Genomic DNA, 288358 nt, shown 5'->3' on the forward strand with positions numbered 1-288358 from the left:
CTCCTGACTCACTGATTTGGACAAAAAATAAGGCTGGAAACTTCACAGTTCGTAGTGCTTATTTTCTTCAAAAGGAGTTGGAGAATGCTTCCTATGGCAACTTGGCATCTTCTTCACATTCAGGTCGTAGGCATTCTTTTTGGAATATCATCCGGTCTTCCTTGATTCCTCCGAAGATCAAATCCTTCATTTGGAGAGCTTGTACTGAGAGTCTTCCTCTTCGTACCAAGCTTTTTGATAAACGTATATCCAGCTCTTACTCCTGTGTGCTTTGCTCAGATGCAGCGGAATCATGTAGTCATATCCTCTGGGAATGTTCCTTTGCTCAAGCCGTTTGGTTTCAAGCTCCTTTTAGGAACTCTTTTCACTTTTCCCTTGCACTCTCTGGAATTTGAAATTTTGTGTGTAGCGCTTTGGATGATATGGAACTGTCGAAACAAATTCATCTTTGAAAACAAAAGTACAAAACTCCCTGTTCAGATGGTTTGTGGTCTCGAGCTTCGGTGTATGTGATGGAGTTAATGGAGGTTAATAAGAATGGATTAACGGTACCGACAGCACCTGACAGGAAAGGTCTCCTCCTCTTTCAGATTCAGTTTTCAAATTAAACCTTTCTCTCTCACAGTCTCGGTCTAAAGCTTCAGTTGGTGTGGGTTTTCTAATTCGTAATTCAGAAAGGGAAGTTTTGGCAGCATCTTGTGAGCGTGTCAGGAAGGAGCTGCACTCACTGTGGACAGCAGCTGCTGTCATGCGTAAGGCCCTTGTGTTTTGTCAAAACACTTGCTTTTCCAAGGTCATTGTTGAGAGTAATTTTGCTGAGCCGGTGGACTTCATTAATTCAGATTGGATCTGCACTCTAGAAGTGGCTTGGATTTTGGAGGATATTAAGCTCATATGTGAACAATTTGTTAGTATATCCTTTGCTTCTGTTCCTTTAAAATATAACCATGCTGCTTTAGCTCTAGCTAGTGCTGCAAAAGAGAACAAGAAGGCTATTATTTGGTTTGAAGAATGTCTCTCCTTTCTCTTTTCCATTGTACAGTGTGATATTAATTGAATATAGCCTACTATCGTTTTGTCTCAAAAAAAAAAAAAAAAGTACCTTTAGTTTTTGGTTTGTTAAATATAGAGAAATTAAATTACTTCATAGTGCTAAAAAAATACTTACACACATGACTCTAATTAATCTTTGAATTGGTATCAGATTAGATGTTATTTGTTGTTTTGGATTAAGAATATTTTTAGTTGATTATAAAATATCAAAGATTATTTCAGTAATTATTTATGACTCTAAATAGTTTCTTCTCTTTTTGAAGCCGGCAACCTTCTGAATGCGTTATAAGGACACATGCAATGTCGAGCCCCAGTTTCCTCATTATTACTTAGTTTTTATTTGGAAATGGTTTCTCAGTCTGTCAATGTGTGCAACTTGAATGAGTCCTTTATTCTTCGTTTTTATTTTAGCACCACTTCACCTCCTGCTAGTGTCCTAAAGATGGTTAGCTATGGTTCCTGGAATTGCATGCCCTTGGAAACTTTTGGATGGTTGGATCAATTGTTTTCCTTTAAAAAATGTATGGCTGAGAGAGATGAATCCTTACTTGATCTCAATGAAAAGATCAAAATCCCCATGCTATTAAATTATTAGGTTGGCCACAGTTTGTCCCTTAGCAATCATTTCTCATTTATAATTTGATATTTACAGTAATATTGGAGAAGAGATTTGAAACCTAGTTCTCCTCGTAAAAGAGAATAGATAATACTAATGAGTTATGACTCTCTTGAGAATTAGCCAACATTTTTAGAATATCTTAATTGTGTTCAATCCACATTGAGCTTCTTCCTCAAATTATCATTCATTGAAGAACTGGGAATCACAACCCCCCCCCCCCCCTCCTACTTAAAATTAAAAAACAACTAAAGTTTTACTAGAAATCATTGAATTACTGAGGTGGCCAATCCTAGAATTGATATTTTACTTTTGAAAGTGTCTAAAGACTTATGGCTATGGGTAATATGCTTAAAAGTAAACTTGTTTTGATGTTTAAGATATTCATAATAAGAATTTTAAATAAATATACATTGAAAAATTATTCTAACATTAGGAAAAACAAAAAACATTGCCTTTTCAGGCATGACAATGAGCACCTTGCCCCCTCAATCAACGGTTTTGGGCTTTTTATATATTTTGGGTTTAGGGTTTAGGGTTTAGGGTTCAAGGGTGATTAGTAAGAAATGACCAATGACATGACCTCTTTTGAATAGGGGTTAGACTTCTCAGGGCATATGTTATCTAGTCTAGGTTAAAATTTTCTAAGTTAGTGCACAAGTTGACCAGATCAAGTATGTCATCCCTAGACAAATTTTGTAATATTATGAAAAAATATGTCTAATGAAAATTCAAGCAGATAACATTTTTTTTTTTTTTTTTTTTTGATAAGAGGCATGAAATATTCATTCAACTTGAAAAGAGTTACAACAGAGAAAGCATACAAACACTGGGAGAAAATCACAAACAATTACACACCACTCTCCTCAATGAACCCGAGAGCCCAGCAATAATTCTGAGTTTGCATATTAACATTTTTGGGTCTCTTTTCTTGGGCTCTAGTGGTGGGCTCATTAAAAGGAGAGATATTACTTGTGGTTTTCGGGCTGGGAAGTCCTTGGGCCAAAGAAGAAAACATTTGAAAGCCCAAAACCGATTTTTGGCCTTAAAGGACCATTGGGAAACACATGAGTGCTCAACAGAGGAGGGTGTTGGGCTCAAGGAGCAAACCACTACCAACATAGTTGAACAGCTGCCTTTCTCCGTACCCAGGCTCACCGGACTAATAGCCACCGAAATCTGAAAACCGGTATCTTCCTCTCTTCTTTCTTCCTCCGACCCGCCTCGACAAGCAGCACAATGTTTCTCAAAAACCCCCTTCCTCCAATCGGACAAATCTTGAGACCCAGACCGAAGAAACCCACCAAAACCCAAAACACCACAAATAAAGCAAAAGGAAGGAAGCCACTCCATTTGAAAACTAGATCTAAAATAAAACTAGAAGATCTTTATTCCTCTATCTACATACCTTAGATCCAAACCCATCTTCCAGGCAGATCTTGGAGTGGACTTGAAAGCTCGCACGCACTCCTCTAGGATGTCCGATCTCATGGCTAAAGTGGAGCTTTCATCATCCTCAAACATGGTGAGATGAAAATGCAGAAGTCCTCCAGTGGTAGCTTGATCCATGTTGCTTAAGGGACCTTGAAGGCTACAGAGACTTAGAAAATACCCGAATAGGGAGAGGGAGAGAGGGCTTGTACTAAGGCAAGAGAAACAAAAACTCCTACTAAGGGAGAGAGAAAAAACTTTCTCTCTCCCTCAGCAGGAGAGAGAAAGTAGATGCCAACACAGCAGATAACATACTAGTCAATACAAAAACAATCTCTTTATTTGAAGTAAAGGTAAACTCTCTACCAATTACCTCTATTAAAGTCCACAAAAAAGGGGAAATTTATTCATTAGATATGACCTTTACATTTTGAGAACTTATTCGGATTATATTATTGTTCAAACTTAGAGAGAACTCTAAGATCAAGATTAGCATGCTCAACGTTTTAGGGATTGTATGTTTGCTTGTATTTTGAATTCATGTTTTCGGTATCATTTTTTTTCAATCATGTTTGTTTTTGCTTTATTTGTTCAGTAATGCTACAGGCACAAACCATTTTCTAATATATTTACAAAATATTGATGTGGCCAACCTCTTATTATTTTTCATCTACACTCATCATTAATATCACTTTTTTATTTACCAATAATCACTCACCACATTAGAAGTTTGTAAAAAAATTTGTAAAATAGTTTGTATCTGTAGCATTATTCTTGTTTGTTTTCCCAAAAAAAAAAAGGAGAGAAAGAAAAAACAAATTAAGGCTGGGATGAAAGCAATGTGACTGAAAAACAATGATACTTAAGAAAATTAGGAATATAAAATAAACAATGACACTTGACTTTTTTTTTTTTTTTTGTTGAGAGAGTGTTTCAACCTATAAAGTCCGCTCTTGATGTTTTCTTTATCATTAGACTAAGACATTAATCAGTTTTTGGTGTAGGCGGAGAATGAACCTTAGATCTCTTATTCAACCATTAGAGATTTTTACCAGTTAAGTTAACCGGAACCCACTAGGACATAAAAAACTTAAGAGTCCACATTTCGGAAGTTGCTTAAATAATAATATGAAAACTTGTAACTTAGCGGGATTGAGATATTTTGGGACATCCAAAACTTAGAGTCTAAAGTTGGGAAGCCAGTTAAATAATAGTATGTGTGTATATATATATATATATAAAGATTATTAAAATTGATAAATATTTTCCTTTGATAATCATATATATATTATATCATATAAATAATACAACATAATAGTTATCTCAACAATTAAGTTAATAGTTGTTTATATTGAAAGGAAAATTGTTGAGAACTTCACTTCGGATTGATACTTGATGATGCTCTCTTAAAGAGAGTATGTTACCGTCTTGAATAAAGATGTTAACTTTTATATTATTGCTTGTTTGGACATTTCTGGTGATAGTTGATTATAGATAAGTCCAAAATATCAAATCTTTTTTGTCAATATTATCCCTTGATTGTTTAAGTTTCATATATAGTACATATTGCTGCCCCCGCGCCCGCCGGGGGGGGGGGGGGGGGTGGGGGGGATTGCTTAATTGATCCTATATCTACAACAAATAGCACCTAATTCTTATATACTTATAGTCGTAATTTAAAGATTGGAGTAATTTTAACACTAGAAAGTTTATTTATTTATTTAATGTTCTCTGCATATATAAGCCCCCTCCCCCGGTTGTTGATGACACACTAAATTGTTTTTACTTTTTAGTATGAAAAATTATTAGGTACTTTTGGAGTACCATAAATGCATACTCCCTTCTCTCACATGAATGGTGGGACCCACCATTCATGTGAGAGAAGGGAGTATGCATTTATGGTACTCCGAGAGTACACAAAATTTCCCTTTTAATACACTTATGGGTCTATTAAAATACTGCTTATTAAAATACTGCTTATTAAAAAAAGAAAAGAAAATATTATGTCCAAACACATATACCAAACCTATTTATAGTTTTTTTAAAGGCAAATTTGGAGTTGTGGATCAGAGGGTGAAAAGGATTTTTCTCATCTAATTTTGGTTTAATGGAAAATTTTGCAAATGGGTTTAAGATCTTTACAAAACTCAATTGCTCATCTGCCTATAGTTCTCAAAACCGAACCGGACCGGAAGGTCGGACTGTGAAAACAGGGAACCGAGATGAAAATCGGTTTTTTAAGCATAAAGAACCGGGCATATGTGGCAATTCCGGGAACCCTAAAACCAGGGTTGGACCACATGAACCGGTGGCAAGAACCGTGCGGTCCAACCCCTTAGCAATTTTTTTTGTTTTGTTTTTCTTTTTTTTTTTTAATAAAAAACAACTTAACACAATTTTATTCTACTTAATTAAATTATCCATCTCTTACAAGGAATAAAAAAATTATAATTAAAATCCTTCAAAGATATTCAACTTTACTTCAAAAATTAATGATAAATTTTAATGTTTTTACGGTTATTATTTTATTTTATTAACGTTCTTATTTAATTATGAAATATATGCTTGAAAATCATTAAATTTCCCTCACATATATAGATATATTAGTTAATTTTGCTAGTTTTATAAATTTAATATCTATATTTAGGCTTTAATTAATTATTACATTAATTATGACGTCATCACGGTTTGACCTCGGTTCGACCTCAAAAACCTTGAACCTTTCCCTTTTACGATTTAATGAACGGTCCGGGTCTGAAAACCTTGCATCTGCCCAGGCGCAAGTTCTGCCTTTACAGTAGAAACAAAAAGTTGGCAACATCAATGTCAAATGCATTTTCAAAGTGTTGCCTTACCTATTCAGCCCATCATAGCTTTACACGAGCTCCAGCTTCACAAGAGTTCCAAAATATTAGTCTAAAAGTCTCACATAAATTTACCGCAGGCATGCATGAATGACACAAAGTTAGGCAAAGTTTATAGAAAAAAGACTAAAGTTAGGCAAAATTACATTATATGCCGACATCATCTCTTTTATTTTCCCTCAATCTCAAATAGTAAGGTTTAAGTCTAATACAAATTTTATTATATTTATATGGACTGTAAATGCATGAGTCAATTTTTAAGCACATAACAAAAATGTAATCAAGAAATTGCGCATTGTCAAGCTCTTCTCAAGAAAAAAAAAAAAAAAAAAAAAAAAAAAAAAAAAAAAAAAAAAAAAAAAAAAAAAAAAAAACTTTGCCTATCTGTAAATAACACTACATGACATATCAATGCATTCCACACAATTTTGCTTTCTCACCCCTCAAGCTTCCTAGTCGAACTGAAAATTAAGAACCGTGGCTATCCAAACACAGGCTAAGATTGCAGTTTTTGATTTCTCCAACTTGGACTTGAAGTCTGGTACAAGCCCTTCATGTTCATCGTTCTCAGCTTGCAAAGATGTTTGCAATGCACTTGAAAAGTATGGTTGTTTTGTGGTGGAACTTGGCAAAAACAATCTTTCAGAGCTTCACAACACAATGTTTACCTCAATAGGAGAGTTGTTTGAGTTCCCCACAGAAACCAAACTGAAAGTCACTTATGACAGGCCTTTCCATGGCTATTCCTCTTTTCCTCCTTTCGAGCGCATGATGATTGATAACGCAACCTCCAAAGATGTAACTCAAAAGTTGACCAATATCTTCTTGCCAAATGGGAATGATAATTACTGGTGATAATCTAATCTTATCTTCTTCATTGATTTTTTTTAATTGTTTTTTTGAAAATATTCTAAGGTTGACAGAATAATGAATAAAACTTAGATACAATTTTTAAATTATGTAACTTTGATTCTTTGATTAGTACTTAAGTTTATACATTTTGTCTTCTCTAATAGCTTATACTTTTTGTTTTCTATGTACTATATATGTTAACACTTTGTTGTGTTTTTCTCTTTATTAGTGAGAGTGCTAATTCCTATGTGAAGCTAACGGCGGAATTAGATAAAATGTTGATGAGAATGGTATTTGAAAACTACTTACTCATAGTTTGGTCCTTCTGAAGTACACTGAACCTGAGAAGACTGGAACCAATCAAGGCATTCCAAGCCACACGGACAAGCGCTTTACTACCATAATTCACCAAAATCGTGTGAAGGGTTCGAAGATAAAAACAAAGGATGGTGAATGAATTGGTTTTGATTACACCCCTTCATCCATTTTTTTCTTGGCATCTGATGCACTCCAGGCAGTGGTGGAGCTAGAAATTTATCTTTGGGGGAGTCATATATAATATTTTTTTTTTTTTGTATGAAATATAAAATAGTAATATACAATACTTCATAACTCAATTTTTTCACATTTATTTATTAAGATAATTGTTAAAATACCTATATGTTCATTTTAAAGATAATGAATATTTAATTATTGTAATTTGTTGATATATATATTTATAGATTGCATTTTATTTAAATGAAAATTATGTTTATTTTTAGACTTTTTTAAATATGTATGTATATTATCAGGTATGGGGTATAAAATGATAAGTTTATTTAAAAATTATCAAATTATTTAAGATATTTTAAGAAAAAAAACATTTTTTTTCAAAAAATTTGGGGGGGCCCAGGCCCCCCTTGGTCATCAAGTGGCTTCGCCACTGACTCCAGGCGAGTAATAACTAATACCATATGTCAAAAGCAGATTAATGGTTATTATTCATACAAAACTTCTTTAGATATTCGTATTCCTAATCTCTTTTTTACTTAAAATTTTGATTATATATATATTAATAGCCAAATTAAGCTTATAAAAAATTCAATTAGATTTTAATTGGATTCTCAATTTCGTACCACGTGTTCCTTTTAATTTTTAATTTTATGTTAAGTGAATAAAAATTGAAGAGTCCAAATCTAATTAAATTCTAAATTAGATTTCAATTGAAGTTCAATTTTTCGCCATATATCCATTTATTTATTTATTTTTAACTTTTGTGATAAGTGAATTATTGGGTGAAAAAATCAAAGAGTCTAAATCCAATTAAATTATAAATTATATATATAATGAAAAATCATTACATATTTTAGAAATGTATGTTTTAAAAAAGTGTAAGCTAATATTATATATAATTTAAATCTCTTCTAAAAAAATGTATAATTATGATTATTTTTAATTGTACCCGTGCATATGCACGGTGTTATACTAGTTACAATAATTGAGAAGATAAATTTGAATTATACTAATGAGCCACAAAATACTTGACCCTCTCTTTGATACTATAATGTGCCGACTGTAGAATATTTCGTGTCTTAGTTAATAGTACTGAGAGTAATATTTAAAATTTGTTATGTTGATTCAAATATGTTAGATTCAATAATGAATATGTCATGATAGAATAAAATAAGTTATTTTTAGATTAAAATGGGTATGATTAGTTTATTGATAAACTATAAAAAGTTGGTAATTATTTTTATCTAATTAGAAATCAATCTTATAAAAATTCATGTGTATGATAAATAAAAATTAGTCATGATTTTCAAAATTGCAAATTGTTTTTGTTTAAGGTAAAATTACAATTTTTAAAATTTTTACAATCAATGTATATACACTGATTGTTAGGGTTGGAAGGATTTGAATACTAAATATCTTCATTGGAAATACCAAAAAAATGTCAATTGAGTTGCAAGGCTTTTGACTAATATTAAAAATTGTTGATTAGTGTTCGTTTAGAAACAACTTATTTAGCTAAAATTGAAAAAATTTGCTGAATATATTGTAAATAAAAGTAAAAGTTAGCTGAATAGTACAGTGAGACTCATGAATAGTACTAAAAAGTGCAATAAAACCCATGAATAGTAGTAAAAATAAGCTGAAGTTGCAAATAAGCTGAAATTTTCAGCTTGTACCAAATGGAGTCTAATCTAGAGTTCTACATTTTCCTTACAGTAAACCTTACTTATTTTTATTCATTCAAATGAAAATAGAAAAGTAATTAATTAGAAGCAAATAGTTCAGTTACTTAATTCGTTACATGCATAAGCACTAAGCAAAAGTTCCTAACATAATACATGTTAGGATGTGAAGAAAGTATGATTCAATTTTGCTATAAAACTATGTGAAATTTGGAAGTAGCTTATTAATTAATTATTTTTGGTTTTAGTGGAGTAATCAATTAGAAGTATTAATTTTCAGAATCCGTAAAATTCTGAAACAAATTCTGTTAATTTATTCTTCTAAAAAAAAAAAGAAGAAGAAGCTTCGGTTAGCTTTTCAATATTCTACTTTTCCAAATATTTAATTTACATTACGCTTTACAAGATCGTATCCAATGAAATTGATTGATGCATGTTTTGCTTGACCAAGGTATGGAGCAATGATAGGATAAAAGTTTGCATCCATCGAGTTATGTTGACTGAAAATTCTGAGACGAGATACTCGCTTGGGTTGGTTTCATACAACAATAAGACGATATGTGTGCCAGGAGAATTTGTTGATGAACAACACCCTTTACAATACTAGCCATTAAATCTTAATGATTATGCCCATGCACACATTGCATCAATTGCTCAATGAAAAGAAGTTCCTATCGCTGCCTATTGTGGTGTTTGAAGTCGAATGTACTCTCAGTCCAAATAAACTAGTCTCTTGCTAGTTTATTTCAAATTTCAATGCAGTGTGTGGTCACTTTATATATAGTGACTTGCTTTCTTCTAGAATAAGGTTACGTCTTTATTTGAAATTTTAAAAGATGGAATAAGTTACTTTCCGTTTAACCATTTTCAGAGTTTTTCCTTCGCCCATATTATGAGAAATTGATGAAAACTATTTTCATTGATTAATTCAGTAACTATACAACTGTATATATACATTCTGACTTAACCGCTACAAGCACGTGTGAACACAACGCAACAAACATAACAAACTCACACACGTGTCTAACTCAAAACTAACTAAACTAACTAACAAAACTACAGGTCGTTTTTGTACACTCATCAAGCAGACCAAGTAAACCACACTGTCGTTTATAAGAATAATTACATCTATTCAATTTCTTCAACTCTGGATTTTTACTTGAATCTTCAATCTGAACTTCACTTGTCTTTGATCTTGAATTTCTTGTCTGAGTTGGTCTAATGCATGAGCTGCTGCACTGGGTAGCATGCTGTGCTGCACTGAGTGTTGCAGCTGAGTTTGCATCACCTGGTGCACTGGCTGCTGCACTGGGTGGCATGTTGTGCTGCACTAGTCTGGCAGCTGAGTCTGCATCACCTGGTGCACTGGCTGCTGCACTGGGTGGCTTGTTGTGCTGCACTAGTGTGGCAGCTGGTGCATCCCTTTGCTTTTCATACTCCCCCTCAAGATGGACTGAGGAAGAATAGATGTTAAGCAGTCCCATCTTGGATGTTAACTCAGAGAATTGTTTATGGTTCAATGCTTTAGTCAATAAATCTGCCAACTGACAGTGTGTTCTGACATGATTCAATTTAATCACCTTAGCTAACACCTTGTCCCTTACAATGTGACAATCAATCTCTATATGCTTGGTCCTTTCATGGAAAACTAGATTGGACCCTATGTGCAAGGCTGATTGGCTGTCACAAAATAACATTGCTTCTCTATCATGCCTAATCTGCAAATCCCTTAGCAAATAAAGTATCCACATAATCTCACAAGTTGCCACAGCCATAGCCCTGTACTCTGCCTTAGCTGAAGATCTTGACACAGTAGCTTGTTTCTTTGATTTCCAAGAAATCAATGAGTCTCCAAGAAATATACAGTAACCTGTAACAGATCTTCTTGTATCTGGACATGATGCCCAATCCGCATCACTAAAACCTTTGACATGGAGTTCTAACTTTGCAAAAATGAAAACTCCTCTCCCTGGTTCATTCTTAAGGTAATGAAGTACCTTAAGTGCAGCTGCATAATGAGACTTCCTAGGCTTTGCCATGAACTAACTGAGCTTGTGAACTGCAAAAGTAATGTCAGGCCTAGTAATAGTTAAGTATAACAGCCTCCCTACCAACCTTCTGTACTGACTAGGATCATGTAACACATCACCTTCATGTTTACTAAGTTTCAAAGTAGGATCCATAGGAACCTTGGCTGGTTTGCACCCTAGTAGACCAACATCTTCCAAAATCTCTAGAGCATATTTCCTTTGACACAAGGAAATGCCCTTGGCTATTCTTGCTACTTCCAAACCAAGAAAATACCTCAAGTCCCCTAAATCCTTCAACTTAAATTTCTGGTCTAACAAAGCTTTAAACTCCTCAACTCCCTTTTGATCATTGCTTGCAATTAGAACATCATCAACATAAACCAACAACACAATAAATGAATCTCCTTGCTGCCTAGTGAACAATGAGTAATCAGCCTTGGATTGAACAAAACCAAGATCAATTAAGGCAGTTGAGAACTTAGAAAACCACATTCTAGATGCTTGTTTGAGACCATATAGTGACTTATTGAGTTTACAAACCAATTGAGGCTGCTCCCCCTTGTTGTGAACAACCTGAGACTGCTCCCCCTTGCTGTGAAAGCCTGGTGGAAGTGACATATAGACTTCCTCATGCAAATCTCCATGGAGAAATGCATTGTTTACATCAAGTTGGCTGAGAAACCAACCTTTCACAACAGCCACAGCAAGCACAGCTTTGACAGACACCATTTTGGCAACTGGGAAAAGGTGTCAATGTAATCCAGCCCCTCCTTTTGGGTGAAACCTTTGGCAACCAACCTGGCTTTATATCTCTCAACTGAACCATCTAATTTGTACTTTACTTTATAAACCCACTTACAACCAATGGGTTTCTTACCAGGTGGCAAGGAAGTGACAGTCCATGTATGATTAGCCTCTAAAGCTGAAATCTCAGCATCCATGGCTGCCTGCCACTTGGGGTTACCAACAACTTGGTGATAAAAGGTGGGTTCAATGATGGAAGAAATGGCACAGCAAAATGATTTGAAAGAAGAAGACAGGTTAGTGTAAGACATATAGGAATGAAGGGGATGGGAAGTACCTGAAACATGATTGGAGGAACTTGGAATGGCTGCTGATTTGACTTGATTACAGTGATAAGCATTAAGGTAAGAGGGTGATTTAGTAGGTCTGGTAGACCTTCTAAGAATAGCAGGTTGAGCAGGTGCATCAGAAACATCAATTGCATCAGGAAACTCATGAACTTCTTCATCAAAATCTTGATGAATTTGAACAATGGTGTCATCAGAAATGGATAAGGAAGGAGAAGGAATGGAGAGAGGAACAACAATAGACTCAGATGAAGGAGTTGAAGGGAAAACGGGTAAAGGAATAAGAGTGGCAGATTGAGAAGAGTCATCTGAAGCAAAAGGAAAGCTTGACTCATGAAACACAACATCTCTAGATAGAAAGGTAGTGTGAGAATCAAGATCAAACAGTTTATAACCTTTGACATTGAAAGGATATCCTAGAAAAACACATTTTCTAGCTCTAGGTGTGAATTTGTGTTTATGAGGAGTGAGATTGGTAGCATAACACAAGCAGCCAAAGATTCTAAGATGTGAATAGGAAGGAGGTTTGTGAAATAAAAGTTCAAATGGGGTTTTATGATTTAGGAAAGGGGATGGAAGTCTATTTATAAGGTAGACAGCAGTGAGAACACAGTCACCCCAAAAAGAGAGAGGAACATTAGATTGAATTTGTAATACCCTAGCAGTAGCAAGGATGTGTTGATGCTTTCTCTCCACAACTGAATTTTGTTGTGGAGTGTAAGCACAACTCAATTGATGAATAATCCCTTTGGAATTGTAAAAGTCATTAAAGCTAAATTCTAAGGCATTATCAGATCTAATGGATTTGATCTTGGTTCCAAATTGAGTGAGGATCATGTTATAGAAAGAGACAATAAGAGGTCTAACATCAGATTTTGCTTTAAGTAAGAAAATCCAAGTTGCTCTAGAAGCATCATCAACAATAGTTAGAAAGTACTTATGACCATTAGAAGTTAAAACAGAAAAGGGACCCCACACATCCATATGAACAAGATCAAAAGGGTAAGTACACTTATTATTATTAAAGGGAAAAGGAATTCTTTTCTGTTTTGCCAAAGGACAAACAGTACATGGCTTATTACAACAATTCTTAAGGAAAGGTAAAGTACTGCTTAAAGAATGAACCTTGACATCAAAAGGGTGCCCAAGTCTTGAATGCCAAAGTGAAAACACATTTGTGGAGAGAGAAGAAGAGCAAACAATAGAGAAAGACTTGAAATTCTGCTTGGAAAGGAAATCAGAAAGGGAACCAATTGCTTGAGAAAGGCTTGAATCTTGTAACAAGTACAAACCATCATGCATTTTGCCCATTCCAATCGTGCTCCAACATGTAAGGTCCTGTAGACCAAACATATAGATTGAGATTTTGTTAAGGCACTGACTGACAGAAGATTAAAAGTAAAAGAGGGTACACAAAGGACATTGTTGAGGGTTATGTGAGAGGAAAGTTGAATGGTACCAATGTGTGTAACAAGGGCTGCTTCCCCATTAGGCAGTTCAACCATAGTATGTGAAATCTCAGTATAAGAAGTCATCAATTGAATGGAACATATTATATGATCACTTGCACCAGTATCAATGACCCATGTATGAAGATCATAAGCTCTTCTCTTCTACTAACAATTTTAGCAGAGAAAACAGAATGCTTAAATTTAATAGCATTACCTGCAACAACATTTGATGGACAAGTCACAGAATTAGCAACATGAAGTTCTTGACCTTTAGGGAATTGTGGAGTAGAGCATGAACCAATTAAGGTCAGAAGTTGCTGGTATTGGTCATGAGTGAAGGCTGGGGCTTGAGATATAGACATGGATGGAACAAAATTAGTGACTCCAGTAGAAGTGTTGCCTTGAAACAGTTCAAGATTAGTTGAAACTTGATGAGCAGTGGCATTTTTATTATTCTTAAACTTGAATCCTGGTGGGAAGCCATGCAACTTATAGCATTTGTCCACAGTATGGCCTAGCTTTCCACAGTGAGTGCACAAAGGCCTTTCTTTGCCTTTGAAGTTAGTTCCTGAGTTCTTGGTTGCTAAGGCAGTGGATTCAACCCTAACAACATTATGCACAGACCTTTGCATCTCTTCTTGGATGAATAGAGAGTGAGCTTTGTTGACAGAAGGCAAAGGATTCATCAACAGCATCTGAGTTCTTACTTGAGAGAAGGCATCGTTCACTCCCATAAGAAATTTCATGGTGGATTCCTTGGTTTGGAGATTCTTCAACCTTTGATTGATTCCACACATGCACTGACCACAAGTACACTGAGGAAATGGACTCAAATTCTGCAATTGATGCCACAAAATCTTGAGCTGAGTGAAGTAATCAGTGAGTGATTGCTCTCCCTGATGAATCTCAGCAATTTGTTTCTGGATATTGAAGATCTTGGTTCCATTTCCTTGACTGAAAGTGTCTCGAAGATCAGTCCAAATCCCCAAAGCAATATCTCTATAGATAATGCTTCCTTGGAGCTTTGGTGACACAAAATTGATGATCCAGGTGCCCACCATATTGTCAGCACGAACCCATGCTTGAGCAGCAATTGGAGAATTCACCAATGGTGAAGAGATGGTTAAAGATCCATCAATAAATCCTAGCTTATTCTTGGCAATCAGAGATTTTCTCACTGATCTTGCCCAAGCAGGATAATTTTCTCCTTCAATTAGTGGTTGAGAAGTGAGAACTGCTCCTGGATTTTCTCCAGGATGCAAGAACAGAGGATCACTAAGATTATATGAATCTTGTGAAGAAGATGAAGCCTCTGTGGTGGAAGCATTTGCTGCTGTTGTTTCTGCCATTGGATTGGAAAAGCTTGAGAAGCTTGTAGAACACAACAATGGTGGATAATAAAAGCTTGAAGAAGATGACAATGGTGAATGAGGAAAACAGAGAGTTGAAAACCTCAAGGAAGATGACAATGGTGAATGAGAAAAACAGAGAGTTCCCAAAACTGATCTGAGAAACCCTAAGAAAATTAGAAATGCTTAAGAAATTGCTCTAATACCATATGAGAAATTGATGAAAACTATTTTCATTGATTAATTCAGTAACTATACAACTGTATATATACATTCTGACTTAACCGCTACAAGCACGTGTGAACACAACGCAACAAACATAACAAACTCACACACGTGTCTAACTCAAAACTAACTAAACTAACTAACAAAACTACAGGTCGTTTTTGTACACTCATCAAGCAGACCAAGTAAACCACACTGTTGTTTATAAGAATAATTACATCTATTCAATTTCTTCAACTCTGGATTTTTACTTGAATCTTCAATCTGAACTTCACTTGTCTTTGATCTTGAATTTCTTGTCTGAGTTAGTCTAATGCATGAGCTGCTGCACTGGGTAGCATGCTGTGCTGCACTGAGTGTTGCAGCTGAGTTTGCATCACCCGGTGCACTGGCTGCTGCACTGGGTGGCTTGTTGTGCTGCACTAGTGTGGCAGCTGGTGCATCCCTTTGCTTTTCATACATATCTAAGGCAAAGCAATGCTATAGCATATGTCTTAGTTAGGAGAGTAAGACTTTCTTTTTCTTTATTAATTAACTTTGGTCCATCCATATGTATGGTTTCACTTTTAAGTGGACTCAATTTGTTGCAAAATTATGCATTTCAAGATGCTCGACAACATAAATTGGATGAAATACACACTTCAAAGTCTGAACACTAATATGACTCATAGCAAGCTTGTGTTTGGATAAAGACATGGTTTATTAAACAAAATCTTAAAGAATATGGAGTTTGCATTCTTCACATTTAAAACTCTCATCAATCACAAACTCCGTTGTTTCAATGAGAAGTACATAGAAAATATAAAACGACGGGAATTGTCAATTTTTTGTTATTTGGATGTAACCAGAACTTGCAAAAATCCTTGTATATATAATGTTGTTGTTAACTAAAAAAATTTAATGGCACAGATTATTGACAATATGACTAGACTTGAATCAAAATAACCCATTAAAAATAAACCACACCCGTAAAATTATTCCAACAACACTATTTTCTAGTAATAGTGTTGGAGTATTTTAATATTATTTAATTAAAATGAATAAATATGATAATATAAATATAATGATATGAGAGTTAATAGGAAAGATAAAGAGTTGAATAATGTGTCCACTTTTAGTGAGAATCTATAAGAAGGAGGACAACGTTAGCAAATTTTTAAAGAAAAGTGGAGAACATTGGCCACTTTTGGAGAGAAGCTATGAGAAAGTGGACAACGATGTTCACCTTTAAGAGAAAAAGTGGACAATGATGTTCACTCTTAACACTGTGTCTGGTTGGGGTGAATTTAGGGGGGATGGAAAACATAGGGAGGAAAATGGGGTGGAAAACAGTGTTTTCCACTATTTGGCAAAAGAAGGAAAATGGGAAGGAAGGAAAACCCAGGAGAAAATTTTCTCTCTCGAGCTCACAAAATTCATCCTCCCAAATTAGGAGGAAAAGGCTGGAGAGAAAGTGCTCTCACAACACTTTTACAAAAATTCTCTCTCCCAACGTCTACAACAACTCAGCGTGACATAATAAGAAGAAGGAAGCAAAAAATAACCACCCAACTACCAAACCCAGCACCACCACCAAACACCGCAACCTAGCACAGAAAATTAACCCAAAATCAACAAAAAATTAACCCAAAATCAACGGAAAAGCAATTAGAAAACCCAACTCAAAATCAAGACAAACCCACTTGAAAACCTAACTCAAAATCAATCAAAACTCACGGGGAAACCCAACCCAAAATCATCACGGACACACCACAAAATCATCAAAATCGTTCTAAATCTAGATCCAAATTCATCAAACCCATATACAAATTCATATAAATAATCAAACCAAAATTGAAAAAAGAAGAAGGAGAAGAAGAAGAAAGAAAGAAGAAGATGCTAAAGAAGAGGAAGAAAAACCCAAACCGGAATTCTACTTTCTCCACCCAAAATCACTGCCCTTAATCAAACCCAACCCAAAATCATCATCTATAATAAAAGCATAAAACTCAAATTGTAAAAGAAGAAGAGGAAAGAAAAAGATTCTCAAAAAAAAAAAAAAAAAAGGAGAAGAAGAGAAGCGGAGCTAGAGATAAGGACTGAAGGAGTGTATTATGACTCAGAAAAAAGGAGGAGGGGTTGGGTGGGGGTAGTTGGGAAATAATAGAAAAAGGGAAGAGAAATATTATTTTAATAAAAAAAAGTGTGTATAATAGATAAATTGATGTGGGTATTTTGTAAAAATGATGGTGTAAAATAAATAAAAAAATTATATATATAATGTGGTAAATTTTATATTATTTAATGAGTACAAATAAATCTATTTCTTACTTATTATTTAACAAGGGTATAATAGTCAATTTATATAAATTATATTTTCCATCATTCCCTTTTTCTCTTCAATCAAACAAAAGAGTTTTCCACTCTCTTATTTTTCCATCCCCCTAACCAAACACACAAGAGAGAAAGCTAAATATTTTCTATCCTTCCACTTTTCTACCCCTCTAACCAAAGTGGACAACGCTATTCACCTTTGAAAGAAAGTGTGGATAACACTGTTCACTCTTGGGAGAAAAGTGGACGACGCTATTCACCATAAGAGAAAATGTGGACAACGATTTTCACCATTAAAAGAAAAATTGGACAACGATGTTCACCTTTAAGAGAAAATGTGGGCAACGATGTTCATCTTTAAGAGAAAAAGCGGACAACGATATTCATATTTAAGAGAAAAAGTGGACATTATTTAGTCACTTTTTATGAAGAATCCAATTTCATAGGGCAGACAAGAGCTAAGCCACTTTTATTGTGAAGCTCAAATGCAAGGGCAGACCAAGCCTGCTAATCTTGGCCACGTTTAGTGCATGCACAATTGCAAAGAGCAGATCAGGTCTACTCATACTTTTAGTGCATACCCAATTGCAAAGGGCAGACCAGGTCTGCTCTGCTTTGCTCCATCTTCTAAAAAAAAAGGTCTGCTCTGCTCATACTTTTAGTGCATACTCAATTGCAAAGGGCAGACCAGGTCTGCTTTGCGCTGCTCTATCTTCTAAAAAAAGGGTTTGATCTGCTCATACTTTTAGTGCGTACCCAATTGCAAAGGGCAGACCAAGTCTGCTCTATCTTCTAAAAAAAAAATGTCCGCTCTGCTCATTTAGTGTGTACCCAATTGCAAAGACCAGGTTTGCTCTGCTCTGCTCTATCTTCTCAAAAAAAAAAAAAAAGTGTCTGATCTGCTTTGCTTAGGTTAATAAAAGTTCATTTTATAGATATCATATGACAAGGCTTTGCATCTTCAAGGGATTTTTTTCCCTCTTGGATCTAAATGCAAAAAATGTATTATTGCATAGTTATATTTCTTTTCCACTTGCTGTAGTTTGGATATATTGCACATTTTTATATGAAATTGTTGTTGCTTTCTAGGCAAAGATTTTTGTATGGCTTTGATTCAAGAAGTGGTACAAATTCAAAATATTGTTATCTTCCTCCAGCAGTTTGCATACAGTTATATTTTTATTTAATTTCATTCATTTTCATATAAATGTATGTTTGAATAAAATAAATATATTTAATTTTTATTTACTAACCTTGTGCATAGTACGAGTTTGCGACTGGTTCTTTAATAATGCCGAACTCCAAAATTATCATTAGAAAAAGCATTAAATAATATTCTTCTAAAAAAAAACATTAAATATGGTTGACTAAAATTCAGAAATCTAGCTGCACATTTATATAAACATTAATTCTTTAACGGACAAATTTAGCTATAAGTTTGGTTGTAGCCTAAGGCTACACCTTCCTTTTAAAAAATTTAGCATTGTTACAAATTTTGGAAATTTAACCGTTGGATTACATGTTTTTTACTCTCTTAACACATATGTCAAATTTTGTGTCAACCGGATGTTATTTACTATATAATCCATAAATTTATTTTTTATGTAGAATTTCATATTACTTAAACTTGCAATTTAAACAATTGATTGATGACATAATTATCGATATTTGATTGTTTGAAAATTTTGTTAGCATGAATCGAATGGTGGATTTGTCAAAATTCAAATTTAATAAAAAAAATATTGAGTGAAATTGTAACCCTAGGCTACAACAAATGTTGTCCTTCATTAAATAATGCCAAACTCCAAAATTATCATCAGAAAAAGCACTAAATAATAATCTTCGGATTTCACTTGAAAAGGGAAAAACTAATGCACATGGCATATTTTACACGTTCTTAATTTTAGTGCATTAGGGCAGTGTATTTGCACACACTAATGTGCAATAACACTGCCTAATAATTTTGTTTGAATAATTTTACGAATGTGGTTGATTTTAACATATTTTTTAATGGGTTATTTTGATTCAAGTCTAGTCAATTAGTTTTATTAAAAAAAAAAAAAAAAAAAAAAGTCTAGTCAATTAGTCAATATTCTGTATCATTACAATTTTTTAATCAGTTGATAACAATATTATATACAAGGACTTTACAAATTTTGGTTACATCCAAATTACCAAAAAAAAAAAAAACTCTGATCATTTTATATTTTCTATTTACATGACAATCAAACAGCAAAATATGCGATTAATGAGAGTTTAAATCATAAGAGCATTCCCATTAAGGATGCTAAAAATGCTAATAGCTAAATTTTACCACCAACACACAAAAATACCTACCACATCGAATTCAGATGTCAAAATTTTTTACACACAGCTACAGTGAGTTGTTATCAATAATAGCTCACTGTAACATAAATGTTAAACTAAATTTTTTTTTTTATTCCCAACGGTCACTTTTTCTTTTTCTTTTTTATTTTTCTCTTCTTTCTTCTCTCTCCTCTCTCACTTTCCTCTTCTCTCTTTCCCGTAACTTTTGTTTCTCTCTCTTTCACAATTTGAGCTCCTCCCCTTCAAGGTTCATCGGTCGAGAACTTCAAAGCCCAAACGCCACTGGACACGAAATCCACTTCGCCTTCGGAGTGTTGCCGCTGATATGGAGGTAGAGCTTGACGGCGGGGTTATTTGATTTTGTGGGTTTGGTTTCATGGGTCTGGGTTCTGTGTTTTGATTTTAGCAGGGTAATTTAATTTTGTGACTTGGTAGGTTCATGGGTCTCTGACCGACGTGGGCAGTAGTGTTAAGGGGAGATCGGCGTGGGTCATCGAGTCAATTGGCATGGGTCTGTGATCAGCATAGTGGTCGTTGGAATTGTGGTGGCTGGTGGCTGGCCACCTCACTTGACTCTGACCAAGCCAATTCACTCGCTGCCTCACTCGCAAGTATGGATTAGGCCATAAGCGATGGCATTGTTGTGCTTTTGCTCTCTCTTGGTGGTTGTTTTTCTTTTTCCTTTTCCGATTGTTGGTGGTGATAAGGTTGTGGGTTTGGGTTTGTGATTTTGGTGGGTTGTTTTTCTTTTTCTTTTTCTTTTTTCGATTATTGGTGGTGATGAGGTTGTGATTTTGGAGGGTTGTTTTTCTTTTTCTTTTTCTGGTTGTCGGTGGTGAATGGTGATGAGCTTGTGGGTGGTGGTGACAGTGATAGTTGTTGTAGCTATGGTGGCGTTGGCAGGTGGTTTGATTTTTCTTTTTGTTTTTGATGGTGGTGGCTAGCAGCAGCTAGCTGTGGGTGTGGGTTTGCAAAGAAAGTGGTGGGTTTTCAAAGAAAGGGAGAGACATAGATAAGAAGAGAGAAAGAAACATACAGAGAATAAAAAAATAAAAAAATTAAATGAAGTGGAAAAAAAATAGAATCTTTGATGTATGATGTATTATAAAGTGAGGTGTTAAAAGCTAAAAAATAGTGTTTTGAGATGGTAAATGCTAAAAATTTTGACTCCCTTGATAGGAATGCTCTAAGAATGTAAACTCTGTCATTTTTAAGTTTTTGAACTTAACAATGTCTTTATCCAAGTACAAGTTGTGAGTCATTGTTGGTGTTCAGGCTTTGGAGTGTAAAATTCTACAACAAATTGAGTCCATATAATGATGTAAAGAGAAAAAACCATGCATGTGGATGGACCAAATTTATTATCTATTAGATATATATATATATATATATATTATTCCAATATAATATGCTAAATCCTATAATTTATAGATTTCTAGTACAAGTAGGAAACTTGGCTTACACAATATATTAGCCAAGCCTAATCCTACTTTTTGTGCAAGCCAAGTCTAATACTTGTACTAAAAGTCTATTAGCCATAGGGTTTAGCCTAATATATATAATATATACCCATGTTGGGCTTATTGTAACACATGATTTGTACTACACCTTTATATAATAAAGATGTAGCCCTTTTAAGGTTTCATATTCACTATTTTTTTGTATTCTCTGTTTTATACTTCTACTTCTTTTTTTCTATTTTTTTGGGTCAAATTTAATTTGACATCTATATTTTATCATTTTTAACGTGGTGTAAGTTAATCTTCAACATTATCCATCCATTGTATCATTATTAGCATCATTTTGAAACCTTTTAAGTATCATCATACAAATTAAAATTTTAAAAAAAAAAAAAAAAAAAAAGACATGAAAAAAAAATGGTTAAAAAATCAATAATGTTATATTAGCCCAATGTAATAGGCCCATGCCTAATCATACACTGTGCTGAAAACAAGTCTCCTACTTGTACTAGAAATCTATTAGTTTAGGGTTTAGTCTATTATATATACCCATGTTATAGTTCATTGTAACACTTGATTTGTATTACACTCTCATATATTAAAGTTGTAACCCTTAATGTGGCGTTTGGTATGGGAGAATCCACATTACTCCTAGCATCTAGATTCCTAGGAATATGATTCCTTGCAATCTAGGTGCCTAGGAATGCAGTTATTCCTATGTTTGGTTTCACTGGAAATCTCTTAATATTCTTAGGAATGTGAGATGATAATGTTTGGTTTATTCCTAGGAATCTTAAATGAATTATTTATTTTTCTCATTCTATCCTTAGATTTGAATGTAAACTACCAAGCCCTTAAAAAAAAAAAATCCTCCTTTAAATAAATAATGAAAAAAAAAATTATTAATAATTTGTTGAGCAACACACATACAATAGTAAAAGTGAATACCTGGCAATAATGGAGGGCCCCCTTCAAACTTTTTTTTTTTTTCCAACACGTGAAACCTAAATAGAACTTTGTTAAAGAATATATCATCAAAGTTGTCTATCCTATTTATGTTATTTTGGCAGGAAAAGATAAAGATAAGGGAAAAGATATTGATGATTTGTTTTATATTTTATCTTAATTGTCTAAATGATAAGGAACAAGGGTTAAAAATGTCAATTTATAAAAAAATACAATTTCCTTTAAGTTTGGGAATCTGGATACCCACATATTTTAAAGGGAATCCACATTCCCACTGAGAGGGGTTTAAGGAGGGAATCTAGATTCCCCTAGCATTTGATTCTCTAGCATAATTTGCAACCAAACACGGGAATCTTTAAACATTACTGGGAATCCTAAAACATTACTCTGTACCAAACGCCACAATAAGGGTTTCCTCCTTAGACATAGGCCGTTAGGCTGAAATATGTAAACTTCATGTTCTTGTGATTTATATTTTATGCTTCTCTCATCCCTATATATTCTAACATATTCAACACGGTTATTGATGAAGCCAAAAATGGACCTCATCAGTATGTTCCCTGTCAATGCCAATGGACGACCTCCGAGACCTGTGGCCAAGACAAGAAAAAGCAAAGGATTATTTAGCTGGCGTAATGCCAGCTGAGAATACTCCGATGCTAAAGTCAGATTATGAGTTCTCAGAATAAACTTCTCACCGTTCTTTCTCTCTCTGGTAATTTTTATTTTTATTTTTATATCTCTTTACCTGAGTTCCCTTTACCATTTTATAGTTTGTTTCGAGCTGGTGTAGTTATGTCTGTTAATACTGCTTCCAGACATTTTTCTCCTGAGAGTAGCGCAGCATTGTTTGACACTGATGATTTCCTTAATGGTGTAACGAATAGCCGTTGGACAATCATTATGCTGGTAATTGTTCCGGTGCAATTATTGGTTCATAGCTGTACTTTGGACATTTATCCGTACTTTAATGAGTGGTGGTCTGCTTCGTCCATGAAGGTGACGCATGTTGACAGAATCTTGTTCCCAGCTCTTGTCACGAACATGGCTAAGGTCGTCTTTCATCTAGACGACCTTTATGTCGATATTCGTCAGTTATATCAATGCTAATATTTAACATGTGATAATTAAATTCACGTAATCATAAAGTTCTTGATTTCAAAAGACATTTATTTATGAGCAATATCCCGTACATAATTTTATTCATACATATATTCTTATTGAAATCCCTTTAAAAGTTCTAATGAAAAATATCAACAGACACTTGTGATAGAAAAATATGAACAGACACTTCTGTGAGCAAGATTAGAATTAAAAAGAAAAGACATGCAAAAAAACTGGTAAGGAAACCAATTATGTCATGATTAAAATTATCAAGTTCTTGATATCGCAAATATTTATTTATGAGTAATATTGAGTACATAAATTTTTATGTTATCATTACTCTTATTGAAATCCCTTTAAAGGAAAATAACCATATGCCAGATTAATATAAATAAAGCCATAAATAGACACTTCTTCTACACGCTTTTGAAATTAGAAGAAACCAAAGTCACCATATAAGTGACCACACACTACATTGAAAAAACAACCGAGAGATGCGTCTTTTTGGACTGAGAGTTTAAACACCACAAAAGACTTCGAGAGAAAGTTCTTTTCCATAAGCGACTAGTCTGTTTTGTTCTTGAGCATAATCACGAAGATTTATTGGCTTGTAGTGTAAGGGATGCTCTTCATCGACTAATTCTTCTGGCACACATATCGTTTTATTGTTGTGCGAAAACAACCCAAGTGAATATCTTGTCTCAAGATTTTCAGCCAACAAAACTCGATGCATGCAAGCTTTTATCCTATCATTGCTCCATACCTTGGTCAAGCAAAACACGCATCCATCAATTCCATTGAATATGATCTTGTAAAGCATGTCATAAAATATTGGTACAATATTGGAAAGCTAAATTAACCGGAGTTGATATAGATTGCAAAAATACTTAAATTGATCACACCATTAAGACAAAACAATAAATTAACAATCTACTTCCAAATTTACGTGGTTTTGTAACAAAGTAGAATGATGGAGTAATTATTTTCTCTAATTTCCAAAAAAGTTCTATGTTCGGAGCTAACGAATCGAGTAGCTGAACATTCACCATGATCTTACTTCTCTATTTTGGTTAAGAGGAGTGAGAAAAAGTAAAGTTTTCCGTGAAGAAAATCTAGACCTTGAAATTTGGGTAGCTTATAATAAGTAATTTGGAAAACTATGATTAATCTTTATTTATTGTCCGCTTATGAATTCACAAGGCTATTTTCCAACAAGATACGATAAATACCAACTTCTGACAATTTATCTAATAAAACTAATCATAATCCTTCATAGTTTAAATTATAGACTTATTTTAATATATCACAAAAAATTCGTAATTAAAAGATCTAACATATTTGAATTTATTTTATTTGTTTATAAATATTATAAATTTTGAACCTATAGCAACCTTGCACTTTATTATCGGTTTAAAATGTCAATTTATTTTTGTTATGGTGAATATTTTATCTCAAGCCCTTATTGGATAATAATGGATTTTAGCAATTAAACTAACTAAAACTAATAATATATTGAATTAAACGTGAAAAACTACAAATATTACTCATCCAATTCAATACTAAATATTCAACACTACTTTCTCCAAAAATATATATATATATATATATTCAACACTACATTCTATACATTATGCTTCCTTATTTTTTTATTGATTTTCCATCAATAGAATTAAATTTTTTTTGTGTGACTCTCTTATTCTTAAATATATATTCGTACATAGGATAGTGAAAAGAAATTAATAAATAAAGAGAGGAATATCTATAGCAATTTTTCAAGAGCAAGCAATTTAAACCATAATTTGCGTATAGTAATTGCCCACCTGGAGTCCATCACCTGCCAAGAATATAAAGGATGAAGGGGAGGGATCAAAATCAATCCATTCATCATCCTTTGTTTTTATCTCCAAACCCTTTACACGATTTTGGTGAAGTATGGTGGTAAAGTGCTTGTCCGTGTGGTTGTCAAGGCCATTTTTGCTCCCAGTTTTCTGAGGTTCATTATATTTTATAATGCCGAAACTGTGAGTAGTTGATTCCATGTGAGAGTCATAGTAATCCCCCACGCCATAATTTTCAAATACCATTTTTGTCACCATTTTATCTAATTCCGCCATCAGCTTCACATATGAATCAGCACTTTCGCTAACCAAGAGAAAACACATCAAAAAGTGTTACTGTTACGTTGTACATAGTTTTAAAAATTTTAAGTAAATAAATAAATAAAAGCAGAAGAAAAAAAAAACATAAGCTATTAGAGAATACAGTGATTTTATTATTTTCTTATAGTTAAAAATAGAATAAGAAGATAAGATTTCGATTAGGTTATCACCGGACATGATGATTCCCATTGGGCCAGAAGATATTGGTAAACTCTTGAGTTACATCTGTGGAGGTTGCATTATCAATCACCAGGCGTTCGTACTTAGGAGAAGAGAAATAGCCATGGAAAGGCCTTTCAGAAGTGAATTTCATTTTGGCTTCTGTGGGGAACTCAAACAACTTTGCAAATGAGCTAGAGATTGCGTTGTGAAGCTCTGAAGGAATTTTATTGCCAATCTCCGCTACAAAACAACCGTATTCTTCAAGTGCACGGCAAACATCTTTGCGAGCTGAGAACCATGTTTTCGTACCAGGTTTCAGGTCCAAGTCGTAGAGATCAACAACTGGAATCTTGGCTTGTGTTTTGGTAGCCATGATTTTGACTTGTGTTTTGAGGGTTGCGAAGGCAAAACTGTGCAATGCATTGGTATGCAATGCTGTGTTATTTATAGATGTCAGTGGTCAAAGATTGAGAATTGGTAAAAATGATCACAGCTGTGATTAACTAATTAACAGAACCGGCGTTGATTAGCATACAAGACCTGGGTAATCTAGTCAACAAATATACACTATTTTCGCATGGATAGGAAAAACTAGTAACCAAACAACATTTTCCATGTCTAATCTTATCACTTATCAAGCACTTCGCTTAACCGCTTGACTCCTCCTGGAACAACGGCGACCTTTCAGCAAAGACTCATACTGCTTGCTTGCGAAAACTCCGTAGTCCTCTGTCACTTCTCGAAACCATATCAAATTAAATAATTTAACGGGTTTTAAACTCTTCCTTTCTTATATAATTAGCCTCTGAGCACGCGCGAGGCTCTTCTATTTTTTGAGTAAAGATTAATTTAGAGCATTTATTATAATTTGAGATTTCTAGGAGTGTGATGAAAAATTATTTCATCACACATAATACTCACCATATTTATTTATGACAGTGATCAAGTTGAATTTAATCCTAAAATGTAATGTTTTAATCCTAAAATTTAGTAATGTAGTACACATCCATAATAAAAAGTTAAAAAAGAAAAAGTACAAAAATTTTGAATTAAACTTTTTTTTTTTTTTAAATCCCACATTCTATCTAGAAAACACTACCCAACCACCATTTTTTTTTTCAAATTCAAAGTTTAAAAATAATACACATTTGTGGATAACTACATGTACTATTTTAATCCTAAAAGTTATCCACTTACTACACATCCATAACAAAAGTAAAAAAGTTTAAATTTCAAATATATTTCTTTTACAGTAAATGATTCAATTTTAGTCCTAAAATGTAGTGTTTTAATCCTAATAGTTAGCCACTTATTGCACATCCATAACAAAATTTAAAAATAGTTTAGATTTCAAAGATATCAACTATCCTTAAAACTGAGAAAAAGTACGTAACATTTTTTATTGAATAGTAAATTAATAATTACTATAAAAAAATGTAAATTGAATTTTACATAGAATTATACAAATGATAAATATAATTTATGTTATAAAAGAAATTTTTTACAACAATTTGTTAGATAACAATCACTTCATGTGAGGTTTAAATTGAAGAGCAAGATTTAGGTACAGTACTTAGATACTGTTCCTTAGGTAACCTCACAGCAAGCCTTCAAAATAGAACCCCAAAAATCCTTCCTTTTTACATCTTCACTAACACAAAACAAAAAATCCCTCCTCTCCTTTACCAACCTGAAAATCCTAGGCACCATACAATTAAACGGATATAGATAAGCACTATGCTTATCTGACCCAATTCCAACACTAACACACTGAAAAGACTTCCTAATGTTAGGGATAATCATAAGTTAACCTCTTATTCAAAAGGGTAACAACTAAAAAGAAAAGATAAAGTGATCCACATCTAATATGAACTTTGTAGGCCATAGAGTTTGTATGGCCGTGAGTAGAAAAAGCAGAATAGCAGCAAGGAGATTTTAAATAAATAAAAATTTAAAAAAAAAATTCCAAATTCACAAAATAATATTATTTTACCATCAAGTAGGCACAACATTCAACATCAAACAACATTGTAAATAAGGCCAATTCATACAATAAGTAGTAACTTACCTTAGTAGCCCTGGTAATTCCCTACTTGATGTATCATTAAGTGTGTTCTGCGTGGCTACATCAAAAAATGCAGTAACAATTAGGACAACTATCAAACAATTTCGAACAATAGAATCATAGTTACACAGCCAACACCTCACCAATGGACATAATGTCTGTAGGGGCCTTTTTTGTGGTTAAAGTGGGGTTGGGCTGCCTCCTGCGGTAATGGGCCCAAATGTTTCTAAGTAAGAGAGTTGGGACCGGTCCAACTGTAACTTAACTTGGGCCGGTTTATGCACAAACTATGCCTCATCTGCCAGGAGTAGGCTTACGGCAAGCAGAACTATTTCAGATGAGTTACGGCAGATAGATATAATAATAATAGCAAAACAGAGTACTCTGACTATTTAAATAAAATGGCCAAGTAATCCCTACTTATAAAACATGATTACAGTCGTGATAATTTCATTTACATAGAAAGTAAAGGAGAAAGAAAATAATATGAACTAATCAAGAATGAGCATAAATCAAGTTTTAAGTTTGGTCCGCCGAAGCAAAACCAAAGAGGGGAGAACGCCTCTTCTCAATGCAAATAATCTCCTAAGAAAAGATCCTGCCGTAGGGATTAATGGTTTTTGAGGGAGTCAGACCTGAATGGTTATTGCCCAAAAGGAATCATTGTTATGTTTTGGAAGAGAGCAGGATTTGAAGGGGGAGAGAGGGAAATCGACCTACTGGTGCATGCCCATTGTGTTATCTCTCTTTTTTCCTCAATTTCCTCTCTTCTTTCCTCTGTTTTCTCTCTTCTTTCCTCTGTTTTCTCTCTTATCTTTTTTCCTTTTCTTTCTCTTGTTTACTTTTACTCTGCTTTTTTTTTAGTCCGTAAATATCCTCTGTTTTTCGATCCTTTTTTCAGGGCACGGTAAGAGTCCTTTTATAGTGCCTGCCGTGGCCAATGTTTTACCACTTTTCCCTTAACCGCCTTTGTCTGGTCTGGGCATACTTGCCAACCACCAAGTCTGTGTGATACTCACCCTTGCCAGACAAAGGCAAGTTTGTTTCATTCGTCAGTCCACCGTAGCACTCTTACCTGCCACGGTATAAATGCTTTCTCTCTCTTTCCCTCAAGGCATGCACCTAACGGTTCGCCCCTCAACCTTACCTCTTTTGGGTGGTCTGTCATCCCAACAGGATGTACCTCCCAAAAGGGCTTAGGTAGGAGCCGCAAAATAGGTCTTTTCCCCTCTCCCCACCACCAAACCATACCCCCTTTACCTCTTACCTCTGGGCCATGACCCCACCACGTCCCATATTGGCTGGGTACAGGTTGGTGGTGTCTGGGCCTTGCGCGTGCTTTCCTTTCAGATATGTCCAAAAATCTGCCTGCTGCTCATGCGTCTGCCGTGATCTGAAGGCTTGTCGTCCGTGTTTTTTGACCTCTTATGTGGGCTTTTCTTTGTTTTCCCGCTTCATTCAAGAGTTGGACTTTGTCTGATGATGGGCCTTACATTTCTTTGGCCCACTTTTGGTTTTCTTTATTTCTTGCAACGTTGTACTGTTATTCCTGCTGTAATAACTTAATCTTGTTGGGCCTCTTTTGGGCTAGTCGTTTATTCCTTCTCTCAGTGGCTTGTCATGGCCACTGTTTTGCTTTTACTTATGGGCTCCTATGTCCCTTTGGGCTTTCCTTTGGGCATCCACGGCCCGTTTACTTTCTTTGGACTTCCTCAGCCCATTTGCTAATTCCATACTCCCATGGGCTTTTTACTAACTTCATTGGGCTTCCCTGACCCAATAACCTTATTCTCATCTTTGGGGTTCATGGGCCTGCCATAAACCCCTTACTTTCTTAGTTTGCATTGTCTTAGGCCTGCGGCAGCCCTTTCTTGCTTTTCTACCTCATACATTCCCCATGAGATGCCATTTCTTTCTTTCCGGGCTTCTTTGAGCCCACTTGCCTCTTCAAGACCCATTTGTTTATTTGTTGGGCCTGTGATCCATTATTCCTGCCGCTTGGGCCTAATGGTTTTTTGCTATCTATTTTGTCAATTCCTTGTTGCCCTTATTATTGGGCTTTCTTTCTGTCTGCCTGGGCTCTCACAAATGGCCTTCAACAATGTGCAAAGGAGATATATGTGTTAATAGGATAAGAGACCCACCACTGTTGAGAAATTTGACAAAATATAACATACTCTCATCACGTTGATCTCTTGTTATGCAAAAATCCCAAAAACAGAAATGCCAATAGACAATGTCTAAAAAATATGTAGAAAAAAATTGGATCAAAACACTCACCATCATTGTAGTGGTCATTAATCTAATGAAGAGGAAATAATAAGGATGGCCAACATGAGAGAGAATGAGGAAATTTTTGTCAAAAGTGAAGATTTTTTTTTTTTAGAAGAAAATTGAAGAATTAGGAGAGTGCACTATTCATTGAGTTTGTGTTTATGTCCGAGAGAGTGGGCTCCTTATTTTTGGGCATTTTTGTTTGTGGGAGTTAAGATAGTAATTCACAGTTATCTTAAATTGAACATGCTGAATAATTAGTAGTTTTCTTTCTGAAAAACTAAAATTTAGGACAATAGTTGGTAGTTTTTTTTTACATATTTATCCTTGCTGGTTTAAAACTTGTAAGGGAATAGGATGAGGGTACTTTGGGCATCCAAAATGAGGAATCTAAACAGGAGAAACCCCTTAAATAAATTAAACATGCTGAATAATTAGTAGTTTTCTTTTTGAAAAACTAAAATTTAGGACAATAGTTGGCAGTTTTTTTTACATATTTATCCTCGCTGGTTTAAAATTTGTAAAGGAATAGGATGAGGGTACTTTGGGCATCCAAAACGAGGAATCCAAATAGGGGAAACTCTTTAAATAATAGTATAAATATAGATATTGTATAAGCAATGTAATCCTAAAAAAAAAAAAAAAAAAGGTTGAACCCAGTGGTAACTAATACCGGTATATCACGTCCCATGAACCCAGTGGAGCACTAATCCACAAGTTGTGTATTATTGCAGTTTTTTTTTTTTTAATTATAAAATGTGAGATTGCAAGATTAATTATTATTATTTTCAGTGGCAGCGCCACGTTATGGTCAGGGTGTTCCTGGGAACACCCTGACTTGAATTTTTTTTTTTTTTATATATAATAATTAAAATTTTTTATTTTTTTACCCTTAAAAAAATATATATAGGAACGCCCTCAACAAAAAAAAAGGAACACCCTCAAAAAAAAAAAAATAAGAACACCCTCAAATTAAAAAAAAAAAAAAAAAAAAAAAAAAAAAAAAAAAGCCCAAAAAAAAGCCTAAAAAAAATTTCAACCAAAATCTGAAAAAAAAAAAAAAAAAAAAAAAAAAAAAAAAAAAAAAAAAAATTGTAATAGAGCAAAACAACGGACGGCAAGCCCAACAGAGCCCAACGGATTACAGAGAAGCAAACCCACGGATTAAAAAAAAAAAAAAAAAAAAAAAAAAACCAAAACCCCAATACAGAGCAAATCACTAAATCAAAAACCTCAAATCAGTTAATCAGTACACCAGAAATCACTAAAGCTAAAGCAAACCTAAAAAACAAAGCAACAAAGCAAGTGAGCAACGCCTCCCCTTAGAAGTTAGATCGGTCCAGTCGCACTGTCGCAGTCCAGACTCCAGCACATCGTCGCCCGACTCGACTCGCCCCTCATCGGAGATCAGTCCAAAGCACATCGTCGCTCATCGAAGATTGCTCGTCGGAGATCGTTCGCACATCGCGTCGCTCATCGCTCGCAGATCGCTCGTCGGAGATCGCTCGCACATCGCGTCGCACATCGCTCGTAGATCGCTCAACGGTCACTGCCTCAGCCTCAGCCTTCACTCTTCTGGCCTACCTGCTCGGCTGCTCCGGTGCTCCCTCAAGGTATTTCTCTCACTTTTTCTCTTTAACTCTCACTCTCTATCTGAAATCTGAAATGAAATGAAGCTCTGTCTTTGTCTCTCTCTCTCTTTATTCTTTAAGAGTGACTTTAAATCTTTATCTGAACTGTGATTGGCTGAAGCTTTTAAGTTTATTAATATTTTGCATATTTTTTGACTTTTTAAATTTGGTTTTATCTTATGAGTCTTATCTGTTGGTTGGTGTGTGTTGGTGTTGGTGAGTTGGTTAGATATTGTCTTTTAGTGTAATGTTATTGTGATTTGTGATTATGAAATTTTCTGATTGACAGTTGGCTCATGATCCTAATAATAAATAATTTAATTAATCAATACATTATTAAAGATAAACAAATTAAATTATGTTAGGCTAAATAATAATTAATAATTAATAAAATAACAATATAACAAATTATAGTTTATAAAAGACAAAAAAATTAATAAAACAACTAAATAATAATAATTAATAATTTTATTAATATTTCAAATGAACTTATAGTTTATTGTACAGCTACCTTTATTCATTTATTTTCTTTTCATTTTTTTTTCCTTTTGAGGTTTTTCGGTGTACAAAATGCAAATTTGTTTTGGTTTTAAGAACATTTTTTTTTTTTAAAGCATAAACTTCATATTGGCCAAATCTTAAATTTCGGTCGGTATTTACCGAAACGTCCCGAAACACTCGAAATAAACTGAAATAGCCCAAAATTTTTTCAAAGTAAAATAGGAATACCTTGGACAAAATTCCTGGAGTCACCACTGATTATTTTGAATAGGTTTAATTATTAAGAAAAAGTGGAAACTTAAACAGCATTTTGTCCACTTTTTTAATTGGATTCTCACTAAAAGTGGCCAAATGTTGACCACTTTTAGTGAGTCTATAAGAAAGTGGACAACATTTGGCCACTTTTGGAGAGAAGCTAGCCATAAGAAAGTGGACAACGTTGTTCACTTATAAGAAAGAAAGTGGACAACGTTGTTCACTTATAAGAAAGAAAGTGGATAACAATGTTCACATTTAAGAGAAAAAATGGACAGTAATATCCACTTTTAAGAGAAACAGTGAGCTTTACTGATGAAGTACGTCTTCTGAACAAAATCATGGGATCTAATCTCAATCCCCTTTCTCATGGTAACACTATTACCATTGAAAGAGCTAATAATCTCCTTTATGCTCTTCTCACAGATGTTCCCATAGATCTTCCCTCCATTTTGTGTCAGTCTCTGTTGGGTGTGTATTACTCTCATGACTATCGTCATAATCTATATCTGCCTTTCTCTATCACTCGTATTCTTATTCATTTAGGCTTCTATCTACCTACACCTTTCATAGAACTCAAGCCTAGGTTTGTTTTTGGTTCTAGTACTCTAAAGAAAATGCAGGCACAATTAACCAAAAATAAGGGTGATAAGAGATAATGAAGTACTTTAGGAGTGGATGATTATGAAGATTCAGATGATGAACCACAACAACATCCAGCAAATGTTCCTCCACCTGCTACTTCTACACCACCAATGCCACGGGGTGCCTCTCTTGAAGCTATCATGGCACAATTGCAATTGCTTAATCAACATGTGAATGTGATCATGGACACACAGTTGGAACATGGACAGGTTATATCCTCAATGGCTGATAATATTGATGATTTGAGGAGGGTAGTGAGACCTTAAACAACGATAAATATGTCAATAGCAACATCAAATGAAATTCTTGCGTCTCCCCAATGAAATAAACATCAACACCATCATTTTCTTCTTCTCAAACCAAACTTTCTCGAACATTAGAAATTGTTTATCAATCTCCATAAACCAAGCAAGAGTCATATACCTCTCTTGTATCAAGCTTCTTTGTCATATACCTCTCTTGTATCAAGCTCTTTGTACTGGTACGAATAAAAATTCTGAAAGATGGAGGCTTTTCAGCTACCGAAGCAGTAAAAAAGTCTCTACTCACCATTCTTTTCTTTGCAACCATAGTAATACAAGAAGATGCTATTTGACCTCTTTTTCTTTGAAGGCTAATCAAGCTAAGTGAAATATTGTGATCATAATGTTCAATTTATTTCTTCTGGACCTTTAGTTTCACTATCCAAATCAATACATTAGTTTCACTAATTGAAATCATGATCTCATTAGCTTCTACACTTGATTCAGAAACCTCTCCAGTTATTGTTTCCTTCTTGTCCAAATCTATTATATTATCCCAATTTGCAATTACTTTCCAATTATTTAAATGGAATATTCCTACCTGCAATGGCTCTGTGTTTACTATTGGCAATCTGGCATGCATGCTTTACACAAGTTCTATAAATATTGATTTTTAAAATAAAAAATCAAAAGACTCAATTTACATATTTAGGGTGCGTTTGATTTGGCTTCAAACCACTTCCGGAAATGCTTTTCCGTAAAAGTGGGTATTTGGTTGTTACTGAAAATGTTTTCAGTGTTGATCGTAAAACAAGAGCAATGGGGCAAAAAATATTTTCTGTCATTATTTTCACTTCAAACCATTTCCGAAGACACGCAAAGAAAGAAAGGACTCACAGACGCACGAACGCGCAAACACAGAGAGAGAGAGAGCTCGAGCACGAGCACACCCACAAAACCCAGATCACGCCTCCCCTCAGCCAAGCTCCAACCAGCCCAGCCAAGCTCCGATCATGCTGGCCCACTGCCCAGATCACGCGCCGGCCAAACACCCAAGACCCACAAACACCGGTCCACCCAGATCTCAACCCACCCCTCCCTCATCACCGATCCACCTCTCCGATCGCCAGCCATGCACTGACGAGCTCCGATCGATCTTGACAACTGACTGCAGGCCGTGCTCCACCAGGCTCTCCAACGCACTGGCCACCACCATCGATCGCCGATCTGGCCGCCACCGACCACCAGCCCACTCCACTCCACCCCTAAACCCACTCGATCTGACTGCCGCCGCCTCCATCCACTCTGATTCTCTCTTTCCCGATCTCTCTTTCCCTCAATCTCTTGCTCTTTCTTCCCCCTCTCATTGAGTTTGTGAATAAATGATGTTTTTGTTTTGATTTTTGTTTCTTTTGTTGTTTATATATTTTGATTCTATGTAATAATATTTGTTTGGATCTTAAGAAAATGTGAGAAACATGATAAAAATGGGTTTTCTAGAGCATTTTCAGCAAAACAACCAAACACTATAAAATATTTTCAAAACATTTTTTGGAATGCAACCAAACACTTGAAAATATTTTCCTTTCCCGAAAATAGCATTTCCATAAAATATTTATTTTCAGAAAAATATTTTACATGAACCAAACACAGCCTTATTTGCATCCACATGATATAGAGTCACAAACTTCATTTATCTATTTATATTTGCATTCTCGCAAATCGTGATATATACTCTTTTTTTTGGATCTGTCTTGATACATACTTAATTGATGGAGTATGGGAAAAAAATGGTAAGTATAAAAAAAATTAATTGTATTCCTCCAATCATTAGCTTCCATTCATTCCTGTCTTTCAACTTTCAAGACGCTATTTGCATTGATTGACATCTATCTATAAATAACAGCATTAATGCATACCAATGCATTACCTAGTTTTGGCTTCGCAGCCCTCAAAACAGAAGACAAAACCATGGCTATCCAAACACAAGCCAAGATGATTCCAGTTCTTGATTTCTCCAACTTGGAGCTGAAGCCCGGAACAAGTTCATGGTTGTCAGCTCGCAAAGATGTTTGCCGTGCACTTGAAGAGTACAGTTGTTTTTTTAGCGGAACTCGGCAATAAAATTCCTTTAGAGCTTCACAACACAATGTTTAGCTCAGTTGGAGAGTTGTTTTAGTTCCCCATAGAAACCAAAAGGAAAGTCACTTCTGAAAGGCCTTTCCATGGGCTACTGCTCCTTTTGAACGCATGTTGATTGATAATGCAATCTCCAAGGAAGAAACTCATAAGTTGACCAATATCTTCTGGCCCAATGGAAATGATCATGTCCGGTGATAATCTAATCTAAATCTTGTCTTCTCTTTTTTTAATTATAGTTCTAAATTGACAAAAAAATAAACCACAGTATTCTCTAATAGCTTATGCTTAATACTTTTTATTTTTAAAAAACTTTGTACAATGTAACAATAACTCTTTTTTGTTGTGTTTTTCTCTTGGTTAACGAGAGAACTAATTCATTCATGAAGCTTTTGGCGGAATTGGATCAAATGGTGACCAATTCTACCACTGTTATATATCTATTAAATAAGTAAGGGTAATTTAAAGCTTATTGTGTTATTTAAAGGACACAAAAGTAATCATTATTTGAATTTATTACAACAATTAAAACAAAAGTAGTAATTTTATTTTCATGGCATGATGGTTTAAAATCAAATCATGCAACAAAAACAAGCAATAATGGGAACAAGAAACAAAACACGAAGACAATAATGAAATTAACAAGTGCAAGTAATGAAACAAGATCAATTTTATTATGTAATGCATGCTTAAAGTTAACCCCCGGGGGGGGGGGGGGGGGTGGTTGATATGTTTTGTTCCAAGCCTTGTTTTTATAGAAAATCATTCATCCCCTTTTTTTCCCCCTCTAAATTAAAAACAATGAGACCCATGCTTTTTAATCCATTTAAGTTGTAACAAATTTTGGGTGTTAGAAGATTAATGCTTTAGCAGCAATTTTTTGGGGGTGGGCTAGAGCTTGTGAGAATTGACGGAGAGTTCACTTCTATTTGAGATTAAATTTTAATTCTTGAAAAAAAAAAAAATGTAATGCGTGGCTAAGTGTGATATGTGGGGGTAACTATAAAATACTCTGATAATAAAATAAATACACAATTCCTTATCTCTCATATTAGTTGGTCTCACTAACATGGTGGGATAAAGAATTCACTTTTGATAATCTGATAGTTACAAATTACAACAATAAGAGGGGGGAGGGTGGAGGAGAGAGGTTTGAACCTTAGATGTCTCAAATATTGGAAATATCATGATGTGTCAATTGGGCTTCAAGACTTTTGACAACAAAACAAAGAATTTCTATTCCGAAAATTGGGGGATAAAATATATTTGTTTTTGATATCAAAATACTTTTATTTATTAGTTATATTTAGAGTACATATTCAGCCAAAAAAAAATTGAAGTACATAACATGTTTATTCATTCCTATATCCTTATTGAAAGCCCATTAAACTTGTGGGAAGCACAATAAAAATAACTTTCTACTTCCTTTTAAAATTTCTTATAAAAACATATCTAAAGATTCTAAACACTTTTGACTTTAGGAAACTAAGACGCTAAAATAAACCCGCAGTGCGCAATAAAAATAGCATTGAGACATGCTTTTCTGGAATGAATGAGTTCAAACACCACAAAAGGCTTTGACTGAAAGTTCTCCGTGACTAGCTTGTGCTTTTTGTACTTTGAAATATTCAAGAATATTTAATGGACGGTATTGTAAAGGGTGATCTTCATCAAAATTCTTCTAGCACACATATTGTCCCATCATTTAATGCAAAAAACCCGAGTGAATATCTCGTCTCATTTTCAGCACTCAACGTAACTCAATGGACACAAGCTTGTATCCTGTCATTGCTCCATACCTTGTTCAAGTGAAACATGCATCGCTCAATTATAATAGAATATATTATAATAACATACTATTTCAAAAGGTACAATCTTGAAATTATTAATTGATAAGTCTAAGTAATAATTTTCACAACTATTGACATAGTTTATTGTGAATTGTAGATAATCAGTTAAAAGTAATGTGGCTTCAATCATATACAAGTAATGTGAACAGTTGTGCATAATATTGTATATGGAATATTACTCATGCTCAATAACCAAAGTTGTTACCAGTTCTGGAAATTAAGACATAAATTGATCATTACACTAAGGAAAAAAAAAACAATTGTTTCATGAAAAATTAGAATCATGATTACTTTTATTTTCCTAACATGTTTTACATTTTATAAGTTTATACTAGCTAGCATACTTTCATAATATTTCCCACTATAATTACCTATATATTTTCTCATATTCTTTAAATATTTTAGGTAGTATAGTATAAGAAAGAGGAATGCTTATAGGAGTTTTCTAATGACAACCATTAATTATAAGTAACACACCTGGAGCAATGGCAGAGTTAGGATTTTAGTTTAGGGGAGGCAAGAATTAAAGTAAATATATTTTTAAATTTTTTTTTTAAAAAATCGATATAAACCATTGTGAGCAACTGTAATTTTCATAAAAAATTTTACTAACAAATAACAACAAAAGCAAGAGATTTATTTAATTAAATCCATAAAGACATTAAAATCAGTTTGTCCAACATTGCTAAAAGTAAATATTGAAGCCTCTTAGTTTCATGTTGTACTTTTATTATCATCTAGACCTCTTTAGAAGTCAAATTTGGCCATGAGGGAAGCTTTTCTTTTTGTGGCCTTACTAATTTATGGTGTATTAAGTATGTTCGATGCAATTGTTTAACTTTTGTAATGCAATGTTTTCTCTATTTGATGCTTTCATTTCCATTTCTTCCTACTTCCTAGTTAGGATAGTTACTTTTTCCTTTGTATTTTTCAACTTTCATAATATAGTGACAGTGTGACACATCAAATGATTCATATTTAATGACTCAAGTCATGTAATCTAATTTTTCATTTTTCCAGCTTTGTTCTTTAATATGGTTGATTGATTAGTGCAACAATTAATATACATCTATATAGACCCGTTAATTATATATCATTCTATTTTTTTCTCACTACAAATGCTTTGTTGTAGAGCCACAAACAATTGAAATTTCTTATATAAAAAAGGAAAAATTGGGATAAACATCCAAAGTGCCATGAATAGTGACATGCTAAATCCTAGGAGAAGATAAATGTTTTTTAAAACAATAGTGATGCTAGTTTTGGTTTAAAAGGGGAATAAAGTGCATTGAATGCCTCTATGCCGTGAAAATTTTCCACTTTTTTTGGTGTCAGAGTTATTTTCTTATTTAAGCAGAAACTACTTTTTTGTTTTTTTTTCTTAGGTCAAAGGGGGCAAAGCATTTAATGATTTCTATATACTAGTACTCATGAACTTTTTGAGGAGTCAGGAGGGGCATTTGCCCCCTCTCAATTACCCCTCTAACTCTGCCCCTACGTTACACAAATCGAAGCATCAGTTTGTAACATATTAACCATTACAAATGAGAATGAATGCAGAGATCCATTGGTCATTAAAGACAAGATGGCTATAAAGCCAAAGAGGAATAGAAACAAAAGGTACACAATTCTAATCCCAAAAATACTCCCAAAGTTGAATTCCATTGTGATATTCCAATTGAATTCCAACTAACTTTATCATATATTGGAGGGTTTTTGGCACACACCATACTAGTGTATCCATATATCTTTGTTTCACATCTTATTGCAGGTTTGTCCGTTGACAATTTCATCCTCATTGTCCATCAGCATAGAAGAGAACTCAACTGATGATTTTTTGCATCATTAGTTTCTCATTGGCAAAAACATGTATTTGGCAAGATTAATAAATAAATTTGTCAACACAAAATAAACAAGTTCAACAATAAATTCGGCCAATTATTAAATTTAATGGCATTAGACAAACATATCTAACATATAAAAATGAAAGTGAAATAGAAAGGGAGATAAAATCATTCTTTATTTTCGAAAACAAACATAAGGCACACATGGTTAACCAGAAGATTCACACCAACAAGCATGATTGGCTGCTGTGATATGTCTACTTTCTACCATTGTTGCCAATCATGCATATTCACATTTACAGCCTTTTTTATTTGATACAAGTAGAATCCATCATATTGCACCGTCCAAATGAAATGGTCCCCACCACAATTCTTTAACCAATGATCGTTAGCAAGATAAACATCAAAACTAGCATTGAAGTTATTGTAACAAAAAGAACAATAAAATTCTTTTGTGCCATATATAGCATTGTGAAAAGAGAATTGCCATTGTTCATTAGGTTGAAGAGTTCTAATGCCCAAATCATCTTATGCTGATTAACAGTGATAGTTTAAAGTTTCGTTGTTGAGGTTGTTGATGATTCGCACATGTTTCTTTTTAAACGAATAAGAACTAATTAGGCCAGAGACTAAGAGAAGGACAAACACAAAACTATAAAATTGAGATATAATCTTTTGTTTCATCTTGCTGGTGCTTAGAAAAGATATTTGATTACACTTGAAATGCATTTTACTTCTACTTTTATAGCCCAAAATTATTGAGTTGTATGTATACAAAACATGTCCAAATTCAATGTGACTACGATGTGTGTTTCAATTTTCATTGGAAAAGGTGCACTAGCCTTGCATAAGGTTTACTAAAAAGTTATTAATACCTAATTAATCTTCATTAATACATGACCTAAAAAGTTATTAATACATAAAAAATCTATCATTAATACATAACCTAAAAAGTTATTAATACATAACTTAATCGTCATTAATACATTACCTAAAAAATTATTAATATATAACAAATTCATCATTAATACACAACTTAGAAAGTTATTAATACATAACTTAATCGTCATTAATACATGACTTAGAAGGTTCTTAATACATAACTTAATCGTCATTAATATATGACCTAAAGAGTTATTAATACATAACGAATGCGCCATTAATACATGACTTAGAAAGTTATTAATACATAACTTAATCGTCATTTATACATGACTTAGAAAGTTATTAATACATAACTTAATCGTCATTAATACATGACCTAAAAAGTTATTAATACTTAAAGAATCCGTCATTAATACATGGCCTAAAAAGTTATTAATACATAATGAATTTGTCATTAATACATAACTAAATCGTCATTAATACATGACCTACAAAGTTATTAATACATAACTTAATCATCATTAATACATGACCTAAAGAGTTTTTAATACATAACGAATTCGTCATTAATGCATGACTTAGAAAGTTATTAATACATAACTTAATCGTCGTCGTTAATACATGAGTTAGAAAGTTATAATTTAATCGTCATTAACACGACCTATAAAGTTATTAATACATAACTTAATCGTAATTAATACATGACCTAGAAAATTATAATTGTGAGCGCAATTGGTCCCTCAAATTTCAAGTGAGCACTATTAGTCCCTTAAGTTTAAAAAATGAGCATTATTGGTCATCTGTTAACTTTGACTAATTTTATTACCCATGTGTCTAACGAAATAATGATGTGTCAACTTTTAAGTGACATGGCATATTTTTTATTATTAAAAAAATTACACATGACCAACTCACAATTTGAGTTGTCAAAAAAAGTTTTAACTTAGACTTATCCCAATCCCCAAATAACCCAAATCCCGTTCACCTATACTTCAATGTTAGCCTCCATTGCAATACCAACAACCAAGCCTCAACTGCTATAGATCTCATTGTGAAATAAAAACCTCACACATTTTTTTTTTCTATTATATACACTTGGTTCAAATCAAATATTAAAATTGGAAAAAAAAATGGTTTCTTTTATATAAATTTGGATCTTTTATGTAGTTAGATATAGGTCTAAACAATGAAGTTGACTCATTCTTTGGTAACAAAGAAACTGAGTAGAATATCAGGGCTTTTTGAAGCCGATCCATTCTTTTGTATAGATCTTTTAAGGGGGAAGAAAACAAAATGGTTTGGACTTTCTATAAAAGTCATGGATTCTGTGTGAAAGATTATTACGAGGCTTTGAGAACAAGGGCTGACAAGCTTTCCTTGGCAAAATATATGGCGAGTTGAGGTCCCATGACGTGTGGCTTTTTTTGGTTGGCCTCATGAATAAATCTTAACGTTGTATAATTTAAGAAGATGAGGTATTATAAATTATAATCCTTAATTAGGGTCATTGTGGCTTTTGTCAAGAGTTGTGGAGTTTGGCAAAAAGATTTGGATTTTGCTATGAGTTTGCGATGGTTATGGCTTGATATTTGGAATTCTGTGGAGGCTTGTATAGAGGTTCTGGCTTAAGGGTTTAGGTTGTTTGGGGATTGGGATAAGTCTAATCTATAAAAAGAGTTTGACGATTTAGATTTTGAGTTTGTGCTTATGTGTAATTTTTTAATAATAAAAAATATCCCCAGTCATTTAAAAATTGACATGTCATTGTTCTGTTAGACACGTAAGAAATAAAACTAACGGAAGTTAATTGAAGGACCAATACAACACATTTTTAAATCTTAAGGGACTAATTGCACTCACTCGAAACTTTATGGACCAATTGTGCTCACATGGTAAACTTCAAAGACCAATAGTGTAGTTTCACCAAAAGTTATTAATACATAACGAATCCGTCATTAACACATGACCTAAAAAGTTACCGTTTGTTTGTTTAGATCCCTTAAAACAAATTGTTTAACCTAATATATTATCCAAGTGATTACTTAGGTTAATTATCTGATCGAGGTTAAACAGAAATAAATCATATCATGCAGTGCAGACAAATAAATAAGACAATAATATGATTACCCAGAAAAACCAATGAAACAGTCCAGTTTCAAGGTAAAAAATGTGAGAATAATTTGACCTAACTATCCTCAAGGTAAAACAAATTGACTATGATAGAATAGAAGTTTACAATAGATTTTTTCCCAAAATCTAAAGCTACCTCTTGTAGAACTTACTCACACGACCACGTACAGCTCTGAATCCACGGACTCTTCTATCTTGAATCTGTAACACAAACACCCACGTTTGTGATTTTGAAATCTCACTCAAAGGTTTCAGATCACCATTAGTAGTTGATCTTGTAGCAACAACTTCTACAACACCGGATCTTGAGTTTCTTTAGAGAATATTGCCAGTAGAAGACTTGAGAAAGCTTTAGGTACAAAAACCCTAGATCTACAATTAGAGGCATAAAAATCACTCTTCTCTCACTTAAAAGCCCCTCTAGAGTTAGCTTATAATGTCCTTTAAATACAGGAAAAAACTGATTGCAATTTGGGTTTCAAACGAACAAGTTATGGGCTTTTTATGTTTGCTGATTTGCGACTTCCGATCGATTGAAAAATTCTCTTGATCAATTGAACTAGTCTAATTTTGACTTTCTAAACCTGTAGCTTGTATGTTCTTTGAATTCTGACTTGCAGCGCTTTGAGCATTGTCTAATATGACTTCATAGACTCTAAGATCTATATCTTGACAAGTTTATATTCATGGTTTGCAAATTGTTCTGAACTTTTAGAACCTAACATTTATTAATGAATAACTTAATCGTCATTAATACATGACCGAAAAAGTTATTAATACATAACTTAATCGTCATTAATACATTACCTAAAAAGTTATTAATACATAATGAATACATCATTAATACATGACTTAGAAAGTTATTAATACATAACTTAATCGTCATTAATACATGACTTAGAAAGTCATTAATACATAACTTAATCGTCATTAATACATTACCTAAAAAGTTATTAATACATAATGAATCCATCATTAATACATGACTTAGAAAGTTATTAATACATAACTTAATCGTCCAAAGTCCCCCAAGGCATCCGTCTCGTCAAGGTCCGCATCCTTGACGATGGAATGAGCCGTCTAGACTGCATGCTACTCATCCTTCACCAGAAGAGGGACTAGCTCATTAATGACGGGGACACAAGGCGTCATCAAACCCTTACCCACACCATGACGGGGAGGGTTAGGATTACTCTGGGATCCTGTCAAGTCTAAAGCGATGGGTTGGCTAAAGATCTTCTTCGCCAAACGTCCCCCGTCAGCTTGATTCTTCCTTTTATGGCTCATCTTAGCAGCAGGGGCAGACAAACTACCAGCCTTTGTTTGAAGGTCTATAGCCTTCTTCACCGCCAAAGCCCTTTTTAGCCCCAACTCCATCTCTGCAAAACTAAAAACAAGAGTAAGATAAAGGACGGGCAAATCAAAATAGAGAAAGTGAAGAATAAAAAAGAGACGGACAAAAATACTTACGTCGGCAAGATTGAGCATCTGACCTTCTCGCTTCAACCATCGGCACTATTCCTCCACAATATGCGTGGAGAGTGTCAAGCATCACTAGCTTCTTTCAACTCCTCTCTATTAAGGGAATCTATAAGATCTGTCCCAAAAAATCCCTCTGCTCCTTGCTGATCACTGTCAGCGCTTGAGCTGACAGACCAAAAACATGAAAGGGTTAGCGACGGAATAACAAGAATATGCAAAAAAGAGAAAGGTAGCATCTAATTTTACGACTATAGACACCGTATTTTGTACCCATTAATAAATTTTGGTCCCCGACCCCAGTGATAAGCTTGATATATGTCAACCAAGGGTAATTAAAGAATTCACAATAGTTTGAAAGTAATCACAACTCAAAAGTGCTCAAATTGCTTTGAAATCAATACTAAAAAGTGACCTTTACTCACTGTTTTAACCATAATTTTTGATTCACAAATGATTTTTTCATTGAAGTTTGTTTTATTGGAAAATAGACATCCTGGGCTTTTGAACACAAATTTTGCCTACTTTGAACTTATATTGAGTGAGTTATGATTGTTTGACGTCAGGTCAACTAGGCAATCCGATTTTCTAGGATTTAAAACTTCATTTTAAAGGCCCAAAACATCATTATTTGATGTAGGCTGGCCCATAGACCATTGAGCACGTCCAGAGGTAATTAAACAGCCCCCAAAACCCTAATTTTTACTTATAAATACTCACCTTATCCCTCCAATCAAAACGCTAGCTAGAGAGAGTGATTTTTTTTCTCCATCTTCTCTAAAACCTTTTTTTCTCTTTTCAAAATCCTAGGGCAGCACCTTAGAACGTTTTTTTATAAAATTAAAACCTTTCTTTAGTTAGTTCTAAGGTGGAAACTATTTTCCAAAATTGATTTCTCAAAAACCTTTTTCAATTAAAGTTTGTTCTTGAGTTGTAATTACCTAAACTATTGTGCATTTTTTATTATTCTTGTCCTATCAATCTAATCTTTGTGTTGTAGGCACTGAGGGGTTGGTTAAACAAACTCTAAACTCATAGTCTAAAGCAAGGTGAGTATTCTTTCAATGAACTCTTTCTTTGTTCAATAAGATTCACATGAGTTTCTTAACATCGTTTTATATTTTTTTTATTTGATTTGTTTGATATTCATGATTATGTTTGATATGTATTAATCTGATTTTAGGTTATTGATAATATGTTCTTGTTCTTATATTGTTATTGCAATCCCTAGGTTAGTTCAACAGGTTTATTGATTTAATGTAGTTTAGTTTAATTGTTTGTTTTGTTTCATGTTTTGTTTTTTATGTTGATGTTTTATGTTTTTGTTTTAGGTTAGTTTACTTTTTTAGGGTTTCTAACACGCTTGTTTGATCTCACATGTTATATGTTTGTTTGATTATATCTCTAAAAATGTAATTTTTTTTTTAATCTATATTAAAGGCTGCGTATGCATACTTGAGTACATGTATGCATATGCACCCTGAATCCAAATTAGGGTAAAATCTTGTTTTTATTATCTTTGATCATTTTCCATATGTTATTTGATTTTGTTTCATTACGTTTTAGGTTAATTATTTAGGTTTAATTGTTTTCCATGTTGTTTGAGTATTTTTTGCCATGTTTAGTTTATTTGATTTTTTTTTTCCTTGTGTGTTTTATTTAATTGTCAACTTGCCATGTTTATTTTATTTTGTTTGTTTGTGTTTGATTTGTTTCCTTTTATATTGTGATATGTTTCTAACATGTTATATGTGTTATTTTCTTAATTGCATGATGTATGTTTAGGATAAGGATTAGGGCTCTCTTAATAAACTCTTTAATTAAATATGACCTAGCAACACATAATAGAGGCTGGCCCACAAGCCAAGGGGTCTTGGGTGCCTAACACCTTCCCAAGCCGTACCCAAACTCCAGACCCATAACTTGGTATGTGGACCCATGTGTGTAAGTGATTGGCTCAAAAAACTCGATATGGTTCCTAGACCTAATCTAGGTGACGACTCCATTAGCCCACAACAACGGACGATTAATTACACTACGGACAACTCACCAGTAGTATCTAAAACTCCCCAAGTATTATCGAACTCAACTACATCCACCCATTCTTCTGGTCTACACACTTAATCTGTCCCCTAAACAAAGAAATATCTACCTTTCCAATCTTGATTGGAATCAGGCACGTCCGTCGCTAGTTTTAACGTCTCCTTTCACGTCACAAAATTGTAAAAACACTTTGAACCTGCTATCTGCTGGGGTTTATAATAGAAAAAGAACTCGTCTAAGGTTAGCTAACGGTGGCCCCCACTCATCTACCCCCATAGCACTTCAGCACCAATAAAGATCCTTTAGGCGTTGGGATAGATCTGCCTGACAAACATGCCTAGGTAGTTCGCGAGCTGACGCTGCAACACAGTAAGAGGCAGTCTCAGCCCCATGACCAAGACAGACTCATAAAAGCCGACGTTCGCCTTCTATCGAGAGTAGCACTTCTCATTTTTACCCGACAACCTTAAAGGTATATGGCTGGGTATTTGGAAATAGTCATGGAGTTTGTTAAACATCTTCATCGACAATTTGGGGAGAAAGTTGTTCACTGACCAGATCTTAGGGAGACTAAAAGGCCTAAAATCGTCACTTGACAATTCAAAGCCCTTTCCGTCTCCTTCCCCATCCTCTTCCTCTCCGTCCTCTTCTTCTCCAAATTCTTCTTCTTCGTCTCCCTCACCTTCGTCCCTCTCCCCCTCTACCTCTTCTCTTTCTAACTCCACCTCTTCATCTCCCTCCACTTTTTCTTCTTAAAGGTGAGCTAACGGTTCCTTCTTCTGAAAGTTTGTCCAATCTCCCACCATAGGGTCATTGCTCGACGGACCGACGTGTTCATCATCTAGAGGAATCAACGGAACATGACCGCTTGTCGCTTTACTACCACCTAACATCCTCTCACCTACAAGTGATGAACAAAATCTAGGCGGTCACTCAAACGTAAGCTAAATACTAGACAGGCGACCAAGGAGGTTCGATTGAAAGAAGAATGAGTATATAAGGACCTTGCAAAGACGATGGTAGAAAATGAGCTCAACAAAGCAGCAAAGCGTAAGGACGAATAGCAGGCGACGGACGGATAGGATTGAAGCTAGAGCTCTGGGTGAATTTCTGAGTAATAAAAAAGTAAACTTCAAAAGGGCATGGGCATATTTATAAAACAAAGGAGCACGAAAAAACGAAGCAACGCAATGCTTCCTATGAACGAATTAGAAGACGCAACATGTCACCCCACAAAATGAAAAGACCTTTTCGCCCTTCATTTATGACATAGATTTTCGGGATGAAGAACATTATGATGAAAGTATTTTATGTACTCCACGACCCTTTAACTACCCCGATGGGTCACGGAGTAAGGGACAGCTAATGAGGGTATTTTCGTCTGGTAGGAATTTTGGTTGTTCACCCGTCCTAAACGACCTTAATGGGCTCAAGACTCCATTTCTCTCCATCCATCTTGGTACTCACAGGAACAGACGATCCTTGTCCTCACCATCCCGACGACAAGCTGCTAAGCCTACTGACCATGAGCCTATCATTATAGAGGCCTCAGATTTGTCATAATATGTTCCATTGGCAGATCTTAGGGTACAGATGAATGGAGATGCCACCCCTAGGAGACTCATTAGGTAGCTCACATTCTATAGACAGATCGTTTCTTGCGTCAGCAATTACACACTAACGGACAGAAGCCAGACCATGCCTACGAGTAGACCTAATGGGCCCCACAATCCTTTACGTAGTCTCCATGCATATATCCTCATATGGAAATATCTTGCGCACCACTCCCAAAAACCCTACTACACGCCCATATCTTCCTTGTATAGAAAAACACCCTCAAATCATGGAACCCTAATTCCAGATCTTTTCTACAAGGAAAGATCCCTACATTCAAGGGATCTTAGTTTGCTATTCAACACTATATAAGCATTAGACCTCCTTTTCTCCCCGGTACGTAGAAAATCCCTAGCTCTCTCACTATAGAGTTCTTGGAGATTTCTCATTCACTAACTTAACCTTCGGAGGGTCTTTGGCCGGCACCCCACTAGTGCTCTCTGTTTGGTTCTTGGTTCTTGTTTTTCAGGTACCCATTGGATCAATCAAGGACATCAGCTCATTGACAATTTTTGTGCATCATCAAACAGTATTGTAAAGGGTGATCTTTATCAACTAATTCTTCTGGCACACATATTGACCCATCATTGAATGCAAACAACTCGAGTGAATATCTAATCTCATTTTCAGTACTCAGTGTAACTCGTTGGATGCAAGCTTGTATCCTGTCATTGCTCCATACCTTGTTCAAGTGAAACATGCATCAATCAATTATAATAGAATATATTATAATAACATACTATTTCGAAAGGTGCAATCTGAAATTATTAATCAATAAGTCTAAGGACACAATATTTTTCACAACTATTGTCATAATATATTATGAATTATAGATAATAAAAGGGGAATTCAATGATGAACCTAGTCAAAAGTAATGTTTGCTTCAATCATATACAAGTAATGTCAACAGTTGTGCATAATATTGTATATGGGACATTACCAAGGCTCAGTAACCAAAGTTGTTACCGGCTCTGGAAATTAAGACTTAAATTGATCACAACACTAAGAGAAAAAAAAACATTTGTTTCATGACAAAATAGAATCATAATTACTTTCACTAGTTTCCTAACATGTTTTACATGTTATAAGCTTATACAAGCTAGAATTCTTTTATAACATTTCCCACTATATTTACCAATATTTTCTCAGATTCTTAAATATTTTTAGGTAGTATAGGTATAAGAAAGAGGAATGTTCATAGGAGTTCTGCAATGACAACCATTAATTATAAGTAACCCACCTGGAGTGCATCAGTTGCTAAGAATATAAAGGTGGAAGGGGAGGGATCAAAACCAATCCATTCATCATTCTTAGTTTTTATCTTAAGGCCCTTTATACGATTTTGATGAAGTATGAAAGTGAAGTGTTTGTCCGTGTGGTTTTTAAGGCCTGTGTTGGTCCCTGTCTTTTGAGGTTCATTATAATTTAGAAATGCGACAGTATGAGTAGTTGATTCCATGTGAGAGTTATGGTATTTCTCTGCACCATAGTTTTCAAATACCAATCTCATCACCATTTTATCTAATTCTTCCATCTGCTTCACATATGAATCTGCAATCTCACTAACCAAGAGACAAATCACAAAAACTAGTGTTACATGATGAAAACCATGAACATGTATTGTTTAAAGGAGAATGCTGAAATTACTATACAAATTTTACTACAAGAAACTTATAAACTGACATGACAATAGATGTGAGATGTCTGTTCAAAATCGTAATAAATATATATTAGAACTACCTTTTTCTGTGATTGGTGACATATATTTGCAAAGCACGCAGTAAAATTTTAGTATCCTTAGCATCACTCTTATTTAAAAAATCAAGTAATGTAAGAAACAACAAATTTCACCATTTTTTCACAACTCTTTAAGGTGACAAATTATAATTAGTATAAAATTATTTTCACATGAGTCCACCATTGGTACCATTTTCATTACCAACATAGTAATTAATTATGAAAAGATCATATAATTTATTGTGTTAATAGACCTTTTTTTAAAAAAATACTAAATATTTTTAACATACACATATGGGGAGAGGGGAGAAGGTTTTAAAGAAATTGACAGTGGTATATATCTAAAAAGACTTAACTCTTGGATACATAGCACAAGTTTTAAACCTCTTTAACTCACACTCATTTTCAAATGTGAGATTAACTCACTATTTTTTCATTTGAGAATACTAAGTATTTTTAACACACACACGGGAAGAGGGGAGAAAATTTTAAAGAAATTGATAGTGATATTATCCAATAGACTTATTGTTTAAAACGGAAAAACCAGTACTTATTCATATCAAAGATAAAGTTTTTATAGACTACTATGTTTTGTCAACGATATAAGAGTATTTCAAGCATTATAAATCATACAAATAGCTAAATGTATGTGTTTCTAATAGAGATGTCCACAGATTTCAAATCCCTCTTCTTCAATCACCAAACGTTCGTGGAGAGCACTAGAGGCATAGCCGTGGAAAGGCTTTTCATAAGTGATTTTCTTTTTGGTTTCTGTGGGAAAATCAAACAACTCACCCACTGCATCAAAGATTTTATTGTAAAGTTGTAAAGAAACTTTATGGCCAAGTTCTACTACAAAACAACCATACTCTTTAAGTGCATGGCAAACTTGTTTGCGCATTGAGAACCATGAACCTGTACCAGGCTTCAAGTCCTCACTAGAAAAATCAAGAACTGGAATCTTGGCCCGTGTTTGGATAGCCATGGTTAATGGTTTCTTTTCCTGTCCACCTAGGAATTAAGTTAATTTGAGCTCGTCTCAAAACAATAAAGGCAAAGCTGTGGAATTGATGCATTGATATGGCAGGTTAATTTATAGATATAAGTCAAAGTAGTGTAGTGTCTAGAAAAGGACAAATAGGGAAGATGTGATATTATATAGAAGTATGATTTTTTGTTTGCATATTGATGTTTTTATATATATAAAATAAATTTTTATTTTTTGATTTTAAGCCAAAAGATAGTCAAGGAATGCATATTATAAATTAACAACAACAGAGTCAAGTTTGTAGGCTATCTTGCTAGTGTTTTGGATAGATTAGGCGGTTGCTTGCCAAGGATTACTGCTTCAGTGCTTTGCTCTCTTGTCTCCAACTTTAAACCTTTTTATTATATTAAAAAAATTTAATGAATGCCTAAGGTCATTAATTTATGAACTTTTTTTTTTTCTTGAGCAACAATTTATGAACTATTTTAAGAAAACTTTTATGAGAAAAGAAAATTTTTTTTTTTTTGATAATTTTTTATATTTCTTATGAAAGTAGTATCAAGACTTTGCAAAAATAGCCAATTAACAAATGTACTAAAGACACCTATCGAAACCAAAAAAGAAATATAAAATGGTAGTATCACCACTCAAATAAAAGATTTGCCATTTAATATATAGGGATAATTACAATAAACCCACCATGGTATGGCCCGTTTTCACTTTGCCTGGTTTAAAACTTTACACTTTGCCCACTTGAGATTAGTTCCGTTAGCCTTCTGTAACCCACCTTTCCGTTTGCTGTTAGAAAAACATATTTTTAGGCAAAAACAAATATAACAAGAATCAAAAAGTGAGGGTTTTAAATTAAGAATTGGGCAACCAAATTTACTGTTTACTGTCATTATGTAACACACCAAGCATACAACATGTTTTGGGACTCCCATCTTTTCTCCGTTTAGATATTTGAATCATGCTTCTTTTCACAAGTTTTTCCAAGTATATTTCCACTGTATCCTCAGGAGTCATCCCAGGGGTTTGCTTCACAAATCCCTCTACAAGCCATAAACACAGCAACCTTCTCACAGGAATATCATAATCTTTTGGGAAAAGCTGTAAATAGAGGAAGCAAGGCCTCAAGTGGAAGGGTAGATCATTGTAACTCAGGGCCAAAACATTTGAGAATTGGACTTGCTTGCTGTCTGGTAAGCGTACCTTTTTTAAGAATAATTCCCAAGTGTCTTCGTCATTTAGCGGGTTGAGCTGATGAGGCTCTCCTCTTGTATTTGCTCTTAAAGCAACGCGATAATTGCTAAGTCAGCATGACTCTGCTACCATTTTTTGTGTCTGGAAAGGCGTCAAGAAGTTTTTTCCATACATCAGGTGTCTGCAAATCGTCCAACACAACCAAGTACCGTTTCTCCTTCAAAATCATATGGATCTTCTGTGTCAATTCCTCTTTCATAGATTTCTTATCAACAATTGAACTTACAATCTGTTCCAATGTGCTCACCAGCACATCTGTAAGGTTCCCAGAGGCAAGAACCCATGCGCAACAATCAAAATGACTTTTAACCTCAGGACTGTTATAAATTGCTTTTGCAAAGGTAGTCTTGCCAGAGCCATGCTTGCCTACAACTGAAATGACTCGAAAATCAAAACGACTTTTAACCTCGTTGTTTTGCTAATTCAATGTTAGCCCTTCATCTTGATGGCTTGACCTTGATCTGTACAAAGTTAATTGCCGAATCCTGAGAGGCTCGCCTTGTGTAAATTTGGTTGCCCAATTTTTAATTTAAAACCTTAGTTTTTTTATTCTTGTTATATTTGTTTTTGCCTAAAAATGTGTCTTTCTAATGGCAAACAGAGAGGTGGGTTACGGAAGACTAACGGAACTAACTTCAGGTAGGCAAAGCGTAAAGTTTTAAACTACGGGTAGGCAAAGAGAAAACAGGTTATATCACAGGTGGGTTTACTGTAATTATCCCATATACATATATATATATATATATATATATATAAAAGGACTAATTAAGTATTAGAACATTGGTGGCCATATCACACCGCCAGTATACTTTAGCTTCCTCTTGAATCTTGATTTTCTAGGATTACAGTTTTGAGTCATTTGTGCAATAATTGTATCATGTGTTACATTGGATGCAACTTTTTGCTGGAAGTTTATTTGTTTATTTATTGACAGTTCATTAAAATATATTTGTAAGTTGTACCTAAATAATAAGGCTTTAAAATGTTATTCTATAAACAAGCTAAAAAAACAAAGAGAAAAATTTTTTTTGGCAAACATATTCCACTTATATAATCTCTTAGAAACCGTATATTCTTTTTTTCCTTTTTTTTTAGGAATACCATATATATTTAGCACTGGTTTTTGGTATATCTGTATGATTTTTTTATTTCATTGTTATTATGATTTTGTGCAGCATGTGGTAAAGTTAATTTCAATCCTTTGATTATTATCTGAAAGGTATTATGTTTTAGAAGAGGACTGTGAGGAATTTTGAAAAAACCAAAAACCTATATAATAAAGTAAGCTTTAATCGCTAAATAGGGGTGGAGACTTCTACATTGTCAAGATTCTCTATTTTACAGTGTTTTTAAGTCCAAATACTTCTCAGATGGTTCTTTCTTGGATGCGCGAAGCCCATCTCATTCTTCTTATGCTTGGAGGAGTATTGCTCAGAGTCGGACTCTCTTGATTCAAGGAAGTCGACGGAGGGTGGGGAATGGAACTAAGATTAATATATGGCAAGATAAGTGACTGCCTATGGCCTTTAATCAGAAAGTCATTTCACCTCGGACTATTCTTCCTGCAGAAGCTAGAATTGCAGATCTTATTGACACGTCTTCCTTTCAGCCGAGATGGAAAGGGACCTTGATTGATTCTGTTTTCTATCCCTTTGAAGTTGACATCATTAAATCTATCCCCTTAACTTTCAGACTGCCTCCTGACTCACTGATTTGGACAAAAAATAAGGCTGGAAACTTCACAGTTCGTAGTGCTTATTTTCTTCAAAAGGAGTTGGAGAATGCTTCCTATGGCAACTTGGCATCTTCTTCACATTCAGGTCGTAGGCATTCTTTTTGGAATATCATCCGGTCTTCCTTGATTCCTCCGAAGATCAAATCCTTCATTTGGAGAGCTTGTACTGACAGTCTTCCTCTTCGTACCAAGCTTTTTGATAAACGTATATCCAGCTCTTACTCCTGTGTGCTTTGCTCAGATGCAGCGGAATCATGTAGTCATATCCTCTGGGAATGTTCCTTTGCTCAAGCCGTTTGGTTTCAAGCTTCTTTTAGGAACTCTTTTCACTTTTCCCTTGCACTCTCTGGAATTTGAAATTTTGTGTGTAGCGCTTTGGATGATATGGAACTGTCGAAACAAATTCAACTTTGAAAACAAAAGTACAAAACTCCCTGTTCAGATGGTTTGTGGTCTCGAGCTTCGGTGTATGTGATGGAGTTAATGGAGGTTAATAAGAATGGATTAACGGTACCGACAGCACCTGACAGGAAATGGCCTCCTCCTCTTTCAGATTCAGTTTTCAAATTAAACCTTACTCTCTCACAGTCTCAGTCTAAAGCTTCAGTTGGTGTGGGTTTTCTAATTCGTAATTCAGAAAGGGAAGTTTTGGCGGCCAAAATGGCCCATTAGCATTAATTTTTGAAATATTTAGCAACAGAGCACTGTTTCGGAAATAACTAGGGAAATACCACTTTTTCTGGTACTCGAGCATGGTGAGCTTGAGTACCATCTTTTCATTGGTCAAACATCTTCTCAAAAAAAAAAAAAACGCCGCTATAGGGCCCGAAAACGTCACTATAGGGCTTAAAAACGCCACTATAGGGCCCCTTGAACCTGTTATGGGGACTTATAAAAAAATTTTGCAGGAAAACGCCGCTATAGGGCCCAAAAATGTCACTATAGGGCTTAAAAACGCCACTATAGGGCCCCTTGAACCTGTTATGGGGACTTTAAAAAAATTTTTGCAGGAAAACGCCGCTATAGGGCCCGAAAACGTCACTATAGGGCCCTTTAACCTGGTATGGGGGCTTAAAAACGCCGCTATAGGGCCCGAAAACGTCACTATAGGGCTTAAAAACGCCACTATAGGGCTCCTTGAATATGGGGCGACAGTAGATTAAAAAAACATGGTACTCGAGCTCACCAAGCTCGAGTACCAGAAAAAGTGGTATTTCCCTAATTATTTTCGAAACAGTGCTCTGTTGCTAAATATTTCAAAAATTAATGCTAATGGGCCATTTTGGCCAAGTTTTGGCAGCATCTTGTGAGCGTGTCAGGAAGGAGCTGCACTCACTGTGGACAGCAGCTGCTGTCATGCGTAAGGCCCTTGTGTTTTGTCAAAACACTTGCTTTTCCAAGGTCATTGTTGAGAGTAATTTTGCTGAGCCGGTGGACTTCATTAATTCAGATAGGATCTGCACTCTAGAAGTGGCTTGGATTTTGGAGGATATTAAGCTCATATGTGAACAATTTGTTAGTATATCCTTTGTTTCTGTTCCTTTAAAATATAACCGTGCTGCTTTAGCTCTAGCTAGTGCTGCAAAAGAGAACGAGAAGACTATTATTTGGTTAGAAGAATGTCTCTCCTTTCTCTTTTTCATTGTACAGCGTGATATTAATTGAATATAGCCTACTATCGTTTTGTCTCAAAAAAAAAAAAAAAAAGAAGTACCTTTAGTTTTTGGTTTGTTAAATATAGAGAAATTAAATTACTTCATAGTGCTAAAAAAATACTTACACACATGACTCTAATTAATCTTTGAATTGGTATCAGATTAGATGTTATTTGTTGTTTTGGATTAAGAATATTTTTAGTTGATTATAAAATATCAAAGATTATTTCAGTAATTATTTATGACTCTAAATAGTTTCTTCTCTTTTTGAAGCCGGCAGCCTTCTGAATGCGTTATAACGACACATGCAATGTCGAGCCCTAGTTTCCTCATTATTACTTAGTTTTTATTTGGAAATGGTTTCTCAGTCTGTCAATGTGTGCAACTTGAATGAGTCCTTTATTCTTCGTTTTTATTTTAGCACCACTTCACCTCCTGCTAGTGTCCTAAAGATGGTTAGCTATGGTTCCTGGAATTGCATGCCCTTGGAAACTTTTGGATGGTTGGATCAATTGTTTTCCTTTAAAAAATGTATGGCTGAGAGAGATGAATCCTTACTTGATCTCAATGAAAAGATCAAAATCCCCATGCTATTAAATTATTAGGTTGGCCACAGTTTTTCCATTAGCAATCATTTCTCATTTATAATTTGATATTTACAGTAATATTGGAGAAGAGATTTGAACCCTAGTTCTCCTCGTAAAAGAGAATAGATAATACTAATGAGTTATGACTCTCTTGAGAATTAGCCAACATTTTTAGAATATCTTAATTGTGTTCAATCCACATTGAGCTTCTTCCACAAATTATCATTCATTGAAGAACTGGGAATCACAACCCCCCCCCCCCCTCCTACTTAAAATTAAAAAACAACTAAAGTTTTACTAGAAATCATTGAATTACTGAGGTGGCCAATCCTAGAATTGATATTTTACTTTTGAAAGTGTCTAAAGACTTATGGCTATGGGTAATATGCTTAAAAGTAAACTTGTTTTGATGTTTAAGATATTCATAATAAGAATTTTAAATAAATATACATTGAAAAATTATTCTAACATTAGGAAAAACAAAAAAACATTGCCTTTTCGGGCATGACAATGAGCACCTTGCCCCCTCAATCAACGGTTTTGGGCTTTTTATATATTTTGGGTTTAGGGTTTAGGGTTTAGGGTTCAAGGGTGATCAGTAAGAAATGACTAATGACATGACCTCTTTTGAATAGGGGTTAGACTTCTCAGGGCATATGTTATCTAGTCTAGGTTAAAATTTTCTAAGTTAGTGCACAAGTTGACCAGATCAAGTAGAGTATGTCATCCCTAGACAAATTTTGTAATATTATGAAAAAATATGTCTAATGAAAATTCAAGCAGATAACATTCTTTTTTTTTTTTTGATAAGAGGCATGAAATATTCATTCAACTTGAAAAGAGTTACAACAGAGAAAGCATACAAACACTGGGAGAAAATCACAAACAATTACACACCACTCTCCTCAATGAACCCGAGAGCCCAGCAATAATTCTGAGTTTGCATATTAACATTTTTGGGTCTCTTTTCTTGGGCTCTAGTGGTGGGCTCATTAAAAGGAGAGATATTACTTGTGGTTTTCGGGCTAGGAAGTCCTTGGGCCAAAGAAGAAAACATTTGAAAGCCCAAAACCGATTTTTGGCCTTAAAGGACCATTGGGAAACACGTGAGTGCTCAACAGAGGAGGGTGTTGGGCTCAAGGAGCAAACCACTACCAGCATAGTTGAACAGTTACCTTTCTTCGTACCCAGGCTCACCAGACTAATAGCCACCGAAATCTGAAAACCAGTATCTTCCTCTCTTCTTTCTTCCTCCGACCCGCCTCGACAAGCAGCACAATGTTTCTCAAAAACCCCCTTCCTCCAATCGGACAAATCTTGAGACCCAGATCAAAGAAACCCACCAAAACCCAAAACACCACAAATAAAGCAAAAGGAAGGAAGCCACTCCATTTGAAGACTAGATCTAAAATAAAACTGGAAGATCTTTATTCCTCTATCTACATACCTTAGATCCAAACCCATCTTCCAGGCAGATCTTGGAGTGGACTTGAAAGCTCGCACGCGCTTCTCTAGGATGTCCGATCTCATGGCTGAAGTGGAGCTTTCATCATCCTCAAACGTGGTGAGATGAAAATGCAGAAGTCCTCCAATGGTAGCTTGATCCATGTTGCTTAAGGGACCTTGAAGGCTACAGAGACTTAGAAAATACCCGAATAGGGAGAGGGAGAGAGGGCTTGTACCAAGGCAAGAGAAACAAAAACTCCTACTGAGGGAGAGAGAAAAAACTTTCTCTCTCCCTCAGTAGGAGAGAGAAAGTAGATGCCAACACAGTAGATAACATATTAGTCAATACAAAAACAATCTCTTTATTTGAAGTAAAGGTAAACTCTCTACCAATTACCTCTATTAAAGTCCACAAAAAAGGGGAAATTTATTCATTAGATATGACCTTTACATTTTGAGAACTTATTCGGATTATATTATTGTTCAAACTTAGAGAGAACTCTAAGATCAAGATTAGCATGTTCAACGTTTTAGGGATTGTATGTTTGCTTGTATTTTGAATTCATGTTTTCGGTATCATTTTTTTTCAATCATGTTTGTCTTTGCTTTATTTGTTCAGTAATGCTACAGGCACAAACCATTTTACAATATATTTACAAAATATTGATGTGGCCAACCTCTTATTATTTTTCATCTACACTCATCATTAATATCACTTTTTTATTTACCAATAATCACTCACCACATTAGAAGTTTGTAAAAAAATTTGTAAAATAGTTTGTATCTGTAGCATTATTCTTGTTTGTTTTCCCAAAAAAAAAAAAAAAAGGAGAGAAAGAAAAAACAAATTAAGGCTGGGATGAAAGCAATGTGACTGAAAAACAATGATACTTAAGAAAATTAGGAATATAAAATAAACAATGACACTTGACTTTTTTTTTTTTTTTGAGAGAGTGTTTCAACCTATAAAGTCCGCTCTTGATGTTTTCTTTATCATTAGACTAAGACATTAATCGGTTTTTGGTGTAGGCGGAGAATGAATCTTAGATCTCTTATTCAACCATTAGAGATTTTTACCAGTTAAGTTAACCAGAACCCACTAGGACATAAAAAACTTAAGAGTCCACATTTCGGAAGTTGCTTAAATAATAATATGATGACTTGTAACTTAGCGGGATTGAGATATTTTGGGACATCCAAAACTTAGAGTCTAAAGTTGGGAAGCCAGTTAAATAATAGTATGTATATATATATATATAAAGATTATTAAAATTGATAAATATTTTCCTTTGATAATCATATATATATTATATCATATAAATAATACAACATAATAGTTATCTCAACAATTAAGTTAATAGTTGTTTATATTGAAAGGAAAATTGTTGAGAACTTCACTTCTGATTGATACTTGATGATGCTCTCTTAAAGAGAGTATGTTACCGTCTTGAATAAAGATGTTAACTTTTATATTATTGCTTGTTTGGACATTTCTGGTGATAGTTGATTATAGATAAGTCCAAAATATCAAATCTTTTTTGTCAATATTATCCTTTGACTGTTTAAGTTTCATATATAGTACATATTGCTGCCCCCGCGCCCGCCGGGGGGGGGGGGATTGCTTAATTGATCCTATATCTACAACAAATAGCACCTAATTCTTATATTCTTATAGTCGTAATTTAAAGATTGGAGTAATTTTAACACTAGAAAGTTATTTATTTATTTCATGTTCTCTGCATATATAAGCCCCCTCCCCCGGTTGTTGATGACACACTAAATTGTTTTTACTTTTTAGTGTGAAAAATTATTAGGTATTTTTGGAGTACCATAAATGTGGAGTCCTCCCTCTCACATGAATGGTGGGACCCACCATTCATGTGAGAGAAGGGAGTATGCATTTATGCTACTCCGGGAGTACACAAAATTTTCCTTTTAATACACTTATGGGTCTATTAAAATACTGCTTATTAAAATAAGAAAAGAAAATATTATGCCCAAACACATATACCAAACCCATTTATAGTTTTTTTAAAGGCAAATTTGGAGTTGTGGATCAGAGGGTGAAAAGGATTTTTCTCATCTAATTTTGGTTTAATGGAAAATTTTGCAAATGGGTTTAAGATCTTTACAAAACTCAATTGCTCATCTGCCTATAGTTCTCAAAACTGAACCGGACCGGGAGGTCGGACCGTGAAAATCAAGAACCGAGATGAAAACCGGTTTTTTAAGCATAAAGAACCGGGCATATGTGGCAATTCCGTGAACCCTAAAACCGGGGTTGGACCGCATGAACCGGTGGCAAGAACCGTGCGGTCCAACCCCTTAGCAATTTTTTTTGTTTTGTTTTTGTTTTTTTTTTAATAAAAAACAACTTAACACAATTTTATTCTACTTAATTAAATTATCCATCTCTTACAAGGAATAAAAAAAATTATAATTAAAATCCTTCAAAGATATTCAACTTTACTTCAAAAATTAATCATAAATTTTAATGTTTTTATGGTTATTATTTTATTTTATTAACGTTCTTATTTAATTATGAAATATATGCTTGAAAATCATTAAATTTCCCTCACATATATAGATATATTAGTTAATTTTGCTAGTTTTATAAATTTAATATCTATATTTAGGCTTTAATTAATTATTAAATTAATTATGACGTCATCACGGTTTGACCTCGGTTCGACCTCAAAAACCTTGAACCTTTCCCTTTTACGGTTCAATGAACGGTCCAGATCTGAAAACCTTGCATCTGCCCAGGCGCAAGTTCTGCCTTTACAATAGAAACAAAAAGTTGGCAACATCAATGTCAAATGCATTGTCAAAGTGTTGCCTTACCTATTCAGCCCATCATAGCTTTACACGAGCTCCAGCTTCACAAGAGTTCCAAAATATTAGTCTAAAAGTCTCACATAAATTTACCGCAGGCATGCATGAATGACACAAAGTTAGGCAAAGTTTATAGAAAAAAGACTAAGTTAGGCAAAATTACATTATATGCCGACATCATCTCTTTTATTTTCCCTCAATCTCAAATAGTAAGGTTTAAGTCTGATGGAACACAAATTCGTCAGTAAGAGTGGGCAGATGGAATCCCCTGTGGAATGTGAAGGTTTGCTCGATGAGGGCCACCGGTGTGGTGCCTGCCACAAAGTCTCCGATGCCAAAGTTAGGATAATAATTAAACACAGTAAAGAAGCATAATGTACTTTCAAAGTATTTTTGCATATATCTCACCTTCTGTTAATTGTATGAAAGCTTTATACCTGAGGCCTTAGGGGCTAGCCGTTGGGGTTGTTAATGCTCTCTGAAGTAACACCCCTGATCCAGTAATGAGACTTTTAAGAGGCTCCCAACGGTCTGCTTGGTCGATTTCGTAACTGCTCAGGTCATTGATTAACTGCATTGAATGACTCCCTGCCTTCGTCAGTGATGATGGCTTTCTTCGTTGTTCCTGATGACTTCGTCATGGATGATTCCTTCGTCATTAATGTTATCTTCATCAGTGGGATGTAGAATCGTCATTCCTGTCAGTTGCCCCCCAGGTTCTGGGGTCATCGGTGACATGTCATGACGATCACAGAAGATGAAAAGTTTTTCTTGTGACTCTTGGGGTTCTGTTCCGCTTTTAATGCTTAGTGGCGGCGCTGCACGCAATCATGGCCACGTGGCGCGTGATGATCTGTGGAATTAATGGTATGACCCTTGGGTTTCTTGCTGGTTTTTCAATCGTTTTTGGCCCAAATTTAAAACTTCTCCTCTTTAATTTTTCTTCTACTTCTCAGAGAGCAAAGACAGACAAATTCTCCAATGATACTCTGAGCATTTTCTTTCTTCTCCAAATTACCTTGCGCTGTGCTTTTGCTGTTCCGCCATTGGAGGTACGTTTCTCTTTCCTTTTTCTTTCTTCTTTTTTCTTTTACTGTAGCATAATTTCTGATTTTCTATTCCCTTTTATTTCTCTTCTGTTGTTGGTCTTTGTTTTTCTTTTGGGGTTTTAGTTTTCTACCGTATTTTTCTGCCCTCCGATTTCTGCATTTTCCATGGTTGATAGCTTGGAGGTTAGGATAGCTTGCCCGTCGATCTCCTTCCTTTTTGCGCGTCTAGGGGGGTCTTTGGGTACTTACCCGTTTTTAGAAAATTTCGTGTACGAGGGCAATAGTCTGAGCGTGGTTTTGGGCGAATTGTTGCCCTTGCTCCATCAATCGCTCAATTGGTTCGAGGGTTTAGGAGGGAGAGGATTAATGTCTGAGGTTAGGTCTCGTGACCTTGAGACTGGGCTATCATCTAGTGGTGACCCGGCTGAAGGAGATACAGCCGTCTCTGGCCCTCAGGAGGTTAGGGCTTTTTATGCCCTCAAGGAGATTTGTGGTCTGGACGCCGAGACCGTAAGTAGATTCAAGGATAGGTTTCAGTTTCCGTCTAGGGTTCGTGTTCGTCTACCTAGGGAAGAAGATAGGGCCTGCCACTTTTTTCTAGGTGAAATATGTTTTTATGAGTCAACCTTCACCTGCGGGCTTAGGTTCCCCGTCCACCCGTTCCTGATGGAACTTTTAGATCATTTTGGTATAGCTCCCGGGCAGCTCATGCCTAACTCGTGGAGGATCGTGATCAACTGTATGCAAATATGGTTGGCCTCCAACGGGGATATGATCAGGATAGGCGAGCTCACTTACTTGTATCGTTTGAAAGAGTCTAAGGAGTGGGGGTATTATGAATTAATCCCTTGGGAGAGAAAGACTAGGATCGTCAAGGGCTTGCCCTCGTCATTCAGGTATTGGAAGTCGCGCTTTTTCTTTGTGTCTAGGGATGACTTCGAAACTCAATCCAGCAGTGATTGGGGTGATATCCCGAGGTTGCTCCGTCGGTGGGGAACCCCGACCTTAGGTGCGTCAGTATTTCTCCTCGTCGTTTTAATTTTGCCACCTTTGAGGCTCTGGTCTTGCTAACTTCTTTGTTTCTTTGTTTGGTATAGTTAAGAGACGACCTGGACTGAAGAGCCGGTATAAGGAACGCATCGAGACTGCGATCGGGTACGCTGAGACGATTGAGAGCTGGGACGAACTGGTTGACCCCCGGTCTCTTGTATTTTACAATCTCGGTCCTGACCCGTCTCCTTTCGTTCTTCGTCAACTTGGCATTGAAGGCAAAAAGAGTAAGTTTTGACTTCTTCAATGCTGATTCTTCTTATGTACACTTAAGCATTCTTGACAGGCATTTTCTTCTTGCAGAGATGACGACAAAATTTAACAAGGACATGTACGCAAAGATGAGATCAAAGAAGGACGAACCACTGTCCAATCTGGGGAAGAAGGCTGTGCGAGTTATCGGGAAGGGTCCTGCTTCCATGCCCTTTAGTATCGTTCCTTCCATAGCTTCTGAAACGACGAGGACTGCCTCCCCGACTGCTTCAATAGAGGAGATTCCTACTCCTGGCTCCAAAAGGCCGCATGTGGCTAGCAAAGGGAAGGAGAAGACTAATACTCGTTCATCCACAATATGGGATGACGAGGCGTTGGCCGTAGAAAGGGCTCACGAAGTCGTTACTCCAGCGGACTTGAAGGCTCTTTCTGACATGTCCTTAAACGAGGTGGCCTCTCGTCATGTTCACAAACTCGTCTAGGTATGGAGTTCTTCCTTCTACATTTCATCATTTTTTTTTTTTTTTTTTTTTTTTTACAGACGACTTCATAATTCCCTCCAGGTGTTGGGAGAGAGCCTCCATATTACCGCTGAATACCTCACTCAAGGGGCCAAGGTGGCGTCGCTGACAACCCGGATGGAGGCCTTGGAGAAAGAGAACTCTAACCTGAGGACGAACCTAATCACCTCCATGGACGAGGCAACGACATTGAAGGAGAAGGTCAAAGTGCTGAAGGACGACCTCAGAGTTGAGCGCGGGTTAACTCACGAGAAGGATGAGCAGCTTCTTGCAGCCAAGGAGAAACTTGTGACCATCGCTGCTCGATCCGTGGAGGCTTTCCAGACCACTGACGAGTACAATACTGTGCTCTTCAGTTGGTATTTCAAAGGTTTTGAGCTTCTCCGGAGGTATATGATCAAGCATCCTTCTGGAGTCAACCTGGAGAGTCTGGATTTGGAAGAGGTTGACAAGGAAATGGCTCTGGATGAGGCGGCTTCATCTTCTGTCCCTGGTGATGATGCGCCTGAGCCTGTTGCTGACGTACCGGCCAGTGAAGACACAGCTGATGCCTGATTTGAATACTTAGAAATTTTCCCTTTTGTTTTATGGTGGGTGCCCGTCTTGTTTTGGGCCTTTTCTTTTTGTAAATCTAATTTCAAAACAGTTAATTTTATTTTGAAAACAATGATAGTGGCCCAGTGGTTATGGGCTTGAATGAAGTGTACTTACTTTTCCTCTAGATGTCTTGGCTGATTTACATCCGTCTATAGTTTTGTGCTTTGTTAATTAGTTGTTGCATCCTGTTTTGATTTGATGTACCGCACTCTCTTCTCCGTCAAATAGACTCCTGCCACTTGCAACTGCCAGGGGGTTCTGCCTGGGTGGCTTGTGTCCGTCTAGGCGGACTCTTGTCACATAGTTTTTTTTTTTTTTTTTTTTTTTTATCTTCAGTAACTTACATCCGTCAAGGTGGAATCTTGTTACTTAATCTTTTAACCATCCTATGATGGTCGTGAGTAACTTACATCCGTCAAGGCGGAATCTTGTTACTTAGTCTTTTAACCATTCTATGATGGTCGTCAGTAACTTACATCCGTCAAGGCGGAATCTTGTTACTTAGTCTTTTAACCATTCTATGATGGTCGTCAGTAACTTACATCCGTCAAGGCGGAATCTTGTACTTAGTGATTTATAGGCTTCATGATTGACCAGTACTGCCTGCGCAAAAACATCAGAGGAATAATATTTTTATTAACTTCAAGAACGAATGCATTCGTTTATTACATTTACTCATGGTATTTCTTTAAATGCTCAATGTTCCAAGGACGAGGGAGCTTTTGTCCGTCCATAGTTTCCAGATGGTAACTTCCTTGTCTAGAGTAGTGAATGACGCGGTAAGGCCCTTCCCACGTAAGACGAGGTCCCCTATGTCTAGTCGCCTGAGTTTAACCCTCTTGTTGTAGTACTCGGCCATCTTTTTTTGATACTTTGTCATTCTACTGGACGCATTGTCTCTTACTTCATCCAAGCAATCCAGGTTGAACCGCAGTTCCTCGTCATTGAGTCCATCTCTGAAAGTTCCTCGTCTGATGCTTGTTACTCCAACTTCTACTGGGATTACTGCCTCTGTGCCATAGGTAAGCCTGAAGGGTGTCTCTCCTATTGGGGTTCTGGCTGTAGTCCTGTATGCCCACAGGACACTAGGTAGTTCTTCTGGCCAGACACCTTTTGCTTCGTCTAGCTTGGTTTTGATTATCTTGAGCAGCGTCCTGTTCGTTACTTCCGTCTGTCCGTTTGCCTGGGGATGTCCCGGGGATGAGAACTGATTCTTGATTCCGAGGTCCGAGCAGAAGTCTCTGAAGCCTTGGCTGTCGAACTGCCTCCCATTATCAGATATGATCGTCAAGGGAATCCCGAACCTGCAGATTATGTTTTTCCACACAAAGCTCCGGATCCGAGCCTCAGTGATGGTTGCTAGGGCCTCTGCTTCAACCCATTTTGTGAAATAGTCAATAGCAACTAGAAGGAATTTTACCTGACCTTTACCTTGGGGCAGAGGACCGACGATATCGATTCCCCATTGTGCGAATGGCCATGGGGAGGCTATGGTCGTCATTTTCTCTGCTGGAAGCCGTTGCACATTCTCGTACCGCTGGCATCTGTCGCACCTTCTGACGATATCAGCAGCATCCCCCTGCATAGTTGGCCAAAAATACCCTGCCCTTATCACCTTGTTGACCAGGGATTTGGAGCCGGCATGGTCGCCACAGATTCTTCCGTGTACTTCTTCCAGGATGTATTTGGCCTCTTCCTCGTCGACACACTTTAGGTAAGGCATAGAGAAGCCTCTCTTGTACAAGACGTCATTCAGGATCGTGAACCTGGCTGCTCTCTTCTTGATCTTTCTGGCTTCGTCAGTATTCTGAGGTAGGTGCCCATCCTGGAGGAAGGATATTATGGGCGTCATCCAGGTGTCTGTGCTCTGGATGGTGAACACCGCAACCTCTTCAATACTCGAGTGTTTCTGGATCTCTATTGCCATGTCTATGCTCGTCCTCCCTTCTTCTGATGACGCTAGTTTTGATACTTCGTCGGCCCCAATATTCTGGCTTCTTGGTATCTGGACGAACTCCACTGTGTCGAACTCCTGAGTTAGTTGCCTTGTCAGTTTAAGGTATTTCTGCATCCTTTCTTCCTTTGCCTCGTACTCTCCACTGATCTGTCCGATTACCAGCTTTGAATCACTCTGGATCAGCAAGTTTTTGGCACCAAGAGCTTTCCCAAGCCTCAAGCCCGTCAATATTCCTTCATACTCGGCTTCGTTATTGGTGGCTGGGAACTTTAGTTGAACCCCATATTTCATCACTTCTCCGTCGGGGGTGATTATGACGACCCCTACTCCCCCCCTCTTTTGGGCTGACGAACCATCTGTCTGTATTGTCCATTTATCAACTTCGTCTGTAATTCCATTTTCGTCTGGAAGAGTGAAGTCAGCGATGAAGTCAGCCAGAGCTTGCGCCTTGATAGCGGTTCTTGGATGGTACTCGATGTCAAATTGGCTGAGTTCGATTGCCCATTGGACCATTCTCTCTGCTGCTTCTGGTTTGTTCATTGACTTCTTAATTGGTTGATCCGTCATCACAAGGATAGGATTTGACTGGAAATATGGCCTGAGCTTGCGCGAGGCTACTATTAGTGCAAACGCAATCTTTTCGATCCTTGGGTACCTGAACTCAGCTCCTTGAAAGGCTTGGCTGACGTAGTACACCGGGAGTTGCTTCTTGCCTTCTTCTCTAATCAAAGCTACGCTTACTGCCGAGGCTGACACCGCCAGGTACAAGTATAGGTTCTCTCCTCCTTTGGACGGGCTCAGGAGAGGTGGATTGCTCAGGTATTGCTTCAGCTCTTGGAATGCTGCTTCGCACTCGTCGGTCCAAGCAAAAGCCTGCTTCAGGGTTTTGAAGAAGGGCAGGCATTTGTCAGTGGCCCTAGAGACGAACCTGTTTAGAGCTGCTATCCTTCCTGTGAGTTTTTGTACATCCTTGACGGTCTTGGGTGAGGCCATGTCAATGATAGCTCGTACTTTCTCTGGATTTGCTTCTATTCCTCTCTGGGACACCATGAATCCCAAGAACTTTCCCGAGGCTACCCCAAAAACACACTTGCTTGGATTCAACTTCATCTGGTGTTTTTTGAGGGTTGCAAAAGTCTCCTCCAAGTCTTCCAAATGCGTGAGCTCTTCCTTGCTCTTGACGAGCATATCGTCCACGTATACCTCCATGTTCCTGCCAATTTGTTGGCTGAACATTTTGTTTACCATTCTCTGGTACGTAGCTCCAGCATTTTTCAACCCAAAAGGCATCACCTTGTAACAGTAGAGTCCTTGGCTTGTGATGAAGGCGGTCTTCTCCTGATCTTCTTCAGCCATCTTTATCTGGTTGTACCCTGAGAAGGCGTCCATGAACGTCAGTAACTTGTGCTCGGCGGTGGAGTCCACGAGCTGGTCTATCCTTGGTAGAGGGAAGCTGTCCTTTGGGCATGCTTTGTTCAGGTCGATGAAGTCTACACACATTCTCCACTGTCCGTTCGCTTTCTTTACCAGGACGACGTTGGCGAGCCATTCTGGATAATATACTTCCCGGATGAATCCAGCCGTCAAGAGTTTGGTTACTTCCTCTGCTACTGCCTGATCTCGTTCTGGAGCGAAGGTTCTTCGTCGTTGCTGAACGGGCTTCCTGCTGGGGTCCACATTCAGCCTATGCTGGATGACTTCTGTAGATATGCCCGGCATGTCCTCGTGACTCCATGCAAAGACATCTAGATTCCCTTTAAGGAACTTTATGAGTCTCGTTCTCATCTCGGGGCTTAGCGTCGTCCCTATCCTGGTCGTCTTGCCCGCATTTCCTTCTACCAATTCCACTGCTTCCAGGGTCTCCATCTTGTCTTCCTCTTTTTCAGCAATCGTCCATGTGTGGTTCTCCTTTCTTGCCAGTACGGCCTGATAGCACTCCCTTGCCAGGACTTGATCACCCTTCACTTCACCCACGCCGTTGTCTGTCGGGAATTTCACCTTCAAACAGTAGGTTGACGTTGCCGCCTTCCACTTGTTGAAGGTGGGCCTCCCAATGATGACATTGTAGGACGAGGGGCAATCTACCACCAGGAAGTCTACTTGTTTGGTCAACTGCAATGGGTAGGTCCCTGCCGTCACCGTTAGAGTCACTATACCCCTGGGGTAGACCCTGTCTCCACTGAAACTGACAAGCGGAGAGTCAAAAGGGCGGAGCCTTTTTGGATCTAATCTCAACTGTTGGAAGGCTGGGAGGTAGATGATATCCGCTGAGCTCCCGTTATCAACAAGGATCCTTCTGGTGTTGAACCCTTCTATATTCAGCACTATGACCAGGGGATCGTTGTGGGGCTGCTTTACTCCCCTGGCGTCTCCTTCACTGAAGGACATGTCTTGGTATGTTCGTCGGTGCTTGGACGGAGGCATGGTGTGGACGCTGTTCACCTGTCTATGGCACGCTTTTTTGAGTGATCTAAATGATCCTCCTGAGAATGGTCCTCCTGTGATCGTGTGTATCTCCCCGATCACCTTGCGTGGAGGCTGGGACGGATGGTCGTCATCTCGAGTGAAGGTTTCATGTTGGGTCCTGTTGTCGTCTCTGAACTTGCTATATTCTCCTTTCTTCACATACTTCTGTAACTTTCCTTTTCGTATTAATTCCTCTATTTGCTCCTTCAGGTCTCTGCAATCTTCTGTGTTGTGGCCATGGTCTCTATGGAATCGGCAATACTTGTTCTTGTCACGTACGTTGGGGGACGAGTGTAATGGCCTGGGCCATTTTAGATAATGCTCGTCCTTGATTTGCGTGAAAATCTTGTCAACAGGCATAACCAAAGGAGTAAATTTTACCGTTCGAGGATTTTTGTCGTCCTTCCTTCTATTCCCTTCATTGTTCCGACGTTCTGGTCTGTCTCTCTTTTGCCCTCTACGGTCGTCTTCCCTTTTGGACTTGTCTCCTGGCCTCTCAGTATCTTTTATAGCAGCTAGAGCATCTTCCGCGTTCATGTACTTTTGTGCCTTCAGGAGCATCTCAGCCATCGTCTTCGGGGGGTTTTTTGCAAGAGAGGCCACGAGGTCTCTGGATCTCAACCCTACTTTGAAGGTCGTCAGCTGCACCTTGTCATCAGCTTCGTCTACTTCCAGAGTTTCCCGGGTGAATCACTTGACATATGACCTCAGAGTCTCCTTCTCTCCCTGTCTTATGGTGAGTAAGTAATCTACTGGCCTCCTTGGGCGTTGTCCCCCTATGAAGTGGCGCAAGAAGGCACTACTCAGTTGATCGAAATTGTCTATGGACGAGTTTGGCAACTTAGTAAACCATTCTCTTGCAGCTCCCTTGAGAGTCGTAGGGAAGGAACGACACAATATCTCGTCAGGTGGTTGCTAAAGACCCAGAGTCGTCTTAAAGGTATTAAGATGATCCTGAGGGTCCTTGAGTCCGTCGAATGGCTCTAATTGAGGCAAGCGGAACTTTGACGGCACGGGGCAGTCAAGTATCGCTGCAGTGAAAGGCGAATCCGTAGCCCTTATCATTTTGTCTACGCTCCGGTCTGTCTTCTCTTTGATAGCGCTCCTTAGTTCGTCCATCTCTTTCCTCATTTCCCAAAGGAGATCTGAGTTTTGTTCGTCCGGAGTAGTTGGTCTCCGGGGGGTTTCCCTCCGTTGACTATCCCCCTCTTCCTCCGGGTTACCCTTGGACCGGTTTTCTTCCTGTTGAGCTTGTTGAACCTGCTGGAGCCGCAGCTTCATTTCCTGGTTCTGTCTGGTGAGTTCCTCAATGGTGGCTGCAAGGGCTTGAACTTGCTGGGCCAAGGTTGCTGAATCTGGGTTGGATTCCATCTGGATATGGAGAATAGATGGAAACTACGTTTTCGAGTATGAATCTGAAAACTCGTTCCCACAAACGGCGCCAAACTGATGGAACACAAATTCGTCAGTAAGAGTGGGCAGATGGAATCCCCTGTGGAATGTGAAGGTTTGCTCGATGAGAGCCATCGGTGTGGTGCCTGCCACAAAGTCTCCGATGCCAAAGTTAGGATAATAATTAAAAACAGTAAAGAAGCAGAATGTACTTTCAAAGTATTTTTGCATATATCTCACCTTCTGTTAATTGTATGAAAGCTTTATACCTGAGGCCTTAGGGGCTAGCCGTTGGGGTTGTTAATGCTCTCTGAAGTAACGCCCCTGATCCAGTAATGAGACTTTTAAGAGGCTCCCAACGGTCTGCTTGGTCGATTTCGTAACTGCTCAGGTCATTGATTGACTGCATTGAATGACTCCCTGCCTTCGTCAGTGATGATGGCTTTCTTCGTTGTTCCTGATGACTTCATCATGGATGATTCCTTCGTCATTAATGTTATCTTCGTCAGTGGGATGTAGAATCGTCATTCCTGTCAAAGTCTAATACAAATTTTATTATATTTATATGGACTGTAAATGCATGAGTCAATTTTTAAGCACATAACAAAAATGTAATCAAGAAATTGCGCATCGTCAAGCTCTTCTCAAGAAAAAAAAAAAAAAAAAACTTTGCCTATCTATAAATAACACTACATGACATATCAATGCATTCCACACAATTTTGCTTTCTCACCCCTCAAGCTTCCTAGTCGAACTGAAAATTAAGAACCGTGGCTATCCAAACACAGGCTAAGATTCCAGTTTTTGATTTCTCCAACTTGGACTTGAAGTCTGGTACAAGCCCTTCATGTTCATCGTTCTCAGCTTGCAAAGATGTTTGCAATGCACTTGAAAAGTATGGTTGTTTTGTGGTGGAACTTGGCAAAAACAATCTTTCAGAGCTTCACAACACAATGTTTACCTCAATAGGAGAGTTGTTTGAGTTCCCAACAGAAACCAAACTGAAAGTCACTTATGACAGGCCTTTCCATGGCTATTCCTCTTTTCCGCCTTTCGAGCGCATGATGATTGATAACGCAACCTCCAAAGATGTAACTCAAAAGTTGACCAATATCTTCTTGCCAAATGGGAATGATAATTACTGGTGATAATCTAATCTTATCTTCTTCATTGATTTTTTTTAATTGTTTTTTTGAAAATATTCTAAGGTTGACAGAATAATGAATAAAACTTAGATACAATTTTTAAATTCTGTAACTTTGATTCTTTGATTAGTACTTAAGTTTATACATTTTGTCTTCTCTAATAGCTTATACTTTTTGTTTTCTATGTACTATATATGTTAACACTTTGTTGTGTTTTTCTCTTTATTAGTGAGAGTGCTAATTCCTATGTGAAGCTAACGGCGGAATTAGATAAAATGTTGACGAGAATGCTATTTGAAAACTATTGTGTGAAGAAGTACTATGACTCTCGCATGGAATCAACTACGTACTCATAGTTTGGTCCTTTTGAAGTACACTGAACCTGAGAAGACTGGAACCAATCAAGGCATTCCAAGCCACGCGGACAAGCACTTTACTACCATAATTCACCAAAATCGTGTGAAGGGTTCGAAGATAAAAACAAAGGATGGTGAATGAATTGGTTTTGATTACACCCCTTCACAGTGGCGGAGCCAGGATTTTGGTTCAGAGGGGGCAAATTGAAAGATAATAGTTAAAGTGAAATTAATCTAAAAAATATTAATAGATAATAATAACAAAATAAATAAACAATTATAAGAAAATAAATATGTTTCATATCATTAAAATAAATAAACAAAAATAACCAATTCATTGTTATTACAAAATTTACAACAAAAAGTTTATAAATTGATGTGATAAAAATGTGATTAGTGTTACTTAAACAATATAATGAATAAATGTTTAGAATTATTTTTTGTGATTGGTGACGTGCCAATTTGTAAGATATAAGCAGTAAAATTTGTAACAATTTTAGCATCACTCAACAATAAAATACTGTGAAAAAAAATATAATGAATAGATGTTTAGAATTATTTTTTTGTGATTGGTGACGTGCCAATTTGTAAGATATATAAATAGTAAAATTTGTAACATCTCTAACATCACTCAACAATAAAATACTGTGAAAAGTACCACACTACAAAAAACTTGAGTTATAACAGTGGTCTTTTTTGTAGCACTTACAAAAAATGCTACTATAACGGGTTTATTGTAGTAGATTTTCAAATGCTACTATAAGTCTCTTTGTAGCAGTGGTTTTCTTGTAACCGCTATAATATACTTTTTTTTTTACAGCGGTTTCCCAACTGCTACAATATTCTTTATTTTTTGTGCTTCTATAGGTGATTCTAAATACAAAACTACAATTTTTTTCTTTTTTGTTTTTTTTTGGCAATGGTTTCCCAACTGCTACAATATACTTTATTTTTTGTGCTTCTATAGGTGTTTTCTAAATACAAAACTACAAAGTTTAGTCATTTTTGTTTTGTTTTGTTTTTTTTTTTTTAATTTTTATACTCCAATGTAGAAAACTAATACCCTAATGAGATCATCATACACCTAAAATACTCAAAATGACATAAATACCCCTAGAATTATAAAATGACCAAAATATCTCTAGAATGTCCATAACTAGAGAACTATTTTTAAAATTTTCAAAATGAACAATATACCCCTAGACCTCCAAATTTACAAAATACATTAGGAATGATTACAATGAACCAAAAAAAAAATCCCTAAAATCACTAAATGATAAAAATACCCCCCAAACCATTGTACTACTGTTATCTACTGGTTTAAATTGTGAAGATGTTTATTCTCAGCAATCTTAGTGTGGTGTCAAACACCTATTGAGAAGACCATAATTTCCTAACTCATTTTAGTGACATGTAATATATATATATGTGTGTGTGTGTGTGTGTGTGTGTGTGTGAGGGGGGGGGGGGGGGGCGGGGAGAACTAACATTTTAGTATTTATTCTATGTGATTAGAAAGATTACTAATAGAATAAATATGTTTATTTTGTTGTATTATTTATTTTAAGCATAATGAAATTTTAATATCATTTTTCTAAGATTTATACTAGAAACAATTGAATTTTTTTATATGTGAGAAAAAATTAGTTTGAAATATGGTATTCTTGCTCAAATTAAGTTGGTTTTGCAACAACTGAAATAATGTCCAACAAAAAGGGAAAAAAAAAATTTAGTTACACACAATCAAGAATGTAAAAAAATAAATAAATAAATGATATTTGCATTTTCTTTAGTAGGCATGAAACATGCTTGTCTATATTAGCTACTATATCATGCAATTTTCAATTTTGAACACACACACACACACACACACACACACATATATAGTGTAATCAAATCACTACAGTATTCTTACTGTCTTTCTATTTTGTATATAAAATAACTAAATATTACAATTTTTTTACTGGAAAAATTATTGAAATATTTTTTTTTATACATCGATTGTTGGGGTGGGGGATTTGAAACTTGGACATCTTTGTTAGAAATGTGGCAACTAGTTAAGTTACAAGATTCTTGGCTAAATTATTAAAATATTGGAAAAAACTAATAATAAGTTTCCCCGCCCATCGTGCAGGAACTCAGCTAGCACTAAAGAAATGAGAAGAGCATAAATTTCAAGCTATTGGACCAGGTATAATGCTATTTATGTACTAGTCTAATAAAAATTTTGAAAATAAAATGGCTCATACACCTTGGCAAAAAGGTTAGTCCTAGTAGCTGAGAAAATACTCCCTCCGTCCCACTTTGTTTGTCCTGTTTGAAAAGTCAAATTTTTTAAGGGAACATCATTTATTGTCTTGTCTACCTTTTAAAATGTATAAGTTTCCAAAACTACCCTTAAATAAATTTATCAAAAAATTAAATTATTAATAAAATAGGGGTATAATAGGAACATTAGTAAATTAATGGCTTTTATTTTTAGAAATAGGACAATATTTTGGGACATCTCAAAATGGAATAGAGGACAAACAAAGTGGGACGGAGGGAGTATTGTTTTAAATCCACAATTTAAAAACTCACACTAACAAAGTAAATATTGCAAGCAATATAATTGTTTCAAATCCAAAATAGTCACTAGACACATTACAATAAAAACAATATAGACGGGTACTCAAGCAATGATAAACTAATTAGGCAAGCTACAATGAAACAATATTCTCCCTTGAAAGCATTAATCACCAAGAATCACTAAAACAATAAAACACGTTCCCTCTTGTGACTAGTAATCTTCTTCAGACTCAGAATCATCCATAAAATTCTCTTCATCAAGTGTAAGGGGTGTATCGACTATAGTTCCATCCACATCATTTCGAGCCCAATTTAGGTCTTCATTCGCATTATTAGGTGGATTTTCAATCACTGTATCATATGGCTCATTATCACAATAAATGTCTACATCATTATCACTCAAATCACCATTACCAACGTCGAACACATCCCTTGGTTTTGTTTTGACAACAACAAACCAATCCTTGTCTCTTTCATCTTCAACATAATATACTTGTGAAGCTTGAGATGCCAAAATAAATGGGTCATCTGTCATTCTCTTCCCAACATGTATTAAATGTGAAAAATTGACAAGGGGGAACCCAAATTCATCTATCTTATATCCCCTACCTGTATCAACGTCAACCCAATCACATTTGAATAATATATATCTCAAATTATCATAATAATTCAATTCAATTATGTCAGACAGAACACCGTAGTAGGTAATGCCTCCATCTGTTGCTACACTGACTCCACTGTTTTGAGTTTTCTTATTTTCCTCATAATCTTTAGTTCGGAATTTAGTGCCGTTGACGACATATCGTTTCATCCGTCTAGCTTCAGTATTGGGTCCTTCAGCAAGCCATCTAACTTTATCAGTAAGTTTCACCTTCTCAGTATTACTCATGGCCACAACCTAAAATTATATATGATATATCAATATGAGCTAAGTAAGCCAAGTATACAGAGTAAGGCTAGACCCAACTATCTTAATATTAGCATACTTTGACTACCTCTGTACTATCTATGACATTAGAAAGAGGAAAAAAATGGATGAAAAAATTACAAACCTTTTGAAAAATTAGTTCCTTCTTGCGATAGAGAAGTGAAAGATAGACAGGGAAGAGAGACAAAAGAGAAGTGAAAGCAACAGAAAAGGTTAATGAGAGCCGAGGCAAAGCAATATTTCGCGCCCGCACCAAAATATATCTATTTTTTTTAGAATACGCGCCAAAATATATCTAAGATTTGGGTATTACGGATAAAAGAGAATTTCAAACCTTCGGTTACACCGTTTTTTTTTTTTTTTTTTTTTTTTTTAAAGATATTAGTTTTTGATAGACTTCTATTTCAAAATGAAGATTGCTAACGATTGAAGAGCAAAATAATCTTCAGGCTATTACGTGGGTCATGCTTTATCTAAGAAATTACATTTTTTTTGGTGAAACAAATAATTTTTATTTTATTTTTTATGGAAATAGATAATTTCTTCTATTTATAATAGATAACATAGATAAGAACAAATAATTTTAGTTCTCAAGACTATAAAATATGGAGTATGAAAAAAAATTGATTATGTTATCAACATACTCAATTTTTTCAGCCTTAAAATTAACTTGTACCATATTTCTGTCATAACTTCAGGAACAATTAGTCCAAAATCCTATAAAAATAAAATAATTTATAATGACCAATATAAAAATCTAATAATATGATAGTTTGTTATTTTGATTAAAATTACTCATTAAAAAAAATAATAACGTAACTATATGGAGGTGGGCAAATTCCATTGTTCAAAATCCGTTGTCCTTATTGTTGAGTTGTTGCCATGGGTTTCGACCATACTAAGGCCAAGTGCAACATGGTGAGATCTAGGCATTTTATTTTTATAATATAACAAATTTAGTTAAGAGACACCTAACTACTAACATCGACATTGGTCTAAAGGCTAGGGCCAAAAAACTTCTAATATAACTAATGAAGTCTTCAAATTATAAACTTGTTCGAGTCGTGGCGAGTACCATGTGGGGGGTTGGGGGATTTTCATGGCATGCATTGTGCCCCACACTTTGACTCTCTTGGGGTTCTAGGGTGAGGTCTGTGGCGCTCCGGTCACAGTAGTTATGGCTCAATCCAACATTTCCTAGCGGAGGGGGGGGAGGGGGGGGGGGGGGGGAAGGGTGCCCCTATTAGGTCACACCCTAGGGGGTAAGTCACATATGATCGCCCCCGCCCCCCTTTTTGATTATCAAAAAAAAAAAAAAAACCAAGACTTTAAGTGCATTATTGAGAAGCAAATGGAATTATTAATGTGGGTGTGGGGGGGGGGGGGGGGGGGAGGAAAAATCAAAGAGGATTGGGCCTAGGTTGAGCCCAAAGGGTCCCAATTATGTATTAAGGAAAGGGAATGGGCTCAAACCAAGCATTTTGGCCCAGAGGTCAAGGGAATTAGCTCAGAGAAGACCTGTCTGAAAACAAATCATCATCTAAAATTCCGATAAGACCAACCTGAGGAAGGTTTGAACCAAAAGCCTATGTCGAGGAAGAAGACAGGCTTAAAAATGTAAACAGGCAAATGAAGGCTATCAGGCTATACCTAGGATACTATCTGGCTGAGGAACAATAATTTCCCCAAGTGAAGGTTGGAGGAAGCTTACTTAGAAAGTAACCATCTCCTTCACATTAAATGCACTGCACCAACTTATCATGCCACATTTATGGTGAAAGCTCGAATTGATGTGAAAACACAAGAGCTGTTTAGACCCCCAAATTACAACTACGGCTCAGTTAATTTTACTCTAACTTAAACTAAGTGCGGAATAGAGTAAATGCGAGCGAACAAACAATAAACTACTCTAAGCCATATTCATCATATATCAATCAGTAAAATGAAAGCTAAAAGAGTAGGGAAGAAGAATGCAAACACAAGATAACACGCCGATGTGTTATCGAAGAGGAAACCGAAGAACTCAACGAAAAACCTCTCCTCCGCCCTCCAAACGGTAAATCGATCCACTAGAGAATGAGTTGGAGTACACGAATAACAAAAAACCTTCTCAGCTTAGTCTACCCCATGTACTTGTGCCCTCCAAGCTCCTGCTACTAACTTACTTAATGAAGCCTTGTCTTCTCTAGCTCTCCGGATCACGCAATTCAACCCGATTGCATCCATTAAACAAATGTCTTCTTCCAATGCTTCCCAGCAACTCCAAAACCTCACTTTACACTCAAAATGGGTGTGTTAAGTGTTTGGGCTATCAACCTCTCAAAGATTTGGATATGGAGAGGTAAGAGTTGAGGAAAACTACAATGGATTGTGTAGAGGATTGTGGGAATGACAATCTTTAATTCTCAAGGGTTATGGCTAGAGTTTTCTCTCTGAAAAAGCACTCCTCTCAATATGTGGGTATAAATAGTGTAGGTAGAGACATGGTGTATCAGATATAACAAAATAGCAAAACAGAATGTTTCGCGGGTATCTCGCGAGAATGCCTTACCAGCAAAATACTCGCGAAAACCAGCTGTCATCATCCTATACTTGAATATTATAAACACTTGAAGATTAAGTCTAGAGATAGATTATTGTGATCACCCTCGAGTATAAGTAGTCTTCCTCAGACAAACCGATGAGATTTTATATAAGATGAGTATTATTCATTTTTCAAATCTCTTAGCCTTTAAGTATTTTTATTCTAAGTTCCTTTACACTATTTCAAAGTTAGCTTTTAAACCCTATCTTTACCCCAAAAAAAAAAAATTGGTTAAGGACCCAACTCGAGAGAGTTTTTTGGTTCTTACTCTGTACAATTAAAATAAATGAAAATGAGAAAAAAAATACATTAATTCTATAATTACTAGGACTATTACTCTCCTAGATTATTAAAAATGGCTCATTTGCATTGACTTTTACATGACTTGTTAATTAAATGAGTTAAACGTGTCGGGTCGGGTTGACCTGTTTAATAAACAGGTTGTGTTCGGGTTGAGGATTCCTGACACATTTATTAAACAAGTCAGGTTCGGGTCAACTCATATAACCTAATACTCATGGCTCGACAAAACACGAACCCGATCCGCAAACACGAATTGTCACATTCTGTACAAATAACCAATCTTGATTAAAAATGTAATGAAATAAAATAATTTTTAAAAATAATTTTATATTATAAAAATATAGAATAATAAAACATATAAAAAAAATTTAAAATTAAAATATTAATCCATATTGGTTATATCAAGAATGGCTAAGTTTCTTTCAACTATAAAACATAATGATTAATGCTAAATATATTATTTATAATAAAAATTTTATATATAAGCTTATGTATTTTATATTTTTTTTTTTTTTTGAGAATGAATTTTATATTTTTATTAATTAGTAGGTGTCATAAACTATTTTAATTTTTCAAATTCTTTAAATTATAGTGGAGTGGGCGGACATTGGTTTGTGCCAATTAAAAAATGGGTTATATACAAAAAAGGTTCCCATAATATTTAAGAATTTTTTTACACAAAGCACGAGTAACAGTAAAGCAAGCCTTTACTTGGTCGTTGAGAGTAAAACAAGGCAGTGCAATAGTGTTGCGCCAGATATTGTTGCATTATTTCGCGGGACAAGATATTGGGTAGCGGGAAAGTTTTATTTTAGAGAAAAAATAGGGGAGCGGGAAAGGTGAATTATTTTCCCAGTTTTTTCTCATCTATTCCGTTTTCCCCATATCCTCTCAGTTCCGTGTTTGTCTCCATCCATGATACCATATCTCAATTTTGAAGTTTATCTCTACTGGCTTGAATTTGGTTTCTCTCACGCAAACAACCAGAAACTGTAAAAAAAAAAACTCTTGTGGAAGGAGTCGCAAACAACCAGAAACTGTAAAAAAAAAAACTCTTGTGGAAGGAGTCGTAACAACAACTCACAGGTGAGTTTTTAACCCCTCTCTTTGTATCCCACTTCATCAATTTTCTTAATCTCCAATATTTTTTTACAATTTTCTCAGAGAATTTGCTATTCCTCCAAATCTAAGAGAGTGGAGACTGAAGGGTGATTGAATGTATGGTTTTTAACCATTAATCCCCAGGTAAACATCAAGATTTTTAAACTATTATGCATTTTTTTATTAAATAAATAAATATATTATATAGCATAAAATAAAATAAAATAATTTTAATTAGTTATTTGATTTATTTATTTATTTATTGATCTATTGAGATTTAGCATTTTTTTAATAAAATGAGTAATGACTGAATTGAGGTTTAGTTTTGACTTTGAATATGTGCATGTGATTCTTAAATTTCATGAATATATACTAATTTAATCAAATATTAGTGAAAATTAATCTTTTTTCAGGATTAATGACATCCCTCAAGATGAGATTGCAAGAGAGATAATCAAGCGTCATAATTTAAAGAGATTGGGTGATCAATGGAGGAATTGGAAGCATGCTTTGAAAGCAAAGCACTTTGATAAGTCAAAAACTGCAACACAAATAGTGGTTGAGGCTCCAAATATAGTAAATCGCCAAGATTATGCTAAGCTTGTTGACTCTTGGTTTAGAGGTAATACAATAAAAATAATGCACATGAGAAGATATGTATTTGTCATCATTTTTCTTTTCCAATAGTCATTTGATATATTCTCTAAGATTTGCCTATACATATATAGTTTTCACTAATGCAAATATATGTTTTATTGTATTCCAGGAAACTAAGACAATACATTGGAATATAAAGGGAGACCAAGTTTCATGCTGGAGTGACTTTTGGCATACTTCAAAGGGAATATTTATAGTCTTAGTTTTTATTGTAGGTTGTCTACAATTATGTACCAAAAAATATTGTTTACACTTTTATTTAGCTATTTGTGATTTCAAACTTCGAATTGTAAAGTTTTATTTCTTCATTTGGATCAATATTATTAACTATTTGCAATTATTTTATTACTTTGATTTTTGGAATTGTGGATTTTAATAACATTCCAAACATGTTATATTACTAATTTTTAGGGAAAAATTTAATTAAAAAATATTTTTGTAATATTCAATAATGTTTATACCTTCGGTAACAGTTTTTATAACTGCTCCTATATGGAACCTATTGTAGCGGTTGTTTTTTGCTGCAATAACTAATTTATAACAAAGTGTACGAATGAGAGAATTAGTGGTTTTATTTTATTTTATAGCAGTGCTCTATAAAACTGTTGTTAAAGAATATCTAGTAGCAATTCACAAAATCGCTATTAAAAATAATTCATGCTAGAAATAAGGGAAGGGTATACAAACATTTTTAATTTTGTTTAGTAGCGGTTTATAGAACTGCTGCTTAAGAATCTATAGCAGCAATTACATAACCGCTAGTATAAATAATTATTTTCAAAAAAAATGGCCCTATGTACTAGCGGTTTTTTTTAATTCTCTAGCAGCAGTTTTATGAATTGCTGCTAAATAATCTATAGGAGCGGTCACATAACCGTTGGTACAAATAATTAATTCTGAAAGGAAGGGCAGTGTGTATTTGCGGTTTTTAATTCTCTAGCAGCAGTTCTATGAACTGCTACTAAAAAATCTATAGCAACAGTTATATAACCGTTGGTATAAATAATTAATTCCAAAAGGTAAAGTTGTGTGTACTAGCAGTTTTTAATTCTCTAACAGTAGTTTATAGAACTGCTACTATAGATGTTTTCTATACCAGCGATTCCTAAAACTGCTGCTATAACCTATAGTGACCTATAGCAACGGGAACTTAACAGCGGTTATTCAAGTTGTAGCAGCGGTTTAGAAAACCGCTGGTATAGACCTATATGACTTTTAGCAACAGTTTTTAATAGTTTTAGTAGTGGTTGCAACCGCTACTAAAAATCAAGTTTTTTGTAGTGCCATTTATAGTGAAAATGGTAAAAATAATAATAGAAAAGAAAAAAGAAAACAGTTGTGAAATAAGTGTCAAACGTGGGGCAAGACAAAAGCTACATACAAGAACAGTGAAATAGGTGAAAAAGTAACATGGTTTGATATTTGAGAAAACTATTTTTTACTTTCTTTTTCCTGTCAGAGTCACTTTCAAGTTTCAACCAAGCGAGAGTCCTTTTTTTGTTTTTCTCTATGCCAATGAGTAACTATTTAAGATTACATGGACAAGAAAATTTTAGGAGGAGTTAGAGGGGGCAGGTGCCCCTCCTCGCCCCCCTCTAGCTCCGCCCCTGCCCCTTCATCCTTTTTTTTCTTGGCATCTGATGCACTCCAGGCAGTGGTGGAGCTAGAAATTTATCTTTGGGGGAGTCATATATAATATTTTTTTTTGGTATGAAATATAAAATAGTAATATACAATACTTCATAACTCAATTTTTTCACATTTATTTATTAAGATAATTGTTAAAATACCTATATGTTCATTTTAAAGATAATGAATATTTAATTATTGTAATTTGTTGATATATATATTTATAGATTGTATTTTACTTAAATAAAAATTATGTTTATTTTTAGACTTTCTTAAATATGTATGTATATTATCAGGTATGGGGTACAAAATGATAAGATTATTTAAAAATTATCAAATTATTTAAGATATTTTAAGAAAAAAACATTTTTTTCAAAAAATTTGGGGGGGCCCAGGCCCCCCTTGGTCATCAAGTGGCTTCGCCACTGACTCCAGGCGAGTAATAACTAATACCATATGTCAAAAGCAGATTAATGGTTATTATTCATACAAAACTTCTTTAGATATTCGTATTCCTAATCTCTTTTTTACTTAAAAATTTGATTATATATATATTAATAGCCAAATTAAGCTTATAAAAAATTCAATTAGATTTTAATTGGATTCTCAATTTCGTACCACGTGTTCCATTTAATTTTTAATTTTATGTTAAGTGAATCAAAATCGAAGAGTCCAAATCTAATTAGATTCTAAATTAGATTTCAATTGAAGTTTAATTTTTCGCCATATATCCATTTATTTATTTATTTTTAACTTTTGTGATAAGTGAATTATTGGGTGAAAAAATCAAAGAGTCTAAATCCAATTAAATTATAAATTATATATATATAATGAAAAATCATTACATATTTTAGAAATGTATGTTTTAAAAAAGTGTAAGCTAATATTATGTATAATTTAAATCTCTTCTAAAAAAATGTATAATTATGATTATTTTTAATTATACCCGTGCATATGCACGGTGTTATACTAGTTACAATAATTGAGAAGATAAATTTGAATTATACTATTGAGCCACAAAATACTTGACCCTCTCTTTGATACTATAATGTGCCAACTGTAGAATATTTCGTGTCTTAGTTAATAGTACTGAGAATAATATTTAAAATTTGTTATGTTGATTCAAATATGTTAGATTCAATAATGAATATGTCATGATAGAATAAAATAAGTTATTTTTAGATTAAAATGGGTATGATTAGTTTATTGATAAACTATAAAAAGTTGGTAATTATTTTTATCTAATTAGAAATCAATCTTATAAAAATTCATGTGTATGATAAATAAAAATTAGTCATGATTTTCAAAATTGCAAATTGTTTTTGTTTAAGGTAAAATTACAATTTTTAAAATTTTTACAATCAATGTATATACACTGATTGTTAGGGTTGGAAGGATTTGAATACTAAATATCTTCATTGGAAATACAAAAAAAAAATGTCAATTGAGTTGCAAGGCTTTTGACTAATATTAAAAATTGTTGATTAGTGTTTGTTTAAAAACAACTTATTTAGCTAAAATTGAAAAATTTTGCTGAATATATTGTAAATAAAAGTAAAAGTTAGCTGAATAGTACAGTGAGACTCATGAATAGTACTAAAAAGTGCAATAAAACCCATGAATAGTAGCAAAAATAAGCTGAAGTTGCAAATAAGCTGAAATTTTCAGCTTGTACCAAATGGAGTCTAATCTAGAGTTCTACATTTTCCTTACAGTAAACCTTACTTATTTTTATTCATTCAAATGAAAATAGAAAAGTAATTAATTAGAAGCAAATAGTTCAGTTACTTAATTCGTTACATGCATAAGCAGTAAGCAAAAGCTCCTAACATAATACATGTTAGGATGTAAAGAAAGTATGATTCAATTTTGCTATAAAACTATGTGAAATTTGGAAGTAGCTTATTAATTAATTATTTTTGGTTTTAGTGGAGTGATCAATTAGAAGTATTTTCAGAATCCGTAAAATTCTGAAACAAATTCTGTTAATTTATTCTTCTAAAAAAAAAAAAAAGAAGAAGCTTCGGTTAGCTTTTCAATATTCTACTTTTCCAAATATTTAATTTACATTACGCTTTACAAGATCGTATCCAATGAAATTGATTGATACATGTTTTGCTTGACCAAGGTATGGAGCAATGATAGGATAAAAGTTTGCATCCATCGAGTTATGTTGACTGAAAATTCTGAGACGAGATACTCGCTTGGGTTGGTTTCATACAACAATAAGACGATATGTGTGCCAGCAGAATTTGTTGATGAACAACACCCTTTACAATACTAGCCATTAAATCTTAATGATTATGCCCATGCACACATTGCATCAATTGCTCAATGAAAAGAAGTTCCTATCGCTGCCTATTGTGGTGTTTGAAGTCGAATGTACTCTCAGTCCAAATAAACTAGTCTCTTGCTAGTTTATTTCAAATTTCAAATTTCAATGCAGTGTGTGGTCACTTTATATATAGTGACTTGCTTTCTTCTAGAATAAGGTTACGTCTTTATTTGAAATTTTAAAAGATGGAATAAGTTACTTTCCGTTTAACTATTTTCAGAGTTTTTCCTTCGCCCATATCTAAGGCAAAGCAATGCTATAGCATATGTCTCAGTTAGGAGAGTAAGACTTTCTTTTTCTTTATTAATTAACTTTGGTCCATCCATATGCATGGTTTCACTTTTAAGTGGACTCAATTTGTTGCAAAATTATACATTTCAAGATGCTCGACAACATAAATTGGATGAAATACACACTTCAAAGTCTGAACACTAATATGACTCATAGCAAGCTTGTGTTTGGATAAAGACATGGTTTATTAAACAAAATCTTAAAGAATATGGAGTTTGCATTCTTCACATTTAAAACTCTCATCAATCACAAACTCCGTTGTTTCAATGAGAAGTACATAGAAAATATAAAACGACGGGAATTGTCAATTTTTTGTTATTTGGATGTAACCAGAACTTGCAAAAATCCTTGTATATATAATGTTGTTGTTAACTAAAAAAATTTAATGGCACAGATTATTGACAATATGACTAGACTTGAATCAAAATAACCCATTAAAAATAAACCACACCCGTAAAAATATTCCAACAACACTATTTTCTAGTAATAGTGTTGGAGTATTTTAATATTATTTAATTAAAATGAATAAATATGATAATATAAATATAATGATATGATAGTTAATAGGAAAGATAAAGAGTTGAATAATGTGTCCACTTTTAGTGAGAATCTATAAGAAGGTGGACAACGTTAGCAAATTTTAAAAGAAAAGTGGAGAACATTAGCCACTTTTGGAGAGAAGCTATGAGAAAGTGGACAACGATGTTCACCTTTAAGAGAAAAAGTGGACAATGATGTTCACTCTTAACACTGTGTTTGGTTGGGGTGAATTTAGGGGGGGGATGGAAAACATAGGGAGGAAAATAGGGTGGAAAACAATGTTTTCCACTGTTTGGCAAAAGAAGGAAAATGGGAAGGAAGGAAAACCCGGGAGAAAATTTTCTCTCTCGAGCTCACAAAATTCATCCTCCCAAATTAGGAGGAAAAGGCTGGAAAGAAAGTGCTCTCACAACACTTTTACAAAAATTCTCTCTCCCAACGTCTACAACAACTCAGCGTGACATAATAAGAAGAAGGAAGCAAAAAATAACCACCCAACTACCAAACCCAGCACCACCACCAAACACCGCAACCTAGCACAGAAAATTAACCCAAAATCAACAGAAAATTAACCCAAAATCAACGGAAAAGCAATTAGAAAACCCAACTCAAAATCAAGACAAACCCACTGGAAAACCTAACTCAAAATCAATCAAAACTCACGGGGAAACCCAACCCAAAATCATCACGGACACACCACAAAATCATCAAAATCGTTCTAAATCTAGATCCAAATTCATCAAACCCATATACAAATTCATATAAATAATCAAACCAAAATTGAAAAAAGAAGAAGGAGAAGAAGAAGAAAGAAAGAAGAAGATGCTAAAGAAGAGGAAGAAAAACCCAAACCGGAATTCTACTTTCTCCACCCAAAATCATTGCCCTTAATCAAACCCAACCCAAAATCATCATCTATAATAAAAGCATAAAACTCAAGTTGTAAAAGAAGAAGAGGAAAGAAAAAGATTCTCAAAAAAAAAAAAAATTAAAAAGGAGAAGAAGAGAAGCGGAGATAGAGATAAGGACTGAAGGAGTGTATTATGACTCAGAAAAAAGGAGGAGGGGTTGGGTGGGGGTAGTTGGGAAATAATAGAAAAAGGGAAGAGAAATATTATTTTAATAAAAAAAGTGTGTATAATAGATAAATTGATGTGGGTGTTTTGTAAAAATGATGGTGTAAAATAGAAAAAAAAAATTTATCTATATAATGTGGTAAATTTTATATTATTTAATGAGTACAAATAAATCTATTTCTTACTTATTATTTAACAATGGTATAATAGTCAATTTATATAAATTATATTTTCCATCATTCCCTTTTTTTCTTCAACCAAACAAAAGAGTTTTCCACTCTCTTACTTTTCCATCTCCCTAACCAAACACACAAGAGGGAAAACTAAATATTTTCTATCCTTCCACTTTTCTATCATTCCACTTTTCCATCATCCTACTTTTCTACCTTTCTAACCAAAGTGGACAACGCTATTCACCTTTGAAAGAAAAAGTGGACAACACTGTTCACTCTTGAGAGAAAAAGTGGACGATGCTATTCACCCTTAAGAGAAAATGTGGACAACGATTTTCACCATTAAAAGAAAAATTGGACAACGATGTTGACCTTTAAGAGAAAATGTGGGCAACGATGTTCATCTTTAAGAGAAAAAGTGGACAACGATATTCATATTTAAGAGAAAAAGTGGACATTATTTAGTCACTTTTTATGAAGAATCCAATTTCATAGGGCAGACAAGAGCTAAGCCACTTTTATTGTGAAGCTCAAATGCAAGGGCAGACCAGGCCTGCTAATCTTGGCCACGTTTAGTGCATGCACAATTGCAAAGGGCAGATTAAAGAGCAGATCAGGTCTACTCATACTTTTAGTGCATACCCAATTGCAAAGGGCAGACCAGGTCTGCTCTGCTTTGCTCCATCTTCTAAAAAAAAGGTCTGCTCTGCTCATACTTTTAGTGCATACTCAATTGCAAAGGGCAGACCAGGTCTGCTTTGCGCTGCTCTATCTTCTAAAAAAAGGGTTTGATCTGCTCATACTTTTAGTTCGTACCCAATTGCAAAGGGCAGACCAGGTCTGCTCTATCTTCTAAAAAAAAAAATGTCCGCTCTGCTCATTTAGTGTGTACCCAATTGCAAAGACCAGGTTTGCTCTGCTCTGCTCTATCTTCTCAAAAAAAAAAAAAAGTGTCTGATCTGCTTTGCTTAGGTTAATAAAAGTTCATTTTATAGATATCATATGCCAAGGCTTTGCATCTTCAAGGGATTTTTTTCCCTGTTGGATCTAAATGCAAAAAATGTATTATTGCATAGTTATATTTCTTTTCCACTTGCTGTAGTTTGCATATATTGCACATTTTTATATGAAATTGTTGTTGCTTTCTAGGCAAAGATTTTTGTATGGCTTTGATTCAAGAAGTGGTACAAATTCAAAATATTGTTATCTTCCTCTAGCAGTTTGCATACAGTTATATTTTTATTTAATTTCATTCATTTTCATATAAATGTATGTCTGAATAAAATAAATATATTTAATTTTTATTTACTAACCTCGTGCATAGTACGAGTTAGGGACTGGTTCTTTAATAATGCCGAACTCCAAAATTATCATTAGAAAAAGCATTAAATAATATTCTTCTAAAAAAAAGCATTAAATATGGTTGACTAAAATTCAGAAATCTAGCTGCACATTTATATAAACATTAATTCTTTAACGGACAAAATTTGGCTATAAGTTTGGTTGTAGCCTAAGGCTACACCTTCCTTTTAAAAAATTTAGCATTGTCACAAATTTTGGAAATTTAACCGTTGGATTACATGTTTTTTACTCTCTTAACATATATATCAAATTTTGTGTCAACCGGATGTTATTTACTATATAATCCATAAATTTATTTTTTATGTAGAATTTCATACTACATAAACTTACAATTTAAACAATTGATTGATGACATAATTATCGATATTTGATTGTTTGAAAATTTTGCCAGCATGAATCGAATGGTGGATTTGTCAAAATTCAAATTTAATAAAAAAAATATTGAGTGAAATTGTAGCCCTAGGCTACAACAAATGTTGTCCTTCATTAAATAATGCCAAACTCCAAAATTATCATCAGAAAAAGCACTAAATAATAATCTTCGGATTTCACTTGAAAAGGGAAAAACTAATGCACATGGCATATTTTACACGTTCTTAATTTTAGTGCATTAGGGCAGTGTATTTGCACACGCTAATGTGCAATAACACTGCCTAATAATTTTGTTTGAATAATTTTACGAATGTGGTTTATTTTAACATATTTTTTAATGGGTTATTTTGATTCAAGTCTAGTCAATTAGTTTTATTAAAAAAAAAAAAAGTCTAGTCAATTAGTCAATATTCTGTATCATTACAATTTTTTAATCAGTTGATAACAATATTATATACAAGGACTTTACAAATTCTGGTTACATCCAAATTACAAAAAAGAAAAAAAGAAAAAAAAACTCCGATCATTTTATATTTTCTATTTACATGACAATCAAACAGCAAAATATGCGATTAATGAGAGTTTAAATCATAAGAGCATTCCCATTAAGGATGCTAAAAATGCTAAAAGCTAAATTTTACCACCAACACACAAAAATACCTACTACATCAAATTCAAATGCCAAAAATTTTTACACACAGCTACAGTGAGCTGTTATCAATAATAGCTCACTGTAACATAAATGTTAAACTAAATTTTTTTTTTTTATTCCCAACGGTCACTTTTTCTTTTTCTTTTTTATTTTTCTCTTCTTTCTTCTCTCTCCTCTCTCACTTTCCTCTTCTCTCTTTCCCGTAACTTTTGTTTCTCTCTCTTTCAGAATTTGAGCTCCTCCCTTTCAAGGTTCATCGGTCGAGAACTTCAAAGCCCAAACGCCACTGGACACGAAATCCACTTCGCCTTCGGAGTGTTGCCGCTGATATGGAGGTAGAGCTTGACGGCGGGGTTATTTGATTTTGTGGGTTTGGTTTCATGGGTCTGGGTAGTGTGGTTTAATTTCATGGGTCTGGGTTCTGTGTTTTGATTTTAGCAGGGTAATTTAATTTTGTGAATTGGTAGGTTCATGGGTCTCTGACCGACATGGGCAGTAGTGTTAAGGGGAGATCGGCGTGGGTCATGGGCTAAGAGTTCGGCGTGGGTCATCGAGTCGATTGGCATGGGTCTTTGATCGGCGTAGTGGTCGTTGGAATTGTGGTGGCTAGTGGCTGGCCACCTCACTTGACTCTGACCAAGCCGATTCACTCGCTGCCTCACTCGCAAGTATGGATTAGGCCATAAGCGATGGCATTGTTGTGCTTTTGCTCTCTCTTGGTGGTTGTTTTTCTTTTTCCTTTTCCGATTGTTGGTGGTGATAAGGTTGTGGGTTTGGGTTTGTGATTTTGGTGGGTTGTTTTTCTTTTTCTTTTTCTTTTTTCGATTATTGATGGTGATGAGGTTGTGATTTTGGAGGGTTGTTTTTCTTTTTCTTTTTCTGGTTGTCGGTGGTGAATGGTGATGAGCTTGTGGGTGGTGGTGACAGTGACAATTGTTGTAGCTATGGTGGTGTTGGCAAGTGGTTTGATTTTTCTTTTTGTTTTTGATGGTGGTGGCTAGCAGCAGCTAGTTGTGGGTGTGGGTTTGCAAAGAAAGTGGTGGGTTTTCAAAGAAAGGGAGAGACACAGATAAGAAGAGAGAAAGAAGAGAATAAAAAAATAAAAAAATTAAATGAAGTGGAAAAAAAAAATAGAATCTTTGATGTATGATGTATTATAAAGTGAGGTGTTAAAAGCTAAAAAATAGTGTTTTGAGATGGTAAATGCTAAAAATTTTGACTCCCTTGATGTGAATGCTCTAAGAATGTAAACTTTGTCATTTTTAAGTTTTTGAACTTAACAATGTCTTTATCCAAGTACAAGTTGTGAGTCATTGTTGGTGTTCAGGCTTTGGAGTCTAAAATTCTACAACAAATTGAGTCCATATAATGATGTAAAGAGAAAAAACCATGCATGTGGATGGACCAAATTTATTATCTATTAGATATATATATATATATATATATATATATTATTCCAATATAATATGCTAAATCCTATAATTTATAGATTTCTAGTACAAGTAGAAGACTTGGCTTACACAATATATTAGCCAAGCCTAATCCTACTTTTTGTGCAAGCCAAGTCTAATACTTGTACTAAAAGTCTATTAGCCATAGGGTTTAGCCTAATATATATAATATATACCCATGTTGGGCTTATTGTAACACATGATTTGTACTACACTTTTATATAATAAAGATGTAGCCCTTTTAAGGTTTCATGTTCACTATTTTTTTGAATTCTCTGTTTTATACTTCTACTTCTTTTTTTCTATTTTTTTGGGTCAAATTTAATTTGACATCTATATTTTATCATTTTTAACGTGGTATAAGTTAATCTTCAACATTATCCATCCATTGTATCATTATTAGCATCATTTTGAAACCTTTTAAGTATCATCATACAAATTTGACGGGAATGACGACTCTACATCCCGCTGACGAAGATAACATTACTGACGGGAGAATCATCCATGACGAAGTGATAAGAAACAACGAAGGAAGTCATCATCACTGACGAGGCAGAGAGTTATTCAATGCGATCAATCAATGATCCGAGCAGTTACCAAATCAACCAAGAAGACCGTTGGAAGGCCTATTAAAAGTCTCATTACTGGCCAGGTGCGTTACAAAAGAAAGCATTAACAGCCTCAACGGCTAGCCCTTATGGGCTCAGGTATAAAACTCTCACACAACCAACAGAAGCAGGGATATGCAAAAATACTCTGAAACTATCTATTATTTCTTTATTGTGTTTAACTATGATCCTAACTTTGGCATCGGAGACTTTGTGGCAGGCGCCACACCGGTGTCCCTCGACGAGCAAACCTTCACATCCCACGAGTGATTCCATCTGCACATTCACTGACGGATTTGTGTTCCATCAGTTTGGCGCCGTCTGTGGGAACGAGTTTTCAGATTTACATTCGAAAACGTAGTTTCCATCAATTCACCATATCCAGATGGAATCCAACCCAGATTCAACGGCCTTGGCCCAGCAAGTTCAAGCCCTGGCAGCCACCATTGAGGAACTCACCAGGCAGAACCAGGAAATGAAGCTGCGGCTCCAGCAAGTTCAACAAAGCTGCGGCTCCAGCAAGTTCAACAAGCTCAACAGGAAGAAAACCGGTCCAAGGGTAACATGGAGGGAGAGGGGGATAGCCAACAGAGGGAAACCCCCCGGAGACCAACTACTCCGGACGAACAGAACTCAGATCTTCTTCGGGAAATGAGGAAAGAGATGGACGAATTAAGGAGCGCTATCAAGGAAAAGACAGACCGGAGTGTAGACAAGATGGTAAGGGCTACAGATTCGCCCTTCACTGTAGCGGTGCTTGATTGCCCTGTGCCGTCAAAGTTTCGCCTGCCTCAATTAGAACCATTCGACGGACTCAAGGACCCTCAGGATCATCTTAATACCTTTAAGACGACTCTGGGCCTTCAACAACCACCTGACGAGATATTATGCCGTTCCTTCCCTACGACTCTCAAAGGAGCGGCAAGAGAGTGGTTTACTAAGTTGCCAAACTCGTCCATAGACAACTTCGATCAGCTAAGTAGTGCTTTCCTGCGTCACTTCATAGGGGGACAACGCCCAAGGAGACCAGTAGATTACTTACTCACCATAAGACAGGGAGAGAAGGAGACTCTGAGGTCATATGTCAAGCGATTCACCCGGGAAACTCTGGAGGTGGACGAAGCTGATGACAAAGTGCAACTGACGACCTTCAAGGCAGGGTTGAAATCCAGAGACCTTGTAGCCTCTCTTGCCAAAAACCCCCCGAAGACAATGGCAGAGATGCTCCTGAAGGCCCAAAAATACATGAACGCGGAAGACGCTCTAGCTGCCATAAAAGATACCGAGAGGCTAGGAGATAAGTCCAAGAGGGAAGACGACCGCAGAGGGCAAAAGAGAGATAGACCAGAACGTCGGAACAGTGACGGGAATAGAAGGAGAGATGAAAAAAATCCTCGTCAGGTAAAATTTACTCCTTTGGTTATGCCTGTTGACAAGATTTTCACGCAGATCAAGGACGAGCATTATCTCAAATGGCCCAGGCCATTACACTCGTCCCCCAACGTACGTGACAAGAACAAGTATTGCCGGTTCCACAGAGACCACGGCCACAACACAGAAGATTGCAGAGACCTGAAGGAACAAATAGAGGAGTTAATACGGAAAGGAAAGTTGCAGAAATATGTAAAGAAAGGAGAATATAGCAAGTTCAGAGACGACAACAGGACCCAAAAGGAATCCTTCAATCGGGATGACGACCATACATCCCAACCTCCACGCAAGGTGATCGGGGAGATAAACACGATCACGGGAGGACCATTCTCAGGAGGGTCATTCAGATCGCTTAGAAAAGCATACTACAGACAGGTAAACAGCGTCCACGCCATTCCTCCGTCCAAGTACCAACGAACATACCAAGATATGTCCTTTAATGAAGGAGACGCCAGGGGAGTGAAACAGCCTCACAACGATCCCCTGGTCATAGTGCTGAATATAGAAGGGTTCAATACCAGAAGGATCCTTGTTGATAACGGAAGCTCAGCGGATATCATCTACCTCCCAGCCTTCCAGCAGTTGAAGTTAGATCCAAAAAGGCTCCGTCCTTTTGACTCTCCGCTGGTCAGTTTCAGTGGAGACAGGGTCTACCCCAGGGGTATAGTGGCTCTGACGGTGACAGCAGGGACCTACCCGTTGCAGCTGACCAAACAAGTAGATTTCCTGGTTGTAGATTGCCCCTCGTCCTACAATGTCATCATTGGGAGGCCTACCCTAAACAAGTGGAAGGCAGCAACGTCCACATACTGTTTGAAGGTGAAATTCCCAACAGACGATGGTGTAGGTGAAGTGAAGGGTGATCAGGTCCTGGCAAGGGAGTGCTACCAGGCCGTACTAGCAAGAAAGGAGAACCACACGTGGACGATAGAAGAAAAAGAGGAAGACGGAGTGGAGACCCTGGAAGCAGTGGAGTTGGTAGAAGGAAATGTGGACAGGACAACCAGGATAGGGACGACGCTAAGCCCTGAGATGAGAACGAGACTCATAAAGTTCCTTAAAGGGAATCTTGATGTCTTTGCATGGAGTCACGAGGACATGCCAGGCATATCTCCAGAGATCATCCAGCATAGACTGAATGTGGACGCCAATAGGAAGCCCGTTCAGTAACGACGAAGAACTTTTGCTCCAGAGCGAGATCAGGCAGTAGCAGAAGAGGTAACCAAACTCGTGACGGCTGGATTCATCCGGGAGGTATACTACCCAGAATGGCTCGCCAACGTCAACCTGGTGAAGAAACCAAATGGAAAGTGGAGAATGTGTGTAGACTTCACTGACTTGAATAAAGCATGCCCAAAGGACAGCTTCCCTCTACCAAGGATAGACCAACTCGTGGACTCTACCGCTGGACACAAGTTGTTGACGTTCATGGACGCCTTCTCAAGGTACAACCAGATAAAGATGGCTGAAGAAGACCAGGAGAAGACCGCCTTCATCACCAGTCAGGGACTCTATTGTTATAAGGTGATGCCTTTTGGGTTGAAAAATGCTGGAGCTACATATCAGAGATTGGTAAACAAAATGTTCAACCAACAAATTGGCAGAAACATGGAGGTATACGTAGACGATATGCTCGTCAAAAGTAAGGAAGAGCTCGCTCATCTGGACGACCTGGAGGAGACTTTTGCAACCCTGAGAAAACACCAGATGAAGTTGAATCCTAGCAAATGTGTTTTTGGGGTAGCCTCGGGAAAATTCCTGAGATTCATGGTGTCCCAGAGAGGAATAGAAGCCAATCCAGAAAAAGTACAAGCTATCATTGACATGGCTCCACCCAAGACCGTCAAGGATGTACAAAAACTTACGGGAAGGATAGCAGCTCTAAACAGGTTCGTCTCTAGGGCCACAGACAAATGCTTGCCCTTTTTCAAAACTCTCAAGCAGGCCTTTGCTTGGACTGACGAGTGCGAAGCAGCGTTCCAAGAGTTGAAGCGATATCTGAGCAGTCCACCTCTCCTGAGCCCGTCCAAAGGAGGGGAGAACCTATATTTGTACCTGGCAGTATCAGCCTCGGCAGTCAGCGCAGCCTTGATTAGAGAAGAAGGCAAGAAGCAACTCCCGGTGTACTACGTCAGCCAGGCCTTTCAAGGAGCTGAGTTCAGGTACCCAAGAATTGAAAAGATTGCGTTCGCGCTTATAGTAGCCTCGCGCAAGCTCAGACCGTATTTCCAGTCAAATCCTATCCTTGTAATGACGGACCAGCCAATCAAGAAATCAATGAACAAACCGGAAGCAGCAGGGAGAATGGTCCAATGGGCAATCGAACTCAGCCAATTTGACATCGAGTACCATCCAAGAGTAGCCATCAAGGCACAAGCTCTGGCTGACTTCATCGCCGAATTCACTCTTCCAGACGAAGAAGGAACTACAGACGAAGTTGATAAATGGACAATACAGACAGATGGTTCGTCGGCCCAAAAGAGGGGGGGAGTAGGGGTCGTCATAACTACCCTCGACGGAGAAGTGATGAAGTATGGAGTTCAATTGGAATTCCCAGCCACCAATAATGAAGCCGAATATGAAGGAATATTGACGGCCTTGAGGCTTGGAAAAGCTCTTGGTGCCAAAAATTTGCTGGTCCAGAGTGATTCAAAGCTGGTGATCGGGCAGATCAGTGGAGAGTACGAGGCAAAGGAGGAAAGGATGCAGAAATACCTTAAACTGACGAGGCAATTAACTCAGGAGTTCGACACAGTGGATTTCGTCCAGATACCAAGAAACCAGAATATTGAAGCTGACGAAGTGTCGAAACTAGCGTCGTCAGAAGCAGGAATGACAAGCACAGACGTGGCAATAGAAATTCAGAAATGCCCAAGTATTGAGGAGGTGGCAGTGCTCACCACCCAGAGCACAAACACCTGGATGACGCCCTTGATATCCTTCCTCCGAGACGGACACTTACCTCAGAATACTGACGAAGCCAGAAAGGTCAGAAAGAGAGCGGCTAGGTTCACGATCCTAAATGACGTCTTGTACAAGAGAGGCTTCTTTATGCCCTACCTGAAGTGCGTCAACGAGGACGAGGCCAAATACATCCTAGAAGAAGTACACGGAGGAGTCTGTGGCGACCATGCCGGCCCCAGATCCCTAGTAAACAAGGTGATAAGAGCGGGGTACTTTTGGCCAACCATGCAGGGGGATGCTGCTAACCTCGTCAGAAGATGCAACAGATGCCAGCGGTACGGGAATGTACAACGGCTTCCAGCAGAGAAGATGACGACCATATCCTCCCCATGGCCATTCGCGCAATAGGGAATCGACATCGTCGGTCCTCTGCCCCAAGGTAAAGGTCAGGTAAAATTCCTTCTAGTTGCTATTGACTATTTCACAAAATGGGTTGAAGCAGAGGCCCTAGCAACCATCACTGAGGCTCGGATTCGGAGCTTCGTGTGGAAAAACATTATCTGCAGGTTCGGGATCCCTTTGACGATCATATTCGATAATGGGAAGCAGTTCGATAGCCAAGGCTTCAGAGAGTTCTGCTCGAACCTCGAGATCAAGAATCAATTCTCATCCCCGGGACACCCCCAGGCAAATGGACAGACGGAAGTAACAAACAGGACGTTGCTCAAGATAATCAAAACCAAGCTGGACGAAGCAAAAGGTGCCTGGCCAGAAGAACTGCCTAATGTCTTGTGGGCATACAGGACTACATCCAGAACCCCGACAGGAGAGACACCCTTCAGGCTTACCTACGGCTCAGAAGCAGTGATCCCAGTAGAAGTTGGAGTAACAAGCATCAGGCGAGGAGCTTTCAGAGAGGGACTCAATGACGAGGGACTGCGGTTCAACCTGGATTGCTTGGATGAAATAAGAGACAATGCGTCCAGTAGAATGACAAAGTATCAAAAGAAAATGGCCGAGTATTACAATAAGAGGGTCAAACTGAGGCGTCTGGCCATAGGGGACCTCGTCCTTCGCAAAGTCACTATAGCTACTAAAGACCAGACTCAAGGGAAGCTGGGCCCTACATGGGAAGGGCCATATCGCGTCGTTCATTACTCTAGGCAAGGGAGTTACCATCTGGAAACTATGGACGGACGAAAACTCCCTCGTCCTTGGAACATTGAGCATTTAAAGAAATACCATGAGTAAATGTAACACACGAATGCACTCGTTATTGAAGTTAATAAAAGTATTATTCATTCAATGTTTTTGCGCAGGCAGTACAGGTCGACCATGAGGCCTATAAATCATTAAGTAACAAGATTCCGCCTTGACGGATGTAAGTTACCGACGACCATAATGCTATGATTAAAAGACTAAGTAACAAGATTCCGCCTTGACGGATGTAAGTTACCGACGACCATAATACTATGGTTAAAAACTAAGTAACAAGATTCCGCCTTGACGGATGTAAGTTACCGACGACCATAATACTATGGTTAAAAACTAAGTAACAAGATTCCGCCTTGACGGATGTAAGTTACCGACGACCATAATACTATGGTTAAAAACTAAGTAACAAGATTCCGCCTTGACGGATGTAAGTTACCGACGACCATAATACTATGGTTAAAAGACTAAGTAACAAGATTCCGCCTTGACGGATGTAAGTTACCGACGACCATAATACTATGGTTAAAAGACTAAGTAATAAGATTCCGCCTTGACAGATGTAAATTACTGACGACCATAATACTATGGTTAAAATACTAAGTAATAAGATTCCGCCTTGACGGATGTAAATTACTGACGACCCTAATAATGAGGTTAAAAGACCAAGGGACAAGAGTCTGCCTGGACGGACGTAAGTCGAATGGCAGAAGTCAGTTCACAGAAGAGCACAGTGCATTAAATCAACAACTAATTAACAAAGCACAAAAAGTACGGACGGATGTAAACCAGCCAGAAGAAAAGTAAGTACACTTCATTCCAGCCCATAAACACTGGGTCGATATCATTGTTTTCAAAATAAAGTAAATTGTTTTGAAATTAGATTTACAAAAAGAAAGGCCCAAAACAAGACGGGCACCCACAATAAAATTTTTCTAAGTATGTAGAGTCAAGCATCAGCTGTGCCTTCACTGGCCGGCACGTCAGCAACAGGTTCAGGAACATCATCACCGGGGGCAGAAGACGAAGCCGCCTCCTCCAGGGCCATTTCCTTGTCCACCTCCTCCAAATCCAGGCTCTCCAGGTTGACTCCGGAAGGATGCTTGATCATGTACCTCCGGAGAAGCTCAAATCCCTTAAAATACCAGCTGAAGAGCACGGTATTGTACTCATCAGTGGTCTGGAAAGCCTCCACGGATCGAGCGGCGATGTTCACTAGTTTCTCCTTGGCTGCCAGAAGTTGCTCGTCCTTCTCCTGAGTCAACCCGCGCTCAACTCTGAGGTCGTCCTCCAGCACCTTGACCTTCTCCTTCAGTGTCGTGGCCTCGTCCATAGAAGTAATCAGGTTCGTCCTCAGGTCAGAGTTCTCCTTCTCCTGAGCCTCCATCCGGGTTGCCAGAGACGCCACCTTGGCCCCTTGAGTGAGGTACTCAGCGGTGATATGGATACTCTCTCCCAACACCTGGAGGAAATTATGAAGTTGTCTATAAAAAATAAAAAAAAAAAAAAAAAAAAAAAAATGAAATGTTGAAGAGGGAAGAACCCACACCTGGACCAGTTTGTGGACGTGACGAGAAGCCACATCGTTTAAGGACAAGTCAGATAGAGCCTTCAAGTCCGCTGAAGTAACGACCTCGTGAGCTCTTTCCACGGCCAATGACTCGTCTTCCCATATGGTGGATGAACGAGTATCAGTCTTCTCCTTTCCTTTGCCAACCACGCGCGGCCTTTTAGAGCCAGGAGTAGGAATCTCTTCTATTGAAACGGTCGGGGAGGCAGTCCTCGTCGTTTCGGAGGCTATGGAAGGAACAATGCTGAGCGGGATGGAGGCAGAACCCTTCCCGGTAACTCGCACGGTCTTCTTCCCCAAATTGGACAGGGGTTCGTCCTTCTTTGACCTCATCTTTGCATACATGTCCTTGTTAAACTTGGTCGTCATCTCTGCAAGAAGAAAAGTGTGTCAAAAAATTGCTTAAGTGTACACAAGGGGAATCAGCATTGACGAAGTTATACATAAGAGGAATCAGCATTGACGAAGTTAAAACTTACTCTTTTTTCCTTCAATGCCAAGCTGACGAAGAACGAAAGGAGATGGGTCAGGACCAAGGTTGTAAAACGCAAGAGATCGAGGGTCAACCAGCTCGTCCCAGCTCTCAATCGTCTCAGCGTACCCGATGGCGGTCTCAATGCATTCCTTATATCGTCTCTTCAGCCCAGGCCGTCTCTTAACTATACCAAACAAAGAAACAAATAAGTCAGCAAGATCAGAACTTGAAAATTGGCAAGATTGAAACAACGGGGAGAAATACTGACGCACCTAAGGTCGGGGTTCCCCACCGACGGAGCAACCTCGGGATATCACCCCAATCACTGCTAGATTGGGTCTCAAAGTCGTCCCCAGACACAAAGAAAAAGCGCGACTTCCAATACCTGAATGACGAAGGCAATCCCTTGACGATCCTAATCTTTCTCTCCCAAGGGACTAATTCGTAATATCCCCACTCTTTAGACTCTTTCAAACGATACAGGTAGGTGAGCTCACCTATCCTGATCATATCCCCATTGGAGGCCAACCATATTTGCATACAGTTAATGACGATCCTCCACGAGTTTGGCATGAGCTGTCCAGGGGCTATACCAAAATGATCTAAAAGTTCCATCAGGAACGGGTGGACGGGGAACCTAAGCCCACAGGTGAAGGCTGACTCATAAAAACATATTTCGCCTGGAAAGAAGTGACAAGCCCTATCTTCTTCCCTGGGACGACGAACACGAACCCTAGACGGAAATTGAAACCTATCCTTAAATCTGTTCACGGTCTCGTCATCTAGACCACAAATCTCCCTAAGGGCATAAAAAGCCCTAACCTCTCGAGAACCAGAGACGGCGGTATCTCCTTCAGCCGGGCCACCACTGGACGATAGCCCAGTCTCGAGGTCACCAGACCTAACCTCAGACATTAATCTTCTCCCTCCTAAACCCTCAAACCAATTTAGCGATTGACGGAGCAACGGCAACAAATCACTCAAAACGACGCTCAGACTATTGCCTTCGTACACAAAATTTTCTAAAAAAGGGTAAGTACCCAAAGACCCCCCTAGACGCGCAAAAAGGAAGGAGATCGACGGGCAAGCTATCCTAACCTCTAAGCTATCAACCATGGAAAATACAGAAATCAAAAGGAAAACAAGGTACGAAACTGAAACCCCAAAAGAAAAACAAAAGCCAACACCAGAATAGAAGCGAAAAGGGAATGGCAAATCAGAAATTATACAGTAAAAGAAGAAAAAGAAGAAAGAAAAAGGAAAGAAGAACATACCTCCAATGGCGGAACGGCAGAAGCAGCGCAAGGCAAATCGGAGAAGAAGGAAGCCACAAAATATTCAGAGTATCACTAAAAAACTGGTTTGCTTTTGCTCTCTGAGAAATAAACGAAAAGTTGAAAAGGAGAAGTTTTAAATGTGGGCCAAAAACGATTGAAAAACCAGCGGGAAACCCAAGGGTCATGCCATTAATTCCACAGACCATCAAGCGCCACGTGGCCATGATTGCGTGTAACGCCGCCACTAAGCATTAAAGGCGGAACAGAACCCCAAGAGTCACAAGAAAAACTTTTCATCTTCTGTGATCGTCATGACGGGTCACCGACGACCCCAGAACCTGGGGGGCAACTGACGGGAATGACGACTCTACATCCCGCTGACGAAGATAACATTACTGACGGGAGAATCATCCATGACGAAGTGATAAGAAACAACGAAGGAAGCCATCATCACTGACGAGGCAGAGAGTTATTCAATGCGATCAATCAATGATCCGAGCAGTTACCAAATCAACCAAGAAGACCGTTGGAAGGCCTATTAAAAGTCTCATTACTGGCCAGGTGCGTTACAAAAGAAAGCATTAACAGCCTCAACGGCTAGCCCTTATGGGCTCAGGTATAAAACTCTCACACAACCAACAGAAGCAGGGATATGCAAAAATACTCTGAAACTATCTATTATTTCTTTATTGTGTTTAACTGTGATCCTAACTTTGGCATCGGAGACTTTGTGGCAGGCGCCACACCGGTGTCCCTCGACGAGCAAACCTTCACATCCCACGAGTGATTCCATCTGCACATTCACTGACGGATTTGTGTTCCATCAAAATTAAAATTAAAAAAAAAAAAAAAAAAGACATGAAAAAAAAATGGTTAAAAAATCAATAATGTTATATTAGCCCAATGTAATAGGCCCAAGCCTAATCATACATTGTGCTGAAAACAAGTCTCCTACTTGTATTAGAAATCTATTAGTTTAGGGTTTAGTCTATTATATATACCCATGTTATAGTTCATTGTAACACTTGATTTGTATTACACTCTCATATATTAAAGTTGTAACCCTTAATGTGGCGTTTGGTACGGGAGAATCCACATTACTTCTGGCATCCAGATTCCTAGGAATATGATTCCTTGCAATCTAGATGCCTAGGAATGTAGTTATTCCTATGTTTGGTTTCACTGGAAATCTCTTAATATTCCTAGGAATGTGAGATGATAATGTTTGGTTTATTCCTAGGAATCTTAAATGAATTATTTATTTTTCTCATTCTATCCTTAGATTTGAATGTAAACTACCAAACCCTTAAAAAAAAAAAAAAAAAAATCCTCCTTTAAATAAATAATGAAAAAAAAATTATTAATAATTTGTTGAGCAACACACATACAATAGTAAAAGTGAATACCTGGCAATAATGGAGGGCCCCCTTCAAACATTTTTTTTTCCAACACGTGAAACCTAAATAGAACTTTGTTAAAGAATATGAGGGCGTTTGGATTTAGATGAATCCTGCGTCCACGTTTCCAGTGTCACGTTTTCTCCTTTTTTTTTTTTTTTTTGGCCCGCATTTGTTGACTTTGGGGGGACAAATTTTACTGTTATGAATAGTAAATATACTATTCGTGCACTGTGTTGACACTGTTCACGCATTAAAAAATATTAAAAATGGGTCCCACGGTACTATTTACACATTTAAAAATTATTTTGCTACAGTATTTTCAGTTTTCAGTTTTCAGTTTCAGCAACAATAAGCTCAATCCAAACGGACCCTATATCATCAAAGTTGTCTATCCTGTTTATGTTATTTTGGCAGGAAAAGATAAAGATAAGGGAAAAGATATTGATGATTTGTTTTATATTTTATCTTAATTGTCTAAATGATAAGGAAAAAGGGTTAAAATTGTCAATTTATAAAAAAATACAATTTCCTTTAAGTTTGGGAATCTGGATACCCACATATTTTAAAGGGAATCCACATTCCTACTGAGAGGGGTTTAAGGAGGGAATCTAGATTCCCCTAGCATTTGATTCTCTAGCATAATTTGCAACCAAACACAGGAATCTTCAAACATTACTAGGAATCCTAAAACATTACTCCGTACCAAACACCACAATAAGGGTTTCCTCCTTAGACATAGGCCGTTAGGCTGAAATATGTAAACTTCATGTTCTTGTGATTTATATTTTATGCTTCTCTCATCCCTATATATTCTAACATATTCAACACGGTTATTGATGAAGCCAAAAATGGACCTTATCAGTATGTTCCCTGTCAATGCCGATGGACGACCTCCGAGACCTGTGGTCAAGACAAGAAAAAGCGAAGGATTATTTAGCTGGCGTAATGCCAGCTGAGAATACTCCGATGCTAAAGTCAGATTATGAGTTCTCAGAATAAACTTCTCACCGTTCTTTCTCTCTCTTTGGTAATTTTTATTTTTATTTTTATATCTCTTTACCTGAGTTCCCTTTACCTTTTTATAGTTTGTTTCAAGCTGGTGTAGTTATGTCTGTTAATACTGCTTCCGGACATTTTTCTCCTGAGAGTAACATAGCATTGATTGACACTGATGATTTCCTTAATGGTGTAACGGATAGCCGTTGGACAATCATTATGCTGGTAATTGTTCCGATGCAATTATTGGTTCATAGCTGTACTGTGGACATTTATCCGTACTTTAATGAGTGGTGGTCTGCTTCGTCCATGAAGGTGACGCATGTTGACAGAATCTTGTTCCCAGCTCTTGTCACGAACATGGCTAAGGTCGTCTTTCATCTAGACGACCTTTATGTCGATATTCATCAGTTATATCAATGCTAATATTTAACATGTGATAATTAAATTCACGTAATCATCAAGTTCTTGATTTCAAAAGACATTTATTTATAAGCAATATCCCGTACATAATTTTATTCATACATATATTCTTATTGAAAGCCCTTTAAAAGTTCTAATGAAAAATATCAACAGACACTTGTGATAGAAAAATATCAACAGACACTTCTGTGAGCAAGATTAGAATTAAAAAGAAAAGACATGCAAAAAAACTGGTAAGGAAACCAATTATGTCATGATTAAAATCATCAAGTTCTTGATATCGCAAATATTTATTTATGAGTAATATTGAGTACATAAATTTTTATGTTATCATTACTCTTATTGAAATCCCTTTAAAGGAAAATAACCATATGCCAAATCATAAATAAAGCCATAAATAGACACTTCTTCTACACGCTTTTGAAATTAGAAGAAACCAAAGTCACCATATAAGTGACCACACACTACATTGAAAAAACAACCGAGAGATGCGTCTTTTTGGACTGAGAGTTTAAACACCACAAAAGACTTCGAGAGAAAGTTCTTTTCCATAAGCGACTAGTCTGTTTTGTTCTTGAGCATAATCACGAAGATTTATTGGCTTGTAGTGTAAGGGATGCTCTTCATCGACTAATTCTTCTGGCACACATATCGTTTTATTGTTGTGCGAAAACAACCCAAGTGAATATCTTGTCTCAAGATTTTCAGCCAACAAAACTCGATGCATGCAAGCTTTTATCCTATCATTGCTCCATACCTTGGTCAAGCAAAACACGCATCCATCAATTCCATTGAATATGATCTTGTAAAGCATATCATAAAATATTGGTACAATATTGGAAAGCTAAATTAACCGGAGTTGATATAGATTGCGAAAATACTTAAATTGATCACACCATTAAGACAAAACAATAAATTAACAATCTACTTCCAAATTTACGTAGTTTTGTAACAAAGTAGAATGATGGAGTAATTATTTTCTCTAATTTCCAAAAAAGTTCTATGTTCGGAGCTAACGAATCGAGTAACTGAACATTCACCTTGATCTTACTTCTCTATTTTGGTTAAGAGGAGTGAGAAAAAGTAAAGTTTTCCGTGAAGAAAATCTAGACCTTGAAATTTGGGTAGCTTATAATAAGTAATTTGGAAAACTATGATTAATCTTTATTTATTGTCCGCTTATGAATTCACAAGGCTATTTTCCAACAAGATACGATAAATACCAACTTCTGACAATTTATCTAATAAAACTATCATAATCCTTCATAGTTTAAATTATAGACTTATTTTAATATATCACAAAAAATTCGTAATTAAAAGATCTAACATATTTGAATTTATTTTATTTGTTTATAAATATTATAAATTTTGAACCTATAGCAACCTTGCACTTTATTATCGGTTTAAAATGTCAATTTATTTTTGTTATAGTGAATATTTTATCTCAAGCCCTTATTGGATAATAATGGATTTTAACAATTAAATTAACTAAAACTAATAATATATTGAATTAAACGTGAAAAACTACAAATATTACTCATCCAATTCAATACTAAATATTCAACACTACTTTCTCAAAAAAAAAAAAAATTCAACACTACATTCTATACATTATGCTTCCTTATTTTTTATTGATTTTCCATCAATAGAATTAAATTTTTTTTGTGTGACTCTCTTATTCTTAAATATTCCTACATAGGATAGTGAAAAGAAATTAATAAATAAAGAGAGGAATATCTATAGCAATTTTGCAAGAGCAAGCAATTTAAACCATAATTTGCGTATAGTAATTGCCCACCTGGAGTCCATCACCTGCCAAGAATATAAAGGATGAAGGGGAGGGATCAAAATCAATCCATTCATCATCCTTTGTTTTTATCTCCAAACCCTTTACACGATTTTGGTGAAGTATGGTGGTAAAGTGCTTGTCCGTGTGGTTGTCAAGGCCATTTTTGCTCCCAGTTTTCTGAGGTTCATTATATTTTATAATGCCGAAACTGTGAGTAGTTGATTCCATGTGAGAGTTATAGTAATCCCCCACGCCATAATTTTCAAATACCATTTTTGTCACCATTTTATCTAATTCCGCCATCAGCTTCACATATGAATCAGCACTTTCGCTAACCAAGAGAAAACACATCAAAAAGTGTTAGTGTTACGTTGTACATAGTTTTAAAAATTTTAAGTAAATAAATAAATAAAAGCAGAAGAAAAAAAAAACATAAGCTATTAGAGAATACAGTGATTTTATTATTTTCTTATAGTTAAAAATAGAATAAGAAGATAAGATTTCGATTAGGTTATCACCGGACATGATGATTCCCATTGGGCCAGAAGATATTGGTAAACTCTTGAGTTACATCTGTGGAGGTTGCATTATCAATCACCAGGCGTTCGTACTTAGGAGAAGAGAAATAGCCATGGAAAGGCCTTTCAGAAGTGAATTTCATTTTGGTTTCTGTGGGGAACTCAAACAACTTTGCAAATGAGCTAGAGATTGCGTTGTGAAGCTCTGAAGGAATTTTATTGCCAATCTCCGCTACAAAACAACCGTATTCTTCAAGTGCACGGCAAACATCTTTGCGAGCTGAGAACCATGTTTTTGTACCAGGTTTCAGGTCCAAGTCGTAGAGATCAACAACTGGAATCTTGGCTTGTGTTTTGGTAGCCATGACTTTGACTTGTGTTTTGAGGGTTGCGAAGGCAAAACTGTGCAATGCATTGGTATGCAATGCTGTGTTATTTATAGATGTCAGTGGTCAAAGATTGAGAATTGGTAAAAATGATCACAGCTGTGATTAACTAATTAACAGAACCGGCGTTGATTAGCATACAAGACCTGGGTAATCTAGTCAACAAATATACACTATTTTCGCATGGATAGGAAAAACTAGTAACCAAACAACATTTTCCATGTCTAATCTTATCACTTATCAAGCACTTCGCTTAACCGCTTGACTCCTCCTGGAACAACGGCGACCATTCAGCGAAGACTCATACTGCTTGCTTGCGAAAACTCCGTAGTCCTCTGTCACTTCTCGAAACCATATCAAATTAAATAATTTAACGGGTTTTAAACTCTTCCTTTCTTATATAATTAGCCTCTGAGCACGCGCGAGGCTCTTCTATTTTTTGAGTAAAGATTAATTTAGAGCATTTATTATAATTTGAGATTTCTAGAAGTGTGATGAAAAATTATTTCATCACACATAATACTCACCATATTTATTTATGACAGTGATCAAGTTGAATTTAATCCTAAAATGTAATGTTTTAATCCTAAAATTTAGTAATGTAGTACACATCCATAATAAAAAGTTAAAAAAGAAAAAGTACAAAAATTTTGAATTAAACTTTTTTTTTTTTAAATCCCACATTCTATCTAGAAAACACTACCCGACCACCAAATTTTTTTTTTTTTCAAATTCAAAGTTTAAAAATAATACACATTTGTGGATAACTACATGTACTGTTTTAATCCTAAAAGTTATCCACTTACTACACATCTATAACAAAAGTTAAAAAAGTTTAAATTTCAAATATATTTCTTTTACAGTAAATGATTCAATTGTAATCCTAAAATGTAGTGTTTTAATCCTAATAGTTAGCCACTTATTGCACATCCATAACAAAATTTAAAAATAGTTTAAATTTCAAAGATATCAACTATCCTTAAAACTGAGAAAAAGTACGTAACATTTTTTATAGAATAGTAAATTAATAATTACTATAAAAAAATGTAAATTGAATTTTACATAGAATTATACAAATGATAAATATAATTTATGTTACAAAAGAAATTTTTTACAACAATTTGTTAGATAACAATCACTTCATGTGAGGTTTAAATTGAAGAGCAAGATTTAGGTACAGTACTTAGATACTGTTCCTTAGGTAACCTCACAGCAAGCCTTCAAAATAGAACCCCAAAAATCCTTCCTTTTTACATCTTCACTAACACAAAACAAAAAATCCCTCCTCTCCTTTACCAACCCGAAAATCCTAGGCACCATACAATTAAACGGATATAGATAAGCACTATGCTTATCTGACCCAATTCCAACACTAACACACTCAAAAGACTTCCTAATGTTAGGGATAATCATAAGTTAACCTCTTATTCAAAAGGGTAACAACTAAAAAGAAAAGATAAAGTGATCCACATCTAATATGAACTTTGCAGGCCATAGAGTTTGTATGGCCGTGAGCAGAAAAAGCAGAATAGCAGCAAGGAGATTTTAAATAAAATAAAATTAAAAAAAATTCCAAATTCACAAAATAATATTATTTTACCATCAAGTAGGCACAACATTCAACATCAAACAACATTGTAAATAAGGCCAATTCATACAATAAGTAGTAACTTACCTTAGTAGCCCTGGTAATTCCCTACTTGATGTATCATTAAGTGTGTTCTGCGTGGCTGCATCAAAAAATGCAGTAACAATTAGGACAACTATCAAACAATTTCGAACAATAGAATCATAGTTACATAGCCAACACCTCACCAATGGACAGAATGTGTGTAGGGGCCTTTTTTATGGTTAAAGTGGGGTTGGGCTTCCTCCTGCGGTAATGGGCCTGAATGTTTCTAAGTAAGAGAGTTGGGACCGGTCCAACTATAACTCAACTTGAGCCGGTTTGTGCACAAACTATGCCTCGTCTGCCAGGAGTAGGCTTACGACAAGCAGAACTATTTCAGATGAGTTACGGCAGGCAGATATAATAATAATAGCAAAACAGAGTACTCTGACTATTTAAATAAAATGGCCAAGTAATCCCTACTTATAAAACATGATTACAGTCGCGATAATTTCATTTATAGAGAAAGTAAAGGAGAAAGAAAATAATATGAACTAATCAAGAATGGGCATAAATCAAGTTTTAAGTTTGGTCCGCCGAAGCAAAACCAAAGAGGGGAGAACGCCTCTTCTCAATGCAAATAATCTCCCAGGAAAAGATCCTGCCGTGGGGATTAATGGTTTTGAGGGAGTCGGACCTGAATGGTTATTGCCCAAAAGGAATCCTGGTTATGTTTTGGAAGAGAGCAGGATTTGAAGGGGGAGAGAGGGAAATCGACCTACTAGTGCATGCCCATTGTGTTATCTCTCTTTTTTCCTCAATTTCCTCTCTTCTTCCTCTGTTTTCTCTCTTATCTTTTTTCCTTTTCTTTCTCTTGTTTACTTTCACTCTGCTTTTTTTTTAGTCCGTAAATATCCTCTGTTTTTCGATCCTTTTTTCAAGGCACGGCAAGGGTCCTTTTATAGTGCCTGCCATGGCCAATATTTTACCACTTTGCCCCTTAACCGCCTTTGTCTGGTCTGGGCATACTTGCCGACCACCAAGTCTGTGTGATACTCACCCTTGCCAGACAAAGGCAAGTTTGTTTCATTCGTCAGTCCACCGTAGCACTCTTACCTGCCACGGTATAAATGCTTTCTCTCTCTTTCCCTCAAGGCATGCACCTAACGGTTCGCCCCTCAACCTTGCCTCTTTTGGGTGGTCTGTCATCCCAACAGGATGTACCTCCCAAAAGGGCTTGGGCAGGAGCCGCAAAATAGGTCTTTTCCTCTCTCCCCACCACCAAACCATACCCCCTTTACCTCTTACCTCTGGCCCATGACCCCACCACGTCCCATATTGGCTGGGTACAGGTTGGTGGTGTCTGGGCCTTGCGCGTGCTTTCCTTTCAGATATGTCCAAAAATCTATCTGCTGCTCATGCGTCTGTCGTGATCTGAAGGCTCGTCGTCCGTGTTTTTTGACCTCTTATGTGGGCTTTTCTTTGTTTTCCCGCTTCATTCAAGAGCTGGACTTTGTCTGATGATGGGCCTTACATTTCTTTGGCCCACTTTTGGTTTTCTTTATTTCTTGCAACGTTGTACTGTTATTCCTGCCGTAATAACTTAATCCGGTTGGGCCTCTTTTGGGCTAGCCGTTTATTCCTTCTCTCAGTGGCTTGTCATGGCCACTGTTTTGCTTTTACTTATGGGCTCCTATGTCCCTTTGGGCTTTCCTTTGGACATCCATGGCCTGTTTACTTTCTTTGGGCTTCTTCGGCCCATTTGCTAATTCCACACTCCCATGGGCTTTTTACTAACTTCATTGGGCTTCCCTGGCCCAATAACCTTATTCTCATCTTTGGGGTTCATGGGCGTGCCATAAACCCCTTACTCTCTTAGTTTGCATTGTCTTGGGCCTGCGGCAGCCCTTTCTCGCTTTTCTACCTCATACATTGCCCATAGGATGCCATTTCTTTCTTTCCAGGCTTCTTTGAGCCCACTTGCCTCTTCAAGACCCATTTGTTTATTTGTTGGGCCTGTGATCCATTATTCCTGCCGCTTGGGCCTAATGGTTTTTTGCTATCTATTTTGTCAATTCCTTGTTGCCCTTATTATTGGGCTTTCTTTCTGTCTGCCTGGGCTCTCACAAATGGCCCTCAACAATGTGCAAAGGAGATATATGTGTTAATAGGATAAGAGACCCACCACTGTTGAGAAATTTGACAAAATATAACATACTCTCATCACGTTGATCTCTTGTTATGCAAAAATCCCAAAAACAGAAATGCCAATAGACAATGTCTAAAAAATATGTAGAAAAAAATTGGATCAAAACACTCACCATCATTGTAGTGGTCATTAATCTAATGAAGAGGAAATAATAAGGACGGCCAACATGAGAGAGAATGAGGAAATTTTTGTCAAAAGTGAAGATTTTTTTTTTTTAGAAGAAAATTGAAGAATTAGGAGAGTGCACTATTCATTGAGTTTGTGTTTATGTCCGAGAGAGTGGGCTCCTTTTTTCTAGGCATTTTTGTTTGTGGGAGTTAAGATAGTAATTCACAGTTATCTTAAATTGAACATGCTGAATAATTAGTAGTTTTCTTTCTGAAAAACTAAAATTTAGGACAATAGTTGGTAGTTTTTTTTACACATTTATCCTTACTAATTTAAAACTTGTAAGGGAATAGGATGAGGGTACTTTGGGCATCCAAAATGAGGAATCTAAACAGGGGAAACCCCTTAAATAAATTAAACATGCTGAATAATTAGTAGTTTTCTTTTCGAAAAACTAAAATTTAGGACAATAGTTGGCAGTTTTTTTTACATATTTATCCTCGCTGGTTTAAAACTTGTAAGGGAATAGGATGCGGGTACTTTGGGCATCCAAAACGAGGAATCCAAACAGAGGAAACTCTTTAAATAATAGTATAGATATAGATATTGTATAAGCAATGTAATCCTAAAAAAAAAAAAAAGGTTGAACCCAGTGGTAACTAATACCGGTATATCACGTCCCATGAACTCAGTGGAGCACTAATCCACAAGTTTTGTGTATTATTGCAGTTTTTTTTTTTTAATTATAAAATGTGAGATTGCAAGATTAATTATTATTATTTTCAGTGGCGGTGGCACGTTATGGTCAGGGTGTTCCCAAGAACACCCTGACTTGAAATTTTTTTTTTATATATAATAATTAAATTTTGTTTATTTGTTTACCCTTAAAAAAAAAAATATATATATATATATATATATATATATATGAACACCCTCAACAAAAAAAAAAGGAACACCCTCAAAAAAAAAAAAAAATTGTAATAGAGCAAAACAACGGACGGCAAGCCCAACATCAAGCCCACGGCAAGCCCAACAGAGCCCAACGGATTACAGAGAAGCAAACCCACGGATTAAAAAAAAAAACCAAAACCCCAATACAGAGCAAATCACTAAATCAAAAACCTCAAATCAGTTAATCAGTACACCAGAAATCACTAAAGCTAAAGCAAACCTAAAAAACAAAGCAACAGAGCAAGTGAGCAACGCCTCCCCTTAGAAGTTAGATCGGTCCAGTCGCACTGTCGCAGTCCAGACTCCAGCACATCGTCGCCCGACTTGACTCGCCCCTCATCGGAGATCAGTCCAAAGCACATCGTCGCTCATCGGAGATCGCTCGTCGGAGATCGTTCACACATCGCATCGCTCATCTCTCGAAGATCGCTCGTCGGAGATCGCTCGCACATCGCGTCGCACATCGCTCGCAGATCGCTCGACGGTCACTGCCTCAGCCTCAGCCTTCACTCTTCTGGCCTACCTGCTCTGCTGCTCCGGTGCTCCCTCAAGGAATTTCTCTCACTTTTTCTCTTTGACTCTCACTCTCTCTCTCTCTCTCTCTCTCTCTCTCTCTCTCTCTGAAATCTGAAATGAAATGAAGCTCTGTCTTTGTCTCTCTCTCTCTTTATTCTTTAAGAGTGACTTTAAATCTTTATCTGAACTGTGAGGAGTAACTCTGAACTGTGATTGGCTGAAGCTTTTAAGTTTATTAATATTTTGCATATTTTTTGACTTTTTAAATTTGGTTTTATCTTATGATTCTTATCCGTTGGTTGGTGTGTGTTGGTGTTGGTGTTTGTGTTGGTGAGTTGGTTAGATATTGTCTTTTAGTGTAATGTTATTGTGATTTGTGATTGTGAAATTTTCTGATTGACAGTTGGCTCATGATCCTAATAATAAATAATTTAATTAATCAATACATTATAAAAGATAAACAAATTAAATTATGTTAGGTTAAATAATAATTAATAAAATAACAATATAACAAATTATAGTTTATAAAAGACAAAAAAATTAATAAAACAACTAAATAACAATAATTAATAATTTTATTAATATTTCAAATGAACTTATAGTTTATTGTACAGCTACCTTTGTTCATTTATTTTCTTTTCATTTTTTTTTCCTTTTGAGGTTTTTCGGTGTACAAAATGCAAATTTGTTTTGGTTTTAAGAACTTTTTTTTTTTTTTAAAGCACAAACTTCATACTGGCCAAATCTTAAATTTCGGTCGGTATTTACCGAAACGTCACGAAACACTCGAAATAGACTGAAATAGCCCAAAATTTTTTCAAAGTAAAATAGGAATACCCTGGACAAAATTCCTGGAGTCGCCACTGATTATTTTGAATAGGTTTAATTATTAAGAAAAAGTGGAAACTTAAACAGCATTTTGTCCACTTTTTTAATTGGATTCTCACTAAAAGTGGCCAAATGTTGACCACTTTTAGTGAGTCTATAAGAAAGTGGACAACATTTGGCCACTTTTGGAGAGAAGCTAGCCATAAGAAAGTGGACAACGTTGTTCACTTATAAGAGAGAAAGTGGATAACGATGTTCACATTTAAGAGAAAAAATGGACAGTAATATCCACTTTTAAGAGAAACAGTGAGCTTTACTGATGAAGTACGTCTTCTGAACAAAATCATGGGATCTAATCTCAATCCCCTTTCTCATGGTAACACTATTACCATTGAAAGAGCTAATAATCTCCTTTATGCTCTTCTCACAGATGTTCCCATAGATCTTCCCTCCATTTTGTGTCAGTCTCTGTTGGGTGTGTATTACTCTCATGACTACCGTCATAATCTATATCTGCCTTTCTCTATCACTCGTATTCTTATTCATTTAGGCTTCTATCTACCTACACCTTTCATAGAACTTAAGCCTAGGTTTGTTTTTGGTTCTAGTACTCTAAAGAAAATGCAGGCACAATTAACCAAAAATAAGGGTGATAAGAGATAACGAAGTACTTTAGGAGTGGATGATTATGAAGATTCAGATGATGAACCACAACAACATCCAGCAAATGTTCCTCCACCTGCTACTTCTACACCACCAATGCCACGGGGTGCCTCTCTTGAAGCTATCATGGCACAATTGCAATTGCTTAATCAACATGTGAATGTGATCGTGGACACACAGTTGGAACATGGACAGGTTATATCCTCAATGGCTGATAATATTGATGATTTGAGGAGGGTAGTGAGACCTTAAACAACGATAAATATGTCAATAGCAACATCAAATGAAATTCATTGCGTCTCCCCAATGAAATAAACATCAACACCATCATTTTCTTCTTCTCAAACCAAACTTTCTCCAACATTAGAAATTGTTTATCAATCTCCATAAACCAAGCAAGAGTCATATACCTCTCTTGTATCAAGCTTCTTTGTACTGGTACGAATAAAAATTCTGAAAGATGGAGGCTTTTCAGCTACCGAAGCAGTAAAAAAGTCTCTACTCACCATTCTTTTCTTTGCAACAATAGTAATACAAGAAGATGCTATTTGACCTCTTTTTCTTTGAAGGCTAATCAAGCTAAGTGAAATATTGTGATCATAATGTTCAATTTATTTCTTCTGGACCTTTAGTTTCACTATCCAAATCAATACATTAGTTTCACTAATTGAAATCATGATCTCATTAGCTTCTACACTTGATTCAGAAACCTCTCCAGTTATTGTTTCCTTCTTGTCCAAATCTATTATATTATCCCAATTTGCAATTACTTTCCAATTATTTAAATGGAATATTCCTACCTGCAATGGCTCTGTGTTTACTATTGGCAATCTGGCATGCATGCTTTACACAAGTTCTATAAATATTGATTTTTAAAATAAAAAATCAAAAGACTCAATTTACATATTTAGGGTGTGTTTGTTTTGGCTTCAAACCACTTCCAGAAATGCTTTTCCGTAAAAGTGGGTATTTGGTTGTTACTGAAAATGTTTTCAGTGTTGATCGTAAAACAAGAGCAATGGGGCGGAAAATATTTTTTGTCGTTATTTTCACTTCAAACCATTTCTGGAGACACGCAAAGAAAGAAAGGACTCACAGGCGCACGGACGCGCAAACACAAAGAGAGAGAGAGAGCTCGAGCACGAGCACACCCACAAAACCCAGATCACGCCTCCCCTCAGCCAAGCTCCAGCCAGTCCAGCCAAGCTCCGATCACGCTGGCCCACTGCCCAGATCACGCGCCGGCCAAACACCCAAGACCCACAAACACCGGTCCACCCAGATCTCAACCCACCCCTCCCTCATCACCGATCCACCTCTCCGATCGCCAGCCATGCATTAACGAGCTCCGATCAATCTTGACAACCGACTGCAAGCCGTGCTCCACCAGGCTCTCCAACGCACTGGCCGCCGCCATCGATCGCCGATCTGGCCGCCACCGACCACCAGCCCACTCCACTCCACCCCTAAACCCACTCGATCTGACCGCCGCCGCCTCCATCCACTCTGATTCTCTCTTTCCCGATCTCTCTTTCCCTCAATCTCTTGCTCTTTCTTCCCCCTCTCACTAAGTTTGTGAATAAATGATGTTTTTGTTTTGATTTTTGTTTCTTGTGTTGTTTATATATTTTGATTCTATGTAATAATATTTGTTTGGATCTTAAGAAAATGTGAGAAACATGATAAAAATGGGTTTTCTAGAGCATTTTCAGCAAAACAACCAAACACTATAAAATATTTTCAAAACATTTTTTGGAATGCAACCAAACACTTGAAAATATTTTCCTTTCCTGAAAATAGCATTTCCAGAAAATATTTATTTTCAGGAAAATATTTTACATGAACCAAACACAGCCTTATTTGCATCCACATGATATAGAGTCACAAACTTCATTTATCTATTTATATTTGCATTCTCGCAAATCGTGATATATACTCTTTTTTTTGGATCTGTCTTGATACATACTTAATTGATGGAGTATGGGAAAAAAATGGTAAGTGTAAAAAAATTAATTGTACTCCTCCAATCATTAGCTTCCATTCATTCCTGTCTTTCAACTTTCAAGACGCTATTTGCATTGATTGACATCTATCTATAAATAACAGCATTAATGCATACCAATGCATTACCTAGTTTTGGCTTCGCAGCCCTCAAAACAGAAGACAAAACCATGGCTATCCAAACACAAGCCAAGATGATTCCAGTTCTTGATTTCTCCAACTTGGAGCTGAAGCCCGGAACAAGTCCATGGTTGTCAGCTCGCAAAGATGTTTGCCGTGCACTTGAAGAGTACAGTTGTTTTTGTAGCGGAACTCGGCAATAAAATTCCTTTAGAGCTTCACAACACAATGTTTAGCTCAGTTAGAGAGTTGTTTGAGTTCCCCATAGAAACCAAAAGGAAAGTCACTTCTGAAAGGCCTTTCCATGGGCTACTGCTCCTTTTGAACGCATGTTGATTGATAATGCAACCTCCAAGGAAGAAACTCATAAGTTGACCAATATCTTCTGGCCCAATGGAAATGATCATGTCCGGTACGTGATAATCTAATCTAAATCTTGTCTTCTCTTTTTTTAATTATAGTTCTAAATTGACAAAAAAATAAACCACAGTATTCTCTAATAGCTTATGCTTATTACTTTTTATTTTTTAAAAACTTTGTACAATGTAACAATAACTCTTTTTTGTTGTGTTTTTCTCTTGGTTAATGAGAGAACTAATTCATTCATGAAGCTTTTGGCGGAATTGGATCAAATGGTGACCAATTCTACCACTGTTATCTATTAAATAAGTAAGGGTAATTTAAAGCTTATTGTGTTACACAAAAGTAATCATTATTTGAATTTATTGCAACAATTAAAACAAAAGTAGTAATTTTATTTTCATGGCATGATGGTTTAAAATTAAATCATGCAACAAAAACAAGCAATAATGGGAACAAGCAACAAAACACGAAGACAATAATGAAATTAACAAGTGCAAGTAATGAAACAAGATCAATTTTATTATGTAATGCATGCTTAAAGTTAACCCCCCGCGGGGGGGCGGGGGGGGGTTTGTTTTATAGAAAATCATTCATCCTCTTTTTTTCCCCTCTAAATTAGAAACAATAAGACCCATGCTTTTTAATCCATTTAAGTTGTAACAAATTTTGGGTGTTAGAAGATTAATGCTTTAGCAGCAATTTTTTGGGGGTGGGCTAGAGCTTGTGAGAATTGACGGAGAGTTCACTTCTATTTGAGATTAAATTTTAATTATTGAAAAAAAAAAAATGTAATGCGTGGCTAAGTGTGATATGTGGGGGTAACTATAAAATATTCTGATAATAAAATAAATACACAATTCCTTATCTCTCATATTAGTTGGTCTCACTAACATGGTGGGATAAAGAATTCACTTTTGATAATCTGATAGTTACAAATTACAACAATAAGAGGGGGGAGGGTGGAGGAGAGAGGTTTGAACCTTAGATGTCTCAAATATTGGAAATATCATGATGTGTCAATTGGGCTACAAGACTTTTGACAACAAGACAAAGAATTTCTATTCCGAAAATTGGGGGATAAAATATATTTGTTTTTGATATCAAAATACTTTTATTTATTAGTTATATTTAGAGTACATATTCAGCCAAAAAAAATTGAAGTACATAACATGTTTATTCATTCCTATATCCTTATTGAAAGCCCATTAAACTTGTGGGAAGCACAATAAAAATAACTTTCTACATCCTTTTAAAATTTCTTATAAAAACATATCTAAACACTTCTGACTTTAGGAAACTAAGACGCTAAAATAAACCCGCAGTGCGCAATAAAAATAGCATTGAGACATGCTTTTCTGGAATGAATGAGTTCAAACACCACAATAGTCTTTGACTAAAAGTTCTCCGTGACTAGCTTGTGCATTTTATACTTTGAAATATTCAAGAATATTTAATGGACGGTATTGTAAAGGGTGATCTTCATCAAAATTCTTCTAGCACACATATTGTCCCATCATTTAATGCAAAAAACCCGAGTGAATATCTCGTCTCATTTTCAGCACTCAACGTAACTCCATGGACACAAAGCTTGTATCCTGTCATTGCTCCATACCTTGTTCAAGTGAAATATGCATCGCTCAATTATAATAGAATATATTATAATAACATACTATTTCAAAAGGTACAATCTTGAAATTATTAATTGATAAGTCTAAGTAATATTTTTCACAACTATTGACATAGTTTATTGTGAATTGTAGATAATCAGTTAAAAGTAATGTGGCTTCAATCATATACAAGTAATGTGAACAGTTGTGCATAATATTGTATATGGAATATTACTCATGCTCAATAACCAAAGTTGTTACCAGTTCTGGAAATTAAGACATAAATTGATCATTACACTAAGGAAAAAAAAAACAATTGTTTCATGAAAAATTAGAATCATGATTACTTTTATTTTCCTAACATGTTTTACATTTTATAAGTTTATACTAGCTAGCATACTTTCATAATATTTCCCACTATAACTACCTATCTATTTTCTCATATTCTTTAAATAATTTAGGTAGTATAGTATAAGAAAGAGGAATGCTTATAGGAGTTTTGTAATGACAACCATTAATTATAAGTAACCCACCTGGAGCAGTGGCAGAGTTAGGATTTTAGTTGAGGGGAGGCAAGAATTAAAGTAAATATATTTTTAAATTTTTTTTTTTTTAAATCGATATAAACCATTGTGAGCAACTGTAATTTTCATAAAAATTTTTACTAACAAATAACAACAAAAGCAAGAGATTTATTTAATTAAATCCATAAAGACATTAAAATCAGTTTGTCCAACATTGCTAAAAGTAAATATTGAAGCCTCTTAGTTTCATGTTGTACTTTTATTATCATCTAGACCTCTTTAGAAGTCAAATTTGGCCATGAGGGAGCTTTTCTTTTTGTGGCCTTACTAATTTATGGTGTATTAAGTATGTTCTATGCAATTGTTTAACTTTTGTAATGCAATGTTTCTCTATTTGATGCTTTCATTTCCATTTCTTCCTACTTCCTAGTTAGGATAGTTACTTTTTCCTTTGTATTTTTCAACTTTCATAATATAGTGACAGTGTGACACATCAAATGATTCATATTTAATGACTCAAGTCATGTAATCTAATTTTTCATTTTTCCAACTTTGTTCTTTAATATGGTTGATTGATTAGTGCAACAATTAATATACATCTATATGGACCCGTTAATTATATATCATTCTATTTTTTTCTCACTACAAATGCTTTGTTGTAGAGCCACAAACAATTGAAATTTCTTAAATAAAAAAGGAAAAATTGGGATAAACATCCAAAGTGCCATGAATAGTGACATGCTAAATCTTAGGAGAAGATAAATGTTTTTTAAAACAATAGTGATGCCAGTTTTGGTTTAAAAGGGGAATAAAGTGCATTGAATGCCTCTATGCCGTGAAAATTTTCCACTTTCTTTGGTGTCAGAGTTATTTTCTTATTTAAGTTGAAACTACTTTTTTGTTTTTTGTTTTTTTTTCTTAGGTCAAAGGGGGCAAAGCATTTAATGATTTCTATATACTAGTACTCATGAACTTTTTGAGGAGTCAGGGGGGGCATTTGCCCCCTCTCAATTACCCCTCTAACTCTGCCCCTACATTACACAAATCGAAGCATCAGTTTGTAACATATTAACCATTACAAATGAGAATGAATGCAGAGATCCATTGGTCATTAAAGACAAGATGGCTATAAAGCCAAAGAGGAACAGAAACAAAAGGTACACAATTCTAATCCCAAAAATACTCCCAAAGTTGAATTCCATTGTGATATTCCAATTGAATTCCAACTAACTTTATCATATATTGGAGGGTTTTTGGCACACACCATACTAGTGTATCCATATATCTTTGTTTCATCCGTTGACAATTTCATCCTCATTGTCCATCAGCATAGAAGAGAACTCAACTGACGATTTTTTGCATCATTAGTTTCTCATTGGCAAAAACATGTATTTGGCAAGATTAATAAATAAATTTGTCAACACAAAATAAACAAGTTCAACAATAAATTTGGCCTATTATTAAATTTAATGGCATTAGACAAACATATCTAACATATAAAAATGAAAGTGAAATAGAAAGGGAGATAAAATCATTCTTTATTTTCGAAAACAAACATAAGGCACACATGGTTAACCAGAAGATTCACACCAACAAGCATGATTGGCTGCTGTGATATGTCTACTTTCTACCATTGTTGCCAATCATGCATCTTCACATTTACAGCCTTTTTTATTTGATACAAGTATAATCCATCATATTGCACCGTCCAAATGCAATGGTCCCCACCACAATTCTTTAACCAATGATCGTTAGCAAGATAAACATCAAAGCTAGCATTGAAGTTATTGTAACAAAAAGAACAATAAAATTCTTTTGTGCCATATATAGCATTGTGAAAAGAGAATTGCCATTGTTCATTAGGTTGAAGAGTTCTAATGCCCAAATCATCTTATGCTGATTAACAGTGATAGTTTAAAGTTTCGTTGTTGAGGTTGTCGATGATTCGTACATGTTTCTTTTTAAACGAATAAGAACTAATTAGGCCAAAGACTAAGAGAAGGACAAACACAAAACTATAAAACTGGGATATTATCTTTTGTTTCATCTTGCTGGTGCTTAGAAAAGATATTTGATTACACTTGAAATGCATTTTACTTCTACTTTTATAGCCCAAAATTATTGAGTTGTATGTATACAAAACATGTCCAAATTCAATGTGACTACGATGTGTGTTTCAATTTTCATTGGAAAAGGTGCACTAGCCTTGCATAAGGTTTACTAAAAAGTTATTAATACCTAATTAATCTTCATTAATACATGACCTAAAAAGTTATTAATACATAAAAAATCTATCATTAATACATAACCTAAAAAGTTATTAATACATAACTTAATCGTCATTAATACATTACCTAAAAAATTATTAATATATAACAAATTCGTCATTAATACACAAATTAGAAAGTTATTAATACATAACTTAATCGTCATTAATACATGACTTAGAAGGTTCTTAATACATAACTCAATCGTCATTAATATATGACCTAAAGAGTTATTAATGCATAACGAATGCGCCATTAATACATGACTTAGAAAGTTATTAATACATAACTTAATCGTCATTCATACATGACTTAGAAAGTTATAAATACACAACTTAATCGTAATTAATACATGACCTAAAAAGTTATTAATACTTAATGAATCCGTCATTAACATTACATGGCCTAAAAAGTTATTAATACATAATGAATTTGTCATTAATACATAACTAAATCGTCATTAAAACATGACCTACAAAGTTATTAATACATAACTTAATCATCATTAATACATGACCTAAAGAGTTTTTAATACATAACGAATTCGTCATTAATGCATGACTTAGAAAGTTATTAATACATAACTTAATCGTCGTCGTTAATACATGAGTTAGAAAGTTATAATTTAATCGTCATTAACACGACCTATAAAGTTATTAATACATAACTTAATCGTAATTAATACATGACCTAGAAAATTATAATTGTGAGCGCAATTGGTCCCTCAAATTTCAAGTGAGCACTATTAGTCCCTTAAGTTTAAAAAATGAGCATTATTGGTCATCTGTTAACTTTGACTAATTTTATTACCCATGTGTCTAACGAAATAATGATGTGTCAACTTTTAAGTGACATGGCATATTTTTTATTATTAAAAAAATTACACATGACCAACTCACAATTTGAGTTGTCAAAAAAAGTTTTAACTTAGACTTATCCCAATCCCCAAATAACCCAAATCCCGTTCACCTATACTTCAATGTTAGCCTCCATTGCAATACCAACAACCAAGCCTCAACTGCTATAGATCTCATTGTGAAATAAAAACCTCACACATTTTTTTTTTCTATTATATACACTTGGTTCAAATCAAATATTAAAATTGGAAAAAAAAATGGTTTCTTTTATATAAATTTGGATCTTTTATATAGTTAGCTATAGGTCTAAACAATGAAGTTGACCCATTCTTTGGTAACAAAGAAACTGAGGAGAATATCAGGGCTTTTTGAAGCCGATCCATTCTTCTGTATAGATCTTTTAAGGGAGAAGAAAAAAAATGGTTTGGACTCTCTATAAAAGTCATGGATTCTGTGTGAAAGATTATTACGAGGCTTTGAGAACAAGGGCTGACAAGCTTTCCTTGGCAAAATATATGGCGAGTTGAGGTCCCATGACGTGTGGCTTTTTTTGGTTGGCCTCATGAATAAATCTTAACGTTGTATAATTTAAGAAGATGAGGTATTATAAATTATAATCCTTAATTAGGGTCATTGTGGCTTTTGTCAACAGTTGTGGAGTTTGGCAAAAAGATTTGGATTTTGCTATGAGTTTGCGATGGTTATGGCTTGATATTTGGAATTCTGTGGAGGCTTGTATAGAGGTTCTGGCTTAAGGGTTTTAGGTTGTTTGGGGATTGGGATAAGTCTAATCTATAAAAAGAGTTTGACAATTTAGATTTTGAGTTTATGCTTATTTGTAATTTTTTAATAATAAAAAATATCCCTAGTCATTTAAAAATTGACATGTCATTGTTCTGTTAGACACGTAAGAAATAAAACTAACGGAAGTTAATTGAAGGACCAATACAACACATTTTTAAATCATAAGGGACTAATTGCACTCACTCGGAACTTTATGGACCAATTGTGCTCACATGGTAAACTTCAAAGACCAATAGTGTAGTTTCACCAAAAGTTATTAATACATAACGAATCCGTCATTAACACATGACCTAAAAAGTTACCGTTTGTTTGTTTAGATCCCTTAAAACAAATTGTTTAACCTAATATATTATCCAAGTGATTACTTAGGTTAATTATCTGATCGAGGTTAAACTGAAATAACTCATATCATGCAGTGCAGACAAATAAATAAGACAATAATATGATTACCCAGAAAAACCAATGAAACAGTCCAGTTTCAAGGTAAAAAACGTGAGAATAATTTGACCTAACTATCCTCAAGGTAAAACAAATTCACTATGATAGAATAGAAGTTTACAATAGATTTTTTCCCAAAATCTAAAGCTACCTCTGGTAGAACTTACTCACACGACCACGTGCAGCTCTGAATCCACGGACTCTTCTATTTTGAATCTGTAACACAAACACCCACGTTTGTGATTTTGAAATCTCATTCAAAGGTTTCAGATCACCATTAGTAGTTGATCTTGTAGCAACAACTTCTACAACACCGAATCTTGAGTTTCTTTAGAGAATATTGCCAGTAGAAGACTTCAGAAAGCATTAGGTACAAAAACCCTTGATCTACAATTAGAGGCATAAAAATCACTCTTCTCTCACTTAAAAGCCCCTCTAGAGTTAGCTTATAATATCCTTTAAATACAGGAAAAAACGGATTGCAATTTGGGTTTCAAACGAACAAGTTATGGTCTTTTTATGTTTGCTGATTTGCGACTTCCGATCGATTGAAAAATTCTCTTGATCAATTGAACTAGTCTAATTTTGACTTTCTAAACCTGTAGCTTGTATGTTCTTTGATTTCTGACTTGCAGTGCTTTGAGCATTGTCTAATATGACTTCATAGACTCTAAGATCTATATCTTGACAAGTTTATATTCATGGTTTGCAAATTGTTCTGAACTTTTAGAACCTAACATTTATTAATGCATAACTTAATCGTCATTAATACATGACCGAAAAAGTTATTAATACATAACTTAATCGTCATTAATACATTACCTAAAAAGTTATTAATACATAATGAATACATTATTAATACATGACTTAGAAAGTTATTAATACATAACTTAATCGTCATTAATACATGACTTAGAAAGTCATTAATACATAACTTAATCATCATTAATACATTACCTAAAAAGTTATTAATACATAATGAATCCATCATTAATACATGACTTAGAAAGTTATTAATACATAACTTAATCGTCCAAAGTCCCCCAAGGCATCCGTCTCGTCAAGGTCCGCATCCTTGACGATGGAATGAGCCGTCTAGACTGCATGCTACTCATCCTTCACCAGAAGAGGGACTTGTGAAGGGACTAGCTCATTAATGACGGGGACACAAGGCATCTGTAAGGTTGAATTTATTCAACCATCTAATTGGCTTTATTCCTGCCAAATTTGCTTGTAATTCAGCATTTAGTAACCCTGTATTTAGGTGGGATTGTTGTAAGGGTAGTGAGTGAGATAGAGTGAAGATTGTTCAAGAGTGTGCAAGAAAACAGAGTGTCGCGGCTGGGACTCGCGGGTGGACTCGCGGCTGCAAGCCGCCAGAAGCTGCACACGTGCCAAGCATGCTGGAAGATGAACAGTCATGCTAGCTGGAGCACTACAGGACAAAACAGGACAACTGACCATACGGTTAACTCGCGACTGGATCTCGCGACTTGGTCAAGCCGCGAGGTCAAGCCACGAGCCACCCCTGTTTTGGAAAAACCTGACGTTTCACATTCCTCTTAACTCCAGTATAAATACCCTTTTAACCCACGATTGAAAGAGAGCTTCCAGAGAGAATTTTGAGAGAGAAACCCTAAAGAAAAACCAGATTGTTTCACCCACAATCTATACCTTAGAGTCTCATCAAATTCCCTCACTCTCTTCCTCTCCATTGTCAAATCCTTGAGAGGCATTATACCAAACCTGGTTCTCACCATTATCATCTCTGTGAGACAGTCGTTTGGAGTTCTGGGAAGCAGTTAGGAAGGAGCCAATCTTCATTGGTTGATGCTACGGTGTAGTAGCGGAATCCGGGAAGCTAGAAAAGAAAAAGGTTCGGCGCAACCTCGTTGGAGCAAGAAGCTTGGAGGGCTTAGGTGCATTGGGTAGATTAGGCTTGGAGGGTCTATTGCTGTCCTTGTATCCCAACTGTATTTTCTAGTGGATTGATTACCGCTTGGAGGGCGGCGGAGAGGTTTTTCGCCGAGGTCTTCGGTTTCCTCTTCGATAACATATCGGGTGTTATCTCTGTGTTTGCATCTTCCTTCCTCTCTATCTCTGCCTTTACATTATCTGCTGTGGTTTATTTTGTTATGGCTTAGATAGTTGTTTAACCAATTTCATATTATAGCATATGTTAAGTTTCCGCACACTTGTTGTTTGACATATTGCTTGTGCTGGTTAAGTTGGTTTTTGGGGGTCTAAACGTTCAAAAGTGTTTTTGTACACGTTTTTGAACTTTCAATTGGTATCAGAGCGGGTACACTGCTGTTTGGTTTCATTACCATTTGTGTGATCCTTGACTCCCTTTTGAGATGGATAGGTCTCAATCCCTTAATGCACCTCCATATTTTGATGGAAGTAATTATGCGTTTTGGAAGGTTCGTATGAGAGCTTTTCTATGCTCTATTGATGAATCCGTGTGGGATGCTATTGAGATTGGTTGGACCAAACCTGAGGCAGCCAAATCCACATGGGATAAGGCAGCACTTGCTGCATCTAATGCTAACAGTAAAGCACTAAATGCTATTTTCTGTGGTGTGTCTCCAGATGAATTTCACAGGATTTCTCACATTACCATTGCCAAAGATGCATGGGAGATTCTGGAAACAACTTATGAAGGCACGAAGAAAGTGAAAGACACCAAGTTACAAATGCTGACCACTCGGTTTGAAGAGCTTAAAATGAGTGAGGATGAGTCTTTTGACTCTTTCTATAGGAAGCTAAATGAGGTGGTTGTCAGTAAGTTTAACTTGGGGGAGAAAATGGAGGACTCAAAGATTGTAAGGAAGATCCTTCGATCATTGCCGGAAAGTTTTCGTGCTAAAGTGACAGCCATTGAAGAGAGCAAGGATCTTGACGACATCAGAGTACAGGAGCTGGTTGGTTCTCTACAGACTTATGAGATGTCACTGCCCAATCAACGGAAGAGTAAATCCCTTGCTCTAAAGACCATTAATGAGAAGGTGGAAGATCAAGGCTCATCGGGAGAAGATGTGGTTGACAAAGATGTAGCCTATCTTGTTAAAAATTTCAGAAAGTTTTTGAAATTCAAAAACAATGGAAAATTTGATGATAAGAGAAAATTCCAAAATTCTGGAAGGGAGAAGAGGGATTTCAAAAAGAAAGATGGAAAAGAATCCCAATCCACACAAGGTGTCACTTGTTTTGAATGTAACGGGCATGGACACTTTAAGAAGGAATGTCCTAATTATTTGAAATCGAAAGGCAAGGTGTATGCCACGACTTTGAGTGACTCAGATTCGTCTGACTCAGAATCTGAAGAGAGCTGTGATGGAGAGGGGAACTATTCAGCTTTCATGACTATTGCTCATGTTGAGTCTTCAGATGAGTTGAATTTGCTTGTACAAGACCTTGGAGAACATAGTGATGATGAATCACTAGGAATTGTTGAAGAATCAGAAGCTGAAGAAGAAGAAAGCACAGCAACTCTTCAAGAAAATTACAACTCACTCTTGGAGAAGTCGGGTGAATACACAAGGGTAGCCAAGGCTGCTGTGAGAAAAATGAAGAAGGCTGAGGAGGACTACAAAAGTCTCCTAATCCGGTATAGGGAGGCCAAATGCGAGATTGAAACACTGAATGGTGAGCTGTCCGAAGCTTACACTAAAGTGAGATTTCTTGAGAATGAGGTTGTGCAAGCAAATGCAAAAATAGAGAGGGTCACCACCAAGAAGCTAGATGATGTTATATCATCTCAAAAGAGCTTTTCAGACAAATCCGGACTGGGATATACCGGGGGAAGTAGTTCATCTGGAAATGTCACTAAAGAAGTGAAGTTTGTAAAGGCCAAAGATCCAGTTGTAGCTGACCCTACTGGTGTGAAGCTCGAGGTGGAGGAGAAGAAGAATGTGGTGGACCAACGGATGCTGAATCATCGTAATCAGTCTGTGGGCAGGTCTGAATCTCGTGCCAAGTCACGTCCACGACCACAAAGAGGTCCTAGAGGAACGTATGTGTGCCATTATTGTGGACTTCAAGGGCACACTCAACCAAATTGCCAAAAGCTGAGAGCAAAGAATAGTGCAACTCCTCAAAGGTCAGGAGGACCCAGAATTAATAGGAGAACTTGGGCAGGTGATCAATCTAGAGAGCAAAATGGAGATCCCGGAATGATGAACGTGATGAAGATGATTGGTGCATTCACCAACTGCTTGGAAAGCTTCTCACGAAGGTTTGAAAGCCCTAACTCCCGTACCCAATCCTTTAAGGAAATCACCCCAAGCGCAAGTGACGTGTGGGTGAAAAGGGGTACTCATGCATAAGCATTACAACATGTCCATGCATTAATACTTCCTATGCTTTGTGACTATGTTTGTTTGATATGCTTGTTGTTTTTGATTTTGGTTGTTTGCTTGTCTTCTTGTGAATATTTCTTAATTTTGTTTTATCAATCTTTTTGTTTCTTGAGTCAAAAATCCAAAAATCACATAAAAAATTTGAAAATCAAAAAGCTTGATTGACTTTGTTGAGTTTTGTCTTAAAACTCGTTTTGCCTTGTACCTTTGTGCTAATGGCTTTGTGCATTTTCGAGCATTGCTTGTATTCATGCACTCATATCACTGTGGGAAAAATCTTGAAATCTATGTGATTGTTGTAAATAGATCTTCAAACTTGTCATGAATGATTAGTGAATGGTTATGTTGATCTTGAGACATGCATAGACTTGTGTCTATATATCTTCCCACTTTTTATTTTTGTTTTGCTAAAAAGAGCTCACCAAATGTAAATCTCCAAATGAAAAGAGATATTGAGCTGCAAAAGCCTGTCGCACATTCTAGTATTTGACTAGGAAAAAGGGTAAGCGACCTTATATTAAAAGTGAAATTTCATTCAAAAAGGCCAAAGGCCTGTTCTTCAAAGAGAAATGTTATATATCCCTCTCACAATGAGAGATGATTGCCTTAAAAAGATCAAATGTTATGATTGATAGTGGAGTCAAATGAAAAGCTCCAAGTTTTGTTATCAAGATGTGTGGGAGGTCATATATTCATATTTCTATAATTGAGATTGGTCACATTATCTAGTGCTAATTGTGTATGCCTTGGTTGAATTGATCATTGAAGCTTCACATTAGATAAAGGACTATCTCATTGTTGATATCCACACACAACACACAAGTTTATGTTCAATAAATGCCATATTCATTTGTGTGATTGTACTTGATAAAATGTGTTTTCACATGCTCAATCTTTGTTAATTCAAGCACAAAAAGATTTTTGAGTGTTTTAGGTGTTTTTGGAAAGTATTTTGTTGGAAAAATCTGAAAATTTCAAAAATACAGTTTTGCCCTGTTTTGGCGGCTCAGTCACGGGTATGCCAAGTCGCGAGCCTCAGTCGCATCTTCGCTGGTCAGTTTTGGCAACTTGTTCGCGAGTGGAAGGTCCAGTCGCGAGATTCACTCAGAGATTTTCGCGGCTCAGCTCGCGACTCACTCGCGGGTAGACCTTCCAGTCGCGAAAAACACTTAGAAAAATTTTTCAAAATTTTGTTCTTGAGTGCTTTGGCGGCTTGAGCTGGCGACTGTGTGGCGACTTAATCCAGTCGCGAAAATCGCGTGTTTTGCAGAAACAGGAGCAGTTTTTAAACTTTTTCAGTTTTTCCCTCGAATTTTTGTGACTGTTCATCTTCTCTCTAAACTCTCTCCCTCCCAAACACTCCGTGCTCCCTTTTCCAATCTCTAGTGTTGCACTCTTGTAGCTCAAAATCGTCAAGTTACAGGTATGGGTTTTCTGTTTTACACTCTTTTCTACTTGATTTTGTGCTTTTACCTTTTGATTCTTCGCATATGATTGTGTTTTTGAAATGGGTTTTTTGTTTCGGTTTATGCTCCTTGTTCTTGCTTAGCTTGTGGATGCTGTTGCTAGTTTGTGTTAATGATAGTCATATTCTTATTGCTCTTCATCTTGTGCTTAGCTAAGTGTTTCTTTTATTTCAATCTGATCTTTGAGCTGTTGAGTTGTTTCTATTGGATTTTTTTTGGGTTGTGAGTTTTACTGTGCTAGATTTGCATGTTTTAGTGTGTTAATCTGTGGGAAGCTTCTGTTAGGTTCAATATACTGTTTGTGTGCCATATCATTTTTTCCATTATCTGTCTCAATGTCATTTATCTGCCTTTAGGATAATTTCACCATGTTGTTCATGTGTTTCCTATCCTAGGCTTGGTTTATCCATATGTTTGAACTAAGTAGCTTGCTGTTTAAGTTTTTGAAGTTCATTTGTATGGTTGATATCTCTCTCTGTTATTACATGGTTCTGACTGGTTATGCACATATATTGCTATATGTTGTTGTGGCCTTTTCTGATTGTTCACAGATGGCTCCCTCACCTCAAAAGAAGAAATCTACTGCAAAGAAGGCTGACAAAAGATTAAAGATGGATTCTAGATTGTTTAGGTCAGTTCACCACTTTGAGAGATACAAGGATAACTTCTTGAATGCAGGAATCATTCAAGAGAGATTTGTGGATTTGGAGGACTTAAGGCAAACTTTTATTCCCAGCTGTTTTGAAGGAAGAGGATGGGAAAAGCTTCTGAGTGGTTTCCCTGTTGTGTGTGAACCCTTAATTAGGGAATTCTACTCAAATGCTGTGATAAAGGATAATGAATTGAGTTGCTGGGTGAGGGGTAAAGAGTTTGTCTTGGATGCTCATGTCATAGATGATGCATTAGGGCTTGAAGGATTAGATGATGAAGAATTTATCAATTACAAGGATAGGAGTGTGTCTATTGAAACAATTCAACAAAGGATAGGTGGGCAGAGAGAAGGGAAATGTTTGAATACCACTGCCTTTCCAGTGGACATGAGGTGCCTTACAATAATTATGATGTTTAACCTCTATCCCATTAGGAAATTGACTACAATCAACTGTGCTAGAGCAGTCTTTCTGATGGATCTCAAAGAAAAGAACTTCATAGACATAAGTTCCCACATTTATGACACCATTGTGGATGAGACTAGAACAACCTCTAGGCCTAAATTGATCTTTCCAAGTTTGCTTATGAGGATTTTTAGGAATAAGGGTGTTCCAATCCCTCAAGACATCAGTCCCATGTCTACACCCTCTGCAATCAACAAGCTTACCTGCAAAAGGATAAGTGTTAGGCTTCCAGGAGAAGAAGATGAAGGTGATGAAGGAGAGGCTGCTCCAATGGAGACTGAAGCAGAGGCAGCAGGGCTTGCATCATCTTCAACACCTAGGAGAAGTGGCAAAAGACACAGAGCTTCAACTTCTGCAGACACACCTCCAGATGCTTTCCAGATCATTCTGGAAAGGCTTGATGGGATCAGGGCAGTCCAAACTGAGCATTCTGACAGGATGAGAGCCATGCAAGACCAGATTGATGTCTTGGCTGCTAAACTTGACAACTTCACAACTCAGCATGACCAGTGACCCTTTGGCAATTCCTGTCAAAAAGGGGGAGAAGTTCATTGATGATTGAGAAGCAGAAAAGCAGCTCTTAAGGGGGAGTAATTAGTTGAGGGGGAGTAATGTGTTTATATATGTTTATGATTTGGGTATTTTAGTGTTTTTATGGTTTTAATACACTGTGTTTTGGTGTATAGATGTTCCTAACTCTTTTCATATACTCTTGGTTTAAACTTTAATATATGTTTGATGATGTTTTTTTTCAGGAAGTTATTTGGTTTGTACCCATGTGCTTTTGTAAGCTTTTAGGGTTATTGTTTTATGCATAGTTTGTAGGCTTTATGGTATGTACCTTGCTTAAGTGCAGCCTTTATGCTATGCTGAAATCAGTATTTTAATCTAAATGTTCTGCATTTTGATTTAGGTACTGTCACTCTTGTGCCCTTGTAGGATTGTTCCTAGATGCATATGCCTTGTGTGCTATGCATTGGTTGAGTGTTGAGTATACAAGTGTCTTGCCTTGTGCTTGTTAACTTGTATGTCCTTGTGTTCATTCCAAGTGTGAATGAGCACTGTGATCACTACCTTGTGGTGTTCACTTGGTTGATCAAGCCATGGTTTGTTTATTAACTCCATCTTTGCTTGATCTCACATTGCCTGTTTCATATGCTTTTATAATTTTCTACTTACAATGATCATGGTGTATTGTTGTGTTTCAGGAGTTTATGCTCATATGATTCAAGTGCTTCACAGCTTCTAGAGTTAGGTGTGAGTGAGTTTTGTTCAACTGTTCCCAACTCACATGTTAAGTCTAGAGTCTGTTTTAGAGTTTTGTCACGGAATAGCCAAAGGGGGAGATTGTAAGGTTGAATTTATTCAACCATCTAATTGGCTTTATTCCGTGCCAAATTTGCTTGTAATTCAGCATTTAGTAACCCTGTATTTAGGTGGGATTGTTGTAAGGGTAGTGAGTGAGATAGAGTGAAGATTGCTCAAGAGTGTGCAAGAAAACAGAGTGTCGCGGCTGGGACTCGCGGGTGGACTCGCGGCTGCAAGCCGCCAGAAGCTGCACACGAGCCAAGCATGCTGGAAGATGAACAGTCATGCTAGCTGGAGCACTACAGGACAAAACAAGACAACTGGCCATACGGTTAACTCGCGACTGGATCTCGCGACTTGGTCAAGCCGCGAGATCAAGCCGCGAGCCACCCCTGTTTTGGAAAAACCTGACATTTCACATTCCTCTTAACTCCAGTATAAATACCCTTTTAACCCACGATTGAAAGAGAGCTTCCAGAGAGAATTTTGAGAGAGAAACCCTAAAGAAAAACCAGATTGTTTCACCCACAATCTATACCTTAGAGTCTCATCAAATTCCCTCACTCTCTTCCTCTCCATTGTCAAATCCTTGAGAGGCATTATACCAAACCTGGTTCTCACCATTATCATCTCTGTGAGACAGTCGTTTGGAGTTCTGGGAAGCAGTTAGGAAGGAGCCAATCTTCATTGGTTGATGCTACGGTGTAGTAGCGGAATCCGGGAAGCTAGAAAAGAAAAAGGTTCGGCGCAACCTCGTTGGAGCAAGAAGCTTGGAGGGCTTAGGTGCATTGGGTAGATTAGGCTTGGAGGGTCTATTGCTGTCCTTGTATCCCAACTGTATTTTCTAGTGGATTGATTACCGCTTGGAGGGCGGCGGAAAGGTTTTTCGCCGAGGTCTTCGGTTTCCTCTTCGATAACATATCGGGTGTTATCTCTGTGTTTGCATCTTCCTTCCTCTCTATCTCTGCCTTTACATTATCTGCTGTGGTTTATTTTGTTATGGCTTAGATAGTTGTTTAACCAATTTCATATTATAGCATATGTTAAGTTTCCGCACACTTGTTGTTTGACATATTGCTTGTGCTGGTTAAGTTGGTTTTTGGGGGTCTAAACGTTCAAAAGTGTTTTTGTACACGTTTTTGAACTTTCAGCATCATCAAACCCTTACCCACACCATGACGGGGAGGGTTAGGATTACTCTGGGATCCTGTCAAGTCTAAAGCGATGGGTTGGCTAAAGATCTTCTTCGCCAAACGTCCCCCGTCAGCTTGATTCTTCCTTTTATGGCTCATCTTAGCAGTAGGGGCAGACAAACTACCAGCCTTTGTTTTAAGGTCTGTAGCCTTCTTCACCGCCAAAGCCCTTTTTAGCCCCCAACTTCATCTCTGCAAAACCAAAAACAAGAGTAAGATAAAGGACGGGCAAATCAAAATAGAGAAAGTGAAGAATAAAAAAGAGACGGACAAAAATACTTACATCGGCAAGATTGAGCATCTGACCTTCTCGCTTCAACCATCGACACTATTCCTCCACAATATGCGTGGAGAGTGTCAAGCATCACTAGCTTCTTTCAACTCCTCTCTATTAAGGGAATCTGTAAGATCTGTCCCAAAAAATCCCTCTACTCCTTGCTGATCACTGTCAGCGCTTGAGCTGACAGACCAAAAACATATAAGGGTTAGCGACGGAATAACAAGAATATGCAAAAAAGAGAAAGGTAGCATCTAATTTTACAACTATAGACACCGTATTTTGTACCCATTAATAAATTTTGGTCCCCGACCCCAGTGATAAGCTTGATATATGTCAACCAAGGGTAATTAAAGAATTCACAATAGTTTGAAAGTAATCACAACTCAAAAGTGCTCAAATTGCTTTGAAATCAATACTAAAAAGTGACCTTTACTCACTGTTTTGACCATAACTTTTGATTCACAAATGATTTTTTCATTGAAGTTTGTTTTATTGGAAAATAGACTTCCTGGGCTTTTGAACACAAATTTTGCCTACTTTGAACTTATATTGAGTGAGTTATGACTGTTTGACGTTAGGTCAACTAGGCAATTCGATTTTCTAGGATTTAAAACTTCATTTTAAAGGCCCAAAATATCATTATTTGATGTAGGCCGGCCCATAGACCATTGAGCACGTCCAGAGATAATTAAACAGCCCCCGAAACCCTAATTTTTACTTATAAATACTCACCTTATGCCTCCAATCAAAACGCTAGCTAGAGAGAGTGATTTTTTTTCTCCATCTTCTCTAAAACCTTTTTTTCTCTTTTCAAAATCCTAGGGCAGAACCTTAGAACGTTTTTTATAAAATTAAAACCTTTCTTTAGTTAGTTCTAAGGTGGAAACTATTTTCCAAAATTGATTTCTCAAAAACCTTTTTCAATTAAAGTTTGTTCTTGAGTTGTGATTACCTAAACTATTGTGCATTTTTTATTATTCTTGTCCTATCAATCTAATCTTTGTGTTGTAGGCACTGAGGGGTTGGTTAAACAAACTCTAAACTCATAGTCTAAAGCAAGGTGAGTATTCTTTTAATGAACTCTTTCTTTGTTCAATAATATTCACATGAGTTTCTTAACATCGTTTTATATTTTTTTTATTTGATTTGTTTGATATTCATGATTATGTTTGATATGTATTAATCTGATTTTAGGTTATTGATAATATGTTCTTGTTCTTATATTGTTATTTGAATCCCTAGGTTAGTTCAACATGTTTATTGATTTAATGTAGTTTAGTTTAATTGTTTGTTTTGTTTCATGTTTTGTTTTTTATGTTGATGTTTTATGTTTTTGTTTTAGGTTAGTTTACTTTTTTAGGGTTTCTAACACGCTTGTTTGATCTCACATGTTATATGTTTGTTTGATTAAATCTCTAAAAATGTAATTTTTTTTTAATCTATATTAAAGGCTGCGTATGCATACTTGAGTACATGTATGCATATGCACCCTGAATCCAGATTAGGGTAAAATCTTGTTTTTATTATCTTTGATCATTTTCCATATGTTATTTGATTTTGTTTCATTATGTTTTAGGTTAATTATTTAGGTTTAATTTTTTTTCCATGTTGTTTGAGTATTTTTTGCCATGTTTAGTTTATTTGATTTTCTTTCCTTGTGTGTTTTATTTAATTGTCAACTTGCCATGTTTATTTTATTTTGTTTGTTTGTGTTTGATTTGTTTCCTTTTATATTGTGATATGTTTCTAACATGTTATATGTGTTATTTTCTTAATTGCATGATGTATGTTTAGGATAAGGATTAGGGCTCTCTTAATAAACTCTTTAATTAAATATGACCTAGCAACACATAATAGAGGCCAGCCCACAAGCCAGGGGGTCTTGGGTGCCTAACACCTTCCCAAGCCGTACCCAAACTCCAGACCCATAACTTGGTATATGGACCCATGTGTGTAAGTGATTGGCTCAAAAAACTTGATATGGTTCCTAGACCTAATCTAGGTGACGACTCCATTAGCCCACAACAAAGGACGATTAATTACACTACGGACAACTCACCAGTAGTATCTAAAACTCCCCAAGTATTATCGAACTCAACTACATCCACCCATTCTTCTGGTCTACACACTCAATCTGTCCCCTAAACAAAGAAATATCTACCTTTCCAATCTTGATTGGAATCAGGCACGTCCGTCACTAGTTTTAACGTCTCCTTTCACGTCACAAAATTGTAAAAAACCTTAGAACCTGCTATTTGCTGGGGTTTATAATAGAAAAAGAACTCGTCTAAGGTTAGCTAACGGTGGCCCTCACTCATCTACCCCCATAGCACTTCAGCACCAATAAAGATCCTCTAGGCGTTGGGATAGATCTGCCTGACAAACATGCCTAGGTAGTCCGCGAGCTGACGCTGCAACACAGTAAGAGGCAGTCTCAGCCCCATGACCAAGACGGACTCATAAAAGTCGACATTCGCCTTCTATCGAGAGTAGCACTTCTCAATTTTACCCGACAACCTTAAAGGTATATGGCTGGGTATTTGGAAATAGTCATGGAGTTTGTTAAACATCTTCACCGACAATTTGGGGAGAAAGTTGTTCACTGACCAGATCTTAGGGAGACTAAAAGGCCTAAAATCGTCACTTGACAATTCAAAGCCCTTTCCGTCTCCTTCCCCATCCTCTTCCTCTCCGTCCTCTTCTTCTCCAAATTCTTCTTCTTCGTCTCCCTCACCTTCGTCCCTCTCCCCCTCTACCTCTTCTCTTTCTAACTCCACCTCTTCATCTCCCTCCACTTTTTCTTCTTAAAGGTGAGCTAACGGTTCCTTCTTCTGAAAGTTTGTCCAATCTCCCACCATAGGGTCATTGCTCAACAGACCGACATGTTCATCATCTAGAGGAATCAACGGAACATGACCGCTCGTCGCTTTACTACCACCTAACATCCTCTCACCTACAAGTGACGAACAAAATCTAGGTGGTCACTCAAACGTAAGCTAAATACTAGACTGGCGACCAAGGAGGGTCGATTGAAAGAAGAATGAGTATATAAGGAAAAAGACATTACCTTGCAAAGACGATGGTAGAAAATGAGCTCGACAAAGCAGCGAAGCATAAGGATGAATAGCAGGCGACAAACGGATAGGACTGAAGCTAAAGCTCTGGGTGAATTTCTGAGTAATAAAAAAGTAAACTTCAAAAGGGCATGGGCATATTTATAAAACAAAGGAGCACGAAAAAACGAAGCGACGCAATGCTTCCTATGAACGAATTAGAAGACGCAACATGTCACCCCAAAAAATGAAAAGACCTTTTTGCCCTTCATTTATGACATAGATTTTCGGGATGAAGAACATTATGATGAAAGTATTTTATGTACTCCACGACCCTTTAACTACCCCGACGAGTCATGGAGTAAGGGACAGCTAATGAGGGTATTTTCGTCTGGTAGGAATTTTGGTTGTTCACCCGTCCTAAACAACCTCAACGGGCTCAAGACTCCATTTCTCTCCATCCATCTTGGTACTCACAGGAACGGACGATCCTTGTCCTCACCATCTCGACGACAAGCTGCTAAGCCTACTGACCATGAGCCTGTCATTATAGAGGCCTCGGATTTGTCATAATATGTTCCATTAGCAGATCTTAGGGTACGGATGAATGGAGATGCCACCCCTAGGAGACTCATTAGGTAGCTCACATTCTATAGACAGATCGTTTCTTACGTCAGCAATTACACACTAACGGACAGAAGCCAGACCATGCCTACGAGTAGACCTAATGGGCCCCACAATCCTTTACGTAGTCTCCTTGCATATATCCTCATATGGAAATATCTTGCGCACCACTCCCAAAAACCCTACTACACGCCTATATCTTCCTTGTATAGAAAAACACCCTCAAATCATGGAACCCTAATTCCAGATCTTTTCTACAAGGAAAGATCCCTACATTCAAGGGATCTTAGTTTGCTATTCAACACTATATAAGCATTAGACCTCCTTTTCTCCCAGGTACGTAGAAAATCCCTAGCTCTCTCACTATAGAGTTCTTGGAGATTTCTCATTCACTAACTTAACCTTCGAAGGGTCTTTGGCCGGCACCCCACTAGTGCTCTCTGTTTGGTTCTTGGTTCTTGTTCTTCAGGTACCCATTGGATCAATCAAGGACATCAGCTCACTGACAATTTTTGTGCATCATCAAACAGTATTGTAAAGGGTGATCTTTATCAACTAATTCTTCTAGCACACATATTGACCCATCATTGAATGCAAACAACTCGAGTGAATATCTAATCTCATTTTCAGTACTCAATGTAACTTGTTGGATGCAAGCTTGTATCCTGTAATTGCTCCATACCTTGTTCAAGTGAAACATGCATCAATCAATTATAATAGAATATATTATAATAACATACTATTTCCAAAGGTGCAATCTGAAATTATTAATCAATAAGTCTAAGGACACAATATTTTTCACAACTATTGTCATAATATATTATGAATTATAGATAATAAAAGGGGAATTCAATGATGAACCTAGTCAAAAGTAATGTTTGCTTCAATCAGATACAAGTAATGTCAACAGTTGTGCATAATATTGTATATGGGACATTACTAAGGCTCAGTAACCAAAGTTGTTACCAGCTCTGGAAATTAAGACTTAAATTGATCGCAACACTAAGAGAAAAAAAAACAGTTTCATGACAAAATAGAATCATAATTACTTTCACTAGTTTCCTAACATGTTTTACATGTTATAAGCTTATACAAGTAGAATTCTTTTATAACATTTCCCACTATATTTACCAATATTTTCTCAGATTCTTAAATATTTTTAGACAGTATAGGTATAAGAAAGAGGAATGTTCATAGGAGTTCTGCAATGACAACCATTAATTATAAGTAACCCACCTCGAGTGCATCAGCTGCTAAGAATATAAAGGTTGAAGGGGAGGGATCAAAACCAATCCATTCACCATTCTTAGTTTTTATCTCAAGGCCCTTTATACGATTTTGATGAAGTATGAAAGTGAAGTGTTTGTCCGTGTGGTTTTTAAGGCCTGTGTTGGTCCCTGTCTTTTGGGGTTCATTATAATTTAGAAATGCGACAGTATGAGTAGTTGATTCCATGTGAGAGTTATAGTATTTCTCTGCACCATAGTTTTCAAATACCAATCTCATCACCATTTTATCTAATTCTTCCATCTGCTTCACATATGAATCTGCAATCTCACTAAACCAAGAGACAAATCACAAAAACTAGTGTTACATGATGAAAACCATGAACATGTATTGTTTAAAGGAGAATGCTGAAATTACTATACAAATTTTACTACAAGAAACTTATAAACTGACATGACAATAGATGTGAGATGTCTGTTCAAAATCGTAATAAATATATATTAGAACTACCTTTTTCTGTGATTGGTGACATATATTTGCAAAGCACACAGTAAAATTTTAGTATCCTTAGCATCACTCTTATTTAAAAAATCAAGTAATGTAAGAAACAACAAATTTCACCATTTTTTCACAACTCTTTAAGGTGACAAATTATAATTGGTATAAAATTATTTTCACATGAGTCCACCATTGGTACCATTTTCATTACCAACATAGTAATTAATTATGAAAGGATTATATAATTTATTGTGTTAATAGACCTTTTTTAAAAAAAATACTAAATATTTTTAACACACACATATGGACATATGGGGAGAGGGGAGAAGGTTTTAAAAAAAATTGACAATGGTATATATCTAAAAAGACCTAACTCTTGGATACACAGCACAGGTTTTAAACCTCTTTAACTCACACTCATTTTCCAATGTGAGATTAAGTCACTATTTTTTCATTTGAGAATACTAAGTATTTTTAACACACACACGGGAAGAGGGGAGAAAATTTTAAAGAAATTGACAGTGATATTATCCAATAGACTTATTGTTAAAAACGGAAAAAACAGTACTTATTCATATCAAAGATAAAGTTTTTATAGACTACTATGTTTTGTCAACGATATAAGAGTATTTCAAGCATTATAAATCATACAAATAGCTAAATGTATGTGTTTCTAATAGAGATGTCCACAGATTTCAAATCCCTCTTCTTCAATCACCAAACGTTCGTGGAGAGCACTAGAGGCATAGCCATGGAAAGGCTTTTCATAAGTGATTTTCTTTTTGGTTTCTGTGGGAAAATCAAACAACTCACCCACTGCATCAAAGATTTTATTGTAAAGTTGTAAAGAAACTTTATGGCCAAGTTCTACTACAAAACAACCATACTCTTTAAGTGCATGGCAAACTTGTTTGCGCATTGAGAACCATGAACCTGTACCAGGCTTCAAGTCCTCACTAGAAAAATCAAGAACTGGAATCTTGGCCCGTGTTTGGATAGCCATGGTTAATGGTTTCTTTTCCTGTCCACCTAGGAATTAAGTTAATTTGAGCTCGTCTCAAAACAATAAAGGCAAAGCTGTGGAATTGATGCATTGATATGGCAGGTTAATTTATAGATATAAGTCAAAGTAGTGTAGTGTCTAGAAAAGGACAAATAGGGAAGATGTGATATTATATAGAAGTATGATTTTTTGTTTGCATGTTGATGTTTTTATATATATAAAATAAATTTTTATTTTTTGATTTTTAGCCAAAAGATAGTCAAGGAATGCATATTATAAATTAACAACAACAGAGTCAAGTTTGTAGGCTATCTTGCTAGTGTTTTGGATAGATTAGGCGGTTGCTTGCGAAGGATTACTGCTTCAGTGCTTTGCTCTCTTGTCTCCAACTTTAAACCTTTTTATTATATTAAAAAAATTTAATGAATGCCTAAGGTCATTAATTTATGAATTTTTTTTTTTTTTTGAGAAACAATTTATGAACTATTTTAAGAAAACTTTTATAAGAAAACTTTTATGAGAAAAGAAATTTTTTTTTTTTTTATAATTTTTTATATTTTTTATGAAAGTAGTATCAAGACTTTGCAAAAATAGCCAATTAACAAATGTACTAAAGACAACTATCGAAACCAAAAAAGAAAATCTAAAATGGTAGTATCACCACTCAAATAAAAGATTTGCCATTTAATATATAGGGATAATTATAATAAACCCACCATTATATGGCCTGTTTTTACTTTGCCTGGTTTAAAACTTTACACTTTGCCCACTTGAGATTAGTTCCGTTAGCCTTCTGTAACCCACCTTTCCGTTTGCTGTTAGAAAAACATATTTTTAGGCAAAAACAAATATAACAAGAATCAAAAAGTGAGGGTTTTAAATTAAGAATTGGGCAACCAAATTTACTGTTTACTGTCATTATGTAACACACCAAGCATACAGCATGTTTTGGGACTCCCATCTTTTCTCCGTTTGGATATTTGAATCATGCTTCTTTTCACAAGTTTTTCCAGGTATATTTCCACTGTATCCTCAGGAGTCATCCCAGGGGTTTGCTTCACAAATCCCTCTACAAGCCATAAACACAGCAACTTTCTCACAAGAATATCATAATCTTTTGGGAAAAGTTGTAAATAGAGGAAGCAAGGCCTCAAGTGGAAGGGTAGATCATTGTAACTCAGGGCCAAAACATTTGAGAATTGGACTTGCTTGCTGTCTGGTAAGCGTACCTTTTTTAAGAATAATTCCCAAGTGTCTTCGTCATTTAGCGGGTTGAGTTGATGAGGCTCTCCTCTTGTATTTGCTCTTAAAGCAACGCGATAATTGCTAAGTCAGCATGACTCTGCTACCATTTTTTGTGTCTGGAAAGGCATCAAGAAGTTTTTTCCATACATCAGGTGTCTGCAAATCGTCCAACACAACCAAGTACCGTTTCTCCTTCAAAATCATATGGATCTTCTGTGTCAATTCCTCTTTCGTAGATTTCTTATCAACAATTGAACTTACAATCTGTTCCAATGTGCTCACCAGCACATCTGTAAGGTTCCCAAAGGTAAGAACCCATGCGCAACAATCAAAATGACTTTTAACCTCAGGACTGTTATAAATTGCCTTTGCAAAGGTAGTCTTGCCAGAGCCATGCTTGCCTACAACTGAAATGACTCGAAAATCAAAACGACTTTTAACCTCATTGTTTTGCTGATTCAATGTTAGCCCTTCATCTTGATGGCTTGACCTTGATCTGTACAAAGTTAATTGCCGAATCCTGAGAGGCTCGCCTTGTGTAAATTTGGTTGCCCAATTTTTAATTTAAAACCCTAGTTTTTTTATTCTTGTTATATTTGTTTTTGCCTAAAAATGTGTTTTTCTAATGGCAAATGGAGAGGTGGGTTACGGAAGACTAACGGAACCTAACGGAACTAACTTCAGGTAGGCAAAGCGTAAAGTTTTAAACCACGGGTAGGCAAAGAGAAAACAGGTCAGATCACAGGTGGGTTTACTGTAATTATCCCATATATATATATATATATATATATAAAAGGACTAATTAAGTATTAGAACATCGGTGGCCATATCACACCGCCAGTATACTTTAGCTTCCTCTTGAATCTTGATTTTCTAGGATTACAGTTTTGAGTCATTTGTGCAATAAATTGTATCATGTGTTACATTGGATGCAACTTTTTGCTGGAAGTTTATTTGTTTATTTATTGACAGTTCATTAAAATATATTTATATGTTGTACCTAAATAATAAGGCTTTAAAATGTTATTCTATAAACAAGCTAAAAAAACAAAGAGAAAAATAAAATTTGGCAAACATATTCCACTTATATAATCTCTTAGAAACCGTATATTCTTTTTTTCCTTTTTTTTTAGGAATACCATATATATTTAGCACTGGTTTTTGGTATATCTGTATGATTTTTTTATTTCATTGTTATTATGATTTTGTGCAGCATGTGGTAAAGTTAATTTCAATCCTTTGATTATTATCTGAAAGGTATTATGTTTTAGAAGAGGACTGTGAGGAATTTTGGAAAAACCAAAAACCTATATAATAAAGTAAGCTAAACAGGGGTGGAGACTTCTACATTGTCAACATTCTGTGTTTTACAGAGTGTTTAAGTCCAAATACTTCTCAGATGGTTCATTCTTGGATGCACCAATCCCATCTCATTCTTCTTATGCTTGGAGGAGTATTGCTCAGAGTCGGACTCTTTTGATTCAAGGAAGTCAATGGAGGGTGGGGAATGGAACTAAGATTAATATATGGCAAGATAAGTGGCTGCCTATGGCCTTTAATCAGAAAGTCATTTCACCTCGGACTATTCTTCCTGCAGAAGCTAGAGTTGCAGATCTTATTGACACGTCTTCCTTTCAGCCGAGATGGAAAGGGACCTTGATTGATTCTGTTTTCTATCCCTTTGAAGTTGACATCATTAAATCTATCCCCTTAAATTTCAGATTGCCTCCTGACTCACTGATTTGGACAAAAAATAAGGCTGGAAACTTCACAGTTCGTAGTGCTTATTTTCTTCAAAAGGAGTTGGAGAATGCTTCCTATGGCAACTTGGCATCTTCTTCACATTCAGGTCGTAGGCATTCTTTTTGGAATATCATCCGGTCTTCCTTGATTCCTCCGAAGATCAAATCCTTCATTTGGAGAGCTTGTACTGACAGTATTCCTCTTCGTACCAAGCTTTTTGATAAACGTATATCCAGCTCTTACTCCTGTGTGCTTTGCTCAGATGCAGCGGAATCATGTAGTCATCTCCTCTGGGAATGTTCCTTTGCTCAAGCCGTTTGGTTTCAAGCTCCTTTTAGGAACTCTTTTCACTTTTCCCTTGCACTCTCTGGAATTTGAAATTTTGTGTGTAGCGCTTTGGATGATATGGAACTGTCGAAACAAATTCATCTTTGAAAACAAAACTCCCTGTTCAGATGGTTTTTGGTCTGGAGCTTCGGTGTATGTGATGGAGTTAATGGAGGTTAATAAGAATGGATTAACGGTACCGACAGCACCTGACAGGAAATGGTCTCCTCCTCTTTCAGATTCAGTTTTCAAATTAAACCTTACTCTCTCACAGTCTCGGTCTAAAGCTTCAGTTGGTGTGGGTTTTCTAATTCGTAATTCAGAAAGGGAAGTTTTGGCAGCATCTTGTGAGCGTGTCAGGAAGGAGCTGTACTCACTGTGGACAGCAGCTGCTGTCATGCGTAAGGCCCTTGTGTTTTGTCAAAACAGTTGCTTTTCCAAGGTCATTGTTGAGAGTGATTTTGCTGAGCCGGTGGACTTCATTAATTCAGATAGGATCTGCACTCTAGAAGTGGCTTGGATTTTGGAGGATGTTAAGCTCATATGTAAACAATTTGTTAGTATTTCCTTTGTTTCTGTTCCTTTAAAATATAACCGTGCTGCTTTAGCTCTAGCTAGTGCTGCAAAAAAAAATGAGAAGACTATTATTTGGTTAGAAAAATGCCCCTCCTTTCTCTTTTCCATTGTACAGCGTGATATTAATTGAATATAGCCTACTATCGTTTTGTCTCAAAAAAAAAAAAAAAAAGTATCTTTAGTTTTTGGTTTGTTAAATATAGAGAAATTAAATTACTTCATAGTGCTAAAAAAATACTTACACACATGACTCTAATTAATCTTTGAATTGGTATCGGATCGGATTAGATGTTATTTGTTGTTTTGGATTAAGAATATTTTTAGTTGATTATAAAATATCAAAGATTATTTCAGTAATTATTTAGGACTCTAAATAGTTTCTTCTTCTCTTTTTGAAGCCGGCAGCCTTCTGAATGCGTTATAAGGACACATGCAATGTCGAGCCCTAGTTTCCTCATTATTACTTTGTTTTTATTTGGAAATGGTTTCTCAGTCTGTCAATGTGTGCAACTTGAATGAGTCCTTTATTCTTCGTTTTTATTTTAGCACCACTTCACCTCCTGCTAGTGTCCTTAAAGATGGTTAGCTATGATTCAGCTATGTTTCCTGGAATTGCATGCCCTTGGAAACTTTTGGATGGTTGGATCAATTGTTTTCCTTTAAAAAATGTATGGTTGAGAGAGATGAATCCTTACTTGATCTCAATGAAAAGATCAAAATCCCCATGCTATTAAATTATTAGGTTGGCCACGGTTTTTCCATTAGTAATCATTTCTCATTGATAATTTAATATTTACAGTAATATTAGAGAAGAGATTTGAACCCTAGTTCTCCTTGTAAAAGAGAACAGATAATGCTAATGAGTTATGACTCTCTTGAGAATTAGCCAACATTTTTAGAATATCTTAATTGTGTTCAATCCATATTGAGCTTCTTCTTCAAATTATCATTCATTGAAGAACTAGGAATCACAACCCCCCCCCCCCCCCCTCTCCTACCTAAAATTAAAAAACATCTAAAGTTTTACTAGAAATCATTGAATTACTGAGGTGGCCAATCCTAAAATTGATATTTTACTTTTGAAAGTGTCTAAAGACTTATGGCTATGGGTAATATGCTTAAAAGTAAACTTGTTTTGATGTTTAAGATATTCATAATAAGAATTTTAAATAAATATATATTGAAAAATTATTCTAACATTAGGAAAAACAAAAAACATCGCCTTTTCGGGCATGACAATGAGCACCTTGCCCCCTTAATCAACAGTTTTGGGCTTTTTATATATTTTGGGTTTAGGGTTTAGGATTCAAGGGTGATCGATAAGAAATAACTAATTACATGACCTCTATTGAATAGGGGTTAAGACTTCTCAGGGCATATGTTATCTAGTCTAGGTTAAAATTTGCTAAGTTAGTGCACAAGTTGACCAGATCAAGTAGAGTATGTCATCCCTAGACAAATTTTGTAATATTATGAAAAAAATATGTCTAATGAAAATTCAAGCAGATAACATAATAGTCAATACAAAAACAATCTCTTTATTTGAAGTAAAGGTAAACTCTCTACTAATTACCTCTATTAAACTCCACAAAAAAGGGGAAATTTATTCATTAGATATGACCTTTACATTTTGAGAACTTATTTGGATTATATTATTGTTCAAACTTAGAGAGAACTCTAAGATCAAGATTAGCATGTTCAACGTTTTAGGGATTGTATGTTTGCTTGTATTTTGAATTCATGTTTTCAGTATCATTGTTTTTCAATCATGTTTGTTTTTTCTTTGTTTGTTCAGTAATGTTACAGGTACAAACCATTTTACAATATTTTTACAAAATATTGATGTAGCCAACCTCTTATTGTTTTTCATCTAAACTCATCATTAATATCACTTTTTTATTTACCAATAATCACTCACTACATTAGCAGTTTGTAAAAAATTTTGTAAAATAGTTTGTATCTGTAGCATTATTTTTGTTTGTTTTCCAAAAAAAAAAAAAGGAGAGGGAGAAAGAAAAAACAAATTAAGGCTGGGATGAAAGCAATGTGACTGAAAAACAATGATACTTAAGAAAATTAGGAATATAAAATAAACAATGACACTTGACTTTTGCTGCTTTCACATACACATATAGACTTTTATACTCATTTTTGGGTTAGAAATTAGGTATATGAATGTAGTAGTTACCCTGAATGTAGTAGTTACCCTCATACCTCCGGTCATGCTTGGGAGTTAAATAAATTATTGCTCAAGTCTAATGTAGTAATTGTTTATTTCATGTGTGAGAACAGTTGTCTTTCAAGATATTGATTGTTCTCTGGATTGCCCAAATAGAGTATAGTATATAATAATAATAATAATAATAATATATCGCAATTTAATAACTGATGGTACTCCTTTCTCTTCAACTCATGCTTATAAGGCAGAGAGGGGAGGGAGTTTTCTTCGATGTGGGATACCAAAGGAGAGTACAGAAAGCCAAAAAGGCTACCAAGTAACTCCAAAAAAGTACCCACATATATATATACACACATTCATACATAAATATATACATATAGATACATAATATAAAAGTAATAAAATGTGACTTCTAAAAAAAATAAATTTATAAGTAGATAGTGAGGTGAGGGATAAATGTAACATTTATATTTTGCTGATTTTCTGAGAGCCCCCTTTGGATGATTTTTTTCTTTCTATTAGCTTCTTTTGTTTATTTATTAAGTACAATTTTAAAAATTAAATAAACATTCACTTTTTCTAGGTAAGATATCATACGACTATTTTTTCGCACTAAATGAATAAGTAAAACTAAGCTCATCCAAATTTTTTTTTTTAAATAAAGAAAAAGAAAACTATGGGAGATTTATGTAGAAATCAAATTTATTTAGTAATTAAGAATGTGGAAATGTAAAGCTGTTCCCTTCAGGAAAAGCTTTAATACGAGCCTATGAACTGATTAGCCTCCAAATTTAAGCAAGCAATGCTAAATTTGTTTCTGTTTAGTTTAGTTTTGTGATGGATTTATTTTTGTCTCATTCTCATATTTGATCACAATCTATGTTCCAAAGAACAAGTTCATTCCCTTTCCCCTTCCCATATCTCCTACCTAAGAAAAGGGAGGTGCGATGAAGTTTTGTAGTGAATGGCTGAACGGGCCAATGTTAAATTACAAATTACTTCATTCATCTCATCCAGTTTAAAAGTTAAAAAAACAAAACAAAAGGAAAAATTGTTTATTGTATTTCAATTCATCTTCGGGTGCAAATCGACCAATAAAACAATCTAGGGAGAACATGGAATCATAAGGAGGAAGAAGTGGTATTTTGTGTAACAGATGCATACAATACCCCTCCTCTCACATATGGGCAGGCCCCATGCTTAGTCCATGTGAGATGTGTGTTGTATGCAACCATTCCTTAAGATAATAAATCGTAATAAAATATCTGTACTTTATCTCTAATATATGAGAAGTGCTATGTCCACAATATTGTCACAACAAAACATAGGTTTATTGTTAAAATTACTTTTTGCCTCCCCAATAACAACCCGTAACAATCTGCCACTTAAAATTTGTTGTGAAATTTTTGTGGACAACATTTCTCGATAATATGCAACCAATATCTCAATATCTCACAGTTGGTGGGAACCACATAGTAATATCTCAATATCTCACAGTTGGTGGGAACCACATAGTCGTGGATCCCACAAATTGAATGATATGATATTGGTTGCATTCAACCGATCATGTACACAGTACATGATGCTACCTACCCAGTAAGTGGCCCCCAGAATATAAGTGGGACCGGGACCTTAAGTGCAAACAACATATGCGGGTTTGTTTTGGACCAAAACTCCAAAAATCTGGGATTCCAACAGCTATTGTCAAAAAAGTGCAGATTAAATTACCTTTGACAGAAGATACAAGCTACTCTGATTTCACGACTTTGATATTATTACATCAATGAATATAATGTTACATACTGATATTACAACAACAAAAAATGAACTATATAACAACCACAACCAATCCCCTAACCCTTTTCTACGTGTGTCTAAATAACCATTCAAACAGCTGAAAGACTAGCCCATTTCCCAAGTTCATAAGGATCGCCATAGTAATACACCTTAATTCTATTAGATAATGACAAACCAGATGCCAATAATGGAGCTCTAAGACTAGAATCATCTTGTTCCGTAGGGTCATCTGCAAATGCGGCAACATCTCCAAGAATTTTGAATGAAATTCGTCTGGTTTGTATCTGCCTAGGGAAATCAAAGTACATTGCTGTTCCCGCCTTAGCCTCTGGCAGTCGATATTCCGCAATTGTTACCATGCTATTAGGTTCCTGTGATATTATCGTTCTAAATAAGCTCTCACTGAAATTGCAATTCACATACTTTGAGCCTTTAATTAGATTATTTTCATGTGAAAAAGAGAAACTAGACTTCAGGCCATAAAGCTAGGAATATCAACACAAGGCAAAGAGATAAGAGAACTATTCATGAATAATTACATCAGGCCCAAGCCTTTTTTTACTCCCGTTCCTGGTAAACTTACTTCCAACGCCAAGGGACTCAAAACACCTAACCTTACTCACCACTCCATATTATTGGATCATTATTATAGCCATAAAAAGAAAGCAATTGTCAACAAGAGAGGCAAATGTCATTTTTTTGTTAAGTATTTGTCAAGATCTAAAAAATTGCATGCTGAAAGAACTAGATTGGTCAAAGAAACCAAGAGCTGACCAAAGGAAGCATATGAAAGTGCCTACTATATATAAGCACAAAAGAAAACATATAAACAAAAATAGAACAACATTTTCAAATCCACTGTGCTACGTAAATGAGCTACATAGGATAATCCTGGCTAACCTAATGGCACTTTAAGAAAGCAGACCCAGTAAAATACCTGGAGAAAAGATGCTTGTATATACAGCACAGCTGGAGAGATAAATCTGTCTTCCAAAAAAGTCAATGATGTATCATGGATATCTGATGAGGGTGAATGGGTAACCCGAGGCTTTATTGCGGTGAAAGCATCCAGACGAAATCCAGCAAGCAAAGGTGAAGCAGGAGACAGATACTGCTCCAAGGTAAGATCATTGTCATACAGCCTCTCAGCCTCAATTGGAATCTGGAAAAATAAAAGAGGATTTTCAGTTGCAATGCATACCATACAAAGTCCAATAATGAACTGAAATATGGAAGAAAAAGCACAGAAGCATTAGTTGTACCTTGAATCTGTTTAATCGCGGTGGTCTCTCCAACCAGTTTTTCAAATTCACTTGGTCAGGGACTTGAGGTGATGATGTGAGCCCCATCACTTTCTTTCCAACTACAAGAATCCTCTTGGCATGAAGACAAGGGTCACTTTCAACTGATCCTCCGAAAGAGGCACGTCGATTTACTTGTGCAAAAGGGTTTTCATCTAGAGACAAAAGGTTGAAGTCTTTCCCAAAGTTAACAGAATTTGAACCAGGTCTCTGTAGACGTAGGGTTATCCAAATAATGCGGCACCGAACGGGATTCCTGAAGTCAAATTTTACATGTCTAGGTGCTTTATCCTCCCTACCCAACTTTTCTGGTCCATAGAACTCTGGTGAAGAAGTGATCAGAGATTGAACATCCCATTTTCCCGTGCATGACCTTTCTTCCTTGTGTATTTTATTGCTAGCCCAGATTTGTACCTGTAATAACAATAAGAGGCAACTAGTCAAAGAAAAGCATAAAACAAAGTAGAATATATGAAAACCGGTGTAATGCATATAAGATATAAGAGATGAATTAACCCTAAGAAAGCCACACAGCCTACAAAGCACAAAATTTTCTATTGGCGGAAAAAATTTCGAAAATGATGCAAGCACACTGCTGGCTCAACAATAAGGATATAAACATGATAAATTATTGATTGTAGTAAAAGTTTAAGCTATTAGGAAATGGTAAATTTAATCAATTAATCACTGTTCTAACACTCCTTATCACGTCAGGGCCTAGACTCCTCCCTTAATAGGTGAGACTTAACACGTGGGATTTTAACTCTTTTAAATGAGAGGTAGAGCAAATTCAAGATCACCTACTCAGATACCATGATAAGTTACTAAATTTCCCAAAGGTTTAAGCTACACGGGATGTGATTTTCTTTTGTCTAAATACCTGGAGTCTGGGTGTTTTGCAACTAGCAGTTCTTTTTCTTTTTCTTTTTCTTTTTCTTTTTTTCTTTTTCTTTTTTTTTTGGGTGGGGGGCGGGACACTAATACACTAGAAGCAATTCATTTATTTTCAGACTTACCAATTTTCAATTAATTATTTGATTGAATAATCATTTATACTGGAAGTGGTAAAAGTCAACTGTTTTTGCAATTCCTATTGGGGATAAATCAAGAAAATTTTGAAGCAAGAATCTAGATTTTTGTGCATCCTCTAGAATATTATCTCAAGGTTTGCAGTGTTATCAAGGTGTATTTCACATACAATAATTTCTATGTTAACTAATTGGCCATTATCTCAAGTTCAGTATATTTTTCTTTTCTTTTTATTGGTTAGGTAACACACACCTCCTAAGTCTTGAACCCAAGAACTCATCCTCCATCCCATTATTATGGGAGGAGCCAATGAGCTTTAGCTAAACTGGTACCAGCTCTCCATGCAAGTGTTAGGTAGAGGGTAAGATCATGGGTTCAAGATCCACCCACCAAGTGCTTGTATAACTTACTAATCACAAGGGAAAGAAAATTTATCTTGATATCAGTGACAAGGGAGTACACTACAATTGAGATTAAATACCAATTTCATGTCCTTCTAGACTTCTTGTTGAGTGCATAGAATTACGGGACTGTCATTTCAACAATTTACCCTACATATATTCATTGCACAAGAAGAAAATTGTGAGCAGAGAAGTACACTTACCGTGGGAGTGTCAACCTCTGAATAGCCACATGGACTAACAAGCAAGATTACCCCACTGACATCAGAAAGAGTATCAAGAACAACACAGAATTCAACACAGGTCGTACTTGGAGGAGCTTTCCAATATGAATGCTGTGATACAGAATCTAATGGAGCAAGCAACGACAAAAATGGTGCCGAATCTGCCGCTGTCTCAACCTGCAGTTAATAATACAGAGTTAGGCATCAAGAGAATTTTTTTAAAGGGCCAAAATGCTATAAACAAAATGCAGCATAAAATCTTGTTCTCTTATACTAACATGTTGCCTTGTAGTAAACAGATAAACTATAAACACTAAGAGCTCCTACTCAAAGATTATATTTCAGCTTCCAAAGGAACCTACTATCAAACAATCAAAAGGATTCCATTCTTCTCATGGAGCATAGAGAAGAATAAATAGTCATTTATCTCAATCTGTATTTCACTTACCTGGACACATTCTTCTCATTATTTCAATTTTTTACAACCCTGCTAGAACTAGCAGGAACTTTCTAGTCACTTAATAGAAAAAAGTAAAGTTTCTGTTTCTGTTTTTTGCTTTTACTTAAAACACTCCTTTGTCTTTTTTTTTTTTTTTTTTTTATAATAAAGCAATTAAAAAACAGAAAATATTATTTAGAGGAAATATTTTGTCACAACAATAAACCATTTACACATCAAGTGCTGAACACTTACAACAAAAATATAGAATGGAAAAGGACAGTACCGATTGTAAAAAACTGGCAGAAGGAAATTCAGCAAGAGATTCCCCTCCATTAAGTAAACGTCTTAGGATTTTAACAGCTCTCTGGGAATCAAAAGACTGAGTTCTTTCAGGAAGATGATCCCTCCTGGATGATCCTACCACCTGGTTCAAAGCTTTATATGCAGCACTGTCTGCACGGGCACTTCTTCGCAAACTAATTAACACCCTGACATAGTCCAAGATCAATGCATTAAGCACAATTTCATGGCAGCATTGTTTGCAAAGAACACCATCCAGTGCTACTGAACGATTTGAAGAGAAATCAATTTGACTGCCATGGCTTGATCCACTCTGGCTAGATACACCATTGTATGAAACGTCCCTTGAGATAGAGCCCGCAAGCAGAAGAGCTCCTCTGCCAGCAGAACAAACTTTACAAACCTTTCTTTCACACTGAGAACATAACAAGACAGGTTGTGAACCTCCTGCAGATGATGCAGATGACACTGATGAGGATGTATGTATTGATGCTTTGGTTTCAGCATGCACTTCACAGAGGCCACCAGAACAAGATTCCCCAATTCCAGCAATATTCCAGAAATCTATTACATTATCATCAGTAGTGTCAAGACCAATAGCAGCGGTAATTTTGTCTTCAAGGGAAGTTTGACCAAGCAGTGCAAGGGTGTTTGCAACTTTGCATAATCTTCCTATTTGAGAGTCATCGAGCAAAAAATTTGGATTTATAGTAGCAGGATCAATTCCAACTGATAACAAAGTTCTATCCCTTTCAGCAGCAGAAAGATTCAGCCTGAAGCGTTCAATTTCAAGTTTCATAGCTTCTATGAAGTCTAGTTTCCTTTCCTGTAATATTGCATTGTCAAAATAGGTCAATTTTTACCCCATGGTTTACCTTAAAAACATGAAACCTACCCATTATTTAGCTCTAATATTTCTCAAAAAACCATGAATACAGTTTTTTTTTTTTTTTTTTTTCATTTTTTTTTTTCAATAAGTTAAAATAACTTATGAAAAAAAGAGATCTAAAATTCACTGTGTATCAAAGCTACACCTAAAAAATTAAGTTCCCAGTATCTCAAAATTAAAATTAAAAAAAGAGGGGGGGGGGGGGGGGGGGGGGGGAGAGGAGGGGGAAGAAAAAGACATGGAATGAACACTGCCCAGGTCATGGAATGATATAATGACCTCAAAGAAGATAACATATCCAAAACTCAACTATACATGCAAAAAAATTGTCATGTTATTCCGTAAATGGCAAGTGTAGTTTTCAATCTTTGAAGACAGCAAATCCCAAGCCCAAACAATGGAGAGTTGTGGTAGGTTAACTGCACCATGAGATTAAGATTGAAAATGAAATTTATGCCAACAGATAACATAATGACCTTGCCATGAAGATACATATCCAAAACTCAGCTTTACATGCAAAAACATAGTCGTGTTATTCCGCACATGGCATGCGTAGCTCTTATTCTTTTAAGATAGCAAGTTCCAAGCCCAAACAATGGAGAGTTGTGGTAGGTTAACCGCAACATGAGATTAAGATTGAGAATGATTTTATGCCAATAGAATATTAGTTATTTCCTGAATATGCATTTTTTTATATATTAGGTTGATATTTCATTAAAGCAAAGTGGATAAAGTGAAAAGATGCATCATAGGTGTTGTGCAACCATATACCCATCAAATTGAATAGCAAGTTTTATAAGAATACCATAAGAACAATTATGTTTCTGAGATAAAAAATGTTAAGCTATACAAAACAACATATCCATAACACGATGGTGGCCAAAATGACAATGAAAGGATGACTGAATGGGAAACCTGGAAGGATATAACAAGGACTAAGATGGTTTGACATTGCACAACCATGACCCTTTATTGAACCAATGAGAAAAGGTAAAAATAATTCAGGTGGGAGTGAAAAGGACTAGTGGAAGGCCTAAAAGGCAGTGAATAATATGCTAAACAGAGAAATAACAGAAATTATAACCTTAATTCCTTAAAGCCTTAGTTGATTAAGGCATAATAGAGCCGAGCCTGGTCGACTTGGGATTAAGGCTTTGTTCAGTTAGTTGAGTTTATCTACAATAAAATAACTCAATAAAAATCTATTACGAAATATCAGAGAAGTTAACTTAGAAAGAATACATGAAACAAGCTGAGATCCTGATATATTAGAATAACTGAAGTTAAACTCAGAATCATAACAACATGCAAAAGAGAAAATGTGACAAAAGGCTTAGTCAGATATGTCATAGAATTTAGCCCCCAGCAAAGCCCTCAAAATAAGATGCGTAACAACATGAAGTAGATGTCTGCTTTTATCAAAATACAATGAGGAGAAACTAAATGTAATTACCAAATAAATTAGACTGAAGCAGAAGCACAACTAATTATCAACAAAATATTGAAACAGATGAACTAAAAAGTATAACGACTCAAAGCAACATGCAATAGATGTGAACATACCATATTTGGCCCCATAAGGGATTTCAGACAAGTAATGTACTGCTGGGAGCTACTATCTGAAGGTCGTACATCTTGTGATGAAGAATCTGAATGATCATTTTGAGCACCACGAAATTCAACAACAGATTGGTCTAAGAAATCAAGCGAGTCACTTCCCTCATTATCAACATTTCCTATTGCTGGTTGAGAGATGGGTTCCAAAAACGGGTCCTCTCCAGTCAAAAGGTCTGCCCAGAGGTCAGTAGAAGCACTTGGTTGCACTGATGGTGTCACATTTTCATTTTTTAAAATGCCCAAAAATGGATTAGATTCTGAAGTGGACATAAAGGGGTTGGTTTCCTTCTGACTTTTTTTGGCCAGCTCGATTAATCTCGCACCAGGGCCTTCATTAGTAAATATGCCTTTCCAAGGAAGAGAAACTCCAAGGATCTCGATCTGCAATGAAATTCAGTACAGACAATTAACCAGCAACAATTACAGTAAACTTCACCCGGGAGAAGCATATTGAATAAATAAAAAAAGATGAGGAAAAAGGTTTAAAAAAAAGTATCTTCTCTCATTAAGGTTGTCCAGCCATGCCAATTCGTAAACAAAGATCATAAATCAAGCGAATCAAAGGAGGTTTACATACACCAAAAAAAATTACCAAGGATCTATTAAAAGACAGAAAAAAGCACATCCCTAACTGTCAATATGACATCTAATAGAATGGGGTCGCACAATGGGTGTCAAACTTCCTCCACAAATTTGACCTTTGAGGAAAAAACAATGCGATGATGGCAATTAGAATAAGCTTTCTCCATTATGCACAAACATCAGAAAAAGTATAAACTTGAAAATTTTATCAACAATGAAATTTTTGCTAAAATACTATTAGATTTTTTTTTTTTTGGATAGGTAACTAAAAATTTTATTAAGCAAAATAGTCAACCCAAGTACATTGGGGATGTACTGTGGGGGCAAAAATCAAGAACCAAAATTACAACAATCAAGTAAAACAGCAAGGGAAAACAAGAAATATGTGACAAAGCCACACTCCATACAAGGAGAGTGTAAGAAAAAGGACTTAATCTCTAACAAGGACAGTTAGCATCCCTCAAAGCATCTATCATTTATTTCACCCCTAATACACCATATCAAGCAATGTGGCACAAGTCTCCAAAAATCTATATTGCGATGTCGCCCAAATTTGCCTTGCTAAGACTCAAACAACTCAATTACCTTATGTGGCATAACCCAATGAAGTCCAAACAAACAAAACACTAAAGACCACAGCTCAAAAGCTATGGGGCAATAATACTACAGAAAATATTTAAAATAAATATTTTTTTCCTTTCTTTTTTTCATAGCAACAACATCAAAGAAATGGAGCTTTGAGCTTTCCCCTTAGGTGGAAACAAGAGACCCATAATAAGGAAGAGCTTATATCTCATTAGTATCATTTTTCCAAGTTTTACCTTCAATATGAAGCAAGTAGTGATAAGCCTATAAGAAAGATAATGATTATTGCTGGCCAATGGGCTCTAGCCGAAATGCCACATCTTCTCCAAAAAAGAACAAGGTGAAGGGCGAGATCATGGGTTCAAGACCCACTGATTGTGTGTATAACTTACCAAGAAAAACATAATGATGGTTGACACTAAAACATTAAATCATGCCAACACATCAGTGATGTCTGATGTCACTTATGAACGTCATCACACATCATCCAACCATTTAAAATGAGCCTGCTCTATCTTTTTCAACATTACAATTTCTTCACAATTTTAATATTTTGTCAAAGGCATTAGAATAAAGTTTGAGTTACTCACTTCAGGTATGAACATGAAACGAACTAAATATAGAATATACATGATTTAGAACTAGCAACTAACTGTATCTACATAATTCCTATGCTTAGTAAGTAAATTTTTGACACAGCTGTTCTGGGTACCACACCATACATAGTATCCAACAAGTTAATATACTTTTTGATTTCTCTAAAAACACATAAAAACTTTTCCTTCAGGTTTTTTTTTTTTTTTTTTTTTTTTTTTTTTTTTTTTTTCTGAGTGAGCATTGGCAACAAACAACAATGCTCAAATAATAACTTCTGATTTTCTAGGATCTAGACCTCAATCTCTACAAAAATGCCAAGAGAAAGAAATTAGTACTTTAGTATATTTCTCTTTAGCAGAATTCAAAACCACAGAACCTGATCCTTTTGGATTGATAATGAGCACAAGTCAGAATCATGCAGTGTCACGGAAGAAGATTTTAGCATGAAAATAAGTGTGATTTTGACATATCAGCACACTGCACACCACATTCTTCAACTTCATAAGCTCAAGACCAATCTATGGGAACGATATAGATCTAATAAACTTGACCAATGGAACTTTTTAACAGCATATTCTGACAAATGTTTATTTCTAATTAACAACAGAATGACAGATTTTAAACAATGCCATGTAGACTCATACCTATCTTCTTCATTCCAAAAGTTTCCATGTAATTAGCACCAACACCATCTTCCAAAACCTAAAACTAAATGCATATCAACCTATAATGTACTGCTACATTAAAAGTGCAGTCATTATGTATATGAAAACCAAAAACTAGAATGTAGATATATATATATATATATATATATATATATAACACACATATACATATACAGGCTAAAATAGGACTTTTGATTTTTGACACATTGACTAATATATATCTTAAAATTGCTTTCTACCTCACCGAGAGTCACAGGGTTTCCAGAAACGGCAGGATAAAATGTGAGTGCAACTACACGAGTAAGATAGTCCAATTCACCCTCTAGTTCTTCAAAATCATACAAAAATGAAATACTTGATGTATCCTGAGCATGAAGGCGTGCACTTGCTCCAGTAATAGCCATATCTTCTGCACTAATTGGCCCAGGTAAGGGTATGATGAGGTTTGTCCCATTTACACACTGAGGTATGGAAGCAGCCTGTCAACAAAGTTCAATGTAGGTTTAGAAACTATAAAATAATAAATACAAAGTGATGACACCAAATCAATCAAAGGCAGCAGGGGCGTGTTTGGGGGGGCGGGGGCTACAGATATTAGAGTTATACACTGCTTTGAGAACCTAAGTTGCATCATGTATCGATATCAAAAACCTAAGTACATAATATAGTATATAGGCACTGTTCATTGGAAGTGCCAGATGTGCCTAGGTTTTAATAGCCAAGCTACATATAACTTCTCAAGCATTCATTGTTCATCTTTATACTTTTCCACTATTGGGGCCACTCATGTGCACAAAAAAAAAAACAAAAAACAAAATCCCATTCTTTTACCATGTTACTTACAACAATCCTTAGAAATTAATTAACCAACCCATATCTATTTCTCATATTTTAGCCAATCCATATTCAATTTTACTACAATGTGTACTAAAGCATGTCATAAATCACAATCTGACATCATATTAAAAATTTCTGCAGAATATGTCCAGTATTATCGACAATTCTAGAAAAACTGTGGTTTCAAGTTGGGACCACCTTGGAAGCTCTTAAGAATATATACATCATACTAATTACAACTCCTCTAATATTATGGTAGAAACTTCTTTTTTTAAGTATTAACAATCAAAGAAACTTCTTTTAAGTATTTAAATAAGGTAGAACCCACAGTCTCTTAGGCATATAGATAATGCTTATTCACTAAAAATAAATAAATTAATCTTCTCCTAGTCAACAGTATGTATTGACCCAAGGATTTTTAATATTTTATTTTTTTGTTAAGTATTGGCTGTCAGCTCATTTGTGCTTCAATTCTTCCTTGGCTCTTTTCAATTTTTTAGATACTCACCTTCAGAGTTTGAGCCTTTGAGTGTTTAATGTTGAATGGGGCAAGTACTCCATTTCCCTATGTTTTCTTTTAATTATCCTTTTGTCCTAAAATATGAGTCTTTACTTGGATAGCAGGCTTACGTGACCCCTTATTTGCTTGTTTCCAGGCATTGGTAGTCAATGAATAACAAAGAAACAATTTTTTAAGGAATGATTCTTTTGAAATGTAATAATGAATTTTATTAATAAGAGGATAACTCTAAAATGATAGGTCTCCTAAAGAACTTCAATTTGAATGAATGATAAAAAAGTATTCTGTAATTTAGATGTCATGTTTTCAATCTCAAATGGATGCCCGAACTGTATTTTCCTAATCAAAAAGACACAGAACCAAGAAAAAACTGTGACACTGTACTTTTGATGTGTGACCACTCTAGGTTGTGATGCCCTAAAACCCTATGGATGATTCCTAGATTTTCCTAGTTGTTCTCTTTCTTCTACTCTTCTCTCTCCTAGATTTTCCTCCAAATAGTCCACATCAAACACAAAACAACCATATTCCAAATAGCAGACGAATGCTTACCCACCCAATCCCACCATCCAAACAAGCAATCCACCACCTTCCCCTTTAGGACCCAATGGATCCCATAGTACCAAAAGACAAAACTCAACAGATTATAAGAAACCGGACAATGAATCAAAAGGTGATCTATTGTCTCCCCACTACATTAGCACATGCAACACCATACTACTAAATCATAACCTCTCTTAATAAGGTTATCACATGTAAAAAAAATTTACCCCAAGCCACCGTTCACACAATTAAAGGATACCCTCTGTGGTGCTTTCACCCTCTGAATACCTTTCCAAGGGAATGGAGTAGCATTGGAGCCCCTTAGGGTATTATTTTTTTTTGATAAGTAAGAAAATTATATTAAAACCTCAGGAAAACAGAAGGACAAACAGAGAGTACAGAGGAGGAAACAAAAAAAGAAGAAGAAAAGTAGAAAACAAGAAAACAAGCGAAGCCAACAAAGAACTAATTACAAAGAAGAGAACTAAGAAACATAGGGATAGAATCACTAGAGGTGAGTCCCCAAGCTCTAGACCAATCAAAAAGAGAGCCACTAAAGTAAGCGAGCAGTTGGTCATCAGTTTTGTCCCTGTCCTCAAAAGTACGCCAATTTCGCTCCCTCCAAATGCACCACATTAGGCACAACGGAGCTAGATTCCAAACTCTAGAAGAGTGCTTTCCAAGCCAGTTCCACCAGCCGAAAAGCGTATCTACAATCGATTTTGGCAAGACCCAAGAAATCCCAAAAGATCTAAACACCAGGCTCCACAACTGAAAAGCTTTTCCACAATGAAGAAGCAAGTGATTCGCCGTCTCCCCATTACTACGGCACAAAATGCACCAATCAACAAAATCAAAGCCTCTACACCGCAGAATGTCCCCTGTAAGAATCTTTTCCCAAGCTGCAGACCAGACAAAGAAGGAGACGTGCATAGGAGCCTTAACCTTCCAAACACCTTTCCAAGGAAAGATAATAGGCAAGGGACATCGAAGCTTATCATAGAACGATCGAACATCAAAATCCCCCTTCTTTGACAGATTCCAAATCATACGGTCTCTTTGCTCAGAAAGAGGTAAATTAGAACCCAGGGAATGAAGGAAATCATCCACAACACCCGACTCCCAATCATTCGGATTTCTAAGAAGGAGAACCTTCCAACTTCTCCGGGCCTCGATTCCCAGACGCTCGAGAGACGAGGCTACAGATGCCTCCTTATTAATAGCAATCCCATACACTACTGGGAAAGATAGATGGAGAGGTAAGTCCCCACACCAATGATCCGTCCAAAACTTCACCCTATCCCCCGCCCCTACCTCGAATCGGATGTGTTTGGAAAACACCTCCCAACCTTTCCGGATACTTCTCCATAAACCACACCCATGAACACCCCTACCTAATTTGGACGACCAACCCCCCCACTCTTCCCCAAACTTCAAAGCTATAACCCTCCGCCAAAGACGAGTCTCCTCAACCCCAAACCGCCATAGCCATTTTCCTAGTAACGCTTTATTAAACGTAGTTAACTTCCTTATACCCAAACCACCATTAACCTTAGGAGCACACACCTTATCCCACCCCACCAAATGAATCTTCGAATCCCCCCACAAGAAGTCCCTCTGAATCTTCTCAATCTTATTAGCCACATGCGAGGGAATGGTAAAAAGGGATAAAAAGTAAGTAGGAAGGCTAGAAAGCGTACTCTTAAGCAGCATCAACCTACCACCTTTAGATAAATACAACTTCTTCCACCCGGCCAATTTCCTCTGAAATTTCTCCAAGATAGGATTCCATATAGAAGGGGACTTATGGGAAGCCCCCAACGGCATACCAAGATAAGTCATAGGCAAAGACCCAATCCGACAACCTAGAATCTCTGCCAAGGCATGAACATTATTAACCTCCCCTATAGGAACCAACTCGCTCTTCAAGACATTAACCTTCAAACCAGTCACAGCCTGGAAATAAAGGAGAAGCATCCGCACATGAAGGATCTGCTCCATATCCGCATGACAGAATAGAATAGTATCGTCCGCAAACAGAAGATGCGAGACACATTCCCCTACACCCCGACTACCAACAGCTTGGAAACCTTTGATCAAGCCAGCACCTTCTACTCTTTTCAACATCCTACTCAAAACCTCCATCATAACCAAAAACAGCATTGGAGATAGCGGGTCCCCTTGTCTTAGACCCCTCGTGCTCCCAAAAAAATCAGCTGGCGCCCCATTAATCAAAATAGAAAACTGGACAGTAGAGATACAAGTGCGAATCCATCTACACCATTTTTCCCCAAAGCCCATTCTCTTCAAAAGATCTAGAAGAGCCTCCCAATTCACATGATCGCAAGCTTTCTCAATGTCAAGCTTACAAATAACCCCCGGAATCTTGCTCTTAACACGACTATCAACACACTCATTAGCAATAAGAACTGAGTCAAGAATCTGTCTACCTCCCACAAAACTATTTTGAGACTCAGAAATCAGTTGATCTAATACCTGTTTCAACCTATTTGCCAAAACCTTCGACAAAATCTTGTACAAGCTCCCCACCAAGCTGATAGGCCTGAAGTCTCGAATATTAGAAGCATCATTTTTCTTAGGAATAAGAGCTATAAAGGTCGCATTCAGAGATTTCTCAAACTTACTATGATGATAGAACTCCTCAAAAACTGCTAGAACATCTCTTTCCACCACTCTCCAGCAATGGTGGAAAAAAGCCATAGAGAAACCATCTGGACCTGGAGCTTTATCTCCCCCCAACTCATTAAGAGCTAGAAGAATCTCCTCCTTCTCGAACCTCCTTTCAAGCCAACCCCTCTCCGACCCATCTATCTGATCAAACTCCAGACCTTCCACAAAGGGCCTCCACTCTTCGGACTCCTGGTACAAATTTTTATAAAAATGCACAACCTGAGCAGCCATCTCAGATTCCTCCTCATAGATCACCCCATCCACCTCCAAGAAACTCAGGTGATTAAACCTTCTCCGAGAATTAGCCATCTTATGGAAGAATTTAGTATTGTTATCTCCTTCCTTAATCCATAGCATCCTGGATTTCTGTCTCCAAGAGATTTCTTCCAAGGAGAGAAGATTCTCAACTTCAGATCTCGCCACCGCTCTCTCACAAGACTCTGCATCAGAGAGACCAAACTCCCCTTCCTTGGCATCTAAAGAATTCAAAGTCTCTAATAATTGAGACTTTTTGCAACCAACATGACCAAACTCCAAACGATTCCACCGAACGATGTCCTCTTTCAAGGCCTTCAATTTTTTGGCAAACACAAAACCAGGAGTGCCAGAGAAAGAATGACGATTCCACCAAGACTCAACTCTATCAATAAAGCCTTCCGTCTTGAGCCACATATTCTCAAACCTAAATGGACTTTTCCCCCTCACTATTCCCCCCACCTCCACTAGAATAGGGAAATGGTCAGAAACAAGGCGAGGTAAAATCCGTTGGATCACATCCGGATAATGCTCCTCCCACTCCTGAGACACCAAAACTCTGTCTATCCTAGACATCGAAGGCCGAACTGACCCTCTAGACCAGGTATAACTCCCACCCTCCAAAGGCAAATCAATCAAATTAAGGTCCTCGACGAACTCCGAAAAAAGTTCCATTGCTAGAGTGAGACGAGAATTACCCAAACGTTCACTAGGGAAGCAGACAATATTGAAATCCCCAATACAACACCAAGGGACATTCCAATATTGCTGAACACCAACCAACTCATCCCACATCAATCCCCTCGCATTGTTATCAATAGGGCCATAAACCCCCGAACAAGCCCAACTGAAACTGTCTCCCACCCCTTGCCACCGAACAGACACAGAGAAAGAACCCACCAAAACTTCCGACCTTTCTAAAACCCTCCTATCCCACATCAGCAGAATCCCACCGGCTGTCTGGACAGCGTCCAAAGCCACCCAATCCACAAAGGGGCAGCTCCACAAATTCCCCACCATCTGTCTGTCCATACCAGTAAGTTTAGTTTCTTGAAAGCAAATTACATCACACTTCCAATCCCGCAGTAAATTTTTAACAATAGAACGTTTCCGACGGTCATTCAGACCCCTAACATTCCAAGAGATAATTTTTAAATTCATAAACACAAGAAAAACCCAACTGAATATTAGCTCAACAGCCAACACACTACCTGCTGTCATAATTAACCGAAGATTGCAGGTTCCTCAGCTCTCTCTTCCCTTTATCCTTAAAGATAACTTTTCTAGAGAGAGTAACATTCCTATTCACCGCTTTAGCAGTCTCCGTCTCCTTCTCAATCTTTTGTAACAATGCGATGCAAAGCTTCTCATGACGGTTCAAAGGCAACCCCACCAGTTTACTGAAACCAAGGAGTCTATTCTTCACCCATCTTGACGTATCCAATATATTTTCACACCCCACTGCCTCATTACCACAATTCAATTCAGCTGACAAGTGTATCCCAGAGGGAGTAATAGACATCAGAGGGACAGGTGAGCTATCCTCTCCACCCAAACCCTTATCTGAAAGATTCCATCCTTCCTCCACTAAAACACTTGCCCCAAGGACAGCACACAAAGTCTTTGTGGGTAACTCCACTAACCTAGGTTGCTCAGGTTCAAGGGCAGCAATCGGCGTGAGGCTGACCAAGCCACCATCATCCCTTTCTTGATCCCCCAAAACCACAAGCCCAGCCCTCAAAAAACTCAGAAACAAACCAGAAAGGAAACACTCAACCAAAGGCCTCGAAATCGCCATTTCTGCCTTACCCAGAGACACCGTGAGCTCACCGGAGTTAGATCCAACGGAGGAGAGCTCGTCGGACCTTCCCGGAGAGAACGGCGGCTCGTCGGAGCTGGTTCCGGCGTCACCGGCCTTACCCAGATCCAACGAGAGCTCGTCAGAGCTACCGACGAGAGAGGAACCAATGGCCTCCGGTGGCGACGGTGGCTCGCCAGAGCTACAGCCGACGACGAGCTCGCCAGAGCTACCGGCGAGAGAGGAACCATCCACCAAGTACTTATCGCGCCAGGCCGGAACTCCAATCTCAGAAACATCCATCAGCAAGGCCTGGGCTGAGCCTCCACCACCAGCCAACGAGCCCTCACCCACTTCAAAAGTGCTTGGGCCAGAAAACACTGGTTTAATGAAACCCACACCTGGGTCAGCCAGCTCTGGGCTTGTTCCAAGGCCCAAATATGGCTTAACAACAGCCCGTTTGAAGCCCTTAGGAACCCATTTAAGAGAATTAGAAACATCCGTGACACTCTCCCTTCCAACTGCCCGAGAAACAAGTCTGCTCTTCGTACCACCCCCTCTCTTTCTCTCCCAGAAAACCCGCCTCCTTCCTATCACATCAACTTCCACGACAAGACCTCTCCTTGACCAGCCAGCACTCCAAACGTCACTCTTCTTCCTTTTGTCATAAACTTTTGAATTCAAACTACTGCTAGGGACACTGATCCTAGGGTCTGCCAAAGTTTGCTCACCGCCCTCTGCCTCCTCAAGAATGCAGCTCTCCCTCCTAAGCCCTCCCACCCCTTCCATCTTATCAGATAACTTCACCGGAAAATCCCCTACCTTTGCACCTGTGATTCTCAGAATCTCCCCCATCTTCTCCTCTCCTTTATGTGGTATCTTCCCCTTGACTGAGACTCCTGGTTGCATAGGCTTCTTTCTATCCTCTACTCTTCCATGAAAGCCTTGTACAACTTCAGCAAAAGTTCTAGAATGAGCCTCCAGGTTGAACCTCCACACCTGAGGAATGAATTTGGGACCATTTTCTCCCACTGCATAATGAGAAGGATTCAACACTTTTCTAAGTTCAAGGCCAAAAGCCCTCCAGCCATATCTCTCTTTACCTTCCGGTATGATAATCGACCTCCTAGACCCACCTATTTTGAGCTCAGTCAACAGCAAGAACTGGCCAAAGGAGTTGGAACTCCATTGGAGAGTAAAAGCTGTGTCTCCTTCTCTAAGAGTAAAGAACTGTTTGGGGCTCACCCCAACAACAATGTGTTCTATGTTTAACATCAACCAATGTGCTGTGTTCTTGCCCAAGAAAACTGATCTCATAAAGAATTTGCCTCTCTCAAAAATCTGTAGCTTAAAATAACGACCCCCTTCCTCTAAAACTAACTGAAAATGTTTGGACTCAAGGAAGAAACTACGGACCCCCCCCATGTTTTCTCCCACTAGGGCTTTTTAGGAACTACAAACCTCTACTTCAAACTTGTTATGATTCTGAGTGCTTCTTTTGACCTGCAGTCGTCCCCTCTCTTTGACAACCAAGAGAATGGTGCTCCTTTACTCTGACAAGCTTGCTCACCAGAGGTGCATAAACTAGATTGAAGACAAACACCATTAGAGGTGTAAGTTAAAAAAAATTTACAAACTGACAGATGCGAGGCTAGATTTTTTTTCTTTTGATAAGTAGAATAGATTTATTGAAAAAAAAAACACTCCAAGTTCATGATGATGAACACAAAGGGTCCAAAAAATTACAAAGAAAAGCTAAGAGAGTTGTTTTTAGGGTATTATAGAATGACAAAATATCAAAAAAAAAAAAACCCTCTTCTTAAGTTTCCACCTTACCTGATCACCATCCCCTATATTGGGTGGTACATGAGAATCTAAAAGTTGGAAGAATGAATTCACCAGATGTAACTCCCAATCATTAAACGCCTATATAAATCTAACATCCCAACTCCTCGTCATCCCCAAAGTGTGCCTCAGCAACAAAGACTTCACTGGTGCCATCCAATTAGTGGTATTATCATAAAGAATAGGGTAGAGTCCACCTTCAAAGGTTGCTCACCACACCAACAGTCATGCCAAATGCAGATCCGGTCCCAGAGCCAACATCAAATTGAATACACTGCAAAAACTTATCCAATCCCATCCTAATACTCTTCCATGAACCATACCCATGGGTACCCCTACTAGGATTGGATGTCCAACCACCCCATTCCTCTCTAAACTTAGCATATATTACACGCCTCCAAAATCTTGTCTCCTCTAACCCAAACCACCACAACCACTTACCCAGTTTCGTCTAATTAAAAGTTGTTTAGCTTCCTAATCCCCAACCCCCCATGAGCAATAGGAGAGCACGCCTTATCCCAACTGACCAAGTGATGCTTAAATTCATCTCCTAAGCCACCCCAGAGGAACTTCCTGTGTAATTTTTCAATATGTATGAATGAGTCATAAGTCCCAGCCTATTTTGAGGCCTAGACAAAGCAAAGACTAAGGATTAGCAGGTTTTTCAATGGAATGATATGTTGTTGTGGACTTAAACAGTTAGAAATCCTACACTGCTACTCAAACCCGTTCCCCCTCTTAAGGCTTGGGGAAGCATCATCCTGCCTAACAGGCAGGTGGTTGGACTGGCTTAATGAAGCAAATGAAGATTGCATCCACATAAAAGTGCACCGTATTTTCCCAGGATAGGTCTAAGTCTAACATATAAGCAGATGCTAGGTAATGGTTGAACCAACTAGCTTTCAGATCCTCAGGTTAAAGTATACCCGAAATCAAAAGTACAGTTATCATTAGGAGATGTCCATAGCTCAAGCCTGTATGCCCAAATCAGATTCTAGGGCTCAGTTAGGACTCCAATTAGTTGGTAAAATGTTGTTTCTTAATTTAGTAATAATTTTTCAATTACAGTAGGACTGTAGGAGTATGTCTCAAAAAGACTTTTGGATTTCAATATAATATTTCTGTCAGGAAAAATTGCACAATTCAAACAATGATTTATCAGCAGATTGTGTGTTGCGCAGGAATACTCCATTGATTACATTATAGACCTTATTGCTTCTATACTGGTTTATCTTCTTTTCCAAAATCCCTAGGCAAATGACTTTTGATCTTAGGAAGCTCTTATTTATACATAATGTTTGTCCTACATTATAGTGACTCAAGTCTTTATAGATTAAAATGATTTATTACAAGCTTTAGTTCAACGATTATCTGGGTTCATACTTGTGAACACCTCATGGATTTGAGATGTCTTTGCAAATGAGAGGATTATTAAGCAATAGACCATTTTATTTTATTGCATTTGGGACTTAGAATTTGCCATGTGGCCTTTTCTCGTTTGTTGTGTTACTTCCAAACCCACATTACTTGAAATTATTTTCGTGCTTACAAGAAACTAATTTAGACAATGGGAGAACTTCTCCCATAATGGTGCACGCTACAGCAAAGCACATTTTTACTTAAAAGACGAACTAAAAGGGCAAAAAAAAAAAAATCCTTTATCCTCTTCTTAAACATATAAATAAGACCATCTCTTCAACCTCATATGGTAGTAAATTGCAAAGGCAAACATGGACATAAAGTCTTAAAGAGCAAGATGTATGAAAGAGAGATACAGACCTCCACAACCAGTTTAAGCTTATCTAGACAACAGCCTGTCCTTATGTCAACTGTTGATGGATAAGTAGCATCATCTGCACCATGAGATATTGTGAGAAGAAGCTGACAAACATGGCAAGGCTCCCCAAGATAGATAAAAAGCTCAACCACATCTGCAGCCTGTGGACAAACCTGTGAAACACAACAAATATTTCCATAAAAATTTATTACTGATGGACAGTATTTTAATTAAAATCATACACAAAGAATTCCTTTGAAATATCATTCTTAGGTTGCAATATATGTTCCTGTTGGTAACTATCTCGAATTCCTGATTTGACTTGATTTAGGTTTTAGTGGCATGGAAGAAAATTATTTTACCTTGGTGTGGAAGGAAATTTCCTTATTGAATAAGGTATTCCTTATCCATCAAGGAATAGAATTGGAGCCTTATAAATAGGCATTGTTGCAAATGGTTTGATAGCATTTGCCCAAGGTTCCTCCCACATGGGAAGAGGAGAAGACTTAGAAAAGAACATTAAGTGAGTTTCTTCAAAGAGTAATTTGAGTTTTTGTCTATTTTGTGTGAGGGCATTATTTGGTGTATTGGGACTTTGGGATTGTGAGTTTCTGTTTGTCAGGTTTGTGAGTGTTGTTTGTGTAAGTTTGAGTTTGGTTTGTGAGATTGGTTGAGAGAGTAGTTGCAACTGATATCATTGATAGTGGATTTTGGTTGACGTTACCTGTGGACGTAGAATTCGAGTAGGCCGAACCATGTTAACAGTTAAATCACAAAAATTTGATATCAAAACCTAAGACTGATCTTGGTATGAAGGTATATGGTCACATTTTCAAATTTGGTTTAAGATGAGAGAGCAAATTTGGCTTTGGTGATGGAAAACAATAGTTGTCTTCTTTTAAGAAAAGCTTGAATTAAGGTGGAGTTCTTGCAAGAATGCAGATTGCTTGACTGAATTTGAGTCAAGGTGGAAATTGTTAACAATTATCTCAAATTCCTAATTTGACTTTAATTAGGCTTTCTTGGCATGGAAGGTGTAAATACAAAATTTCAAGTTTGGAAATCAAACAATTAAAAATGCTCCACAAATATATTTTTGTACTGAAGACTGAATGGATACAATTCTCTGTAAATTTATTCTATTACAAGAAAATAATCCTCTAGTTCAATTTCCTAGAAAAATTGAAAAAGTCTTCGATTCAAGTATTGTGTTGATGCAATTTCGATTCAATCACAAAATGTCCTCCACTTTGATTGGAAGAGGGATTGAGAGGTCTTTTCAATGGAATTGTGATGAATCTCTAATTGTGCGCTTGGTAGAGATTTAGAGACTTGTTATTAGCGTATTTTTTGAACATTCCTCAAGGCTTTAGAGCTTGAATCTGACAAAGCTTTGAAGGTTGAAATTCTTGAAGTTCTTGGAAGTTTTGGTGCTTGACTCCAATAAACTTTAAGGATTGAAGGGATGAATGTTCTTCACATTAAAAGATATTGATGTATTCTTCAGGTCCTTAGAGCTTGAATCCGTCAAATTTCAACAGTTGAAGTTCTTAGAGGCTTGGTTGAAGTTCTTGGAGGCTTAGTGACGTAGGACAAGGGGAAACAAGGTTTAATAGGACTTTAGGAATGAAATAAAGGTGAAAATCAAGATTTAGGTTGCTGTGAACAGTGATATAAACAGTAACTGTGAATAGTAAAATTAAAGAAAATAAATAAATTCTAGGAATCACACCTAGACTTCCTAAGCATCACACCTAGGGTTCCTTGGCATCACACCTCGGAGAAGGTTGCATCACACAAACCATAAAAAAAAGCTTCACAGCTCTTAAATTCTAAAAACATTCATTATTAATCTCACCTCAATAGAAAGTCCTACAACTCTTTAAATAGAAAACTAATACCTAATCTAAGTTGAACTAGGATTTCTTAAAACCCTTATAAGACTTGGACTTGGACTCCTTAGGCTTTTACTACTAAGCCTAACTAAGTAACCAAACTTAAATAAAACCCAAAAGAAGATCTAATGGATTGTTAGCATAGCCCATTCCAGAATATTATGCAATTACAAAATTTCCCTTGATACTTAAAAATAAATAAAATATAATAAGTCTGTCTTCTCATTGCCTCCTGCATCACATAGGAGCTAGATTCCAATAGAGCTTTGAGACTTCTAAATCTATCTAGAGCTTTGAGACTTCTAAATCTGCTCCTACAAGACTAATAAGACCCTCTATCTATAAGAGTCTTAAGGAGGTTCAATGGCATATGGTTGATTTTGATTGATGATGTGTCATGATTCAAATGGAAGGACTTTAAGTCTTGTTCTTGAAAGGACACATGGCAACATTTGATTAGCTAAAGTGTCTTACTTTGAAATAACACATGACAGCATTTAATTAGATTGCTTGTGTTCTTTTAAATAAAATTATCAGCAAGTGTCAACATGTGATTGGCTCTTGGATATTCTTTGGAATTTTTATTTAGTGACATTTAGAAAATTTCTATTGGCCTCTGATAATGAGAATGGGACCCACTAAGTAGCACATGGCATTTTGCAATTGGATACACTATACAAACATAGTGGTATGATGTGGCAATTTGTTATTGGTTGAAAATTTCGCTCTCTATCTTGGTATTTAAGAAAACGATCTTTTTTTCCTTGGTGTGTAACAAAGTTCTTAATTGAATAAGTAATTGGGTATTCCTTGTCCATCAAGGAATAGAATTGAAGCCTTATAAATAGGCATTATTGCAAAGGGTTTGGTAACTTTAGCCCAAGGGCCCTCCCACATGGGGACAAGAGAAGACTCTTTAAAGAACATGGAGCGAGTTTCTTCAAAAAGTAGTTTGAGAATTTGTCTATTTCGTGTGAGAGCATTATTGGGTGTATTGGAGCTTTGGGATTGTGAGTTTGTGTGCATGTGGTTTTGTTTGTGTTTGGAAGCGTTTTTTTTTTTTTTTGAGTCTATGAGTTTGGTTGAGAGTGATTACAATCCATATCAAGATAATGGATTTTAGTTGGCGTTGCCATGTATGTAGGCTTGGAGTTGGCTGAACCATATTAAATATTGTTTTTTTTTTTGATAAGTGAACCATATTAAATATTGTTGTCTTGTGTGAATGTTTAATATTATTATTCATGAGAATGTGCTTCTATCAGCCCCAAATCAAAACAATTCCTGCGTGATAAAAAGAAATATATTTTGCATACCCAGATTAGGTCTTTTCTTTTGAAACTCAAAAGACTGGCTCCACCATCAGCAGTCGAAAACATGCTGGGAACTGGCTTAAGAAAGAAACCAGATGGTCGTGAAAGTACCTGCACAGATTATCATGTTATACAATTGTAAATTCACACCTCACAGCTATATCATGTTTGTAGTAGACAAGATCCATATGTCTTAGGGAAAAAATGCTCACAAGCAACAAATATTCTCATGTAATAACTTCCAGAAAGTACTAGCTTCCTAGGAGCAACATTGTAGTATCTGAAAGATAAACATATAACTAAAGTCAAAGGCTAAGTTATGATCATCTGGAAAACAAATTTGTCTAGTGAAGGAACTTCGAAGGCCTAGGTTTGTGGCAGAGACCCTAACTTAACTTAAGTAAAAGGCCAAATCCACCAAGTTTAGAGCATTTCTCACAAAAATCAACCTTCTCTTTTCCAGATGAGATAAAGTTTAAAAGGGGCCTCAAATCATCTTAAATCCAACAAGTATTAAATTTAACTATTCTTAGTAGACAGCTTTACAAAAGAACTTATCAATATAACTTATAGTATTTTTTGAGCCCACTACCAATTTCAGTGGGCGGCAAGTATCTAAGAGAGGGAGGAGGGGGGCAAGGAGGGAAAAAAGAACTATCAATGAGACAAAAGTAACGAGCAGGTCTGACAAATCATGTGTTATAATCTGTATATCGCATCAGCACCAATTTCCACCGAACTTTACAGTAGCAATGCAATTTAAAGTTCTAGAATGAATAGTAGATAATATGAGCCTTTAAAAGTTTCAAAACAGCAGTGTAATTATTGCAAAAGATAATATAATATTAATAATAGATACAGAGTCTAGACTTTTAATGGAGTAATAAGAGAAGACAAATTTTAAATATTAAAAAAAAAAAAAAAAAAGCAATATTAATGGATGTATTCCGTAAAATTAAAAATGTAAAATAACTAATGATCCACAGCCTGTCTCCAACATAGTTTCAGCAACATACCAACAACAGGAAATATATTAATTGACATCATGAATCAGCATTTGCTGACTATTTAATCATAAAGTTCAACACATATAACAAATTCTGGAAAGTAAGAGAAACAATACATAAAAAGAGGGTTGATAAAAAATTTACAATTTTTTTTAAAGGTGATTTACACAAGTATCTACCTAGAACTTGCAAGGGAAGGAGATGCCAATTAAGCTAGAGCTTAAAAGGTTTTACAAAATTAACAAAAGATCACCATCCATCCAAGCAAATTTATGCAGTTATAAACCTAAACAACCAAGTACATGAATGAAGCATAAGGATATAAAAGAATAGAATAATATTACACCTAATTCAGAATAGTCCTAGAGCAACATACATTCAGGGGTTGAAGGGGAATTGATGGAAGATGCTTGAAAAGCCTCATTCCAAGAAAAATCTCAAACTGCTTTTGACGAGAGCTATCCACAACTGCATTTTTGTATCTTCTCTGCAAAGTAATTTTCATATTCTGTGCTGCAGAAAACTGTTTAAACTTTCCAGCATCTTCATTAAATATGCTAAGGATTTGGCTATGCATAGCTTTAGAACCAGTATAGAGTGTCGCATGAATATCACCAGCCAGCAAAAAGATATCAGCTAGCTGAGATACTGGTGAAAGTATTGTTGATCGCTTGAATTCCTCGAACGTCATGTCAAATCTCTTCCAAGGTTTATCTGGGCAGGGATGCATCCAAGTTGTGGTCTTAGTATTATGATCAATATAATATGTTTTCCCTGTCACAGCATCAGATCGTTTTTCCCAACCTGGTGGCAATGGAGCAATATATCCACCATAATTATTCAACTGATAACCTAATGCCAGATCACTATCAAGAGATATTCCCAGCCGCCTGCATTGCTCCACAAAAACTTGGAGGGAGCCAAAATAACTAGCTGCATTGGTTCTATCCAAAGAATCAGCACAGTTGAAACGTATCACTCCATTTTGATGTGATCTTAAGCAGAAGGCACCTTCATAGTCATCATTATATATGATTTCACCTCTGCAATCCTTAATCCGTTGTCGTGAAGGCAAATAATCCCCTTCAGAAATGCCTATAGATACAGTGGGTGCTTTTAAAAGTTTCCACAATTCTTCAATTGTTTGTTGTTCACCTTTTAACTTTGTACTGGCATGCCAATCATAATTTATTAAATGGATGCGAGTATATGTGAGTTTTCCAGTTGATTTGATATAATTCAAAGATTCCTCAAAATGCTGAACTAGAATGGACTCTGACTTTCCTTCTCCATTCCTAAGCAAATTGATGCATACAATTGGAACCAGAGCTTTTCTATTCTGACTCCCCCCAACACCTACATCTAAATTTCGAGCATCATACCTTTTACTCAACCTCTGATAATACTGTAAGCTTCCTTTATAAGGATCATCTGAAACATATATTTCTGCTTCTGCAGCAGTGATCTTCAATTCTGCTCCCCACCAGATTGGAATGGTTCCACGTCTCCAAATGTAAGTGTTAAACGGAACACTCTGACCAGCCCTTTTGGGGATCCATACAAGTTGCTCACACTCGACTTCATTACCTGTCAAATACATATTCTTCTTAAGTTCAAAGAATTTGATGGGGAATACAATAAAAAGCTGAGATAAGTGAAGGCAATAAAACAAATGATATAATGCCTGCAATAGAACTTTAAAAAGATATTGAGTCAGAGAGAGAGAGAAGATCAGATATACATATAAGTGCAATGCCATTTGTCCCAAGAGGCACATAATGGCAAAATGCCCTCACTCAAGTACAGAATGAAACTTTTTTTTTTTCTTTTTACTTAAGTACAGAGGAGACTCACAAGAACATAAACTTGAAAAGACTTTTTAATACCTACAAGAACAGAATTTATTTTAGGGAAAAAAAAAAAAAAAAAAAAGCAGATAACAAAGGCAACAACTTTCAGTTCATACACAGGTGCCTCTTTCACATCAGAAGCACAACCACTCCTCTTGGTCCAAACAGTCCCCAAAGAACTAACGGAGCGGTTTTCCATGTAGAACATCTCCTTTTGTCTCCAACTCCTCCATGCCAACCAATATTAAAAAGCCAGAGCATATCCATATTAACTTGTTCTTTTCAGTAGAAATCAAATCATTAAGTTATTAATCTCAACACTGTACATCATAAAAGTATAAATAGGTGCCATTCCCTAAACAAATATGGGCCAAGTAAAGATCTAAAGGTAAAAGTTGTAACAACAATTGAATCTTTCACTGACAAGTCAATAGGGATAGAAAACATTTTCTCACATATTCTGGCATAACTTAATAGTAGCCACCCTACGATGGCATGATAGCCTAGTGCATCTGAAATACAAATGTTTAGGGACAAGATTCCCTCTCATTTAAATCCTCCAATTCCCTCCAATTTTTTACCAAATTTGAGACGCATGGCAATTATTTTTATGGCTTATTTGGTTTTTCAAGATCATTGGATTTTTAATTTTTTAAATGATGTGTGTTACATCTGGATTAAAAATGGGAGGGAATTAAATGGCATGGAATTTATGTGTGTGCCCCTATCCATTAAGAGTTAAGACTAAACCAAAAAAGCAGTCAGAAAAAGAGTTGCATAATTGACCAAGTATCCCACAATGATCCATTCAGCATTTTTTTTTTATTGGTAAGTTACATACGGACCCAGTGGGTCTTGAACCCACCTCACTCCTCACTCCAACCCATTATTATGGGAGGAGGAAGAGGTAGTTGCATTCATCATCCTGAGCATAAAGTAATCTTTCCTATTAATAAAATATCATTACTTTTTTCGTTTTTCTTAAAAAAAAAAAAAAAAAAAGAGCTAATTGAGCTATAGCTCATTGGCAGATCCATTCAGCATGGTACAGAAGAACATGGCTTTTTTATATAATGTTACTAAAAAATTCCCAAAAGGGGGTAGTTCCCAAGTACACAGGAAGTGTACTAAAGGGAATACCTGAGAGAGAAACAGAAGAACCTATAAAATTCCAACAAGAAAAATTAAAAAAAAAAATGCAATTTTGTTTTCCAGAGTCATTAATAACTCACGTTACCTGTGCTAAAACATGAATTTAGACCCCTAGCCAAGTATCGAGTACCAGGATGCAGTCTGCTACGACGAGCTGTCAAAGCAACAATCCCTTCTAGCTGACCTAAGCTTCCAAAATTTCGACATTCTGCAAACCCCTACACATTAATATCATATCTTAACCACCACATAAGTTCTCTATTTGAATGCTATAAGGTAAATCACTGTGAAAGTGAATTGGGGAGAAAAACAAAATAAAATAAAATTTCAATTAAAAAAATGGACCTTTAAAGCGCACTTTTAATAGTGACAACAACCAAAGAAGAGAAGCCACTGCTTAAGTACATTCATGTGAGAATGATTTGTGGATGAGAAACATTTTCAAAATAAATTTCAGAAAGAAAAATTTTATAATATCACATTTTCAGCATAAATTGAATGTAATAGAGCAATCAAGCGATTTCTGATTTCTAACTTTTGCTTTTTACTCAAACAAGCATTGCTAACTGAAAGCTTCATAATTAAACATAAAGTAGATTTAATTACACATTTGATCCTTAAACTTCAACCCCTGCTTCAACTTTCAAAACCCTTGTTTCAACAAAATCCTCACTGTTAACTCAATAACGAAAATTTCTGATGTGGCAAATTTTTTGTATAAAAAATATTTTTTAAATGACGTGAGTTAATGTTTGTTAAATATATGACATGGAGCCTATGTGTCAACAAACAGAAATAACGAAAAGAAAAGAAAAAAAGTCAAATCAGAAAAATAAGTTCACATGCTACCCGCATGAACTTGGGTGAATTTATGTTAGAGAGAGAATTGTTAGGGAAGAAATCTGAAATCCCTAAATATTCTCTCTCTCTGTGAATGGTTCAATCATGGGTGATTTGGGTTGCATCTTCACCTAGATCGATGGATAAGCTGACGAGAATGAAATTTAAAATCCGTAGCAATTCTCTCTCTCTCCTCGAATGGTTCAATCTTGGGTGATTTGGGTTAGATCTTCCCCTAGATCAATGGATGGGCTGATGGGTTTGGGTTAAATGGTGGTTTGAACAATTAGTTGTGGCAGTTTGGCATGGTTTGGTTAAAATTTAGCAATGGATTTTGAGTATGGGTTAGATGGGTGTCATCGTTTTGTTTGGTTCAGCCACCATGTGTGGTGGTCAAGCCTTATGATTTTCCAGTATGAGTTTCAAATGGCCATAGGGGAATTTTGTGGGGGATTCAACCACCGTGTGTGGTGGCCAAGAGTTGCTCAGGAAAGTCATCTCATCATCCTCATTCTGCACTCCACAGTCATTGGAAAGACATCAGTTTTCTTTCTTTCTTTTTTTCTTGATAAAAAAAAATAATGAAGCAATAAAGTCCTGGATCAAAAAGCATTTGTAAACAGAACATCAGTGTTCTTTTTCTTTTTCTTTTTTCTTTATTCCAAGTCACAGACTAGGTCCAAAATCCAAAAATTAACTTAGTAGAATTTAAAATTTGTACTGGCCTCTGCATTTAGGGAAAAAATAGAGGACAAAAAATGTGGCTAAACTGGATCTCACCTAGGCTTTCTAATCCTCCAGTGGAAAATATGCCGATCCAGGTTATTTTCATTAAAAAAACAAAGACAGAGAGAGAGAGAGAGATAATATACAGTGCATCAATTTCCACCTAGACCAATCCATTAGGTACTGCAGAACCCTAAATCAAAAGTTAACAACATGTTGTTTATCAATTTTATTATTGGTACTACACATGCACATAGTGGATCTTGAATCCATGGCCTCACCCTCTACCATTGTTCTTACAAGAAGAAAATAATGAGATAAAGTAATTCAAGTAAAGCACTTCATCCCACAAAGTTAAGTTCCTAATGTGTATCTTAGCAAAAAATAAAATGCTGAACGTGTAAACTAACTCGTAGTTGGTCACCTAACACATTCTTTGTGTGTGTGTGTGTATACAAAACTACATGGTACATACAATAGAACAAGCTATGATGGGCATATGATGCAAAGACTAGAAAATTATACAATACATGTAGAGGAGGTAGACCTAAAAACCAGACATCAGATAAGCATCAATATGAAGATACCAAGAATGAAGATAAACCTGTAGCAGAGTGACACAATGTTGTGGCAGCCCAATGTTTTTGAAAGGCAGTGAAAACCATCCATTCCAAACAAATTCATCGTCAGGGTTTTGTAAGGGCATACGGCTCGGGAAAGGCCGAGTGATGTCTCTTGTCTCACAAAAGTAGTATTTCCCATCAATATCAAGCTCAGTCAATTCTTGAACATTCCTCACTTCTCCTTTTCCTTGTTGTTGGGGATTTTGAAGTGATATCTTGATCCACTGGCTCTCAGTCACCGTATATACACACCCTCCACCAGGCAGATTCGGAATGCTGGCAGTTAACTTTGTTGCAACAAGAAGCAAACCAAAGTTTCCCAGGGCAGCATAACCCAATATCGCCCTGGCATATACCACACTCTTACAAAGCCATCGTGATCCATTTGTAATGCAATTGATAGCCTCTTTTTCAGATTTAAAAATGTCTACACCCAGCTTTCCTTTGTAGCACAATGCACCAGTTGTTGGATCAACATATATGACCTGAGTGTCAGTCCTGGAAGACAAGCTGGCAATGATATGTACTTCACCAGTGTCCAATGTAAGAACTATAATAGATGCATCCCTCAAGCCCCCAACTGCAATAAGAAAAAGGGGTGGGTAGCATGCATAGTATTAGACTTTAGTCATAATCTGAAAAGTTTTTGGAAGTTACAGAAATCAGTGAATCAGTCATATTTATGCAACAAGATAACTAAGGGTGGAAGAAATTTTACCTTTTACATTAATAATTAGAAAAACCTAGTTAAGAATTAAGACAAAGCTAAGTTCATATTTATTGCTTGACTTGCACGGGATTCTTTTCTTTTTTCATTTTTTTTTTTTTTTTGAAAACGTAAGGAACCTTTCTAAAGAAAAGCCCTTTGAACTTGCATGTATAATTTTTATTTTTATTTTTTTGATAGGTAAAATAAAAATATAAACAATAACTTTCATTCAGAAAACAAACCCCAAATTTGGAATTTGCCCAAAAATATGAGGGAAAGTGAATGGCTTGAGCCAAAAAATTCCTATTGAAAAAGTCTACAATTGATCAATGCTGATAAGCGGCAATCAATGGTTGGTTTGTGGAGAGAGAGAGAAAGGAGAAATAGCCAGTGAGACAATTTTTGTGGTGCAGGGTTTAATTGCGTTGGTTTATTGAGTAAGTAGCATTTCAGAAAACATTTTTTTGCTCTATTAGGCTTGTTTTCCGTTGACAGTTGCCCATAGAAAACTTGTTCCATTGACTTCCATTTTCCACTGTACCAAACATCAAATAATGTGGAAAACCTTTTCCACCAAAACAAATAAAGCGTTAATGTAAATTACTATTTCCTTATAATTTTTTTTTTTTTATGAATACATAGAATTTCAGCCTATGACGTCTACTTTATAATGATTGCACTTTAATATTAAGCCAAGACATCAATTGGTTTTTTGGTGTAGATGAGATTAGAATTCCAGACCTCTTATTCAAAGATAAGACAATTTACCTTGGAACCTATGCCTCTATATATGTTCAAATATGCATATCAACGAATCCACAAATGTACTATTCGGTGAAGGCATGTGGCCAAATCCAATTTTTTCTTAATTTTTAATTATGTATAAAAGTGTTCAATATTTGTGCATATACATAAATAGATATTGGACAAATAAATTGATACAGTTTAGCATTGATCCAGTGGAGAGTCTGGAGACCAATTAAGTTTATAGACTTCAAAATAAGGAAACCACTCCCACCTTCTTGAATGCAATATTAGATCCTATGTCTCTAGTGCAAAGCCAAGAGACTTTAGTAACTAAGCTAAGCAACACCCTAAAAACATATTGCGATAATTGATGCCTTTGTTTTCTTTCTTTAGGTCTAATTTCCACAATACGTGTATCAATGCCATGCATGGTTTTCCCCTAAGGTAGTTCCAAAAATGTTGCTACCATCTTATCTCTCTCTCTCTCTCTCTCTCTCTCAAAACACAATATTTTCTTATAGAAAATAACAAGCTTTCCAAACTGCTGAATAACTATGCAACTCACTATTTTACATTTTTTTAATTTTGTATTTGTCCCACTAGGTTGTCCTCCTTGCTGCTTCATTCCACACTCCCCCAAAGGTCTTGCAGAGAGTTGCTGCATTTACAAAGGTAGGATGCTTGTCTTCATTTTTTGAATAATCTTGTTCTCTTATTCTCTGTAGCTCATGAATCTAATTATCCTAATGTTTTTGTAGACTTTAGACTCTCACCAGCCCCAATCATTATCTCTATCCACTTTAGGATAAACACTCTTCTAGACAGCATATGCCCTAACTGCATGCCCTCATATGGTTCAAATATTTCTCTAAAATGCCAAAATTCTTGCTTACTGAAACTGTTCTCTTTGTTCTATAAATCACATGCACCAACAGTACAGGGTAATTTGCGCTGCATGGTCTACATTAAAAGTCCAAGATGAGCAAGTAAACACATTATATGTGATCGTATCTCGCATTTTGTACAAGCTAGTGGGTCCTCCTCAAAGTTTCCACTCTATTCAGCAGCAATTTTCATTGCCACCATTGTCATAAGGATGATTATTACTATTGTTACTACCACTACCACCATCATTTAGAAGGCTCAACATTTCCTCCTTTGCATTCCATGCAAGAAGTTGCAAACAAATATCTTGCACTGATTTTTCCACATGAAATTTCTCCAACACATACCACTGTAGAGCCATCAAAACTAACATTCATCCCTAGCATCACGAATTCCTCCACCAAATTCTCATTTAGATCTTTCTTGAAATGAACTTTTTAGAGACACTTTAATCTTCTCTGTGTGATTGGATCTAAACAAAGCTTTTTCCCCGATACCAACACAACACTGAGACTACATGCACCCAAATGTCAACTCTATTGATCATACAAACACAAAATGTTTTGTTTTAACAACAATTTTCAAAGAACCAAGCCTAACATTCATCAAAGTCTTTCTAATTACACATAGTTGGTCTGGAACACACAACCAAACCATCCACCCGTTTTTATTATTATTATCGTGCCATCTGAGCCAAAGCTCATTCCGTGTACCATGCATCGAATAAATTATCACTACTCCAAATTCAAAAAAACCAGAGTTTAGTAATGCCACAACAAAAAAGCAGATCCTTGGTACCAAATTATTATATCAATGCACATAATAAGCAAATATCACATTAACTATTCAAGAGTCTCTTTTTTAGGGCTTTCCTTGCACTTGATCTGGTCATATACACGTTTTTTCCCGAATACCAACACAACACTACAACTATGTGCATCCCAAATGTCAACCATATTGATCATAAAAACACAACATGTTTTCTTTCATTCAGCAGCAATTTTCGAAGAACCAAGCATATCATTCATTGAAGTCTTTCTAATTATCACTATTAAACTACACACACGCGCGCAATTGGTATTGAACACACAACCAACTTCTCCACCCCGCTTTTTTTTATTATATCATTACTATTATCATGCCATTTAGCCACAGGCTCATATCATCAAACAAGTTATCACTACTCAACATTCAAAAACAAAGCATTTAGTAATGACACAGTAAAAAGCAGATCTTTGGATCCAAATGATCATATGAAAACACAATATATATATATATACACACACACATCACATAAACCTTATCTTTGTCCATCACAAATTCCTACACCACATTCTCATTTAGATCTTTCTTGAAACGAACTTTTTTTTTTATAAGTATATCTTGAAACAAACTTTTTAGAGATACTTTAATCTCCACTGTGTCTTTGGATCTAAACACGCATTTTCCCTAATACCAACACGACACTACAACCACGTGCACCCCAAATGTCAACTCCGTTGATCATACAAGCCCATCGTTAATCGAAGTCCTTCTAATTATCATTGTTAAACTACACACACGCACGCAAGCAGGCAGTTGATCTTGAACGCACGACCAAACCCTCCACCCTACCCTTACTATTATCGTGCCATTTTCCGCGCACCTTGCATCAAACAAGTTATCACTACTCCGCATTCAAAAACACCAGTTTTCAGTAATGCCACAGTAAAAAGCAGATCTTTGGGATCCAAATGATCGTATCAATGCACATAACAAGCAAATATCGCATTAACCATCCAATACTCTCATTCTTAGGGCTTTTCTTGCACTTCGCTCTCTGATCATATACAAACACATATACATACACGCCTAATCATACATACAATTATTCACACACACACATATATATACACACAGATCAGAAACACTGGTTCGGAGACAATTAGTGTGTAAAATTGAAGGCTGAGAATTCAAAAAAGATCAAAAAGAATAGGGAAAACGAAGAACAGAGAAGCTAACCAGGAGAGTCCATGTGCTCGCGAAAATCGAAAATCTTGGAGAGCACCGTCGAGATTTACGATTGAAATGTCAATTCAATCATCGAATGAATTTGCAGAGAGAGAGAGAGAGAGCATTGAATGTGAGAGATTCAAGAAATGAAAGTAAAACTAACATTCAGATAGAGAGAGAGAGAGAGATATTGGTAAAATATATTACAAATTAAGTTTTTTTTTTTTTTAATTGTGCTTTTTCGATTTTTTTGATAGATATGGAAAAGTCTTCTTTTTTTTTTTTTTTTTTTTTTTGGGTTATGGCTTAAAATAGATGTGGAAATTTGTACCATTCTTTTTTGTTGGTTTGCAATTAGCATGATATCTTTTTTTTTGTTTTTGGTTCATAATAATTGATCTTTGTTTGTATTAATCTTAATGTTCGTAATTTTGTATTGTATTCAAATTCCAAGGTTTAGTTTTGGAATTTTCAATGCATTGAATAAATCACTTTGAAGAAGGACAATTTTTGTTCTTTTTTTTGTAAATAGTTTTTTTTATTAAATTTAGGAGAAAATTTGTGATATTAAACCTATTACTAATTGTATGAATGGTGAGTTGACTTCTAAATATAAAACATAATAGTGTAAATGAAAAAAAAAATTAATCACATTCAGTTACATTTCAATTTATAAGATTTTTATAATGAGATTCCTAATAATTTTAGCATATTTCAATAACAAAAAAACCAATTGAATATTTTTTTCAAATAATAATTGTTTGAATTTGTGTTCCATTTTTCCTTCCAAGAAAAAAAAATTGAAACATCATTTTCATGAATATTCTTCATATTTATATAAAACAGTTTTATGAACTATATTCTAAGATCAACTAATCAAGTCCAAGTCCTTAATTTGGTTTTTAACACTTTGGAATATTAATTCTAATGACACAAAAAAATGACAGTTATTTAGATAATATGTCATTAGTAATTAATGTAAAATAAGAGTATGTTTGTGAATTTGTATAAAAGTGACAATACACTTTTTACAACTTGAAACCTCAACAAATTACAAAAGATGTTGTAAATTTTTGTGTCTTTAATAGTACTTTTGGAATTTAGAGAATATTTCACATACACTTGTTATTGCACATACTATATATCCAATAATTAAATGCAATAATAGGTGAATATATGTTACTACTTATTAGCTTATTTTATATATTTTTTATGATTCTCAAAAAAAAAAATTAAAAAAAAAATAATAGGTTTATTACCATTAAGATTACGTAGGTATAGCCCTATAGTATATAAAAAAAAATACATATATATATATATATATATATAGTGTGTATAAATGACCTAAGAATATATACTAACATTAGAATTTAGAACTTTTAGAAGTGATGAACTCCTTTGTCTGGTTGTCCCTAGGGACGGTAGAAAAAGGAAGTCACAAACCTTTCAAAGAAAGAGAAAGGGCAAACAAAAAAAATGAAAAAAAAAAAAACATTGAAAGTTCAAGAAAACTCCATTATAGATGACATATTGAAAAAAAAAAGTTTATTTTTGAATTAAAGTTGAAGACGAAATTCAACTTTTCATTTTAGTGTTTAGGGAATTCAATTATAGACTTATCAAAAATTTAATTTATTCATTACTTTTAAAGTTCATTATAATAATTATACTAGAAATAAATAAAAATTAATATATAAATATTAATAACATAATAAATCTAAATTATCTATTTGATAATAAATGGTTAACATTTGATTCGAGAGTTACTCAAAGAATTTGCAGGATTCTAACAAAAGAATCCTAAAAGAATGGAGTGTTGTAAAAATTATAAGATCCACATGGTGGACAAGTGATGTGATCTACTATTCCATTAAAAAACTTTCACCTGTTTAAAATTGTTAGTTGTTAGGTTCTAAAGACTTAGGTATTTATGTATTTAGAACTCTAATATGTATTGTTGGCAAACCATGATCAAAACAATGTGTTTAGAAGTGTTTTAGTCTTGCTCAAAGTTGTGCATTTATGTAAAGTTGGAATTGAGCTAATGCATAAAAGTTTTATGCATTTCGACCTGGCTCGATCGATCGAAGCTTAGGCTCAATCGATCGAAACTCGGGCATAATGTTTTTTTTCTGCAAATTTTCCAACTCAGCCCTAGTTGTTTTAAAACCTTTTAGGGTTTTCTAATTTGTCCTAAGTATAAAAGGCAAACTCTAGCCACGTTTTAGTGTCGCTCATATTGTGGTTTGTGTAAATCTCTTGTGAGATCTAGAAGAGCTTTCTTTTACACAAACTTAGGGTTTTCAAGGAGAAGATTTATCTACACCTTGATGATCAACTCGATTACTGTCATTGAAATTTAAAGAAAACACAAGCGGGTGTGCTTGTATCTGGTGGTGAATCCAAGAAAGAAGGAGTCTGTGGATTCAGAGTTTGCACGTAGTCGTATCAGTAAGTTTTACTGGTTGGTAGCAATAAGAAGTTGAGCGTGGGAGCTTGTAAGTCTTATTGTATGAACTTCGATTCTTTCAAGATAGTGGATTCAAGTTTACCTTGAGGATAGCTAGGTCAAATCCTCCCCAGGTTTTTACCGGTTTGGTTTCCTAGGTGATCATATCTTGTATTATTTATCTTTCCGCTACTTTGCATGATATGATATTTGTTATTGTGATAACCTAGATTTGTTAAATTGGACTAAGTAACAACTTGGCTAATTACCTAGGTTAAATCAATTGTTTTAAGGGGTCTAAAAACCATCAAATGGTATCAGAGCAAGTTGCTCTCTTGTTGTTGATCTTTTGATCACTGAGCTGATCATTGACCCCTGTTGTCATGGAACACGGACACTCTCTAGTTATTCCTTCTCACTTTGATGGGAATAATTATGCTTATTGGAAAATAAGGATGAAAGCATTTCTGAAATCTATTAATGAAAGAGTGTGGAACTTCGTTGAATATGGATGGGAGAAGCCCACTACTCCTGTTAGTGAGTGGGAAACTTCTCAAAAAGTAGTAGCTGCGTTTAATAGTAAGGCTATAAATGCTATCATTAACGCTGTTTCTATGGAGAAATTTAAGAGAATCTTTAATGTTGAGGTTGTTCATACTGCTTGGAATATCCTCCAGACTGTGCATGAAGGCACAAAGGCTGTCAAAATCAATAAATTACAGCAATTGACTTCTAAATTTGAAAGCATTAGGATGTCTGTTGATGAATCTTTTGATGAATTCTCTGCTAAATTGAATGACATTGTTAATTCTACTTTTAACTTGGGTGAAATCTATAATCAACCTAAAATTGTTAGGAAGATTCTTAGATCTTTAACTGAAGACTTTAGACCCAAGGTGACTGTCATTACTGAAAGTAAGGATGTGGACTCCATCCATGTTGATGAACTTGTAAGATCTCTTCAATCTTATGAGTTGAATCTACCTAAAACTACCAAATCCAAATCAATGGCTCTTAAGTCAATTGATGATGTTGAAAGTGGTGGATTTGATGATGAGCTCTTTGTTACAGAGATTGCTTACCTTGCCAAGAATTTTAGAAACTTTCTCAGAAATAGTAACAGAAAGGCAAGAGGCACAAACACTGCTGAACCTAGAAACTTTAGCAAGCATGATCTCACTAAGGTTAATAATAATGATAAACCTAGAGAAAAAGTAGGTCAATCTTCTAATAATTCTTTGGGTTCTCAGTGTTTTAGATGTCAAGAGTATGGTCATATGAAATCTGAATGCCCTACCTATTTGAAGTCTAAGGGTAAGACTATGGCTGTAACCCTTAGTGATGGTGAAGTTTCAGATAATGAGTCTGATTGTGATGAGGATGGAAACTTCATTGCTTTCACTGCTACTGTTGTAGTCAATGAGAGCATATCTGTTGAAGAGAACCCTTCTGATGAAGAACCCTTCTGATGAGGAACTCTCTGAGGATGCAGATCTTCAAGAGGCTTATAATAAACTTTGCAAAGTTGCTGTAAAGGATGCTATGAATGTTGAACTTGGCCTAAACAAAATTGAATCTCTTGAGCTTGATAAGAAAAATTTGCTTGTAAAACTGTTTGATACTACTGAACTTTTGAACAATGTGAAAACTGAGAATATGCTTTTTCTTGATAAAGTTAAATCTTTGGAACTTGATTTATCGGTTGCTAGATCTACTAATTCTAAACTTGATCAACTATTGAGTGTTCAAAAGTCTCCTTCTGACAAATCTGGTTTAGGTTATGTTAAAAGCATCTCTGTGTCTACTCCCCATTCCACAAACTTTGTCCCTTCATCTTCTTCTGAACCTTCTGTGAGTGAGATTGTGAGTGAAACTGTCAAACCCCTTGTGAGTGAGATGGTCAAACCCATAGAAATTTCATCATCTAGGAAGATTAGGATTGATCTGAAAGAGTCTAAGTCTAAGAAACCTACCCTATCTAAGAACAAGACACATGATAAGCCTACATGGGTTTGTCATTTTTGTGGAAAGTCTGGACACATACGTCCTAACTGTTACAAGTTACAAGCTACAAAGAAAGCAAACAAACCAAAAGTACCTGTGCCTCAAGCACAAGATCCTATGGTACTTATTGGTGAATTGGTAAAAGTTTTAAACTTTTATTCAAATCCTGGAGTTGGTAATCATTCCCATGTAAATAAGAACTCCAATACTCATGGTGCATCTAAAAGGTTTTGGATGCAAAAGACTCGAACTAACTGAGTCTTTTTGACATGGTCCTTGTGTTTCATTGCTCTACCATTTGTGACCTTTGTTCTTTGGTTTTGTTTTTTGTTTTCTAGGATTTGCATTGCATAACATTCATGCATTTCATTCTAGGTGTTTTTTTTAATATATATATATATAAAAGGAAGAAAAAGGAAACAAATTTTGTTTTGTACTATTCTTCTTGGTTTTTGAAGAACAAGGTTGGTCAATTTATTTTCACATAACATGTTGTTTGTACCTTGTTTAGCTTTGATGAGCTTACTTATTGCACTTTACTAGTTAAAACTTTGTAGTACATGTTGTGTGGGAAAGATATTTATGGTTTTTGATTACTATGTCTTAATCTTGAAGTCACATGTTTTTTACTGTCGGACTTGAACTTTTAGAGAAAGGCATAAATAATCATCTCACCACTGTTCACTAGCCAATCACTAACACCTTAGTGCATATCATAAAATTTTGTACTCGAGAAAGTGTAGCATATGCACGAAAAGAACATAAGGTGAAGCCTCGGTTTAAATTGCTTAATACTTAAAATTGGTGTGTACTATTAGGCTTGATGCCAAAATCACATGACTTAAAATTGGTGTATATTATGAAGTATAAATTCAAGAAACTTACATAATTGCAAGCTTATGATTTAGGAGATATGGGAGTTATATAATGTAACTCTTTAGGTGATAGTCTCTTTTAAATTCTTTTTGATGAATCTTGTAGACTTTGTGATTGATTGCTATTCACATATCACTTCACATGTATCTTAAACTTTTGCTAATTGCACACACTACACAAGTTACTCTTTGCTAAACTTTGTACATGTTATTGTATGTGTTTATGGTCTGACCAACCAAGTTTTGCAAATACTTTGAATTTTGTGCAAAATTAATTTGTTGCTTGAAAATTTATGGAGAATGTAAGAAATTTTATTTTTGGGAAATTTGGGCTTAAAATTCTTATTTTTGAAAATCACATCATCACATACTCATGCATTTTGTTCTTAAATTTCAATGCTTTGAGTTGATTCTAATTTTTTTTTTTTTTTAAAACTGTGTTTTTCCTCAAATTTATTGAGCCTCTGTCCATTTCGATCGATCCATTCTATTTTTCGATCAATCGAAATTGTTTAAATATGTTTGAGAGAGTCTCTAACTGTTTCGATCGATCGAACTTTTTAAAATTGTTTTGTTAAAGCCTCTGTCTGTTTCGATCGATTGAGGCTGTTTTTTGATCGATCGAAACTCGTGAATCAAGTTTTTTTAAAAGTCAGATTGGACTGTTTCAAACTTACTTTTTCAAACTTTCCTCTCTCTCTCTCTCCGACTTGGCTAGGCTCCACTAAGGTTTTTTTTGTCATTTTCCTCTGAAATTTTTGCAAGGTTTTTGTCTCCCAAGGCCGGTAAGAACCTTATACCCTTTCTTTTGCATTTATTTCCTTGTTTTCATGCATAAACTCATGCATTTTAAGGGAATTTTCGGAAATATTCATTTTTGGGATTTTTGTTGAATCAATCCCTTTTTTCTGAAATTAATCATTGGGTTTTGCTTTTATATTGTTATATTCATGATATATGTTGGTTAATTTGATCAATTTGGGGATTTGTGAAAAATTGAAAATTCTAGGGTTTGTAATTGATCCAAATTGGGGATTTTGTTCAAATTGGGTTAAATTGATAAAATTGGCTTGTTCAATTGATGTAATTGGTCATTATTTTTTGAAATCTAACTTGTAAGATGATCAATTAGTCAATATCTTTCAAATTGATCAAGTGGTTTTCCATATTTTGGGTTTTTTGTGTTAATACCTCTATGTTCAAGCAAATTTTGTGAATTTGAACTTATTTGGACTTAATTGTACTGCATTAGGACATGCATCATGCCATTTAAATTGTTCATGCATCATATAGATTTTGTTTTATATTTTTTTTATGTGCTAACTTGTAGTCTGCCCTTGGTATTTTTTCTTGGTTTTTTTTTTTTTTTTGGTTTGTTCCTTTGCTTTGTGTTTTGGTCCTTATCCTAGTACCATACCTAGGAAAACTAGAGCCCATAGGACCCCTTCCACTTCCTCTAAGTCTCCCTCTAGGAGTGAGGTGTTTAGGAATGATAAGAGCAGAGAGGCCTTTGAGACCTTGAACAGTAAGCATAAGATTTGGTCTGAGCGTGCTGTGGTTTTAGATGAGATTAATCCAGCCATTAGGGCTAACTTTGAGTCTAGAGGTTGGTTGCCTCTCTTAGAGATCGATCATCCACCCTCGACCGCCCTGACTAAAGAGTTCTTCTCAAACCTCTCTTGCCACGTCTATGATTCCAACACCCTTGTTAGGAGTTGGATACGAGATGTCGAGTTCACCATTATCCCTCGGGTAGTGGCTGAGGCTTTTGGGGTTCCGGTTGTTCGGGAGCCTGACTATCCCTATGATGAGTCGCCTTCCTTAGATGTTGTCATGTCATACATCACTGGATCATCTATCCAGTAGAGTTCTGATCCTCGGATCACGTCCACTGAGCTTTCCGAGACTGCCTATATTTTCTTTAGGATAGCGTGTCATTCGTTGTGGCCTATTTCTCATTTCCATACCATCCTTCTAGAACAATGTGTGTTTTTATATGCTTTTGTTTCTGGTGCGTCGATCAGTTTCCCTCATCTGTTCCTTCGTTTTTTGAACGAGGTTCATAGGAATTCTGCCGTAGGACATGCGCTTATTCATCCTATTTTCATTCATAGGATTTTGCTCTTTTTAAGTCTAGATGGTTTCCCGTCTGGTGAGCCTGTTTATGTCATTGCTCCCATAGGTCCCACCTTTCTTAGACAGAGGGCTGCTCACATGCGAGCTGTTCCTTCGCGTCCTAGGGGTGCGTCATCTTGTACTGTTCCCCTTCCTCCCTCTTCTATAGGTGCTGATGATGCTGAGACGTCTGGTGGTGGTGCTGCTAGTGCTGATGTTCCTCCACCGACTACTTCGGATGATTCAGACATTCGACGTACGTTGGATCATGTCTTGACCGTTCAGGCGACTCATGGACAGATTTTGGTGGAGGTGCTCGATGAGATCTGTGCCTTGCGTGTGGAGTTGGCACAGTTTAGACCACCTCCCTTTTGATGATGAATTTTGTTTGCCCTTTAGCATTCCGTCACAAAAAGGGTGAGTACTTTGTAGAGTTTTTATTTTCAGGGGGAGAGTATTTCTTTAGTTGGAGCTTATGAAGTTTAGATTGTATCTAGGTGCTTCACATTATATTTTACCTTTTTAGCTCTTGCCATGTTTTTATGGGATATTCATGTTAAGGGGAGTGTTTTTTTTTTGGTTCCTTATATGTTTCTTGTTTCAAACTTTTATTGATTTATATTTTTGAGTTATTCATTGATATATGCCTTTATTGTGTGTTGTTTGAAATTAAGAATTTAATTTGTTTACTTGTATTTTTTCCACACATGCGGTTATGCATTTTGTTTAGTATTTCAGAAAATATACAGGTTGATTCAATTGAGCTGCTGTCTACACTTGCAACTGATAGATAGTAGTTAGGATTGAATTTATTTTATGAGCATTATTTGTGTAAAGGGCTTTTATTTTGTAAACTTTGAGTTTCTAGTTGTGTTTTGTTACGGATTGCCAAAGGGGGAGTTTGTTAGGTTATAAAGACTTAGGTATTTATGTATTTAGAACTCTAATATGTATTATTGGCAAACCATGATCAAAACAATGTGTTTAGAAGTGTTTTAGTCTTGCTCAAAGTTGTGCATTTATGTAAAGTTGGAATTGAGCTAATGCATAAAAGTTTTATGCATTTCGACCTGGCTCGATCGATCGAAGCTTAGGCTCAATCGATCGAAACTCGGGCATAATGTTTTTTTTCTGCAAATTTTCCAACTCAGCCTTAGTTGTTTTAAAACCTTTTAGGGTTTTCTAATTTGTCCTAAGTATAAAAGGCAAACTCTAGCCACGTTTTAGTGTCGCTCATATTGTGGTTTGTGTAAATCTCTTGTGAGATCTAGAAGAGCTTTCCTTTACACAAACTTAGGGTTTTCAAGGAGAAGATTTATCTACACCTTGATGATCAACTCGATTACTGTCATTGAAATTTAAAGAAAACACAAGCGGGTGTGCTTGTATCTGGTGGTGAATCCAAGAAAGAAGGAGTCCGTGGATTCAGAGATTGCACTTAGTCGTGTCAGTAAGTTTTACTGGTTGAGAGCAATAGGAAGTCGAGCGTGGGGGCTTGTAAGTCTTATTGTATAAACTTCGATTCTTTCAAGATAGTGGATTCAAGTTTACCTTGAGAATAGTTAGGTCAAATCCTCCCCAGGTTTTTACCGGTTTGGTTTCCTGGGTGATCATATCTTGTGTTATTTATCTTTCCGCTGCTTTGCATGATATGATCTTTGTTATTGTGATAACCTAGATTTGTTAAATTGAACTAAGTAACAACTTGGTTAATTACCTAGGTTAAATCAATTGTTTTAAGGGGTCTAAAAACCATCATTTGTTATAAAAATTTTTTAAACATAAATTAATTATGACTCAGCAATTTTAAACAAGTGGAAGTTTTTTAGTGGAATGATGGACAAGTGACGTGGTCCACCAGAAGACTCTATAATTTATGGAGTGTTGAACTTGGGACAAACCTTTTTTCTTTTTTCTTTTTCAGTGAATTATCCTACACTTCCGTGTCTATTTCTTTTGGGCAGATTTGATACCATACCAGCCATCACATTTTAATATTATATCCAATCATTAAGCCCAAAAAAAAAAAATCAAAAATAATAATAATAGGCCCAAAAACATATATATATATATATATATATATTTATTTATTTATTTAATCTATATATATATATATATTTATTTATTTATTTATTTAATCTATATATATATATATATAACCGACACTTTTGAAGTTCCCACAATTTTCCACGTCAGCACAATATTTAAATTAAATTTAAATTAAATTAAATTTTCCACCTCATCACTGTTTTCCTTTTCCAATGCAAATTAGACTTCTAGCTAAATAAGGACACTCTCCCACCGCCTCTACTCTCTCCTATTTAAGAATTGCTTGCGTAGAAAACCTAAGCCCCAAAAACTTAGTTTTGCTGCAACACAATTTTCTCCTTAAAACTTATTTTTCTTCAAGAATTTTTTTGAGGGCAGCTCATGTTTCACAATTCACATATTCCACTTATGTATTGGACTCCTCTCCTTCTTCGGTCAATGCATCAAGGTTAGGGTTATTTGATTTGTTCAATAAAAATTTTTTTTGAGGGCGGCTCATGCTTCACAATTCACATATTCCACTTATGTATTGAACTCCTCTCCTTCTTCGGTCAATGCATCAAGGTTAGGGTTATTTGATTTGTTCAATAAAAATTATAAATTTGTTGCTTTTTCTTATAAGTTTGTCAATTGTTGTTTTGTTTATTTAATTGCTGGGCCTGAATCTTTTAATTAAATCTTCAAATTTTTAATGAACAAATCAAATAACCCTAACCTTGATGCATTGACCGAAGAAGGAGAGGAGTCTAATACATAAGTGGAAAAGTTATAATCATGGATTCCCTTCTTTCTATTGTATTTCTCTATTGCGTAATTATATATATATATATATATATATATATATATATTGTTTTATTTCAATACTTTTGAAGATTTGAATCTTCTGATTTTTTAATTTTTTTTTTTTTGGCCTTTTGGAAGTTTTAACATCATAACTTTTGGGTTTTATTTTTTCTATTATCAGAAATTATCTAGAAGATTTCAATGAATATCCATGGATTATTCTTTTTGAGGGTAACCCATCTTTATCTTATATTTCTATTCCTAACTTTTTTTTCCTATATTTTTTCTTTAATTGTCTGTGTTTACGTCTCTTTTGTTTTTCTTATTTTTTCTTTAATTGTCCGTGTTTATGTCTCTTTTTGTGTGAGTATGTGTCATCGTATCTGGGTACTTAGGCAAAATCTATAAAGACTAAAGATGTTTTTTTTTTTTTTTTTTTTGTAATGAATCCTGTGTTTTTCATGACTTTAGTCAGTCATATTCTTAATGATCGAAATGGTTTTGTTTGACGTGGATTTTGTTCATATTGGTTTCAAAGTTTATTTCTTGGCTGATATTATAGATTGTAATATATTTATTCATCAAACTATTTAGTTGAGTTTGTTTTCGAAATTGTTTTCAGTGTTGGACATTTTCTTGAAGCATGTTGGTATCATATATTAAAATACTGTTAAGTTGATAATAATAATAATAATAATATAGTTTAATAAATATTTGAAACGTATAGCTGTTAACAAATGTTTTAGCTATATGATTTTATTTTACAAATTCAATTTTGGTGTTGTAGTAAAATAAACAAAGATTAAATTATATATTGTACTCAATACATTTTCCGTGCATCGCACGGGTTAGCGACTAGTATTAATAATAGCAAAAAAAAAAAACCCAAAAACAAATATGGTAGTGGACCGGTGGCACTCACATCAGTTGGTTATCCGCCTTTGTCAATATAAAAAATAAATAATCATATAAGTCCGGCTAATGAGTTCTTAGGGGTTATGACATTTGTTAATAAATTATTTTAGAAAAATTATAATATTATTTTTATAAAATATATAAAAAATGGTTTAAAAAGTCAATGACACTTTTTGTTTCCATTAATAATTCTAAAAATATTATCTAAATCAATATACATAGGATATCCATTAACTTTTCAAATCATAGTAATAACTCAAATAATTAATTCTCAAAAAAAAATCAAATAATTAAATAAATAAGCTTAGCTAAAATACAACGTACTTTATTAATATCTATAAAGTTTGAATTTTTATCAATACAACGTACTTTGTTAATATCTATAAAGTTCGAATTTTTATCAATATAATATTTTTATTCAAATTCAGTTATCAGGAAAAACAAAAACAAAAAACAACATACTTTATTAAATTTTAATCACAGTCGTACGTGTGAGTTAAATTTAAAAATCACCTCATTTGAATAAATAAATAAAAACCAAAGTAGGAACAGTATTTTATCATTTTTTTCACAAAATTCAATTGATGTTGATCAGTCATATATTGACAATAAACGCAAATTTCAGGAATCAAATAGACTAAAAATTAAGGTCTTACAATCCAATTTGACAACAGACCCAAAGTTGAATGGATCAACGATGTTTTCAACCAACAAGTTTTAAAGCAAATTAGACTATTAAATAAATCTATGGGGGTGATGTAAGTTAGTTTTGCTGTTAGGTCTCTTCTTTTGCTTAAAGAAATATAAGAAGAATGGAACATTCACATTGGATCTTGGTAATTGTACATCTTCGGGTGAGGCTTAGATAAAATATCTCCATCATCTATTTATTGGAGGAAGTTCCATTGATCTAATTCACTCTACCTGGACTCCAGTGGACCATATTAAAGCTATAGGAGATTCTAATTTCTTTGTTGTATTGTACGGGACCTGTGTCTGCATGGAAAACTACATTTTAACCATTTTCAAATGAATTTTATCAGCCTGGCCAAATTTGTGTTGGAAAAACATTGCTTTGCATCTCATACAAAACAAGCATCGGAAGCAACACAAAGATCTACTTCATTCATGAGAGATAACATATAACATTGAATTCTAGAATAAAAAAAAAAAAAAACAAAAAAGCGTACCTTGATGTGGTGAAATTCAAAGACAAGATTTGAGAAGACCTTCAATCTTCATTCTAATTCCACATAGTACTCAAGATGAGTGGTCTCTCAATTAGTTCTTAAGTACGATGATTTTCTTTTTTGTAAAAGTGTTTTCAAAAGATGTTGGTAAGATAAACTGCCGTTTGGTAACGTTGTTCTAATAACGTTGTTTGTATTTTTTGGAAATAAGTGTGGGTAAAAAAGTATGTGGAAATATGTGTAATATTATTTAAAAACTAAATAACTGCCTAAGCAATTACTTTATTTAATAACTCTTATTAAATAAATAATTAATTATCTAATTGAGTTAGCCTTTTGGGTTAGCCCAATTGGGCTTTAAGTGTGTGGCTTGGAATGGGACTAAAGAGACTAATAAGAATTTAACTCCAATAGACTTTAGACTTATCTGTCAACTCTTGACAAGTCTAAAGTTATTATTAATTATATAACAAGTACTACTATGAAAATATAATTATACTCTAGGTTTTAGTAAAAAATTATATCCCAAGACTCTAATATAATATCATTTGACCCCTCCATAAAACATCCATAATGAAAAAACTCATAATAAACTGTTACTTTGTAAACAATTATTTTATTCCTCGAGTCCCTGATTTAATTTTTTAGTTATTCATATTTATGAAATCTAATTTCATTAAATATAAACTTTAGTAACTCTTTCCTAAAGTGGCTAGCCTTGAATAACTAATTCTCATTAAACTTATCTCAAGGGGATATTTGGTGTCTTTATAGAAAGAGTTATGGATTCCATTTTGAGAATATACGTTCCCTCGACACTAGTTGTTGTTACCCAATATATTGAGGTTTTGATCGTTAAATTAAATCTCACTCCTAATATATTAAAACAACCTATATTTCATGATTGAGTTTACAAACCTTTTAGGATTGAGAGTCTATAAAAATAGAAGTCGTGAGATTTATTATTCAGGTAACAGTTGTTAATTGAATAATTAATCTCATAGCGGTCCAGTTCAATGTATCTTACACACTTAAGACACATCAGCATATCAACTAGAAGTCTTCACTTCCATAATCAAGACAAACTATCTTAGTTGACATGTTATAGTCTTTACAAATGAAACGCCCAATTTCATTACCGACTACGAATTACATTTTTGAGTTTATAAGGAACTTGTGATTTATATCTTCTGTAACTAAATCACATACAATACATCTCAAGAACTATGATAATGTCCAATTAGTTGGTTTACACAATTTAATTATTTATAACATGCATATAAATAATTATTTTTTTGATAGATATGGAAAAGTCTTCTTTTTCTTTTTTTTTGGGAGGGGGGGGGGGGGGGGGGGGATGGTTATGACTTAAAATAGATGTGGAAATTTGTACCATTCTTTTTGTTGGTTTGCAATTAGGATGATATTTTTTTTGTTTTTGGTTCATAATAATTGATCTTTGTTTGTATTAATCGCAATGTTCGTAATTTTGTATTGTATTCAAATTCCAAGGTTTAGATTTGGAATTTTCAAATGCATTGAATAAATCATTTTGTAGTGGGACATTTTTGTTCTTGTTTTTGTAAATAGTTTTTCTATTAAATTTAGAGGGGTACAAATAGTGATATTAATTAAACCTGTAAGGACACGATTATTTAACGACCCAAGAATGACATTGGGCTCGTATGTAAAGGGCCCTAACAATATGATTTGTAGAGAAGTGGGCTTGAAAGGCAGGGCCTTGGTCACCGGTCAGCGATTTAGTCGTGATTTTTATGGGAGCTTTTACATGGTTGGATTTGGCTTGACTGGCTAAGCACTCCATTGGTATGGGTTGTAGGATTTAGGTTCTCGGATTTCGTCCGAGGAGCATAGTATCCTTCCCCTTCTCCCTTTTTGTAGGATTTTTATCCTCCTTTTGGGGGGGGGGGGGGTCCCTTTCCCTTTCGTTCTCTCCCCCTTTTATACTAGTGATCACTTCCCTTTTAGTGTTCACGTGCCAGTTTCACTTTCTGGGGCGCAAACCTGTCCTATCGATCCATACCTAGAGTGGTTGGAGGTGGTTGGGAAAGTTAAATAGCATGGTTTGGAGTATGGGCCCGTCAGATGCAGGATTCTGTATTACTATGTTGGCAGCTTTCTCCCTTGTCCTGCTCCTGTACTGAGTTTGTCCTTTTCTTTGAGTGTTTTGTAAGGTGCTGAGCATAAGATCGTCATCGGCCATATCCTTGTGCCTCCTTTGGGCTTTCATTATGCGTCCTCGGCAATAGCTCTCTTCGGCTTAGGCCTTGGGCCCTAATGTAGAGTGGGCCTGGGCCACGAATTCTTTGGCCCCACAAAACCTATTACTAATTTTATTATCTAACTTGTATAAATGGTGGGTTGACTTTTAAATATAAAACAAAATAGTGTTAATAAAAAAAGAATTCATCACGTTTATTTACATTTCAGTTTATAAGTTTTTTATAATGAGATTCCTAATAATTTTAGCATATTTCCCCAAAAAAAAAAAAACCAATTGAATTTTTTCTTCATTTTTCCTTCTTAGAAAAAGCCATCGAAACCTCATATTCATGAATTTTCTTCATATTTACATAAAACAGTTTTATGAACTATTTTCTAAGATCAACTAATCAAGTCCTTTCTCTCTCAAAAAAAAAAAAAAAATCAAAGTCCTTAATTTGGTTTTTAATACTTTGGAATATTAATACTAATGATACACAAAAAAAAATGACAATTATTGAGATGATATGTTATTAGTAATTAATGTATAATAAAAATATGTCAATTGCAAATCTATGATACACTTTTTACAACTTGGAACCTCAACAAACTACGAAAGATGTTGTAAATTTTCGTGTGTCTTTAATACTTTTGGAATTTAGAGAATCTTTGGCATAAACTTGTTTTTGCACATACTTTACATCCAATAATTAAATGCAATACAGGTTTTTTTTTTTTTTTTTTTTTTTGAGGGTAAATGCAATACAGGTTAGTATAGGTTATCAGCTTATTTTGTATATCTTTTTTATGATTCTAATTTTTTTTTTAATATAATAATAGGTTTATTACAATTAAGATTAGGTAGGCATAGCCCTATAGTATTTTTTAAAAAATAAAATAAAAATATGGTGTGTATAAATGACCTTGGAATATATACTAACATTAGAATTTGGAACTTTTAGAGGTGATGAACTCCTTTGTCTGGTTGTCCCTAGGGACGGTCGAAAAAGGAAGTCACAAACCTTCCTTTTTGACAAACGAACAAAATGAAAAATAAATATTAACAGTTTAAGAAAACTCCATTATAGATGACAAGTTGAAAAAAAAAGTTTGTTTTGAATTAAAGTTGAAGATGAAATTGAGCTTTTCATTTTAGTGTTTAGGGAATTCAATTATAGACTTATCAAAATTTTAATTATTCATTACTTTTAAAGTTCATTGTATTAATTTTAATAGAAATAAAAATAAATATTAATAACATAATAAATCTAAATTATCTATTTGATAATAAATGGTTAGCATTTGATTTGAGAGTTACTCAAACAATTTGCAGGATTCTTACAAAAGAATCCTAAAAGAATGGAGTGTTGGAGTTGGGACAAACTTTTTTTTCTTTTTTCTTTTTGGTGAATCATCCTACACTTCCGTGTCTATTTCTTTTGGGCAGATTTATTTATTTATTTATTTATTTTTTATGAAAAGCTGAAATTCATTCATAACCGAAATTGGAGTACAACAAGGAAGTAATACAAATAAGGCTCAGCTCTAGCTACATATGAGATGCTGCAACACAATCAAGAGTGATGAGGTGCTGCACCATAGGAGGTGAGACTCCTTTCCAAACCTGACTAATACCATTTTGTCTAGCATATTGAGCAAGATCATGTGCAACCTTGTTGTAGTCCCTTTTCAAGTGCTTAAAATTCCAGCTTTTGAAGGAGTCCATAAGGTTTAATATACCTTGGCATAGATGGCCAACACCACCTTCAATATTAAGAGCTTGTAGGCTTTGGATAGCAATGAGAGAATCAGATTCAATGATGACATGGGATAGCTTTAATTCTCTAGCCAGCAAAACTCCCTCTTGTAATGCTATAAACTCAGTTTCAAGACTCGTGTACTGTCCAAGGAGCACTTTGCTAAGGGCTGCCACTGCTTCTCCCTTACAATTCCTGATAACCACCCCTATGCTTGACCTTCTGCCATCATCCGACGATGCACCATCCACTTTAATTTTATGGAAATCTGGTGGGGGGGCCATCCATCTTGATCCTTCAAGGGCATGTCTCCCATTGAGTAAGGCAGCAGCTTCTTTATGTTCAGAGATCATCCTCTTTGCGTGGTACCAAACCTGGTTGGGTGAGTGGAACTTGTCTTTAAAACACTTTTGGTTCCTGTTATACCAGATGGACCAAGCAACAACAATAAAGAGCTCCAAGTCTCGGGCAGAACCAACATTGAGGATTCTCATCGCAGCTTCAGAAAAATCCAAACAATTATCATCCAAATTCACTGGGCAGCCCTCCCATTTATTCCAAACTTGCCTAGCAGAATTGCATAGCAGTAGAGAGTGTGCAATAGATTCAACCTCCTGTTCACACATTGGACACAACACATCTATTTTTATTCCTCTTCGATGTAAGTTCATCCTAGTTGGCAAAGCATTCATGCATGCACGCCAAGCAAAGATCCTGATTTTTGACGGGATCTTTAGGTTCCACATTCCTTTCCACAATGGTGCCCTTGCATCTCCTCTAGAGCATTCCCCTTCCTCATTGGTCTCAATCACTTTGAGAGCAATGTAATAAACACTCTTAACAGTAAAATCTCCCCTTCTATTGCCAACCCAAATGATCTTATCTTCAGGTAAATTGTGACTCAAAGGCATGTTGATGATAATATTAGTTTCAAAAGGGAAAAACAGAGACCTTACCACATCAGCCTTCCAACTTCTTGTTTCAATATCTATTAAGGTCGAAACCATCGGAAAATCATTAAAAGGACGAGCTGGGGAGATTACTTTGTAAGTGGAGGGAGTAGGTAACCATTTATCCTCCCAAATGTGGATTTGTCTTCCATTACCAACCCTCCATCGAGTCCCTCTTCTTATGACATCCAAGCTATTAAAGATGCTTCGCCAAGCATAAGACGGATTACAGCCAATTTTGAATGTAAGACGTCGCCATGAGGGTAATACTTGGTTTTATAGATGCGAGCAACCAAAGAGTGGGGATTGGATAGCAATCTCCAACCTTGCTTAGCAAGCATGGCCAAGTTAAAAGCTTGGAGATTTCGGAACCCCATGCCTCCTTTTAATTTTGATTTACACATGCTTTTCCAGCCAACCCAAGCTATTCTATTTTCCTGCTACCTCTGACCCCACCAAAACTTCCTCATCATTCCTTCAAGCTCCTCACATAGCCCTTTGGGAAGCTGGAAGCAACTCATGGTATAAGTTGGGATGGCTTGGGCTACCGCCTTTATAAGGACCTCACTTCCTCCAATGGACAAAAGTTTCTCTTTCCACCCCATTGGTTTTTTTGCTACCCTTTCTTTTACTTCGGCAAAAACATCTTTTTTTGACTTCCCAATGATTAAGGGTAGGCCACGGTATTTTCCATGTTTCGAATCTTGCATTGGTCCCAATATCTCCAAAACTTCACCCTTGATGTCATTCGGGGTGTTTTGGCTGAAAAACACTGAGGATTTGTCCACATTTATTTTCTGTCCAGAGGCTGCCTCATAAAGCTCAAGAATCTCCAAAAGTTTTTGGCCCTCTTGTCTACTTGCTTTGCAAAAAAGGAGGTTGTCATCTGCAAAGAATAGATGCGTAATCATAGGACATCCTCTGCAAATAGACACACCATTGAGCATTTTATTCCAAGCCGCCTCATTGATCAATGCTGAAAATCCATCTGCACATAACAGAAAGAGATAAGGCGACAGGGGGTCACCTTGCCGTAACCCCCTAGTTGGAATAATGCTGCCATAAGCCACTCCATTAACTAAAACAGAATAAGTCACAGTAGTAATGCAATGCATGATGAGGTTGATCCATCTTTCATGAAAACCCATGTGCTCCATAATTTTTTCAATGAAAACCCATTCGACCCTATCATAGGCCTTACTCATGTCAAGCTTAACCGCCATGTTATAATCCTTCCCCTCCCGTTTATGATCAAGATAGTGCATTAGCTCAAAGGCGACCAACACATTATCGGAAATTAGTCGCCCAGAGAGAGAAGCACTTTAATTTTTTGAAATAATTTGGGGAAGGATAAGTTTAAGACGGTTGGCTAAGACTTTTGAGATAATCTTATAAATTACATTGCACAAACTAATAGGCCTAAATTCAGTCATCTTATTGGGATTTTTTGTTTTAGGGACGAGTTATATTGGTTCTATTTATTTCAGCCATCACATATTAATATTATATTCAATCAATAAGCCCAAAAATAAAAAAAATCATAAAATAATAATAAGCCCAAAAACACACACGTGTCTATATATATATATATATATATATATTAAAAGCCCAAAAATAAAAATAAAAAACAAATATAATAGTGGCACTCACATCAGTTGGTTATCAACGTTGTCAATATAAAAAATAAATAATTATATGGGTTTGGTTCACGAATGCCTTTAGGGGCTGGAGACATTTGTTAATGAATCATTTTAGAAAAATTGCAATATCATTTTTATGAAAAATATAAAAAATCATTAAAAAAGTCAATTATATTTTTCTTTTCCCATAAATAATTCTAAAAAGATTTTCTAAATCAATATTCATATGATATCCATTAACTTTTCAAATCATAATAATAACTCAAATAATGAATTCTCCATAAAAAAACTCAAATAATTAAATAAATAAGCTTGGCTAAAATACAATGCACTTTATTAATATCTTTAAAGTTTGAATTCCTATAAAAAAAAATCTAGAAAGTTTGAATTTTTATCAATATATATATATATATATATAGTATTTTTATTCAAATCCAGTTATCAGGAAAAACAAAAACAAAAAAAACATACTTTATTAAATTTTGATTACGTCATACGTGTGAGTTAAATTTAAAAATCTCCTCATTTAAATTATATAAAAAAAATTTGGAACAATATTTTATCATTTGTTCACAAAATTCAATTGATATTCAGTCATATTTTGACAATAAACGCAAATTTTAGGAATCAAATAGACTAAAAATTAAGGTCTTACATACCAATTTGATAACAGACCCAAAGTTGAATGGATCAAAAATGTTTTCAATCAACAAGTTTTAAAGCAAATTAGCTAATTAAATAAATTTATGGGTGGATGTAAGTTAGTTTTGTTGTTAGGTCTCTTCCTTTGCTTGAAGAAATATAAGAAGAATGGAACATTCACATTGGATCTTGGTAATTGTACATCTTCTGGTGAGGCTTAGATGAAATATCTCCATCATCTATTTATTGGAGGAAGTTCCATTGATCTAATTCACTCTACATGGACTCCAGTGGACCATATTAAAGTTATAGGAGATTCTAATTTCTTTGTTGTATTGTATGGGACCTGCGTTTGCTTTTGCCCATGGCAAACTCCATTTTAACAATTTTCAAATGAATTTTATCAGCCTGGCCAAATTTGTTGATTTGGACTATATTGCTGTATTAAGTGTTAGGCTTTAGAAATATGAAAGAGTGGCAAGCAACAATATCCTATTGCTAATGAAAAGACTCAGTGCTTGTGTTTGTGTATAGATTCTGTTTCTCAAAAAAAAAAAAAAAAAAATGTATAGATTCTGTAGAATTGTACATATGATGATGCCTTTATATAGACACAAAATAGGATAAACAGTATCACAGTACAATAACAATACAATAGTACCCAAGCAATAGTCCAGGCCTTGGGGTCTTGAGCTCGTATTTTTTTTTTTTTTGAGAGAGTTTCAACTTATGGCGTCCGCTCCTGATGATAGCTCTTTATCATCAGACCAAGACACCAATCGTATTCTAATAGCCCCTCGTCATGTTAGTTTGATGTGTAATACTATATATTATAATTTTCACAATAATTGAGTTAACAAACTTTTATTAGCTTTCACTTTTCAACTAAATTTACTACTGACATTGCTTTTTTATCTCCCAATAACAACTTGTCATCTTCACAATTGTAAAATTTTTCGTGTCTCTAAACTTATGATAGATTGTTAAGAGATTGACTTGAGTTTGGATACAAAATCACTGCAGTGTCCTAATAGAAGTGGCTTCGTGAAGATGTTAGCCAATTGAAAATGGGAAGAAATAAGCGTACGGTGGTGATGAACAAAGCGAAGGCAATTCTAATGTGCTCGATACATTCATGAATAACATCGTTGTGCAATTTGGATTGCTCTCCGATTGTCAGAATAGATATACTAAACTTATAAGTGTTGGAATGAACCACAGTATCCTGATTTGTTGCACCAATGGATAAGGAAATCCCCAAACATAAAGCAAAGTCCAATAGTTGAACGTCGGTCTGTAGGGTCTCTTATCCAATCAACATTGGTGTAGGGTAGGAGTGTTAATGGTGATATTGAAGGATAGATAAATCCTTCGAAGGTTTTAAAATGACTTTAGTGGTTGTAGTGAACATAGTCCCTTGAAGGCTAGAACATTAAAACCTTCCCCTTGGTGGTTCTTGAGATCATTTCTCATCAAAGTTGTAGATTCTAAATAATGATTGGTATAAAATGTGATCTACAAAATATACAAATTTAGGTTAGGTATGGTTCCATATGTGTTGTACTTTAGATTACTCAATTAAATTTAATCATGTGGTCGACAAAATGTAACACACAAAAAAAGAAAAAAAATTGTCTTCAAGAGACCACTATACCATCAATTAGTTTTATTGACTCGTAAAAGATCTGAGAAACGTGTGATGGATGGAAACTCATCACGTGACTTGCATATGGCCTATTTTTAATAAAATATATTCATTTTTAGATTAAAATCTAAAGAAATTCAATTAAAGATATTTTCATTTCATTCTCTCTTTCTTCTTCTCCCCTCCCCCACTTACCACCATATAACCTCACCACCTAGCGACCACCAATGACAATTGAAAAAAATGAGCTTGCCTTGCAGTGGATTTTTTTATGCAATAATGTTATCTTTCTTCAACCACAATTAAATTTAAATTCAAGAATTATATATATATATATATATATATATTTCACAAATTTTTGTTATACCACTCAATAATATTTTATTGGATATATACATTAGTATGTGGATTCCAAAGGTGCGTAGAGAAAGTTTGTTCATAAATATATTATTATGTTTGAATTTGGATTTTTTAATATTCAATCTAAATTGAGAAAAATTATTTTGAGACCACTTCATAATATATTTTCTCCTAAACCTAAGCTTGATATTGACTTTTACTAAATAAATGACCATAAAGAAGTTTTTTCTTGAGTTGAGCTGGAGTTCAAGCTACCCATAAAGAACTTTGTTTATTTACCACTGTAACAAATTCTATGTTATATTTAAAATACAAGAATTGTGGAGAAATGAATTAGAATACAAAAACTTTAAGGAAAATTATATAAGAATAGCTAAAATTTATGCCATATTTAATATTAAATTCATAAATTTTAACTTTGTCAATTAAAGTCTCAAACTTATGAAATCATTTCAATTTGAAGCTTTATTAACATTTGTCATTCTAGATCGTAATGGATAAGAAAAAACCCGAAAAATATTAATTGAATTTGCATTTCACTTGGAGTTTATTCATAAATTAATTTGGTATGTAACAAAGGGTGTAGGGAGATAAAACTCTGTTTCTATTACTTTCTAAAGAAAAATCTTTGCCTAGGTGAAACAAAAATATTTTTTTGATAGAAGGTGAAACATAAATTAATTTGAAACGATTGCTTAATTCTGGACTTTAATTGAAAGAAATTAAAATTCTACACTATAATTTAAAATATGGTATATAATAAATTTGTGCCTTTTAGATAATTTCCCAAAATTTTTTAAGGCCCCTTTTGAAAACCTCCAAAAGATGATCAAATACAAAAGAACTGTCCCCACAAGAATAAAACGAGAGGCAAAGAGTAGCCATGGAAGATTAAAGCTAACGGCCTAGTCAAGCCACACGATTTTCCTCGTCATACTCATATCCACTAGTATATCTTTCATTGGACAGTTGTGTCTGACAAAAAAACATTGAAACCCATTTTTTTTCAGATCACTGTACTTCCAAGTAAGAAAAAGTTTCGGACCCTTTTTTTTCTATAAAATTCTTCAACTTTCATCACTATTTGTCTGTTTGGCTGTCACTGTAGATTGATTTATAAGAAACCCAGTTCAAGAATTAAGCTTTAAGGTCTTAAACTAAGATGGGTCTTTTTGATTTTAGTTCTAAGTGATTGTATTTAGTCAATTTTGAGTTTGATGTTATTTGTTGGTGATCTTTGTGTATATTTGTGTTGTTTTAAGCAGAAAGATGAGAGCTTGGTGAAAATTTTTCGGTATTGATTTCAAGTTGATGTGACAATGTTGCCTGTTTGCTCGGCCACCTCAAACTGTGCTTCTCGTTCTCAGGTGAGACTTTATTTATTGAATATAAACGACTAGCTATTATGTAAAAATATTTACAATCAATGTCATTGATATCATTGTTTTTATTGATTTTATGAAGTTTGAACTATGTAAGTACTTTGCTTATCTTACACACACACACATAAATAGTAATCATCCAAGTTGTTAGAGTTTTAACTTCTGTACAAGTGAAATTGGGTGCCCTTTCCTTCATCCGATATAATTGAACGTTAAATATACTTTGGTCAAATGGATGGTTTTACCATCTTCATATTGTTACTGTATTAGTGAGAGATTTTAATGTGGCAGAATTTTCTACTATTAAAAAGCACTATTTGTTATATTGTTTCAGATGGTATGTGTTGGACATGTCTACTACTATCAGGAATATATATATATATATATATATATATCTCATGTTTGATATGTCTACTATTATATGTCTGGCATGTGTAGAGATGCAAAAATGAACGGTTGATGCGTCAGAAGATTTCATTGAAACCAATTTTAATCCAACAAATTGAGACTATAATAGCATTGGAGTTGGAGTGAAATTGAGGATAATGATGTACATAGATTTTAAAATTTGACTGCTGACAAGAAGTTTATGAATTGGAAATTTGGATCAAATGAGTGGGTCAACTTATGTTTTCTTGATACTTTATGTTTACATATTGAAAATTTTGAACCAGCTTTCTTTATACCGTGAGCTAATAGAGCTAAAATGTGCATATGTACATATTCTGTATCTTCCATCTGAAAGTTCAAGAAAGAAAAAAAAAATTGGTTAGAGGATTCAAAACAAATAGAAATTTTCTGCTCTTGAGAAGCAAATGAAGGCACTCTTAGCTTCATTGACTTCCAAGGCCAAGCACATATAAATCAGCCTTGCATGATGTTATGTGATGCATTTTTGTGTAATCTTCTTTATTGATATACTTTTAAAACAATGGATTATGCAGATTTCATTACATGGACTGCGATCGTTGTCTCCACTTCAGAAGGACTTTGAGCTCAGATGTATTGTGGAAGACAGTGTTTTCTTAGGCTTGCCAAATGGAAATCAATCCCGTGGAGAAATCTTTAAAACACAAGCTATAAAGTCTTTCTATTCTAACAGTCACTCCTGCCTTACAAAATCAGATTATTTGGGATGCAAGATTTCAAACGTCTGGAGTTCTTCAATTGGAACAATAAATGAGCGATGCCTCTTAGGAAGGGTTGAAGTGAATTATATAGAGAATTCTAGCACAGCTGCAGTGGAAGAGGAATTCATGGACTTGATGGAGCAGTCACCTCAAAATTCAAACATTTTACTGGGACCTGTAGAACCTGAAACCATATCAACTACTGAAATGACACCAGAGTATTCAACCTCTGTATCTGACTCTCTAGACATGAATAACGATACATTGTTAAATTCGAAAACAAGTATTGATGATTTCCTGGCTGGTGTTAATAAGTCCTTAAGTGTTTCAGTAAATAAGGGAGAAAATGTTGTGAAAAGCTCTCTAGATGCAATTACTTCATCAATCATATCTATCACTAAAAGGTCTACTGCTGCAGTGGATAATGCCATTAGTGGAGTGTTTTCAACTGCTGATCAAGGCAGAGAATTGGCTGGTAATAGATTAACAAGCTTTTCAAGTGACTTGAAGGAAGCTGCAAGTAAAGCATCTGTTGTTGCTGTTGATGTATTGAGGCGTACAATTGTGGCAGTGGAGGATTCTTTGACAAATGGGACTTCCTTTATCGTTTATTCTTATGGGTCTGCTAAGGAGATGCTTCCTCCAAACATTAGGGATACTCTGAATTTGTCTGAAGAGAGAGCAATAGAACTCTTGAGGCCAGTCAGGATGGCTTTTCAACAGGTATTCTCATACATTGTTTTTCACTTTCATTTCATAGCTTAATTTTTTGGATAATTCAATTTTTTATATTGTGAGATGCTCATTTTTCCTATAATTCAGATTCAATGGAAAATTGCCATATGGCCTATGTTAGTTTAAATAATAGAGAATGATTTCCAAAAAAGTTCCAAATGGTTTGGATTATCTGGTTGATTTCTGGTGGGCAGGGCATCAGTCATAACTTTTGCTCTAGACATCCTAATAATTTTATTTAAAAAAAAAATGATCAAAGTTGTTTTGGTATCAGTATAGTGTTCATACATTACATGCTGAATTTATCTACCGTGAACAGGTTTATATTGCTATTGAGGGGCTGGAGAAAAATTTAGGTTTGGATCCTTCGGATCCAATTGTTCCATTTGTTCTTTTACTTGGCACCTCAACCACTTTATGGTATGACTATTCTTTTGTGCTCAAAAGATTTCTTTATTTATTTACATTAAGAAAATAGCTTAATCTCTTGCATGGGAAATTCATACTTTTTATCAGATATGTGCAGGGTTTTTTATTGGGTGTGGACATACAGTGGTTACTCAGGAGATTTATCTCCTAAAGTAACTTTGGAGGTCTTGACTGGGAAGGAGAATGCTGTACTCATTGATGTCCGGCCTGAGGCAAGAGACTGTAATTTGTTCTGGCCTTTTATTTTTTAGGACTCACGGTTCTCCATCAAACAGGCTAAAAATCAATCAGATTCACTTACTTCTCAAAACATGTTAAAATTCATTTTTATCCCCCACTAGGTCTGCTGTTAGAGACTCATGGTTCCTTTTTAGCTCTTTCAGTATAATGAAAGGAAGATCTTTCCACATCCTAGGGTTAAGAAAATTTCTTCTATGAGTTTCTGAATGTTGAATTTCCTGCTGATCTTTTGTGCTGGGATTTTTCTTGGTTGAAGGTTCTAAGAGAACGAGATGGTATACCTGATCTTCGACGTGCAGCTCGGTTTCGTTATGCTAGTGTAGCTCTTCCTGAGGTTGGTTCAAAATGTTTTTTCAAAGACGTATCAAGAAATTTTTTATTTGTGATGAGGAAGAGTGAAATTCCAGTACCTTTGTGTTGCTGCTACTAATGACAGGCTAAATAAAAACAAATATTTTGATTTCAGCAGCTTTTCACTCCCTTTGCTGCTGAGCTGGTAGGTTACTTATTGTTAGTTAATTTCAGGTTGATGACTCTGTAAGGAAGTTATTAAAGAGTGGAAGAGAACTGGATGACACCTTAATTGCTGCTGTCATTCGAAATTTGAAGATTGTTCAGGTATGCCGCCTTGATATTTTTCAATAGCTTAACACTGTGGGATTTAATACTTTTAAAGGGAAGCCTAATAAAAAGTGCATAATAACATTTTGGACTTGGACCTATAAAAACTTTGTGCTTTAGCCCCATGGTTTGGTCACTATGGACACCATAAAGTAATTACAAATCTTTACTTCTCTATAACCTCAAACTACCATGTGGTTCTCTAGGCTCTGAATTATTAATCAATGTTTTCCTTGCCTTTTTCCCCTCATTATAAACAATCTAAGGAGGTGCAATGATGAATATGAAAGAAAGATGCAGATGAACAAAGTGATAACCATAAGATGCTTTAAATGTGTGAAAAATCCCCCTAGTAATTTATCCAACAACTGAATCTAATGGATGGTGTTGAGAATATAGATTTATTATGGTGCCATAAGGTTCCTTTATCGCGCACTTTCTTGTGATTTGCCCTGTTAAGATCTGGCTTGAGGAATGATATCTCAAAATTTTGTTTTTCTACTACCTGTAGGACAGGTCCAAGGTCATAGTCATTGATGCTGATGGTACTCGCTCCAAAGGCATCGCAAGGTCCTTGAGAAATCTTGGGATTAAGGCAAGTGTTCTAAACTTTTCAAGATTCTACTTGAACAAAAGTATTTCTAAATTTTCCAGTATTCGAATATATCAAAGTAGCCAAGTAAAAAGAAAAGAAGAATGAAAGAGTTATTTCATCAAGAAAATTAAATTCCCCCACCTCCTGGGAGTTGGAGTTGGTGGCTGCTTTTACTCATCTTTTGGACTCTCATATTTCTCCTAATGAAGGCAGAAACTGGGTGAGGTGGAGATTGAAGAGCAATGGTGGGTTTTATATGTGTTCTTATTACTATGTTTTGGTGGATCTACTTCCTTCAGTGTCTCTTGAAAATTGGAGTGTTATGGCTCCTAGATGAATTTATTTCTTTGTCTGGATGGCGGAGTAGGGAAGATTCTCACTGTTGATGACCTTAGGAGGAGAGTTTATACCTCAGTGGATTGGTGTTGTGTGTGCTGAAGTAGTTGGGAGGCAAGGGATCACCTTTTGTTCCATTGCAGGGTAGCCTATCAATTATGGAGCTTTGCTTTTAGGTCGTTTGGGATCTCTTGGGTTTTACTTGGGAGGCTGGGAGAGTGATTGACCTTTAGTTTGGGTGGAGGAATTGGTTCGGTAAGCATTCTTCGGGTATTTGGAATTTGGTCCCATTATGTTTGATGTGGATTATTTAGAGGGAGCATAGCAGACGTATGTTTGAGGATTTGGAGGACCAGCATTTGGCCTTATTTGTAGTCTCTTTGTTTCATTGGTCTAATACATGGGAATTACATCTAGTGACTCCATTCCCATGTTTATAGAGCCTCTTTCTTATTGCACAAATTTTTTATTTTTTTATTTTTTGGCTGTGTGCTTATTGTAGAAAGTAGTCTTTTTAAGGAAAAAAAAATCTTACTTATCAAAAAAAGAAAAAAAGAAGAACAAGAAACTATATTTCAAGAAACTTAAATGCAAGATGAAGCTTCAATTCATTTGTCCTAAAATGGTCAAATACTCCTGCTGTGTGGGAAATCATTTTAACTAAAATTGGTAGTACCTGAATCATTAAAGAAACTTATGCTGTAGGAAATTAACTCATTGGTCTTTGAAAATTGCTAATAATCGTACTGTATTCTAATGATTTGGTTGCTGCTTTACATGACAGAAACCATACTTGGTCCAAGGTGGCTTTCAATCTTGGGTAAATCAGGGTCTCCGTGTTAAGGATCTCAAACCAGAGACGACACTTGCTGTACTCAATGAGGTGTTTCTTTCACTCCTGCTGCTTACATTCTTAACCTATAGTAAATTCCTTGAGAGATATAATATCCTGTTGAGTGCCTTTTTTCCTATGTCAATATGTTAAGTATAAAGATTCAAATCCTAGGCACTGTGCCTTCTGTGAGTCCTTTTATTTGATTGGAATTTCTATGTTATGGCTAGAATCCCAGGATCAACTGATATTCACATTTGATAGATGAAATCTGGTACTGATAAATTTTTTATCTACTGGAGTGCCATTGGTCAGCTAGTATAAATTTTGGAAAATAAAGGGGGAAAAACCAAGTTAATGAAAAACATAGGTTGGATAATTTTATTTTAATTCTTTATAATATTTGACACCCCTAAACTACCTTATTTATATCTGATAGGCTCCATACATTGTTCATAAGTAATGCTTTATACTGCCGATCAAAAAAAATAAAATAAAAGAAGTAATGCTTTATACTGAGTAATGTGACTGATGTGAGGCTATCAATTGGCATAAATAAGGTGTGGGGATTAATGAACTCTTAGAAACATGAGGGATTCTCAAAAGTGATAAATTCAGACTACAACAATTTCTTTGTTGTTCTTGATATGACTTAACCTTTTACTCCTATATGCGCTCAAGTTTGAGGGAATTTGAAATGAATGAAAGTTAAATCCATACAATATTTGGTGGGGTTAATCTCTCCAACGAATACTGAGAGGTGTATGCAGTGCCTTAAGAAGGCTATCTGATCAGTGTAAATTGTTTTCCTGATTTATAACTAAATTTGATTGTGAGTCTTTGAATCTAGATCCAAAATTACATGGCTACTAAGCAGTTGCTATTAGAGTAATTATATTATAGGCGGAGTGGCTATACAGCAAAAGAAGCATCAAAGATGTTATCCTGGGTAATGTAATGTTGAAAACTAGTGTGTTCCAGATATCAAACTGATATGAAAATATGGGTAGAAGAGACAAATGAAATATTTTATTTGCTTCCTATAATTTTCTGGAAGACTCAGTTTAAAATTCATTATAGTTTTTGAGAAGTGGCTGTGTTTTGCATGTCGTCAAATGTTAAGGAGGGGCAGGTTGTTGCCCCTGTAGACTAGTTTTCAAACTGCATTACCTGTCAATATGTTGGTTTTGTAGGATTTAATTATTTCATATTCTTTTGAAGTTGTAATTCTTTTTTTTTTTTTTTTTTTGGATAGGTTCTTTTAAAGTTGCAATTCATTTTCTTCTGTTTGACACATCTATATTATTAACATTTAACAGTGCTTGTTGTTTACAGTTTCCTCTCTCTCTCTATTAAAAAAAAAAAAAAACTTTATACTAATGCATACTTGGGTCATTTCAGGAAGCTGAGGCAATCCTGGAGGAAATCCGTCCTTCTCCAGTGCAAGTTCTTGGGTTTGGTGTGGTAAAATTCTGGTCTTGTGTATGGTGGCTTAGTTATTGGTTAATTGCAATTAAATTCCATTTTAGGTGTCTTATTCTTCCAATAGAAGTTACCTTTAGAATTATCTCCTAAATCCAAAGGGATAAATTGAACATGATCAGTAAATTGCTTTTTTTTTTTTTTTTTCAAAGCATGCGGCCTCCACCTCTCGTGCATGTAGATGAGCTGGGACTCATCTTTAACAAGCTCTATCCATGATCCACCTAATGAAAAAAGTTAACTTGAGGATATGATCTATCATGTGTTTCTGTTGTCCAGATATTCTTTGGTTGATTTTAGGTTTACATTTATGGAAGATTTGTTGTGTGATAGATTAAGATTAAATGGAATATTCTACGATCAGCTAAGACTAAATGACCAATGCAAATGAGTTCTTTTGTTAATAATTGAACAATCATTGTTTAGATTCCGACTTACTGTCTCTCAATGATTACTTTCCTGTCTCATGTGTCAAATCAATTAGAGTAGTTGCATAGGCATATTTTATGGAGTGGATCAAGGGATGAGTTCAAGTTTCACTTGGTGGATTGGAATGCAGTGGGTTTCCCAATTGCAAGTGGTGGTTTGGGGGTGCATAAATTAGGTGTCTTTATTGTTAAGGAAGTGGCTTTGGAGGTTTGTGGAGGAAGAGACTTAGTTGTGGAGATAGATTATGGTTTCAACATATGGGGTGGATGGGGGAGGTTGGACAATGAAACCAGAGTGAAGAACACAGGAGTGTAGCTTATGGAAGATAATTAGGTAGGGTGGGACAGATTTGCTTACCACGTGTGCTTTGAAGTGGAAAATGTTGAACAAATGTGTTTTTAGGATGATAGGTGGTGTGGGGATCAACCTCTGATAGAAAAGTATCCGCTTCTGTACACATTGGCACCTGACTAGAATGCTTTAGTATCTTCATACTTGGTTTGTAGTGCCAAAGGCTGGGAGAGCCACCGGGATGTTCAGTGGATCAAACAATTTAATGATTGGGAATTGGATGGTGTTGCATCCATGCTTGGTTTACTCTACTCATGTTTGCCTAGGAGTTTGGGTCCAGATAGATTGGGATGAAATTTGAGAGGAATTGGGGTGTTCGATGTTTGTTCTTACCATGGAGTGTTGCATGTCCCAAGGAAGATAATCTTTTTTATGGAGAGAAATTTAGCATGCCAAAGCCCCATGGTGAGTAGCTTTCAGTGGACAGCAAATTGGGAGAAGATTTTGATGAATAATAATCTTATAAAGAGAGGATTCACAATTGTAATTGGTTTTGTATGTGTAGAAGTAGTGGGGAGTTGGTGGATCATTTGTTACTTCAATGAGATTTTTGGCTTATGCATTGTGGGGCTATGTTTTTGGTATCTTTGGAGTACATTGGGTGATGCTGTCTAGAGTGCTTGAATTGCTGGTTGTTTGGCAGGGTTGTTTCAGTAAACGTTCTGTGGATGATCATCTATCCTGCGTATTAGTGACAGTGGGAATCTTACAAAGTTTTCTAATTCGATTTCTTTTGCTTGGAATTCTATAATTACAATTCTCTAGGCTCTCTTGTGCTTTGTATCGCTCGTGAGTTAGTTTCAATGGAATAAATCTTTTTTTTTTTTCCTTTTTTTTGCTGGGTAATGGAATAAATCTTTTACTTTAAAAAAATGGTGGGTTTCATGTGAAATTGATTACGTGAATTCTTCAAGTTCATCTTTCACTAACCAATGTGACGACTTTGTGTTTACAGGGTTCCATTGTGGCACTTTATGCAACACTAGGTGTGTACATTTTTTTCATGAAACTTACAATTTAATAACAATTTATATGTGATATGCTTTATTGAGTCTATCGTTTGTACATAAGTAGTAATATTTGGCATACATGTTTTGACATTTCTTGAGTTAATGCTTCTTGTGGTTTCATCCAACAAATCAAAATGTAAGAGCCAAGGTAGTTACGTCTATTGGGGAAGTGGGTTTTGAATGTTTATTGGTCCCAGACTATGGTAGATAGCCTTCTGTAAATGTGTATAGGTCTCATGAACTAATCAAATTATTAATTGATCATACTTATCAAAAAAAAAAAAATATTAATCGATCATTTTCAAAAAAAATTTTCCTTAATATTTTTCCCCTAACCATGCTCATAGTGATAGTACTTGTGGAATTTGTTGAATAATTATTGGTGGTTATTGGCAATCATTTGTTTGGGATGCTTGTCCTTTCTTTTACTTGACTTAAGGAGTGGCTTCTGTTTAGATAATTACCTAGTTCCAACTGGAATTTTTGTAGCTTGAGTGCTTGATACTAGCCTAAAAAAGAAAGAAAGAAATTAAAAGAAGCTTAGTTGATAGTGTATTCTTGATGCTCATTGTTAGAAGTATGTGGTTAAATGAATAAATTTACTATATCTCAATAGTTTAAGCTTTTGAGACAATCGGTAATTTAACATGATATCAGAGTATGAGATCCTAAGTTCAGTTCGTGTCTCCTGCACTCTACCTTCTATTTAAATTATTACATGTTTGGCCTCACCTATTAAAAGGTAGTTTTGGCTCACACGTGAGGGAGAGTGTTAGAATTATGTGGTTAAATGATTAAATTTATCATATCCCAATAGCTTAAACTTTTAGGACAATCGGTAATTTAACACTTATCTATATCATTCTTCTTCAACTTGACCTTGACTTCTTGTTAGGGAACTTGGTTCTATTAAGATGATCTTCAAATCTTTCTCTGATATACTTTTTTTGGTTTACCTTTCTTTTCCTACTAACCAAAGTTAACTTTGCCTCAGAGTGGGAGAAGACACTACAACTTATAGGCATTGTTGGCCTGGGTCAGGTGCTTATTTCTCTTCTCCATATGAATGTTTATATAAATTTGTTTTCCAAATTAAGGTTGGAAAAATTATGAAACATTTTGAAAATCTTGTTTAAAAATGTATGTATGTATTGTTGTGCATGCCCATATCAATGGCTAAAGTGTTTTTTGTTTTCTTCCTATCTACAGACATTGTTGAGTTATTTGTTGCATACATAGTAATATGAGGAAGGTCTTCTAGTTATATCATGGTCCATTTTTGCTAATACTAGGAGGGTCAATAGTTCATAAATCGCCATTGAGCACATCTTTTCATGGATCCTGCTTCAGCTTGCATGTACTAAATGTCCATTGTTAGTGTTTTGTGGGGTAGGCTCAGATTCTGGGTGCTTATTTGTCTGATATATATATACACACACACAAGAATATTTTTAAAATTCTGTTAAGTTTCCTAAACCTTGTGCATTGTGGTTTTTTCTTTCCTTATTGATGGGTTTATTGCAACTCTACCAGACCATCTTTCGGCGGGTTGCTTCTTATGAGGGCCCTGAAGATTTTAAGCAAGATGTGAGGTAAATCCTACTTCATAATGCTTGATAAGATCATGTTATCTTGATAGCAGAGAGACTGATTAATTCCTTTTTATTTGATATCCTGTTTTTATGTATATTTAGATGAATCATAGTTATTTATAGAATCAATCACAAGGTGGTGAAAATCTTACATATGGATCTCTTGTTCCTTCTTGGACTGTTTTATTGATGAGGGATGGATGTTTCTTAATATTATGTTAAAACACAAATTTTGGTTTTCAGATTCAGATTATTCTGCTGTTGATTAGGCAGTCTGGATCTATGAATGTTTAATGTGTATTATTTAATGCTATCTTTTGTGCTTACTGTTGTAATTTACATAGACACGACTTAGGATTTGATGTATGCCAGAAGTTTGCTTTGGTACACTGAAAATTGGGATAGGACTCAACAGTAATCCTATCTATTCACTAATGAATGGAATTCTGAATTAATGTCAGAATCATAATTTATTTTTTCTCATTCTATTTTTAGGATTTGTAATAATTTATATAATAATAAGAATTAAAATCAAGTGAAAGCTCGATTATGTAATGGATTAGTGTAACTTCATAACATTGCAAACTTTCTTTTTGATGGTGACTGTTCAAAATTTTTCCAAGCAAGCTACATTGCTGATAGAAAAGGCATATTGATATTCTTGCATGTAAGTTTTATGATATGTTACTAAATTTGTTTGTGCTTGGACCAGCGTGAATAAGTCTGAGATTTCAAATATTTATTTGTTGGGGCAATGTTATTCCTTTTGCCTAGTGCTTGTTAAAGCTTGCTCTCGCAAAATGAGCTCCTTAGTAAGATTCTGCTGAAAATGGTGCGAGGAAAATAAAATAGAGAAATGCAGCTCTCAAAATGCTAGTGGTCTAACCACATAATATGTTTTTTTTCATTATTTCCAGGGTCATGCCTTGCGGCACATGTTTACTGTCAGTATGTTTTATCAAGAAAAATCATCTGACTGAATAATTTTCTAACACTAAGATCTTCTTATTTTTCTTGAAGGCTGCTGCTTGCTCCTGTCAGAGTTGGAGCTCAGGCATTTTCATGGGCTGCTGGAAAATTGGAAACAAACCGCATTGGACTACCAACATCCCCTTCATCCTTAGATGTTCAAAACCGGGTCTTGCAGGCTGCTGCAAAGCATGGATCTCAACCACCTGATACCGAAGGTATCCAAGAGCCATCTCCTGAATCAACAATTCCTGTTACTGAGAATGTAGATCTATCGGAAGCATAAGGTTGAGATGGTTCTTGTACAGTACATCAATTTGAGCCTCACATTCAAACGCAAGAATTGAGCTGAGTTGTATTATCAGTGAATCCAAGTTAACTTCAGTGACTGGATAGAGTTATTAATAACCAGTAATTGCATATTGACTTCTTTTGTGAAATTTAAGGTGACCTTGTACATTTCATTGTCAGCGAAGCAAGTTTTTGACATTTCATTAACTTGGCTGCATTCCAGACAGATAAACTATACTTTAAAAGCAAGCACCAACTTTCTTAAATGCTAAGGTGGTTTTCTAACCGATTATACATTTGCAGCGTTGTGCATATGATATTTTCTTCACTCCACAAGCAAGAACTGCAGCATGTTATCATGAATTTTGATTTGTTCTTTAAAGGACATCTAGGAACTGACCAGAAGGAATTATTATTATTATTTTTATTGTTTCTTTTTTAGTGGAAAGCTCAGGTATATATAGCCTGTCTAGAGACAGGTCTTATACTAGTAAGTCTCTACATATATAACAAATTCAACACTTTTTTTTGTCACAATTGTTGAGTTGACAGGCTGTGATTGGTATACAATAAAAGTAATTTTAGTAGTGATATCATATGAAAGTGATGTTGCATTAATCACAATCCACAACCTTAAATATTGTGAAAAAAGCTGTGTCTGTAGAATTGTGTTCCATATGGCTTCACGACTTCCTTAAAATGTGAAGATGAAGAGGAAAATTCATAAGATCACATTATGAATTTTGGAGTGGCTATGCGAATGAAAGTAACAAAGAGGAATGGGGTTTTGGAATGCCAATGCTTTTAATTTGTTAGTCAAACAAGATTGAAGACTAATGCATATTATTTACTTTTTACCACATACGTGGTGATGCTTCTTACACATCGAAAAAGCAGCTCGATACACGTTGGGTAATTGAAAAAGGTAGTAGATGGAGAATATGCAAAGGGTGTAGTGTGAAATATATGAGGCAATACATGGATGTTGAAGCCTTCATCTTTAGACCTAATGCCTCCAATTATTAACCTTCCACAAGATGAAAAAGTAAGTGCTCTAATAGATGTGAAAAAGAAATCCTTAAGCGAGGAGTAGCCAATAAAAGGATCTTATATACTCGTGATTATTGGATTTGACCGTTTTGTATTCCATGAAACTCTTATCTGGACGGAAATAGACAAAATTAGACCAAAATGGACCAAATAGACTGAAGTGGACCAAAATGAACCGGAGTAAATTGAATTGAACTGAAATGGACCGAAGTGGAGCGGAATGAACTGAATGGACCAAAGTGGAGATTTGGACTGAAATGGACAACGTGGACCAAAATGAACAGAAGTGGATTGAATTGGATTGAAGTGAATCAAAACGGACTGAATGGACCTAAATAGACCGATGTAGATAGAAATAGACCGAAATGGACCAAAATTGATTGAATGGACCGAATTGTCCAAAATGGACAGAAATGGACCGAATAGTCCAAAATGGACCAAATTGGACCAACATAGATCAAAGTGAACCAAATTGGACTGAAATGGACCAAATAGACTGCATTCCAGACAGATAATCTCTCTACTATAGAAGCAAGCACCAACTTTCTTAAATGTTAAAGTGTTTTCTAATTGTATATATTTGTGGGCTTTACTTAAAGCACTTGTAGCAGTGGAACTAAAAGGCTATATAGCTATTTTAGCTCCACCAAAACACAAAAATAACCATACAGCAGTGGAGCTATAGCTATTTTTTTTTTTAGTTTCATTGTTACAGTGCACATCTATAGATAGGTGTGCACTGTAGTTGAGAGCTAAAAAATAAAATAGTTTTTTATTCTCACTTCCTATTAAAATATTATTTATTTGTTATTCATTTTCCGTTCAGAACTCTCAACTCTCACCTCTCTCTCTCAACTCTCTCAGCTTTCTCTCAACTTCCTCTCATCGCTGCTAGCCCACCCCCACGTTGCCGACCCACGCCACCGGCTATGCCGTAGACCCATGTTGTGTGGGTATATTGGCGTTGGTGGGTGGCTGGGTTTGTCGACATCAGTGGATATATTACCTAGTGAGGAATGGAGTAGATCAGCGTCGGTGGTTGTGGTTGTGTGGGTAGATCGACATCGGTGCGTGGCTGGGTTGTGGGTGCGTTTATGGGTAGATTGGTGTGTTCGTGGTGGTGGCTTGGGTGGGTTTCGTGGTGGTGGGTGTGGGTGTTGCCTAGTAGGTCTGGTGGGTGTGGGCTTGGTTGATTTTTTTTCTTTATAGTGAGCTGTGGTGGTGGTGGTGGTGGTTGTGGTTGTGTGTGTGGCTGTGATGGTTGTGTGTAGTGATTATATTATTTTATTGTAGTAAGATAAATTATTTTATTGTAGTAGATATATTATTTTATTGTGATGTTTATATCATTTTATTGTGTTGAAAGCTAAAATAGATCAACTGCTGTATCATGTGTGTAGGTAAAATAGATAAAGTAACTTTTGATGGAGCTAAATAGCTAAAATTTTAATTCCACTGCTGTGGATGCTCTTAGTGCCATTATGCATATGATGGTTTCCTCACTCCACATGCAAGAACTCCAGCATCTTATCATGAATTTTAATTAGTTCTTTGGAGGCCACCTAGGAATTGGCTAAAGGCTTTATTTTATTACAGTGGAAAGCTTAGGTGTATATAGCTTGTTTGAGATTACTTAAGAGGCTTATGGGGGTTGTTTTAGCCCATTTGTATCTAGCCTAGCGAGTGCATTGATGGGCTAAGCAACCCATCGGACCAAAATAGTTTTCATTCCTTGGCTTTTACTTCTAGGCTTCTAGCTTTTCTTTGCCATATGTTACTCATTACGTTAACACAGGCTCACCATCCAAAAATAAAGAATAAAATAATATTTCCAAAAACAAAAAAATTATTAGTGTTTTTAAGGAAAGTCTTTAAAGGAATGCATTTATTTGATAAACCTTATGCAGGGTCTTTTCTAAAAAGAAATCAAGTTTTCGTGTATTTTACGTATGCTTAAGAAAGAACAAATTTGTCAGCATTTCCAATATTTGTTCATAATTATGAATCCTAAAAAATTTTAGTAGGTGATCTTAGCAATATCTCCATGGAATATCAAGAAGGCCTTATCTAGAAAGGAATCAAGATTATTTGCCTTTTACATATGCTCAAGTAAAAACATTTGTGAGCATTTGCAAAATGTAATAGTAATAATTATGCGTATCAACTAATTTTAGCAAACTAATTTTTTCTTCTCAAAAAAAAAAAAAAAAAAAAAAACTAATTTTAACAAATAATCTTAGCGATATCTTTGTAAAATGTCAAGAATTAATGCAAACACAAATGTTTATTAGTTGTTGCATAGTTGGTTGGGCTTGCTTACCAAAAAAAGAAAAAAGAAAAAAAAGAAAGTTACAAAATATGGGTATTCCAAATGATAATACGTAGAATTGAACATATCCTGTATTAATTAATGATGATGAAGAAGATATTTCTTAATATTTACAAACAAATACTGTGTAGCTAGAAAGCATTTATATATTTATTATGCCTATATAAACCCAAGGCCAAGGGTTTCAAGTCAGTTTTCAAAATAAGAATAAAAATTTTGTACTCTCTCAAAAAAGAAAAGAAAAAGAATAACAATTTTGTGAGTTCAAAAGAAATAGTGATGGAGTACCCCTCTTTTTTGAAAATGTTCATATTTTTTATGAGTTACCCAATTATAAGAGAGATTTTTGGACGCAAGTATTTTTGTGTTAATGATTCTAATGGTCCAAAGAAAAGATCATTGTTTATGATAGAATATCATGAGTGTATCCTATAATATGGTTCTCAGGCCATCAACGGGTAAGTGTTTATGTTTTAGACTTAATATTCCAAACTCTTTGTTCTTGTAAATATATTACTGATTGATTTATTTATTCTTAATCATACATATTTGTTTCTTTCTCGTTCCATATTTGACGAATTGTTTATAACTATAATTGGTTATTAATTTCTTGAAGGCTAGAGGAACCAGTATGCATTTCATGTTCGGACAACTTGGAGAAGGAAACCAGTCCAAGAAAAGTTTCAACAATAAATTATTTCTAACTTGTGACCTTATGCATATGTACGAGGAAAATTAATAATAATCACAATTGCACATTAGCATTGTTAACACATTGAGAATCTAATTGAAATCTAATTAGATTTTCTTTGAGTTTTGGCTTTTAATATATTATTATTTTTATATATATATATATTTATATATAAATAAAGGGGGGGGGGGGGGGGGGGGGGGGAACACAACATTAGCATTGTCAACTTCTCTGTGTTTTTTCTTTTGGTCCTTTATTTATGGAGAGCGGACAAATTATCAATTTAAGCAACCTTGCAATTTGCATGTACCTGGCAATTGAATGACAAATTTAAAAGGAATACTCATGTGGATATATATATTGAACCAATCTCACGCCATTTTAGTGAAATTTTTTTTATCATTCATGCATTTGGTTTAGTATGAATTTGACATCCAATTGAAGTTGGTCTCAAATGAAGAAAAGTTTTCTTAATGAAAATGAGGAAGTTAGTCTAAAATTTAAATTCATTAACTTATTTCAAGCCAAACATAATACTTTCTGGGTAGTGACTAGTGAGGGTCGATCTAACAATCGCATCTGTGGTTTTTATCACCAATGCTGTTGCAAGGTATAGCCATTAAGTCCTATAACTAGTGATTACTGTGGCATAATTTTTAATAGTTGCTAAGGTCCAATAGATGTGCAATAATCGTGTATGATTTTCATCTTTCACAGTCGACAACGTACATGTTTTAATCAAATTGCTCATCATAAAAAGCCACACTTAGGCAATAAAATATTACTGTCTATCTAAGCTCCCATGTCAATTCATTATCAAATTTAGAATGAGGTACGCTGATTTTTTTGCATGGAGAATTGGCAAACTGTTTGCTTTCTAAGTGGCTTATTAATTTCTTTGTTCCAATGGGGGCATAGACTATCTGCATCTATGACAGTGGCTAGATCAATTCCATTAATCCTCTCATCTTCTTGGGGTTGGAGGTCAGGACTCAAGAGGGCTTTGTTCGAAATGCTCAGCTAATAACATGGCATTAGTAGCTCTGTAGAATCAGTAATTGTATATTTCATCATTTGTAAAGTAGGTTTCCTGAAATACCTTTGTGAAAAATCAAATCCTAATATTAAAACAAATATGGCTTATTTTGCTTGATTTCTCACTCTTCTCCCAATGAGTTATATCACAAAACAAAGCAAAGTATCTTTTGTGTTAAAATTTATTTCTCAAATCTCTGCAAAATCAATATTTCATAAGTTAAATTCCACTATGACATTTTGCTTACAAATTTTCCAGTATTTCACATTCGACTTGAATGGTTATTTCGGGGAAATTTGTTGTAACTAGTGTGGAGGAATTTTTGACTGCCAAAGCCATAAAAGACAATGCTATTGGTAACAATAAATGGTGTCAGTAGTGGACTATGTGAAAGTGATGAAGCTACAATAATATTTTGGCAATGGTATTATACAAATTACACATTTCTTCTTTGCAGATGACAATTTACTCTTTTGTTGGACAATGGTAGAAGAATGTTGGATAATTCAAGAAATCTTGAAAGAATACGGAAAAAAACATTTGAGATGATTATATGAAGGAGGTAAACAGAAAGTAATTAACTTGGGGAGTCCAGGAAGTGAAACAATATTAAAAGTTACAGATATTCCCTCTTTAATAAAAAGATAATGAAAATATTTTTGGAAATCAAGGAAAGCATATGGAAAAAAAAATTACAAGGGTGAAAAAAAAAAGTTTATTATCAATCCCTAGAAATCTTCCTTAAAGAAGTAGCACAAGCTATTCCAACGCATGTTGTGTTGCTTTAAGATAAGAGAAAGATACACATGCTGAAATGGGAAAGGTTACCTTAATCAAATTAAGTAGCAAAGAAGAATGGGATTTCAGGGTATCAAAGCTTTTAATTTGTTAATTAGCCAGGAATAAAACTAATACAATACTCATTTTGTAGAGGTAAAACCCAAGTATTTTCCATCTTGTACATTCCTTGAGGCTACACTATGTGGCAATGCTTCTTATGCATGGAAAAGCACTCTTGAGCTGGTTGATTGGAAAAGGGAGTCTATAGATTAGAGAATAGGAAACGGTTGTAAATGTGAAAATTTTGGGGTGCTAAAGGGATGTTTAGTCCTTCATCTTTCAAGGTAATATGTCCAATTGAAAACCTTCCATAACATGCAAAATTAAGTCCTTGAAAAAGGTGGAGAAAAAAATGCTGAAATGAGTTGTCAATCAAAGTATAAAGCTTACGATGCATGGTATCAAAATATGCCATAGACTCATTATTATACAATTTGTCAACACCTTCCATAAGATGGATGCTAAAAAACATTCATCTTTCAAGGTAATATCTTAAATTGAAAACCTTCCATAAGATGCAAAGACCTTTGATAGATATGAAGAAGAAATGCTAGAATGAGTAGTTAATCAAATATAAAGCTTACGGTGTTAACTTATATGTCATAGGTTCATAATTATAGAATCTGTCCAAGGGAAAAATTTCATGAAACTTGTAGTAGGCTTCAAACCCACTTACAAGAAGAATAGAAGATTGGATATATAGGTAGTTTTGGCCCATTTGTATCTAGCCCAGCTAGTGCATTGATGGGCCAAGCAATCTATTGGACCAGAACAGTTTCCACTCTTGGGCTTTCACCTATAGCATTTTTGTCATATGTCAATTGTATGGTTGGTTGGGCTTGCTTACCAAAAATACAAAAAAGATTACAGAACATGGGAAGAATGATAATATGTAGAATTAGACTGAATGGACTGAAGTGGACCGAAATGAACTAAATGGATCAAAGTGGATTGACATAGACAGAAGGGACCAAAGTAGATCACAATGGATTGTAATAGATGGAAATGGACTAATGTGGACCAAAATGAACCAAGTGGATCAAATAGGACCTAAAGGGACTGAAGTAGACCGAAATGGATCGACATAAACCAAATTAGACTGAATTGGACCGAACTCATATTAGAAGCAAGCACCAACTTGCGCATATGATGTTTTCCTCACTCCAGAGGCAAGAACTCTTTTATTTATTTATTTATTTATTTTTTTAAGTGGGAAGCTCAGGTGTCTATAGCTTGCTTGAGATATATATATATATATATATATATATATATTCTACAATTTTTTTCACAACTATATAGTTGATAAGCTATGATTGGTATACGATAAAAGTGATGTTAGTGGTGATTTCATGTGAAGGTGATGTTGCAGCAATTACAATGCACCACCTTAGATATTGTGAAAATGTTAAATTCTATTAACATACCCTGAGATTTGAGCTAACGCTAACTTCGTCCAAAACTTTTCAAAACTAACCAATTTAGTCCCTAAAGCCAACTTAATTCCTAAAACAACTAAGAAAAAATAACTAACTTTCCTAATAGTGTTTAGAGACTAAGTTGGCTTTAGGGACCAAATTAGTCAGTTTTGAAATGCCTTTGACCTGGTTGGCAATAACCCAAATCTCAGGAGATCTTAGTAGAATTTACCTTGGTGAAAAAAAACTGTGTTTGTAGCATTTTTTATTTAAAATGTGACTTCTTTTTGTATCTAAAATGTATTCCATATGGCTACATGACTTCCTTAAAATGTGGAGATGAAGCGGAAAATTCATAGGATCACATTATATCATGAATAATTCTATATTTGCAAATAACAATTTACTCTTTTGTAGGCTGTGAAAGAATGTTGGGCAATTTGAAACAATCTAAAGAAACATATGCCAAAAGATAACTAGAGAGAAGTCTAACATGTTTTTCAATTAAAAACACAAAGAAGTGATATAAAAGGAATAAATCAGAAGCAACCTATGGGTTCAAGAAGTGAAACAACATGAAAAACATTTAAGATTCCTTTGATAATAGGAGGATCAAAGAAAGAAAACATTTATGGAGATCAAAGAAAGGGTTTGGAAAAAATTACAAGGGTAAAAAGACAAGTTTTTATCTATAGTTGGTAGAGAGATCCTCATTAAATCAATATTACATACTATCCCAAGCCATGGTATTTGTTGCTTCAAGCTGTTAGCAACCATATTTGATGAGATTAATTCACCAATCATTAAATTTTGGTGAGTGTGAAAAGAAAGATGAGAGAAAGATACATTAAATAAATTGGAAAGGTTACATAAATCAAAGCAACAAAGAGGAATGGGGTTTTGGACTGAAGTGGAATGAATAGACTGAAGTGGACCAAAGTAGAGATTTGGACTGAAATGGACCGACATGGACCAAAATTGACAAAAATGGATTGAATTAGACTGAAGTGGGCAAAATTGGGCTCAAATAGACCGAATTGGACCAAATGGACTGCATTCTGGAGAGATATAATCTCTCTACTTTAGAAGCAAGCACCAACTTTCTTAAATGCTAAAGTGGTTTTCTAATTGTAAACATTTGTGGTCTCTACTTGTGCCATTGTGCATATGATGGTTTCCTCACTTCACATGGAAGAACTCCAGCATCTTATCATGAATTTTAATTAGTTCTTTGGAGGCCACCTAGGAATTGGCTAGAGGCTTTATTATTATTATTATTATTATTTATTTATTTTTTTTATGTGGAAAACTTAGGTGTATATAGCTTGTTTGAGATTACTTAGAGGCTCATAGGGGTTGTTTCGGCCCATTTGTATCCTAGCCAGTGCATTGATGGGCTTAGCAACCCATTGGACCAAAATAGTTTTCACTTCTGAGCTTTTACTACTAGACTTCTAGCATTTTTTTTGCCATATGTCACTTATTAAGTTAACACCTAGGCTCACCTTTCAAAAATAAAAAATAAAATAAAATTTTCAAAAACAAAAAATTATTAGTGTTTTTAAGGAAAGTCTTTAAAGAAATGCATTCATGTGATAAACTTTATGCAGGCCTTATCTAAAAAGAAATCAAGTTTACGTGTCTTCTACACATGCTTAAGAAAAAATAAATTTGTGAGCATTTTCAAAATTTGATCATAATTATGAATCCTAACTCATTTTAGTAGGTGATCTTAGCAATATTCCTATGGAATATCAAGAAAGCCTTATCTAGAAAGGAATCAATATTACTTTCCTTTTACAGATGCTCAAGTAAAAACATTTGTGAGCATTTGCAAAATGTAATAGTAATAATTATGTGTACTAACTAATTTTAGCAAGTAATCTTAGAGATATCTTTGTAACATGTCACGAATTAATGCAAATACAAATGTTTTTAGTTGTTGCATAGTTGGTTGGGCTTGCTTACCAAAAAAAAAAGGTTACAAAATATGGGTAGAATGATAATACATTGAATTGAGCATATCCTATACTAATTAATGATGATGAAGAAGATATTTCTTAATATTTACAAATAAATACCGTGTAGAAAGCATTTATATATTTATTATGCCTATATAAACCCCAAGACCAAGGGTTCCAAGTTAGTTTTCAATATAAGAATAACAATTTTGTGAGTTCATAAGAAATAGTGATGGAGTACCCTTATTTTTTGAAAATGTTCATATTTTTTATGAGCTATCCAATTATAAGAGAGATTTTTGGACGCAAATATTTTTGTGTTAATGATGCTAATGGTCCAAAGAAAAGATCATTGTTTATGATAGAATATCATGAGTGTATTCTATAATATGGTTCTCATGCCATCAACGGGTAAGTGATTGTGTTTTAGACTTTATATTCCAAACTCTTTGTTATTTTATGAATATTACAGATTGATATATTTATTCTTAGTCATACACATTTGTTTCTTTCTCGATTCATATTTGACGAATTGTTTCTAACTATAATTGTTTATTTCTTGAAGGCCGGAGGAACCCATATGCATTTCATGTTCGGACAACTTGAAGATGGAAACCAGTTTATGAAAAGTCTCAATAGTTAATTATAATTCACTGTACCCAAAAAAAAAAAAAAAAAACGCAAGTAGAATATTAATAGAAGCTTCTTGTCCAATAGTACTACTTCGTTGTGTTTTTTTTTTTTCTTTTGGTCCTTTATTTACGAAGAGCAGACAAATTATCAATTCAAGCAATCATGCAATTTGAATGCATCCACCTGGCAATTTGAATGTTTTTAACTTTTAATCAATTGCTCATCATAAAAAGTCACGCTTTGGCAATAAAATATCTATCTACGCCCTCACATGTCAATTCATAGTCAAATTTAGAATGAGGTACGCTGATTTTTTTGCATGGAGAATTGGCTAACTCTCTGCTTTCGAAGTGGCTTATTTCTTGGTACCAATATGGGCATAGACTACGCATCTATGACAGTGGCTAAATCAATTCCATTAATCCTCTCATCTTCTTGGGGTTGGAGGTCAGGACTCAAGAGGGCTTTGTTCGTAATGCTCAGCTAATAACATGACATTAGTAGCGCTGTATAGTCAGTAATTATATATTGCATCAATGTAAAGTAGATTTCCTGAAATACCTTAGTGAAAAATCAAATCCTAGTTAATATTAAAACAAATATGTCTTATTTTGCTTGATTTTTCACTCTTCTTCCAATGAATTATATCGCAAAACAAAGCAAAGTATTTTTTTTTTGGTGTTAAAATTTATTTCTCAATTCTATGCAAAATCAATATTTCATAAGTTAAATTCCACTGTGACATTTTTCCAGTATTTCATGTTCTGACTGGAATGGTTATTTTTGGGGAATTGGTTGTAACTGGTGAGAGGGAATTTTTGACTGCCAAAGTCATAGAAGACCGAAAAATTATTAGATACTCCCGGAATATCATAAATGCGTATTTTTTCTTCTCACATGAATGGTGGGTCCCACCATTCATTTAATTAGTGGGACCCACCATTCATGTAAGAGGAGGGAGTACGCATTTATGGTATTCCGGGAGTACACAATAATTTCCCTAGAAGACCATACTACTGGTAGCAATAAATGGTGACAGTAATGGACTATATGAAAGTGATGTTATTTCAATCATATTTTAGTAATGGTATTATAGAAATTTCGCATTTCTTCTTTGCATATGAAGATTTACTCTTTTGTTGGGCAATGGTAGAAGAATGTGGGATACTTCAAGAAATCTTGAAAGAATATTAAAAAGCATTTGAAGTAATTAGATGGAGCTAAACAGAAAGTAACTTGGGGTCCAGGAAGGGAATCAACATGAAAAGTTACGGATGTTCCCTCTATAATAAAAAATGATACAGAGAATATTATGGAGTAGCACAAGATACTGAGATCAACATGAATATTTATTGTTATCAATAACCAGATAAAGAAATCTTCATCATAGAAGTAGCACAAGCTATTCCAACCCATGCAATGTGTTGCTTTAAGTTGTTGGCAGCCTTATATGATGAGATAAATTTAATGATAAATGAATTTTGAAGGGGGCCAAAAGAAAGATGAGAGAAAGATACACAAAATGAAATGGGAAAGGTTGTACTAAAACTAATACACAATACACGTTTTGTACTATGTAGAGGTATAAAACCCAAGTACTTTCCATCTTGTACATTCCTTGAGGCTACACTAAGTGGGCAATGCTTCTTATGCATGGAAAAACACTCTTGATTCAAGCTGGGTAATTGAAAAAGGGAGTATAGATTAGAGAATAGGCAACAGGTGTAAATGTGAAACATTTGGTATGCTAGAGGGATGTTTAATCCATCATCTTTCAGGGTAATATCTCCAATTAAAAACCTTTCATAACATGCAAAATTAAGTACTTGATAAAGGTGGAGAAGAAATGCTAAAATGAGTTGTCAATCAAAGTATAAAGCTTACGATGGTATCAAAATATGCCATAGACTCATACTCATTATTATACGATCTGTCAACACCTTTCATAAGATGCATGCTGAAGCCTACACCTTTCAAGGTAATATCTTTAATTAAAAACCTTCCATAAGATGCAACATTCCTTTGAAAGATATGAAGAAGAAATGCTAGAATAACGAGTCGTCAATCAAATTTAAAGCTTTTCTGTGGTAAATATGTCATAGGCTCATAATTATACGATCTGTCCAAGGGAAAAATTTCATGAAACTTGTAGTGGGCTTCAAACCCTCTTACAAGAAGAATAGAAGATCGAATATAGGGGTAGTTTTGGGCTATTTGTATCTAGACTAGCGTGCATTGATGGCCCAAGAAATCTATTGGACCAAAATAGTTTCCACTCTTGGGCTTTCACCTATTGCATTTTTGTCATATATCACTTGTATGGTTTTTTTTTTTTTTGAGAAAGACTTGTATGGTTGGTTGGGCTAGCTTAACAAAAACAAAAAAAGATTACAAAATACGAGAAGAATGATAATATGTAGAATTGGACTAAATGGATCTGTGGACTGGATAGACCGATATGGATAGAAGGGACCAAAATGGACTTAAATAGACCGAAATAGATAAAAATGGACCAAGTGGATCAAATGGATCTTATTGGACCGAAATGAAATGAATTAGACTGAAATGGACCAAAATGGACTGAATTGGACCAAAGTAAATGAAACTGGACCAAAGTGGACTGAAGTGAATAGTACTGGACTTAATTGGACCAAAATAGACCAAATTGGACCGAATGAACTGCATTCCAGATAGGTAAACTCGTATTAGAAGCAAGCACCAACTTTCTCAGTGCCATTGCGCAGAAGATGTTTTCCTCACTCCACAGGCAAGAACCCCAGCATCTTTTCATGAATTTTAATTTAGTAGAGCCTTTTTTTCTTAAGTGGAAAGCTTAGGTATAATTAGTTTGAGATTACTTAGAAACAAGTCTATATATATATATATATATATGTATTCTACAATTTTTTTTCACAATTATTTAGTTGACAGATTATGATTGGTATATAATAAAATTGATGTTAGTGGTGATTTCATGTGAAGGTGATATTGCAACAATCACAATCCACCACCTTAGATATTGTGAAAAAAATTGTGTTTTTAACATTTTTGATTTAATATACGACTTCTGTGTGTATCTAAAATGTATTCCATATGGCTACATGATTTCCTTAAAATGTAGAGATGATGAAGAAAATTCGTAGGATCACATTATATCATGGATTACTCTACACTTGCAAATAGCAATTTACTCTTTTGTAGGGCAGCTGTGAAAGAATGTTGGGTAGTTTGAAACAAACTAAAGAATCATATGCCAAAAGATAAATAGTGAGAAGTCTAACTTGTTTTTCAATTAAAAACACAAGAAGTGATATAAAAGGAGTAAATCAGAAGCAAACTATAGGTCCAAGAAGTGAAAATATATATATATATATATATATATATATATATTTAAGATTCCTTTCATAATAGGAAGATCAAAGAAGAAAACATTTATGGAGATCAAAGAAAGGTTACGCTAATCAAAGCAACAAAGTGGAATGGGGTTTTGGAATGTCCAAAAAAAAGAAAAAGAAATTGTTAGTCAAACAAGATTGAAGACTAGTGCATAATATGAACTTTTTACTATATAGTATATACGTGGCGATGCTTCATAGTTCATACAGACATACACACGGAAAAGCAGCTTGATGCAAGTTGGGTGATAGAAGTAGATGGAGAATATGAAAAGGGTGTAGTTTGAAAAATATGAGGCAATATCTCCAACTATTAACCTTCCACAAGATGCAAAGTAAGTGCTCTGATAGATGTGAAAAAGAAATCCTTGAATGAGGAGTTGCTAAACAAAGGATAAAGCTTATAGTGGTGACATACTAACATATTATAGACTAGTGATTATGAGATTTGTCCAAGTGCCATTTTTTGTTCCATGAAATTCCCAGTGGGCTTCAAAGTTCAAACTCACTTACAAAGTTACAAGAAGAATAGAAGATCTTATAGGGGTTGTTTTGGGGCAAAAATGGCCCATTAGCATTAATTTTTGAAATATTTAGCAACAGAGCACTGTTTCGGAAATAATTGGGGATCTACCACTTTTTGTGGTACTCGAGCTTGGTGAGCTCGAGTACCCCATTTTTTTGTTCCAGCGTGGCACCTGACGTGGGCATCTGAATTTAAAAAATAAACTTGGTACCCGAGCTTATGAAGCTCGAGTACTGCTCAGCCATGTCTCCCTATTACCCCACACTTAAACCATCTGTTACCCACAATACCCAACCAAGAACAGAGCAAAACATACCCACAAACATGAGACCTCTTAATCTCGCTATCTCCCTCTCTCAATCTCGCTATCTCCCTCATCTCCCTCTCTCAATCTAAAGCTATTTCCACACATATACTCTCATTCTTCCTCTCAATCTCGCAAATACTCTCATTCTCCCTCTCAATCTCGCGATCTGCCTCATTCTCCGTCGCCGCCTCGCCCTCAGTCTCCCTCGCGCGCTGTTGCTCATGCTCTCGGTCTCCCTCTCACAAGGTATGTCTCGCTCAGCTTGCATGTTCAGCTTGTGGGTATTTTTGTTTGTAAATTTGTGATTTTTATGCATAATTTGATTTTGGGTTTTGATCAATTTAGTTAGTTAGTTAGTATATATTTTTTGGTGATTACTAGAATGTTGGTCTGGTTGTGCTTGTCTTTTGGGTTTTTTATTTTCTATTAAGGGAAAGTGTACTACATGAATATAAGCACACTTTCAGCTTTGTTTAGTTTACTATGCCCAGGTTTAAGCCAATCCCTTAGGTTGATTACTAGAATGTTGGTCTGGTTGTGCTTGTCTTTAGGGTTATTTATTTTTGTAATTATTAGGTAAAATGAGTTTAGGGGAGATGAGAATTAGCAATTAGCAATTACCACTGCTGCTTTCTGAGTAGACTGCAAAATTAGTGATAGAGCAGACAGGGCCTTTTACTGACTATAATTGGTAATGGGGTTTAATAGGTGCAAACTCTAACAACATTTGTAAGAAAAAGAAAACCTTATGGACAAGTCAAACAGTTATAATGCAAGTAACAAAACGTCACAAACTTACAGGGAATAACTGTAGAACAACCCATGTGAAGAAGAGAGGACCTAAATAAGAAGCAAAATCCACGTTGGGATCCTGGTTTTTTTCTGGGTGCATGCCTTTGACAAACTCAAATAACATTTGTGTCCCAGGCCCTCACTGAGAACGAAGGTAGGCATTGGATGCCTGTCAACAAGCATTACGACATTTCAGCAACTAGGATAGTTTGTCATTTGATGCAAACATTAAAATATATATTAATGACACAAAAAAATGTTCATGTACTTTGTTGGGACTCTTAGTTGTTGGCTAATTCCATGACAAATTGCAGTGTAAATTTTCATGTATCCCAGTGGGGTTTAATTTGTATTGGGTTTATGAGGTGAAGTGCTGCAAAATTTCACTTGTATGAAGTTGGTATTGTTAGGCAAAAAGAGATATAAAAACAGAATTTGAAAATCAGTTGAACTTGAACCCGAGAGTTCGCCTCTCTCTTGCACTTGCAGAGTTTTATATGAACCTAAGACAATTTTGTTATTTTTTTCTCTGCTATTCTAATCCTTACCCTGACTATTTAAGATAACATTTCCTATGAATTTCTACACCCAATTCCCATCTGAAGAGCTAGAGAGAACCCATAAACCCTAGAGCTTAAACCCTTATCAATCCCTCTACCTTGTCCCTCTCTAATTATCCAATTTCATGAGAGGAGACTAAAACCATCACACCCATTACAACCTTTAGAGTTTTGATGTTGATTTGAGCTTGGGAATCATTGGAGTGAGGCCAGATTTGCCAAGAAGACTTGGAGATTGCAATTGGAGGCTCAAATGTGAATCCAAAGTCTTGTGAGAAGAAAGGATTCAAGGAATGGGTTGCTAGCAGGAGTCGGAGGCTTGAGTACATAGTTACAACTCAGCTTGGAGTGTTTTATAAGTAACATGTACTGCAACTGTTCTCATTAATGGGGACTGTTTGGTGCTGTGACACCCTAGAGAGGTTTTTCCACCCGATTCTCTAACTTTCCTCTTCGTAAACACTTCAATGGTCTTGTGGGTGATTGATTTTCTTTGTTTGGGTTTGTTTTTATGTTTTCCATGCATGCTTATGTTAGTTGGCTAATCAATTAAACATTTGGGCGTAATTGCAATAGTTAGCTTAAATTTGACTAAGCCATAAAATTCAAGTCTAAATTGTTTGAATTGGATTAGTGCAATACACAATCTTAATTCTCAAGGAAACCTTGTTTCTGATGGGAGTGCCATACTAATCATGAAAAGTAGAATTCCAAAACTAAGAAATAGAACAATCATGAGAATCATGATAATAGCATTTTATATCATTTTGTAGCCAAATCAGGGGGTATGATGTCCCTAATATGACATGACCAACTAAAACACTGAAAGAAGCTCATAAGTCAATTAAATGGTTCAGTGAAAATTGTAATTGTGCATTTTTCACAAATATGTATAGGACATGCCTCTCCTTTAGATAGTAGTTAATTATTATTTTAACACGTTTTTATGTTATTTATAATTTATTTTAGTAGTGTAGAGATAAGTTTCAATTGTAGAAACACATGCTTTGATACTATGTTAATTTATCAAAAGAAATGTTAATTTGTTAAATGAATCAATTGTAGAAACACATGCTTTGATAACTAACTTTTCTAAAATAATTTAGTAAATCAGTGAAGGCTGTATTAGATGAATAATGTTGCCATTTTTAGACAAATTTGTTTATAATTAAAAATAAATAAATAAGACTGTCTTGCTGTTGTTTCCAAATGCCAGATATGGACCCACATGGAGCAGGACCCGCTATACAGACTTTGTTGACGAGGTAGGATGAGCATCGTTCAAGTTTGCTTTGGGATGCTCATTTGGAAGGTGAGGTATGCACTTGTTCAATATATGTAGTCGAAAGATTTTTGGAATTTAACTTTGAAGCGTAATTATTATGTGGTAATGTAATTATTATTAATACTACGCTGCTCTATTTGCAGGAAGTGCCAGGTGTATTGACTTGTCGTCACCTAGACAAAGGTCTGCTTGAAGGAGGGGTAGATGGGTTAGATCCACGAATTGTCGCTTATATCACTGATGTGGGGTTAGATGGGCTGCTTCGGGTCCCACATATGGACATTGACCACGCATTGATCACAGCATTGGTGGAGAGATGGCGGCCGGAGACGCACTCATTTCACTTGCTCCACGGTGAGATGACCATCACACTACAAGATATGGAGGTTATAATGGGGGTACCTATATATGGCTTGCCGTTGGTGGAATCTATACCCTCGATGGGCAGTTGGCGTGACGTCTGCCGTAGATTGCTAGGGCGTATACTGCCAGATAGAGAAGTTGGCCGTAAAAAGAACACTGGAGTGTTGGAAGGGGCGAGCATAAAAGCCAAATGGCTTGAGGATCAGTTTAGCAACCCTCTCCCGGTTGACGCCCCTGAGGCGCTTGTGCAGAAGTATGCTCGTTTTTACATATTGGAGTTGTTAGGTGGTACGCTATTTATGGATAAGTCTGGAGAACGGATCTCAATTAGGTATTTGCAATATTTCGATCCAATCAGCAACGGAAAGAAGTATAGTTGGGGTAGTGCAGCACTAAGTTGGCTCTATAGACACCTCTGTAAGGCATCAGAGAAGACAGCCAAGCAAATTGGAGGTGCACTACTATTGGTGCAGTTGTGGGCGTGGGCGAGGTTTCCCCACATATGTCCTGTGATGAGGCATCCACACCAGGCACTGCCTCCAGGTCCACTTGCTGTTAGGTATGTAGCATCTTAGATAGTTACCGTTTTACATTTCCTCATTAACTTTGTTTGCATGGGAATTATGTAAGTAACTAATATGAAGGTTGTGTCTATGTTGTTTGCTAGATGGAAAGGGGCTAAGATAACAACTGAACATTCAATGCACGTCCTACGTGCCTATCGTGTGTCGCTTACTTCGCTACGGCCAAATCAGGTATCGTGTCTTACAAGTGGGAACCGCTTTGACATGTAGTTTTTATACTTACAATTTACTTTGGAGTGAATAAACATTTTAAATTTCAAAGTTACATGTATTGTTCACATTCGTTATACATTTTTTCTAATTATATTGTTAATATAGTTGTTTGCATCTGTTGAATCATTGCAGATTGTGTGGGAGCCGTACAGAAATTATTTGGGTTCTCTACCCGCATATTGTACGGCAGGCCAACACATATGGAGGTCTATTGTGCCGCTCATACATTTTTGGGTGGTTGAAGGCCATCATCCCGAATGTGTTCTCCGACAGTTTGGGATGAAGCAAGGCATACCAAAAGATGTTGATACTTCAATTGAACTGCACAAGATCACCCTCCAGGGCAAGCATACTGAAGATTGGGCCCAAGTACATGCCCCGCATATTGCTAAATGGGCTGCGCACGCCAAAATTGCCGATGCACCAGCCTTCACGGGGAGATGAGCTACAATGACGAGAATATGGTTTGGTTTCGTCCCCGCACTGTTCGCCATATTACAAAAGAGACTTCGTACTGGGACACTTTGGTAAATTTACAAAGACTGTTTCGTTATAAATGTACCTTGCTTCGCATAGTTTAGTTAAACCTACTAACATTACTCTTGTATATTTGTGACAGGTTGAATCGCAGTTGAGCATTATAACAAAGTGCGAACCAGGGTCTGCGATCTACACCGACTGTATTAATGCTTTGCAAGCTGTTGAAGAGATCGGTCGGTTATCCTTGGACCATGCACGTGACGTGGGCAACACAAGTGAACCAGCTGTACGGCGTGGTCAGCAAGCAGGTGGACGTCAAGGGCGTGGAGGCCATCAATCTAGCCAACGTCATACATCTAGTCGGCCTCCCACATCTGGTCAGCGTCACACACCCGTGCCCACATCTAGTCGACGTCCCACATCTGCTTAGCGTCACACACCCGTGCCCACATCTAGTCGACGTCCCACATCTGCTCAGCGTCCTACATCTGGTTCGCGTCACACACCCGTGCCCACATCTAGTCAGTGTCACACACCCGTGCCCACATCTACTCGGCGCCACACACCCGTGCATGACCACACCATGGAGGAAGCAAGTCAGACAACAAATGAGATGTGGGACGACACTGCTTATGACGTAGGCTCCATGGCACACGATGATGCGGGTCCATCCCATACGTTTGCCCATGGAGACACATCTGGGTCCCCATCCATGAGGAGCGATGGTACTTGCCCACCCACATCCCCTAGTACATCTCCGTTGCCCATCACCCGTACGTCTCCCCCACTGACTGCCGGCCCTGCCCCCACAGTTGTAGATGGTAGAGATGAGATGAGGTTCATGCCCACTCCTGGGCGACCCACCCCTGTTGCTGTCCCCCCTGAGTTTGTGCATACCGAGTTTATCTAGACACAAATACCCACCCCCCCCAGTAGAGCCTTCGCACATCGAGGATCGGCCACGAAGGCCGCAACGCACACAGACACATCCTCCTGACTGTGGGACTGGACATGGTACTATAGTTTGATTCGATATCGATTACATATACATCGCTTCATAGTTAAATCATTTGCATATTAATATTTGCTTGTGTTGTGTTCTTGTTGTGTTCTTTTTAGGCAAGGTGAGACCAGTCAAGGAACCGGTGAGGAGAAGAAAACGAGAATGATTAAAAGGTAGAATTTGTGCTACTTTGGGTTTGTAATGGTATAGGATCTTTTTGTCATGTATAGGATCTTCTTGTATATATTTTTTGTAGCACATATATTTTGGCAATGATAATCAATTTATATGTGATAATCAATTTATATGATGAGCCACTATTATGCAATCCACATGGATTACAAGATATAGACTGGAATGTTATAGGCATTCTTATATAGATGATTTCATGGTAGTGGTTGATAAGCATTGTGCATGCTTTAGTAAGATTTTTTGTATGGTCCTTCCCCATTTAATTTAATGAACTTTATTCAACAGTTTCATCGCATACTCTATGAAATCCTTTTATAGTTACTAATAAACTTGAATCTTATCTTTGTAATTGTTCTTAAACAATTTACTTGGCACATATATTGTTGATTTACTGATGATTGTAAACTTTGGAAGCAGGTGTTTGGTTTAGTTTTCGCCGTTAAAAATGGGAGGAGGATTTAGAGTGTTGCATCTGGTCAGACCGTTTCTCTCATTTTTGCCAGAAGTTCAGAGTGCTGACAAGAAAATTCCCTTCAGAGAGAAGGTCATTTACACTGTCATTTCGCTTTTCATCTTTCTCGTTTGCAGTCAGCTTCCTCTTTATGGCATACACTCAACAACGGGTGCCGATCCATTCTATTGGATGCGTGTTATTCTTGCATCAAACCGTGGGACTGTGATGGAGCTTGGAATTACACCTATTGTGACTTCTGGGCTAGTGATGCAACTCTTGGCTGGGTCCAAGATCATTGAAGTGGACAACAGTATCCGCGAGGATCGTGCCCTCTTGTAAGTTTTGAGAAATTTTTGTGAGATAATTACACGAAAACCCCCAAAGTTTGACCTTGCTATTTAAACCTTAAATTGAGATTGCACCAATTCCTACCTTATGCTATTAAATTTTTGCAATTTGGACCATTAGTATGTCTCATTAAACTAAAAATAAAGGAAATTCATGTAATCTGTGTTTACAACCTATTTAGACTTCAAGTTTGCTTCATATGAATATTTGATAGTATTCTACGACCAAAATAGGTATTAAAACAACTTAAAAAACCTTAATAAGGAGACACATTCTAAAGAAGAAACCATTTTCTTGTGAATGGTTTTGTGGCACTAAAATACTTTCGCCTTTCGGTGTTTATGTTTCAGATTTTTTAGTGTCCTGATAAGTTTCAAGGCTAGTTCACTTGAGTTTCCATTACTTTTTGTTAATAGTGACTCACTGAGGAGGCAAAGTGAAACAATTTAGAAAGTTTAGGGTTGTAATTTTTTTTTTTTAATTCAGTATTTACTTAGAATCCAGCCCTAAACTATGAGGGACCCCCCTTCTCCCCCCTTCCCGCTTTCTCTCTTTCTCTCTCATTGTAAGCAGTTTTTTCTGCACAAAGTTGTAGCAGTTGATGAAAACTTTGCTCTAAGAGCTTTATGTTTCCCTATTTTTTGAGGATTACTATATTAAGTTTAAATTGGAACCCTTAACCAATCCACTATACTTATATAGTTTCAATGTACCTGAAACAGTTGTAAAAATTTAGTTGCTTGATTGTCAATTTAAAGCCTGAGGGGGCCAATTAAAACTTGGGTTAACTTACAAGAGGCCTATAATGTTTCTTTATGCCAATTACGACTTCAACATGTTAGTATCCACCATTAATGGGCATGTCTTAAAGTCTAATGATGTGCCCTAGCAAACAAAAATTATTGCAGATTAGGGCTGTTTCTGTCCAGTCTTTGTTTAATTTTTGGATTTACTGGAAGATCAGTGACATCAGTCAAAATGCTTGTGGTCTTTTGTTTCCTTGATTCTTTTGGGATCTATGTCTTCTTAGTTAAAGAAATAATGGATCTTTGCTCTTCTCAAGGAAAATGAGATTTATATTCAAATTTAGATGCTGTCTCCACCAAGAAATTAATGTTGCAAATTTCAACTCTTGGTGGATTCTGTATTTGAAATGTAAATGTACGTACATAAAATTATAAGCTGCACATCCTTGCTTTGTTACTTTTTAAAAATCAACTATCCTTCAATTGTGATTTTGATATGTGGCTTCTAGTGTAATGAATCCTGCTTTCTTTGGCACGTGTTTTTGCAGAAATGGGGCACAAAAGTTGTTAGGCATCCTGATTGCTGTTGGTGAAGCAGTTGCCTATGTCCTATCTGGGATGTATGGCAGTGTTGGTCAACTCGGTGTGGGCAATGCTATTCTTATAATTATTCAACTTTGCTTTGCCGGAATTATTGTGATATGCCTAGATGAACTTCTCTAGAAGGGATACGGTCTGGGGTCTGGGATCTCTCTCTTCATAGCGACCAACATCTGGTAGGCTACAAATGTGATTTTCATCATGGTGTTTAGAATGGTATGATCTACGGTGTTTTAATCCTCAATTTTCGGTTGATGTGCAGTGAAAACATTCTTTGGAAAGCCTTTAGCCCCACAACCATTAACAGTGGCCGGGGGGCTGAATTTGAAGGTGCTGTTATTGCTTTGTTCCATCTACTGATCACTAGGAGTGACAAAGTTCGTGCTCTTCGAGAAGCTTTTTACCGGCAAAACCTGCCAAATGTTACTAATTTGCTTGCTACGGTCTTGATCTTCCTTATTGTCATCTACTTCCAAGGTTTCCGTGTAGTTCTGCCAGTCAGATCAAAGAACGCTCGTGGACAACAGGGCTCATATCCAATTAAGCTTTTCTACACCTCCAACATGCCTATCATTCTCCAATCTGCCCTTGTGTCAAATCTCTATTTCATCTCCCAGGTACTAAAGCTAATTATGCAGTGGTGAATATCAAACACCGTGCTTTACATTGTAATTGAAATGACACCATTTTTTTTTTAATAAAAAAAAAAATCCATCCAGTTGCTATACAGGAAGTACAGTGGAAATTTCATCGTAAATCTGTTGGGAAAGTGGAAGGAATCTGAATATTCAGGTGGCCAGTATATTCCAGTTGGTGGTCTTGCTTACTATGTCACTGCACCAGCAAGGTGATGCAGTATTTTCCTTTATCATATATTATCGTATTATCATATTAAAGTGCAAAAGCGTGTGCCACCAGGAGTAGCTAGTCATTGTGTTTTTGTCGATTGCTCTGATGCCTTGTTTTTTCCTGTGTGGATGTTATCATTATGCAGTTTGGCAGATATGGCAGCCAATCCATTCCATGCTCTATTCTATTTGGTGTTTATGCTTTCAGCTTGTGCCCTATTCTCTAAAACCTGGATTGAAGTATCTGGGTCTTCTGCTCGAGATGTTGCTAAACAGCTCAAGGTATTCCAAGATGAAACTTACGTCACACTTCAAAAAAACACACATTTATTTTTACTTTTTCCCATTTGAAGAGCAATCTCTTTGATCAATAATATAGATTGCTAGTGCTATTGACCAGTAATGACACCTCGTGTTAGCTTGTGAATGCACTTGTTTTACTCTATTTATTTTTCAATCTAGTCTACTCATTATGAAACTTATTTTTTGGCTGTAGGAGCATGGATTATTGTGATGGAGTTATATCCTGGCTTCTCTCTATATCGTGGGTTATATGAGTTTTCACAAGCTTCCTTCACTGGAAACTCTTTGGGGACTCATGGGATGCAGTGGGGAGATTTGAGTAATAGCGTGAATGGGATGAAGGAAAGTCTGATCATCATGGTTGTTGAATGGTTGGTGGTGATTTTTGTTGCATATTACATAGATGAAGTTGTGTCATCAGGAAGTGGCAATTATAAGCGTAAATTATAAGCATATTACATAGATTTTTGGTGCATTTGTGCCTAATTCGTTTATGGTTAATGATAATTATAAGCGTAAATTGATTGGTATAATGCCTTGGCAACATTGGTGTGTAACTTTGTATAAACAAAAGAATAACGCTACGTAAGAGCAATGCAAGAGGTATGTATGAGATTCATGGTTCCTTTTATTTTTGAAGGGTGGTTCATTTTATTTTTGAAGGGAGTTTCATTTTGTTCTTCTTCACCTTTAAATAAATAAACTCCCAAAATAAAACCTAGACAAACACAAAAACTTAGTTTTTTTTTTTTTATCAGATATCTATATAAACCCAGACTCTTGCCTAGTTAATCTTGCTGTCGTTTTTCATTAATTCTCAAATTACACACATATTCAACGTGTTTTATTAATTCTCAAATTCTCGTCAATACCAAAAAACTAAAAAAATAAAAAAAAAAATTTACCCAAGCTGCTTTTTGAAATTAGGCAGATTGGTACCCGAGCTTCTTAAATTAGGCAGATTGGTACCCGAGTTTCCTGGACTCGAGTACCAATCTGCGTAAGTTCAAAATTACGCTGGGCCACTCCTGGGTACTTTGCAAAGTACCCGAGTCCACCAAACTCGGGTACTCTGCTAGTGGCTTTTTTTTTTTTTTTTTTTTTTTTTTTTTTTTTTTTTAATATAGTAGGAAAGTCTAGTCAAGTACCCGAGCCCACCATGCTCGGGTACCAAGCTGGATATTGAAAAGAGGCTGCTGATTTGTATCAGCCTCTTTTCAATTTTTTATCCAGATTGGTACCCGAGCCCACCAAGCTCGGGTACTAATCTGCCTATTTCAAAACTTACGCAGAATGTACCCGAGCATGGTGGGCTCGGGTACTTCACAAAGACCGCCACCAAGTAACGCGAACTTGGTTGGCGTAAATTATTATTATTATTATTATTATTATTATTATTTTGATTGACGAAAAAGTAATGTACAATGAAGCCAACGTTTTTTTTTTATATTTTTTCTTTATTTTTGTCATGAGAATAAATAAAATCCAATTATATCAGGACACGTAAGTTCCCACAGTTTTTATAAAGTGTTTGTAGTAAAATTATAAATGCCATGTCACTTTTTCATTAGCCACATAAGTATTGTTTTTATAGTGTACACACAAACTTCCACACACATTATTATTTACACAAATAACATTATAACAAAAAATAATGCACACAATCAATATTACATACACTCTCATAGACATATAATATAAAGAATAATGCTAGAGATACAAACTATTTTTCAAATTTTTTTACAAATTGCTGTTGTGGTGAGTGATTAAGCTATTATGAAAAAAATGCATATTAATGGTAGGCCTAAATAAAAACCAATAACAAGTTGGCCACATCAACATTTTGTACAAATTGTTAATTATGGTTGTAACATTACTCTAATATAAATTTATGACAGAGTGATACTTACAATCTACAAACACTTATTCTAATCTTCAAACAAAAATGAAAAAAAAAAAAAGATAATAAAAAATAGCTATTGATCTTCCAAATTTAAGTGAAATTCACCTTTTTTCCCTGCCCACTTGTCTGACGCCAACCACTAAGTTAAGGCAAATGGTACCCTCTGACTCTCCCTCACCAGCTTACTTTTAGACTTTATGATCATAATGACTCTTGCACTAACATCACAAGTCCATGTGAAGAGTCAGTTGTTGCCATGTGAAATATTACTGAAGCTATTTACAATTGTTGGGTCACCATCTGCAGATGAACGGTGTCAGTTTTTTCCATTGAAGGCAAACCATTTAACCTTTGGGTCCTGCCTATTGTATACATAGAGGTAAGTTAAATGTTTTGTCTGATTGTGTGTGCATGTGTGGTTCGTATGACATTATTTTTGCATGACCACAGTTCATGAGTTGAGTTTTTTGCAACACCCTGCGTCCATGTACAACTGCTGATATATATATATATATATATATATATATATATATAAAACTTACAAGTTATCTAAACAAATGGAGCAGAACTATATTGTAACAAAATATTGTAAAGAAACAATTGCAAATAGAAGCATTTTTTTTTTTTAACCTGAAAAGAAAGAAAAAAAAACCATTTCATAATTACTAATAGTTGAAAGAGAGATAGTAAATCCATAAATTATTATATGCTTTAGAAGAATAATACATATAGTTTAGACATGTACTTTGATTCCTTTTCCTTCAAATAAGTTAAGAAAAAAGAAATCATGTATAAGTTTTTTATTTAATTTTGTGAAATCTAAAAATATTAAAAATATAGCAAATACTTGTAAAGTTGTGTATATATCTTGCTGTCTGATTGCTTCTCACAATATGCCCCATTCAGCATTTACTTCTCTATCCTTCTAAATATTTAAAATTGAAGTTTATAACAAAAATTCAGAATTTAAAATTGTAAAAAAATTTATACATAACTGTATTGTTCACATTCATTTATGAGATAAGCAAGAAAGGCAAGTGATGTGAATAGTGATATTGGTAAAGAAAATGAACGTGTATACAATATCAAAATTCATTTGGGGGGGGGGGGGGGCACAATTAACATAAACTATATCTAAATAACAAAAAATTCAAGAAAAAGAAAGAAATTCGTATCATTAAAACTTATATTTGCTTATGCTTTGGGGAATTCATTTTATATTTTATGTTTCTATGTATTTAGTTATTTAGATGTAAAAGAATTCGTATCATTGTCATTATATTTGCCTATGATTTGAATCTTAAATTTTATATTTTATTTTTCTATGTATTTTATTTATTTAGATGTAAAAGAATACTATGTCATTGTATATTGTTTATTCTATAATTTACAAGTTATCTAAATATTAAATAAAACACAGTTTTTGTTAACAATTTGCTGGCAGCCAAGTATTGTAATTAAATATATTATAAATTATAGATATGTGGTTAAAACGATTGAAAATTATTTATATCTCTATACAGAAAGTTTAGGAGGTTGAGTTTGAATATAAATTTTTTTTATCATACGTCATCTTTATTTAAGTGGTTATAGATGACGACAACTTTTATATTGTTAATAACAGGTCGGTGATGGATTTTCACTTTTTCTATGTGTACTACGACGGGGAGATGTATTATCATGAGTTGCATGGGTTGTCATACCAAGGCTCGAACTAAAAGCAAAAATACGTTAAGGTGAAACGTGGGATAGGGCTTACGAACTTGCAACGAAGAATATTGAAGGCGATGGGGTTAGACCACTCTAGGCATAAGATTTCCATCGTGTATCGAGCACCTCAACGAGTTGTAGACATGCAGGTTTTCTACAATTCACTACAATTATCGAGTGGCACCGAAGTGAAGATGATGTGGGAAATGGTTGCACAAATGGTGGCTCAACGATTCATTACTTCGGATCTCTATGTCACTGTTGAGCCCGCCACAGTAGAGGCTGGAGAGGGTTCAGAACATACTATTTTGGATGGAAGAGTAGATGAGCACATCGAGTCAATACCAGAAAGATCTTATCAAGGGTGTGTAGAGAACACAGGAGATGGGTATGGCAGTGAACCGTGGCAGACATTTGCCCATGAGAACTCGATTGAGGAGGAGGAAGGGCCCCAGCAAGTGCATGAAGGAGAGCATTTAGCTAATGATGAGCTCCATAGGGGCACATCCGACAATAACCCTAATGATCACGGACTTGGTGATGATGCAACCCATATCGATGTTACTAGGGATGACTTCGAGGAGCTCCTAGATACCATGGGTGAACATGAGGATGTTGATCATATCGAAGATGTGGTTGTAGAAGAAAATAGAGAGACATGCCCCGGTCCCGATCCTACACCGGAATGGTTCACCCAAAACACTTGGGATAATATATTTGATCCATCACCGGTTATGCAAGCGGAAGTATTACCATGGACGCCTGGGGAGCAGCCAATTAAAGGGATGGTATTCGCGACTAAATTGGCGGTGCGACGTGCGTTGACTTGGTACGCAGTGCGAGAGAATTTTAGCTTCAAAACTGAGCATTCAGACTCAAAGAGGGTTATGGTGAGTTGCGAGGATGATTCCTATCCATGGTCAGTTCGTGCGATATGTTGCAAGGGAGACAATATCTGGAAGATCGCAAAATGCAAGGGCCCCCACACGTGCGACAAAATTCAAAATGCTCATGATGGTCGGATGATTGATTCGGTGTTCTTAGCATATGTACTTGAGCGCTATATACGAGAAGACCCTGCGTATAAGATAAAGAACTTACGCCACGTTGCTTTGGCAGAGTTAAAACACGAAATATCTCATTACAAGGTATTCTATTCTTTAACTTGCATTATATTTTCAATACAACATAGAGACATCAGTCTTTTGGGAAGTATAATCTTGATATTTTTTTTCCCAAAACCCATGAATACTTTATATTATGAAAATTGAAATTGAAAAAAGAAAAGAAAAAAAGGAATGCGGAGCGAAGAAATATTATAGTCTTACAAGTCTTGATTTGTTTTCTTCAAGTTTTTTTATTTAACTTGTATTCATTTCTAACGTAATCATTATGGTTCACATACAAGGTATGGGATGCCAAACAAAAGGCTGTTGCATCTATATACGGGGATTTTAAGGAGTCTTATGCGGAGTTGCTGCGTTTTTTCGCAGGACTGAAGGACGCAAGTCCGGGTACAGAGTATAAGTTAATAGTGGACGATAATTATGAACAGGGAACCTGTACATTCAAGTCCGTATTTTGGGCGTTTCGTCCATATATTGTTGGGTTCAAGAAGTGTAGGCCTGTGATTAGCATTGATGCAACCCACCTCTATGGAAAATATAAAGGGAAATTGATGATTGCAATGGCGACAGATGCTAATAATAAAATTTATCCAGTAGCCTTCGCCGTTGTCGAGAGCGAGAGCACAGAGACTTGGGGTTGGTTCTTGGCTTGTATAAGAACGTATGTTACTGACCGGAGACACCTGTGTGTCATATCTGACAGACACCCTGGGATACAAGCTATCTTTAGAGACAATAATCGAGACTTTTCCCTGCGGCCTCCCATGACAGAACATCGTTACTGCCTTCGTCATCTATGTAGTAACGTCCACACTAGATGGAACAATGAAACTTTAAAGAATCTAGAATGGAGGGCAGCAAGTGCTACCCAGGAGCGAAAGTTCAATGCCACCTTCGAGTTAATTGAAAATATCAACTGGAATGCGCACCAATATCTAAAGGATGTGCCCAAAGAGAAATGGGCTCTAAGTTTTGACAAGGGTTATTGTTATGGGGCAATGACGACAAACGTCCCTGAGTGCTTCAATGGTGTTCTAAAGGGTGCTCGTAGCTTGCCCATTACGGCAATGGTGAAATACACATGGTTCAAATTGAATTCTTACTTCGATGATCGTTGCAATAAGAGCATAGCACAGTCAAATTCGGGACAAAAATGGACTAAATATGCCTTGGATATCTTCATGAGAAATAAGGCGAAGGCGGAGCGTCACAGGGTGACAAGATTGAGCGTGCAACAACAATCATATCAAGTAGATACACCGCATAATCTAGAGAGTGCTGGACATGGGGATCACACACATAGAGTTAATTTGTTGCAAAGAAGTTGCACATGTCAAAAATGGAAGCTGTACAAGATACCATGTTCACATGTCATTACAGTTTGTATTAGGTATCGACATGATGCAGAGCAATACATTGACCCATGCTATAGCGTGGATGCACTGTTTCGGAGCTATGCTCCCGTTTTCCCTGCGTTGAAAGATAGATTATCATGACCGGATCCTGAAGAAACTCGAAGGGTCCTCCCTAACCCCTGATTGATTCGAGAGAAAGGCCGCCCTGTCTCAACACGAATCAGGAATGAGATGGACGAGGGTGGGAGACGGCCGAGAACCACACCGTGGAAGGAGGGGGGGAGGAAGGTGCAATGCGGGTTGTGTGACCAATTAGTCTCTTGAGGATGCATACCCAATTCCAAAGTTTTGGGACTAAGACTTTCTCTTCTTATGCTTAGTGTTGATGACTGCATTATTTCTAGTGTTGATTTTGTATGTGTTGGATCATTATGTGTAAAATGCTAATGCCCATTTCTTACAAGTGTTTTTCAATCGTATCTTCCATTGGATTGAAACAAAAAATAGGATTTGATGTGAATGAAGTGATAAGTATTCAAATTCAGCATGGTGAAGTCCCTATTTTTGCAACATATTTAAAGAATTGATGGTATTTGGCCATTTTGGCCTATACCTTACTATGATTCATTGTAATATGCATAGTTCTAATATCAAAGACGTAGCCATCAAAGACTTTAAATTGTAGAGGTAAGCCGGCAAACCAAACTACATAACCCCCTTGTGTTCTCTCTCTTTTTTCTTTTTTTTTTCTTTTTTTCTTTTTTTTTTTTTTTTTTTTTTCTGCATTCTCCTTACAGCAAGAACAAGCTTCAAAATCTACTTTCTAATCAACTGATTTTCCCATTTATCTTCCCTGTCATTTATCTATCAGATTGTTTAAAAAAAAAAGTAGGACTAGTTTTGATTTTGTGTAATTATTAGCATGAACTTCCAAATACTAATACTATAGTCTATTTGTTAGATATTACTTCATGAGCATGACTACTGCCTTGCTGATTTATCTGTTTCTGTTGTTTTCCAAAGGATGCTTCTTCACATCGTCTGGAGGCTTGAGGAGTTATGAACACCCCCTCAATGAGGTGAAGCCTGTGCCAAGGGTGGACAGTTCTGGTCAGCAGTTCTGGTCAGCTGTGTGGTGTAACTTTCACCATGGATGAAGAGTCGAAGAGGGAAACTGTCGGCATGCCAGGAGTTGGAAGTGCTGCCAACTGGTCATCTAACTACTGATATTGTTATAGTTTCCTTTTACGGCATGGCTGTCATTATTAGTGGGCCTTGCCTTTGATGTCCTTTTCTTATCATACTACTCTAATCTTTTCATGGCTTGAAAGCATTTTAATGGGTGATTGGATTTATATCCTTTTTAGTACTACCAAAACAAAGACATGATTTTATGCTGCTGTACAATGTTGCGTAATGTCAAACTAAGCCAGGATCTCAAGTTTGATACAAGAAATAATATGATTGCTCTTCAAGACTGATATTGTGGTAGATTTGTATTTGATATATTTCTCTATTTTTATCGCTTATTGAATCAAGTTGTGATGATGATAATAATTACGGTCACATTCGTAATAACAAATAAAATCCATTTCTGAACAGTTGCCTGTTCACACAATAACCATTGCAAAGAAACAATGCAGTCCATTGATTTTTAATATGGCTACTATATTCACCAAAGAAGTTAAAGATGTACATCTAGAGCATAGTTCAGGGCATACTCTTGCTAGATTGAAATTCTTAGCTATTTGTGAAGAAATCCTTGGCAGGAAAGGGACCTATCTGTGGAGCCCCAGAGTACAAAATCTGACAGTTTTCAAAATTAGGCAGATTGGTACCCGAGTTTGGTTGACTCGGGTACCTTGTGAAGTACCCGAGTCCACCAAACTCGGGTACCAAAGTTGACAATTTTGAAAATTGGCAGGTTGGTACCCGAGCTTGGTACTAATCTGCCTACTTTTTTCAGAACTAGCTTGGTACTAATCTGCCTACTATAGCTTTCACCCATAATATAAATCCCACATCTACAATAAAGTCCAATTGAAGACACATATATTATATGTCATGAAATAATGAAAAAATATTGTTACATGTCATAAAAATTGATCTTTCTCTTCACTCCTTATACTTCTAATTCTGTTTTTGGTCTACACTTCTTACTCTACCAAAGGTTTAGGCTCTCAAGTATCCATTGTCTTAAGTCATAAAACCTTCATAAGTTGACATCGCCATATCACACAAGGTGACCACCTATTTAGGAATGAATGTTTTTTATTGCACCATACATACAATACAAATTAACAAACAAAATTCTTTTATGAACATAGGAAAGAACAAAATCAAGTAATCAATTGTATCTACTATCTAGCAAGACAAACTGCTAAAATAGAATCAGATCAATGTTAGTGTATAGCAAAATTTTTGAAAAGTAATGTAATAACATCTATTTGCAAAATTTAAATAAAAGTTTGAAAAATATGACACTCTTGTTCAAGATACATGATGCTCACCATTAATCAAAATGAGGAAAATATAACATGTATAGTTGGACCAAATCCTTTTTATAAAGCATTGAAAAATAGAATCCCTTGGAGCAAGCTGCAAACAATGACCAAGAGATCATGAGGTTCCTAATTAGTAAGCACCCATCAAAATATATCCCAAGTATTCAAAGCGATTACAACAAACAACGTTTTCATGATTTTAGGATTCTTACTGTCACTATCCAGTTTACATTACATACAATAAGGCTTTAGAGAATTTGATTGAACAATAAAAATCTAAACAACATATTTATTTTTGAACAGTGAACTGAAACTATTGGTAACGTTAGAGACAATCATTACAATGAAACTAAATTGTTGATAGTAAAAGCATATTTCTAAAGAACTTGCAATACTTTAGAAGGAAGTCTAAGCCAATTCCCTATAATTTCTATTAAAGAACTTGCAATACTTCAGAAGGAAGTCTAAACCAATTCCCTATAGTTCCATATTTTAAAAAAGCATAATTTTAGGTTGTAGCGTTTTCAGTGTTGTTGAGCCTAAATTGAGAAAATGGTTTAAACATTTACTCTACAATAACATAATGGCCAGTCTATATATAAAAGAGTCAATAGGTTCATGAACAGTAATTTTGGTTTAGTGAGTTTCCGTTTTCCTTTTTTTTTTTTTTGTTTACCCCCCTACAAGTTCACCAACTTGGTTTGAGCTTCTTTTTTTTAAAGGATCTTTTTATGTTTACTTTCTACTTGTAATGTAAGCTAACATTGTATACACACAAAAAGTGGCAAATATTATATACATTTGCAACAAAAAAAAAAAGTACAAATTTTGCTAATGTGTACAACATTTGCCAATTTTTATGTGTTTACAATATAAATTTACCCCAAACTTGTCAACATGTGCTAATAATAGCCTTTTAGACATTTGTGACACTTGATATTGACCAAAATGTTTCCTCTTTCCTTTAAATCCAATTTTTCCACCATGTTCTGTAATGAGTTACATACAATCATCGTAGAACTCGAAATCATAAATTGAGGCAAGTTTTCAAGAACTCCATAGAACTCCAATTTATGGTTTTCTTCCACGCTATTTATGTGGGAGAGTGTAGCATCAAGTACACAATTCAATGTAAACATTCATTTCTAGTCTAGCAAAAAAAAAAAAAAAAAAAGGTAAATAATCTTCAGTTGCATTATTTCCATTTAAAACATAATTTGGATGCATTATTTCCATTTAATTGGAGTTTCTTTGAATATATTATATAATTAGAATCTATATAAGATTTCAAAGAAACTATTATGCATTTACAGCTTAATATAAAGGATAAACAAAAACCTTGAGATTGAAGACAGTAGCTCATTATCTTTGTCTAAGTCCACCACATCACCATTCTCATCCATCAGAACAATACGAACTGCAAAATAGAAATATAGAAAACTCATCAAATTTTCCCCACAAGTAAAACAATAGTACAAATACAGCATTAGTTTGTCACTGAGTCCCTAAAATTGAAACACTAAGCAAAATATGAATGATATTGCAACTCCAAAAACATACTTTGAGGATGCTAAACTACATAAAACACATGTAACACCTTAACTACCACTGTTAATATGGTTTATTATCAAAATTCAGACCAACTTAATATAGCAACCAACATAATATAAAGCTTAAAAGAACTTGAAGATAGTATCTTTCCCTCTAAAAAGCAGAAATATGATGCAAAATATTGGCATATATTCACCAATATCAGAAGCCCAATCAAAATCCCACAATAGGATTACATTACAAGTTTACAAATATACCAAAGAAATACCTCTACTTACTGATTCTAATGCAATGGAAGCTGAATAACAATTCAGAATCCAAAATAAGCAACTGGATATTCACCTAAACTTCATTAAGAAGCACAAGATAAGAAAAAGAAAGAAACTTGGTGGACCTGCAAAGAATTGAGTTTTTATGCCTCTAAAGTGTCTCTCTCTCTTCTGTATCTAAGGTAGAGTGCTTATGTTAGTGATTTTTTAGGGAGGGTAAATAGTAAACACCTAGGCCATCATCTACTCCTAGTGTCCAGACCACATTTGATCCCAAATGCATAAACCTTTCACTCACATTCTTTAAAAATCCCCAAAGCTTTTTTTTTTTTTTTTTTTTTTTTTTTTGTGAGAAACCCAATCCACTCATTAAACACTAAAAGTTCCAACTTAACTTATTTTATAATTTGTTATGCTTCCACAAAATACACTATTTTTTGCTTCAAATTTATTTCTACTAAGGTGACCCCACTATTTGGACACTTAAGGTAAAGAGCACTGAGCACATAAACTTGTGGAGTATATATTCCACTTCAAAAGTTCTTATGTGATCATTTAATATCAAAAAGTCTACCAAATAACTTAATCAAAACCAAATCTAACCCAAATACCAAAATCAAAACCAATCCAGCCAAAATACCCAAACCTAAATCATATATATTAACCAAAAAAAAAAAAAAAACCTTTATGGGTAGTGGCAAATTTTTTGGTTATGGGTTCTATAATGAGTAACTGGAAACTTTATAGTTGGCATGCTTTTCATAAGAATAACCCACCAAATTGTTCAAACAAATTTTCAAAGGAAGAAAGCATAGTTAACAATAATTAAGGCGCAAGTTAGAATGGTGCAGATAATAACATTTAGCATCTCTATAAAATTATTTTATGATTTCTCAGGTTTCTTTCTTGACTGTTCAAACTACCAACCCATAGTAAAATATTTACTACTTAAGCAACCGATTAAAAAATGTAGCAAATGCAAACAATAACTCAATTGAGCCCCCAATATGATGTGAGAAAATAAAGATCCAAAGCTTCAAATCAGCAAACTATGATGTGTGAAAATAAAGTGGTGAAAGAATGGAAGTCATATTCATAAAATATAATATGGTCACTCAATTTAGTGCCACTGATCTCCTATTCTCTCGCAATACATTTATCAAAAAACTGATAGGCATTTTTGACTAACATTGTTCTTTTTAAAGAAAGGAAAATAACCTCCAAAGACTTTATATGCTTTCTCACCAAAGCATCTCTAATGATGCCAACACAAAGTGTGCAGAAAATTATGAAAGGATTAAATGATTATAAACCAACTAAAGATGAATGATCCATATAGGCTAAGAACTACAATAATACAGTGGAAAAAATGTCCAGATTTAGTGGGGATATTGCAAGCAGAAGAACAAAGACAAAGGCAAACACAAAACTCAAATGATATGATCCATACAGGCTAAGAATTGCAATAATTCTTTGCATCGGAGTGGTAAAGGTTGGGCATGAGAAAATCAATTCCTAGCTATAAGTAATTATAGATATAAACATGTTTAGAACTCTATTTTAAAAGAATCCAGCCACAAGAAATTACAAATGGCTACACATATAATTCCTATGTCATTATTTGTTGTTGAAAATGTAACTTGATCTAAAATATAACTCAGTTAAATATGATTAAGCAGGATGAGAATGGTATGGACATACCAGAAATATTTCAAGACCAAAGAAGATATTGTCATTCATCTCTTTTAAGGCTTATAAGATGCAAAGATAAAGTGCATATAGTGAGGCTAAACTGTCTACAATACAAAAATAAATATGAACATAGTTAGGCTACAACATCTAAGTTGCTCCACATCAAACACGTGGTGAGGGAAACTATATAAACAAAAGCTAATTGTAAAATCACATTTCAAACAAAACATACATACACATGCATTTAGGTTACCAATCTCAGCATGTAATACAAAGTTTGAAGAGTATCAACCTAGACCCACAAACAAAAAGTAAATGATTTTTGTGTTCTATCCTCAGTTAATAGGTTGAGTCAAAATAATAAACAAATAGATAACATATCTTTCCGATTTCAATGCCTTAAAAAAAAATATTTACCAAGCAACTAACTAAATTTGAATGCTAAAACTAAAACTCTTTTCGATTCTCAATGCATCTATTTGGCTACATTGAACTTAAAAAAAAATAACATTGACTCAAAATTCAATAGAATTCACCCCCTCACATCATAATCAATAATTGTTCAACAGCTATAGTTTTACATGTAACTAATTATTTATGTAGATTTTTGTCAACTGTGTTTCTTTTGTAAACTAACTCCAAAACTAATCATAAATTAATCTCAAAAACCAAATCTTGTTGGAATTTGAACATATAGCACAAATTAATCAACCATTTATTAACAAAAGATTAAATTAAGAATGGGACAATTAAGGGGGAAATTCATAAAAACTTACCTTTCAAAATTTTTGGTGCTCGTTCTAATGCAATGACTTAATCACTATAATCTGTGAACGCTGTAACCTATGTATCGCAACTACAAGGAAAAAATTAAATTTGATTTTAATTTTTTAATAAAAAGCATTCAAATAACTTGACGAAAATGAACAAAGAGAACATTAGAAACAAGAACATGGGAAGAAGGAATGAAATAAATACCAATAAAAAAATAAAAACATAAATAAGAAGGCATGCATGTTGATTTTAAACAGATACCCAAAACGAATGCAACCCAAATAGACAAAAACAAAAACAATTCTAATCCAATTTCTTTAGGTAAAACCCAATATAACCCAAATACCAAAAAATAAAAAATAAAAAACAAAAGAACCATCAGTCCGTGCTGACAGTGGAGGCAACCCACAGATTTCAATCTCTACCTTACAGACTCAGACTCTCTCTCAGTTGTATAGGTCTATATCATCAGTCCATTTTTTCCTGTTATTAAAAAATAGAGAGAATGACATGGGATTAGGCAAAAATGGAACCAAATTATGATCAGTGAAACTTCAAAGTGGAAATATTAGAGAGAGAGCATTTACCTATAGTGTGTTAGTTGAAAATACCAAAAATGGAACCAAATCCCCTTTCTCTATGATCTATTTCTCTCTCCCTCTTTCAATATCTTCTCACCTTAGAAAGGAGAAACCCACGCACACACAACTCTAAACCCAGTAGCTAAAAGTTTAGAAGAAAAGAAACCCAAAAGAAGAAATCAAGAATGGTTAATACCCATATTAGCTAATACGGGTTTTTTGGGTTTTGATAAAGAAAGAAGATTTGGTTCCATTAAAAAGAAGAAACTCAGAGTTCTTTATTGCCAAAATGAGGTCTCTCGTCTTTCACCTCACTCTATTTGTCACTCTCACCCACTCCTATCTCTGTTTCTTGTGTAAGCCGAAAATACCCAAAATGGAACCAAATCTCCTTTCTTAAACCCACAAGGAAATAAATACAAACACAAATCTTAAGAACCAAAAAAAAGAGGAAATTTTGAAGAAACGGAGGAAAAAAAAAAAAAAAAAGACATACTTACTGTAAAAATTAGTCGGTCTTTCTTCCCATGCCTTTTTTTCCCCCTTCTTCCTGAGCCGATCTGGTCCTGTCATCCTGAAATGATAGAGAGAAAAGAGAGAGAAGAGATACAGAGAGCCCTTCCAAAGAGAAAAAAACAAAGAAGAAGTATTCGGAGAGTTCTAGAGAGAAAAGATTGTTCCAGATCACTGGGATGCTAATTATTGTTTTATATATTTAGCCAAAACGCATCGTAGCCCTCCACAAACGGACAAAAAAGAAGGCCTCACAAAACCAAAATTACTGTAGAAAGCACTGTAGATGGCATAGGCTCTTTTTATATAGTTAGTAGATATCTGTTCTAAATTATCTCTACAAAGTCATCTTTTAACCTAAAAAAAGATTATTAAAAAAAAATTGCTAGCAAGCAGTCATAAATAAAGATGCCTTCATTATTGCAATGTCAATATTTGACGTTATATAAAGATGCACCCCACAAATGTGGGCATCAGTAACCAAATTAATAAAGATGTTTGTTTTCGAAGCATTACTCAAGTCTCAAAGACACACCCACCTAGTGGCACTGGTTACTAACAAAAAAAATATAAACTAGTTCAAAATGCCTTAGAACAAGTAAATTTCATGACTAAAAGCAACAGGATTTTTTTTTCCCAGTCCAAGATAGAGAAACTTCAATTAAACTTACCTACACTAAGTTCCAAAATCACCAACACAACCTCACAAGTCACAGCACCCACACAATCAAACTAGTTAAGTTCTTCACAACACATTATTCACCAAAAACTAAAACCCAAATAAAAAACTTACAAGAACCACAAATTCAATGAATTCTAACCCATTCCTATTATCATTGACCCTCATGCAAGAAAAGAAAACACTCTTATCCACCTACAGAAACAGATAGAGAACAGCCTTAGAAGAAAATCATAATCAAACGGCCCAAAGAAATTATTGACCTGGACCAGGTCAGTCAGGATGGAAGTCCTAGTTTTGAGTTCCGGAAGACAAAGAATAGTTGAATTATCAAATACTGCAAAGCACGGGAGGTTCTTCTGAAGTTGGATGTTTGTGAGGAGGAGATTGTGAAACTGACTAGGTGGCACCGTATTGCTATGATACGCAAACTTTCAAGTGAGCAAGCTGCATCGGGGATACAGATTGATCCCACAACTATCAGCAAGTATGCGCGTGGCCAGCAAATGTCATTTCTTCAACTGCAACAGCAGACAAGGGAGAAGTGTTAGGAGATTTGGGAACGACAAGTTTAGAGTCTTTCTGCCTTAGATCGTGAAAATGAGAGTGACTCTGAAGGAAATAGTGATCTTGATTCATTTGCTGGGGATTTAGAGAATCTTCTTGATGCAGAGGAATGTGAGGAAGAAGTAGGTAACTATGAGTCAAAGCATGACAAAGCAGATGGTGTTAAGGGGCTCAAAATGGGAAGGCGCCCATCCATAGCTCAGGCAGAAGAGGAAAATGAAGATGAAGCCGCTGAAGCTGCCGAATTATGCAAGTTACTCATGGAAGATGATGAGGCTGAGAGGAGGAAGAAGAAAAAGACTAAAGTTGTGAGGGAGGAAACAGGGTTGGCTTTGGGCTTGCAACCAAGTTTTGGTTTTGAGAACACAAATCGGATCAAGCAAATTGTCAGTATTGCCCAACCTGATGGGTCCTATTCTTCCAAAGAGATATTTAATAAAGACATGAAGGAGGTAGAAAATGTTATTGCGAAAAAAGGCAAGTATGGAAAGGTGAAAGCTTTAACGAAAAAGAATGATATCACAAGTGTTGGTCTAGTCAGTAAGAAAATCAAAATATTGGGAGATAAAGTCAAGGTTTTTAAGGAGAAGAAATCTGCAAGAGAGAGTTTTGTTTGTGGGGCATGTGGTCAGCTTGGACATATGAGGACAAACAAGACAGGAAACATGAAAAATATGGATTTAGGGTGAGATGGGCAGGGGATGCACACCCTCAAAACCTTTTTCTTTTTCCCAGAGAATACACACCCCACAACTTTAATTATGGACTAACCTTTTTTTTGCTGTGAGGTGTACTTATTCTAGTAATGATCTCCTTTTCAATAATAGAATCCTAAGCTGAATTTATACATTAAGAGAATCATGAAGCACATGCAGGAAACACAATTCTTGTGTCACCCCAAAGACAATGCATAAGACCATAATTCACAGTAATTTAACATTTAACTTGGTCCACATAAACACAATTATGTGGTCCATCTTATCTTAATTTGGTCCGTACTAACAATGCCTCCCTTCTTTCTTTCCTTTTTTAGTGGAAATCGCCATTTTGTTAAATGATAGATTTGTAGTAGTATTTCTTTTCATTTACAATGAATGCTGGGGGTTTAATAATGTGGATTTGTTTGTCTATAACGTAAGTTTACATTATTAGTGCAATTTAAAGCTATAAAAGTCTTCTATCACTTCTGTAAAAAAAAAAAAAAAAAAAAAAATGCTATAAAAGTCCAAGATTTTTACCTTCAGCCTTCAGTGCTTCCAATTTTTCATTCAAACACACTAAGTTCCAAATTCACCAACACAACCTCACAGCACCCACACAATCAAACTAGCTAAGTTCTTCACAACACATTATTCACCAAAAACTAAAACCCAGATAAAAAAAATTAGAACTTCTTTCAAAAAAATCAACATGCTAAGTTCTTCACAACACATTATGCACCAAAATTCAAAAAAGTATGAAATTTCTTGAAAATTTAAAACAAAAACCAAGACATGGAATTGCAACGCCAAAACCAGTTGGATTAGTGAAAATTAAGAGAAAAAGAACTCAAATTTTTCGGAGAGAGAGAGCTTACAAAGTGCCATTGAAGGGGAAATGGTCCGCGTGACGACTCTGTGAAATGAAATTGAAAACCCTAATTGGTCGGAGACAGGGAGAAGAAAGGGCGAAGAAGAAGATGAGGATGAAGACGACGTCGCACCACTGTCATCCAACGGAAAGGCCATTACCATCGCTCCTCCAACAACCACCACTTTCCCTTCTCCTATTCCCTCAGGCGCGACGGCGACGGAGACCACGATTCCACTCCCCTGGCCATCATCGATACGCGAAAGCGATCACAACGACGTTTTTAATTTTTGCCGCCGATGGTGTGAGGGTGTGAGGGTTTGAACGTTTGGGGTTTGAATGTTTAGGTGTAAGTAAGAGTGAGAGTGAGAGTGAGAGTGAGAGTGAGACTGTGTTTGTGGGTATGTTTTGCTCTGTTCTTGGTTGGGTATTGTGGGTAACAGATGGTTTAAGTGTGGGGTAATAGGGAGACATGGCTGAGCAGTACTCGAGCTTCATGAGCTCGGGTACCAAGTTTATTTTTTAAATTCAGATGCCCACGTCAGGTGCCACGCTGGAACAGAAAAATGGGGTACTCGAGCTCACCAAGCTCGAGTACCACAAAAAGTGGTAGATCCCCAATTATTTCCGAAACAGTGCTTTATTGCTAAATATTTCAAAAATTAATGCTAATGGGCCATTTTTGCCGTTGTTTTGGACCATTTGTATCTAGCCTAGCTGGTACCCTGATGGGCTAAGCAATCAATAGGACCAAAATAATTTTCACTACTGGGCTTTTACTTTTAACATTTTTGTGTATGTCACTTACGACTTCAACACCTAGGCTCACCTTCCAAAAATTATGATAAAATAAAACTTTTCATGTGCAAAAAATTATTTGTGTTTTTAAGGAAAATTCTCAAAAGGAATGCATGAGATAAACCTTATGCATGACCATATTCGGAAAGATATCAATTTTACCTGTCTTCTATGTATGCTTAAGAAAGAACAAATTTTGTTTCTCAAAAAAAAAAAAAAAGAAAGAACAAATTTCAAATTTGTGAGAATTTTCAAAATTTAATCATAATTATGAGTTCTAACTAATTTTAGTAGGTTATGTTAGCAATATCTGTGTTATATTAGGAAGGTCTTACCTAGAAAGAAATTAGGATTTCTTATCTTCTAAGTATGCTCAACAAAGAACACATTTGTGAACATCCACAAAAATACAAATGTTTATTAGTTGTTGCATAGTTATATTTCTTAATTAAAAAAAAAAATACCATGTTGAAAGCATTTATAACTTTATGGCTATATAAACCCAAGGGCTCCAAATCAGCTTTCAATAGAAGAAAAGCAATTTGTGAGTTCAAAAGAAATAGTGATGGAGTACCCCTCTTTTTTGAAAATGTTCATCTTTTTTATGAGTTATCCAATTTTAAGAGAGATTTTTGGACGCAAATATTTTTGTGTTAACGATGCCAATGGCCCAAAGAAAAGGTCATTGTTCATGATAGAATATCATGAGTGTCTCCTATAATATTGTTTTTGTAACATCAACGGGTAAGTTGTTACTTTTTAAAATTTATATCCTACCTTTGTTCTTGTGTGAATATTACTGATTTATTTATTTATTTAAAAGTTATGCATATTTGTTTTTATTACTCGATCCATATTTTTCCGAATTATATCTGATTATAATTGGTTGTTTCTTGAAGGCTGGGGGAGCACATATGTATTGCATGGTCAGATAGTTTGGAGAAAGAAACCAGTCCAAGAATCGTTTCCTCAATAATAGTATATTCCATTGTATCCCCTCCCCAGCGGAGTGAAAGGAATTTAATAAAAAAAAAAAAATTGTCTTAACTTTTAAAAATGAAACATCGAAGCTTCTTGTCCAATAGAACTTGTCCCTGTTTGTTTTAGTTATTTTTTGTTGTTGATGCTTTTATTTTTTTACTTTTATTTACATAGACTATGTGCATGACGACAGGGGCTAGATCAAGTCCATTAATCCTCTCATCTTCTTGGGGATGGAGGTCCGGACTCAAGAGTCTATGTGGCTTATTTTGCTTAATTTCTCACTCTTCTCCTAATGTGTTATATCACAAAACAAAATATTTTTCATGTTATATTGTCTCTCTAATCTCTGCAAAATCAATATTTAATACATTATACATTCAATTTCACTTCCTGTATTTCATGTTTGACATGAAAGGTTATTTCGTCAAAGAAGTAGCATAAACTATTCTAACCCATGCTATGTGTTGCTTCAAGTTGTTTGCAAACCTTAAATGAGGAGATTAATTTCATTGTACCTCTTTCATCAACTGCAATGGCCTCGTGTTGCCTACCTATATATAGATAGGATACTTCCTGCGCATGTTTCCACGGTGGTGCGGCTATTGTGGTGTTGTTGTATGGTGGCTTGGTGTTGTGAACGAATTTGTGATGGGGGTTGAATCCGATCTGAATGTGGCCGTTTCTCCGATGGGTTTTCAAGGTGAAGAACAACGGTGAAGTTGGCTGCGGAGGTTGTGAGAGGTTTTGTGAGGCTGTGATTCACGGGCCTAGAACTCGGTAGGAAAGCCTTGATGGCTACATATTAATATTAAGTTTTTGTGATACAATGAATCCAATATAGAGTTTATATACTAGAAAATCATAACTAACTATAATTTATCCTAAGGTTAATTTGCTTGTTCTACAATTGATTTGGATTACTTGGATCACAATATATTACACTATACTATTAATTTGCTTGTTCTACAAGTAAATAAACCTACAATTGATTTGAGTTACTTTGACCAAAATATGTTACATTGTTCATGCCTATCTCGGTAGATAAATATATATTTTATTTTTTATTATTATAAAAATTATAAAATATAAATTATCATTAGATGCAACTTATGTGATTGTAAGATGGAGTAGATGGAGAATAGGCAACTGGTGTAATGTGAAAAATATGGAGTGACAAATGGATGCTAAAACCTTCATCTTTCAAAGTAATATCTCAAATTAAGAACCTTCCATAATATGCAAAAGTACTCTGATAGATGTGGAAAGACATGCTAGAATGATTTTTCAATCAAATTAATATAAAGCTTACGGTGGTAAGCGAATATGCCATAGGTGCATGATAATAGGATTCCTCGTCGAAGGACCTTTTTGTGTTCCATGAAACTCCTAGTGGGCTTCAAACCTACTTAGAAGAAAAATAGAAGATCGGATGTTGGCCCATTTGTATTTAGCAAGCTAGTGCATTGATGGGCCAAGCAATCCATTGGTCCAAAATAGTTTCCACACTTGGGCTTTCACCTCAAGCATTTTTGCCATATGTGACATGTCACTTACCATGTCAACACCCAGGCTCACCTTCGAAAAATAAAACTTTTCTTTACAAAAAAACTATCAATGTATACAAGTAAATGCAGGCTCGGCCTAAGGCCCCCATAATTTTTATTTTTTTATTTTTTAAAAGCCCCTCAATTATTCAAAAATCTTAAAAATTGTAGGATGACAAATCATTTAAAAAAATATATATAAGTGGATTTTAGATTCTTTCTCCACCCTCTAAAAACAAAAAAGCCTCCAAAATATTGGGCAAATAGAAATTTAACCCAATTGAAACTCTCAAATTATTTTTGTAAGGACGTGATTCGTAACGAACCACAACAGTGTTGGGTTCGCATGTAAAAAGACCCAAACAATATCATTTGTAGAGCGTGGGTTTGAAAGGCTAGGCCTTGGTCACCAGGCGGTGGGTTTTTCGTGATATCCATACATGGTTAAGTCGTCTTCGCCCCTGGAGTCTTTCTCCTGAAGGCAGGCTGGAAGGCTCTGGTTTTTGGCCATTTTTCCCAACCCCTTTTTGAATTGCTTACTTTCCCTTTTATACTAGCCTACGTTTTTTATCCTTCGTCCATGTGTAGGATCGACATTCCAAGACTGATACTTGTCCCATCAGCCCATACCCAGAGTGGTTAGGGGTGGTTGTAAAAGCTGGGGGTGGTTGTAAAAGCTGGAGAGTATGGCTCTGTCAGGTGCAGAGTATTGAATGGCAGTAAGGGCAGCTTTCCCTGGTCGTTACTCTTTCCAGCATACCCTTTTCTACTGGCACAGATATTTTAGATTTTTTTCCAAGTTGTTTCTATACCATTTTTGCTCTTTCTTCTCGTGAGATCTTGGACATGCCGAGGACTGAATCGTCCTCGACTGTGTCCCAAGGCCATCTCGTACTTGTATTGCCGAGCCTAGGCCATAACCCTCCTCAGCTTGGGCCTTTGGACCCCGACAAATAAATGGGCCTGACCCACGAATTATTGGGCCCCACAATTTTAATTGTGTTGATTAAGTAGATTAGCTATTAGCAATTATTAAAGAGATATTATTAAGGGTCCGTTTGGATTGAGCTTATTGTTATTGAAACTGAAAACTGAAACTGAAAACACTGTAACAAAATAATTTTTAAATGTGTGAATAGTGTCGCGGGACCCATTGTTAATGAAAAAGTTGTTGAAAAGTGAAATTTATGGGTACATGAACAGTGCACGAATGCATTGTTCACGGAAGACTGAGTCAAATGTTGCGGCTGAATCAAAAAAAAAAAAAAAAAAGGCAAAACGTGAAAGGTAAAACGCATCGCAACTTTCAGTGCTCTCCAAACGGGCACTAAAACTTAGATAATTAAATACTAAGTAATTTTGCACCTTAAAAAAAATCTTTTTAAAACCAAAAAAAAATTATAATATAGAAAGTTAAATAATAAAAAAAAAAAATCTCACATAAAATTATCTCCTTATGTCCCAAATTATATTTAGCTAGCCCTAGGGAATGCATCCATGAAATAAACCCCGTGCAGGGCCTTAGCAAGTAATCTTAACAATGATCTCTCTAGAATATCAAGATGACCTTATCTAGAAAGAAATCAAGATTACTTGTTTTCTATGTATGCTCAAGAATGAATACATTTATGAGCATTTACGCAATGTAATAGTAATAATAATGTGTCATGGCTAATTTTTGCAAGTGATCTTAGCAATGTCTTTGTTGAAGGGAAATTATTGTGTACTTCTGGAGTACCATAAATACATACTTCTTCCTCTCACATGAACACATGAATGGATTCATGTGAGAGGGGAGAGTACGCATTTATAATATTCCGGGAGTACCTAATAATTTTGCTTTGTAGAATATCAAGAATTAATGCAAATACAGATGTTTATTAATTATTGTATACAAAAGATGGTAAGAGTGATTTATGTAGAATTGAGCGTATCAGGCATTAATGATGATGAAGGATATATTTCATTATATTTAAAAATAACACCGTGTAGAAAGCATTTATAACTAAAGCCTATATAAATTCAAGGGCTCCAAGGCAATTTTTAATATTAGAAAAGCAATTTTGTGAGGTAGAAAGAACCAGTGATTGAGTACCCCTCTATTTTGAAAATGTTCATTTTTGTGATGAGCTATCCAATTATCAAAGAGATTTTTGGATGTAAGTATTTTTGTATCCACAGTGATAATGGCCCTTAGAAAAGATCGTTGTTCATGATAGAATATCAAGAGTACATTAGTGAGAATTTCCCAAATTTATTTTATAATTATGAGTCCTAGCTAATTTTAGCAAGTGATTTTAACAATATTTCTATAGAGAATTAGGAAGTTCTTATCTACAAAGAAATCAAGATTATTTGTTTTCTACGTATGCTCAAGTATGAATTCATTTGTGAGCATTTTGTAAAATGTAATAGTAATAATTATGTGTCCTAACTAATTTTAGCATGTGATCTTAGCAATATCTTTGTAAAATTTCAAGAATTAATGCAAATACAAATGTTTATTAGTTGTTGCATAGGTAGTTGGGCTTCCTTACCAAAAAAAAGAAAAAGAAAAAGAAAAAAAAGATTACAAAATATGTGAAGAATAGGTGGAATTGAGCATGATGATGCCAAAAATCGTCAGTAAGCTGCACAGTCCTCACGTACTCTAGACAAAACTTGCACAACAAAGAAGAAGAAAAAGACCTTACAAAGGGTACCGGTGTGGTACCAGCCAAATACCCTCTGAAAGTTAAGTTAGAGAGATTTTATAACTCTAGAATGTCAGAACTGGGGTAGATCATGCATACCTTGATTTCTGAGGACTTTGGTTTTTTATAGTAGTGTAGAACCGACTTTTGTTTCTTGGTGAAGGAGGTGTTTCCTTGTAAGGAAGAACCTCATAAATACATGTATTTTGCGGGATTCTTCCCATATAGAGATTTCGTTGATTAGGGTTAATCGTAGGACGCAAGACATTTTCATTTGAGGTTTCTTGGAGACCATTTAGGCCAGGTAGATGCCACGTGGCTTTGCTACATGTCTCCCTTGTGTCTGTTTAATTGGAATCCGTTCACTATGGAGCCATGGAGGGTCTGTCCGTCTTCCTTCTTCTCCGTCCGGGACATGATCTGTTTTGTCCGTTGTCTTGTTAGTATGCTTAGACCGTCCCTTATTTTAATACCGTCACTCATGTTTGACTGTATTGAATGGATCCGTCTACCTCAAATTTTATCCCCTTCAAAGCATATTATTTGAGAAATTTTTGGATGCAGGTATTTTTGTATTTACAATGCTAATGGCACAAAGTAATTAAAGATTATTGTTCTTGATAGAATATCATGAGTGTCTCCTATAATATGGTTTTCATATCATCAATGGGTAAGTGATCATTATGTTTTAAAATTTATATTCCTACCTTTGTTCTTGTATGAATATTTCTGATTGATTTATATATTTCTATTTATACATATTTGTTTCATTCTCGATCCGTATTTGCCGAATAATATCTATTGTAATCGGTTATTCTTTGAAGTTCGGAGGAGTCCATATGCATTGCATATTCATACAATTTGGACGAGGAGACCTGTCGAAGAAACGTTTCATCAATAAATTAAGTAATTGTGACTCCAGAAAAAGAAAAAGAAAAAAACAATATTTTACGAATGAAGTGAAACAAAAATAAAAAGTCTAACATGGAACTGTGAAGCTTGTTCAATAGCAATACTTCTCCGTCTCTTTTTATTTTTTATTCTTTTTTTTCCAACCTTTATTTACAAAGACCTTAACGGGGGACAAATATTCAAATAATCAATTTAAGCATCCTTGCAATTGATTCTTAAAAAAAAAAAAAAAAATGCATCCTTACAATTTGCAAGCATCTCGCAATTAAATGACACATTTAAAAGGAATGCTATTGTGGATATTCAGTCAATTAAACTCTTTACTTGCTACTGGTTCCAATGGGGGCATATATGGCCCTGTTCAACTACAACAGTGGCTAGATCAGTTCCATTAATTCTTTCATCTTCTTGGGGATGGAGGTCATCAGGACTCAAGAGAGGGCTTTGTTCGAAATGCTCAGCTAATAACATGGCATTAGTGGCTCTGTAGAATCAGTAATTGTATATTTCATCATTTATAAACTAGGTTTCCTGAAATTAACTTTGTGAAAATTCAAATCTCAGTATTAAAAAACATGGCTTATTTTGCTTAGTTTCTCACTCTTCTCACAATGTGTTATATCACAAAACAAAACAAAGTATTTTTCATGTTAAAATGTCTTTCTCTAATCTCTGCAAAATCAATATTTAATATGTTCAATTCCACTATGACATGATTCTCAAAAAAAAAAAAAAAAAAAAATCCACCATGACATTTGCTTAAAAAAAAACAATTAGCCTCATCATTTGCGCTATGCATGTGCTTAGTGGCTTTTCTTTTATTAGTTTAATGTCAAAACTTTCCCTTCATCCAAATTCAAGGTTTATACGTTTGTCCAACAATATTTATGCATTTCTCAATCATTGATATAGTTTGGAATCAACATCATAAGGATAAAATTGACAATTTGTTATCAATTATTAACATAAAAAGCAATTGAGATAATTAGATGGAGCTAAACATAAAGTAACTTGACGTCCAAGAAGTGAATCAACATGAAAAGTCACGGATATGCCTTCTATAATAAAAAAAGATAAAGAAAATATTTATGGAGATCAAGGTTATATGGGAAAAAATTTACAAGCGTGAAAAAAACAAAGTTATTATCAATAGCTAGAAGAAATCTTCATCAAAGTAGCACAAGCTATTCCAACCCATGCTATGTGTTGCTTTTAAGTTGATGGCAACCTTATATGATGAGATAAATTTAATGATAAATGAATTTTGAAGGGGGCCAAAAGAAAGATGAGAGAGAGATACACATGATGAAATGGGAAAGATTGTACTAAAACTAATACACAATACACTTATACACATTTTGTACTATGTAGAGGTATAGAACCCTAGTACTTTCCATCTTGTACATTCCTTGAGGCTACACTAAGTGGGCAATGCTTCTTATGCATGGAAAAGCACTCTTGATGCAAGCTGGGTGATTGAAAAAGGGAGTCTATTTTTTGAAAAAGGGAGTCTATAGATTAGAGAATAGACAACTGAACAGGCGTTAAATGTGAAAAGTTTGGGGTGCTAGAGAGATTTTGAATCCCTCATCTTTCAAGGTGATATCTCCAATTAAAAACCTTCCATAACATGCAAAAGTAAGTCCTTGATAAAGGTGGATCGAAGAAATGCTAAAATGAGTTGTCAATCAAAGTATAAAGCTTACGATGGTATCAAAATATGCCATAGACTCATTATTATACGATCTCTCCATAAGATGCATGCTGAAGCCTTCAACATTCAATGTAATATCTTTAATTAAAAACCTTCCATAAGATGCAAAATTCCTTTGAAAGATATGAAGAAGAAATGCTAGAATAAGGAGTCGTCAATCAAATTCAAAGCTTACTGTGGTAAGCATGTCATAGGCTCATAATTATACGATCTGCCCAAGAGAAAAATTTCATGAAACTTGTAACGGGCTTCAAACCATCTTACAAGAAGAATAGAAGATGGAATATAGGGCATAGTTTTGGGCCATTTGTATCTAGCGTAGCTAGTGCATTGATGGGCCAAGCAATCTATTGGACCAAAATAGTTTCTACTCTTGGGCTTTCATCTATTGCATTTTTGTCATGTATCACTTGTATGGCTGGTTGGGCAAACTTACCAAAAAAAAAATTACAAAATACAAGAGGAATGATAATATGTAGAATTAGACTGAATGGGTCTGGACCTAAATTGATTGAATAGACCGATATGGATATGGACAGAAGGGACTAAAGTGGAACTAAATGGGCCGAAAGAGACAAAAATGGACCAAGTGGATCAAATAGATCTAATTGAACCGAAATGGACTGAATTGGACCAAAGTGACTGAAACTGGACCTAAGCGGACTGAATTGGACCAAAGTGAATAGAACTAGACTAAATGGACGAAATTGGACCTAATGGACTGCATTCCAGATAGGTAAACTCGTATTAGAAGCAAGCAAGATGTTTTCCTCACTCCACAGGCAAGAACTCCATCATCTTTTCATGAATTTTAATTGACTAGAGCCTTTTTTTTTTCCTAAGTGGAAGCTCAGGTGTAAATAATTTGAGATTACTTAGAAACAAGTCTTTATATATAATATTATTAATATATATATATATGTGTATATTCTACAATTTTTTTCATAATTATTTAGTTGACAGGCTATGATTGGTATACAATAAAAGTGATGTTAGTGGTGATTTCATGAGAATGTGATGTTGCAGCAATCACAATCCACCATCTTAGATATAGTGAAAAAAAAATTGTGTTTTTAGCATTTTTGATTTAATATATGACTTCTGTGTGTATCTAAAATGTATTCCATATGACTACATGATTTCCTTAAAATGTGGAGATGAAGAAGAAAATTCGTAGGATCACATTATATCATGGATTACTCTACATTTGCAAATAGAAATTTACTCTTTTGTAGGGCAGCTGTGAAAGAATGTTGGGTAATTTGAAACAATCTAAAGAAACATATGCCAAAAGATAAATGGTGAGAAGTCTAACTTGTTTTTCAATTAAAAACACAAGAAGTGATATAGAAGGAGTAATCAGAAGCAACCTATGGGTCCAAGAAGTGAAACGACATGAACAATATTTAAGATTCTTTTTAAAATTTACTATTTTGTTTGTTATTAAATTATATTATATTATAAAAAATATTTTTTTAAATATTTTTTTTTTTTATTAAGCCGTGCATTGCACGGGCATTATACTAGTACTAATATATTATAGACTTGTGATTGTAGGATTTGTCCAAGGGCCATTTTTTGTTCAATGAAATTCCTAGTGGGCTTCAAACTCACTTACAAGAAGAATAGAAGATTTAAGGGGGTTGTTTTGGCCCATTTGTATCTAGCCTAGCTAGTGCACTGATGGGCTAAGCATTCAATTGGACCAAGTTAAATTGTTACTCCTGGGCTTTTACCTTTAACATTTTGGTGTATGTCATCACTTCAACGCCTATGCTCACGTTCCAAAAATTATGATAAAATAAAACTTTAATGTGCAAAAAATTATTAGTGTTTTCAAGAAAAGTCCTCAAAAGGAATTCATGAGATAAACCTTATGCATGACCTTATTTGGAAATAAATTAATTTTCCGTGCCTTTTATGTATGCTCAAAGGAACATATTTCAAATTTGTGAGAATTTTCAAAATTTAATCATAATTATAAGTCCTAACTAATTTCAGTAGGTGATCTTAGCAATATCTCTTAAGTATATTAGGAAGGCCTTACCTAAAAAGAAATTAGGATTTCTTATCTTCTACGTATGCTCAACAAAGAATACATTTGTAAGCATTTGCAAAAATACAAATGTTTATTAGTTGTTACATAGTTATATTTCTTAATTTTAAAATTTCCTAATTTAAAAAAAAAAAAAAAAACCATGTAGAAAGCATTTATAATTTTATGGCTATATAAACCTAAGGGCTGCAAGTTTTCAATAAAGAAAAGCAATTTGTGAGTTCAAAAGAAATAGTGATGGAGTACCCTTCTTTTTTGAAAATGTTCATCTTTTTTATTAGCTATCCAATTATAAGAGAGAGTTTTGGACGCAAATATTTTTGTGTTAACGATGCCAATGACCCAAAGAAAAGGTCATTGTTCATGATAGAATATCATGAGTGTCTCTTATAATATTGTTTTCATAACATCAACGGGTAAGTTGTTACTTTTTAAAATTTATATCCTATCTTTGTTATTGTGCGAATATTACTGATTTTTTTATTTATTTAAAAGTTATGCATATTTGTTTCTTACTCAATCCATATTTTCCGAATTATATCTGATTATAATTGATTGTTTCTTGAAGGCTGGGGAAGCACATATGTATTGCATGTTCAGATAGTTTGGAGAAAGAAACCAGTCCAAGAATCGTTTCCTCAATAATAAAAGTATATGTCATTGTATCCCCTCCCCAGCGGAGTGAAAGAAATTTATAATAAAAAAAAAAAAAAGTTGTCTTTACTTTCAAAAATGAACCATCGAAGCTTCTTGTCCAACAGAACTTGTCCGTGTTTGTTTTAGTTATTTTTTGTTGTTGATGCTTTTATTTTCTTACCTTTATTTACATAGACTGTGCATGACGACAGTGGCTAGATCAATTCCATTAATCCTCTCATCTTCTTGGGGATAGAGGTCCGGACTCAAGAGTCTATGTGGCTTATTTTGTTTAATTTCTCACTCTTCTCCTAATGTGTTATATCACAGAACAAAACAAAGTATTTTTCATGTTATATTGTCCCTCTAATCTCAGCAAAATCAATATTTAATACACTCAATTCCACTTCCTGCATTTCATGTTTGACATGAAAGGTTATTTCGTCAAAGAAGTAGCATAAGCTATTCTAAGCCATGCTATGTGTTGCTTCAAGTTGTTGGCAACCTTAAATGAGGAGATTAATTTCATTGTACCTCTTTCATCAACTGCAATGGCCTCGTATTGCCTACCTATATATAGATAGGATACTTCCTGCGCATGTTTCCATGGTGCTGCGGCTATTGTGGCGTTGTTGTAAGGTGGCTTGGTGTTGTGAATGAATTTGTGATGGGGGTTGAATCTGATCTGAATGTGGCGGTTTCTCCGATGGGTTTTCAAGGTGAAGAACAACGGTGAACTTGGCTGCGGAGGTTGTGAGAGGTTTTGTGAGGCTGTGAATCACGGCCATGGCCAAAATCTAAATTTTGGCCTAAAACACGCTAAGAAGTCATTGAAGGCTACACATCTATACTATTATTTAAGGGTTTCCTTGTTTGGATTCCTAATTTTTTAATTTAAAAATGTCTCTACACTCTTATGTTTAAGTAGAGACAAAATTAAAGGACAATCCGATAAAAATACAACTCTAACTTCCACTAAAACATTGCCTAAAAAATAGGACTACTCTCCTATTAATTTTCAAATTAACTTATTTACTTATAAATTAGATTTTTAAAATAAAATTTATATATATACTAACCTCTGAGCACGCGTGTGAAGCTTTTCTATTTTTTGGGTAAAAATTAATAATTTGCATTTATTATAATTTGGAATTTATACTTTTTCGAATCACCAAAAAAAAAAAATAAATAAATACGTGGGGTGAGTTTTGTAGATTTGAGGAGTTTTAAAACTAACAAAAGAGTGATTTTATTTTGTAGGGAGTTAGAGAAGTAAAAGTAGGAATTTAAATTAACTTAAAAATAAGAGTTTATTAGAAACAGAAAGACATTTTAGCGTAGGAATTTATTATTTTTGTCAATTTACTATTTTAACTCCATTTTTAAGTTTTAGGTAGGGGTATTTTTGACAGTAAAAAAAGCAATAACTAACTTTTTTTTGCCAATTTACTATTTTAACCTCATTTTTAAGTTGTTGGTTAATTAATTTAGGGGTATTTTTGACAGGAAAAAAAGTAATAACTAACTTTCTGAATCCTCTTAATATATACAGATATATATATATATATATATAAAATAAAAAAAAGCACAGTATTTTTTTTCTACAAAATAGGATCATTAAAAAAAAAAATTCTCATCGCACACGCGAAGCGCATGTGATGAGGCTAGTTAATATTAAGTTCTTATGATATAATCAGCACAATATAGAGTTTATATGCTAGAAAATCCTAACTAACCATAATTTATCTTAAGGTTAATTTGCTTGTTCTACAATTGGTTTGGACTACTTGGATCACAATATATTACAGTATTATGTTAATTTGCTTGTTTTACAAATAAATAAACCTACAATTGATTTGAGTTACTTTGACCAAAATATGTTACATTGTTCATGCCTATCTCGGTAGATAAATATATTTTTTTATTTTTTATTATTATAAAAATTATAAAATATAAATTATCAGTAGATGCAACTTATGTGATTGAAAAATGGAATACATGGAGAATAGGCAACTGGTGTAATGTGAAAAATATGGAGTGACAAATGGATGCTAAAACCTTCATCTTTCAAAGTAATATCTCAAATTAAGAACCATCCATAATATGCAAAAGTACTCTGATAGATGAGGAAAGACATGCTAGAATGATTTTTCAATCAAATTAATATAAAAGCTTACGGTGGTAAGCGACTAATATGCCATAGGTGCATAATAATAGGATTCCTTGTCGAAGGACCATTTTGTGTTCCATGAAACTCCTAGTGGGCTTCAAACTTACTTAGAAGAAAAATAGAAGATCGGATGTTGGCCCATTTGTATTTAGCAAGCTAGTGCATTGATGGGCCAAGCAATCCATTGGTCCAAAATAGTTTCCCCACTTGGGCTTTCACCTCAAGCATTTTTGCCAAATGTCACTTACCATGTCAACACCCAGGCTCACCTTCGAAAAATAAAACTTTTCTTTACAAAAAACTATCAATGTATCCAAGTAAATGCAGGCTCGGCCTAAGGCCCCCATAAAAATAAAAATAAAAAGCCCCTCAATTATTCAAAAATCTTAAAAATTGTAGGATGACAAATCATTTAAAAAAAAATATAAGTGGATTTCAGATTCTTTCTCCTACCTCTAAAAACAAAAAAGCCTCCAAAATATTGGGCAAATGGAAATTTAACCCAATTGAAACTCTCAAATTATTTTAACTATGTTGATTAAGTAGATTAGCTATTATCAATTGTTAAGAGATATTATTAAACTTAGATAATTAAATACTAAGTAATTTTGCACCTTAAAAAAAATCTTTTTAAAACCAAAAAAAAAATTATAGTATAGAAAGTTAAATAATAATAAAAAATCTCACTTAAAATCATCTCCTTATGTCCCAAATTATATTTAACTTGCCCTAGGGAATGCATCCCTGAAATAAACCCCGTGTAGGCCCTTAGCAAGTAATCTTAACAATGATCTCTCTAGAATATCAAGATAACCTTATCTAGAAAGAAATCAAGATTACTTATTTTCTATGTATGCTCAAGAATGAATACATTTATGAGCATTTACGCAATGTAATAGTAATAATAATGTGTCATGGCTAATTTTCGCAAGTGATCTTAGCAATGTCTTTGTAGAATATCAAGAATTAATGTAAATACAGATGTTTATTAATTATTGTATACAAAAGATGGTACGAGTGATTTATGTAGAATTGAGCAGGCATTAATGATGATGAAGGATATATTTCATTATATTTAAAAATAACACCGTGTAGAAAGCGTTTATATCTGAAGCCTATATAAATTCAAGGGCTCCAAGGCAATTTTTAATATTAGAAAAGCGATTTTGTGAGGTAGAAAGAACCAGCGATTGAGTACCCCTCTATTTTGAAAATGTTCATTTTTGTCATGAGCTATCCAATTATCAAAGAGATTTTTGGATGTAAGTATTTTTGTATCTACAATGATAATGGTCCTAAGAAAAGATCGTTGTTCATGATAGAATATCAAGAGTACATTAGTGAGAATTTCCCAAATTTATTTTATAATTATGAGTCCTAGCTAATTTTAGCAAGTTATCTTAAAAATATCTCTATAGAGAATTAGGAAGTTCTTATCTACAAAGAAATCAAGATTATTTGTTTTCTACCTATGCTCAAGTATGAATTCATTTGTGAGCATTTTGTAAAATGTAATAGTAATAATTATGTGTCCTAACTAATTTTAGCATGTGATCTTAGCAATATCTTTGTAAAATTTCAAGAATTAATGCAAATACAAATGTTTATTAGTTGTTGCATAGTTAGTTGGGCTTCCTTACCAAAAAAAAAAAAAAAAAAAAAAAGATTACAAAATATGTGAAGAATAGGTGGAATTGAGCATGATGATGCCAAAAATCGTTAGTAAGCTGCACAATTCTCACGTGCTCTAGACAAAACCTACGCAACAAAAAAGAAGAAGAATACCTTACAGAGAGTACCAGTGTGGTACCGGCCAAATACCCTCCAAAGGTTAAGTTAGAGAGATTTTACAACTCTAGAGTGGCAGAGTTGGGGTAGATTATGCATACCTTGATTTCTGAGGGCTTTAGGTTTTTATAGTAGGGTAGAACCGACCTTTGTTTCTTGGCGAAGAAGGTGTTTCCTTGTGGGGAAGATCCTCATAAATACATGTATTTTGCATAATTCTTCCCATATAAAGATTTTGTTGATTAGGGTTAATCGTAGGGCGCAAGACATTTCCATTTGAGGTTTCTTGGAGACCATTCAGGCCACGTAGATGCCATGTGGCTTTGCTACCCGTCTCCCTTGTGTCCGTTTAATTGGAATCCATCCACTATGGAGGGTCCGTCTGTCTTCCTTCTTCTCCGTCCAGGACATGATATGTTTTGTCTGTTGTCTTGTCAGTATGCTTAGACCGTCTCTTATTTTAATACCGTCGCTCATGTTTGACTGTATTGAACGGATCTATCTACCTCAAATTTTATCCCCTTCAGAGCATATTATCTGAGAAATTTTTGGATGCAGGTATTTTTGTATTTACGATGCTAATGGCACAAAGTAATTAAAGATTACTGTTCATGATAGAATATCATGAGTGTCTCCTATAATATGGTTTTCATATCATCAATGGGTAAGTGATCATTATGTTTAAAAATTTATATTCCTACCTTTGTTCTTGTATGAATATTTCTGATTGATTTATATATTTCTATTTATACATATTTGTTTCATTCTCGATCCGTATTTGCCGAATAATATCTATTGTAATCGGTTATTCTTTGAAGTTCGGAGGAGTCCATATGCATTGCATATTCATACAATTTGGACGAGGAGACCTGTCGAAGAAACGTTTCATCAATAAATTAAGTAATTGTGACTCCAAAAAAAGAAAAAGATAAAAACAATATTTTACGAATGAAGTGAAACAAAAATAAAAAGTCTAACATGGAACTGTGAAGCTTGTTCAATAGCAATACTTCTCCGTCTCTTTTTATTTTTTATTCTTTTTTTTCCAACCTTTATTTACAAAGACCTTAACGGGGGACAAATATTCAAATAATCAATTTAAGCATCCTTGCAATTGATTCTTTAAAAAAAAAGAAAAAAAAGAAAGCATCCTTACAATTTGCAAGCATCTCGCAATTAAATGACACATTTAAAAGGAATGTTATTGTGGATATTCAGTCAATTAAACTCTTTACTTGCTACTGGTTCCAATGGGGGCATATATGGCCCTGTTCAACCACAACAGGAGTCTAAATCTTCTGTCCCACTTTTCCTACTTCACTCTATACTCCACCAATAAAAACTTGTCATGTGTTCACCTAATTAATTAAATACTATCATTATTGACTTATTAATACAGCCGTTATTAATTAATAGTAGTATTTAATTAATTAGGTGAACACGTGGCAAGTTTTTATTGGTGGAGTATAGAGTGGAACAGGAAAAGTGGGACATAAGATTTTGACTCCTACAACAGTGGCTAGATCAGTTCCATTAATTCTTTCATCTTCTTGGGGATGGAGGTCATCAGGACTCAAGAGAGGGCTTTGTTCGAAATGCTCAGCTAATAACATGGCATTAGTAGCTCTGTAGAATCAGTAATTGTATATTTCATCATTTATAAACTAGGTTTCCTGAAATTAACTTTGTGAAAAATCAAATCTCAGTATTAAAAAACATGGCTTATTTTGCTTAGTTTCTCACTCTTCTCACAATGTGTTATATCACAAAACAAAACAAAGTATTTTTCATGTTAAAATGTCTTTCTCTAATCTCTGCAAAATCAATATTTAATATGTTCAATTCCACTATGACATGATTCTCAAAAAAAAAAAAAAAAAAAAAAAAAAAAAAAAAAAAAAAAAAAAAAAAAAAAAAAAAAATCCACCATGACATTTGCTTAAAAAAAACAATTAGCCACATCATTTGCGCTATGCATGTGCTTAGTGGCTTTTCTTTTATTAGTTTAATGTCAAAACTTTCCCTTCATCCAAATTCAAGGTTTATGTGTTTGTCCAACAATATTTATGCATTTCTCAATCATTGATATAGTTTGGAATCAACATCATAAGGATAAAATTGACAATTTGTTGTCAATTATTAACATAAGCAAACACCCTCTCCTCTCCTCCCAACCAAATTATCCTAACAAAAAAAAAAATCCAATTGGACCGAATTGACTGAAATTGACCAAAATGGACTGCAATAGGTTGAAGAGACTGAATGGACCAAATAGAAGGAATTGGACTAAAATAGAATGAATGGACTGTATGAACCGAACTGGACCAAAATAGATCAAATAAATTGAATTGGACTGAAATGGATCACAATGGACAAAATGGGAACATTAGGGGCTTATTTATTTATTTTTTAGGAATTACATTAGTCTGGTAAATGGTAATGAATCAACCTTGCACCACTTTCATGGAAAATTTTAACCCCTAGCCTCGTGCATTTGGTTTAGTATGAATTTTGACATCCAATTGAAATTATGGAGATCAAGGAAATAGCACAAGCTTATAATTAAGGATGTGGAAAAAAAAAATTACATGGGTGAAAAAGAAGAAGTTATTATTATTATTTTTTGAAAGGAAGTTATTATCAATAGCTAGTAAAATGAGTGGTCATTAGTAGTTATTTTCATAAGCTCTATAATAATTTAATTGGTAAAATCTATGATGGTTAAATAAGAGATTTGGGGTTCAATATTTGTCTATATCAAAAACTGATTGATGTTTTGGTTTGATGATAAAGAGCTATCATCAAGAGCGGAAGCCATAAGTTGAAACTATCTCAAAAAAAAAAAAAAAAAAAAAAAAAAAAAAAAAAAAAAAAACTCAAATTATCAATAAGTTATTATCAGTGGTTGATATTAATTTGAGTTATCATCAATAGTTATTAATAACTCAAAGTGGGTGAAAAAGAAGAAGAAGAAGTTATAATCTTTTTTTTTTCTTTTTTTTGCTGAACAAAAAAAAAAAGTTATTATCAATAATTATTTTTTTGGTTCCGCTCAATAGTTATTAATTTGCGTTATTATATAGATTCATTTTCTATCACTTTTAACTAGCTTATGGTACAGTGGTATTATAACCACACACACAAAAAAAAAAAAAAAAGGTACAGTGGTACACCGACTTAATATCTTTATTGGAAAAGTAGCAGTCAAGAGTGAATTGAGCGAAGTTAATATAAGTGCATTTTTAACTAGCTTATTGGACAAGTTAAAATAAGTGGCAATTTTTTCTTTTGACCTGATTAATCTAGTATATAAACCCAAAAAAGAAAAAGAAAAAGAAAAACAGAATTGTATTTCACCTGATAAACATTGATTCTAATTATTATATGGCCAAATGCTTTTAGTAGAAGTTACTGAATGCTTTTATAATATATGAGAATAGATAACGGATGTTAAAGGATATAAATTTATGAAATATTTTTAGAAATTTTTTATGAGAAAAAAAGGTAACATATCTTTTATCTTTGGACTTTTTTACTGTAAGGACTCAATTTGTAATGACCCAAAAAGGATATTGGGTTCGCACGTAAAAAGGCCCAAACAATATCATTTGTAGAGCGTGGGTTTGAAAGGCTAGGCCTTGGTCACTGGACGGGGATTAGTCGTGGTGTTCATACAGAATTAAGCCGTGTTCGCTCGAGGAGTCTTTCTCCTTGAGGCGGTCTGGGAGGCTCTGGTTTTTAGCATTTTCTCCCCAGCCTCCCTTTTTTGGCGCATCAATCTTCACATTATATAGCCCTTCTTGGTTGATCGTAGCCCTCCACTTGTTGATCAGGCAGGTGCCTACTTAAGTACCCGTCCCATCAGCTGCCTCCCCTTACTTTTTGTTAGTTGCGATGACCGAAGTCACCCTGTCCAGGCGTCTTTTCTCATTAATATGATTAGGACATTTGCAGGCGCATTTAATGCGGAGGGAATGTATTTACCTTGAACCAATTCCGCACCGTACCCCCACGTGGGTCCCATTCTGCTCGCCTCTTCTTCAGGGAGCTTTTTAGGGGCAGCCTTCAACGAGATGTTGCTCTTCCCTTTGGAAGTCTTGGAATGTCGAGGACAAGGTCATCCTCGGCTGTGCCCCCGGCATTTTGGCCTTTCCCTATTCGTCCTCGGCAAATACCTTCTTCGGCATGAGCCCTGGGCCCTAGTAAAGCGTGGGCCGGATCACAAGTTCTCTGGCCCCACATTTACATTTTCAAAATTTTAGGATTTTTTTTTTTAAATAAACCCAAATTTTAACTACTTGGAAGAATAAAGGGGAATAAAATTGAATTGTACATAATGTTTAAATGCATTCAAAATAGTGAATCGTGTGTACAACTTTGCAATATATTACTATTTTTTAACATTGATTTATTTCCAAGATAATGAAACATATGTACAACTTAGGTGATTAAAAGGGAGTAGATAGAGAATAGGCAACTAGTGTAATGTGAAAAATATGGGGTGACAGATGGATGCAAAAACCTTCATCTTTCAAGTTTCAATTTTCAACTTTCAAGTTAATCTTCTCAACCAAAAAAAAAAGAGTTAGGGCCCGTTTGGATGATGGTGTTTTTGGATTATATTACTCAATTTTCATAACTCAGTTCTCAAAACATGTGGGTCTCACAAAATTTTTTTTGTTTGGCTTGGTTTTCAACCCTTATTTCCATCACTCAATTCTCTGATTTTTAAGTGATGAGTTATTGAAACTGAAAACACATTTTAAGTGTTTTCGAGTTATGGAAACAGAGTTATGATGGCATTTTGGTAATTAAACCCACATACCCGGTCGCAATGTTTGACAAACGGACTAATTCTTTTTTTTTTTTTTTTGGTGAAACCCAACCACAACTTTTGGTCTGTTTTTGAAGTTGAAAACTGGGTCTGAGTTAAGGTGCCAAACAGGGGGTTTGGGAAATTGGGGTATTTTAAGTGATGAGTGATGAAAATTAAATGATGACAAATTACAAAACAAACGGGCCCTTAATATTTCCATAAGATGCAAAAATTTGCTATGATACATGTGGAAAGAAATGCTACAATAAGGAGCTATCAAATAAAAAATAAAGCTTATGTCTGTAATAGACTAACATGACACAACTTTGTGAGAAATGCTTTGTCTGCAATATTTTTACAATACTTTCATATTTAGTGATAGATTGTTAAGAATAGGCAAAAAAGTAATTTAAATTATTAATTAAAATTAAAATTAATAACAACTTAAATTGTGAATGTATCACTTCTTCAAGCTAATAGTTATAGGATTTGTCAAAGCCCATTTTGTGGTCCATGAAACTCCTAGAGGGCTTGAAACCCACTTACAAGAAAAATAGAAGATTCCGCGGGGGGGGGGGGGGGGGGGGGGGTGGGGGGGGGGGGTTGTGTTGTTGGGGTGGGGGTAGCTTCGGCTCATTTGTATCTAACTTAGCTAGTGTATTGATGGGGCAACCGGCAAGAAATCCATTGGTCCAAAACAGTTTCCACTCTTGGGCTTTCACCTCAAGCATTTTTGCGAGACAAAAAATTATCGACGCTTCCAAAGGAGGGTGGACTCAAGGCCTAGGCCTAAAGCCCTCTATATCCTCAAAATTTTACAAAGGATGCCAAGGGCAAGGCCCCTATTGAAAATAAATAAATAAATAAGGTCCCAATGGTATACAAAAAATGGAAAAAATTGTTGATTGATAATTCATTTATTTTAAAAATATATATAAGTGACTTTTGGATTCTTTCTCTGCCTCCGTGAAGGCCCCAAAATATTGGGCAAGTAGAAATCTAACTCACTTAAAACCCTTAAATTGTCTCAACAAAAGAAAATTATTATAAGTGCATTGATTAAGTGGATTGACTATTATCAATTGTAAAAGGGATGTTAATTCAAATTAAATACATAAACTAAAATTAGTAATTTTGCATCTCAAAAAGCAATTAAAACAATCGTTCTTAAACCAAAAAAAAAAAATTATAATATAGAAAGTTAAATAAATATTATTAAATTGATATTTGAATATTAAAAAATCCTACTTATTATTATTATATTAGACCTCAAATTATATTGAACCAACCCTAAGGAATGCATCCATGAGATAAACCTCGCACAAGGCCTTATCTAGAAGGAACACATTTCTGAGCATTTTGAAAATTTAATCACAATTATAAGTTCTAACTAATTTTAGTAGGTGATCTTAACAATATCTTCATACGTAGAACATCAGGAATACCTTATCTAAAATGAAATCAAGATTACTTGTCTTCTACGTTTCACAAGGATGAACACATTTGTGTGCATTTGCAATATATAATAGTGGAGGTGAGCCACACCCATAATTATGTGTCCTACTCCTATCTAGTTTTAGCAGGTGATCTTAGCATATCTTTGTAAAATATCAATAATTAATGCATATAGATGTTTATTAGTTGTTGCATAATTGGTTGGGTTTGCTTGCTTGCCAAAAAAAAAAAGTTTATAAAAGGTGAGAAGAATGATAATATGTAGAATTAAGTGTATGTTATATTAGTAAGTTCCAGTTAACTTAACTGATAAAGTCTCTGGTGGTTGAATAAAAGATCTAGGTTCAATTCCTGCCTACACCACCGATTGGTGTCTTGGTCTAATAATAAAAAGTTATCATCAAGAGCGGACGCTGTAAATTAAAACTTTTTTTAAAAAGTGTATATTATATTAATGATGATAATTAACATATTTTCTTAATATTTACAAATAAATTTCTTGTAGAATGTATTCATATCTTTTCTATTATTATATGCCTGTATAAACTCAAGGACTCAAGTCAGTTTTCAATACAAGAAAAGTGACTTTGTGAGGCAAAAAGATATATTAATGGAATACCCCTCTTTTTTGGAAATGTTCATATATGTGGTGAGCTATTCAATTATCAGAGAGATTTTTGGGTGTAAATATTTTTGCATCAACAATGCTAATGGCCCAAAGGAAAGCTCATTGCTCATGATAGAATTTCAAGAGAGTCTCGTATAAGAAGGTTTTCACTCCAACAATGGATAAGAGATTATATTTTCAAACTTTATATTCCCACCTTTTGTTCTTGTATGAATATCAATGATTGATTATTATTATTATTTTTTTAGTTATGCCCATTTGTATCTAATTATATTGGTTGTTCTTTGAAGGCTGGAGGAGCCCGTATGCATTGCATGTTCATACAATTTGGAGAAGGTGACCAGTCCAAGATAAGTTACATGAATAAAGTAATTTACATTGTAACCCCAAGAAGGGGGGAAAAACATTTGAAAAAAAATTCATTGTTTGGAATGACACATTGAAGCTTTTAATCCAATTGCACTACTCTGTGTCCTTTTTTTAGGAAGAAGAGCTTACTTGCAGACAAATTATCAATTTAAGAGCATCTTTAAATTTGTAAATTAATTTGCATGCCTCTCGCAATTGAATGACACATTCAAAAGGATTGCTTATGTGGATGGAATTACATTAGTTTAGGTATGAACCACCCTTACGCTAGTTTTGTGCAATTTTAATCTCTCATGCATTTGTTTAGGGTGTGTTTGGATGGGGAATTGGACATTTGTCCCCAATTTACAAACTACATAGAAAAATGCCCATGTTTTGAAATTATTTAGCAAAATGCTCTTATTTTTTAAACTCAATATTCTCAAAATCAAGTTTTATGTATATTTTTAAGTAGAACTCAACATTAGCAATGTCGAGTTTCACTTAAATTTTCCACAAAAAAAAAATGTGGCAAAATATACATAGAACTCGACATTGCTAATGTCAAGTTCTACCTATAATTCAATTTTGTTAAAATCAAGTTTCAAAAATAGGAACATTTTGCTAAATAGTTTCAAAATTGAAGCATTTTGCTGCATAATTTGTAAATTAAAGGCAAATGCCAATTTTTCCCGTGTTTGGATAAGTTATTGTAAAATGCTGTTTTAAGTTTAAAATGAGCATTTGTACAAAAATCATGAGAAGTTGCTATTGCAAAATAGAGTTTTAAGTTTTAAAAACGCACTTTTAAGCTCCCAAAACGCCTAATCAAACGAATTCTAAGTACAAATTTGACATTCAATTAAAGGTAGTTTAGAATGAAGTATAGTTTTTTTTAATGGAAATGAGAATGTCATGAAACTTCTTTTAAGCCAAATATATAATTTCTGGGTAGTGACTGGAAAATGTCGCTTTAACAACCGCAAATGTGGTTTAAATTTAATGACTTAACCACCAATGTTGTTGCAAGTCACAGAAGTTACATTTTTTTTCCCTGTTCAGGGGAAAGCTCAGTTTTATATAGCCAGCTTGAGATTCCTTTTAGGAAGTTCTTATATCCACAGATGATGTTTGTCCTGCCTTGAACATAAGGTGACTGTTGAGGGCTGACAGTGGTAGAGAGAATTAAAGCATGAGGTAGGCTGATTTTAATTTGCAAGGAGAATTGGCAAACTCTTTGCTTGCTAAGCTTTTTTCTTTGTTCCAATGGGGCATAAAGCTATGTGCAACTACAACAGTGGCTCGATCAGTTTCATTAACCCTCTAGGCTCTATGATTCATCTTGTTGGCTCTTGGGGATGCTGGTCAGGACTCAGCAGGGCTTTGTTGGAAATGCCCAGCTAATAACATGATATCATTTTGTGAATATGATATTAATAGCTGCACAGAATCTGTGTCCAATACAAAAATTCTAAGACCGCATAATAAATCACAACTCTTGTTACAATTGTTTATGACAGACTGTAAGTAATAGAGAAAAAGTAGTGGGTCCATATGAAAGTGACATGCAGCCAGTCATAGTCTGTCATGTAAGATAGTTGTGTCAAAAGTTGTAATTTTTTATGTGGTAGTAAGATTATTTGTGTCCAATGTTAAAGACATTGACATGGAGTTAATATGATATAGACCAAACACTGTCAATTGATTAAACTTCAAGCCTAGTTGGTGATAATGCACCACCATGTTGAATGGGGCTTGGGCTGGACTGACGGATCATATGGTTTGAGGTGTGAATTCTAGAGATTTTCCATGCTGGTGAAGAAAGTTAGGCAGTCAGCTGTCTCGGCACCTTCTCAGACTCATAATTCGGACGTAGACGAACTTGGTTGGATGTAATCAATAATGTGAAAATATATGGGGTGACAAATGGATGTTGAAATATTCATCTTTCAAAGTAATATCTGCAATAAAATCCTTCCATAAGATGCAAAAATGTACTGATAGACCGTAGACGTGGAGAAGAAATGCCAAAATGGATATACTCATAATTCTATATTTTTTTAAGGTAAGAAAAGAAAAGAGAAAGAAAAAGGTTATATACACCAATGTGTTAATCTATTGGCAAAATTTAGCGCTAATTATTCTAAATTTTGCTTTTGTAACTTTGGATCACCCACCACTTTTGATCACCTTCTAGATGTGGTGGAGAACTTGCTCGCCTTAGATAAGGCAGCAAACGTTTGTAATATATTTATTTCTATTTATTTAGTCTAATATATTAGGCCTTTTAACCCAAAAAAAAATTAAAAGAAAAAAAACCTATAGGATTGTTTAAGGGCCATTTTGTATTCCAAACAACTCCTAGTGGGCTTCTGACCCACTTACAAAAAGAACAGAAGATGGGTTTGTTTGATCCCATTCGTTTATATATTGCCTAGCTAGCTAGTGTAGAGATGGGCCAGTCAGACTCAATTCATTGTACCAAAATAATTTTCACTCTCAGGCTTTCATTTCTAACATTTTTGCCACATGTTATCATTATCACTTTATCACCATGTCAACGCACTCACACACATTCCAAATAATAATAATAATAATAAATATATAAACTTTCATGGATAAAAAATTATCAATGCTTCCAAAGAATTGCATTCACAATAAACATCACACAGAGCCATATTTAAAAAGAAGTCAAGATTACTTATCCTATACATATAATCAAGAAAGAAAGCATTTATAAGCATTTACAAAATTATATGTATAGGATAAGTAAGCATTTACTTATCCTATATCATTTTAGCAAGTGCTCTTCGCAGTATAGATATTGCTCTTCGCAAATGTCTTGGTAAACACATTAAGAATTAATGAAAATATATATTTTTATTAGTTGTTGCCTAGTTAGTTGGATTTTCTTGCCGATAAAAAAAATTTATTGCAAAGATAGAAAGAATGGTAATACGTAGACATATTAAGCATATCATACAATAACTATGATGAAAGATATATGTCATATGTTTTATTTTAATTTTATAAATAATATACTTCATAATATTAACAAATATGCAGTGTAGAAAACGTTTATGTCGTTATGTTTATATAAAATTAAGGACTCCAAGTAAGTTTGAATATAAGAAAAAGAGATTTGTGAGGCAGAAAGAAATACTGATGGAGTACTCTTTTAACAAAAAAAAAAAATTATTTTTATGATGAGCTATCCGATTCTCAAAGAAATTGTCGGACTTAAAAGTAACGATACAAATGACTCAAAGAGAAGATCGTTGTTCATGAAAGAACACGATAAAATATGAAGAAGAACAGTCTCCAATAATATGGTTTTCAAACCAACAATGGATAAATTATTATATTTTGAACTTTGTATTCCCACCTTTCGTTATTGTATGGAACTATGGATATTGCTGACTGTTTTTTTAATTTTTTAGTTATACATATTTGTTTCTTTTTGGATTCATATTTGCTGAATTATATCTAACTATAATAGGTTGTTCCTTGAAGGCCTGAGAAGACCATGTGTATTGCATGTTCAGAAAATTTGGAGAAGGAAAGCAGTAAAAGAAACATATGGTCATCACTAATAATATAATTGATATAGTGGGGTTAATTTTTCATAACCATATGATGTCTTTTCGTATTGGTGTAACTAGTTGATCAGTCAACCGTGTAATGCACAAGAAAGTTAAATGGGCATTTATTATAATTGTATTTGTATATGAAACTATATATTATAGCATTAGGCAATCATCATAATTGTGTTTTTATATGTTATTGTATATTTTATTATTTGAAAAAATATATAATGTGCCAAGATTTTAATAGAGTGTTCAAATATGGAATAAAATTTAAATTCAATTAAAATATATATGAGAATAATGACATATAAAATTATGAAGTTTCAAAAACTTAGACTGCGTAATATTATGCAGTCTGGTCACTAACAGTCAAGCCTTTTTGGTTATAAATATATATATATATATATATATATTTATATATATTTGAAGCTTCTTTGCCCAATAGCACTTCTCTATTCATTTTTCTTTCTTTTAATTTTCTTTTTTTCGGTCCTTTATTTAGGAAGAGCTTACTAATGGAAACCTTATCACTTAAGCATCCCTGCCATACAATTGAATGACACATTTCTAAAGGAATGTTCATAAGGATATTCAATGGAATTACATTAGTTTAGGAATGAACCAACCTTACACCACTTTGGTGGAAATTCAATTCCTAGTGCATATAATTAAGTAAGAATTTGACATCCAATTGAAGTTAGTCTAAAATGAAGAAAATTTTGAACAACTCAAACCTTCGTTCTATTATGCTCTGGCTTAAAGCTTTGAGTTTGGTTTGTAATTTTGTAAAGCAGGTGATCTAACAAACAGGAAAACCTTAGAACCTTTGTTATCTACAATTTTCAAATACCAGATTATCCTTACAGAATGATGAAAAGAAATACAAACACAGCTCTATCATATATGCTACGGAGACAGAGAGAAAAGAAACCACACAAAGAATTACAAAAGTCAATTTGATTCAAATAATTGATAGGGTATAAAAAGTTCAATCCATTTACAGCCATAAACATAAAAGCTACCATAGGAATGAGGGATTCAAATCCTTAAACCACACTTGCAGGCAGGACAAGGAAGAACATGGCATTTTTTTCAACTCTATTTACAGTGATGGTATGTAGACGGATGCTATACTGCTAACTAATGTAAAGCAATCACTATGATTAATGAAATACAAAGAGAGGTGGGCATTAAATTTGAGTTGCTCTTTTCCGTCTGATCAGAAAATTATCTGGACTACCGGTCAAAATCTGAGGTTGATTTTGGGACAGGAAATTGCAGGCCATCAGTAAATTTACAATCTCAATGAATTTGGAGACTAAGGTCTTCAATCCTATCCTGATTATAAGCAAAATTTCGTTCCTTTCAAGGATACCCTATTTCCTCACTCATCTTTCTCAGCAATTACCACAAATACATCCTTCAATGACCACCTTTGTCTCTCGCTTTTAGCAGGGGGATTGATGACAGCTCTCTCAGCATTGGCAAAACGATAACCAATCACAATCTCCCTCCTTTGTCGGGCTTCCCCTGATAACCAAAACATTTATGATTGATTAAATGGGTAACTCTCTGCGTGCGCGCGTGCATGTGTGTGTATTGATAGGTAATCAAAGTATAGTATGCAACCCATTTACATGGATAGTATTACTAAGGCATGGACCCCTGAAGCATGTGTTAACACCCAATCAATATATTCACACCTAATGTTCCTATTTCCCCCCTCCTTTTTTTTTTTTTTTTTTTTTTTTTTTTGCATTTTCTTCCATTTCAAAGATTTAGATGCATATTCACATATTATAAAGCTCTCTCAATTGAAAGAGGAGGGATTGGGGATTGTTCAAAATTGACAATTAGGCCAACAAGCTTCTGGCCTCCCATGGCGTTTGTTGTCCAAATGAATCCATAACATTTTTGTTTCTCAGTTTTGGTATACTTGGTAACAGCATGAAAGAAAAACAGGCTCAGATATCTTACAACTCAAAGAGAAAGCAACTGATAAAACCATATGGAATAGAGAAACGAAGAGGAAAAATATAATGTTGCAACTAACAAAGGCTACAAGAACATCAAAGAAAGATTATTTTTCAAACATCAACAGTCAAAGCAAAGTTTACCAGGCCTAACAGTTAAGTAGTTGGGAAACTACTAGATAATCCATAATTTAGTTAAAATGGAATTTCTACAAACTTTTTGAGGATATTAAAATAAGGGTCTTGTTAATGTTTGCCCTTTCTAAGAGGAACTTCTCTATCACTATAGGAACTCCATTAACTTATGCTCACAAAAGAATCGACCCCCAAAGGAACAAACTTTTAAGGAATTTTAACACCAGAAATTTGTCATACAACCTGGGCAGAGTGGCACAAATTTGGTCAGCTGTGTAAACATTCTGGCGTCTCAATTATTTGTGGCCTTTGACAAGTGTTTTTGTAGATATTAAACATACAGATTTATGTGCACAAGGATCCACATATGAACAATTTAAAAAGTTTCATGTGCATTCATTGCAAGTTTTCTATATGCTGTGTGTACATATCTCATTACATTATCAGAAGAAGACTACCTCCTCAGCAAAGAGCTCTTCTAATACATCATTTATTTGTCGATCCTCTGCAACCATGGCCAGTGCCTTGCTGACGAGCTCATTTGATAAAACATAATCGCTGATCTTTGACATGGATAATAAATTTTTTGTCCTTGGATCCAGAATTTCACTGATTATAACTGATTTATCTGAAGCTTGCTGCATATCTCCTATCCAGGACCCTTGTGCGAAGCTTCCTCTATGAACTTGAGTGTCTCTGAATGGGAGACGTTTTGCCTGGAAAAAAAAATTTGCTCAGAATTGATGAAAGGGTGAGAGATGAATCATAACTCAATCTCATTGGCAAGCACTGTGATATACTGTCTAACACTAATCTCAATAGTGCAATAAAGAACAAAGCATCTATTTCAAATCCTGGCCTACTCTTAGTCTCAAATTATGGACAAAGGAACATAAGCCAACATTATCCAACAAATTCTATACAAGTATTGGAAAAAGTTTATAGAATATTTGAAATCTAATCTGATTCTTGAGTCCATTGTTGGTCTAGAAATAATGCCAAAACATCCAAAGTATAGAAAGCATTGAGATGGGTGATATTAGGAACAAAATTTGAAGAGCTAAGTTTAAAGCTGATGGATAAGCAGATAGATATAAGTAGAATTGATCATCATAATCAGACTAACTCATTACTAAAATGGAACACTCTAATAGGAAATATTAAAGTAGAAGAAATAATGCAAAAGAGGTAACGATCTTAATAAGGTTCACAAAGGTCCATTAGAAGATCAAATTTTAAGGAAACTACCTGAATGTCACGAATTAATAGTAATGTGGCAAGAGATCTGGAATCAGCTTGAATTGCAGAATCTTCCAGAGATTCATCAGCCAGAATCAAGACCTGTAAAGACCAGAAACTACATCAAAATATCATAAACCTAATTTATGATTCTCACAGCCTGATTTACTGCATTAAGAAGGTAAAATTATGGCACTGTTCAGGAGAGCTATGCCGTAGACCACTGACATGGTTACATTAATCCAGTTAGTTTTTTCCCATGGGAGATCCTGTTGGTGGTGCCAATACTTCCACAAGAATCACAAGTCCTCGATCTCATTAACTATGAAAATTGTTCCTGAATGCCACCCTAGTGCAAATGTTTATAGAGGAGAAGCTAAAATTTAATGCTACTTACTGAATCAAAAGATTGCAGGGGAAGGCTTTCTAAATGACGCCGTATTACAGCATTTCCCTCGTGATGAACCAAGGATATATTCACCAATCGGTTTATGTCAAGTCCACCATCAATAAGCTTCTTCTACCTCTCCTTTTCAAGAACATCATTGAACATCCAAAGCTCTGAACCAGGTGCTAGAAACGCATCCAATACCTTAAAACATTGATGAATAAATGAAAGTTGAGTATTTCAATTGTTCTACTGTAGTGCCAAAACAGATATGGCAAGTGAAGACAGGGAAAGCTAGTAAAAACTAATTTACAAGTGTCCTGGTTACGAAGATTAAAATAAAAAAAAATTTAAAAAGAAAAAAAGTTTTTGATTTTACTACCACCATTTCGTTTATACCAAGAACTGGACCCAAGAAGTATTGGGAGCATGATTGCAGATTTTCGTGTCACATTACCATAATCATATCTTCCATATCTCGTCGCCAACAACATAAAAGTATCTTTTCTGTAGATTTTGGAACAAAAAAAATCTTTGGGTAGACTTCCTCTCCAAACCTGCAGCATTCAGGCCAAAAGAAGATGGAATTAGGGGCTTCAGTAGAAATAACTTACCATAATCATATCATCAATGTCCCTTCTCCATCCACAAAGTAGAATCTTCTGTGACTTTCTTGCTGGTCGGGCAATGTTTTTGAATGATGCTTCTTTGACCTGAACGATCAGATTGATAATGCTTTTGTAAGTTTTAATTATGGTATGCCTCATTCACTTAAACTCCATGGTAGGCATCATTCCAATGTGCACAAATTAGAAGATCTTTTATTTATTGTTTATTTTATATTTATTTATATTAGTTTGATTGGCCTAACTGTGACTTATTAACTATAATTTAACAGGAAAACACAAATCATGCTCTCGTATTAGATTGAAGTTATGACTTCACCCTCCACCAATTGTCAGTTATGAGAGAGATGTCATTTGATCCCAAAAACATTACACTTACTCTATTTCCTACTGTATTTAGTTTGTCAAATCATATTTAGTAAAATGGAAATGACTACCTCTGCATTAACAATGGGCACCATCATCAAAGTACAGTTGTGTATACGATACACAATCAAGGCATACATAGGTTGATAGATCCCACAGCATTGCACGCCACTTAAGACTTAAGAGATCAAGTAGGGACAACCCACATGATTAAAAAATTCAATTGGTCAAGTAGATGGGTTTGTTTAAACCTTCAAATGCATTCAACAACTCTTTTATTCCTATTAGGTGGTAGACCTGTCTAATTTGATTACGTTATTGTGATGGTATAAGCATTGGCATCTCAATTTTATGGAATATAACAACAAAAACGGACAATTACTTTTTTTTTAATTGATAAGTTACACACACATCTAGTAGGTTTTGAACTCAAAATCTTACCCGCAGTCAACTCTTGCAAAAAGAGGAAGTGCCATTTGAACTAAAGCTCATTGGCAACAAACAAACATGCACGACATATAAATAGTAAAACCTCTTAGTGAAGCTACAATTATATTGTTGCAATATTTATCTTTCTTGCATGTACACTGAACATTTATGTCTAGGAAATCCTTTTTAGAGGAAAAGATCAGCCAATAACCAAAGGACTGAAGTTTATGAGGGAGAAATAAATATTTAAATCAATATAATTTGAACCTAACATCTAGCCAAATGCAAGTAACACTCAAATTCTCAATGAAAAAATATTAGCAAAGTTGTCCAGTGCAGTCCAATGGACAATTTCACTTGAACACTAGAAAAGCATATATTTCAATACAAAGGAAAATTCTGCAATATGCTGATGCAGATCTGTATTTCCCCAAGAGATATCGATCATTGGCTTCTTGTTTGACTACTAAATCAACTATATAGCCTATATTTGCTCCTAGCCAAGTCATAGAAATGTTTTCCTAATTCAGACAGTTACTTTTTTCTAAGCCTATTTGTTGCTTCCTTTCCCTTTTCAATTGAAGGGTCTGAATATCACCTGATGTGGACAAAAAGTAATCAAAGTATTTCTTTTTCTTGTGTGCGTGTGCATGGTAAGTGGAGTAAACTAAGTCTCCCACAACAAAATAACTCAACTATGCCACTAAACAAAAACAATTAAAACAAACTAGCAGAATATCAAGCAATTTATTTGAAATCTATATGTTCCAAGGAAAATGTAAGCACCGTAGGCAGTGCTGCTGGAGAATAGGTGTCATCATCCTGAGCTATAACAAGAACTTCATCGCCTTCTTGTAGGACATAGGAATCCTCAGGATTAAGAACAATTTTACCACCATATGATGCAACCTTGACTCCACAAGGAATGGCATCAGGAAAACTAATTAAGACATCCTCAAATTGCATGCCATCCAACTGTGGCCATCTCTTGATGTAGAACTCACAATTTTCAAACCCAAGAATATCTTCCTAGATCTGCCACAGACAACAACCCATCAGGGGGAAAAAGTACAGACATCCCATACTAGTAATTAAATGAATCTTATTATAGAACTTAATTTGCATAATATGATGATACAGGGCAGTAAATGAAACTCAAATAACTAGTAATATAAAAAAGAAATACTAAATTAACATTAAGAAACTATCAAAATAATGTTAAAGGGTATAGAGTAATGGAAATTAACCTGTGCAAGTCCTGGCTGCCGAGCACATTGAATCATCAAACGACCAATTACATCATGAGCCACAACAGTTTGTACAAGATCTCCGCCAACAAGTTTAACAAGGACCTTCTTGTCAAGATCACTAAGTTCCACAACTATGTGTCCTCGAAGCCCTTCCTTAACTCCGGTTAGTCTTAAAACTGTTCTAAGTGCACGAGCATCACTCTGTATCAGATCAAATGTGAGTTAATAGCAATTTAACCTTGTCTCATATCAACCAAAAAATATCAATGTTGTCACTCAAGAAGACCTGGTCAGCATTTCCATCTTCAGCAAGGACAATGATCGCACGGGCCTTGGAGACAGATACCTATGAAGCAAAAGTTGTCAGCAAAATTCATGAAGCTTACATTGGTCTTATCATCAGGTAGCTCTTATCCAACAAAGAATAATTAGTTCAATGAGGCTGCAGTATATTGTACATCTAAAATTAAAACAACTGTTATGTAAAAATAACTGCTCAACAGACTTGACACTGGGGGCAGAGAAGCTAAAATCACAGAGTAGTAAAAAAGTTTGTGGAATAACTAATTTATATTTTCAAATTGAATTTCAGTTTTTGGGCTTTTTTTTGGAGGGTGAAGAGGGGGGGGGGGGGTGGCGTCGGGGGACGGGTTATACTTATTTATTCAATTCACTTTGGACTGATAAGAAAATAATGACTTCATTCCTCCCCACCCCCCCCCCCCCCAAAAAAAAAGAAGAGAGAGAGAGAGAGAGAGCACAAAAAAGGATAAACATAAATCTAAAATGAACTCAAAGTAAGAATTATATATTAACAGACATAAAAGTCATTAAAAGTTATGTATTTTGTGGAAATCTGTAAACTCTTTTGTCAAAAGTCTTTAGTAGATTTATTGGAGAGTTACGAACACTTAGGCAGAAGTTAGTATACTGCATTCCAACCAATGATCTCTTTAATGATCCAACTTTGCCAGTGGATTGAGATCAGTCAGCAAACTTACAGAAAGGGATACATAACCAGAAACTAGTAATATGATAAGGCTAATATGTTGAACAACCAAAGTAGGCAGACCTTTTTCAGGTCAGCTAGAATCAGAGGGCTCCCACTTCGGCATATCCACTGATGTTCCTTTAAAATTGAATTCCATCTTAGCAATGTCAAGTTCCATTTCCTCTTTGTCTCGCTTGGCCATCACAACAACAATTCCTCCTCCCAAACTCTCATTGGCTATAGCAAGTTGATCAAGCAGAGATCCCTGAGTGCACAATGGCATCATTAGCAACAGGAAAATTTAAGCGTAGAAAGAAAGAAACAGAGTGAGATGTCTTCATACAATGAGCTGGTGGAATCCAAATCTTACCAATTTATCACTCCACCCACGTATCAAAGTGTGGCTTTTTTCGACCACCTCACTTCTTCCTTTCCTCAATGAGTCAAGCTTCTCAGAAATTGCATCAGAAACAAGTCCAAGCATCATTGCAAATATAAGCATCCCACCAAAGCTAATGGAAACTGAAACTAGTTTCCAACCAATACCTTCAGAGTCAGCATGGTTGCCAGAATCAGCTACATATGTCCAAGATAACCAAAGACATTCTGCTAAGCTACCATCAGTCACTCCATGGAGTGCCAACCCCCCAAGACATATAAGTAATAGAGTTGCAACTAACAAACCCAATGGCTTAGCATATGGGTGTGACATTCTGCTAAGCTACCATCAGTCACTCCATGGAGTGCCAACCCCCCAAGACATATAAGTAATAGAGTTGCAACTAACAAACCCAATGGCTTAGCATATGGGTGTACCGATAAAAACAAATCCACCCGATATGCTAGTTGTTTGTTAAGAGAAACTTCTTCTGAAATATTGTCCAATGATCTTGACTTAGAGACATAATCAACATACTTGAAAATCAGAAAAGGGACAGATAAAAGTGTGATAGAGAGAATGAGAGCTAAAATTTTCAAGTTTTTGCTTGGAAGATGATCAATCTCCTGTTCAATGGAGTTGGTAGCACCTATAGAGATATTGCATTTGGAGATCTGGTCCTGCAAGCAGAAACTAGTTCCAATCATTAAGATTTTACTTTATAAATAACACACAAAATTAATAGGTCCCAGCCAAAACATAGACAAAAAATTCAAGTCATTGCTAACCCAAAAACAAATCATGCAGAAGTATTTTTAAACAAGATTGCAGACCATTGAATAGTAGTAGCTCTTTCAGGCTTTATCACAAATATACAAATTAATCTTAAGCAGGTGTGAATTTGATCGCTTAATAATCCAAGATTATGCAATGCCAACCTAGGCTTATTCAGGTCTTACCAAATGAAGTAATCATCATGAGAACATAAAACCATGACAAAACACTAAAAGGTGGAAAAAGCTTTTAAAGGCATTATGGTATCACAAATGATTTTGTTTTAAAGCAGTAACTACTAGATTAGGTCACTAGGATAAACGTTTGGCTCATGAACAAGTCCAAGCATGGCTCTACATATGAACAAAACTTAAATCTGTTAGCTAAGCCTGAGCTCAAGCTCAACCTAAATTCTATCTAACTCCAACTTTAACAATACAAGAGAACATAAAAACTTCACTCAGTCCAGCTCACCATGCTTGCGTGTTCCTAAATTCACGCCGAGGAAGCACGGACACTTCGTTTAGGATGTCATATCTGAGTTGTACCCGTTTCATACCGGTGTCATACCGGCCATTTCATGTTTTAATTTTTCAAAATTTGCTCGTATCACTGTGTAGTACTTGTGTCCATACCCGTACCCGTACCCGTACCCGTGTCTGTCTCTGTGCTTCCTTTAGATCAAGTATTTTCACAAGCACCTGTTGGTAGTAAACTCATGACCTCACCCTCCAACTGATATAATGGAAGAAGGAAGAGATAGTTGAGCTATAGCTCATTTACAAAATGAATTAAAATGACAACCTGAGTCCCAAATTTTTTAGGGTCAGCTATACATCCTCAACAAAATAGCGTAATTGGTGGCCACATGTATTTTGTACCACCATTCTATTCTATCTAAAGTCATAGTCTTTGTTACTACCTTAATCAACCAGTCCTTTTTAACTACTTCTATGAAATGTATTGAAAACCGCTTCAACTAAAACAATCAATAATCCATCATAATAGTAAAAGCAACAAAAATAGAAATACAAGCCAAACCAGCTTTTAATTTAAAAAATAAAAATTGATTAAAGTTTGAAACAAACTTTAATGTACCTGAAGCTCATTGACTTGGTTCTGTAATGAGAAATTCTTGTGCAGCAATGAAGAAAACACTGTTATCAAAACCTACACTCACACACACACACACACACACACACACACTGACACACATACACATTTGTTAGCCATACAATTGAGAGAGAGATTATTAAAAATTCAAAATTAATACACAAAAATTAACAAAATTAATAGAAAAAAAAAATGATAAACTAAAATTTCATTGCAATGTTAGAGAGAGAGAGAGAGAGAAGTACAGCTACTGAGACCGCCATGTACCACCGATTTTTCAAGTCCCGAACCGAAACCCCGATAATTTTACTCACTTTCTTCACCGCCGAAACGTCCTCAATTTTCGCCGAAACGGCCGAAACTTCTGGTTTCGGTCCCGAAACGGCGCCGTTAGCCTCGTCGGAAACCTTACTCCTCTGGCTCCGTTGAGATACGTCGACTCTTCGGCGAGTCCTCGCATACTTGAAATCCCGATACGGCGTCGGTGCGGTTTCCGAAACGTCTCGGAACGACGGCGTTTTGGGAGGAGGAGGAGGAGGAGGGCAATATGGGAAGGAGCTTCTGGGGTTTGCGGTGAATCTACGAGGGCATTTTGGGTATTTCGGTGGAGTGGGAAAAAACCAGTCTCTGCTAGTCGAAGGAGGAAGAGAGTCTGAGTCTAGGGACATGATGGGGATTTTTGAAAAATATCGAGGGCCTTTTCGGTACCTAAAGTTTTGAATTTTTTTGGGGTTGTGTTTTTTGCCGTTTTGGGTTGTGTTTGCTACTTTCTAAAAGTTCTTTTTATAATGACGTTTTACGTGTTGGAATTTGAAAGCGACTGGTATTAAAATAGGCGAAACTACATAATTAGTCCTTGAAGTTTATCATATATGCGCAATTGGTCCTTCAAGTTTCAAGTGAGCGTAATTGGTCCCTCAAGTTTTCAAAATGAGCAATATAAGTCATTCGGTTAACTTCTGTTAGTGGTGTTACTTATGTGGCTAACAGAATAATGACCTAACATTTTTTAAATGATGTGGCATTCTTTTTTATTAAAAAATTACAAAATTAAATTAACACATAAGAAAGAAATTAGACCATTCTAATTCAAATCTTTATCCTAGCCCAGTACAAAAGTGATCGACGGTGCCATATATGCCAATGTCAACGTAATGGAAAGAAAAACTTTATTGTTCAACGGTGCAATTGTTTTTAGAAAAACTTTATCCAGCACCGTCAATTATGTGCCTTGGCTTTAATCGGCTTAAGACAATTGCAATTTTCTTAAAGAAAAACGTTATTGTTCGACGGTGCAACCTTTAAGCAATTGTCTTAGAATGACTGACAGTGCCACGTCGGACGAAGACAAGGTGACTCCGGTGTACAAGCTCGAAGAGATCTACGAGCTTTGCAGAAATACCAGAGGAAGCCAGAGAGTAGGTAGATTAAAGTTCCACCAAAGAGTAGTTAGACTAAATTTCCACCAATGTAGTTGCGGACCCATGTTTGGATGAAGTGGGGTAGTGGGTCACACAGTTTCATAGACAAGAGACTCCCAAGAACAATGCGGTTGTAAAAGGTGGCCCCATCCATGAATAGTTGCAGATATGCACCACCATGGTCATCCATGTTTGGTGGAGGATGGTCCAATGATTTCTTAGGTCGGGTTCTGGTGATGGGCCGACGAAAATGTGGCCAGCAATTTGGAACTCAGAGAGAGTGAGAGAGTAAAGTGGGAAGGTCTGAGTTGGAATAAAGTATTTGAGTTGAAGATTCCAAATATAACCGGTGTGTAAATAATATATGGAGTGTGATAACAAATGAATAGTGCAGTGGACAATTGTATTTGGGATGATCTAAATCTAATTCAAAAGCCATTTATGGTATTTAATAAAAATAAACGCCACGTTATTTAAAAAATGCCAAATCATTATTCTGTTAGCCACATAAGTAACACCGTTAATAGAAGTTAATCAAAGGATTTATATTACTCATTTTAAAAACTTGAAGGACTAATTGTGCTCACTTGAAACTTGAGGGACCAATTGCGCACATAGGGTAAATTTCAGGGACTAATAGTGTAGTTTCGCCATTAAAATATGTAACACAGTTTATTTAAATAAAACGATGTCGTTTTGGGATTTTCTAATGACTATTCTCTCCATCTCACTTTATTTGGCTGTTTAAAAAGTCAAATATTTTAAGAAAACATCATTTATTATATTGTCTGCCTTATAAAAATGTATAAGTTTACAAAACTATCCTTAAATAAATTTATCAGCTTTTTTTAAAAAGAGTTATTCTTAATGAGACTTAGGGGTATAATAGGAACATTAGTAAACTAACAACTTTTATTTTTAGAAATAGGATAATATTTTAGGACATCCCAAAATAGAATAGAGGACAAACAAAGTGGGACGGAGGGAGTATTTTTTTTAAGAGAGTTTCAACCTATAATGTCTACTCTTGATGATAGTTATTTATTATCAAATTAAAACACCCATCAATTTTTGGTGTAGGTAGAGATTAAACCTCAAATCTCTTATTTAACCATTAAAAACTTTACCAATTGAACTAATTGAAATCTACTTCTAATAAGTGGTTTGAGTTTGACCCAAATGAATTTTTTTTTTTTTTTTTTTGGGTGGTTCTAAGAGAATGTATAGAGCTCTTTGAAACCGGACTGATGTGTGAGCATGTACCATTTTGACTCCTAAATTAATTAAAATATGTAAAATGATTAATTTATTTGAAAGAAACAATCAAAATTTGGATTGCATAATTTGACCAAATAGAGTTTTATAAGATTTTGAGGTTAAATTTCTAATCACTTATAATTATTTATAGTGTTAATTTCATGCCTTGATTTTCAAAATCAACTCAATTTTATTATATAAAATAAGATGCAGGTTAACACAATTAATATAGAGATTTAGGAAGATGCAAAATTGAATTTTTTTTTTTATTTTAAATAATTTGTTATTTACAATTTTTTTTTTTTTGAGTTATAAAGCTCTTAACTGCAAAAATTGAGTTCATTTTAAAAAGTTAAGGGACATAATTAATAATTAATACGACAAGTAGAATTTT

The 288358-nt window shown here is 35.3% G+C and overlaps 9 protein-coding genes, 2 long non-coding RNA genes and 3 pseudogenes across 14 annotated transcripts; 8 read left to right on the forward strand and 6 right to left on the reverse strand.

Moving 5' to 3' along the window:
* Window positions 1–23736: 23736 nt before the first annotated feature.
* Window positions 23737–26017, reverse strand: LOC126702979 (2-oxoglutarate-dependent dioxygenase AOP3-like). The gene is made up of 3 exons (XM_050401861.1): window positions 25637–26017; window positions 25128–25449; window positions 23737–24070 (listed from the first exon to the last, which is right to left on the reverse strand). The coding sequence occupies exons 1-3, from the start codon at window positions 25999–26001 to the stop codon at window positions 23825–23827; spliced, it is 933 nt and encodes a 310-aa protein (XP_050257818.1). The 5' UTR covers window positions 26002–26017; the 3' UTR covers window positions 23737–23824.
* Window positions 26018–35151: 9134 nt separating this feature from the next.
* LOC126703413 (2-oxoglutarate-dependent dioxygenase AOP3-like) lies at window positions 35152–82361 on the forward strand (annotated as a pseudogene).
* On the reverse strand, window positions 36939–49947 carry LOC126703414 (2-oxoglutarate-dependent dioxygenase AOP3-like). Its single transcript, XM_050402376.1, is given in 5 exon segments — window positions 36939–37058; window positions 47782–47907; window positions 48466–48787; window positions 49065–49110; window positions 49656–49947. Coding segments are annotated over 5 exon segments (906 nt in total).
* LOC126703415 (uncharacterized) lies at window positions 77782–78588 on the forward strand. The gene is made up of 3 exons (XR_007648055.1): window positions 77782–77845; window positions 78115–78323; window positions 78468–78588. It is a non-coding gene; the product is annotated as an uncharacterized LOC126703415 (long non-coding RNA).
* An 8346-nt stretch (window positions 82362–90707) lies between the features above and the next one.
* On the forward strand, window positions 90708–91448 carry LOC126703764 (uncharacterized). The gene is made up of 2 exons (XM_050402841.1): window positions 90708–90939; window positions 91126–91448. The coding sequence occupies exons 1-2, from the start codon at window positions 90708–90710 to the stop codon at window positions 91446–91448; spliced, it is 555 nt and encodes a 184-aa protein (XP_050258798.1).
* Window positions 91449–100887: 9439 nt separating this feature from the next.
* LOC126702945 (2-oxoglutarate-dependent dioxygenase AOP3-like) lies at window positions 100888–103207 on the reverse strand. The gene is made up of 3 exons (XM_050401813.1): window positions 102843–103207; window positions 102334–102655; window positions 100888–101292 (listed from the first exon to the last, which is right to left on the reverse strand). Exons 1-3 carry the CDS (start codon window positions 103205–103207, stop codon window positions 101047–101049), a joined length of 933 nt encoding a protein of 310 aa, XP_050257770.1. The 3' UTR covers window positions 100888–101046.
* Window positions 103208–114020: 10813 nt separating this feature from the next.
* Window positions 114021–135221, reverse strand: LOC126703765 (2-oxoglutarate-dependent dioxygenase AOP3-like). The gene is made up of 4 exons (XM_050402842.1): window positions 134905–135221; window positions 133730–134066; window positions 133050–133175; window positions 114021–114086 (listed from the first exon to the last, which is right to left on the reverse strand). Exons 1-4 carry the CDS (start codon window positions 135219–135221, stop codon window positions 114021–114023), a joined length of 846 nt encoding a protein of 281 aa, XP_050258799.1.
* A 2793-nt stretch (window positions 135222–138014) lies between these two features.
* LOC126703766 (uncharacterized) lies at window positions 138015–139242 on the forward strand. The gene is made up of 2 exons (XM_050402843.1): window positions 138015–138486; window positions 138602–139242. The coding sequence occupies exons 1-2, from the start codon at window positions 138015–138017 to the stop codon at window positions 139240–139242; spliced, it is 1113 nt and encodes a 370-aa protein (XP_050258800.1).
* Window positions 139243–142992: 3750 nt separating this feature from the next.
* LOC126703620 (probable phosphoinositide phosphatase SAC9) lies at window positions 142993–175904 on the reverse strand. Of its 2 annotated transcripts, XM_050402645.1 has the most exons (13): window positions 175735–175904; window positions 171374–171972; window positions 169289–169421; window positions 166578–167788; window positions 165198–165305; window positions 161989–162159; window positions 151960–152199; window positions 149238–149672; window positions 146769–147611; window positions 146023–146220; window positions 144351–144803; window positions 144026–144250; window positions 142993–143459 (listed from the first exon to the last, which is right to left on the reverse strand). In XM_050402645.1, exons 1-13 carry the CDS (start codon window positions 175745–175747, stop codon window positions 143178–143180), a joined length of 4911 nt encoding a protein of 1636 aa, XP_050258602.1. In that variant the 5' UTR covers window positions 175748–175904; the 3' UTR covers window positions 142993–143177. The 2 variants fall into 2 exon arrangements, with proteins under 2 accessions (XP_050258602.1, XP_050258603.1); XM_050402646.1 differs by lacking the exon at window positions 175735–175904 and having other exon boundaries at window positions 169289–169411; window positions 171374–171596.
* A 22280-nt stretch (window positions 175905–198184) lies between these two features.
* Window positions 198185–210042, forward strand: LOC126703621 (uncharacterized). Of its 2 annotated transcripts, none has more exons than XM_050402647.1 (14): window positions 198185–198348; window positions 198588–198689; window positions 199649–200557; window positions 200889–200989; window positions 201096–201210; window positions 201495–201572; window positions 201764–201856; window positions 202371–202454; window positions 203575–203673; window positions 205024–205086; window positions 206840–206870; window positions 207889–207935; window positions 208428–208486; window positions 209507–210042. In XM_050402647.1, exons 2-14 carry the CDS (start codon window positions 198642–198644, stop codon window positions 209739–209741), a joined length of 1962 nt encoding a protein of 653 aa, XP_050258604.1. In that variant the 5' UTR covers window positions 198185–198348; window positions 198588–198641; the 3' UTR covers window positions 209742–210042. The 2 variants fall into 2 exon arrangements, with proteins under 2 accessions (XP_050258604.1, XP_050258605.1); XM_050402648.1 differs by having other exon boundaries at window positions 198198–198471.
* Window positions 210043–223909: 13867 nt separating this feature from the next.
* LOC126703624 (uncharacterized) lies at window positions 223910–225172 on the forward strand. Its single transcript, XR_007648143.1, has 2 exons — window positions 223910–224175; window positions 224731–225172. It is a non-coding gene; the product is annotated as an uncharacterized LOC126703624 (long non-coding RNA).
* Window positions 225173–226495: 1323 nt separating this feature from the next.
* On the forward strand, window positions 226496–229472 carry LOC126703623 (serine/threonine-protein phosphatase 7 long form homolog). Of its 2 annotated transcripts, none has more exons than XM_050402650.1 (6): window positions 226496–226598; window positions 226710–227488; window positions 227597–227684; window positions 227859–228253; window positions 228346–229220; window positions 229326–229472. In XM_050402650.1, the coding sequence occupies exons 2-4, from the start codon at window positions 226842–226844 to the stop codon at window positions 228168–228170; spliced, it is 1047 nt and encodes a 348-aa protein (XP_050258607.1). In that variant the 5' UTR covers window positions 226496–226598; window positions 226710–226841; the 3' UTR covers window positions 228171–228253; window positions 228346–229220; window positions 229326–229472. The 2 variants fall into 2 exon arrangements, with proteins under 2 accessions (XP_050258607.1, XP_050258606.1); XM_050402649.1 differs by having other exon boundaries at window positions 226496–226593.
* A 349-nt stretch (window positions 229473–229821) lies between these two features.
* On the forward strand, window positions 229822–232763 carry LOC126703622 (uncharacterized; annotated as a pseudogene).
* Window positions 232764–276436: 43673 nt separating this feature from the next.
* Window positions 276437–286027, reverse strand: LOC126702409 (ion channel CASTOR-like; annotated as a pseudogene).
* Between the last annotated feature and the right edge of the window lie 2331 nt (window positions 286028–288358).

The sequence above is a fragment of the Quercus robur genome, chromosome 10 (genome assembly GCF_932294415.1).
Source record: "Quercus robur chromosome 10, dhQueRobu3.1, whole genome shotgun sequence".
NCBI lineage: Eukaryota > Viridiplantae > Streptophyta > Magnoliopsida > Fagales > Fagaceae > Quercus > Quercus robur.

What these genes read in the sequence shown, in the direction of transcription:
- LOC126703620 (XM_050402645.1), bottom strand. An exon ending in AAAGAAAAGACCTAATCTGG is followed by an intron (nt 162,160 to 165,197) that starts GTATGCAAAATA and finishes TGTGTTTCACAG; the next exon opens with GTTTGTCCACAGGCTGCAGA. An exon ending in ACCCTGTGACTCTCGGTGAG is followed by an intron (nt 149,673 to 151,959) that starts GTAGAAAGCAAT and finishes ATTTCATTGCAG; the next exon opens with ATCGAGATCCTTGGAGTTTC.
- LOC126702979 (XM_050401861.1), bottom strand. Translation starts at nt 26,001, where the DNA reads ATGGCTACCAAAACACAAGCCAAGATTCCAGTTGTTGATCTCTACGAC. An exon ending in AATGGGAATCATCATGTCCG is followed by an intron (nt 25,450 to 25,636) that starts GTGATAACCTAA and finishes TCTCTTGGTTAG; the next exon opens with CGAAAGTGCTGATTCATATG. An exon ending in TGGCAGGTGATGGACTCCAG is followed by an intron (nt 24,071 to 25,127) that starts GTGGGCAATTAC and finishes TGCTTGACCAAG; the next exon opens with GTATGGAGCAATGATAGGAT.
- LOC126703764 (XM_050402841.1), top strand. Translation starts at nt 90,708, where the DNA reads ATGTCCTTTAATGAAGGAGACGCCAGGGGAGTGAAACAGCCTCACAAC. An exon ending in AGACAGGGTCTACCCCAGGG is followed by an intron (nt 90,940 to 91,125) that starts GTATAGTGGCTC and finishes ACGATGGTGTAG; the next exon opens with GTGAAGTGAAGGGTGATCAG.
- LOC126703623 (XM_050402649.1), top strand. Translation starts at nt 226,552, where the DNA reads ATGAGCATCGTTCAAGTTTGCTTTGGGATGCTCATTTGGAAG. An exon ending in TTGGGATGCTCATTTGGAAG is followed by an intron (nt 226,594 to 226,709) that starts GTGAGGTATGCA and finishes CTCTATTTGCAG; the next exon opens with GAAGTGCCAGGTGTATTGAC. An exon ending in CTTCGCTACGGCCAAATCAG is followed by an intron (nt 227,685 to 227,858) that starts GTATCGTGTCTT and finishes GAATCATTGCAG; the next exon opens with ATTGTGTGGGAGCCGTACAG.
- LOC126703766 (XM_050402843.1), top strand. Translation starts at nt 138,015, where the DNA reads ATGGCCTTTAATCAGAAAGTCATTTCACCTCGGACTATTCTTCCTGCA. An exon ending in CTCAGATGCAGCGGAATCAT is followed by an intron (nt 138,487 to 138,601) that starts GTAGTCATCTCC and finishes TTTTGTGTGTAG; the next exon opens with CGCTTTGGATGATATGGAAC.
- LOC126703765 (XM_050402842.1), bottom strand. Translation starts at nt 135,221, where the DNA reads ATGGCTATCCAAACACGGGCCAAGATTCCAGTTCTTGATTTTTCTAGT. An exon ending in TAGCAGCTGATGCACTCGAG is followed by an intron (nt 133,176 to 133,729) that starts GTGGGTTACTTA and finishes CACTTGAACAAG; the next exon opens with GTATGGAGCAATTACAGGAT. An exon ending in TATGTGTGCTAGAAGAATTA is followed by an intron (nt 114,087 to 133,049) that starts GTTGATAAAGAT and finishes GTGTGCTAGAAG; the next exon opens with AATTTTGATGAAGATCACCC.
- LOC126703621 (XM_050402647.1), top strand. Translation starts at nt 198,642, where the DNA reads ATGTTGCCTGTTTGCTCGGCCACCTCAAACTGTGCTTCTCGTTCTCAG. An exon ending in GGCACTTTATGCAACACTAG is followed by an intron (nt 206,871 to 207,888) that starts GTGTGTACATTT and finishes ACTTTGCCTCAG; the next exon opens with AGTGGGAGAAGACACTACAA. An exon ending in GCATTGTTGGCCTGGGTCAG is followed by an intron (nt 207,936 to 208,427) that starts GTGCTTATTTCT and finishes CAACTCTACCAG; the next exon opens with ACCATCTTTCGGCGGGTTGC.
- LOC126702945 (XM_050401813.1), bottom strand. Translation starts at nt 103,207, where the DNA reads ATGGCTACCAAAACACAAGCCAAGATTCCAGTTGTTGATCTCTACGAC. An exon ending in AATGGGAATCATCATGTCCG is followed by an intron (nt 102,656 to 102,842) that starts GTGATAACCTAA and finishes TCTCTTGGTTAG; the next exon opens with CGAAAGTGCTGATTCATATG. An exon ending in TGGCAGGTGATGGACTCCAG is followed by an intron (nt 101,293 to 102,333) that starts GTGGGCAATTAC and finishes TGCTTGACCAAG; the next exon opens with GTATGGAGCAATGATAGGAT.